This window comes from Myripristis murdjan, chromosome 12 (genome assembly GCF_902150065.1).
Source record: "Myripristis murdjan chromosome 12, fMyrMur1.1, whole genome shotgun sequence".
Lineage (NCBI taxonomy): Eukaryota > Metazoa > Chordata > Actinopteri > Holocentriformes > Holocentridae > Myripristis > Myripristis murdjan.
Window position 1 is genome coordinate 28,319,460 of NC_043991.1, and position 288,358 is coordinate 28,607,817.

The following is a 288,358-nucleotide window of genomic DNA, read 5'->3' on the forward strand; positions in this document are numbered from 1 at the left end:
GGTAGCAACATCCTTGTTGTTCTTTCCCTGGTGAAGAAAAACCCATTCACAACATCCTGGAGGAGGCAGGTGTATTTACAGTCAAGAGACGTTTGTGAGAAAATAAATACAGAGGGTGTACATCGAGGCGCAAACCACTGGTGTCACTCAAGAACAGGAAGGCCAAATTAGACTTTGTAAAAAACAGCTAAAAGCCTGGCTGATTCTGAAACAAGGCACTTTGGGCAGATGAAACAAAGATTAACTGTGGAAAGCAGGATGAATTCTGATGTTTACAGGGCTATACTATCAGCTCTACTATAACAAGCTCTACTATAACTAGCTCAGATTCAGCCAAATGCCACAAAACTGATAGGACAACACTTCACAGCGCAGATGGACATTGACCTAAAACATACTGTGAAAGCAACCCAAAAGTTACTGAGAGCAAACAAGGACTATTCTTCAGCGGCTAAGTCAGTCCCCAGACCTCAACCCAGCTGAGCTGCTTTTCACCTGCTGAAGACCAAACTGAAGGCTGAAAGACCCACAAACAAGCAGGAACTGAAAGCAGCTGCAGTAAAGGCTTGGCAGAGCATCTCAAGGGAGGAAACTCAGAATTTGGTGATGTTGTCCATGGGCTCCAGACTCCAGGCTCCAGGCTCCAGGCATAGACTGCAAATGATTTGCCTCCAAATACTGAATATAATCCTCATAATTATAGTTATGCATGTTATGTATAGTTTGTCCAATGACTTTTGAGCCTCTGACAATGGGGTGACAATGTATAAAACTGGCTGTAATTCCTGGATGGTTAATGCCATATTTTTGTTAAACTCCTTAAATTAAAGCTGAAAGTCTGCATTTCAATCAGATCTTGATTACTCTATTTCAAATCCACTGTGGTGGTGTACAAGGAGAAAACTATGAATATTATGTCACTGTCCATATACTTATGGACCTAACTGTATATCCAAGCAGTGGTGCTGAGTCAAGAAACATTTCAAATGCACAATAGTGGCTGATTGAAGTGACTGGAGAGATATGAAACCACACATAGGGAACACTCGCACAAGAGCCTCACAGTTCTTGAGCTGGCCTTTTGAATTTGTCATACCTTGTGGTAAATGTCAGTCAACAGACTGTGATTTATTTCAGTCACAGAGTAGAAAGCCTTAAGTTGCCGAGTGCACTTTTTCAGATCCCCTTGCTCTTTCAAGTACAATCAGAAAAAGGATTTTGGTATTATGACAATATCTGTTACAAAGAAACAGCAGTGAGGGAACACCTGCATTTGCTGAAGTCAAACAGGCATTAACAAAAAATGGAAGAATTTCTGTCAAATGTGGTACATTTGTGTGATTTGGGTTTGCTTCACCTACAAAGATTTAGCATAAAGGGCTTTTGAGATGTGCGAAGAAAATCGTTCCACACAGCCTCTCTGCTGTACACACTGTGCTCCGTGTGAGAGGATAAATTACGTCGGAAAACCTGCAGATCTGTTGGACGTAACTGTAGCAACCGCTGATTTTGACCTTGCAGAACATATCGATACAGGTGTGCAATACGACATCGCCCCATACCTCTTGCGTCGTTGCATGTGTGGAACGGTGTAGCCACACAGTATGTGGAGTCATGTGCAGTCACAGTTTGCCACAAAACTGCTCGCTTTTAGGCGTCAGCAAGGACGTGATGTCAGGTGTGGCAAACAGACTGTAGAAACTTGAGGAAAACAGTCCGGCTTCCTGATTGTAATCAAGGCTTTCCTCTACGAGCTAGATATGTACCAGAAGCTCCCATGCTCTCTGAAACTTTCCTTGAGGCTCCATTTCAATTTTTCATGTCTCTGTCTGTGAGAGACGGGTCATACAGTATCGGTAATTATTAACCTTTCAGCAAAAGACATTTTGGCACTTTAGCAACCACAGCAGCCCAATGAAAGTGACTAGGGAGGGAAAATGTCAAGAGTTCGCCAAATGCTGGTTGATTGTCGCATAGCAAATATCGCCTGCATTTGCATAAAGTTGGCTGAATTTCAACTTTTGCCCCATCCTTCTCCTTGAGTGATCAGCCAGTTCACCTTGCAAGGTATCCCGGCATTCTCTGCAAGGTGATATAATTGCCCCACATAGAAAATGAATTCAGGGCAAATTAGTCGTTCACCAGATTGTGTCACGTGTAGCTGCACCATAGTCTAAGTCCTGATCCTAACTGAATGTGATGTGAGTGAGAGAGTGGAGCGGCAGCATGTAAAAATCAATAGCAGCCAGCAATTTTAATGAATGTATCTAAACTTGAAGCGAGCATCGGTAGGAGCGATGAGTTCAAACAATTTTCCGTCACGTCACAATGACCTGAACAACAACAACAACAAAAAACAGTCATAGGTGGAAATTGCAAAGAGTTTAAATTCAAGTAATTGCCATTACTCACTCATTTTTTTAACAGATGAGAAAAGAGCATACAATAAGTAAACACCCACTTAGACGCAATATGCCTCAATCTTGTTTTTGTGACTGTGACGCTGTCAGACCCTGGGATGACACGTTCCAAGGCGACATTGTCACTCACTTGCTTCTAGAGTGGAACAGGGGCATAAAGCCCTTAAGTCATAACTTCAGAAATGTCTAATGTTCTTCTATGTTACGTTAAATAAAAGCACATATCAAAATCAAAACTTTGTTGAGGCAAACAGTGCCCCTTTTGTCTACATGAGGCTGATCACATCCTCAATGATCCCACTCATCCTCTCCATCTCAAATTCTGGGAGAAGCAGCAAGCCAAGGGGCAGAATCCTGCAACAGAAAATTAGAGCGACTAGACACAGTAAATCATTTGTGCCAACAGCAATCAGACTGCTAAACGGGAGGTAACGCTGGACTGTTACTTGGATTGTACATGGTGCAAACGAGACTGTTTTAGGTGCCTCCCTTGTCAGTTTTAGACTGCATGTTAGATTGTACTTCTATGCTTTTTTTTTTCACAATTAACATTACTCGGGATGTTTTGCTGGTGTATGTGTGTGTGTGTGTGTGTGTGTGTGTGTGTGTGTGTGTGTGTGTGTGCATGTTTGTGGTTTGGGGGGGAATGTATTTAATGTATTTATGTGCCAGAAATGAGACGTGTATGACCACATGACTGTCCCCTCTTGGGATAGTAAAGTTGACCTTGACCTTGACCTTGCTATTAAATAACCCTAGGAGGATCCACAGCCATTATAGCGAGTGTTGTTGTTATTGACGTTGCTGTTGGTGGTGTGTATGTGTGTGTGAAACAGAAAAAGTAAGAAGACAAACTAAGAAGTGAATAAGGGCGTGGGGTGGGGGGTGGGGGGTGGGTATATGTGTTGTGAAAGAGTAAGCTTGGAGTGTGCAGGATTTGTCAAGTATAGTCAACAGCCACCAGAAATCACTTTCTGTGACAAACCTTTCACATCTAACAAGCGAATGCTCTCATTTGCTGTATTTGTGTGTCTGCTCACGGTTTTACCTATACCATGAGACAAACTGTTGTTGGCAGCCATCATAGTATAACTCCACATACAGGGCTGAGCTGGCTGGTAATGTTGTTGTGGTGGCATTTAGTAGATCTGTGGAGGAAAAGGTAAGAGTTACAAGGTGCTGGTATATACATTGTATGTGTCCACTTGAAGTGTTTGTGAAGCTTGTTAAGGCCAGAGTTTTCTCTTGTGCATTCACAACACACAATTTCACCCTCTTCCCCATTTTGAAGGATCCCAGCTGAAAATTTGTCTACCATCAAGCTGTGTAACTTTCAGCGTCAGCACGGAGCGTGAGCTGGTTGGACATGTTGGCCAGAGAAATTCCTCCTAACTGTTAAACTCAGCAACAACACTGAGCAGGACCGGGCAAGATGATATGAGTCATAATCCATAGACTGCTCAGAATCCACTGACATCATTTTTCTGTTTTAGCAGCCGGCAGCCAATAGACAACAAATTAAATTACCAAAACAAAAGGAGGGCACAGCATTTATAACTTAAGCTGTCAAAAGCAAAAAGGAACTTTGAGTGTGTGCAATCAGTTGATGTCTCAAGAAATTATTGCATCTCCTGTAATAATTTTTTGGTAAAACTTTTTTTATTAAAGGGAAAATTGTGAGCAGAGACAGAAGTTCAGTTAATAAGATCATTAGCACATCTGACATGAACGTTTTATCATAGGCCCTGTATACATCTGGCATTAACATGCCTCCTGGGTGAGTTGATCACACGTTGTTATCTGTCTGTTCACACCTGAAATGCGTCTCCACATGGCTCTTGAGTGACAACTTGTGATCGGATCTCACCTCCCTGCTCTATATGCATAAAACCATGTAAATCATCTGTGTTTTTTTGTTTTTTTTTTCAAACTGAGGTTATAGGCACTTAACAAAATGAGACATCCTTGCTAATTTGAGCCTCATCTAAATTTAAATCAATTACTTATGATGTATTTCACACGTGTAAATTAATATTGTTACTTCCTACAAAAGTATGTTGTCATACAAAGCTTGAAATGCTCTTAAAGAAGGCTCACGTCTTTTAATTATTGCAGGGGGTTTGAAAGGGTCACGCTGTGAGCTGCACTGGATAAATGAAGTGAACATGAAGTTGAACTTGAGTATTGAAGGGGGTCGGGGTTCTTCCACAGTGGTAGATCTGATGTGTGTCAGAAATTACACACAAGGCAGACAAAATAAATTAATAGATAAATAAATAATCCCAGAAGAAGCTGTAGCAAAACAAGTGTCAGGTAGACAGCCTCTGTTTTTATTCACTAAACAGCTGCTTTACAGCCTACACTCAGCTCAGTTCACATTTGGTCCATCAGCTCTGACAGTTCAGCTGTGCTCAGCAGAATCACACAGGTTATTTTTCCTGTTGGGAAACTGGCGGCTCGGGCAGGTGTTGGGGTTAAAGCATGGGGTGGTGTTCTGGAGCAGTGCTTACACAGGAGATACACACACTGCTAAAAGAGTGTGGACAAATGCATCCCAGACCACCTCCAAATCTTGAGATGCATTGAGGACGCATTAAAACTGTCCACGTGTGATCGGATCACCCAAGACGCATGTTAACGCCAGGTGTAAACAAGGCCATGGGAAATTTCTGGTGGATGTTGATGTTTGCTGTGGGCTATTACCCGACAAATCCTGTGGCAATGTCTAAATACATGGAACAGAGCAAAATTAAAAGAAACCGATGTTGCTCTTTCAGTCTCATTTTTTTTTTTTTTTTTTTTTTTTTTAAATTCAGCTTCCTCACCCTTTTCCAGGGAATGTTTTTCAAAAATGGTAATTAATCACAGATTGACATATCTGGCTATCTATTACTCACACTGGATGATATATGCTCTCTGCTATAATGAATCACAACACATTTATTTAAATAGTCCCTCTCAAACAACAAGGCAGAAATTGCTGTAAAAATGTACAATTGATAAATACATATTTAGATAACATCCAACAATCAATACGTGCTTATGAAGGTAAACAGATTTTAAAAAAATAAATAAAACAACTGCATAACAAAAAAATTTAAGTACAGCTGTCTACTAGGCCTATGCTTGTCTACTGTTCACAGCTGAATGTAGTTAATATTGAAACTTTGTGCATCATGTTGGTTAACTCCACGTTTGAGTATATCTGTCTCCACGAATAAAGCAGAAGAAAACAAAACATAAAAAAAGCATCCACACAAATGATAGACTATGATACAACTTTATAGCCAAGTGTTTCCTGAAACTTTCTCGCTCCAGCTGAATAACTCACTTCTCCTCCATGTGTCTTGTTGAGTTTGATTCTCTAGCTCTCTGGCTTTCGTTCATTTCATTTCTCTGATGAGCCGAGCCTGAACGCGCATAAGACACATTTAAAGCTGTTCGTGCACTTGATCTCTGTTGTCGTCTGCAATCTAACAACACAAGGCTGGGCCCAGCTATTCGTCTTCTTCTGTTCTCCGGTTTTCAATTCCCCAAATCTATGTGCCTTGATTTAAATATTGCTTGTATTCCTTCATTTCAAAAGTGCTTGTATTCCAAAGCAGCGGTGAAAGCCCTTTGTGTAATTTCAATAAAAGCCTGTTGGTTGAAACCACACATTCCTACCAACACCCCTCCATCACAGGCTCTCTTGGGGATTTGCTTAGTTATTAGCCACTGTTCCACATTTGTGTGGTGTCACCAGTAATAAGCAGGTTCCAGGTTACCTGTGCCTGTGTCTGTCAGACAGAATATTGGAGCTCCCACAAGCCCCCACAGGGGCCTTCTACCTGCCAGGAGCATCAATTAGCCTAACGCACAATAACGGTACATGCCACAGGCAGAGCAGGGGCTCCTGGGTAAGAGCCGAGAGACACCATTGCCTAGCGTGGGATATTTTCCACACGCCTTCCTAACAGAGAGCAGGAGCTGCATATTATAAAACACACACACACACACATGCACACATACCGGAGCATGTGAGTAGACTGAAGCAGGGCTAATGCGTGGTTTCAAATCAGCATGGAACACACTGGACCATTTACTCTCTGTAACATTTAAATCCACTCTGCTACAGCTTCAACATAAACAGCTCATACTTCACCACCGTAGGCCTCCATTGCAAGAATATATTATGTATCCATTTTAAAGCTGCTCTCGGTAATTTCTGATCACTAGAGGGTGTTGAGAGCACAAACTCCATTGGTAAACACACAAGCCACTCCTGCCCTGGCAAATTGCAAATTGAAACCAAAACTAAATTAAAAAATGTGTTTTTTTTTTAATGGAAATGAGGGACACATTTTATTCTGCAAGGCTCCTGTTGGATTAGTTGGAGTACTTTTTCTCTGAGCTTCAATTCAAAAATATGGTGAAAGCTCACCTTGAAGATTACAGCTGCAAGGTAAGCTTTGACTGAACTTTTCCTATGGCTGGATCGCTGATTGCAGTGACAGAGGGACTTGCGTAATTGATCTGAAATTTGGATACCATTAACTGCAAAATGTTCAGTTTCAGAGAAGCTTTGAATGACGCTGATGGTGGCAAGGAGGTGAAGTGGAATACAGAGGAGGAGCTCAGCCTAACATCGTGCAGAGACCGAGGATGGCTGAATTTCTTTACTGGCCTTTCTCATGTAACTAAAGACTTAAAGACATTTTGGTGTGCAGTTTCTGCTTTTGTATGAAAACTGAATGATCACCAACACAGAGAAGACCTCATGTAATAATGTGTTCGTCTGGTTGAGGAGAGGTGAGCCCAGATGGATGCATACCTGTCAAGTATCCCGTTTTGGCCGGGATTTTCCCGTATTTTACCCTCCTTCCCGGCCCCCTCCTGTATTAGTATTTTCCCGTAAATTTCCCGTATTTAACCTGCATTTATTAAAAGTAATAATAATACCCCGGGGCGAGCCGCCCATTCCCAGTCTGACCTCTGCCACCCGCTACAGTAACCTACTGCATGTACTGTAGGTGGCAGTTGTCGCGAGGTTAGTGTGACATTGTCAGAGAAGAGTGACAATTGACCTCCGAAACTGTCAAGGTAAATAAACATCCCATGTTTGATTAAAAGGACCAAAAATGTTTTTTAGTTAAATGGAAGACATGATGAATGTATTTGAACTATTGATTTATAATGATGTTGGGCCATGCCTGTGTATTTCAACGTGATGACGTGCATACCGGGGGCAATCGTGCTTGGGCGCGTTTGGTGTGTGCAGGACAGCCGGGGACTGGGGTTTTTGGGTTTAGCACGATATGGGCGCAAACAATGATGACAATGATGGCTGAGGAAAACGACAGACCCAAATGTTGACAGGTATGCATGGATGACATCCTCCATTCTCAAAAAGAATTGCCAACATGATGCTATTGTGGTTCAGATTCTTCGTATGTACATGTACCACCAGTTTAGCAGCTTATGTCTTAATACAAAGGATCTCTCAGTCTTACTCATATGCTCAACTTCTTGGGCATGTCTTCCTCCAGTCCAGTATCAAAGCAAAGCTAGTAATGGTGTGACATTGCTGAGCCATTGAAAAAACATGGTTGTATGAAAGAGCAGTAACATGAGATAGTATCAAGGTATAGTTTCAGTCCACATTAAGAGGCAGGTGGGGTGGCAGATAGCTCAAACACCAGCTGCTGTTGGAGTGTCTGTACACTCCAACAGCAGCTGGCTAACATTAACTGCCTAAAGACAAACAGTGCTCTCACTTGGATTTGAACTCAGGTCGGCCCGTCCACCACCCCACCAACCTTTGTATGCAGGCTTTGGTGCTCCCTTAATGCTACACCACAGTTTTGTTATTTACAGTACTGCTTGAGGGCGCTTAACTTTAAAATGTAACTATAGCTCTTAATAAGCTGCTGTACAAATGACATATGGGGTCATTTTTTGCTGGAGGTCGGTTTTGTGTTTTCATGTTCACTATAGCTATTAAAGGCTAATGTCTGCCTTGATTAATACAATACTTTATTGCAGAGACTTGTAGGGTTTTCTTAAGTTCAGATTTACTCTGTTCAAAATTGCTGCATTCAAGTCAATCATTCGAGGACTGTGCTCTCTCTTGATTCTAATACATAAAGCAGGATAGAACTGTCAGTAGTTTGAACACTTACTATTGCCCCAGTATTTCCTCACCCTTCTCTCTCCGCTGATTATTATGCTAATCAGGGTGTTGATATGTCAGGAGTTGGCACAAGCAGCGGTGTGGTATGATACAAGGTGTAATAAAATCTCAGTGGTTTCACACTGGCTTTTCCAGTTTGATATGACACCCCTGCAGATCTTGGGAAAACGCACTAACAAAGAGCCAGCTATTCCTCCAAGAACCAAAGTTACATTCAAAAATTCACATTTTTCCGTAATGTGAGGAAACCTCCCAGAATGTCGATGAAATATCATTGAAAACCACAATGAACTTTGTAAACAGTTGATACTAACAGTTGATATGCACCCAAAGATGCTGAAGGTGCTGTGACCCTGATGTTACCAGTGGTACACACACTGACCCTCACTTATGTGTTTCTAAATGATTGTGTGTACATCTACACATAAATAATAATTCAAACTGAAAACCTAGGCACCATTCATCAAATGTTTGGCAGCACCTGTTTGCAGTCACATTCATGCATGTATTTTGATGAACCATAGTTATGAATGAAATGACATAATGACATTGTCTCAGAGAAGACATATAAGGCAAAAAATAGAACAGGTAAACACACAATGTTCCCAATAAAGGTGGCACTGAAGAAACTGGAAGGAATTTCAGCTGCTAAGGTAAAAGTAAGTGTTAAAAAAAAAACAACAACTTTTTTTTCCTTTTTTTTTTTTTGCAGCAGGATCAATGACATTACCCTCCACAAAAAGTTGACATATGAAAGGAGATTATGGAGTTGCTCAATCCCTGTACAAATGCAGTTAACAAGCAAGAACATGAAGAGGTTGGGGTCTAAATCATTCAGAGATCTGTTCTGTTTATTTTTCCTGTTTACTTTTAAGCAGTTTTTTTTTCCTAGAACAGAGACGGAAATGAAAACAGAAAACAGTAGAGAGGAAGGCATGAAGAACAACTGGGAGACTGATGATTTTTTTGTTTTGTTTTTTTGTTCTGGCTCATACACACACCAAACAACATTAAAATGCAATGTAACTTGTGCTCACTTGTACACCAACCAAGGACTGCTTTACTTTTACTTGAGAAGGTTTCTCAAATGATAATTTTTACCTTTACTTATGTATTTTTTATTAGAGCAGCTGGACATTTTTTCGTGGGTATATAGATTTTCAGAACTTTACCAACCCCTGATAAGAAGTTAAAAGAAAGTGTTTTTATTTAAAGCTATTCACTAAAAAGTCCAACAAGGCAATATTGAACTTAAAAGCTTCATAACTCTAAGTTACCTTTTAGAAATGCTGGTCCCCTCTGAGCCACAATCCTATGTGAGACTCCCAGCCAGAGGCCTCCTAGTCACTGCTGCTGCTCATCTTCTTACCAAAGGTGGCCAGGCCTTTTCTCTCTGGGTCCCTGTGCTGTGGAACATGTTACCTGAGCATCTCAGGCTGGCAAAATCAGTACTTTCTTTTACATCTCCTCTTAAAACTCACTTTTACATTAGTGTCGTTTCATAGCTTTATTGATTTATTCTTTCTCCTACATATGTTTTAGGTGTTTTATTCTTTACAATCTTGCTTTTTATTGTTTTATTGTAATCATTCATCTCATGTGAAGCACTCAATAACTTTGTGTATTACAATTATTATTCACTGGGGACATGACAGTGGGGACATGACACCTGCTGAGTTGGCTTGAAAATTTTTACGAACTTTGATAAAGTACGATATTCATGTGAAAACCATAAGTGAGTCCCATTATGTGTATCTATTGTGCCAGGCAGGACTGCAATTTGTGATAAAAATCACAATCATAAATCACTTTTAATGTCATCTGATGATTCCTGATGTTGTACAGAGCTAATCAGTCATTAATGCTAAATGGAATACTTAAAGGAATACTTTACCAATTTTCAACCAGCTTTGTATCAGTTTCCTGCTCCCAGAGCTCCCTGTTCATTGGCCGGTAAAAGTCATCTGGTGGACTTTTGCCGAACTACAGATTGTACTTTTGCATTTTTTGTCAGCAGATTGAAACGGATGTGAGCACAGAATAAATGCAATAGCAACAGTGTTTTGTTACAAACACGGCAACATTCCAGTGTGAAAACATACAACGCACTTTTTTTAAGTGGCCCATTCAAGACCAGCTTAGCACATTCACTGCCCCACTTTGTTACCTGGCTGTGCTATCTCCTGCAGTGCACTCTACTTATTGTAGGTTTTCCAACCTTTTGAGCCAAAGGAAATACTGCAGCCTCTTTCTTTGTTTTCTCTGATTATGTAGCACCAATTTCAAAAATATATGTGCTGTGCCGCCACATAGACAGCCTGGTTGTGTGAAAAGACCATCTTTCTTGCAGTGAATTATTCCTTTAAATATCTCAGCTAGTTGTCTGGCAGTGGTGATGTGTCAAATGACAGCATCTCTCAAAGACTCATATAGACAGCATCTCTGCTGCTTAACTGTCAGGTCTTCCGGGAGGATCAAAAACCCAGTGTGCTTGTGATGGATCATACCCTTCCCTAACATCATCAGCTGTCTAAGCAACACAGAGCGAAGGTGACACTTAGATCAAGGAATATTAATGAGAGATCTCTGTGGCCTCAAATGCAACCACCCATCAGTAAAGCACTATAATTCCATCTAGTACACATAGAAAAATACACAAACAAAGATCCTCACACAGTAAGCAGTTTGTTAATGCATGCATGCACACATATACACGCATTCATTAATTCAGTGTTTTATCTCTTTTTGATGTAAAACAGCTTCATCAAAGGAAACATTCTTATTTTGTTATTGTTATAGTATAGTATATGACAATACAGAGGAGACATATATCTTCTCACGTCACACCGGTGACCTCATTCGGCAGGAACTCTGAGTTAGGCTTTTCAGTCTCACAACGATGGCTTACTTATATGTGAGGAACACGTCTGCAGCTTGATGTGAAACTGCATGGTTGTACCTCTATCTAGCTCTGCCTGATTCCACACACTGAACAAGATCAAGCGACATTTAACAAGACCTGAAATTAGCCACAGAGACCATAACCTCAGGGGGAGAATGTTTATTGAAGAAATAACTCATGAGAGAAGCAGAATGTTTTTCCTGTTGACTTCAGTACATTTAATTTTTTTTTGGGATAGTTCCTATCTCCAGCTGCTTGTGGCCCTCTTGGCCATCCTGGATTATGACACATGATACCCAGAGGCCATACACATTTGCTTGGCCAATGGGAAGACAGTTACTCAACAGTTGCAGCTGTTCAGCTGGGTGAGGACTGTGGAGACAGTGGCAGTTAATATAGCTGACAACCCTGCTCTACCACCCGTATACAACTGGTCTAGTTAAGAGGTTCATCTGGTGGTTGATCTGGGTTAGCTGATCTGGTCCAAGCAAGGCCCAGATCAACTAACCTGGTTTCAATTTGAAGTTCGAGTGGTTTCTGTTTGAAGTCTGAATGGCTTCATGCAGGTAAACTGTCGAAACGGGGGGAATGCATTGCCTGACATGTAAGCTGGGCCTAAAGCACTGACAAAAAGTATTGATGTTTGAGTATAGTGTAGAGAAATGTTAAAAGAAATGGAAAATGGAACAGAAACAAGCAGCCAGCAGCTACACTGGAGGCTCTGAAAAATTGGCCGGTGCCCCCAGAGGCTAAATCGTCAACAGACAATAACTGATGGGCTCCAACACTGCTTGGTTTTAAACCCATGCCCCCTTGTGGATGAGCACACCATAGATCTGCACTATGCGGCACCCGGCCATAGTCCTGTTGATAATGGCTCCCAACATGCTTTCTGGCCATATCAAGTTGTCAGGGATAGTTTTTGCAGTTGCTGTGGGCTTCACCTCGACTCGTTTTGGTACACACTTTACTCTACTGCTCAAACTCTGGCTACAATAACACACTTCCTGGGATTCAAACAAACTGAAATAGCGAGCCACTGAGCCAGTAAGTAAGCTGACTATAGGGATAAACTATTATGAATAACTCATCTAAACTCAAGCCTTTCAATGACTCAGTGAACAGAATAGCCTAGTGTACTGACAAATTTTTTATTTCTTATCCAATTAATATACAAGCATCATGTCACCGATTTAATCTTCATGTGCCATTGTTGTACACTAAGCTGTAATAAGGATCCAGTATTTGAAAGTAATACACTTAAGAGATAGGAGAAGTGTCAAGCTCATGGCATGATTTTTCATTATACTAATGGGAACAGCAGATAAGCCATGGTTTTCGATGAACCCATGTGTACACAAGGGCACAACCAAAAATCTTCACTGCACACATCAATCAGGCCAAGTTTGAATAGCTGATGCTATTAACCTGCCATAACCTTTTTTTCTAGTAGGTACTTTTTAGTCTTTTGTGTTACAAGGCAAACTGGATATTCCTTCAACGGGTGAAAGACAGTATTATTATTGTGTTATTATGCTTGATTAATCCACATTTTAAGACTAAACAAACTCACACAACTAACATCATCACCGCCAGAATGAATGGATCCATAGGGAAAAAACAAACCTTAGAGGGTTCCCACTTATAAAATGTGAATGTTTATTAAATGTTGACAAGAACATTAAAACACAGTATCAAGATTCAGCAAAACAATCTATAGTACTTCACCAAGAAAAAAAAACAGTTAGTTCTGCGCCAGGACAGAAGGAATGGTATGATGGAGGGATGGGGAAAGAGAGGAGGCAGGAGCAGGAAGAAAAGCAGAGCAATATGGAGCCAGGGAACAGAGAGCAAGAAAGAGAGAGGGGGAGCCAGAGCTTAGGAGCTATGGAGCGAGGAGGGACTGCAGCAGAGGCTGAGGCGATTAAGGACGTACACAGTAAAAAAGATAGAGGGTTTGGGGACCTGGGGGGATCGATCAGGGGTGTGCCGATGCACTGTAATGAGAGGGATAACTTGGAATGATTAGAGCCTCTGATTTCACTCTTTTATCATCCCTTCTGTTGGAGCCAAACCACAGCAGGGGGAGTGACTGTAAAAGCATTCAAAGTCAAACAAAATGGGGAAGGGGCATGGCAAATAATGTGTTTCTACAGCTCAAAAATTAAGGAGTATATGGCAGTAACATATACAGTGAGCACAATTTGTGTTCAGGTGAATATTTCATAAGGACATGTTGGAGCGGGGTTTGAGGTTTAAGGAGTATGAGCGCAGTTCAACACAGTACCAGAAGGTGGTGATCCACTCTAATGGATTCACAATCACATTAAGTAATAGTTCATTACAATTATTTAAATCTCTCTGTTGTCAACACAAATAGCAGGGAGGCAAATTGTACATAAGCATCACTACACTTCAAAATCCTGTGGAGACACATTTACAGCCTCCCTTTCCCTCATCTTGCTCATGCACAAGGGCATGTAGAAACCAAGGCATGTGCATATATGTGTACACACACGGACAGTGCACACACACACACACACACACATGCGTGCACACGGACACACACAAATTCAAACGCACTCCCACAGGCAGCACAAACACACTCTCACACACAAACAAACACACACACACACACACACACACACACGCTCGCTCACACATTGCATGCACTCGCACAGTCCATTTCCTTCTTGTTGTTGCTGCGGCAAACCATCTATCTCACACCAGTAGGTAATTAACTTCATATGTTTTCCACTTACTTCAGCTTGCAACTTCATTTAAAATGTGCTGCTCTCTACCACATGTTCATGCTTGAGACTTTGTGCTATTATAGCATGATACGTGTCAGCAACATATCACGTCTATGCTTTATGCAGGAGGGCAGTGGCGGTAGCCCACCAAGACAAAGATTGTGCCTTTATATCTCCACTTGTTACATGCAAGTAACAGACTCCTTGTTGCTCCCTCAGTGTCTGGCCTGGCCATGCTGACAGATACCTGTGTACAGCCGAGTTTCTGAAGAGGTCTGCAGCATATGCATAGGCTGCACAAACACAGACACGCAGCAGTAGGAAACCCTTCCAAGCACTTGTGATGAAAAAAACATCACCGGTCATACAGTGTCAGAGGTGTTCAGCGGAGCATTACTCACTGCTTTACATGTTTACTCACTGTCAGTTGGGGCGAAACCCTTTGGTGCACATTCAGACTGTCTCCTGGTGCCACTGGATTTTCAACAGCCAAAATGTCAGAAAGATCTTATGTCCAGCCAAGCAGTCATTGTGCTTTGACGTCGAAAATCTCTCCCATGTTGTGCCATTGTTTTTGTGCTGAAGATTTGAATGAACACATGCTTGTGTGATAATCACATTCCTCCTCTTCACTCATGCTCGTCCTTTCGAAGCAGCGCAAACTGCTACCTCATGTCATTCAAGTGGAAAAAGGAAAACTCAAGTTCTGAATTTACATCTTTTTTTTTTTTTTTACATCTTTTTTTTACCAGTGAATTTGTAAAGTCTGTGCTGTGTACTTGAGTTCTCTTTGTCTTTTAGCATAGTATGAAAACAGCTTCACATGCTCTAAAAGTCATACACACTGTACAATAAAATCTACAGATATTTTTTTTTTTAAAGCTTTCAGTACATCTAAAGAAACTCGATGAAACTGACAAATGAACAAAAAAAAAAAAAAGCTGATTCACCAACTGGAAAAATATTCAGAATTGCACTATTTCATCCCACAGGTTACCTTTGTATTTTCCTTTTTTCGTCATAATACTGTATGGACAAACTTTTTTTTTTTTTTTTTTTTTTTTTTTTTTTTGCTTTTTTTTATCATGTCATAACACATTGTAGAGTTTCTATTCAGAAGAAAATGACGGCGATTGAGAGCGTCAAACATTTTACAGCAATGTTTTCTCTGTTAGCAGAAGAAGAATAAAGAATAAACTCTGTGTTACACACACACACACACAAAAAAAAAAAAACCTCAGATAACCAGCTGGAAAGAACAACATTACCAAATAGAAGACCAAATCAGAGGGGGTCGGGGACGGGAGGGTGATAGCAAAAATCAACTGTGTCCTCAATAGATTAAAGGGGCAGGGATGAAAAAAAAATGTCAAGGAGACGTTAGAGATTTTGATTCCCCATTCATTCTGCAGTCCCACAGGTTTCCTTGATAATCTCCTCAGTGTCTCCTCCTGCCAGCCACATGGATAGGCTTTGTAATTTTGTTTTAACTTTTTAGACAGAGAGAGTAATGGCCTGCCAACTATACATCATGTTGTTTTGTCTGTCTGTGCTGCACATTCTAGTCAATTGAGTCTCTTTACTGAACTCATGAGAGGAAATTAATAGTGTTTAGAGAACTCTCTCCATCTCTATGTCTGTATGTCTCTCTCTCTCTCACACACACACACATACACACACACATACATGCAGACACACCCACACACTCACAATCCCACTCACACACGTGCGCGCACACACACAGGGTGCTGGGTTACCATCTGTGAGTGCTGCATCAGTTGGCCAGTGCTCAGCTGGCAGGCAGATCAGACAAAGTGCCCAATATGCTCCCTAATGGCCCAAGTCAGATGAATGAGATCCTCTGCCGTCTCTTTCTTTCTCTCATCTCTCTCTTTCGTCCTCTTTTTGGGCTCCCCTTCTTCCACTTTCTATCTTCCCCTTTGATTTATGCTGCCCTCTTTTTTTCTTCTTCCTCAACTCTCGTCAAATTGTTTCCTCTTTGTCTCTGTCTCTGTCCCTCTCTCTCTCATTATCAGAGGAGCTGCACTGTCTTGTCACTGCCCCGCTGGGTCTCATTCACACAGATCAAGGACGTAAATGTGACACACAGTACAACTGTGTTGTCCCCTATAACGGAATAATGCCCCTGTTCTGGTGAAACTCTATACTTGCTGTGCAGAGGGCAAGGGATTTGTAACCCTTGGTCAATTTTGGTGTGGTTGTGTCTCATTCCATAAAACATGGAGCTCTACAAAGCACACTATGATTCAGTCACTGGACTTAAGGTCACTCAGCCAACCCTCACTTTATTCACTGGTTATACAAGGATGGGCGACGACGCTGGACCACAATCCAAGTGCCATTGCCACACAGATGGAAGGTCAAAGTAGGAAGTCAGGAGGAAGTCACCGGTGTGTCATTCTGCAGGGAATAACTGGAGCGCTATATCAGATGGATGGAAAGTGAGTCGAGCTAGAAAAATGTGATCCTCTTGGGGCTGGACTGTGGGCTTGGGGCTCATGTATGAGGTTACTGGGGTCATTGCAAAGGGAATGATCAAAACAAGGGCATCACTATTAGGTCCTTTCCAGGAGGTGGCACAAAATAAGAGATGGGCCGAGGGAAGGATAATGAGAACCAGCATGACACCGGTAACCTAGGAGAGCCAAATGATGGAGGAGAAGCACAACGGAAGAGAGACATCCAGGGATAAGCAGGGAACAGCAGAGTCAATTAAACTCAAAGAGGTATGTTTCAGTCAATAAACAATATGAAGACAAGTAACTACAGCCTACAGCTGTCAGAATGTGTGGTTTTTCGTGTTTTAAAAATGTTTGAATGCTTTCTTCTTTTTTTTTTTTTTCTTTTCTCTCCCGTAACTTTTCACTTTCTCATTTGCCCTCGGGGTCGCGGGTGGGCCGAATCTTCATCTCAGAGAACTTGAGGGAGTACTGCCAGCCAGTCCAGGAGGACCACTCGATGCCATCAGCATAGGAAGTGTGCTGCCCACGCAAGTACTGGCCATTAAGGTTGGAGGTGTGGCAGTTACGGTACCACCAGGCGCCGTGATAGAAGGAGGCGCAGTTGTTCTCTGAGTGGTCGTTATCCCTGTCTTTGGTGGTGAACTTCATTCCATTGTGCTTCAGCAGAGAATCACCTGCAGTAGGAAAGGATGGGAAAGGAGAATTGATGGTAGGTATAGTGCAATTGTATGATTTTATGTACAGACATGCATAAACATGCGCACATATCCACAGCGGAATGGGTGGAATGGGTATTAGATGGGTGAAATGAGAGGAGAAACAGAGAGAGTGGAGAGATAGGAAGACATCAAGGAATCATTAAGAGCAGTTGAGAGATTAAAGAAAAATAAAACTTCATAGAGCAACGTTTATTCCATCTCCTCTGTGCTTAGGGCTTAAATCATGCTAATGTCTCTTACGAACATTCTCTTGCATCAGATAATAGAAACCAGGAATAAAGCAGCAGTCAAATCCACAACTGCGTTCTGATTCATTTCCAAATGGCAAAGGATTTGCAATCAATCATTTCCATAAATAGCAGGAGATCAGAGAGAGAAGCAAACCTCCACATTTTTCCACAGAGTATCACTCGTCATTAGCTAAAGCAGAGGGTCGAAATGCTTTGTAGCCAATTTATCAAAGGTTCACTGGTGACCTTTGCATCTTCATCTTTTTAATATCGCATAAGATGCCATCAAGATCTGTGCATCAGCTGACAGACAGAAACTTAATGAGATGTGGAAAAAAAACACACACCAAACTGACTTAATCAGAAATGTTGGTTTGATTCTTTAGAAGGGACATCTAAGAACGGCATGATTTAACTATCAATGGTGTTCACATTTTCAGTGTAGAATTAATAAAAGGGTTTTGGAATGTCCTGTTAAAAACAAAACCATAAACAAAACACACCAAAAAAAAAAAAAAGAAAAAAAAAAAAGAAATAGTAGCTGAGATAGCATTCTTGACTGTGATCGTGGGTTAGACAGTGATGTAATACTTGGGTATGAGGCCCAGCCAGGTACTGCTGACATCAACAAAGGACCCTTAATTCCGCTTTATTATGTCTAGTCACCCTATATGGCCTTTTCCACTTACTCATCACTATAATGTGTCAGGGCCTGGAGGAACAGGTTATCCCGACAACATCCCAAGTTATTACCTATGATTTTTTAAAATTGTAGTACCTTGCCTCAAAAAAGTGACAGGGAAAGTAACTGACTGACAGGGACAGAAATTGATCAAAGCCACATGTTGATCATAATCAGCACGGATGAAGTGGTGAGAATAACATTATCAGCCGCTCTGCTGTTTAGCCAAACTGAGATTAAAAATAACCTCTTTAAAGAGAATGTGGAGTGATGCATTTGGCAGCGGGTTCAAAACTGATTGAGGGAAGATTGCAGGTAATGCGGTGTAAAGCTCTGCAGGTTCGGGTAAACATGGGTTTGTAAAACTGGACCTGTGCAGAACTCGAGGCATTCCGTGGCACACATCATGGATTAACATATTTTAAACACTCCACTGGCACCTTATCAAATTCTGTGTTGACTACAAGCTTCTTCTTCTCACACACAAAGCCCTCAGTAGCCTCACCCCTCCACACCTCAGACCACCTGGAATTCTACAACACCTGCTGCTCTCTGTGATCCTCCAAGCCGGACTCCTCACTGCTCCCCCTTTGCCCGACGCACCACGGTGGGTGGTGTGCAAAGGCATTTAGTCCAAATGCCCCCAAGCTCGGAAACTTCCTTCCTCAAAACATCTGTCAACTTTTTTATATACTATTTTGTTTAAAAGGGGAAAAAAAAAAATGTGTGAAAGTGCAGGAACTTTTCTTTCTCTTCTTCTTTTTCTATATGTGATAATCATGGATACTTAGTTATAAACATAATAATTGTTGTGGCCCAAACTTAGTTAGTTTTTTTTTTTTTTTTTTTTCATTATTTTGTTGATGACCAGATGTCTCTGCTATTGACTGTATAGAGGCTGCTTTCAAATGTATACCTGCTTTCTATGCTGAATTAACTAAAAAAAAAAAACAAAAAAAAAACTGAACAGCATAACATCATTCAAATCCCACCGCAAGACCCACCTGGTTAGAATGGCAAATTCACTTCAACCATCCCCTGAAAGGTCACTTTAAATTTTTAGAAAGGTGCTGTTAAACAAAATGTATCATTATCGTTACTATTATTATTATTATTATTATTATTAATATGATTGTTAGTGTTATTGCAAAGGCAGCAAAGACTTTGCAATGCTATGGTTTTCAGTGCAGTGGGAACATCATTTGAAGAGGATACCAAGTAAAAGAAAGCAATCTACTAGGTGATATTTCAGCAGACCGAAAATTTTCAGCAAATGGATGTTCAAAGAGCTCATAATGTTTGCTAAACTCGCAGCACCCCCTCTTCACTATCTCTCTCCTTTCTGTTCTCTCTAAAATGCACTTCATAGTGTGACCACAGGTGGAGAGAGGAATGAAGCTGAGAGCAGAATAAAAGTCTGCTCGCCGGCTACCAGGTGATGGCTAACAGCTCGTCAGGCCATCAAAAAGCCCTTAATTGCCCAGGATGCGGCCATCCAGCTCCTTACTCTCTCACTCCATCTCTACCCTGCTCTCCATTTAGCATTACCATGGTAACCCAACAGCAGAAAAAGAAAAAAAAAATCTGTCTGATGTTCATGTTGCACGCCGCTAGAAATTAGAGGAGATGAGAGATCGTGAAAAAAAGAAAGAAAGAAAGAAACAGCCTAATGGTCTTGACAGTGCGTTGATGTCCAGAGGATATAGAAAAAAGGAGAAGAGAAAGAAAACAGGGGCACTCAGAGGCTCATTTGCAAGGTGCAGGATGTCACCCTGGTAGCTGAGGGAAGCACTGAGGCTGAGGGCAGACTCTACTGACGCCCATTAAGATCCAGCTGCTCCCAGCCCAAATGAGCACCTGTCAGCTGATCAGAGATCAGCCACAGCAGAAAAAAAATAATAATAACAACAGCGCCTGGAGGGAAGCGGAGAGCAGAGCGGGGAGGGGTGTTCGGAGAGGATGAGCCTCCGGAATTTGAGTGGATTCAAATGTCCAAGGGGCAGATCAGTTCAAGGTCAGATGTGCTCAGGACAGGCCAGGAGCACGACAGGCCTTTTAACAGACATCAGATCTGGGCATAAGGATCTTCATGTGCATCAAATATTTTCTCACTCTCTGCAAATCTACTTTTTTTTTATTAACTCTCTTACTTCTCTGTGACTTGTCCCCTCGATACCTCAGTCCTCATTTTTGTTTACCTCTTCCTCGCTTCCCCTCCTCTCCTCTTCTCCATCTCTCACACCTGTCCCCCTGGTTCCTCCACCCTATTTTCCTCTACCCCTTCCGCTTCTTTCCATCCCTTTTCTCTGCTCCATCTCTCATATCTGTCCCCGTTCTCTCTGTGTTCTCAGAGCAGTACTCCCCAAAGGTTCTTTAAATTGCTTCTTCATTTCAACGGCAGGTTTTTGTTTACGCTGCAGGTCAAGCAAAGCAATTAATTGGGAGTAATTTAATCAAGGTGACAGGTAGCTGGCTTGGATCTGATGTTTGGGGAACAGAGACACAGACACTAGCTATCCCTCTGTCTGTGCAGCTGTCTGGATGGTTTAACAAGTGGGAGCAAACACTTCACTGTAAGAGCCAGACACTCCCCACATGATTTTGCTAGGGGGCAGCATACAACATTTGGAAAGCTTTGCTTTCTAGAATAGGGCCTAGGGAGGCCGTTGTTGTCAGACTTGGTTGGTTTTTTGAGAATATTTTCCTGTTTTGTGTGTGGACAAACTCAAGTGAAAGGTAGTTCACCCAGTATACCTGCATTGCCAGAATAGTCTCCCACAGTCAAAGGGTATCCGTCATCATCAGGGTCCACAGAGAATAGGCCCACTCCAAAGGTGCCGTACTGTGCGTATGCTGTGCTATTTTCAAAGTCCTCCAAGTCAATACGCAGCTCATAGTTCCCTTGGATGGACAGGGCATGGATCTGCTTCAGCCCTGCAAGGAAGGAGGGGGAGGAGGAGAGAGAAAGAGAAAAAGAAACATTAGAAAAAACTGTTACTGTTCATGCAGTGAAAAATTCAAAGCAATTTCAGCAGCCTCTGGCTGAAAGGCCCTAAGGTGCAGCTGTGGTCAGGGTATGGTGTGGATTTGCAGTTTTATCCAGAATCCTTTATTTGGGCATATGATGCTAGAATACATCACACCTAAACAATTCCTCACTGACATTCTTGAAGGAAAGGAAAAATACAACTTTTACTAGCGATTTGCCATTGTTGAAACAACAGGTCAGCTCAATTAGTATGTGTCACTGCACTGGTTTTGACTCACAGTTTAAACTCTATTTAAAAATGGCACATGCCAGGGAACATGCTTGATGTGTGAAGGCTCAGCAAGAATGGCAAAGACATGTTGTGACTGCTTTTTACCCAGCTGTCTAGTGTGCTGACAGTGACATGATTGTTGCCACTGGCTGACAAACTGCACTCTGTTTAGGCTTCTCTCTGCCTTCGCTTCCATGAGTGTTCCTGCTGCAGGAAAACTGCAAACCAATAATAACAATATTTCACATTAATTATGTTCATACATCCATACTGCTTTACTGTTAGCAACAACAGTGTCAGGAGGGCTAAACTGGCCGACTAGTCAGCAGCTGACGCACAACTCAAAAAAAGAAGAGAACGGCTACTGTAGTCAATATATAATGAAAGAATTTTGATTTCCCTCCCAGGACTTGTTACGTACACAAGCGCTGATGTAATCCCACCTGCTGAAAAGCTGAAGCGGAGTCATTCAAAGCCACTGAGTAGCATGACAAGTTGTTCCTCCGTATTGGAATACTGCTTGACTCACATCCAAAACAAAGGCAGTGTATTCCGCTTGATCGGAAGACAGAACTGTGAGTCATGTAAGTAAGGTAACCACTGAGACCGGATTGTTGTTTTTTGTTGAACATTTGGAAACAGAAAGGGGCATGAAAATCACAAAAGTCAGGAGGGTTGACAAGTATGAGTCCTATAGACACATGATAGACAGCGGTGAGGGGTTGCTTCCTTGTTTGATGATTACTTCCCATTTTGCTGTAACTGGATGAATGCTAGTCATAATAGTTTGCTAATGAGGCTAATATTAAATTGATAACCAGTGCTAGAATGCTAGTGTTTTGTTGTCTTTGATATAAAATAAGTGGTCCATTTGGTAGCTATATCATGTAAAAACAGCATGTAGATGAACCCCCATTTCCTGTCAAAAAGCATCAAGCACAAGCCTGTAAATCCTAAGTAACCTTGAAGAGCCCATGGGGACTTCATACTACCAGTACACAGAGTCAAGACATGCTCACTGAGAGAGGCAGCGATCAAACAGACACAGAGAATGCAGGATGAAAATGGCATTTTGTTTCCACAATACAGACTGTTGAAGGAATCTAACATCTAAGAACAAGCACAAGTTTCATCTGTGGCTTTCCAGTGGTCAAAAAGAGCCTTTAAACTGTGGTGGGCTCAGCATTTACATTGCTTGTGTGTTGCACATTTTGAATAATCTGTGACTTCATTCAACACACATTTAAAGCAGCTACATAGGACTTTCATTGGGTGTTGATTTTGGCAGCCCCTGTGGACAAAAGCAGTAGTGTTTCCTGGAAGGAAGACTGCATCTCCCATGAGCACCGTTGCCTGGCCTTGCAAGCAGAGGTCACATAGAGGCGCCAGTATCAAACTGAGTTTCATAAACAGTTAAAAAGCCCTTGTAGTTGCTTTAAGCTCCCATCACATTCAAGATCATCTCCATTCCCTTCAGGTCAGTGGTGTACAACATGAAACTTTTCTGAGTGACTCTGGAGGCAGGTCCTGACAGGAACTCAATAAAATAGACATCTCTGCCGCTGGGCTCTGGGCAGACAGGGGTGCTGAACTCCAAAGCCATATTTACTGGTCCGCTGAGATAAAGGTTCAACAAGCTAATTTAAAATGGTACCAGCACCATTTTAAATTAACCATCCTCTCTAGACACATCACTGCCTTAAAGATGGACCTCTAAGATTGCTCTTATTAAAACGGAGCATTTCTCCAAATAAATGTCGTGGTCCAATTTTTTCCAAAATCAGCCAGGTCCCAAAGCCCCTGTGGACTGTTGGCTAAATCCACTCTTCTCACAGTTCTTCCACAAAGTATTTCACACTTAAGCAAACCAATCAAAGCAATAGCAGGAGGTGAACACTAAAATAAAGTGAGTGCTCAAATCCACCTGACTCAGCCAGTTTTGATTCAAGCCTGCCATCGCTGCATCCGAAAGAAAGACTTTTAATTAAACTGCTTAAACCTTCAGAAAGAAAGCGTAAGATTGAGTGTGCAATAGAAAGTTTCAGATGAAAAAGGGGGTTCCATCCCCTCCACAGATCCTCGTGTCCCCACGTGCTCTCTGTTTTCCCCTGCTGTGTACGACTGATAGCACTTCCAGGGCAGGTTTTTCCTCTCCTGGGTTGATCAAAGATACAAGAGGAATAGAATGACGGGCAGAGAGGTGCAAGAGGAACTCAACCTGGGACCTGACTCAGAGCTGGGATTTATCACAACATTCAAGGGAGGAAGACAAACAAAGGTGAACTCAGCCTCAAGTCTTCAAGGCTTAGAACTGCACTCGGTACAGTTGGAGTCTTTACTTGGGGGCAAAAAGAAACATTTGAACGTCTGCGCTGATGGAAAAGCTTCAAAGGCTGTATGGTTTAGAGTGAGGGTTGTGTGTAACGTGACTAGAAAGCACCATGAAAGCGGCTGAACCACATGCAGGAAGGTGTTAGTCATGTACTAGAACACTGTTCCTATAACAATCATTGCCCGCACAAATAAACCACATACTTCTTTTCATAGCTTATGAAATTCAAACCGACATTGCCTAATTTGAATTCCGTCTTTGTCGAGAATTGCACTCTGAGAGCACCTCGTCTGAAGTAGAGGGCTAATTTGACGACAAACACAGCTGAAACAGCCCATTATTATTCAGAGACAGAAGCCTGCAGTCTGGGCCCAAGCACTTAGTTTGGATTTAATCTAGCCCAATGGGAGGTTGATCCCTTTCTTTTCATTTTCACAGTGGATCAGCAAATTGGAGGCGGAGAATCAGTCATTCATACATTCATAGGCAGGTAAATTCATGCATGTCAGGTTCCAGTGCACCCATATAAAAAAATACAAATATACATGCACAGATGCATACACAGAGACACACACAAACAAATTCAACTTGTGTTCACGCTCGCATTCAGAGAAATACAAATGACTCATTTGCAGAAATAGTTTTTGTGTCACAGCCCTTTGCGGAGACAGTGGCAATCCACATAAACACCTAAGGGAAAAGTACCCAAGAGAGATTTGACAAACTTCAAAAGACTTATGTTTTTTTTTTCTTTTGAAAAAAAAAAAAAAAAAAATACATACCAGATGTGACACAACTCTATTTAAAAACTCTTTGGCTTCCAACTGCATTTACATAACTTTAATTCAGTCCCTAATTAAAGCCCTGGAGAACGTCTTTGAGACTCTAACTAATTAAAGTGGAAGACAATCAGAATAACAACTGAGACTTCTACGGTTAAAATCTAAATGCTCAGGTGCAGTTGTCTGTTAATTAAATGCTATTGTTAGGTTATTTAAACTGGGTCTAATACGAGTGAGAATTTTGAGGTGTTTTGCTTCAGTATTAACATACTGATTGCTCTGTTGGGGAGTTTCACCTCAAATTTCTCATCAATTTACCATTTAAAGGAATCTGAGATGAGACTTGAATAACTCCTGTCCTGTGTGGTTTAGGTGAGTAATCACATCGGGTTTGGCACGTTTAAAAAGATGTGCACCTCCTTTATTTTTCGTATTCCCACTGATGCAAATGTGTTCCATATTAATGCACACTTGAAAGTTAATATACTCTATTTGCTAATGTAGTATGCATATCTTAATAAAAAAAAAATAATACAATTTGTGGCACTGTTTGGCTCGAGAATCACAATATTAACAGGTGATTTGCTGTACAGCTGTCTGTCAGTTAGTTTTTGTAAAAAATGGCCACATTGCCGCTGCTTGTGTCAAGTGCAGAGCAACCACCAGAATCCATGCTGCATTGAAGTGTCTGAATCCAAACATTTTTTTTTTTTTATTGTTGAAAATAGCTGGCCAAAACAACTGGTTATGAAAGGTCAAGGTAAATACAGAAAAGCTGCAAAAGCATACACTGACCAACACATTGCTGAATGAGTATATTAACCAATTGATATGAGATAAGGCTGTCTACAGTCTTTGAGTTGCATGTTTTCTATATGGCCATGAGAGCAATTGTGCATGTTGCATGGCCATCACAGTGCTACAGTCCAACAGCAACATCCTAACAAATGGTTTAATGAATAAGGAACTTCATTACACAGACAAAAGCTCCTATGACACGAGCTGTCCTAAACAGGTACATTCAATGTCTTCTAAAAAAGGAACGTAATCAAACAGTGCTGGTAATTCCAGTGTCTCATTTTGAACAATCAATATGTTTACTGATTAGGAATCCCATTTAAAGTAGGCCTGATTAAAAATAGGATCAATAGAACAAAATCTTTAAGCATTCTCAGCCATTAAATCATCCATGTCATTACATTCTCTTTTACAATGTCTGCTAACAACCATGTCAGGGTTATTACTCAGGCAAAAAAAAAAGAAAAAAGAAAAAAAAAAAACCTAGCAGCCTTCCATGGTGTTAAAAATAGGTTTGAGCACATTCAGTGAAGCTCACCACTATCTTCATGTCCATCATTATGAATATTAGCACCTCAGCAGGCAGCAACACAAAGTAGTTCAGATTAAAAACAGGCTGATTTTAAATATAGATCACACTAATACATGTGGGAGCAAACTGTGGTTCGTTCCATGGTAATGAATTTATGAAAAATGACAGAGTAAAAATGATATATATCTGCAATTACCTTATTAAAATTGGGTCATGGTAATCCATAACTCATTTCCACAGCAATGAGGTTTATAGGGCATGGGACAACTTTAGCTTGTTTAGAATATAAAAAGACTAATTTGTCGTTTTTTTTTCTGTCCTTCATTTTTTTTTTTTTTTTCTTGGAGGGCATGTTGTTTGGTGTCCAGAACTAAAAAGAAACAAAACCTGAGTCCTCCTGACATTGATTAAACCATTACCACGAGAGATTTGTGTTCCTCAAATGTAATTTAACGACTAATGAGACCAACATCAGTGACTCGTGATTAAAAATGTAGAAGACCTCAGTGGGATGCCTCTGTGATGTCACTAAAAGGGCCAAATATTAATGATTTATTTGCTTTTATTTGAAAAGTATGTAGGGGGAAACGTATTGGATGCTTTTAGGGGACGAGTTGCAATCCTGCGCCCACAGCCTCAGCATAGCACAGCACTACAGGGCACAAAGAAATAGAATAAAAAACAGATCTCTAAACCCAACAGAGAAATGATTACACTTCTCTCTGCCGCTTGTGACATTTCTCTCAGTTAATTATTCATCATGCTTTTCTCCCTCTGAGGCTTGGGGGCAGCTCCTGAGACTGTTTCAGCTGAAAAAGGAGAAAAGAAACACTCCACTACCTCCTCCCTCCCTCTCCTTTCCCTTCTCCCCCATCCACTAACTCAACCCCTCCCTGATTTTGTTCTTCTTTTTCTCTTCTCTCTTTGTCCCTGCTTCTTTGCTCAATCTTTCTGTCGTTCTGTTTTACTCTTTAGAGATCACGGATGGGAAGGACTTGATCCAAGGAGAAGATGTGCCGTCTCTATAGACAAGATAGGAACAGTTATGGTGCATTGTGCTGTTGGGGCACGCAAGTCGAGGGGGGGTCTTTCAACATATGTCTGCTCAAAGGCTTGCTGTTGTCGGCTCTTAGAGAATCGAATAGACTTGCTGTCGTCGGCTCTCCCACTGTCATCAAGGGAGAGGAGCATTGGGAGAAAAACAGAGACAGGTGTGCGCTGAACTCTCTTGCTTGCTGCGCCCCCGGAGCCAACTGTGATGCTCGGTGGGGAGAAAAAGAAAATAATTTTAAGATTGCCTGTCACACCTTTGACATGTTTGTGCTTGTTTGGAAACTTCCTTTTGTCATTTACTGTTCAAGGCAGACAGTTTTCTTTACTCATGCTGGAGTCACTTGCTCCCCCAGTTATGTGCTTGTGGTGTTTGTATATAAGTGTGACAGATCAAAAGGGACATATGTATACAGAGCCAAGAAAAAGTACGTGAATATTTGCAGGCTCCTCACAGGTCCAAGATCGAGACCTTTTCAAAGCGAGAGCTGCAAATCTGACCTCAGGACCCAACTGAGAGAATGAGTTTGTGGATTCCAATTGAGAAGTGGGGTCTGGGAGCGCCCCGGTGGCTCACCTGGTAGATCGTGTATCACATACACAAACCTACTCGTTGCCACAGAGGCCTGGGCTTGATTCTGACCCAGACAATTTGCTGTCCTCTCTTTCCTGTCTCTCTCCACTGTACTATCCAATAAAGCAGAAATGCCAAAAATAATCTTAAAAAAAAACAAAGAAAAGGGGAAAACTGGGTTCTGGGATCTTTAAAGGAGTGGCTGGGTATCCCTTTTAACTGGAGGATTCAATTTGCATTCTTAATTGTATCTTCAAATTGCCAGTAAGAAGCATGCAAACTAAGTGCTAACCTGTAAATAAAGGCAATTTCACCTTTTGATGCTGTATCCCCATCATGAGCAAGCAAAGAAGCAACAACACGCACAACACACACGCACGCATGCACACACGCACGCATGCACGCATGTGCGCGCACACACACACACACACACACACACACACAGGTATCATGTGAAAGAGTAAGTGAATAACAAACTGATTCCACTGTATTCAATACAAAAACATTGCATGACTAAATATAGAATATGTATCATGCAAGACTAGTGTGTGTGACAGAAAAAGACACACACACACACACACACACACACACACACACAAGCACATACACACGATAGGTAGGCCACATATATGAAAGAGTAGACACGCAAGTGAATAACAGACTCCTCTGTATTCAAAAGCATTTCAAGACTAAATATAGAATATACTTTAGCTGGAAGAACATTTCAATCGTACTATTTGTTCAGTAGCAAACACCCAGTGCTGCTCCCCAGGCTGAGTCTAACTTGGGAATAATGATCTTGGGAATGTTTGTTCACTGTTTGCCCACAGCTGCCTCATTACTGCTCTCAGGAGCCCCTTGATTCATCCTTGAAGATAGAGAAATTTTGCAATGTATTATTAATACATATTGTTTCCTTTTAATCCTCTTGGGTTTCAGAAAAGTCATAAGAAATGCTGAGCTGCATATTTCAGACCTCAAGCAGTTTCACTGAATTAAACACAGTCGCTTTAATGGGAGTTTTCTCCCAGTCCTAGAGATGGAGGTGGTGCAGGATGACTGCAGGTGCAGCAGTTTCCACTGAACTGAAATGTCTCTGCGCAGCTGATGAATGATGTGCAGGATACTACAAACAATATCAGCCTCAAAGAGATCCAAACCTAAGACACACTTCTACCAGAGTGCTTGCACTAAAAACATCTACCAAAAATCCTCACATTGCATGACCTCATGTACTGCTTCATCTTCTTTGGCTGTCAGCAAACTATCCACTTACTGATACCGTTATGCTACTGATACAACATACAATAACAAGACTTGAAGGGAGGAGTCTTTCATTTTACAGCTCCATTGTGTATTGAGATGTTAACACCATAATCTCTGGAGCAGGGAACAATATATATGAATGCAAATTTTCTGCCTGGGCTTTTGTTCATCATTTTTTAAGGGTCAAGAGTCATACTGAATTGGGCAGTGTGGGCAGACAAAGTGAGATAGAATCATCAGGATCACAAATACCGCAGTTCAAAGCAAAGCAGTTGGTGGTGTGTGTGTGTGTGTGTGTGTGTGTTGTGTGTGTGTGTGTGTGTGTGTGTGTGTGTGTGTGTGTGTGTGTGTTGTTTGTGGGTGTGTGTGTGGTGGGGGAGTTGGGTGAATGATTGTGATTCCATTGTAAGGTATTACTAAGGGTTGCTCCACCCTGGAAAACAAACTGCACTCCCAAAGAGGATTTCAGCACCAGGGACAGCTCCTACAACAATGATGGGATACAATCCTTATTTGAGTGTTATTTGCTGAGTTATTTATAATGTGGAAATAAGATATGTGACCATATTGAATAGTCGTGATACAACAAACACACTATATTTATAGAACAGAGCTTATACTATAGCTTGTGCAACTTAATCTCATTTATATCGGGGCATATTGTTATTGAGCTTGATGTGGAGTTATTCCAAAGGTCTACTCCCACTCAGACATTCTGATTTGCACCAGCTTTGCATCTCAGCGATCCCTCGTGCATTCTTTGCATTTTCCCCTTGTTAGTAGTGTAATGATAGGGTGCATTGTGCCAACACGTGGGAACAGGGAAGGATCGATGTAATATTGCAAACATGCCAAAGCAATATACTTTTTTCACAGTCCCCATTTCAATAGGAAATGTAGGGGAAGCAAAGATATCACTAATGGCATAAATTAAGATTGCCTTCCATTTATCAGAGCCTCTCCATTGAAGCAGAATGCACAGTTGAGAACAGGATCATGACGTGAGCGGATGTGAGCAGCACAAGGCATTTATGTCACAAAAGCTACAGTGGAAACTGAGTAATAATGGAGTACACAGAAAATGTTCCAGTTGTGTTTAGCATTTATCTAACTTTAAAACACGATCAACTACCATAACTGTAGTCGTGACCGACATGGGCAAGTGGTTGATAATAGTGTGACTTTTCTGAAAGCAAAGTGTTGTCAGATTGCCGAGCTAACAAGGAGGTGTCGTCAGATTTAGACTACATTTGTGATATGTTAGTAACATGTTTTGTCTAATAAATGATGTGCAGTTTTCTGAATCTCTGTATTTGTATGACACAACATTAGACATTTATTGCACAAAAAGTCCAAAACAATGTCTTCAATGTTTCAGTTCTGGTCCTGTCTTTTACTTTAGTATGTTACAGCGCCACAGGTCAGTTCAAGTTCAAATTGTTCAAGATCAAGTTAAAATTGCAATAATGCAATAAAGTAAATACAACTCTCGCAAAGCTGTGAGCTAAAATAATGTGACATAAATAGAGTGTGACATAAATCATGTGACCACTACGCACAACGCAATGTGCAATCACATGGTCTCCCATTCTCTATAGCAGCAGGATCCTGGTTCTGTTAGACCTTGAAGACACACACACACACACACACACACACACACACACAGACACACACACACACACACACACACACACACAAATATGAAATAACTGTTATTTATTTCCCCTACTTACCATCATCTGTCTACATTTCTTCCCCACCATCTCAATGTTTCAAAGGTAACACCCACATAGAGTGCCCCTGTGTAAATTATTGAGGTGCTGATATGATACCTCATGCATAAAACATGACCTTTGTCCTGGGAATTATTCATGCAGGCATAACTGATCACAGAGAAGGGAATTAAAAGGGCCACTAATCTGTGGAGTTGAAGTGACTACTGATGGTAACAATGTGTACTTTGCATACGGTATGTGTGCATATGTTGACACATTTTTGGGGTGAGAACATGTGAAACGTGCTTGGGTGTTGATATGATAATAGTGTACATATGGTTAAATGTCTCTGTTACTGATCACCCACCAGAGATGGAAGTAGCAAATTACATTAACTCATGTTATTGTACTTGAGTAGCTACTATGTTGGTACTACTTTTTGTCATTTCCACATTTCCGATAAAAGGTACACTATGAAAAAACTGCTGATGGTTGATGGAAGTGAGGACAATTTAGACTCAACTTGCAAAAAATTCGAATAAGAGTAGGAAAAAGGGGAATGATATCAATGAGTTGGCCTGACGATGAGAAGGAACAGAATGATCAGGGCTAATTACACAAACTCAGGACAAGTGGGAGAAACAAACGGCTGTGAGTCCAAACCAAACACAAAAACCCAGAGCCATGACATATACCACATCTATCAGCTGACTCTACTTGGTCCTCACTTCAACCAACACTCAGCAATTTTGCAGAATGCACCTTTTTTTTTTTTTTTTTTTTGGCATTTTTGCTTTATTTGACAGTCATGGTAGAGAGAGACAGGACAGGCAGGGGATGACATGCAGCAAATGGCCTGAGGTTGGACTTGAACCCAGGACGCTGTGATCAGGACTCAGCCTTGGTACACGTTACACGCTCTTATCCGGTGAGTCACCGGGCTGCTTTAGTTTGAACTGTGTACTCTCATCCTTTAATAACTGCATGGAACAGCTAACACAGTTACTGAGAAAGTAACTTTTACTCCAAGTACATTTTCAATGAGAGACTTTTCGATTTTATTTCAGTAGATTTTTACAAAAAATTACAGAACTTCTACTTGAGCTGCAATTTGCAGCACTTTTTCCACCACTGTCAACCCCTCAGTATTTCAAGTTGAAAATCTCCTTATCATCAGTCTCCTCTATTTTGTTTGAGAGAGGACAATATAGACAGGATCAGAAAGAGTATGTAAGGAAAACAGTATGTGACAGACGTATATGAATTAGTAGGCCTGGATCATATCACGCTGAAGCAAACAAGTTCTTATTTGAAGCAACAGCATTATAAACAAATCGATAGTCAGTCACTGCCTGGGCCTTGGCCCCAGGGCAGCCAACTGGCCTGTCTAATTGGAGTCAATTGTGATAAGAGGGCCAGGGGAGAAATGTTTAATAACACAACAAATAGCCTCACTGAAGATTAAATTAATAGTTCTGAATATTTATTTTAATAAAGTCTATCCCATTCTCTACTCACCACTAATGTTGTTGTTTGGCAGATTTCATTTGCAGCTTCCTCTATCCTGCTCTTCATACTGGACATGCAGCTTCTGCTTGCCACCTACGGCTCAATGCAAGTAGTGGGGGACAAATCCACAATTCTTTCAGCTGAAAAAAAAAGGTGCTACACTGCTCAGCCAAAGCTAACATAATGCTACAGCAAATTATCAAGAAAAATGCAGGAGCTTATTTCAAGATGTCACATTTGTCTTTGTTGCGAACCCCTTGGTGTCTAATGTACCTATATTCTTTGCTATGTGGCAGCAGAGCGATATTCGCCGTCAACAGCTTAAAGGCTGTTACCTGCTTTCACCCTTACCACAAGTGTAAGGGTGAAAGCAACTTATTTATAACAACAAATACACTCCACATTAGAGAAAGGTGAGAGTCAAGAAATAACAATGTTTAGCTAAGCTGGAGGAACTGTGATGTGCTTTTCTGGAAATAAGCAAGAATTATGGATTTGCTCCTAAATCTACTGATTTACATGAGCGATGAGTGAAAAATAGTGATTCTTTTCTTTTCTGCTTCATTCTGTAGTGATAGTAGTGTGAGACAGGAAAGTCAGGGAAGAGAGGGGCTGTGACATGCAGCAAAGGGCTTGGGCCATGATCAAACCCGGGCCTTGGCAAGATTTAGCTTTGATACATGGTACGTGATCTCTCAGGTGAGCCACCAGGGTGCCCCCTGAACTATTCATTTAATTTGTCTCATGCTAAGACGCTCAATGTCAATATTAGATTCCAGGATTGCTTTCAACCTCACAGTTTTGTGTAACTAAATGCTTCTCGTTGCTATCCACCCGGCAAAACAAGGGGGGCGATTTTTGCTCAAGTGACAGTATCAAAGGCATAAAATCAAATTAGATCAAATCTGAGAGCCAACAACCCATCACATCTGATATCGTCAGAACTTAACCTTTGGTGTGGAAAGACTGGAGTGAAGAGTGATAGAGGGAAAGATGGAGGAAAGGAAGGGAGAGAGAGATAGATAAATGTTGAGAGTTGGCAGCCTTTTAGGTGGTAATTCAGGGAGAAGGCCACATTAATATTCAGAGGTGCTTTCAGGTAAAACAAAATGAGCAGAGCAGATCCCAGCATGATGAGGAGGGACTGGCAACAGACTGAGCATAAAGATCCACTGTGCATGCAGGAGGAGATGTGCGTAAAAGTGAATTCCAAGAAAGATTAAGTAAACTGAGCTTTTGAATATACACATAAACAAACACACACAGCATGTGTGAGCACACAATTTGCTTATAAAGCAGTAGGTCATTTCACATAAGATATCCCCTTTATTAACATAACGACACAGTATAATACATAAGATACACTTGCACACATGCACATCTAAGTACACACAAATACACCCACACATTCTCAGTGGTTTCAATTTTGCCATTAACCAATTCTTGTTCTGCTCCGATGAGTCCAAGGCTTAGTGGAGGAGAAAGCTGCCATACAGCAGGGCTAGAAGAGGATGAAGGAGAATGTGGAAATGCCCTGAAGCCTTTGATCAATGGCGTTGGCTGTGACATCATCAAAGCTGGTCAAGGGCAGCGTGATGGTCTCAGGTTATTACTAAGACCCTCCCTTGATTCCACAGTCAGCATAATGAGCGGTGAGTAAGAGAAAGAGTGTCGAGAGAAAACACATCTTTAGTGCCTCTGGCACTTTTGGCCTGTGATAAGATTCCTTAGAGTTCATCTCTAATTACCCACCAGGCATCATTAGAATTCTGTGATTTACTACGAAGTCAGGCCACCCTCTTGCATATATCAATAGTGTCAATAGCAAGGCTTTTTCTAAGACTGGCCTCAGAATTTTTCTCATTTAAAAAACATCCACAAATGCCCTGGCTGATGAAATGAGAGAGGCAGAAATAGGTGCCACTTTGTAACAAATAAAAAATACTATACTCCATAACAATATGGCCTGCAGTGCTATTTGTGGGTACATTAAGATCCAATATCCAAGGGCAGCCTACATTTTCTTGAGGGTATCCTGGCAAAGGAAACTTAGATGTTGTCCACCACTGAGTTTTAGTGTCGAATGAGGAGATGACTGGTGTTTCTCTACCGGAGAGCTCATCCCAACAAGCTAGAAACCATTACTAACAGTGTAAAAGAACAGTGGGATGTCAGATCAATGTTAATTCAGTGAGGAGAACATGCTCTTCACAGTTACCAATGCCTCCTTCAACCCAAATCAGACAAAATGGAGCCTTATACAGCATGCAGCAGCACACAGCAGGGACCCCATGCTGCAGCAAAGTGTGCTTATCTAAGCTCAGTGCAAAAGATGAGGAGAGGAGACAAGGGATTGTTAGATGTTGTGAATTGTTAATCTGTATGGTATTTTATTTCATAACTTATGACCATGAGTGAACAATGCGGTGCTATTATCTACAGCGGAGCATCTAGTTGTCAAAAAGAAAAGATATATCTTTGGTGACTAAAAACACTTCTCAGCAAGAATGCCCCACTGTGGTTAATAGAGTATTTATGTGCAGAAAATGATTATATATTATCACTGTGCTATTGTCTTAATGATCATTATTTTATTTACTGTTATGATTATGAGAAACAAAAAAGAGAGCAAAGTGTGTAGAGGTGCAACTGTGGTCAGCAGTGAGGGAGCGAGGTCACTGGTGCAAAGTCTTATCTGTCTCTGTCATCAGCAGATTCATTCAATCATCCCTCAATCAAATTTTCAATCACTCCATCTGTGCTCATTTAACATTCCTTTATGAGCAGAATCTGCCCATAAATTTTTTACACCTTCTGGAAAATAAAACTCCCCTCCGCTTAAATAGCATTTCTGCGCCATAAGCCGAGCCAGATTTTGGTGGCAGAACAAGTAGAGAGGTGGAGGGATATACCTGTAGGCTGCTGGATGAGAGGCATCAAATAAAGTGCCTGGGCCTTGTAGAGAGGGGTGAGAATTGCTCTGGTCCTCATACATATCAGAATTACTGGAGATAGCTGCAATTTGCAGCTATCTCCACTCCAGCAGTGCAATCTCGTGCAGATGGAGTGTCTGCCAGGCTAGAGCAGCACCAATCAGAGAAAGCATAGCCTCCTGAAGGAAGAAGAGGCAGCAGCAGAGTTGGAGGCTGAGGCTGGGTTGTGTAAAAGTGTCAGCGCTGATTGGCAAGGCCTCAGCTGGCTGGCTGACTGGATTCCTGGCCAGCCAACCTCAGTGTGTCAGACTCCTGAGGAGGCATCGCACTCTTGAATAATTGATGGGGTATGAATGTGGTATTGGAAGGCCTTTAACTGAAAACACTTACATGTCCTCTAAATAATAGATTGCAGGGGATTGTAGTTTATATTTCTCTTTGTCATGCGGGATTTCGTATCATATCATAACTTCCTGTTTTGGCCGGCCAGCTGGGTTCACTCTCACAATTAGTTGGCTTGCATGCCTTGACTTGCACTGCCCTGTAGCTGGCATTTAGATTAATGTGTCAAATGCATTTAACACATATCCACGTGTTCGCACATGCCAAATATTTTCTTAATAAGATTTCCAGACAGAGTTTAGAGATACAGGTGCGTGGCCCTGAATAAGTTTGTGACAGGGTAGATAGTTGTGGTCACATGCACACATACCCTGCATCTTCTCTCAAATTCTCATCAGGATATGCATACATCAGTATCAACGGCTTTAAAAAATTCAGAATGAAGGAGAGGGGACTGAGCAATGCTTTGATATAGTAGGCAGTTATTCACAAGTGCACAGGAAATCTTGCCATGCATGCCATATATTCATAAGCTATTCACAGAGAAACTTGTCCAAAACTGCACAAAGACCTACTATAACTGCATAACTGTCCAAACTGCACAAAGACCTACTATACCTACTATTATGCATTTACATGTTATTTAATTTCTCCAAGAATTCTACTCATCTTCAAAAGTATAGAAGTGAATGGTTAGGATTAACATAATACATAACCAACATAAAACATTATTCATGCAGAGCCAATTATCATGGCTGCAATAGCATGAAACCTCTAGATGTTAATAATACCGTTTCTTGCTGAAACACTCTTTTTAAAAAGGGTCCAGGTTACACTGTGTAGTGATAGGGGATTAGGCACGGTGTTTGCAGGCTGATGTGGTTATAAAACCCCATGAAATGGCTTCTGGACTTACTTGTAAACTTTGGAGGTAAGTCTGCAAGGAGGCAATCTGCACGGTACAAGCCCATAGGCAGAATGAAGCACAAGGGTGCACGTGTGGGCAGATGCAACCAAGTCATGTAAACCATTTACACATTGTTTTTTGCTTCAGTTATGTTGTGACTTTGAGGAAAGCTCTAACCATATCATTATAAATTTCCATAAAATACATTTTACTGTTCATTGTGGCTGTGAAATCCATGTCGTTGGATGGTTGTGAAGAGGGTGGACCAATGCATGGAAAAACGAACACAGCAAACAACAAACTGCTGTTTGCCAAATGCACAACTGTCTATTCTACTGCAAATTTGCCTTACTGTACCCTCAAGATGTCAAACGGTCTAATTGTTCCAAAAAAACAAAACAAACAAACAAAAAAAAACCCCATTCAAAACAGCTTTTAGAGACAAACTACTGCAGTCACAAAATGATTTAGCATTTTAAACTAGAGCAGCCAGGCCGTGCTTGTCCCACTCTAGAAATGTGTCGTTGTCACCACAACAACACTCCAATTTTACCAACAAAACAATTAACATTTGTGTAATATAACTTTAACTTTAGGCCAAATGTCTGTCCCAGTATTTCTTTCCACAAGTTAGGATTGCTTTTTTGTTCTAAGACATGGATTGTGTATGTCTTTAAATCCAGCTGTACTGGAGAGGAAAAAAATAATTATGTGAAAGATCCCTCTGTAAAATTGTAGTTAATGTTCTATAGTGTTTTCTTTTATTAAAGCTGCACTAAGTGATTTTCTGACCACTAGAGGAGTTGAGTGCACAGACTCCGTTTGCAAATAAACAGTCAGTCCTGCTTCCAGGTTCACAGCAGGTCGCTCATACAAAACCAAAAGTTAAGGTGAGAAAAATATGCTTTTGGGATGGAAATGTGGGATACATTTCACACTCACAAGGCTCTGGTTGGATTACTTGGATTACCTGGTTTGTCTCTGGTTTGTCTCCAATTTGAAAATGTGGTGAAGCTGCAGACTTTCAGTGACAAGATAAACAACTGCTTTGAATGGACTTTTTCTGTTGCTGTAGTGCTGAACAGCAGCCACAGAGCCGCTCTCGTGACTGATCTGACATTTGGATGCGTAATATGCACAGGTGCGATTACAGAAAAGTTTTGAATGAAGAGGAGGTGGTGAGGGGGTGAAGTGGAGGGCAGAGGAGGGGTCATTTTACTGTACGAAATGCATGTAATATATTGCTGAATGTAGCGTTACGCAAACACTGTTGGCTTATTTTTACAAGAAAAAAAAACTCATTAATGTAGCTCAATACACTCAAATGACATTTTCTATAATGTTGTGTTGTAATTTAGTTTGCTCAGTCACTGATTGGTACTGTCTAATCAAGGACATGTGTGATTGATTAAGTTGGCCTTATGGAGCTGTTCCAGAAAGGGATGCATGCTACCTTCTCCCCTAAATACGCTGTGGTCTGGAGGAAAAAGCTTTGCTGTGGAGTGAATAAATTATTCCTGCTTTATTCAGGTAAAAGTCCGAAGATGTTTGATGTTTGAGTTGTTTGTCGGGTTATTCGCTTACCTATTCTGTATGGACATTCTCTACTACTGTACATATGAGTCTCGCCTGGTGTAAGAGATTACTCTCTCGTTTGCTGTAGTTTATACAATATCGTACAACAGAAGAATTATGTCTGTTCGGTTCAATACAGCTGTAATGTAATGTTAGAAAACTAATTTGGTATTGACATGTAAATATGTTGTATCTACTGGAATATTAATTACTGTAAAAAATGTACATGTTTTATCATGCATTTAAAATGCATAGAAGAGATTCCCACTGTGGAGTTAATAAATTATTCTCTCTTTATTCAGGATCATAACACAATCTATTACTATTATCAATATATTAATAATATTTACAATAAAATCACCAAAAATATTAGCAGTAATGGTAATAGTGGGCCTAAAAATCTGTGAAATAAACTTGACTGTATGTGAGACTATAGATGATCACTGCGCCATCTGCTGTCCAGATGGAAAACTGCACCCTTTGCAGGAAGATCTGCAGGTGAATAACAGTGAAATATCACACAGTGGCAACAAAAATTCTTGCAATACAAATGGGCGAAGAAAAGCCAAAGAAGGTGGATGATGTTAGTTCTTGGTTCTCTGACTGTTTAAAAATGACGACTGGCAGCAGGATCCTAGTGCTAAACCACCGGAGAGTGACAGACACCATAAGATTCAAACGCAGCAGTACTTCCCAGACCCCTGTACAATCCCTGCTAGTCTTGCTGTGAGAGTGTCCTCCATTGGATGAAGGATTTATCAATCAAAGTCACATTTGCCACAATAGGCAGCTTTGCTATGTGTTCCTCTCAAAACGGGCCATATTATAAAAATAATATCTGCCTGATCTAAAATTGAACATTGGGATCTTGCAGGGGACACCCTAAGCTTTCAGAGGAGGCCAAGCTTGTCAGCTGTGATGGACATTTACTGTTGGAATCTAGCTGAAGCTTAAAAAGGTACCTTGAGATAGTTAAAAGCATTTGAATTTTCCCTAATTAGTGCAATGGCAAGTGCAATGGCAACAACACAGGCTTGTATTTGCACCTATGGATATATTTTCTGACTTCTGTGTTTACAGATTTCTTGTTGTTAAGATGTTTTTCTTCATCATCTAGCTACACATAAGCAGCATTTAAAAGCCATATAGCACTGTAGCCTGCAGCCTCCATCTTGTCTTCCTTAGTTGACGCTTTGATGAAATATGAAAAAAACTGGCACGTAGAAAGTTCACATTTTTTTTGGCTGTGTAGCTTGTAGGTCCTTAAACATTTCCAACCTGTTTTTTGCAGATTAAAGCTGTATGATAATTTCACAAATGGCATAAAATTTGTGTAAACAAATAGTGTCTGCAGGTGTTTGTGAGCACTACGGGGCTCACTTCTACTGGTTTGTATAATTTCAGTTATAGCATGGCTAATTATCCCTTATGACGGTTCCATGACTCTCTCAAAGTTTGTTTTTTTCCCTCCTTTTGCACAAACTGAAAGTGTACAGTTCAAGCAGATTTAATTTACAGCCACAAGACGGAGACAAATAATATAGAACTGGGAACTTCTGTGCTTCAGGTTGAAGAACTAAATTAATGTTAGCACATAGGTGGGGAGTACTAGTTCAGCTGGCAACTGCAAATAAGTGCCAATAGCCAGATAACATTAATGGAGCAACACCAGTGATCTAGTTCAGGCAGTCAACTTGAGCTGCCCTAGGATGAGAGTTGTCTGACTGAATTTCACTAATTGCTAATTGGTAATTATAGATGATTATTTTGGATATATTTAGTTTTCTTTCATGGGAAGTTCATGAATCACAGGGGTTATACAGGACATCCCATGCTAGACAGCTTGTTGATATCTTACTTCACAGCATCAGAGATACAAAGAATACTGAAAAATTGAGAGCATTTTTTCTTAAAAAAAAAAAAAAAAAAAAAAAAAAAATTCATGAGAGCATGAAAACATTCCTTGACATACCTGGCTTATTTGAGAAAAGATTGTGTGCATCAGAAACGATTCTGCCCAGGCTTTGTGAAACCTCTAGTGCAACAGTGACATGAGGAATGAGAATTTTGAATAAATTATAAAGTGAATACTAGCTAACTACCACATAGTTCAACTCAAAGAGGACACTAATATGTCTCAGAATATGGAAACTGACAACTTGTGTCTCCTGGGTGCGAGTCTGATTGTGCCTGTCGAAAACAACTGACATAATCAGTGTTTGTGTCCCCAGCCAGAACAAATCAGTCTAGACTCCTTCCACAGTGGAGAACTGACAAACACAAAATTACGCAGGAAAAAAAAAAAAAAAAAACTCATTGTGAGAATACACTGTTGTTAATGACCATTCATGCCTATATCATGCAGCTGAATGCATTGTATAGGCAGACTGCTGCAGACGAGGCACACAGAATTAAGTGTTTTTCACAGCAAAATGATGGGAGTTTGTAAGAGACAAACAAGATGGATGGCGAGGGGCTGCAGGAATAATGGGGCTATTTATTCCCCCTAACAGGAACAGAGAGAGTTCAAGGGAGATTGTGTAGAGCATTCTTGAGAGTTCTCAAGCTTTGTCCTCTAAGCTGTGACCTTCCTGCAAGGTAGCGGCCTTTATTGTCTCTACACCAGTTTTCAATCACCATCTTGTGCACAAGAGAGTGTGCATGTATATGAGCCTGGGCATACTTGTGTGTGTGAGTAGGCGGGGTGGTGTCTGTATGCATGTGCATTGTTTGTGCATGTGTGAAGGCTGAATGTGATAAACTGCTACAGGCTAGGATTGTATGTACTGCTGTTAAAATTGCAAAATTTTATTCACAATAGTGTGAAAAAATGCACACAAATGCATATGACTTCATCTGCATTAATACTGACATTTACTCAGCTAACATTGCTAACACTGGCAAACCTTTAGTTACCAAAGACCTTTCTGTGCACTTTTTTTGTTTTTATTCATTTTTGCAGAAGACTCTCAGTCTCAGAACAAAACTCTTCATGTGTAATTAAGAAGTCCACTGAAGTGAAGACAGAGAGTCTATAATGCTTGAATTTAAATTGCAAAGGTCAATCATGTCCTCACTGAGTTTCATGATTTTTTAGGTCTTTGAAACTTGTTGGGAACTAATATTATGAATTCAGCAGAATTGTTTGTACCCTGTACGAAAAAAAAAAAAAAAAAATCATTATTACACTTTATCCCCTTCACCAGTTGGCTCGGAGTTTAAAGTAAGCTACAGATCAGTGCAACCAGAGCTTGAGGGGATTCAATGTCCTGCTCAAGGACGCTTCAGTGGGACAGGTCCTGGCGGGACCTGGGCCTTCTGGTTGAAAAGTGGCCTCCCAAATGACGGCACCACCCCGCAACACATCAGTGTGAATGAGAAAACAGCACTGGTTTGGGGTCATGTTACTGATGGTAATAATTGCGGAAATTCTTATGGTATAGACAGATAAATATCTACAAACCTATGCATACACCATTCTGTAATACAGTAAAATATCTATATGATATCTAAAGAACAGTATATATGGAATAAATATATAATCAAAATATATAATGTATAATATAATATAAAGTAATATAAATAATAATTGTGGTATGATGTATAAACATGTGTATGCATGTGGGAAAGGGTGAATAGTGTTATTGTTGACAGTGTATATCTTGGTGCTGTCTCCTTTCTGTACCATTTTTTTTCCTGATTTCCACCATGCATCTCTGTCACCCTAATGGATTTTTTCTTCCTGAACCACCACTCTCCCTTTCCCTTCCTCCAGTATGCACTGGCTTAATCAAACATCGCTGTCAAACACCCTTCATTTGTCGCCCTTTCAAAGTGCCCCACCACATTTTCCCTACTCATCTCCCCATTTTTCCAGCAGTGCTCTTCCTTCAATGTCTTCCCTATTCTCTCAACATATGTGCTTGGAGTCCGACATTACCATTTGCGGTGCTGCTGAAGCTCTACCCCTTAATGAGGCAAAAGAATTACCTATCCATTAAAGATCGGAGAGAAAAAAAGAACACCCTTGCAGAGCTCAATCGATCAGCACTTCATTCCTTTTTCTCTCCCCTCATTCGTAATTGGTGGACGGCACTGACCCTTCACCTTGCTGCTGTCAGAGGCTGCTGCCAACCTTGGGAGCAGATGCAGCCACATATGAGTGGAGCATATGGCAGGTTTTTACACATGAACCGGCGGTTCAGCAGCATACTCAGATTAAATAGAGAGTGGAGGTGGTGGTTGCGAAAGGGGTGTTAAAACTCCAGGACCGGGGAGAGAAAAGGTGGAGGAGACAGAAGGGAGCCTATGAATAAGCCTATGAATAATGATAAGATGTTTATTCGGAGGCCCTTGCCTGGCCATGACGACCTTCCTTTGCTTATTTCAACCACTAAACAGTAAGTGTCCATTGAAAAGACTGTAGAAATAATAAACAAAAAAGACAATAGGCCCTCATCCTCAGAGGAATCGGGATGTTTTGTGATTTGTGCTCCCCTTTGTAGATACAGACCTCTCTAGATTTCCACTGCGTGACAAGAATATAAATACGCTCAGCATACTGCAGTGTGGCAGAGGCATTCTGTGATGGAAAACTGTGTGTATGAATGGGTTTATGTAAGTTTGCCGGTACATGTGTGAAAGACACAAGGAAAACGAGAGAATGTGCAAGAGCAAGAGTGAGTGAAAAACACACCGAGAGATAGATGGTATATTTGTGGAGAGGCTGCTCTATGTCCTTATACCTGTGATGTATTTCACTCGTATTACTGCACACTCTGAGGAGCACGTCTTAGGTAGCTGGACTAAATGTGTCTGTATGTGCCTGTTTGTTTGTTCATGTCTCCCTTTGTTCGTGACTAATGTTTGACTTATGGTATGCATTATTTAGGTTATGCAGAACCCAACAGCTCCTTCCATTCTGAGGAAAAAGTACGATTGCGCTCTCATAAATAATACCTGGAAAGTAACCCATATAAAAACACTGCTGAACATAATAATGTGTTAATCAATAAACGGATGCCGTTTTACATACATCACGTACATAAAGAGAACATCCTTTTCCTTGAACTTCAAGCGTAATTTGTTTCCTGAGTGAGATTAAGAATGAATAAATGCTCTCTTTAAGCCTCTGTGGCCCCTCTTCATCACAACTATACTTTCAGTTCCATTGTGTGTACACGTGTGTGTGTGTGTGTGTGCGTGTATGTGAGTGTGTGTGTGTGCTTGGTGTGCTCTCTCTAGACTGAAGATGAATGGGCTCCCCTGCTGCGAGCGGCTCCTCTGCTTCTCTGAGCTCTGAGAGTAGTTGTACAGGCTGGGGAGTTAATTGCCACAGACTCTGGGCTGTTTCGCATTGATCTGGGAAACATGGGCAGAACTCCTGCCATGGAAAGGGAGATAAAGATACTGAGGAAAAAGGGTGGGAGAGAGACAGAGATAGAGAGAGATAGACCGAATAGGGCAAGGAAGAAGGGGGGAGGTGGTGTTTGGTGATGCTGGTAAGGCGTGCAGGTGTGTGTATGTGTGTGTTGCTACATGTATCTTTCTCTTTGGCTCCTGGGTTTCTCGCTGAGCACAGATCAGCGATGCAAGTTAACAGGGAAGATATCCTTAAATTTTGTATTTACTACTTTGCTCGAACATTTCTCAGGTGCTGCCTGCTACAGACTCTCGCTCGCCATCCATGTTTTCATACCTCACTCCGCCAGCACTTTTTGGTGAACCTTGTCAGTCTCTTACAACTGACAGGCCACTGATTCTTGGGAATTTGGATAAATCATGTCCCACTAAGAAAAATGCTATTTCTGTTGGAAATTTAAAACATTTTAATGAATAAAAAAAAAATCAAGGGCATAATCAGGGGGTCCTTTGCACATTTGTAAGGTTCTTTTATAGGTTTATTTTTAATTTGTATTAATTTAATGATTATATGTTGGCCCATGCCCTACAAAACCAGTTGTCCTTGGATAGGAGATAATCATTTCAACTTGATTAAAACAACAAAAAGTAATAATTTCACTGAATAATATATTTACCACATGAAAGAGTACATCATAATATGTATTAAAAACTACAAACAATGAGTTTTGAACAATATTTACTATTATTTTGTGGTTGCTCAAAATGTGTCCCAGATATTCGTCACCACGGTCAGATATTTATTTTAAAAATAATAATAAAAAAACTACAAGGTCAGTTACATTCCTGAGGAGCCCTTTTCAAACCTTCAGCTCTACTGCATGCTTCAAGACCGCTCAGGCTCCTGGAAGTTTTCTATTTTCTCTTAAATCTCTTCATATTTTGGGACACTGCTACTGTCACAACCATAACATGTCAACACCGTCACTTTTGCATAAAAAATATTAAATTAGATTATGGAATAATTGTATACTTTTTAAGAAGAGGTCTGATGCAGGTAGCAACAGGGCGAAAACAAGCTGGCTAATGTGAACAACTCATGCTTATCATGTGAAAGAGTAGGTTTTTGTCTCCACCGTCAGACGTCACCGCCGTCAGGTTTTCTGTGTGACGGTGATGACTGAAGTCTGAAAAATGCTTATAACAGTGCTCAGGATTGTTATTTTTTGTACCAAATAGTTAAATAAAGTTGTTAAGCACGAAGCCATTGACTTGAGGGGTATAAATTTTGGAAATGTATGTTTTAATGAAGCAACTGTCACCACCATCAGATTAGTGTCACCACCGTCAGAGGCAGTTATATTTGTTTTAAATGAATGTGCTTACAATATGTTTCTTTGGTGCTGTTGAGTTATTAAAGTAATAGTCTCTTTTAATACATAAAATATGTTTTTCAAATAAAATAAAAAAAAAACATTACGGTGATGGTGTTGACAAAAACAAAGTATCCTAATAACTGCGAAAACGCCTATTTTATGAAAAAAATGCAAAATGAGGAGGTTGCACCAGTACATTGCTGAACAGCAAAGACCTTGGCCTATAATGATATACCTTCAGATTTTGTAATTTAACTCACTTTTTTTTTTTTTTCCAAAATTAAAACCTGTTTTATCCAAATTCCCAAGAATCAGTGAGGCCTGTCATCGCAAAACGCCCATCTCCAAATTATAGCCATGGCCCAGCCTCAGTCCCCGCCTGCACCCTCACTGTCACACACAAATACAAGAATCTCACACTTTTTGTGGTTCTCTTGCCTGTAATGTGCTTACACCACTCAGGCTGGGCTAAGACCTCATTTATAGCATTCACAAATACCCCACTTGTCAGAGGTGAATGGTATATAAAGCAGTAAACACTGCAATTTCCAGCGGGATTTTATCTCACTTGAGTGACAGATTTGAGAAAAAGACTGCAGGAGAAAAAAGGGTTTGCTTTTCGATCTTTATTTTTTTTTTGGTGGTAGTTGTTAGTGTGTCTTTAATGAGGCAGTCAGCCAGTGAGCTTTCTGCCTCAGCGAGACACTCATCACAGAGAGGACAACTTCCAGGCAGAGCAGAAAAGGCACATGGGCCCTATTACTCTGTTACCCTTCACAGTAGAGGGAACCACCATACAAAGTTTATGATATGGCACATTGTGGGCACCCTCAGCAGAAAGGGAATGATTGAACACTTGATACCTTATTTGGTTTTGCTGTTACTGGAGTACAATAACAGAAATAGGTTCAGCTGTTGTTGCGCTGCAATTAGATAAAGGAATTTAGTTGGATGGAACATAAAAATCAAAACAGAGGGAAGGACAAAAGCATTGATTTTAGTTTGAGAGGTATTGCTTCGCCACAGAAAATGACAACTGACAACAAAGGCCACCAGGACATACAGTTACAATGCGATTGCCTATCAAACATAATTAAGAGGGAAGTACCGGGAAGAAAAGCTGAACGTCATATTCTAAAGCACAGCGTTCGACTCTTGCTCTGTTGTTATTGCACCTTCAAACATTGACTGGATGTGACACATGCATAAGGCACAACAGGGATAAACCAATTGATCTTTTTTTTATCAATCATATTGTGTCAGCTCCAACAAATCCTCGCAATATTGCCTCTAGCAATGTTTTGCTGTAATTTTATGCAGCTGTTGTGCTTTGGGTGAGAATTCTAGTTTTATGCAATATCTGTTTCCATTAGGTCTTATGTTCCAACTTGAGGTTCTAGTCCAAAAAAACAAAACAAAACAAAACAATTTCCTTGCTTTAGTGGCACACCACTGCTAAATGTATACAAAGGAGGCAATGTCCTCTAGTGCAAGAATAGATCGTAAAGGTAACACCCCAGTAAAACTAGGACAACGTGTAGTTTCTGTAAACTGAGTCAGCACTATCAGTCCCTCATTTAGCAACAGGATTCTAATTAATCATAAGCCTGATCATTCAATTAGGATTCACATCTTATCACCAAGTTCGCGCCTCTCAGTGTTCATTGTTCAAAATAAATCTTTTAGCTGTTGTGACTTTCAGATGATGCCTTATGTGATTAACTCTGCCACTGCAAGTTAAACATATTGGATACTAAGTTCGGTTTGCCATGGTTCAATGACTGAGAATTACGAGAGGCAGAATGAAAATGAAAGAATGGTTATGTATAATGTCGTGTGTATGAACGAGATTTAAATTCAGCAGCTGATATTACCAGAGAAATGTTACCAATTCCAATTACTGTAATGGTTATAATGGTAAATAATGGTTAAATGGTTATAATTAAGCAAATTGCGTAAATTTAATCAAATGAGACATAAATATTTTTTTTATCTTTAGGAATGTATGCCATCCTCATATTTAGCCCCCTTTTTTAAATTTTTTTTTTATAAAAATGTATTCCATCCACACAGGAAGAGTTAGCTGTGATTTGCAGGAATTTACTGTAAACAGCTGAGCATCTTGGGAAGGTGAAAGAAAATTTGAAAATCAACCAACATATTTCCTGGCAAAAGTTTGTTTTGTAGCCTGCATTTTATTTATTTGTTTATTTTTATCTATGTATTTTTGTTGACTGTAACGTTGGAGCACATCTGCTAGCCACTGCCTGTTGCCTCACAGCCACATGACAAGCTGCTGCTTTGTCACTGATGTCCACAGCTGCAGCGGTAAGGCTACCTCCACTGAGTGAATCACCAATTGTTTCAATGCCCTCATAAAAAAATTGCATGGATTTATGAATATGCAAATAGTCCCTGTCCCATACTGGCTCACAGCCAGAGCTCTGTTCACAGAACGCCAAAGTCCACTCATGAAAATTGTGCCATGTTTCATAATCTAACCATGTAAAAAAAAAAGAAAAAGAAAAAGAAAACTGAGTTTTTTGAATCTCTTAGTTACACTAATATTGTTCATGGGAAGCAGCAATTTGAGTTGGTCTTGTTTTTTATTTTTTAATTTTTTAATTTTTAATTTTTAAAATTTTTTTATAACCTGAATATGACTAGCAATCCAGCACCAGCAATGTGACCAGCAGAGTTGGTGCTAGTGACATGTAAAGCAACAGCCTGTCAGTGGCAGGATTGGTTGTCTTGACTGACTGATTTGTGATGAAGCAAATGTAGCTGGCCCAGAATCTCAGAACTGCATCTCAGATTTTATGGGCGTGCACAGTCGCTCCACCTTCAGTAGATGACTGTGAAAACACCCCTCTAGTGGGAAATGTGGCACAGATACAAGTCAGTATAGCCAAGCTCAGACATTTTAGGGGACATCAGAAAAACACGTTTCAATGGAGGGAGTCTTTAACTGTTATGTTTCTAATCTACTATCTTTTTTTTTTCAGGCCCAAAGACACAGACAAACCAGTGATGGATGATGGGCAAAGAAAAACAGGTGCTGTGTGAAGGAACATCCTTTGTGCTCGCGCTGTAATCTTTTCCTCCTACTACAATTTCAGCCTTCAGCACCAACGCGATGCAGAGTGCACACTGGAATTCATTCAGAGGTCAGAGCCTTTTCACACACGCTGTACCACACAGCTTGACTTGACAGACTTAATTGGCTTTTTTTCACACATCGCTATTGTTCAATAGCCTGGCGATAACCACTGGTGCCTCTGACACAAGAGCAACAACTACAAACATTACTGCCGCCTCCACTAATATTGTTATGGCTGATACTATTTCCTTTCCATCTCTTTCTTCTTTTTAACTTGATCATCGGCGTGAATGGATACAGAATTACTTAGTGAAATGTGACAATCACACGGTTCAATAGTCTGCATCACTACTCGGTGCTGAGCAGGCTCTAGCTTGTCGCACTCAGAGATCGGTGTCACCTGAAAGGATGTTTTCACCTGAAGAATATTTTTGTTGTTCTACGTTGTTTGTCTGAACCTGCAGCAACATGAATCCTGAGAGGGGGCACAAAGGCAAACCAGGAGAAGGTGTGAGTGGGAAGATGGTCACAAAGAAGGCCACATCAGTGAACTCGCACGTCTGCACACTCATCACAAGGCTCAGTGACTTCAAGTGGGACTTTGTTTGATTTCTCCCTCTCTCTCTCTTTCTCTCTCTCTCTCTCTCACACACACACACTGAGACACACACACACACACACACACAACAACAACCCCTCCCGCACCCAGTCACACTGCTGGAACTCAGGTTTTATGTTGCTCAGAAAAAACAGTTGTATAGTTGTTGTGTGATCACTTTGCTGTAACCGTGTAAACGAGACTGCTGCTGTTCCGCAGCAGGTTAATTAAAAACAGTTTGATGTTCCTTTCCCACCAAAACAAACGTGTCACAGTGAGCTGCCAAATATTGTACGCACTGTCATTTAAATTAAAAATTGTCAATCTTTCAAAAGAACAAAACAAAGGACAGAAAAATAAATAGGCCGGGAATTAGGGTTTATTCATGTCTAGTTTTGCTTGTGTTGCACTGGTTTGTATTTTAACAAATATTTGAAAAGGAACTGCATATGAATATTGTCCTTTTGCCATTTTTTCATTATTATTGTTATTATCATTATTATTAGGAGTAGTTGTGGTGGTGCTAGTAGTTTTCCAATATTATTCTTTAATTATCAAATACAGAATGAGGTAATACCAGCGGAAATATGAGGTATTATTTTAGCATACCATCTGCATGTTCAACAGTTGCCAAAAAATATTTACACACCTATGTTTTGCTGTTAATTTGAATTCACAGAAAATATTTCACAGAGTAAATGAACCAATGTCATAGAAAGTGCAAACTTGTGATACATTTTTCTAGTACAGCTCACTAATACAACTTTTGTGTATCAAATATCTGCTCGGAACCTCTGAAATGATAAACCCATTTACTCCAATGTCTGAAAGTCCACAAAAACTCAAAGGTGAATGCAATTCATATGTGACCCACAGTGTCATGAACAGCGCTTAGTTTAAGTAAAACTATGATACAACAACATCTCCTGCTAAGCAAAGATACTTCCTCACTTTAGCAGCTGCTATATGGACACTAAAGTGGATTTTTAATATATTATTTCTGCTATTTCTGTTAAATAAAACAAACTTCACTTGTCGTTAAAATAGAAACGGTGATTCATATGAGTGACTGTTTACTGAGAGGACCTATTAGAGGAGGCTGCACGAGTGCATGATGAAATATGATGAAACTGAACCTGTGGCTACCAAACTGTCTATGACATATATATTACTCAAACTGCTATCCCAATTTCTTACAGGTGTCTAGATGGTATTGATAAATAAAGGGAATATGACAGGCTTTTCAGATGAGATACTATACTAGTTTTTTTTTTTTTTTTAATCTCTTTTTTCTCTTCTTGCCCTGTGTTCAATTTTATTAATCAATGGAGCATTAACAACTCAGTCTGTGGCACTGAGTGTAACTGTAGGTCTGGGGCATTGTGAAGCTCTGAAGACATCAGGGGCTCAGCCAGTAAATCACTGGGTACAACCAACAACCTTGTGATGCAATATGAATAACAATACAGAGGGTTACTTTGGTGATCATAGGTCTTACAAAAAAGAAAAACTAAAAAGTCATTGAAACTGTGGTCATAAGAAAACCTTGGCCAGAATAAAACCAACAGCAACCACAATTCAGACTAAGTACCATTATTTCAATAATATTTCATAATCCTGCAATAGACACTGAACAGAGTTGCCAGCTGAGGTGACATCTTTGACTTGTGGTGTTGGATCTGCTGTCATACAGGCATGCACCTGGAAAACGGGCTACTTGACAATAAGTGGTCAATGGACTGCACTTGTAAGCGATATATTTCTATAGCGACCACTCAAAGTGCTTTCATTCACACACACATTCACACACTGATGGCAGAGGCCACCACGTGAGGTGCCAAGCAGCCCATCATGAGCGGTTATGGGTTTCAGTGTCTTGCTCATGGACACTTCGACATGCTCTCTGGACGAGCCGGGGATTGAACCAGGAACCTTCTGATAACCAGACCACTGCTCTACCTCCTGAGCCTCGCCCCCTATATTGGGGTGTTCTCTTGGAGCTGCAAAAAACATACACACGCTGCAGATAACAGACTTCTGGCTAGGAGTAGTAACCTAAGCTTATAACTTAACCTCTTAGAAATGAAACTTAAACTCTGAAACTGAGCCTTCTCATGTACAGCTAGATATAGAGGGTACAACATAAATAACATAAAGTTAACTACAACAAGATAAAATACTACTACTACTGCTGCTGCTGCTGCTGCTACTACTACTACTACTATTACTACTACTACTGCTACTATTATAATAAAAATGATGATTATAAAATTTCCTCAAGAGGAGGGTGTGACCTCTGTCATGTCTAGTAAACAAAAACATGGGGGTCTCGGATAAATCCAGACACAGTAATGATATGAGCAATATGTTCAGTGTAGTTCTGCTGGTCTTGAGAGCTGCTTTCAACGCTTCAGTGCGAGGTATTCTAATATGCCATCTGGAAAAACTAGGTTGGTCTCTTTGGGACAGTATTAAACTGGTTCAGGACCTATATCACAGGTAGACAAGTCTATATCAGCCTAAGAGACCAGGTGTCTTACAGAATTTAATGGCAACTATGGAACTGCCTTGGCCCAGTTTTGTCCTCTTTATACACAGTCCTTTGGGATAGATTATTCATCAATATAACGTCACTATTTTATTTTGTGTATGTATGTATGTACAGTACAGGCCAAAAGTTTGGACACACCTTCTCATTCAATGCGTTTTCTTTATTTTCATGACTATTTACATTGTAGATTCTCACTGAAGGAATCAAAACTATGAATGAACACATGTGGAGTTATGTACTTAACAAAAAAAGGTGAAATAACTGAAAACATGTTTTATATTCTAGTTTCTTCAAAATAGCCACCCTTTGCTCTGATTACTGCTTTGCACACTCTTGGCATTCTCTCGATGAGCTTCAAGAGGTAGTCACCTGAAATGGTTTTCACTTCACAGGTGTGCCTTATCAGGGTTAATTAGTGGAATTTCTTGCTTTGTCAATGGGGTTGGGACCATCAGTTGTGTTGTGCAGAAGTCAGGTTACTACACAGCACTGCAAATTTTATTTGTATAGCACCTTTCAAACAAATGCATGATATTCAAGGTGCTTTACATCTTGATTGACAAATAAGCATAAAATAAGAAGTGAAAGGACAAGGAGACCGATGCACGCTCATAAAATCAGGTTAATTTAAAAAAAAAAAACATACTGAATAAAATATAAAAAACAATATGGAACGATTTAAAACAATAAAGACACAGCAATAATAAAATAACTCAAGAATAAGATACCAAATAAAAATATAAAAACAATATGAAATGATTTAAAACAACAAAGACACAGCAATAATAAAATAACTCAAGAATAAGATACTGAATAAAATATAAAAAACAAGATGAAGAACAATAAAATAGAACGTAGAATATAATAGATAGAAACTGTCAATAAATAACAATAAAACAAATACAGATAAAATAATTAATAGTAAATAAGAAGTAGAGTACCTATAAAACTATAAAATTATAATATTATAAGACACTACATAAAGGCCAGACCAAAGAGATGGGTTTTTAGTCTACATTTAAAAATAAATGAATAAGTAACTGGTGATAAATGATCAACAATAAAATGATGAAGAAAAGAGAAATACTGGGAAATTATTTTAAGACAAATCCTTTTCAATGAGATGAGATAAGAAGCCTAGTTCTTCAGACTTCACTACGAAACCATACCTCGATTAGGTCATTAAGACAGACCTCTTTCACCTGAGAGACAAAACCAATGTGCCACAGAGCAAGCTTTAACAGAAAGAAGTAGAGGAAAAATATTAATGCCTTTTCAAGTGGAAAAGATGTGCACTGTCTTTTCCACTCTCAGGTTTCTTGATATTCCCAGCGAATCTACTGACAGTTCAATCTCAGAACCCATCCGCTATCGTCTGGCGACAATTTAGCCTCTGGAGACGGCGGCCAGTGTTCCGGGGCTTCCGGTGCAGGTGCTGGCTGCTCGCTCCGTTTCCGTTTCTGTTATTACATGAGTCAAACGTTTCTCCACACAATACACAAACACTGATCAATTTTGCTGGTGTTTTAGGTCCGGACAACATTTCCGCCAATGTGTTCCGCCTCTTCCACTCTCCACACGGACTGTTTACCTTCATAAAACCACTCAGACGACAAATGGAAACTGCTCTAACTACAAATGGAAACCAGAAAGCTTCCGATACCAAAACCCTGTCCACTGGGCATTATCTGTTTATAGAGATTACTGACAGTTCAAGTGATGAAAAGCATTGAAAGACAGCTTATCACTACTGTCTCATTTGCTCAATACTGGCTACTTTTCTCACTTAACACTTAGGTCCACCTCCTCATGCACAAGGCACTAAATGCATTAGCAACTTCTGTGATCATCCCGTCTTGCATACTTTTCCTTAAAATGTAACAAAGGTGTTCATTTTCCAAGAGACTAACAAATATTTAACTCTGGCTTATATTGCAGTTACTGTCTGTCTCTGTTTCTAATTCTTCCTCTAGTTCTTCTTTTTCTTCATCTAATTATTATTATACAATTAGAAGTTCTATAAAAATAGCAGAAATTCAAATGAAAGCAGAGTTGAGAGGCATATTAAGATAGTGAGAAATGTGCAGATTTTCAGAATTGGAGGGTGGCATTAGGGAGAGAAATAGGTCTGGAAGAGGCAGCTGCAATGAAATTCTTTCTAGGCTGCAGGCAAGCATGAATCCATTTTTCATTTTTGCCCTGAGGGTAATCGATGATGGGGGTGACGAGACAACAGCACCCTCTGAATAAGCAAGGATACTCTGAAAGGTTCAAAGTGGCCTGTTGGCTCATTCAAATGCAGTCTGCTAAATCCTGAGCTTTCCATATTCCCACAATGTTCCTATAGTGTACCACAGGGAGATCTAACCTGCACTCTAAACACGTCTTCCATTATGGGCTGCACTCCGCAATGATCCTCGGGTCAGACAGCGAGACACAGATGCCATTAATTCACATAAACACTGCACACACATTACACAAACATCCCCATGTGTAAAAAATTGTTATTTACACTTAAGTTTTAACCTTCTGTAATTGTGATTATAAAATAATGCCATATAAAGGGGTAAAAGGAATTTAGAATGAGCGTGATAAACTCAAACAAACCCCTGACCATGTGCCAACACTGTAACGTTTGCATGCAAGCTGAGCTTCATCAGCCTGCAACTGGCTCACACTGTTCCCAAAGCATGTTTTATAAAAGACTAGCAGTTAATTCAGAATGTCAATAGGAGAACAATGCAGCCTTGGTATGTCACTCCTATGAGCTGAAGAGCACAAGAGTGTGTTCATTCAACAGTACGATTCTTCAAGCACCACTTGCTCCAATAATCTGTGATCCCGAGCACGGGTAATGCCAAAGCAGACTGTGATAAGATTTTCTCAAGATACTCACAGAGGTGGGCAGTAATAGTTTATGAACACATTGCTGCTCAGTCCATATCTGATTCGGGCATTTTCTACACTTTGTGACTTGCATTTGCATTTAAGTACGCAGACCATGTTTGATTACATACGCTTCATCAAACAGATTACTCCAGTGAATGCATACTGGGCCGTTAACTTTCTTGTTTAACCACCGATTTATTAAAGTTGACGAAAAACTTGGTTTTGTACAACTGATTCCTCGTTGTGACATCTTGCCTGTTACAGAGTCCTGCCATGATCACATTTCACGGTTTCAGTGATTCATGAATGACAGCATAGTCGAATATTAAGAGGGAGCAGAGCAGCCCTGAATGGCTCCTGGGCTCAGGACCAAACAAGCGGACACTTGACCAGCAGCTAACAGTCCTGCATCCATTTGTAAATGGATCTGCACAACCCAAGGTCACAGAGATTCAACACCAACATTTATGGAACGATTGCAGTCAAACTGTCACTCACGAAAAGCTTCCTTTTGGGGTTCTTGCACATTTTGTTTACACTTGCTCTCTGCAGTGGTCAAGTTGCGGTGTGTTATATGCGGAGACACAGAGGAAATGTGGTGTCATGATAGATTTAACGCTTAACAAAACTCAGCACAGCAAAGTTGTTGAGGCATGTCACTGGGGATGTTTTGGGTACAGGGATAATAGTCGATGTTATGAAGCAATTAGTGACTGAGACCCGAGGGTGTGGCGGAATGTGTCCATGAAGACAGAGATGAGTTGTTGCCACTCCGTCTGACTGCCAGGCTGCAATCCTTTGTGCCTTGGCCACCTTCCATGGATGCGCCCACATGCTCTTTTGCAGAACTACTTTGTAGGGTTTGTTTCCCCATTGTATTTTAGGCCTCTTTAAGCGTCACATGTGAGTCACACATTGAACAAGAAACACACACACACACACACACACACACACAAATAAATCCCCATTCCCATTCCCCCATAAAGGCTGAGTCACTTACCGAGCCAGTGTTCACCAGTGATCTTGCCAAATCCTTCACGGTAGGAGTCCCATCCTCGGAAGAAGTTGACTGAGCCATCCTCTCTGCGCTGGATCACCTACACAGCCAAGACAGCAAGGCCAGATGGGTCAGATGAGATTCACATCGAAGCCAGCGCTCCATCTTCTCCACTGAAGAGTCATGCTAAGTCACTCTGTTGGGTGCTCAGCTTAAACTAAATTAAACAAACTCAGAAATGCTCCTTCCATCACAAACAAATAATGGAGATGCTCTATCCACTAAAAAGGCAATTTGTCAGAAAGCTAATGAAAGGAATCCATTAAATCTTCACTTTTTTAAAATGAAATTGCCATGGAATCTGCATACCTAATTGAAAGCCCAGAAAAGAGATGATATTTGTAATACAATAACCCTAAATAGACGGATAGGGGGATGAAATTATCTTTCTTTTTCTGTACCGTGAATCATGAAATTCTATCAAGCTAAGTGATGTGCGGAGAAATTGTGTGTTTTTATAGCAACCCTCTCAGTATCAAAAACGAAATACATATTTGTACATGGCTGATGTTTCATTTTGTGGTGTTACATGTAAGTTTCCTGTGTGTGTGTGTGTGTGTGTATGTGTGATGTGAGTGTAGTATCTATATCAACCAATGAAATACTCTGTTCATGAAAAGTGCTGACATTCCGACTGTCAAGCTCAGGATGAAGTGAAATTGGAAATGCGCTCCTGCAGAGGAAATGCATGCAAATGGAAAATAGAGTCTGGGGGCTGCAATGGAATGTTTGTGTTTGTGTTGAAATGACAAAGGCAATTCCCTGAGACAGTTTGTGTTCAGCATGACTGAACCCCTAACATACCGAAAGGATTCACATGGCACCAACAGCCAGATTTGTTTTTAGCATCCATTCAGACTAAGCAAAAAAAAAAAAAAAAAAAAACACAAAAAACAGCAGAGCAATGTCTCATCTTCACCCTCATTGTCTTCATCATCATCATCGTCATTACCATCAACATCACTCATCATCATCATACCCCTTCACTCTCCTCCCTGTGATGTTACAAATTCTGCTCATCTTCAAAGAAGTGAGAACTCCCCAGTTCCTCCACTCTGAAGACGTCTTCCACACTAATTCCAGAGATTCCGGGATCCTTGCCTGACCTAAGTCCAATCGTCAGATTCCCCCACCAAATTTCCATAACTTTTAAGTTCCTCCCTCACACCAGTTCAGTGGTCTCCTGATCCCTCCAGTCAAGATCCATAGTTTTCATGTCTCTCCACCCGATGTCCAGAGCGCTGAGGGATCCCTTCCTCTTCCCTCCAACAGAGTTTCCTAAGAGATGCTAAGTCTCCTGCATGATTCTCCTCCCACGCCAGCCAGCCACCACACCCTGTTCCCAGAGCACAGCAGCTCCCGCGGCTTAATCTCACTTTATCCCTTTTCACTCTTGTGTCACTGCATCTGTTTTCCATACATCCAGGACAGGCATTGAGCAACATTATATCAAATCCAGTGTTTCCAAATCCACCTACAGATTCCTCTACCAGTTCTTTCAGGGAGGCTTATGTAGTGGTTGTATCCAGCGCAGTGTTGCTTGGTTATTTATATTTTTAACTTTACATGTCAAATTCGGTCTTCTTCAAGTTAAATCACTGAATGATGAGTCTTTTACCCGTAATGGCTTCATTTATTCAGCCAGTCTTAACTCTTTTAAGCTGACAGGCATACAGATGAATTTTACTGAATTATACTTTAGATACAAAACTAACTGGTTCTGGAAGTGTGGCTGCTTTCCACCAGAATAATATTCAGTGTAATCCTGTGTAATTTGGGGAATTTCTGTCCTTTTGACTCCACTGATTTCTGTTAAGAAAGTTCAAGGTACTAAATATTTCTAAGTACTAACAAAATATTAAGTAGTTTGATGTTCAAAGAGTATTTTTCCATTTTGGGGTGTTTTTGCTTCATTGGGTAGGTACAGGAAGGATGGGGCAGAGAGAGAGAGGACAACATGCAGCAAAGGACTTGATATGTGCTCTACCTGCTGAGCCAGCGGGGTGCTACTTGGAGGTTTTATATGAAACCCCAGCACCATAATCATTTAATATGCCGGTTTGCTTAACTCTGACACTGGATAAGCATGGGTGTTATCTGCACATTTTCAAAAATCATGCGTTTTCTGCACATTCATTTACACAAGTGGTGTTAAAAGATGCATGTAATGGACTAAAAAGAGACTCATTTTCACCTTGTGAGTATCAGGCTGCAGATCCAGTGTGATCTTGGTGTGATCATTAATGTATCACACTAATGTATCAGTTGTAATATTGATTTTCTACATACAGTACTGAAATAAGAGATCTACTTCATTTCTGACTTAGCTCAAATCCCTTAATACTGTCTTCCTTTTTTCATTTTCTACACTTTGAAACTATTTCATATTGATTAAAAGTATTAATACTGGTGATGGTGATAGTTGTAACTGCATTATGTCATTGCCGTCTGCATACTGAAATTACACTTGTCATAACGCCGGGCAGGGCTCTAGCTTTTCTGTCCTCAGGGATCTGCCTGGCACTGCTTCATCAATATCTTGGCCAACTGGCAGACTCAAAACACAACAACAACAACAACAACAACAACAACAACAACAACAAATGAGATTTTTACTGAGCATAACAGAGATAATTAATGCTTCTGCACAGTCAGTGCACTGTTATATATCACTTAGATGGTCATGTTTTAACCTTGTTGCTTTAAGAGTGCAGTAGTTATACATTGGATAACAAACCCTTGGCAGCTCAGTGCGACTAATGTTTTGCAAGACACAAAATCAGTCACCTTTCCCGTTCCCTATCTGTCACTTCCTGTTTCATCATTGCTGCTGAAATGACCATCGTCATCGTCCTCATCCTTATCATCCTCATGATAATCCTGCTCTTGGCCCACTGGCCACCAGCTGTGTTTGTAAATGAAACATGTCAATTTGACACATTTTATTGCATCCTCTTGCAGTGTTTTGGTGTTGTTTTTTTCGCTTTATTTTTTTTTTTTTAAATACTTACATTCCTAAATCCCCCTTATCTCCTTACTCTCCATTTTGTTTACAACTCAACCTGAATTATGCGACTAGTTGACAGACAGGAGAGCCTGCTACACAGACACCACTGGTCATTTCAGGCAGCAAGACAGCTTCATGAATTCATGAAATTATTCCATTCTAATGTGTCCAACCAATCAGCATAACTAAACATTATTATTATGATTATTATTATCATTATTATTATTATTGCTGTGTTGTTTTCATCACACATCAAATATAAGAAGCCTGACATTTCTTTACCAGCAAACTTGAAGATGCTTTCACTTTCCAAAAACATACAGTATCTCATATGAGATACTCATCATGTGCCTCCTACGTAACACACCAGAAATATTCCTAAAAGAGGTCATGTTAGCTTTTTCCCTAAATATCTCAGGCTGCTTCATTATGTTTATACAAATAGCACTTTTCCAATCTCCGCATGAAAAAGCCGAATCTGTCAGCTTTGTCTGTCTAAATATATGAAACTGTGAGTGTATGTGTGTGTGTGTGAGCACATTTGCACGGTACAAAGAGAGGCTCATAATGATCATACTGATCTTTTTTTTTTGACAGTCTTGCAGTCACTCAGTATGTGATGATAGCTGTTTCAAGGTTAATGCCACCCACCTGTATTTCGTTAAAGGTGACACAACACGCTTGCTGGTTCCCATTTATGTGAAATATAGGAAACCATGTGATATCAGCAGATACTGATGCGGACGTTGCGTTATATTTTACTTTGTTCTGGCTTCAAAACTGATGCACACAAGGCTTAACAAATAAAGAAATCCATAATCAACCTAAGGAAGTTAAACATATCAGGAACTTAAAATTATCAGTTCATTCACTAACCTGACAAGGTGGTAGAAGATGATCTTGTTTTGACAAATGATTTCGCACTTCATCGATTTACTTTACCCAGTTATGAAGATTTTGGCACCATAACTCGATCAGCATAGTCCAGTTAAACTCACACTCAAATTATGAGAAAGTTGCGATGACTTATTCCCCATATTATATGGGTTACAATGACCTGTAAACACCTTGTTTCTTTCAGTTGTGCTTTTTGCCATCTGTTCAAACCCAGACTCTGCAGTCTGATGCACAGATAAACTCTTTTATCACACAGTCTCACATGTCTCGGCAGAACATATCGACCAGTGCTTTGACTAAGGAATTGTTCCCACCAAATTGGTTGCTGGCAACATAATCATCCCCACAGCTCCCTAAATAATGTAAGGCAGGTGTGACTCACATGCACACTGTGACACAGTGTTAGCAAAGCTTCAATACACTGCAGGAGTCTTAATGTTGCAAACTTCACAAATTAGGCCATGTAAAAGTTTTCTTTCTTTTCTGTATCTGCAATGTCAGGCATCACCACCCTCTGTAACCAGTGCTGACTCCCCTTCACCCATAATTGTCGGGTATTCTGGCATCATCAGTAAATTTCCAGGGCTGAGTGTATTTCTAGCAGCAACAACAGTATGGTGTTCTTGATGTCTGTGATTCATTCATTCAGGTAATCAACTGTAACACACACACACACACACATCATCATTCCCTTCCCATGAAATAGAAGTAACCTACTATTGTCCAGTGAAACAGCGAGGGGGGCTAGTCGATAGGCGACAGAGATATCCTTTTAATTGGTTTATTCATGGCTGTGACTCAAATGTCTACTCAATAGCAGGATACAAAAGCCGCCTCATGGCATACAGCATGTATTCAACATAGATGCAGTTTGCCAATAAAACATTTCCTGATTGATTTCACTTTTTAGTCCAACAGTAGATACAATGGCTCAAAAAAACTCCTGTCAATCTATAAGGTAGATATACAAAACATGTTTACTACTCAATTAAAGTCTTTACAGTGACTGTGATTTTTTTTAATAATGTTCTGTACATACATGGGGCCAATAAACTCTTAGTAAGGCTCTGCTACAGCAGCAAATAATTTATCCTACATGATCCTAATCTGATGAAATTCATCAAAAGACCCTCGGGTGCAGAACGGTAGTGCTTGACAGTGTGCACAATGCGTAACCTCTGTGTTACAGATACGCCGCCGCGAGGGAGCACGCAGACGGCGAGAGAGGATTGCATTTTTATGAATAGCAACTAGCACTCAAATTAAAAGTGCCACTGAACAATGTTAACTTTCATTTATAGCTTAGGTTTGAGTTAGTTGGTATCTCAATTACATGTTAGTAAATCAATATTTCAGTGATCTGCTGCAAGGCATAAACAGGAGCTCCACTGCAGTGAAGCATGACTATCTGGAGTGTAGACAGCCACTGCAGGATGACAGAATGACACTATTTATGCCAGTAAATTCTCCTTGAAATAATAACCTTTCATGGACTGTGTATAACTCACCCTCCTTATCTTCTACCCCTTCCCCCTCCTCTTATTCCTCCTCTGCCCTACCCTCCATTTAGCTGAAATTGAGAAGACTGCAAAGTGATAATGCTGTGTTGGAACATAATGTAAAGGTCCCACCCCCCCCACACTCCTCTTTCACTTTCTTTCTGTCTTGTCTTTCAGAATATTAGTGGTAGACTGAGAGGCAGATGGATGAAACTGACAAAAATAAACTCCTTTTCATTCTCACCAAAGGAATTCAAACAGATGTCGCTGACTGCAGTCAATTTTGACTCTTTATGAAATGATCTTAGCCAGTCCTCTCCTTTTTGTGCAACCTGTCGATGGTCTTTCAGAACAATGACTTGCTCGCATGATCGCAGCTCCAAAAGAGTCCGCGCCTGTCTGGCTGCATAGATAGAGCTAACTAACATATGTCAAAAATGTCTCATAGACCAGCTGATGTGGCCCTTGGTAATACTGGACACCAATGAACTAGTGAGAGTAGACAATGAATGACAGGTTGTTTCATTCAGACAGTCAAACCCCATCTGCTTACTCTACAGGGAGTACCATTTGGAAAAAAAAATCCTCGTGGTACTATAAATGTAGGTATACTTTTCATCTTTATTTTATTCTTGCTTTTTTAAAGGCGGCAGAGCTCTTTGAAGTTCACCGTAGTGCATCAGCCAGCCTTTTTCACTCATGTTAGGAATGGCCTTGATGCAACACAAATATAGTTGGAGACTGTGTTCAATACAACAGGCCTGTAGTAATCCATTTGCCAGCCGGCCTGAAATACCGGTGGCAGTGTAGGCTCCTGCTTCAGTGAAGTGCGTGTGAGAAGTGTGGCCATGAGGAGCTGGTCACTGGTCAGACAAAGTGGAGCTTTAGTGCGGCAGATTAGCCAGCAAGCAGGACCCAGATTAGGTTTAATACCATTTGTGGTGCTGGCCCTGCCTGCCTCCCTGTCTCGCTTCCTTGTAAGACTGCAGAGCCCCTCTCAGGTTTAATTGCCTATTGACCCCAAGGGTTAGAATGTGTGTGTTCTCTGGAGACATGCACCAACAGCCCACAGGAACACTTATCATTTCCATTCACACACTATTTGTGTCTCAAAATAGGAAGCCGGTGGTCACGGTTTAGGTGGTGGAGGGGGTGCACGATTTAGAATGTGGGTGACTGCTGAATTATTGTTGGAATGGCAAATGTATGTGCTTGGGATGCAATGTGTGTATGTATATGTATGTATACTGCATCTTACGTGCATGTGCTCCCATGTGTGCATGCGTGCATGTATAATCGTGCGTCTGTATTGTGGGTGGGTTGATATAATTGTGTGGGTGTTAATTTTAATGGCAAAGTTTGTGGGCTCCATGAACGGAAGGACTGTGCTGTTCCTGCTTCAGGCCCTTTTTTTTCACTGATGCGTGAAGAACATGCAAAAATATGAGGCAGATAAGCAGCCAGTAATGCCAGCTCTGACTCTTGCATTATGGTTACTCATAGAATACATGTTCCCAACACTGGTCAGCACTGGTCCGGCTACCCAGTCAAAGGTGCCACGCAGAGGCTATTTGTGTGTGTGTGTTCAGGAATGTGTATGCATGAATGAATGAATGAATGAATGAATTTTGAATTTATGTGTCTTGCTCCTCACATGGCCCACCCCACATGGGATTACAAGACACCCATAAAATAACCATTTCAGCTCGCTGTGTCAAAGCCGTAAACAATACTCATGGCATTACAATTTAGGCAAGCACATTAAGTACATTGTGGTGCTATAACACTCCATGACTAAAACAAATTATGCATGTGTGCATGTGTGTACACTTGCGTTTGTGCATTCATAGGTGCATAAGTGTGTGCATGTGCACATGTTCGCTAACCATGTGTGTTGGGGCGTAGTTTGAGAGCAATATTGAGCCTTGCCTTGGCTAACACCTCATCAAAGGTCTGTGCTTCCTACCTTGCCTCTGCACCTCCCCACCCCCATCCCCCCACCTCACACACGCACACACACTCACGCGCACACACACATCTTCCTTTAGAACTCATCACAGCATCTGATCAAACCTAACACCCACTGTATGGCTAGAGGGCAGCAGCTGCCATATATGTCATCTCTGTCAAGGTCACATTTTGACAGACCAGCTCTACCTGGGCGTGATGGCAGGTGATGCTTTGAGACAAACGCTCATCGTTTGAGAACAGCAGATTTAAGCGTGTAGTCATCACATTAAAGGGTTCCTTTATCTCACCTTTAATGGATGACATAAGTTCTCACCATGGGGCTGCCTTCAGTCCCTGACAGAAAATGTTTTTACTCCCAAGCCTTCACAGTAACCATATATTCTACAAACACAAGCCATCTCTTGCCACTTTCACAAAATCCTCTCATGTGCCTCAGTGCAGTGTGTATGCGATACAGTGGTTTTTATAGCAAGATCTGAGCAAAATTACATGTGTTTGGGAAGTACTGAACACAAGATTGGATACCAGAGACTCGAATTATACAGCAATTTTTGACTAGTGTTTCACTATTGTAAAAAAAAAAGTAAAATCATGGATCCACTTTTTCCATTGGAATACAGGTTTACCATGAATGATTGTGTAAAAGTTTCTTCCTCGGGGATGGAAGGCAGCACATGGTGAGTACTTGATACAAATACAATCCATTATGGGTGAAGTATCACTTTAAAAAGCCGAGCAAGGTCTGAGCAGTTTTTCAGAACACAAAGCACGGAACTATCCTAAAAATTAATTGGCAGAATCAATACCAGCTACAGCCAGTGTGTTTCAACGTTCCCACACAGTATAGGATGGAAGGTGATGTAAAGGCCCTTGCGCTTCTCTCCCTCCTCATTCCTGTCTTTCTCCATACTGTACATGCTCTGTCTTGATCAAGTTTCCCTTGCAGAACTTAAGCAATAAATTCTTTATACCAGCTGTTCTACATGCTCCACAAAGCCTAAACAACCGCTCTCTCAGAGGCAACTCTTGCAGAATTAACTCAGTATCACTACCATTTCTGCAGCAATCACTGGAGGGGAAAAATCCTTAATGGCTTGTAAAGCCAAAATACGCAGTGGGGAATAGGGAACTTGGCTAATTGTGCCAGCTCACAATATGGTGAGTGCTGTCATATAGTAGCAGCTACCATACTGCATGTTCTCACCAGGCCTGTCTATACAAAGGAGTGACTTGAGGCTGGTAAGTTATATGAAATTATATGCTCAATCATCATCTCTGTCTCCCCTTTTCTGTTTCTACACAGATCCCAGTGAAGACCTCTCTTATGAAGCCATGATTGATGCTTGATGATGGACTCTGATAACTTATTCAGGGGTGAATTGTTAATTGTAGCCTTTTCTTACTAATTACAGAGGCCCCGGCATTTCCAATACACAGTGCACAGATCGAGACAGAAATGTCAGCTAAACCTAGCTGAGTCATTACGCTGACAAATTCCCAATTTAACTTCAGTCAAAAAATTAGTAGAACGGAGGAGAACGTACTGTCTCACCTTCACAGAGTCTCATTGTCGTGATTCATTTGCCCCACTTATCAGACTCCTTAAAGGTACACAAGAACTTTTTGAAAAACTCACTTTTTGTCTATCTTACCTGGAGTCAGTGAGAAGTTCAAGACCAGTTTCACTGATGTTGTAAAAATACCGCCACAGTAACCGACTTAAGACAATGAATGGCTGTGGGGGGAGTTTGCTAACTTATTGAGGTTACTGGTTGTAAGTGTCTAAACAGAGCCCTGCAATATGCACACTGTTATTTTTTTGGGCTGTCAAGTGATTTATTTTTTTTTTTAAATCATGTTAATCACAGTAATAATGGATTAATCATGATTAATTGCATATTTAAAATGTATAAAATGACTTGCTTCCTTGCTGTTTGTTTACTATTTTAGAAACAATCGTCCTCTCCAAGGAGGTCCACATGGTTGATCCCCCAATATAACCTGATGTTTTTCAGGACGTTGTCTTCAAAACTGATGGGCCGACAGTCACTGTGAATCCATTTGGGACTGCATGGGTCAGTTCTGTTGTGTTGACAGATTTGCCCCTTATACACTCCACGAGCACGGCTGTTTAATACACAGCTAGTATCTTTGGAAGCACTGCAGCCGTTCGTTGTGCTAACTCACATAGTATGGAGCTTGTCACTGGATGCAGACTAATGAAATTTATATCAATCCTCTCTGAGCAAGACAGACAAAAAGGGAATCTCCCTCCAAAGATTTTGTGTGTAAGTAAGACGACTTGAGTCTATCAAGGCGCTAAATTAAATCTCCAGTCGATATAAAATCATGGATGAATCATTCATTAAAAAAGACATTACAATAATGTTATTGCCTACTTTTTATTCTCTCTGCATGAGCTGTAATTCACCAGTTTTACTCCGAACTTGTCCAACAAAATAATTTAGTCTACAGACATCTTGCCATCATACCTACTATTACCAGACTTTTCATTGTTTTGCGGTAACACACAACAGCACAAGGTCAGAAAAACCATACAGAAAAAGCAAAGTACATTTCAGGGAGTGACTGGTGGCTCCATTTTGACAGACTGTCAATACAGGTTCATAACGTAAGCATCCACGATTAAGAATATTTCTTATTTTTCCTCTTATTTTTGCTTCATGACAGTCCCTTAAAACTGTGAACATCAGTTTTCATGACTACATCTGTCAAAAAAACAACAAACAGAGGAGAAGCCACAAAATTGGCTGACAGAAATTACTCCCAGGCACAACAAGCTTCCTCGCACGGCTCAAACCTGCTAGCAGAAAAACACGGAGAAAATATATATATATATTTTTCATTAAAAAGCAGAAAACATCTATCTGTACTCTTGGGCACGGTTGGAATGGCAGAATGGTGAATCTGTAATGTGGATGAAAAAAAAATTCAAGGCAAAGTATGGAAATGGAGTGATGTTATGTAATCTGGCTGGTCAGCCCAATGTAAACTGGGCAAAAACAACAACAAAGAATTGTATAGAGCTAGATAAAAGTGGCCAAACAGCGTTAACAAGGAAATCTCAAATCCTTAATGACCATCTCACCCAACACTTGCTAAGGGGCTATTCCACTGGCGTGATCACATTAAGCTTCCTGTAATCTCTGCATTAGATGAAGGCTACTTAGCAAGTTGCCTTAAGCTCTTCAGCAGGCTTTCTGTCAAATACTGGGAGCCCACAGTCTGCGTACACTGACACACTTACTGACAGAGCCGAGCGCGAGGAAGCAGCAACAGAAGTGGTCCAAAGCTGATTGGGGGAGATTTACAATCTGGCATGTGACTGGATGGAAAATAGCAAATGTGCCAATAGCTTGTTAGCTCCTGGCATGTAAGCACTGTTCACACGCTGTGTTTATATGTTTGGTGTTTTGGCAGCAGATGTCACTCTGTACCGTGAGGACTAATTTGAGATGATTGGTAACACCTTCATACTATGATTAATAGATCAGCCATGACAGACAGAGAGAAATGCAAGCTACACAAAAAAACAGACAAGACAAGAAAGAAAGAAAGACAGAAAGACAGACAGAAAGAAAGACAGAAAGACAGACAGAAAGAAAGAAAGAAAGAAAGAAAGAAAGAAAGAAAGAAAGAAAGAAGGAGAGAAAGAAAGAAAGAAAGAAAGAAAGAAAGAAGGAGAGAAAGACAGAAAGAAAGAAAGACAGAAAGAAAGAGAGAAAGAAAGGAGAGAAAGAAAGAAAGAAGGAGAAAAAGAAAGACTGCTCCAAATGCTATGACAAATGTTTTTTTCATAGGTTTAAGAAAGATCAAAACAGACAGATGTGAAAAAAATCATGCTTTTAACAATTATGTAGAAATTTACTAGACAGACAGACAGATAGATAGATAGATAGATAGATAGACAGATAGATAGACAGACTGATGTCCTTCACTGATCCCAAACTGGGAAACTCTTATACCTATCAACAGTAGCAGACATAAATATATATCTCTGTATCTCTCTCTAACCCCAACAAATAAAATAACATACCTAAATACAAAAACAATAACAAAAAACCCTTCTACATACCCTTTAACTGTAATAAAAGTAAAATACAATACATTTAATAAAATATATCTGTCGAATATGTAAACCTCAGCATACACTATACTGTAAGTATAATAAATATATCTATAGAATATCTAAAGAATAGTATAACTATTTAACTAAAATATATAATTTATCGTATATTATAATATGATAGCCTGTATAAAGAGACATGCTGTCAAGATGTGCTATCAAGCAGTTGCTAACAATTTGATGACATTGTTAAGAATATTTATGATGCGGTGACAGATTCCACACTGACTGATGAAAGCAGTCATAAATCCGAGGCAGTCCACAGAGCTGCTATCTTTTAGAAGGCACTGCAAACATCTGTTTGTGAATATGCTTTATAATCCTATCAGAAAAAGACAGATGTGTTCTGAACACAGCAGCAGCGAAAGAGCACAGACGGAAAAACAAAATCACCCACACACTCGCTCTCTCGCGCATTCTCTCACATTCTCTCTCTCTCTCTCTCGCCGGAAACCCTCCCCACCTTCACACACACACGCACACACACACACACACATGCACATGCACAGACAAACATGCAGACAAACAATCACACTGCTTACTTCATTCTCCTCATTCCTCCCAAATCCTAGCCATGTCCCTTGTGAATGTAAATTCGGGGTGTAATAGTAGAAAAGGGACACTTCCATGTTTGATGTTTAATCCGGGGAATAAAACATTATCTTACTGTATTTGAGAGGGCCTGCATACTTACCGGGGAGGGGATTGGGTAGAAAGGAGATGGGGAAAGGGAGCAATGAGACTGAAAGGGGAGATAAACAGACAAACAGACAAGCATGTCAGGGAGAGAGGAGGGATGAGATAAAGAGAGTTTGAGCTGGGAGAGAAAAGGAAAGAAATGATACTAGGGAAGAAAAACACAGCATTGAAGAGGGAGAAAATAACATCAGGGAGAGAGGTAGCAATAATTACAGCAATATCACATGATGAAAGGTAAATAAGCTCCTCCTCCAGTGACAGAGGGATGGCTAATAAACGCGGTGGATGTTGCTGCAGCAGCCCCCGAACTGCTGCCTCACCTTCCCTCACACTGCCTCCTCCTGACTCAGAGCCCTGACTAATGGTGCTCATATCCTAAAGGTCATGACTGACACTACCTGTGATAACACTGCAAGCAGACAGCTCATGCTGTCTGTCATCACCATGCTTATCTGTCTGCTCATGCCTGTTAGAATGCTCCAAGGACGGACACACACACACAAACACACACACACACACACACACAGAGAAAGAGAGGCGGAGAGACAGAAAACATACAAGCCCTAAGTAAACTTAAACATAGAATGAGTAAGATTTTCCTACCCAAAATAAATAAATAAATAAATAAAAACAATGTATAGAGTTATACAAAAATAAGCCCTCTCAATCGTCACTTATGACTCACTAGAAGTGTGTGTTGGTGTGTGAATCTTCAGAGACCTTGCCCTCTGCCTGGATTTTCTTGTTTTGCTGCTCTTGTTTTGCTACACCCCCCCCAGCCTTTGAGCGGCGGGTGTGTAGCTCCCAGCCAATGACAGCACACACTGCCGGACCAACACCACCTAGGGATGCACCTGAACCCCGACCCAGCAAGTAGCAAATTATGGCCTTCTGACTGATGAATTACTGTTATGAACATTTTTTCTAAAAGTTCGGCTTTATATAATATTTATAATACATATATATATTTTAACCTGACTTGAATAAGGGAAACTGGAGACTGGCTCTGAAGTTCTCTGATTCAAATTAGAATGGCTGTCACCGCTGTCAGTCATCCTCAGCAGAATCAGAATCAATGACGACAGCAGCTTTGGTGTTGGGAGCGCGGACTGAAGTTCGCTCAGACATTGATCACTGAGAGAGACAGACGTCATTTCTGCGACATTTTTTCACAGCTATCTATATATTTTTTTGAATTGCAGAATGGATAGTGGTTAGAGTGGGTCTCCGAAATTTGTGTTAAGTCTGCATGTTTAGTAATGAACAGGCTTTACTGGGAGGCTAACGTATCCTCATTAGTCTGTTCGTCTAGCTTATAATTGCTTATGATGACCATGGCTACAGTATGGCAATCTTTCTGAATATCATTTTAATAAGCAGGAATTTCACTCATTTCATATTTCTTGGTGATTAAAATCCAGTGTTTAAAAAATAAAAAAAAAAACATCTTGAATCCGCACCTTAATTATATTGCTGTCCCTCCCGTTAGCAAAATGACCAAAAAGCCTTCCCTTGGTTACCTTACCATCTCCTTGTTCTACTACGCTCAAATTACCTTGCATCATTGATACATATTTTTTAGGACATTAGGTAAGAAATCACCAACTGGGTGTATGATTGGTTTGCTGTTGAGCCCTAAACTTAAGTGTTTCCTCAATGCAACCTGTCCTTATCAGGCCGACAAGTAACTTTAGGGGGGTCAGCAGAACAAGGGAGATAGCAGAGCAATAAAACAAAACAGATTTGTGTCTTTATCCAGAACCGCGACAGAAGATAGCGAACATTTAAAAACTCACACAGTCTAAAATCTGGTTGTTGGGAAAAGCTAAGACGTGATTGCCCTTTGAACAAAAACTTACAGATTGTAGTCTCAAGTTTTCAATTGGCCTGCCTTATAACATTTACAGATAAGCCCTGACTGCAGAAACATCCATCTTGGAGAGGATGTTTTTCTTTTTCTTTTTTTTTTTTTTTTTCAAACCAATAAACTAACAGGAGGATGAAATATTGAAGAGCTCGCGAGGCAGACAGATACTGAAAAGCATATACAGTACACTCTGGAATGCTCAAAAGGCACTCCAGGCCTCTAAAGGGGTGATTCAACATGCACACAATCCTACATTCAATCTGAAACTTTTACATTTCAGTTCTTAGCTGAATTTAATATTTGAGAGTGATTGCGGTACTTCTGATAAAAGCACCATTTGATAATGCAGTCCCACGCTGCGCTGATATATCTACAGCCATTCATTATTTATACGTCGGTCATTTTTAGTCCCTTCCTTTTAACAAATAAAATAATAATAATAGCAGACATTACCCTAAGCCGTAAGCCTGTATTCAAATGGAATTTCAAATCTTCCTTTCCCGTAACACATACACGACAGACCCGAAGGATTACTTTATCTGAGTGAGGGGTGAGGAGCCATGTGTGTATACATATTTTCATGCGTGAGATTGGATGTGTGTGTGAGCACATATGAACACACTTGTACATACACATAATCGCAGATGCTTGTTTGATTTTTCTTTGCGGTTATTTGGCACTGCACAGTCCAATTTACTTCTGTAATGCAGATAAGGTAGGCAGATTGTGAAGTAAAGTGTACGTGAAAGTGTGTGTGTGTGTGTGTGTGTGTGTGTGTGTGTGTGTGAGGAGTGGGCTGAGGAAGTAATGGCTTTTTTCTTTTATGTTTTATCTGCTATTATCCCTCCTACCTCTGTTCTACATGGCCTTAGTTATGGTAAAGAGAGAAATACTGAGCAATTACCACTCGGCACTATCCACATCCTCAGTCCCACCACCTGCACTTACAGAACCTTTATTCTTTTCTGTTCTTGTTCTTTTTTTTTCTTTTTTTTTCAGGTTGTTCTGGCCCTCTCTCCTCCTCTTGTCTCCGTGTCGACTGTCTCCGTGTTCACAGAATGGGGAAGCTTTATAAAGCAGTCCATTTCACTTTCCCTGCACGCGGCTGTTGCTACAGTTAACACATGACTATCCACCTTAATAAGTCATTTAATCTCAAATTCGGTATAAAAATTTTGTTTTTCTTTTCAATCTGCTGCTGTGATGAGATAATCCCACTTGTTTCCAAAGCGAATCAACTTGTTTCTAGAATTTTCTTGAATCGAGTGTCATTTTCTCGATCCTACTGGGCTGATTCTGCCTTTCAACATATACTTGTATACTTACTTCAACTTTATATTTGATCCCAGCGTTTCAAGAAAAGCAAGATTTTTTTAACAGTGAATACGAGACTAAATGACTTAAGATTCAGACTTTTTTCAGTGTCAACCTCTTTAGCCTCCTCCTGTTTATTTATTTTTTCTTGTCTATGCACATTACATTAAAAGAAAAGAAAAAAAAAAAAGCACTTCTACACATACATTTCTATATATGTGATGGAAAGCATTGTATGAGTCATATTGCCCTGGAGCATGTTCTTTCCAGTGATTATATGATTTCAGTGATGCCAGCAGTACTCAGTGCAAGCACCTCATACACTGCCTCACCATCTTACCCACAGCAAAGAACATCGTCTTGCTTTGCTACAATCGTGACTCTGCTTTTGCCTTTTGCCTCTCTCTGTGCTCTCCACATGCAGACATTAGAGATAGTTTGTTTTAAATAATGTCAATCGCAGCAACTCTTTGAGGGTCTCTTATCGGGAAACAGGGTGCAGAGGCAGGGGGTGAAAGAAGCTCACACGGGTGTAACCAACACATTTGTGGTCATTCGGTGGCACCGATGCAGTGGAGGCGCCCTGACTGCACGGCTATGAAAGGGATTGTATCTGGAAGAATGCATTATGGGTAGGTGTGGCGAGGCCTGGCATCAGTCATGACCAATCGAATCAACTCTTTTCATTCCCTTTCAAAGCACTGCACCCCCCACCAAGATGCACTATGTCCATGCACCTGCTTTTCCTGAGAGAAACTCATGCTCTTGTTCAGAAGGAACAGTCAGACAGGAGCATATGGCACTGCAATATTTATATATATGCCCCAAACATGAATATAAACTCTCAATATATTGCCACGGGCAAGCTGTCACGGTGATGCAGACAAATGGACCCAAATGAAGAGAAAAAGAGGCAAACCTGAGATTAAAAAAAAAAAAAAAAAAAAAAAAAAGCCTTTACTTAAGTTTGGCTGCGGGCAGGTTACAGATAGTGGCTGATTAGACGGAGATAAATGAGACGAGTTCAAATCTGTCATTTCAGACTTCACAGAGCTTAATGAGCTCTCCAAATTAAAAATACTCCTCACAGAAGGAGACAGGGCAGATCCTGCTGCCCAGTACGTATCAACATGCCACAACCTCAGAGAATGGCCGAGACACACACACACACATACACACACAAACGCAGGATACACTGTGCATATATCTACTTAAATGGTTATTACATCCAAATATTTGAACAAATTCTTCTCCTGACAATACCAGAGAGTGAACTGGTGACTGAAAGCAGGAACAAGCCAGTGAGTGAACAACACTGGATAGCTGGGAACTGGTAGGTGACTCACACAATGAGGTAAGACGATCTGTCGAAGGACACAGACAAAAGTGCAGGTTTGTACAGAGGGAAAGTGATCGAGAGACAAGACACAGCTGGAAGTGGCAGAGGCACAGCCGTGAAGGGAAACATGAGGACTGGCTGAAAGAAGATGAAACAAGGTTGCTGCATTGCATCTGCTAAAGGCACTTTTAACAAAAATCTCGTGAGATTTGTTCGCAAAACCCTAACCATAACCCTACCCGTAACCTTAACCCTAACTGCTCCTGTGAGAGGAGGGTTCCTCCAGCGGATCCAATCTAACAAGGACCATCACACAAGAGCGGGGTTAGACGAGGCTAAAGCAGAGCAGGTGTGTTTGGGGGAAAAACAAACCTGGGCAAGACCAAGGGAACACAGGACGGACATGGAGCATGCAGACAGAGATCACACTGTGACACAAATAACGAAATCACGTTTCTGGAGAGGGCGAAAGTCACCATGTTCCTCATTAGTTATGATGCTAATGTGATATTTTAGAAGACAATGATTCACATGAAAATAGCAGTTACAGCAAACTGTGTAGCAGAATGCATCTTTTTTTGGTTTACTTTGTTGGTTGCCTGGAGTTTATTTTCCATAAATTGTTAAAAGATTATATTCAGTTAGTCATTTTTTCTTACATTTAAGTGTGCACAATAATGGCAAAACTGCCAACACCGTCAGTAAAGCAACAACCTGTAAAAGCCGGTTACACGATTGTTAAACTGACAACTCCCCATAATAATCCTGACCAAAGTAACCTACTTATCCACAGAGAGCTGTGGTAATTGGAAGTTTTAACCACACACACACACACACGCACGCACACACATTCATTTCCTGGATACTTATCCTAACCTTAACCTGAATCACTACTAACACTTACCCTAACCTTAACCTAACCCCAAAGTTAGCTTACCTTTAAATCAAGTCCTCACCCTAAAATTAATAATTTTTGTTAAGGGGACTTGCTTTTTGTCCCCTTAGAGACCCCAAAACATAATACCTGCTACACACACACACACACACACACACAGGTTTCCTCTCCTGCCATCAAATCTATCTCAAACAATTACAGCCATGCTTCTGCTCTACAGCACCACGCCGCATGTCGCAGCCTTTGTTTTTTGCAATTAAAAAAGCTTTGCTTCAGGCGCTACTTTGGGCAGACCTGTTGGAACATTGGACACATGCAGTTGCACTCTGGCAAGCCCACATTTTGGGTGCGAATAAGAAGTGAGGACTGCTAATGATTTGTGCAGTATAAACTTGGAAGGTGTGCAGAAAAGCCTGCCAATTTATGCCCACCCAGTGTGGTCTCTACAAAAGCAAGGAAATCTATGGACTTCTGGTGTTTACCTCGGCTAGGTACCCACCAGTGCTGGGAGTAATTAGATTACTTTTGCTTGTAACATAGTAACGCACACGATTCCATTTTAATTTCCAGTAATCACATTACAGTTACTGTTATAATACTTCCATTACTTGAGCATGGGACTTGTGCTAAATTATGGCAAATTCAATGCTTCAAATATTAGATCAAATAAGCGATCCAAATAGCTCTTGCCTGCTTGTGTTGATATCAGCTGGTGAAGTGGGTTGGATCAATACCCTGCTGAGGAAAATGTGGTGACAGAGGTGGGCGGAATATAAGGGTGATTATTTTTTCATGCAGAAATCAGGAAAATCCTCCCAATCGTTTTAGATATAGATTCTCAGCAGGGAGAGTAAAATATCATGTGAGCTGAGGTGAGACTGGCTCCCATCGACTGAAGGTAACGAACAATTTTCATTTTAAACAGCCTATAATCCATACACTATCAGACTGATGAAGGCATGGAGGCTACACACCACAGAATAGTGCTGAGAGTAATCCTTATAGGGTATTTATCACACATGATACTCCATTAAGATAATTTTCCAGAAAACCAGTTCAGAGTACATCTTAAAGTAAAGTACACATGACACACACACACACACACACACACACACACACAAGGATGGTTGGGAAACCACATGAAATCAGCTAAATGATCAACTGTAATGATAATCTGATGATAATCTGTTTCTGTGAGTGGAGATGTTCCAAGAGTGGTGGTCTAGGATCAGATATAAACTTTTATTTATTATGATTTAATATGCAAAGCTGATCCTAGATTAGCACTAATATGATTTGGTGTCTTGCTCTCCTTCTGATAACGGCTGTTCTGGGTTTTTAGAAAGGAATGCAAAAGCAAACAAATTAGTAATCTAACTACTTTTTTTTTCGAGAGAGTAATTTCTAATGTGATTACAATTTAGTGACACATTGAGTAACTTTACTTGATTGCTGTTTTAGAGTAAGCTCCCTGACACTGGTACCCACACTGGCAAACATGCATCACTGTGCAGTGCTTTGAAATGTGCAACAGATCCTTCAAAACAGAGACTACAGATGGAGGGACATTGCAGTCCTGCTGCGTTCAGATGGCTCCAAGGATTTAATAAAACTGTTAAAACAGTTGTGGTGTACAGATATTGGTAAGAACATCCCTTATTCTATCCCAGTACAGAGTCTACTTGAATGATTTAATGACAGAGGAGGAGAGGTCGGTGTGAATATACTAACATAGACTTAGCCCTTTCCCCTGAATGAACCAATTTATGAGAAATATAGTAATAAATATATCAATATTATCAACTTGGACCCCAGGCGTTTAAAAGAACCAGGCGGCTATTCGCTGCAGGCCTTTATTTATTTTTGCACAGACCTGCACCAGGCCATTATTGTGATGACAGTTACTGTCCAACAGATTTACAGTCGGTCGATTTAAGATTACGGTACACCCTTTTTTTTAAATAAAGTTAGCTAGCTCTCTTATTTTGACAGAAAACGGAAGTGCTGCACAGTTATTGTGCGGCTAACTGTAAAATCAAGGTGAATAGCCTTATTTTGGGTTACCTCAATATGATGCAAATAATCGCCCCGGCGGTTATTCGGGTGGGCGTTTAATACGCAAAATGGGTGCAGACCCCAGGCGTTTAAAAGAACCAGGCACTTATTTGCAGCCCGGTGATTAATTGGTGAAATACGGTACTTGAAAAAGGGGCAGAAGGCAGGTGAATATGTAATGCAATAAGACACAAAGCAGCGGACTTTTATTTTGAAAAACCACTACAACTTAACTCATTGAAGCACCAATGCCTTGCTAGATCAGTGTGTATGGCTAAAATGTGTTGTATTGTATGTGTTGTATAGGTGCCACGTGCACATTGAAAAAACTTATCACCAAACAAAAGTGACAAAAGAAGACACAAGTGTAAATCGTGCCTATATTTGTGTTGCCTCTGCAGGGATATTAAATGAGAAAAGTTGATCTGCAGGAGAATAAATATTTGAAAGCAGTACAGAATGCCTCAGAGCCTTGCTGCGTTATAATCTGTTATATTTTGAATTGCACCTGGTGCCTGAATGTTGTGTTTGCCTTTCCATAAATAAAAGCATTTCTCCCATAAATTGATGCAAAAAAGGCACAAATTGGTGCATAAATGCAAACTGCAAATGTTCGACGACCAAAATTTCCTGGGGGAGGCCCCTCGCACCCCACGCTTAATGTGTTGTGCCATTCCACATTCAAGCAAAATCTACACCCATGCCCATCGACCCCCCCCCCCCCCCACACACACACACACACTCGCTCCATCGCGTTACTTTATATTTGCATAATGTTGAACTGATCTCAGCTTTTCTTTGTTGCTTAGTCACTCAGATCTTGCCGTCAGTTGCCTCTCCACCCTTTCTCTCTCTCTCTGTCTCCTCGCTCTATTCGAAATGAATGACCAATGCTCACTTACAGCTAGGGATGCCACGAGAACCGATACTTTGGTACCAACTCAATGCCAATAGTCCAAAAAACATGACGGTGCCCATTTTTCTATGGCATCGCAGGTACTATAGGTACTGGATGTATTTATTTAGATTCAGTAATTCACTCGTATTAGTATTAACTACTGAATTTCTGGTAATGATGACAACCCTACTTACAGCAACAAAGTCGCTGCCTGTGTGAGCGAAGGGTTTGACCCTCACAGCACACGAAGCAAAACTCCCTACACTGCAAAAAGTCAAAATCTTACCAAGATTATTTGTCTTATTTCAAGTCAAAAATGTCTTATTTCTAGTCAAAATATCTCATTACACTTAAAATAAGACATGATCACCTCAGAAGTAACTTGTTTTTAGACAATTTTCACTTGTTTCAAGTGAAAATTCACTTGAAACAAGTGAAAATTTGCCTGTTTCATTGGCAACATTTGCCAGTGGAAAAAGTGAAAATTCATTTGAAATAAGTGAAAATTAGAAACAAATTTTGCCAATGAAACAAGCAAATTTTCACTTGTTTCAAACAAATTTTCACTTGAAACAAGAGACAGTTTTCTAAAAACAAGTTACTTCTGAGGTGATCATGTCTTATTTTAAGTGTAATGAGATATTTTGACTAGGAATAAGACATTTTTGACTTGAAATAAGACAAATAGTCTTGGTAAGATTTTGAGTTTTTGCAGTGTAGTAAACGTATTAGTGGAAAAAGATACATTAAAAAAAGATAAGCTAACACCTAACGCTGTTTACATATGGATAAAGTTACATGCAGTTACAAGCATCAAAAGCGGCTACCCAGATGTTGCAGTTGAGAGATTTACATTGAAAATAACAAGACAGTCAGACATAAAAAAGCAAACTTCTTGTTTTAGGAGCTCGGGCGGTGCGGCAGATTTCTTTGTGGGTGTTTGCTGGCACTGCAGGTTGGGGCAATTTGATAGTGCATCACGCAGGGCATTATGGAAAACAGTTTATTTTTCTTCGGGGAATGGTGGAGAGAACTGATGTGCTTTGTAATGGCTGATGGCATTTATTTATTTATGTGTGTGTGTGTGTGTTTACATTTTGGGGAAGTCAAGCGAACATACGGTAGCTGGCCATCTCAACCATGAGCCATAAGACATATGTCACGCACCTACATGTATGTCTGTTACATAAAGGTCACTGAGGCGTACTCACGCACACACACATACATGCACACATGCGGTAAACAAAGCCTCGTCGGGTCACGCTGAACTTTGATATTTATGGATGTGAGCAGGGATATGATTTATGGTTTGTGTGGCTTCACAGAACATGCCCAACACATTTATTATCCCTCAAATGGTCATCTCTAACTGATGCTACAGTTCTGCTGATCGACAACTAAATCTAGTGCGCTGGCCTCGTCATGTCACCATTACTTAAGGAAGCTACATTATCCCCGAGGCTCCAAGGTCTACCATTTTATGACATACACAACGGCACAGACAGATTGCATCACGGACTGCTGTGCAGGAGGCGGTTATTATAAAAGACAAGCAAACACAGTCGAATTCAAATCTCAGAATGGCTGCATTACATGAGAAAAACAGTGATACTGCCGTTCCCTCACTGCCCCCTCCAATTCCTCTGTCTGTCTCCCTCTTTTTCGTCTGTTTTCCTCTCTCCCCCTGTCTCTCTCCACACCTGATTCTGCTGCTTTCATCAACCTTCTCCTTTGTTTGTCTCCTCTGAGTCCCTTGTCTCTGCTTTTTTTTTTTTTTTTTTTTTTTTACTCTGCCTCTTCTCTCAGTCTCTGTGCACTTGTCTCTGAAGCAATGCTCTGTCAAAGTATGCTTATGAGGTGGCAGCATATGGTTCATTCCTTATTTAAAGCCAGCAGTCAGCCAGACAGTGAGCCTCTCAGCTAACCAGCCATCCCCCTTCTCCCTACCTGCCCCCGCTGGATCTCACGGTGCTGATCCCTTAATGAGGCTCAGGCGTTATCAGAGTTAGCTCGACACAGCAGCCAGGATCAGTTACAGCTGCATTATCACTCCAATCTGAGCGGCTATGTAAATCTTTTCATGGGATAATATCAATACAGAGTGAATAAAAGCAGCTTATTTTTGCATTGGTGCATGGTACATAAAAAGAGAGGGGAATACATGCTCACATAGTCACAATCCATACTCATCTTCTCTCTCAAGTCGATGCACACATTTAAGCAAACATATTAACTCACGCACGCACACACACACACACACTTGCCCACTGACAGGCTGGTAGGTAGCTTTATTCCATCATGCTGTGCCAAGCACTCTGTCATTCTTGTCGGTCTTGCCTTGTTTGATGATAGAGGGGTGTGACCTTGCCTATCTCACACAGTTACTGACAGTGATTGACACACACACACACATACAAACACAAACCCACACACACACACACACACACAGATTTTGAATGGATGATTCATGCCAGTGTGACTGTATGTTTTTACTGGAGATGTTATCTGGAGGAGCGGATAATCACACCAAAATCAGCTGCATGCATGAGAAGGGGTATTCAATGTATTACTATTATCAGTAGTGGCAACAGTATTGGCAGTTATAGTATGTCTACTAACAGCAGCATTAATACTAATATTCATATGGTCGTAATGGTACATGTACTATCAGAAGCAGGTTCTGAACAAAACTTTACCAAACATTGTTCAAGTCGACTTAAAAAACTTTGTGCGTGTGCATGCATTTGTTTGTGTGCGTGCGTGCATGTGCGTGTGTGTGTGTGTGTGTGTATGTCTGGATACTGCATGAAAGAAAGCAAAGGAAGCTGTATAAAGCTGATTACCCATTAGGCTGACAAGTTTGAAAAGGATTCTGTTTTTTTTGTAAATACGGAGACATTTTCCCATCATGTCAACATTTGCACATTCTAGGATAGAAACCATGGAATGTGCAACCTCAAAACGCTCAAAATATTGACTGTGTAATAAAATGTTGTCAAGAAGACGCCATCAAACCCACAAACACAGCTAGCAATTTTGAAAGACAAACAATTCCCCACTGTTGACAGGTTTGCTAAATTGCAATATCAATTTGACAGCCTGTTTAAAAAGACTAAAAATGGTAGAATTACTTATTCTCTTGAAGGTCTGCACTCGTTTGCATGATATGATGTGCAAAAACCTTTTTTTTTTTTTTTTTTTTTGCAGATCCTTGTACATACTGTACTCAGCAGCTGAGTCCCTGAGTAGCTGTTTAACTGATTCAGAAGATGGTGCTGGGTGCCTTACTGAAATGTTGTCACAACCTGTAAAAGTGGGAATTTGATGGATTTAAACAGTTTAAACATTTCAAACTCTTTAAGTGCACAAGGCCTTAGTTCTCTATTAGGCACTGCTCTGCTGTCCCCAAGGACCGCTGCACTTCACAAACAAAGAGAAATAAACGATTCTAACCAGCGAGATTCATGCATACACAAGCATGCACGCACACACACACACACGCACAAACAGACACACAGACTCACCTCACCCAATGAGAAAGCATCTCAACCACATTTCCAAATACAGATCAAATGTTTCTGTGTCAGAGCTGTTTGTTCACCTCCCTGTCTCTCATTCCCAGCGGACACAGGTCTCCCAGTGAACAAGCTCGCTAAAACAACCATGTTTACTTTTGCAAAACTAGGCAACTGACAGATGTTTGATCAAGTAACGCGAAAGCACTCAAACACGCTCTCCAATCTTTTTCCATCACTGCTAATGATCAGATGGTGCCAGATAAGAAAACCAGCATTCCACTGAAAGTCATATTGCATAAACACAAGATTGCTACAGCACTAGAAAACAAGCAAATTAGACTTTCACCACATCTATTGACAACACCCCTCCTGGGTTTTTTTTTTTGTGTGTGTGTGTGAGACAGTAACAAATTGATTTGTACATTTAAACTGGAACCAGTATGTTTATGAGTAGGCTGCATATTTCCTATGACCTACTGGGCACAGTGACTTTAAAAACAGCTCTGTGGTGTATATACTTACGCTGTAGGAACATACTCTGGTCACAAGCCTGACCTGACTAACTGGGCACTAGAACTCACATCTACTTAGGCGCTCATTTGCCATGGGAAACTAAAGATGGACACCATCTTTTGAATACCGTATTTCACCAATTAATCGCCCGGCCGCAAATAGCCGCCTGGTTCTTATAAACGCCTGGGGTCTGCACCCATTTTGCGTATTAAATGCCCACCCGAATAACCGCCCGGGCGATTATTTGCATCATATTGAGGTAACCCAAAATAAGGCTATTCACCTTGATTTTACAGTTAGCCGCACAATAACTGTGCAGCACTTCCGTTTTCTGTCAAAATAAGGGAGCTAGCTAACGTAAGAAAAAAAGGGTGCACTGTAATCTTAAATCGACCGACTGTAAATATGTTGGACAGTAACTGTCATCACAATAATGGCCTGGTGCAGGTCTGTGCAAAAATAAATAAAGGCCTGCAGCGAATAGCCGCCTTGTTCTTTTTAAACGCCCGGGGTCCAAGTTGATTTTGCGTATTAAACGCCCGGGCGATTAACTGGGGAAATACAGTAACTGCTTTTATTGTTTTAGCATTGGTATTTCTGTCTAGTGGTGTCTCAGGGTCTCTCTCTCTCTCTCTCTCTCTCTCTCTCTCCTTCTCCTCTCTTCTTAATTTCATTAAGCATTCTAACCACAGGCATTCTTACCTGACAGTCACATCTGACTGAAAAATGTTCTTTTCCCTCTAAAAACTTTCCCGAAAATAAATAAAACAAAGTTGAGGAATCATTTTAAACACGTCTACTCAGTGCTTCGCATTGTGCAATAAAGGGAGGCTTAATATTAACTCCCAGAATTATAATAAAATCCATTAAAATTTAGATTAGACCTCATCATATTGCTGTGACTTTCCTAACATCTTGAGCACAATTATAATCACAGCAGGCGCTCTGGATTACAGTATTTTTTGCAAAGCCTCGTGTATGGATGATCCTGACCTTTGAATTAAATTGATGTTGCATTTGGGTGCAGCTTTCATAACAAGCAATTCTCATGATTTATTCTTATTTTAGCGGTGGTTCGTGGGCAAAACCAAATTTGTAAAAGTACATATAGTGAAAAAGCCATTCACGGCGTTCCACTTCCCCTGCGCCTCACTGTCATTATGAGCCTGGTGAAATTGTTGGGGCTGAGTGAATGTTCCCATTTCAGATGAACACAGATACTACTGAGCAGCCTTGCGTGTACATGTGCGTGTGTGCATGTGCATGAGAGTGTGTATGCGTGACTCTACATGTGAGAGGGACAGTGTGTGTGTGCGTGATTGTGTGACTCTGACTCACAGTCCAGCCTCCTCCGTCTGTGGTCATGTCACAGTAGACCTGGAAGCCTGCAGGGTGGTGAATAGGAAACACGGAGTAGATGCCATCCTCCCTCTGACCACTGGCATACAGATCACCGCAGTCACGGGGCCGTGAGCCTAGGGAGAGGTGAAAGAAGGGGCATATAGAGGTAGAGGGCACAAAGTAATTAGGTCCAATCTGGCAGCAAAGAAAAACAGAGTGCTTGGAGCTGTGGGCTGAAATGAGTAATAAACGGAAGATGAGGAGAACAAGCGATTACACTTGTCAGACACCCATTTCATCTCCCCGGCTTCAACTTGCACCCCTCTTCCCTGCCCACAGCCTCGCCCCGGAGCGGGGCATAGGTAAACACGGCGGAAGTGTACTGCTCCTGTGCTGCAAAGTCACCCCGTCTAAGGACTCCCCTAATGCGTGCACTAAAACTCCCGAATTGTTTCTCAAAATCATCGCTCTTGACAAGGAGAAAATGGAAGCAAAACCAAAAGACACGAGAGCGAAGAGAAAGAGCAAGGAACAGATAGAGAATGTTTGGGGCTGGGAGAGGAGAAACTCAAAAGATAGATGGAGAACGAGATGGATAACGGGGTGATAGATGACACGGTGGGACGAGGCACGCTAAGTGCGACAAAGATTTTAAGAAAAGGGAAAAAAATAGAGAGAATGCATGCAGAGTGAAATGAAGACAGAGAGGCCCGGGGACAGAGCGGAGGCGGGATGCCACAGAGACAAAGTGTACATACAGCACAGAGAAAGAGACTTAAGATAACACCAGGTGCGGGGAAAAGGAGAAAAAAAGAGAGAGATGTGAAACGGAGAGAGAAAAAGACATATGGTCGAGTACGAGAATAAGTCAATTTCAGAGATGCACAAAGAAAGGCAAAAAGGGTGAGGGGAGCATGCAAAAAAGACGGAGTGACGGAAACCGAATGCAGGAGGAGCCGGGGCAGCCGGGAAGAGACAGAGATGGAGAGCTTGTAAGCTACAGTGGGGCAGAGAGGCAGTGCCCATGTCTATGTCTGGGTAACCACAGTCTTACACCAGGGATACAAAATATTCCCCAGGAGGCAGAGGGAGAGCTCTGTGATGAGGAAAGTGTCATAGATTATTCATGCCAGCCCTCACTGTGTCAAACCCCTGAATTTAAAACAGCCGAGAGAGTTCTGAAAAAGGCCATGCAAGACTTATCGTCCCCATACAATATAAAACGCCCGGGCTCCTCGAATCTTTTTCCTGAACTACTGGGACCCAACACTCATTATAACCACCGATGTCCTTAAATGATAGGATGGAGGTGGAGTTAATTTGTCACTACACTGCAAAAACTCAAAATCTTACCAAGATTATTTGTCTTATTTCAAGTCAAAAATGTCTTATTCCTAGTCAAAATATCTCATTACACTTAAAATAAGACATGATCACCTCAGAAGTAACTTGTTTTTAGACAACTGTCTCTTGTTTCAAGTGAAAATTTGCTTGCAACAAGTGAAAATTTGCTTGTTTCATTGGCAAAATTTGATTCTTGTTTCTAGCTAATTTTCACTTATTTCAAGTGAATTTTCACTTTTTCCACTGGCAAATTTTTTCAATGAAACAAGCAAATTTTCACTTGTTTCAAGTGAATTTTCACTCGAAACAAGTGAAAATTGTCTAAAAACAAGTTACTTCTGAGGTGATCATGTCTTATTTTAAGTGTAATGAGATATTTTGACTAGGAATAAGACATTTTTGACTTGAAATAAGACAAATAATCTTGGTAAGATTTTGAGTTTTTGCAGTGTATTGTAAACTAAAGCTATCTAGCATTCCTACAACAAATGCTAACATAAAATCCAATCGGTGATCTTACACAGGTTAAGCCATCTAGACCCTCCAAGGGAAATCTGCTTCTGTATAACAGTGTCCTTCCAGAGGGATGAATACTCTGTTTCCCTTTGCATGCTGATATAGTTTAATAAGATCCAAATACATATGTGCGTAGTGTATTTTGGTATATAGTGTGTGTGTGTGTGTGTGTTGTAGGGTGATGGAATGGGACCTCTGAGGGGGGGTTTAAGCGATTGAGTATTCTGTGGCCATAATGGCTGAGATTCAAAGCAAGTCACCCTGACATCCTAGGTGCCGCACAGTAAAAAGGCCATTAGGAACCGGTTTCATTTAAATGCAAACCTGTGCCCTCTCCTCTCCGGCTTCCTTGCATATTCAGTGACGGCAATTACAGCAGTCTCAAACCATGCATCTGTTTTGAATCTATCTTTCGCCTGTATTAGATTTCTCTCCTTTTTATTTCAAATTTACTAAAGTAGAATTAAAAAAAGAAAATGACTGACCTAATCCTGTTTTTTTTTTTTTTTACTGTCAACACGAGCCAGGCCAAGCATATCTCAGCCTCGGGCTCCTTCTGTTGTGCCAACCAACACTCCAGTCTGCCCCGTCTCCTGAGTCCTCAGCCTCTGTCGCACACAATGATGCCACTCCACCACGGTCAGGCTCTATCACCACCAGAGGGGCGCCAATTCCTTCGGCTGGTCTCCTGGCATTGAAAGATGACATGTAGCCCGTCCTTCGAGCCAAACCCAGAGCTGTGAGTCTGGTCAGAGGCAGCAGGTACAGAGGTAAATGCTTCCTCAGGTCACTTTCACCAGAGGCACTTCAGCTTAGCATAAGGTTCCCATCCTTAGAGGAGGTGGATAGGCTGCGCTCTCCTGTGCAACCCCAGCTGGACGATTATCCCTCTTCTACCCCAGCTGCTGCTCCGGGGTGGTCTGGTGACTCCTCAGCTGCAGCAGGCCTCGTCTCGGGTCTTCGGCTTCCTGGGTTACTTGCTGGTGCATGTCCGATCCTCTCAGCTACCAGCCAAGTGGCACCTTGATACTTGCCCTGTTGACTTCAACTGAGGTCTGTCATCCCCGGCGTTCCAGATGGCCCGTGAGGGATGCTCTTGACAGCAACCCCCGTATCTCTCCCCCTGTTCTTGCAGCCAGGTCCTCCACTGTCTATCATGTGCAGATTTTCAAAGCAAAACACATTCTGCGCCTGCGTTCTGAAAATATTAGCACCTTTCCTCCTCCAGCTCCTACAGCAACAACAAACTGTGTCTGCTGTTGTTCATGCTTGAGTTAACGGCGTTAAACTCAAGCAATCCGAGAGACTCAAAGCGGACAGCCTCATAGACAATCTGCTCAACACCATGAAGCAGTGCATCATCCCTGGCTCACTGCCCCCCCACTTGCGTTGGCAATGTTAAATTTAGCCAGCTCCACATCTGGCTTAAGGGTTATTGCAAAAAACGGAGGCTATTATGTTGGTTAAAACATATTCTCCCTCGTCGTAAATACCACACCATACGTCTGGTCTGTGTGCATACAAGTGCTCATGTGTGCATGGATTTGTGCGATATTCACAGGAATCTACAAGCTGTGCCTCTTACACAGACACTTGCCCACTCTCCTTCTGATGCTCTCTCATTATTGGATGCTGTATGGCGGTATGTGGTACATAAGCGGCCTTCACTGTGTACGCCATGCTTGCCTGCACAGTGCAGAATCCACCAGGAGACTACTGTCAGGTGTATTCTGCCTGGACAGAGGCTTTTCAAAGCTATGATGCTTCCAGCCTTTTTCCTCTCTCTCTCTTTCTCTCTCTCTCACTCTCTCTTTCTCTCTCTCACCAACACAACCCAGTGGATGGGCTCATTTCTCATATACACATTTTTACCAAGGACACTGGATAATATGGATGAGATGTCACTCAGAGAACACAATGATATAAGCCGAAGAACTTGGGGTAAATAACAGATAGATAGATAGATAGATAGATAGATAGATAGATAGATAGATAGATAGTTTTACAGCGGAGTGGAGACAGATTAATAGATGCAGAGATTGCTGTACAGAGAATACAGTGGTAAAAAGGCAAATATATACACTGCAAAAACTCAAATCTTACCAAGATTATTTGTCTTATTTCAAGTCAAAAATGTCTAATTTCTAGTCAAAATATCTCATTACACTTAAATAAGACATGATCACCTCAGAAGTAACTTGTTTTTAGACAACTGTCTCTTGTTTCAAGTGAAAATTTGCTTGAAACAAGTGAAAATTTGCTTGTTTCATTGGCAAAATTTCTTTCTTGTTTCTAGCTAATTTTCACTTATTTCAAGTGAATTTTCACTTTTTCCACTGGCAAATTTTGCAATGAAACAAGCAAATTTTCACTTGAAACAAGTGAATTTTCACTTGAAACAAGTGAAAATTGTCTAAAAACAATTTACTTCTGAGGTGATCATGTCTTATTTTAAGTGTAATGAGATATTTTGACTAGTAATAAGACATTTTTGACTTGAAATAAGACAAATAATCTTGGTAAGATTTTGCGTTTTTGCAGTGTGGGTGGACAGTAATGTATGGATACGTGTATGTATGGATAGACAGAATGACGCACAGAGAGATAAACGTAAAAAGAGACAGAAATCTGGCAGAAATCTTGCCAGACTTGTACATACGGTCAAGGTACAGAGAGTGTTTTCGTCTGTCATTGCTTTCTTACCGTTGGAGCAGCCCTTGAAACGGGCCCCTCTGACTGGTGCCCTCTGCAAGTCGGCCTTGACACGAGCCTTCAGTCCCACATTCTCCTTCTGCATGGCATTAAGAGCATCACTCACTGAGTTCACCACTTTCACCATGTTGATCTGGCTGTCCGACAGCAGCTACAATACACACACACACACACACACATACACACACAGCGGGAGAGAAAAATGCACATAAAACCTTTAGTTATAGTTATTGATACTGTAGTTATAGTTAAGGGCTGTTACAAGCACACAAGGGGAGACCGCCCTGTGCAGCAAATACAATGCATGGTGCCTCAATCCCATTATGCACCGCAGTGAAGGTTGTGGAAAGGAGAGAGCAGTGTGGGAAGCGGTGATGGATGTGTGTGCTTGGGCGAGGAGAGAGCAGAGTAACTTCTCTGCTCTGTTGTGTTCACTTCTTTACCCCCCAGTTCTTTACTTGGTGCACCTCGCTGCTGTTCATTACATAAAGGTTATTCTGTGCTATTGCCGTAATTGGTCAATGTCTATATACAGGCTGGTCTTGGCCCCACATGTACACATACACTTGTGCAGGTAAATCTCTTTCTCTCTCTCTCTCTCTCTCTCTCTCTCTCTCTCTCTCTCTAGCACACACTCTCAGCTATATAAAAAAAAAATAAAATAAAACACACACACATGCACACACTCACTCACTCCGTCACACACACAGACCTGCATAGCTCAAAGTCATAGATAAGGGGTTAAGAGACTGGTGTTAGAACTGCATTAGGCAGAAGCCACAGCAGCCTTTCACTGGCCTCAATAAGTATGCAACACACCTCTGAGACGTGGTGGGCACCACTGCAATCATATTACATGGGCACTGGGGCCCTTACCCACACCCACATGCACACCCACACACACCCACACCCACATGCACACCCACACACACCCACACTCACAAACACACACACACATGCTGAGGGAATGACCTATTTTGCACAGGAGCTGGGGAGGATGCACCACAGAAAATAGGGTTCTCTGCTGTGTGGATGTGCCATTGTGGACACGGGCGTAACAATTTATGACTGCGGGGAGAGAAATGGGGTGTGCAGTCTAAAAATCTTGTCCCACAGACAATTTCATAAAATCATAATATGATCTAAAAACTGACAGCGGTGTAGCCTAAACTGCAGCTAAGTTCCCTTTTTTTCTCTTTAAAATACAGGAAAAGTACATGTCACAAACCAATGGCTGCCATAAAATGTAATATTTTAGAGAGTTTTATGACAGAAAAATTAATATGAATGGAACGTTTTACATTCTATCATTGAACAATGCAATATGTCAACAGTAGACCAAATAACACTGGTCTTAGTGAAATGTCTAGATCGAAAAAACCTTTTAAGATCCATATAAAAGTTTACTTGCATTCATCTCCAGCTCGTAGCAATTACTGCAGACAGTCTTTCACACATTGTTGGTGAAAGTCATTATCAAACACCCTGTCTTATTGTCAGATAAACTGAGAAAAAATGAGAAACTGAGCTATTTTTGAACTAATAGATCAAATCAGTGTTTTGTCTTTTTTGCCTGTTTGGGATTTCAGTGGTCTAAACTGAATAGACCTCTCCAAAACCACAAGAAATCCTTCATGAATGTTATGCTTGTTTATTGCACACTGATATAAATTGCTGAAGCAGAAAAATGTCGAGAGAGAGACGGTATTTATATGTATGTGTGCATGCGTATCTGTTCCTTACACAAGATGAACTTGACTCAGTGCAAGTTCAAGTCTGTATCATCTTGTAAATGTGACAAAGTGAGTCATAAATGTTTTGATTTCACTGGGTGAGCATTGTATGAGTATGTGTGTGGGGGTCACCACGCACAGTAGGTTTGACATTAGGTGCAAAAAAACTGAAGGAGGAGAATACCGTCTGCAGGCTAAGCCTAGACTGACACATCAATTAGGATCACAATGCAATTAGCTCTCATCAGACAGTCTTAGCAGTGGATCACAGTCAGTTATACCACTATACTTACGATGAGGGGGGCTATTCGGGTGAATCAGGGCACAAGCAAAGATGCTGCCGTACTTGGGTGCGACCAACAGATTGTTGGTAATTTCGTGACCGCGGGGCAAGCGTAGCAGTGGTGCACTTGCAGCACAGATGTATAAAAGCTGAGAAGAAATACATTATCGGGAAGCGTGGGAGAGGCTGGTATTATGCCCAATCAAATCAGCAAATTCACAAAGTGCAATCCAAATACCCCAAATGCAGAATATGCTCCTATTTATGTTAATTTTTTAAATCCCTGTCGCCATGTTTTCCATGCGTAATGATGTGCACCAGCATTCTCACATTGGAACACAATGATTCACACAGTAAGCACATGCACAGGCACAACTTGTTTGTTTCTCAGTGGTTTATGGATTTACTTTTCCAAATCCAGTTTATCTAATGCATTTATTCCATATTTTCCATATAAGAATTGTCCTGGATGGATACAGCGAGAGAGTGGTGCAGAACTGATAGAAGCGGCAAGGTTGGATCTGCTAAGTAAACAAAATCAATCCACCGCCATCCCAGAATGTTCCAAGAAATTAATCCTTCCAGATGGACGGCGTTTCTGCGAACTTTCACGTGAGACAAAGAAGCAGCGTGACCACTGGGGGACTTTAAGCCTCAAGTTCAGAAATTAATTCATAAACTTGGTGACAACATCAGATATCCCATACAGGCATATAGTCTTGATAATCTCATTTGACGCAATGGTAAATCTTGCAAGCAACCGTTGCCAACTTTTCATCCCCCAGCCACCATGTTAAAACCAACTTGCGGCAAATCTAGCAAGTTTTTTTTGGACCATCAGGAAAAATGCTATGTTGACCCTCAAAGCAGTTTGTCTGGCTAATGCTGATTCATATAATCCAAAGAGGTCTGATCACAGCATAGTCCCTTCCTCTGCTGTGAGCCTGTCAGCACATCCTTGGTCTCATAGTGACACACAGGCTCCCAGCGCACTGACAGCCACTGTCCAATCAACTAGACCCTGCGGGGAATGAATGGGAGTAGTGAGAGGAGCCATCAAAAAGCTTTCACTCTCTTTCCTCTCCATCAGCATCGCACGAGCACCAACAAGTGGAAGGCAGCATAAACCCTAGAGCACATTCGTAGTACTCCATCACCTCCCTAATTAACTCCCTCTCATGAATATGTTTTGAAATTCAATGAGAAAAGTGATAGCCAGTAAATAATTATATGTTATAATATATCATTTTAAAATGTTTTTATTTAGCAATTTAGAACTAGGGTGTAAATAGTTCAATAAAAATAACCTTTTTATTCTGTCATGGGGATAGTTTGGATTCTTACCCATACAGTGGTATTTGCTGGTCAATCAAAAAAAAAAAAAAAAAATTCGGCTTTATGTTGCTGCTCAATATTGTCTTGTTTTCTGTTTCTGTTGTTGTTGTCTACTTTGTGCATTTTGGAACAGCACACTCATGGTGAGGTTTGTGGTCTTGCGACAGGGATGGATTTGACGGATCAAACTGGGTGTATTGCACTTGCATGGACCATTAAATACTACTATATGGGTCCATATCTGAACTATCACTTTGAGGCACCAAAAATGCCAGAACTCAAAAGGTCAAGGTGATGAGACGCCCACATAACAGAATAAATGTAGTTTAATTAATGTGCTTCTTCTTTAGATACTGGACGTTAGCTGGAAGTGAAGTCCACTCTTTTAAGAGCGCTCCAAATTCCAATTCAGTTGGAATATACCACCTGTGGTTCATGCTATGATGTTAAAATACAACGAAAATTATTTTTATGAGTTTTACTGAAGGTATTTTACTTTATTATTCAATCCAATTCAACTTTGTTATTATTATACTTATGCAGAGCACATGTATAATGAGAGATGTAGCATACTATGTTATGTAGTGAGGATGTTCAGTGGGAAACATTTCCACACTTTTGACCTTTGAGTCAGATACAACCTGATATGACCTTTGACTGAGCTTGTTGAGCTGACACTGACTATCCTTTGGCAAACAACTTTGTTGAGCTCAACAAATGCTGAGTTTGATGGCTCATGTTTCCCCGGACATGTCTTTTATGCTGCTGAAACTCAGATTGACCTATGATATTGAAATACAGTAACTAATTTCTCATTACTGTTATTTTTCATTACTCACAGACTAACCTGTTGTGAAACAGCTGATCACCATACTAAGAGGGGGCAGCTGGCAGAAACTGATCCTTCCAGATGGGATATCACGGCCTGTCAGTGAACTTGCATGTTAGATGAAGATGCAGCGTGACTTGAGGAGGACTTCCAGCTTCAATTCATGAACTCGGTGGAAACATCAGATGTCCAGGATAAGGAGATGATTAAGATAATTGTTCTAATGACTATCACAAGTCCTTGTAATCTTGTTGTACCCTGCCAAGCACTTGGATCTCATCCCTACTCAACTGCTGCCACCTGTTGCACCCCACTCTTTCTCCTATGCATTTTGTGGTACCTGCAATACAGAAATGTTGGCTTCTTCTCAGTTCACCACATCTTAAACATTTTCTGGATGGTCAGCCATTTTCCCTGCTGTTACTTCTATGATACTGAGCTACAGCTGGGCTGAGAAATCTGTCAGAGAAAATGTCACTTTCCTGAATTCTGATAAAAAGTCTGCCATTCTTGAAAGCCTGGCAGAGAAGATTATCCAGTACAAAGTGTGTGTATTTTGGGTTTGACGGTGTAGCAAAAGATCTTGTATGTTGACATCCATGGTTGAGAAAGCCTGGAGAATGTGTTTGAAGGATAAACTTGGTAACTACCAAGCAAAGCGTAGGCAGCTTGGATGCAAAGAAGTTATAGTGAATGCCCAAAAGCACAAATCAGATGGCAAATGCAGTCCTGTGCATCACGTCAAGATGCAAAAGAAAGCTGACTTGAACAACTGCCCTACTTATCCTTCATCCTAGAGGAGTATACAGCCAAGAAAATATAAGAGCCCCTCCTTTCCCAAGTAAAGAAAGGTGTTGGCTAAGTGATTGCATAGGGAAACAGCCCAATTTCCTCATGTCCGGCATGTCAAGTCAGTCTCATATGACAGTTAGCCTCTTTGATTAGACTTTTCATACTTAATTCTTGGGTATTTGTACTTAAATACTGAGTTTGAGTTATGGTTGCTGATGTGCAGTTAAAGTTCTTTGAAAAGCTGCAAGAGCTCCTTGAAAAAGGTGTCTTCAAAGGTGGAAGCTACCTGTCATGAAGTTATCATAACAGTGGAACATGGGCAAAGAAACCCTCCAACTGGCAGCTTTCCTATTTTCCAGGTTCATTCTTTGTGCAACAGTTTTGTGGCTGCTTTTCTAGCACCTGAATATTTTTTTGTACCATACATCACGCAGCTTTCACAATTTCTAACTATTCACATACAGGATCAGTTATGTTTTCTTTATCACACAGCCCAAATAATTATGTTGCATGTTCTTTGTGGTTGGCTCTCCAGTACAAAATAAAACCATTATTGCTCAGCAAGAATGTATCCTACCTGGGGGAATGCTTGGTGAATTAATTACATTTTTAAGAGGAAAATCTGAATTGTAATTCACAGAATTTCTGGTATAATTTCTGTTCCACATTATCAGCACTTTGCTCCTTGAACTTAAGCAATTACTTAACATTTTGAGAGATTACGGGTGTCACTTTTCCACATTAGGGGACGTTCTACATTTTTTTATACTAAACCGTGACCTATGTGATTCAAAGAAACCAAGTCAATGTTCTAATTAAGTCAAGCCAAGGCTATTGAAACTTTAATAAATGGCATATAATTTAGTAATATGCTTAAAAAACCAGAGTGCAGATCGAACATTGTTCAGTCTAATTTCAGGTTCAAGTGATCTGGAAAGACATTAAGATTGAATCTGCATCTACTCCATCTGCTGACTCAGTACTGGCCTGAGAGATACTGACCACTATACCTCTATCGACAAGGGTTGCATTTATTTCAAAGCCTATCCACACCAGTATCAACAATTGGGTCAAATTTCATACCTCTATCATACACCAATTCAGAGCAGCAGTATTTTAAATTTTGAAAAAAATCAAAACAAAGGCAAATCCAGTATGGCAGGTCCAAGAGGAAATGTTATATAATCCAGCTGTGCATTAGTTTTTTATGTCAGCTGGGCTTATGTTGTAGGGGTTCCAGCCTTTCAACATGAACGCTAATGTCCAAATAGCAAATGGGTACAAGTCAATGAGTTTGAGCAGAAACAGGAGTTCCACTGCTAGTCACAGTTAAAAAAAAAAAAAAAGCTTTTGTCCAAAACTTTTCCATATAAATAAATATTCATTACATTTAATCTAACACCAAACAAGTTCACAAAGTGATTATTGAGCGTATTACCCACAGAAAAACACTCTGCATTTTGCATCACCACAGACACTGGAAAGCTGGTGTCTGTGGTGACATTCCTGCACTGCTGCACAATTGACCTTTATTGAGGCATTTTAAATCAACCACACTTCACAGTTTCTATTGGAATTATGTAATTAAAATTGTAGCATGTCTAATTACCTCACCCACTAATTCTATGACTCCCACAGTTTTTTTTCCACCTCCTGATTTTCTTTGCATGTAAAGATCGAAAGCAGCCTGGGAGTTAATTTTCAAGCAGCGTTAAATGTGCTGCCACGAGAAGGAGGACAAATCACACAGAACTGGAAGGTTCTGCTCCACAGATTTAAGATGTAATTAATATCAGTGAAAAAAAAAAAATGATACAGTTTTTTAATTGTTGATCAGAAGAATGCCCTGGGAATACACTTTATGGTCAATATGTTTCTGTGATGGCTGATCTTACATGCTACAGTATACCAGTGTATAAAAGTATACTAATGTAAAAATACATTGTTTACACAGAAAAGCAGTGCATTCTGTGTTAACAGTGTTGGTTATTGTTTTTTTTCCTGCAATGTCTTGATATTTTTATGGAGAAAATGCTATAGTCCAGGGTAGTTTAAGATTACAGGTCACAGCTGGATGTTACAGATGGATAGAATGACAGACAGAGGCAATTACAAAATGCCAAGTTTCAGACATTACTTTTTTGAAAACCTGTTAGGGAATAAAAAGATGACACATGCAGTCGATGCAGCCCTACCAACCATTATTATTTTTAGGTAGATAAACAGGTGGAAATGGGTATTCCAAATTGAGTTTAATGATGTATAGTAGAGCCCCTTAGACCTTTAGAATAGACAGTGGCAATTACCCTGTCCAAACACAATAAAGCCGATGAATGAAGTGAATGCCTATATTTTCAAAACAAAATATTGGAGGGTGCTGTGCACTATTTTAAAGCCCCTGAGTGCCCGGCTATCTGGATCTGGGTAATCCTAGTGCACACACCTGATGAGACACAATTACCTTAGTTTCATTCATCTGACAGATTACACGTCAAGCTGCAGAAAAGGAGTGAACGATGTGCTTGTTTTGTGATTGTTTTTGGTCAGCTTGTGAAACTGTGAAATGAATGTGTCAATTTCCAGGATTTATCGGCTATTCTCAGAGTTAGACAATGATATTGTCATTTCTGTGGAATGAAAAGGCGAGTTAATAGTTCGACACAGGAGCTCAGCCGCACGGCAATGTCGATGTTTCTGCTTCAGTCCAAAATGGCAGCCGCGTGGCTCGGTGGCTGGATGCAGATGTTGCCACAGTGACCCAGTTACCTGCGGCTTCTTGTCATTGTGGGTTCTCTGGGAGTCTAAATATGGTTTCAGAGGTCTTTAAAAAAGCTGTTTCTCTTTGCACTACAATTGTCATGAGAAATTTCCCTGGTTGCAATATGTTTTACTTTCTATTGGTTTATTTTGTACATTATCTTAAAGATTTTATTTGACCTGGCACCAAAAACAATAGTATTATGTATGATATAACCTGAGCCTGAATGTAGTTTTACAGTGACACGTTTTACGCTCTCCAACATCGGTGTAATTTATGTGTATTTAATTGCATGTAGAAGACTGCATGTTCTTATCTGAGGTTTCAAACATTTTTTCTACATTTTCTACATTTTCTACATTCCTTGTTTACAATGTTTATATTGCTCTTTGGTACTATTATCTGTATATACTGTTTATTGTGTAAATTATGCTTCATATCTTGCTATCCACTTTGCTGCTGTAATACGTGAAATTTCCCCGCCGTGGGACTAATAAAGGAATATCTTATCTTATCTTATCTTATCTTAAACAATCATGGTGAAAAAGATGAATGCATTTATCACCGGAGAATCCAAACAGATTGGTCGTAAACCCACTCCCGTAAGATTCCCCCTGCTCCTCACCTCCGGGGCATGTGGAACAGTTCCTCTCTGAGTTGCAGGGGTGGAACCGTTCTCCAGGGGGCTGTGCTGCACACAGAGCCATTACTAACAGTAGCATAGTCAGCTCTGTGTCATTGTATAAATCAGAAGCCCTGGCCACAGGCGACCAATAGATCACACAGTCACACTGGGGTGTCACACAGAAACAGCGGCTGCGCATACCGCACGCCTCGTCTCCAAAGAGGAAATCAATCACCTGCAGTCTCTATGCTGCCAGCACCACCTCCACTTGCCCTCACTGCCCGCTGTGCTCTGCCACCAACACCACAATAGTAGCAGCTAGGGGGCTGGCCCCAGTGGTCAAACAATCAGCACTCTGGTACCCAAGGCCGCTAAGGCAAAATAGCCTAATACAGCGGGTGTTTGAGTGATTTCTTCCAAAGCTGAGGAGCTCTGGCTCTTCAGCTCAAGATTCAAGAGCAGACTGGCAGAAGGGGAATGTGTTTGATTGTGTGAGCGGTATGGATGGCAGCTATGAAATCTCTTCAGTGCAGACTAGAAAGACTGAGCTGGAGGGTCCCGAAATGCATACATTATTGAGAATTTCATGCACATTTAGAATGTTTAGCCAATAAATCAACATGGACACTGGAAAACTGAAAGGGTGTCTAATTATGTTGTCGTCCAAGTGAGCAGTCTGTCTTGCACATAGAGGGAAGCGTTCTGTGATCTCCCAGAATGAATGAGCAAAGTGAATGACCCAGTCTGGCTGATGAGCTAGCCGGCTTTAGACACAACGTTAGCTATACAAAAGTGTGTTTTATCACTTCCCTTTGCCCACATGGCACATTTATTTAGAAATCAAATGGCTGAGATGGCATTTGGATTTTTTTTAAATTTAAGTATTTATTTATTTTTTTATAACAGCAAGCCAGCAATAATATATAAAGTACTCAAATAAAAATGCCTCCACTTTGCTGGCACTGTCCTTGATTCAGTCAGTCAGGCCCAAGCTAAGCTGCAACTAGCACCTTAAGGAAACGGTGGAAATGGAGAGTAAATAAATGATAAAGTAACACTGATTTCTTAGATCGCTAGCAAATTGGGCAACATGTTCCACTGTGTCTAAAAGCGCTCAAGTCAAGTGCTGTTATATGCACTCTAGATTTGCTCTCAAGGTCATCTCTTCAAAGTTGTCTGCATTTTTTTTTTTTTTTCTGACATTAAATTAATAACTACTTCATGGACTAGAGTGAGACTACACCACTTGTTGAAAGTTGAAAGGAAGACACTCACATTAGGGACGCCCAGGAAAGTCCATTTGCATTTGTTTTTACATAACGTATGAAATAATGAAATCCAAACTGTGATGTGACCGCAGGGTCGGTTTTTAATGACAAGCAGTTTAAAGAGTAACTAAACCGTAAACCCAAATCTCTGGGAAGTGGTGATGGAAAGTAGGATGCCTAGTCTTTACGTGGCACGTGATGTCACATCCTGTAGGTGGTGACATCACCTACCACCAAAGACCAAACATCCTATATTTCACACAAATTTTGGTTTAAGGTTAAGTTACTCTTTATGAAGTCGCACTAAAATACCAGTGTAAATGCACAAAGCACTGTTTGCCAAAGATTCATTCTTACTAATGATGAACAAAGTTTTTTTTTTTTTTTTTTTTTTTTTTTTCAAATTTACAAACAGTTCAGATTTGGTAACTGCCATACGTTTCATCTGAAAAGTGTTATGTCATGTCATGGTGACATGAGTCCCCACACAGTGAAGTTTAAATTGTTAAGTTAGAGGCTTAAATTATATCTATTTGATAAAAAATGCTGGCTTGAACTCACAAAGTCACTTATACCAATGTAACTTTGTGATCAACAGATGCAAACACTTAAACACATCAACACAACTGTGCAATCAATAAATCTGATTGTTGAAAGCAAAGCCAATCAACAGTGAGAGGGACTGATTGGTAGAAAAGTGTCTTCTGAGTATGGATTTTGGGATCAATAGACGATGAAAACCAACACAATTCTCATTCTTAGCTTTTCATATTTCTGAGGGACACACAAAAAAAAATGAAAATCAATTGTGAAAGAGAAAGGAGTTTAAATTACCACTAATCAACAGGAAACTCTCCTGAGCCTGACAAGACAATATTAATGTCAAGGCAACCTCAGGATCAATAAATACTGTATCGTCAGCCAAAAGGCAATCAGAAAGGGGAAGTAACTTCAAAGCCTGCATTTGTAGAATTATTAAAAAAAACAACTTGAACAGCAAACAAACAGGTTTTGAAATTTTCTCCACACAAAATATCTGAAATTACCAGACAGCAGTCTAAAAGCTATTGGTCTCTCCCTCTCCTCTTGTAGGCTTTGACTTGACTTTTAGTAAATTGCAGCATAGCAAAAACAAACAAGCAAATGGATGTGGAGGAAGCACTTGCTCTGCTACTAAATCCTGACCCACTGGAGTCTGATGCAATATTTAATTGGATTTGCATGATGACAAGCTGATGGCACAGGATGCTACAATTTTGGATAGAACAGACAGGCAAAGCAAAATCTGCTAGACTGCCTTCACATAATATACCGTAATGTAAACAGAGACAGAAGGCCGACTCATTATACAAAAATGAAAATACCAGTTAGAATAAACAATTCTCTTTGTCTTTGCAATTTGAATGTGTTGACACACGTCATGCTGTAATTACTCCAAGGAGAGCCCACAGTGCCAGGCGAATGTAAAAAGAATAAGGCCATGAACAAGTGCCTGAATTTCAACCATCTTCCCTGTGAGATTTGTTCATAAAAACAGGCGAGGCTGAAAGTGTGGGCTGGAGAATAGACAGTCTGTGCATCAAAGCACATTCCAGACATTCCAGATCATTATATTGTATGTTTAACATTTAGTTCATCTTTACACATAGCAGTTATTGTGTATTATATTACACCGTTACCGATAATAGGACAGGAAATATATATGTAAAAGTACAATCCGGGGATTCCAGGCATTTAATTTGTAAAATTCAGGAGATTCCTCTACTTTTTATTTTGTTCATAACTGCTTGGTTTTTCAGTGTTTTTGTTTTTGATAATCTGCTATGTGAATATGTGAATATGTGCAATATGTGAGCTATGCAAGAAATGAGCATATATTAACCCCATGCATATATCAGCCATGATACTGTGTCTCAGGAATTGCTAACTGGCCTTGGAACAGCATTGAAAAGCCTGACCTCCCTAGTCTTAACAGTGCTACTTCCATACAATCTATCCTTTCATAGGAAATTGTATTTCTCACACGCACAATAACATGGTAGAAGTAATTTGTGCGTGTCACAGCGTAAGCGACTGTTGCAAATACATGCAATTATGAATGCGATGGCATATACAGACACACACTGAAGTGCTGTTGTCAATGTCATCTTCCTCCACTGCCTCATCAGTATTTCACATCATTACAGAGACAGTTCAGAAAGCAGACGGCTCCCTTGGGGTCAGGCCCTGGATCTTTGTCACCTTTAGGAGACTAGCAGCTGTTTTGAGTCTATTCACTCCAATGGGTGAGGTGAATGGGGGCACAGATTATGACCAATTCGATAGTCACCCAAGAAAAGACCAATTTTTCACCAGCCACATATCTTCGGAACTAGCTTTTATCTTTCATACTAACATGGGGTTTTTTCAGACAAACAAATCAGGACCTGTCTCAGTCTCAGCAACACACTCTCGCAAGATCTGGCTGGTTTCACTGCAGTACTCCTGGTGTCACTTTCCAACCGGATAAACAGAAATTTAAAGGGACTTATACATGAAGCCATGGATTAATAGTTAAAACTGAAAATCGAGTTATTTAAATGTTGTTGGAGGGGAAAAAAGAGAATATCATCACTGATATGAACCTGTACTGGGTTGATATCACATATAAAGCTCACAGATAAAAACGAGCCGCAAACATCAAATTTGCACTGTATCTAGTGTTGTACTGTTTGGACATGGACAAGAAAAAGTCACATATCAATCCATCAAAAGTGCCCAAGCTTTGTGCAGCAGAAGACTGCACAACAATCACATGACGTTCACAACACCAATCTCTGACAACACATCCACATGAACAGGAGGAGGGTGGGGGGTAGACACATCAGCACCCACTTAGGAGACAGAAAGCGTATGCCATTTCATATCATTGGCGCAGCTTGTAATGCATCATCGTTTGTATAGAGTAACTTTGATCATTTTCATCATCATCTTTGTGGTGTGATACTGTGTGAGAACGAGTTCTGGCCTTGTCTGTGCCATTTTACCTTCTGAATTTCTTGTGTTAATACTTGTTTGTGTGTGTTTTTTTATCCATTTTAATCTTGGCTTTTATGTATTAGTCTTTTAATCTTGTATATTCATACTATAAATGCCTCTGCCGTGACTGTAAAGCACTTTGAGTCAACTCTTGTTGTTTTTAAATGTACTACATAAATAAAAGTGACATGACTTGAGAATGATGTGTTTGTGTGTCCATTGTGTCTTTGGAATTGTGTCATGTGTATGTGTGTGTATCTCACCTGTATGAGGCGTCCCTGCTCAGTCTGCAGTGTGTTTAGGTCTTGCCCCAGGCTGCCCTGACCCCTGCGCAGAGACTCATAGTCCATTTTCAGTTGCCCTGCGTGGGCTGACAACTTGGCCACCTCCTCAGCCAGGCTCACGAGCAGAGCCCGATCCTGGCCCTTCACAGACTTCAGGTCTGAGTCGTGGTCAGTCAATGAGTGGAGCAGAGAGGTCTGCACGCCCTCTAGCCGCAAGAAGTTGCTGTTGTAGTCAGGACAGTTAGGATCGATGAAGATGTTGATACGTGAGCCGTCCCCCCTCTCCACAGTGACCAGGGCGTTGGCTTCATCCTGATTGGTTGAGATGTGGGGTAAGCCATCTGACATAGGTGGGGCCTGATAGTGGTTCATGAAGAGGATGGTTCCAGTTACAGTGACAGCCAGCAACACCGCCACAAAGAGCAGGATAGTGCAGAGCAGGTAGCTACAGCTCATCCTCTGGAAGAAGGAACAGGGATAAGGAGGAAATAAAGGAAGCAAGGAGGGAAAGAAAGAAAAAGAGAAAGAGAAATACATATTTATAACATCACAGTTGCAAAAACATCAAAAATGTTGAAAAAAAAAAAAAGCCAAAAACATCTGGCCTATTTCTAAATGAAATTAATTTCAACCAAAATGAATCCCTGTGGATAAATTTACAATACCAGTTGCCTCACACCTCAGTGATATTACTGTACTCCCAGCTGTCCAAAGATAGCTGCAGATGATTTACTCAGTAACACAATGCAGGTTTCTTTAACTGTCAGTCTTATGAGACTGTGCAGTGACGCGGTGCAAGGAGCCACTTCCCATCTTGCCAGTTCAGAGAAGGAGGAAAGACAACAATAATGCAAAAGACATATGTGACAGGAGGAGAGGGGGAAATAAAAGTGACAGTGACAGCCAAAACAAGTGAGCATCAATGAAAAGGGAGCTGAGCTCTCACAGAGAAAAACACAGAACTTAACCGTGTTATAAAATGCCTGCATGCCTTGATGATCCTGCGCCATCTCACCACTTAGAACAAAAGAAGCAGCAGTGGATAGGAGAGAGCAATATGGCCTACCTATGCATGATTAATGATGCCTAGCTCCCCCGCATCTTCCCCCAAATGAATCAGCCACTGCTCCTGTTTTTCACTGATTTTTTGTGCTCTCTGGGAGAATGTGTGAGCAGGTGTTTGAGTGTGTGTTTTTGCAAATGTCTTGGTGTGAACTGCACTTTCGGAGGATAGCTAGTTTGTGTGCGTACGCATGTGCGCACGCACTCTTGAATGTGTATGTATATTTGCATGTGCTATCTATATAGCATGTGTAAGAGCAAGCTAATTAATATGTAAATTGGCTACACAAGCACAGTGAACCATGCTAATAGACAGCTAATGGTCTGCTTTACGATAGAGTTTTATGGCTACTTTAATCTCTGGCAGATCAATTGTGTCTTCCAGGAAGCTCTCTTACCCACTGTTTTTACACACACACACACTCTTTTGGCAGTGGAAAAGAAGGTCACAACAACAGGGGAGAGTTGTACTGGTGTGGGCCATTGTGTATATTTAACATAAAAATCCACCAGATAGATAGATAGATAGGTTAACAGAACAGCCCTGCAGGTGTGCCATTCAATTTATATAAGAGGATGGTGGTGAGCAGATTTTTGCTTGCTCTGCCTTGGTGGAACTACAAACAAGGCTCATTCCCATGAAATTACAGCGCTCATGCATGAGACATACACACAGGCCGACGGCATGATTTAGCAGAGTTGAAACTGTTCAACTTATGCAAAATTTCACTTTTGGAGCTGCAAAGAAACCCCTTCCAGCCCGACACACGGGGATCCAAGTGCTTTGCAAATAGGCCTACTTAAAATTGAAAATTTGAACAGCAACGGCTCCCTTCCTTCCCTCCTACTCCTGTTTAACTTCAGTCCCACATCCATGACTCTTCAGCCCACATTCACACACTTGCATGCAGACCAAAGCCTTACGACTGTGGCAGAGACGCACCAAGATAACCGTGCTATGGAATAAACAGTAAATTGAAATATAACAAAACTGCCTTTACCTGTCCCCCAGTGTCTGAGAACTAGTTGTCACACTCAGATGTTTATTCCAGTGTAATCGCTTGCTTGAACTAATTTTGTTTTTTGTAACTTTTGTTCTCCTTTGATCGTCCTTTGTTTTGGCTGTTTGGCTGTGTAAGCTGTCTTTGGCAACAAAGGAAAGGAAATTTCTCACTGTCTGTTGGCCTTCTTTCCCTTTAATCCTGTCCTGTGAGCTGGGTTGCTCCAGACCACGCACAGCAGAGGCTGGCTGCCCTACACACACTCACACACCTGCGTGCACATGATGTTATGACTCAAAGGTTGGGACACCAACTGGCTGTGATTCGTTGTTTTAATTTAGGACAAATGGATTTTTATGAATCAAAATACAGCCCAAGAAGCAACCAGAGAGAGACAAGATTTTTTTTCACAAGGCACTCACTTAATGATTACCTGTGGCTGCTGGTATATAATGGGAATTTGTTTTGATAAAATTGTTCTGGGAGAAACATGCCTGTAGCAATATCAAAGAGGTTTGTATTGTATTTTTAATAGTTGTTAAGTTCATGTATTAAGACCATTCTATATTTTCTACAATTTTCCATTAGCATAATGCTGTCCTGAGATGTGTGTCTTTGGATAAGTCAAATCAAATCACAGAGAGAAATACATTGCCCCTAAAGGTAAAAAGTAGAAAAGCTTGATGAATGCTGAAACTGAGAGAACAGTTTCAGAAGTAGAAGTCGTCAAAGACATACTTTTCCGTAGCGTCTCCTCTTGAGAGACAATTGTAAAGAAGGCCCAGACCTGGACTGCAATAACAGAAGCAGTAAATGCTGTGCCCCCTGAGGTGCGGACTGTGGCTGAAGAGAAACAAATGGCTTGATATTACGGTGAATGCCAAAAGAAGAAACGCAGAAACACATCTTATGCCAATTATCTGGGAAACAAACTGGATCCTTTGAAGGAAGGAAAGCGTGGGTGATAACACCCAACAAGGCCTTTTATCCAGCAGTAATATCTTTTATTTTGTAGTTTAGTCAATTTGTTTGAAGCTAGAGATTTTGAATGACCTATATGAACTATGATATTATATTTAGATACTTCACTGAGGACAAAATTCAGTCCAAATGAAATAACATAATAATGTATTGAAATAGACAATCCTGAGTGCTTAGGTAAGATGATAACCAATTACATAAATAATTAAATTTCCCTTTCCAATGTGGATGATGATGATGACTTATTGATGATATAAGTCTGTGGTGTTATTACTAAATTCACAAATGAAAATATTGTATAATTAGGCCTATTCTTTTCTTTTTAGATGTGAAGCATCTAATGACACTCACCACTCACCCACAGGATCATGGTTAGCTAGAGGTATGCTCCATTTTGATTTGTTGGCTTGCCACTTCTGCTGTGACAAAGGTGGGGCAAGTTTTTAAAGGAGTTTGGACGGTAGTTGTACTATTACGCCGATGGTGAAACTGTGACAACCAAACAAACAAACAAATTCGCTATGATTGGCACTTCTTCAAAGCCAGACTTAAAAATGATCCTTGTGCTTGTGCACACATTGTGATGGTAATCCTCTCCTCTGAACTCGCTGAGCTTGGCTTCTCAGGATCTGACCTCGTATGGTTTGAGTCCTACCTCTCAGGGAGATGTCATGGAGAGAGGAAGTGTCTAAATTCTACTGATTGGCACTCCACAGGGGTCAGTGCTTGGTCCCCTTCTCTTTCAATATACACCTCCTCTCTTGGTGCAGTCATCTGTTCACATGGCTTTTCATACCACTTTTATGTTGACGATACCCAACTCCTCCTATCATTCCGACCCAACAGTCTCTGCACAAATATTGGTATGCCTCACTGATATCTCTGCATGGATGAAGGAATGCCACCTTCAGCTCAACCTGTCAAAGACTGAACTCCTCGTTTTCCCAGCCAGTCCCTCTGTACAACAACAGATCAGTATCCGACTGGATTCTACTCAGCTCATTCCCCCAAAATCTGCCAGAAACTTGGGTGTCATGATTGACGACCAACTGTGGCTGCCATGGCTTGCTCATGCTGCTTTGCCCTGTACAACATCAGGAAAATCAGACCATACCTGTCTGAACATGTAGTACAACTCCTGGTACAGGCACTTGCGATTTTACGCCTCGACTACTGCAGCTCCTTACTGGCTTCGCTCCCAACAGGCATGCTCAAGCCTCGGCAGATGATCCAGTAAGCAGTGGCATGTCTGGTGTACAACCAGCTGAAAACAGCAAACATCACTCCACTGCTCATATTTCTCCACTGGCTCCAAGTTCAAGTCCTTGACACTCGCCTACAAAGCAGCACCAAATCTGCTCCTACCTACCTAGACTCCCTCTTCAAGGTTTATGCTCAATTCGATCCACAATTCCTCTCAATCTTTAAGAGAAGACTAAAAACCAAGCTCACCTTCTTAACTAGTGGATTGTGATATCCAAAAAAAAAAAAAAAAAAAAAAAAAATCTCAGGTGTACACTGCTTTGGATAAAAGCGTCTGCCAAATGTGAATTGTAATTGTAATTGCAACTGTAATCCAGGTTGGCAAAACTGGCATGTGCTGGTTGGGTTTTAGAGTTATCTGATCAGTATATTATTTATGTCTCTGGTCATTTCACTGACAAAATTGTAATTCTGAATTTTATTGTGCTGGAAAAATGTTCAACTATTAATTATTTGATGATAATTTTCCTTAGGTGAACAGAGAGTTTATTTCAGTTTTCAGATTTGTTTTACACAGAAAAATGCACTGGAACTTCAGTGGAACTTCCTGCTTGACAAATCCTAGCAGACCATAGGTGTGAATAAAGAGACATGACAGTGTGTCTCCTTATTACTAATGGTGATTTTAAAAGATTTTTTACACTGGATAAAATTTGGCTATGAAATTTTCAAAGACTCTGTCATGTTTATGGTTTGCTAAAGTGGTCGGAGGCCATGCTACATTTGTTCTCCGAGTAAAAACAAATTCAATGCAATATTGATGAATGCCGATATTTTATAGAAATATTTGTTATTCAGATGGAGTGTTTTCAGGACAATGTCTGTAAAGTAATAATTATTGCAGGACCTCTGTAATGCAAATGCCTACAAAAGTTGTAACAATGGTGAATTCAGATGGGTCTGAAATAGCAGAAATTACTTACTTAGCCTTGTTCAAATCCCATGAATACATGCCAATAAGCAAAGACGGCGCCCAAACAGATGCACTTACAGATTTTCATAAAACATGATAACTTCCCGGCCCAAGAGAGAGCAACTATTCAAATCCCATATTTCACAAATAATAGGCCTAAAATAATGCATCACATCACAACAGATGCAGCTGGTGAGACAAAACCATGCATTGCAAATAGCATCACAGCGGGTGAGACGAAAGCAACACATACAAAGTGAACTTAAAACACACTGTAGTTTTCGGCATTGCTCTGACACACACACACACACACACACACAGTACCTGCACATTTCCCGCTATTCATCTGTTGGTTTCTATCCTCTATGTCCTCTGTGCTAGTTGTAATCACATATTCATCCAAAATAAATTTAACTTGTCCCAGGGGAAGAGCCAGACACTGTAGCTCCATCCACATGGCCTCTGCAGCTTCGCTGTTAAATTTGAGCAGCTGTTTACTCAGATCTGCCAGGCCAAATGCATGCCCTCATGCTGGCATTCAGGTACGTTTTTGGGATCAAGAAGGACAAAAATCGGGCTCAGCTTCCAATTTCTTTCAAAACATTGATCTATGCTCTATCACTATATCCAGGATGACATTACGGACCTCTGTCTCGTAGACGGTGTTGGCAACATGATCTCATTTAATGCTACTGTAAGCGCTAGCTCACCTGGCATCATCTTCCTGATCGTTCAGCTTGACAGTGCAACCCGCATCTCTGCTTTGCCAGCTTCCTTTTGCACTGTGTTTTTTTTTACCGATTCACCAAGTTGTCCACTACTAATTTGACAGGCTCAAACTACCTCGCACCCTGTGTTTTTCTTTTCCTCAAAGCTTTTCTGCTTCACCTTTTCATTTCCTCACAGCTGTCTTGTCCACTTTATCAAATCACAAACCCAACATTAATGTTAGCTCTTAGATTGTCTGCCCACTATTTCATTTCCAATAATAATACCCTTGATGAACCCACTGGCTGGTTCTACTTTGCTGCAGCAGCCTATGGGCTATCATCATCTGCCCTAAGAGAACCCACCCATGGAAGTATACTAGCTCAACATCAAATGGGCTAAAATAGCTGAAGTTTACATCATTTACACTAAGCGTCTGGGTGCCACTTTCAATTTCGTCAACATGATTCCCCAGTCTGGCGTCAAGAAGCAATCTAAAAACTAAAGTGGCATAAATTTGAACTGAGGCTGCATCACCCCTTGATGCCATCTTGTGGCACTGAGTCAGACACACCCACTCACACAAACACACACACATTTATATTTACACATTACAAACAAAAATTATAAGATAAGATTGATTTTATAGGAGCATGCACTATGTTTACCATGCCTAGAAACCTGAATTGTGAGTGCATGTGTGTCTGGGTGTGTGAGACAGAGAGAGAGAGAGGGTGAGCGAGTGAGCGAGCGAGTGTACATGTGCACACAGTTCATTTGAGAGAGAGATAGCCTTAAGGCAGATTGCAGTGACAGTGGCTCCATGTGGAGACCAGCGGTGACCAGAACGCAGGGGCCACAATGAAGTCGGCTGCCAAGGAAATAACACAAGGGCTAACAGGAAGAATCACCCCCCCAGAGAGAGCACAATCTGCCACTGCCACACCCACATACCCACCCACCAACCTATACATATCTATATCTTTCTGTCTATCTATCTGTCTATCGATCTATCTACCTGTGTACATACATGCATACATACATAAATGCATAGCCATATATATACACAGATCTTTCTTACCAAATACTGGCTATAAACACACAAACATGGAGCACATGAAAAACAGTGAACACTGCTTTTAACAACACCATTCCCACCATTCCATTTCCTCTGATTTTCTTCACCCAGTGCATCATCACAGAAAACAGCTCCGGGGAAGTATTGTCACACATAACAATTTTTTCGTCTCCTTGCTCTTAACTCAACATGTAGACACTGACTGCAGTGTAAAATCTCTCCCTGCATGTCAAGCAGTGTTTTTTTTTTTTTTTTTTTTTTTGAGGGCAAGTGCAACCGAGTTACTGCGCTCGTGTGTGTGTCGGCGTGTGTGCGGTCGGCATCCGTCGTACATAAAATGTGTATAACGGCCTCGCGCTGCAGAGTGGCAGTAACGTTAAAACAGTTTCACTGCGTTCCGTCACCAGTGGGCCGGGACGCCGTCGAAAGCTATCTCTGGCAGTGCACTAAATATTCATAGCTAGGATCGCGATCATCGACTTAATATGGAGAGGATTTATGACGGCGCGGTTCTGCTGACAAACAGGCACAGCGAGCTAACACAGGCAGACAGGAAGACAGAGAGAATGGATTGGAGGAAGGAGACACACTTGTGACAATGAGGAAAGGAGATTTAATGGCTGTCTTATTTAGTGTTTAGATGGTAAATAAACCAAAGCCATAACAGCAGCCCACTTCTCGTGCCAGCAAAATACATGATTTCGCTCTCTCATCTAACTCGGAGTTGTAGTCGGGTAATGACACTAAGAAAGGAACACACACAGGCTCTTAACACCGTTTTTGTAAATGAAGCTCTCAATCTCACAGTGGGAGTCCGGTCTGTAATTAGCGGCTGAGTTTCAAATCCTTTCCTGTCTCCACACATGCCACGCCATGCGATTTGAGAGGACAACGGGGGATTCGGCTAGATAGATGGATAGCAAAGAGAGAGAGATCCTCCCCATGGAAATGATGTTGTCCTCCCACGCAGCAGCACTCGCAGACAGATCTTGGACGAAAAAGACTTTGTCTGCTCATTAGATAAGCAGGGAGCCAGCAGGAGCTTCGCAATCTCCGTCTCTCTCCCCGATGCTCACACACACACATGCTTACACAGACACACAAACTTATTCAAACACAAGAGGACGAATTCACATTGACACCGTTCCTTTGACACACAGGCGTAAACATATACTTCAACTGGGAATTTGCACACATATGCATCGCACGCCTAATGCACACACACAGTTTGAGCAAGACCCATTTCTCCACACACATAAATCCACAGTCTTTTCATTGAACCAGAAGTTCACCAACAGATCAGTAACACATCAGTATTCAATATGTAGCGTCGTCCCAAATTCTGCTCTTCTATTGTACCCTTCTTGGAGATGCAGGCGACGATCGCTCCGCTCAGCGCAAAGAATCTGGGGACCTTAATCCCATCTAATGCTCGTGTGTTTGGGTCCTTGAGTCGAGGTTGCGCCATCACCGCTGCTCAGAGGCAAAATGTGATGTGTAATATGCAATAATCCCTCAAACTGGCATCACCAAAGCAGTGAGAAAGCGGATTGTGATGAGAATCATCAATGATACCTAATCCCCAGCGCAGGTGAGCAACTGAATATTCAGTGTGCTCCTGTTTTTTTTTTTTTTTTTTTTTTCATTCAAAGGATAGTGGAGGAATGTACAGGAGACATATATATAAAGATGAAGGAATGGGGGTTGTGAGTGCAACGCTTTTTATCAATAGGTGTGTGGCTCTGAATCACTCCTTGTTGTTTGTTCCAGAGAAATCAAACTCAAACTCCACTTCAGGGACATCGGATATCCCCGTGTAGGTACCGGGTTTCACATTGCAATGAACTCACTAGGCTGTGCTCTTGGTATGGAAAAAAGACTTGGTCCAAATGGGAATCTAATACCATTCTCCACATAAAATATCCAACTTCATTTCACTTCTGGTGAAGTGTCCCGAGGATGCATCAATAAAGCCACAAAGGGAGTTATTGCTGATATACATTAGGGATGGGCATTTCAGGCAAAATGCTATTTGATAATCATGTGGAACTACTCCCACACACACACACACACACACATTTGATATCTACTTCAACAAAGCTGCTGGGAAGCTTTGTCTTCCTTCCAGCAAACTTACTTCTATCTAAAGACAAAGCTAGCCATTGATTGTCGATCTGTGTTCAAGGCACCGTCTCGAAGGGGTTGCACACAGAACTTCATGATGGTTGTCGCAATCTTAGCATGCCCCTTCATTTGTACAGCAGCCACTATCTGGCCAATGTCACAGTCCTGCGGCAAATTCTCTCATGTGCCTTTGCCTGTTCCCATGTGGAGGTGAGCCAAACTGAATGTCCCAAACTCAAGTGAGGACACACATTCACGTAATGCACACAAGACAGGTAACACTCACACACGCTCTCACCAGGCGCTGGTAAGCAAGAGGATTTTTTTATTTTTTTTTCCTGGCAAAACGAGGGAATTTTTAATTGAATAACCAACTAACTCGCCTAGCCTTAACCAGTAAGCCAAAATGACCTCTCAAAATGTGAAACAAAACCAAAATAAAAAAAAAAATCAGGACTATTCGAAAATTTGCAAACTCATGCTCCCTCCCTAATATGCATTAACCCTATAAAGCCATTTGTATCATATATGATACACATTTTCAATTCCGTTTTTCGTTTTCAGTTTACTTGACCAAAATACTGTTGTATACCTTTAAACATTTCCCTGTTCACCCTGGACCATACCATTGGCACTTCAAGTCAGGGACCAAACGTCCATATACATTGGGGGGGACAAGTCCCCCCCAATGTTCAGGCACTCCAAACATGTCCCCCCCAATATTGCTGGAATATATTAGCAATTCAATAGCAAATTCAATATATGTCCCCCCCAATGTTGAAATGGTGGTTTTGGCCCTGCTTCAAGTACATATCATATATCATACACCAGAAAGGTCGTGCAATAACATATTTTTTGATTTTTCTTTTTTTATATATATATATTTTGTTATAGGACTAAATAAAGGGTTCAATTTCAAAACATTGGAATTTTCTGCCAATGCTTTCACAGTTCAGGCTTTATAGGGTTAACAGGAAGCCATGCATGTGATGGAAGCCATGCAGCACGTGTGCCTGTGTGGCTGTCGCGACGAGCCCTTACCTTGGGCGGGGTCTCTCTGGCGGTTTCTGAGTCTGACCAGCGGTGTTTGAGCTGGGAGGAGCTCGGCACACACTCACAGAATGTCTGCATGGGACAAACACACAGGGCCACTGATGTTGGAGGTTGTTCATCTCACATAATCAATCAAAGAAAAAAACATGCGCACACACACAGACACACAGGCACACACACACACACAAACAAGCTTTCAAATCAGTTAAATGAGTACAACGTTTGGTCCAAACCCTCAAACCTAACATCAAATTGTTGTTAATGCCGTTCACATTCTAAATCATGACTCAGAGATAAATGGCAATGGCATTGGTAAACAGAAACCAGCTGCAAACCACCTACACACCGATAACTGCACTCTCATTGACACAGACAGATCTGAACGGACATCTGCACATCTCAGAGGTATCACTGAATTCAATAGTTTATGACAGGGCTCAATGTGGATTTCCAGACATGGCTTGTGAGGTCCTCATTACACAGAGTTTTCTCCTGCCGCGCATTAAAAATTAGGAGGCCATTTCAATGAATGTGAGTGGGTACAGCATTTGTATGGAAGCAAGTATTTCTCTTCACAAGTGCAGGTGAGTGTGGGTGTTTGTATACAATATCCGAACATTATGTTCTGCAGTGTGTGTGTGTGTGTGCGTGTGTGTGTGTGTGTGTGTGTTACTAGCTGTGGCACAGATAAAAGCAGGGTAATTATGAAAGTGAGGGCTTTCTAATTGCTCTAGGAGAGTACATATCGTCCATGACCTTAAACACCGCTGCTCCCTTCGCGGAATTGCTCAATTAGCCTGGGACAATAACACCCACTCAAAAGCACATGCATGTAACACATGCTATGTGTTTGTGTGTGCGTGCATGGGTGCACATGCACACGCACGCACACACACACACACCTACTTATGATAAGCAATTAACGCATCAGAATGCATTCTATGAACAAATGAAACAGTGTGGAAAGCCTTAATGTGGGTGAATAAAAGATAGATAGATAGATAGATAGGTATACTTTATTGATCCCAGACTGGGAAATTCACACGTTACAGCAGCATCATCAATAAAAACAAAAAACAAAATAAAAAATGTAAATTAAAAGTATATACAATAGAGACTAAATATGCAAAATATATACACTAAAGACAATAATATATACACTAAAGACAATAAGGGCTAAGTATATACAATAAAGTGGCCTGAGAATATAAGATGTTTAAGTGTTGAAATGTAAGAAATGTAAGATATACTGATGAAAATAATAAATGTGAAAAAATGAAAAATACATTTTCTTTAAAGTTACAATGTAATACTATTGCGTGAAACCGTCAGCAGCGATATAACATTACCAATCTGATGCATGAGTGTGTGTGGGCATGCAAGTGTGCGCGTGCGCGTCAATGCATGTGTTGCTGCACACCGAGGTTTAGTTTGTGTGTGTTTGGCTAGTTTTCACTGAGTGTGAAATGCTGTGTATGCAGCTCACACATTCATTGTTATGATGGCTGACCAAAGCTTCACCCCTTTGCTCTAAGCACCCTCTTCCAATGTGCGAGACAGGCAGGCAGAAGATAGAAAAAAGTACAGGGGAGAGAAGGAGCGGGGGGGTGGGAGATGAGACAGAGATGGAGGGAGATTTGAGAGAGGTGTGCTGAATTCTAATGAGCAGCCTTAAGGCCAGCGATAGAAATCCATGTCTGTTCTGCCTAAAACATTGCAGCTGTCTGCGCCTGCAGTAAGCAGAGGAGATACAGAGCTACCATTACTAAATAAACACAGACTCCACAGTGATGGGGGGGCTAAACAAATTGACAAGGAGCTACACACCGAAGAAACTGGGAACGCATTCATAAGCGTTCGAAAAAAAAGTCAGCAAGAAAACGACGCTACACATTTTTAAGCTGTTGCACAAGTTCACAGCTGTGCATGTGTGTGTGTACAAGCGCGCGAGCACATGTGCCAGCGTTAACACAAGCACACACACACACACACACACACACACACACACACAGAACAAAGGTTGTGTTCTGCAGCTGCACCCCACTCAGATCCCTGACACACTGTCTTCCCATTACAATGAGCAGCACGTATCCGGGCTTTAGTCCGCTCATCCCCCTGCCTGCTAATGCTAACACTGGGGTTCTTTGCTGCCCGTACAGACACACATGCACGCACACACTCCGAGTGACACACCAATATCTGTGGGGCCTCCTGTTGGCAGCAGTCCCGGTGTGGGCTTGACTGACTTGGCAGTGTTTGTCTACTCCTAATCTGGCTCCACAAGCTCCACCAGCGGAGAGGATTTACACTTAATAGAATATTGGGGGCTTTTTATTGGTTGGACCTTCCACACAGAATCCTATCTGATGAGCCTCGACTGTGGAGGACAGGAAGGGCCGGTGCTTACTCTGGGTGTTGACTGAATGTGTGTGTGCGTGCATTTTGTGCGCCTGTGTGTTCTTGTATGTGAACATATGTGGACGCATACCCTCAAGGCAGGAGTCGCAGTAAAATTTGGAGTGTTTTTAACGTGTTTTCAGAAGAAATCTCACTTCACCGACGACTACCTGTATGTGTGCATGCGTACGTGCCAAGGAGTTTAGCGAAGTGTGTTTAAGCTTACGGCTCGCTAAGCCGATGGAGTGGAAGAGGCTTTGCAAACATTCACGCGTGGGCTTACTAATCATTTAGCGGGACTCACAGACGGCTAAATGATGAGACTGAGCCTGACAGAATGATGAAGGGGGGGCTGGGGGGGTTAAGGCAGTAGACAGAATGAAAAGTGCAAAGTTGAGTGAAGAGAATGCACAATTTAGTTGGCTGAGTTTCAGTGAACTTCCTGGAGATTCACCACTTAAAGCTGTTTACTTGGCCAAAATGCTCCAGATGGATGGAATAAACATTCAGAGGACTCGACTTTTTTTTTTTTCAATGTTATAATGACATTTATTTCACAGATTTGTTTTTCATTTGTTTATCCATTCACAGAGTCATTGTTAATAGCATAAATATCTTCCAGTGTGTCCTTCCCAAAAAAACAAAACAAAAAAAAACACAGTTTTGTTGCTTGGCCTGCTGGAGATGATGCAAAGTTATTACAGCGCCAGCATCTCCATTCTGCTCTGCCAGCCACCGAGAATTGTTTTTTTGAGGACGCTGCCATTGTGGATGTGATGGGAAGCATAGCAGCTTCTATTGACTTCAAAGGAAGTATTCCCTCCCCAGCTGATGGCTGATGGCAGTGCCGGACGCCTGATGGCTTCTGGATCACTTGGCCACTGGCGTACATAACGTTTCTGCAGGGAGCCAGCAGCCACACTGCTGTGTTTTGAGGTAAAAAATAATAATGAGTAAATGAGACAGTGTAATGACACATCACTAAAATGCCCTGTTTTTTTTTTTTCTTGAATTGAACATCAATTTTATTTCAATTTATTTAGCTTATTTTTATTTGCATTACAAAGACAAAAAGTTCTCTCTATTTATTTTTATTTTATTTATTTATTTTTATTCATTATCATTTTGATATTTTGTCACATGATATTTATTTCTTTATATTTATTTTTTGATATTTATTTCCACATTCTGAAGGTCTCTTCTCCATTGCTGATTGGTTGCATCCAGAGATTAGAGGGAGCCATTTCCGGAGGAGAGAACAACATATTTTCTCGGCACACCTTATCGAGCTTGTCCTCTGGCCAAGGCAAAATAAACAAACAGAAATAAACAACAGCAGCGTCTGAGGAGGCGATCGGTTGACAGAGGCCTACAATGGAGAGGAAGCCACGAATATGATGCCTGCTTTTGTTTTGTGCTGCTATAGTTCAAGACCTGCATGGGCTCCATGTGTGCCTCTCTTTTTATTATCATTATTATAGTAATTATAATTATTATTATCATCAACCCTTTTTTTTTTTTTTTCAACCAAGGTTAAGAAACATTGAGATTCAAAATCGCTTTTTCACATGTGACCCGGCCAAGAGCAATTGTAGCAGCCGGAGCAAAACAGAGAGTGCTCTCAGGATGTAGTGGTGTTTTCACATTGTGTCGTCAGCTTCATGAGACAAAATGCAAATGCAAATCCACTCCGCGCGTGGATGTGTCTGCGTCCGCGTCCACGTATAAGCGTACGAGATTTCCAGTTCAAAAATTCGCAAAAAACACAATCAACTGTGGCAGCTAAAATGGATCCTGCATGCAAACGGCGCAGAGAAATGTGTTTCACCTTCGAAACAAGACAGCATGCAAAGGAAGGAGAGGGAGGAGAGGCCTGCGGGAAACCAGAAATATGAGTTCAATCCTAAGAGACAAATCACCCGCTCCACCCTCCGCTGCACGTCCTTGGTGCTCACACTGCAACGGCCACACTCGGGGAGAAAGTCTGTCGCCCGCCGTGTGACATATAGAGAGATGCAAAAACGTATCACCCTAACCACAAATACAAAGCGCACACAGACCTCTCGGGTCAAAATGGCAGCTTTAAAATGGCAAGATTACAACTGGGGGTTTCACATGGATGTCAGGGATTTGTATGGTCAGTAGACACTGATGGTCTGCATCTGCTACACTGCAAAAACTCAAAATCTTACCAAGATTATTTGTCTTATTTCAAGTAAAAATGTCTTATTTCTAGTCAAAATATCTCATTACTCTTAAAATAAGTCATGATCAGATCAGAAATTACTTGTCTTTAGACAATTTTCACTTGTTTCAAGTGAAAATTTACTTGAAACAAGAAACAAATTTTGCCAATGGAACAAGCAAATTTTTGTTTGAAGCTAATTTTCACTTGTTTCAAGTAAATTTTCACTTGAAACAAGTGAAAATTGTCTAAAGACAAGCTATTTCTGAGCTGTTCATGTCTTATTTTAAGTGTAATGAGATATTCTGACTAGAAATAAGACATTTTTACTTGAAATAAGACAAATAATCTTGGTAAGATTTGGACTTTTTGCAGTGTACTACTCACCCTCCCTCGTCTGCTGATGTTCACCTCTCAAAGCAGAAACATTTTAAAACAGTACACAAGTATCCCACCGTAAAATATGAAACTTGCATGGGCAGATTTGGGTCAAGCTGGCAGGATTTGAGAATGATTTTTTTAACACCCCTGAAACTTCAATAGAGCTCCACCACCCGCAGCAGGGGTGCCCCCCGAAAAATCCATGAAGCACAGCAGCGCCGTGCAACACTTAGAGCGGCGTGCTGCTCAGCTGGAGAGCAGCTAGGAGGCCGCCGCGGCTGCACAGCCAGGAACGACTTTAAATCAGAGCGCAGGGGCATTTAAACAGCTTACGGTTGTGTTTGCAGCGCGAGCGTTTGATGGGGTGACAGCGACAGAGATAATTATAGTACTAATTTAATCAAGCACTTGAAGAAACACCAGTTGAAGGAGTGCTAGTTCTGACAGACAGGAGGCTAGCTATGAAAAAAATGGTTTTAGTCCGAGCTAGCGCTGAAAAAAACATGAAATGAAAAAAAGCAACACAGATTGGAAGAGAGAGAGAGAGAGAGAGAGAGAGAGAGAGAGAGAGAGAGAGAGAGGATTTGCTAGATTTATTGCTCCACTCTTGGTGGTTAAAAATTTGGCTCTTGATGCTTGAATGTTTGGATGGACTCCGATTTTACGTGATAGGTATGTGAACACCTTAAAAAATGATGTTTTGTTATTAGTAAGTAGTTTCAATGCGGCTATTTGGAATTCAGTCATTAGCCTCATGGCATTACGAAGTCTGATCACACCCTGGATTGATTCACAAAGTGATTTACAAAGTGCTGCAAAATTAATGCTTCACCTTAAGAATGAAAATGTCTTGTTTAAAATGTTTAAAACATTTGGTCAATCGCTGCTCAGTAATGCACTTTGCTTTCAGAATGTTGGTCCACCAAGAACAACATTAAGTCTACCCATAAACCACAGACGTAAATAAATACACCGCGCATGCAGACAGATAAACACTATCTACATCCTCCCTCACACACACACACACACGCACGCACACACAAACACCTACCGACGTGCATACACACATCCAGCAGAGCTGTGTTTTAATGGCAACATATAAATGCAGAAACAGCATTTCCATGACAGCAAAAAAAAATTATCACACGACGAGGACCCTTAAGAAAAGAATGGCCACCTTGCTGATGCTGCTTTAATAGACACGCACACGCACACACACACACACACACACACACAAATGCAGGAATATCTGTATGAAAAGAGCACACTCACTTCACATGACATAGAAGGCAGTAATTACTATGCTATTTTCTTTACGTCTTGCCAGGAATGATCAAAATTATTCTCATAAAGGACGCCTCACAACTTGACATCGCAGGCTTGCATCTCTTTCTGCCTCCACTCCAGTCCCCACTCCAATTTCTCTTTCTCAAACTGCCAGCCACTTACAGTTCTGATTGCAGTCGCGAGTACGGCTAAGTGCGCAAACAATCAAGCAAGCAAGCGCATGGCGAGCGCATGCAGATCGACACACATACGCGCGCTCAAATCTAGACACAGACGACTGCACACATATTTGCATGCCCCTGCGCGCGCACACACACACACACACACACTCACACAAACACATATGCCACTTAAAGGAAAAGATTGATCTCCAACCCACAGCCTTGCTATTTTAATAACAGCGTGATAAGAAGGCAGACACTTCCTCTATCAGACAGAAATGAAGAGCCACCTCTCCTTAATGTATACATTTGCATACATCACCAGGAAGAAGCCCATAAGAAAGCTCATAAATAATACATGCCTGATACAGAAACTCGTGCCTACACTTCATTGTATAGCCATCTCGCAGAGTGACTTATGGCTGTAGCTCGAGTGCGCTGTATAGGGTGGCCCTGGCCCTGTGTTTGTGAATGTACACGCGTGTACACGGGTATCTGTCTGTCTTTTTGTATCCGTCTGTCTCTTTGCATCTGTCTGCTGGTGACTGCTTGTGCACGCAGGGGATACTCTCCATCTTGTCACATTGACCTTGGCAAATAGAGCAGTTTTTGATGCTGATGGCGCGAGACGAGCGTGATGTTTGCTCGTCTGGTCAGGCTGATTGCATATGCATGGATGTGTACGTGTGTGTGTACGTGTGGCTGATTAATCGAATTTTATTTTCAATTACAATGTTGGCTTCCGACAATTACGGAAACAAGATAATCAAGATAAGGCAATTATTGCGCTGCATTCCATTTCGCGAGGATGCTCCACTCCTTCCCCTTGCAGCGGCGCAAAAATAATAGTGATTATGCTTTTTTTGGCATAAGTGAGCAGCCCTAAGGTGTAGTATTTCATTTGTGTGTGTAACATTGCATGTATTTGTAGGAGCTGCAGTGGTCGTAGTGTGTGTGTGTGTGGCACGGTGTGTATGAGTTGGTTGAGTGGTATTGGGTGGTAAGTGCTCTGTGTTCACTGCTTCCCTGAGGAGGGGTCCTGCTCCTGGTCTTCTGCAGTCATGGGCTTCTATATGAACTCAACTCTCATCCACACAGGCTGTGGTATCGCCCACTGTGCTTTAAAAGAAACAGTGCCCCTTTAACCTATCGGGTGTCATATCTCACCTCCCGATGCTTGCCATGCCGAGAGAGATGAAACACAAAACAGAAAATGATGAGAAAAAAAAAAAAAAGAAAAATGATTTCTTCATTTAGCTCCTGCACTCACTCACGGCACAGTAGGGCAGCATCGCTCTGAGAAGACTCTGGTCTCTGAGGTCAAAAGAAGTATTTTTTCCCCCTTTTGTTTCTTTGAATCCTGAAACTTTCTCACCTTAACAGAGAATGTGACAATGTTCCCTGTAACAGCGGGCTTCTTTTTTGCAAATTGTAATAAACAGCTCCGTATTTACAAAGTTACCGAGCGCCGCTATCACACTGCCACTTCCCAGGAAATACAATCTTCTCAAAGGGTCTTTGCTCTCGCTGAAGCATTCTTAGTTAGCATTCAAAACAACCCTTAAGGAAAGATGATCAATGAGTGCAGTATACTGTATACAACAGGGATATGCACACTTGATGGAGGAGCCTCTTGATGCTGAGTGGGGTTTGATCACTGGCACTTCAAGTGCTGGAATCAGAGGTGAGAATATTGTTTATGAATTCTCCTCCTGCCCGACCTGTTTAAAATGAGATTCTGTCTCTGTGTCAGTGAATGTTATATTTGGAAACTATGAATAGAAATGTTTGTGCTACAAGAGAGACAACTATTGTTGTTCCTCTAACACTGTAATAACTGCCGAATTATAGAGTAAAAAAATAAAATAAATAAATAAATGCAATAAAAATATTAAAAAAAAAAAAAAATATGAATGCAAGAAACTGATAAGTAGTATAATAGTATCTAGTGATTGTGATAACAAATGATTCATATGGGGTATCACATTATAATCATCATAATTATTATTATCACTACTAATACTACCCAGAAGAAGAAGAACAAGAACAACAAGAAGAAAAAGAATGCGATAGCTTACCGAGAATGCAATGCAACAATGTGACTGATGGTGGAATGCTATCACATAATCCAGCCATTTCTTAAGTTAACAGGTGTCATTACGTTTGTGATCCATTTGCAGGAGCAAAGATGCTTTGTTGTGGAAAGCTTAGCGCATCTTAGCATCTCAGCATGAGCTACCAGAGAGCGGAGGTGCTGCCGTCCCTGTGGCCTGCTCCCTGGCTGCTTTGCTCAAATAAAAAACAGCTGTCACTCCATCATCATCTCAGGGAGGCAAAGAAAATGCAATCTAAATGAACGCTCTGAAGAAGGCAATAAGGGGGGATTGGGAGCAGAGTGACTGCATGAATAGACCCAGTTGTGAGTGGTCAGCAGGTGCTAAGCAACGGCCATGTAGCAGGAATAACGGACAGGCTATTTGCTGTATTCAGCCAAGTGGAACTGTATAATAACTCAAACTCACTTCATGTCTTTGCGGTTTTTCACGCCAACATGCCACAAAATCTATAGCCGGGTTTATGTGTTAGTGGCAGGAAAAACATTTATTCTTGTTGCTTTTACAATAGCTGAGCAAATAGTGCAAAAGAAATTATTTCCTATAATGGATTAAACAATAGATTCAAGATGTTACTGTATGAGCAGAGGTGGAATGTAACAAAGGATATTGTATTTATAATCGGTATGAAACTGCAGGCAAGGCCAGTTTTGAAGTCCTGGCACTTTACTTGGGTGTTTCAGTTTTGTGAGACTTTACACTTTTACGTCACTACTTCACTTCGCTTCACTCTTGTTCACTCCACTGCATTCATCTGGTGGTTTTGCGTTTCCTAGCAGAGTAAACTGTCCAGCAGCATGTGGAGTAGTTGGACCTACAACATTAAAATGCATTGATAATTTCACACTTTGAGAGGGACCATTCTTCACATTGACTACTTTTACTTGTTATGTACATGCAGGTCGAAAAAATGACTTTTGTTGTTTGGGTAAGTAATAATGGCTTAAAGAAAAGTATAGTTGAAAGTTGAAAGTTTAAAGAAAAGTAATGTTGAGTGGTGAGTTTTGAGAAATAAACATTGTGTCCGATGGATAAAAATGTCACAAACTCTTTCTCTCTCAGTATTTATAGATGTATACTGCAGATAGATAGACAGATGTTTTTTTTTTTTTTTTATATAAACTCCATAAGTTATGGATATGAGACAAGGCCTTTTAACTTATGAATATTTTTATTGCCTGATGATGTTAAAATGTAAATAAATACATTTTTTCTTGTCTTTCATTCAAGCAGCATGCTAATAAAATATTATACAAGTGTTGCCAAATGAGTATATTAACTTTATCCTATAGCTACCAAGATATATAATGATTTTAAAAACCACAAAGAAGATTATATATTGGAAATGTAAACAAAGTACAATCCGAATGTGTTAAAATATACATAAAATTGCAGGAAAATGTTTTTTTTTTTTTTTAATTAAATTAAATTAAATTAAATTAAATTAAATTAAATTATTTATTTATGCTTTTTTGTTTTATTTTCCATTTTCTGGGGGGGCAGACCCCCTGACATGCTTTAGTTTTGCCCTCCACTTTTCCAAAAGTCAGATATGTTGATGTACTGTTGTCAACACTCTAAGAACACAAAAAAGAAAAAAAAAAGTGTTTTGTATTTGCTAATTTGCCAGTGCGTGTCTCCAAAACACACGCAAATCTTACAGTTTACCAAGTCTGCATGAATCACAAAGACAAGGTGGCTTAAGATGGCAAACATGTTTGTATGGTAAGCCCATTCCAAGCAAGTCTTGCTAAACTTTCAACCAAGACACACACACAAAAAAAAATTTAATTAATGCAGTCCTTTGCTAACACTTCCTCTGGAGTCACCAGATTAAACCACTTCATTAATGTCTAGAGAGACAACAGACAAGAGATGAGAAAGGCAGAGCTTGGGGAGAAGGAGAGGGAGGCAGAGTAAGCCTGCTTTGTTAGTGTTGGAAAGAAACACTTTCAAGGCAGTAATTATGATGCTGAAAGAATGTAATTATTTTCCCAGAATGCCAGAGGGCTCCTAGTGTCTCCTAATAGTGATGGGTGACAATCTAATAGACGGCAGATGCTAGTAGTGCATGGGGCTTAATTGCTGTTTAAGCCTAAGTGGTTTGTCTGAACATATTCAGGCTCTATTCTAAATGTGTCGGCACTGCCTACCTCCGCACCCTATGATCCCGGCTGACATGATCTGACAAATTTGATCAAAGATAAGGAGTGTCACAGCACGTCTCACACAATCTGACATTTTGGAATAATAAGCTGGGAGTTTATCATGGTTGTTTGAAAACTGGTTAAGTTATGGGATCCTCAAAACCACAGACAGCCACAACTCAAAGCGATCCCAGGTACCCAGCTTTAGGACATCTTTATGGGACGGATTTCACAAAGTACAAGAGTTTAAGTTTTGTTCTGTACATTATGTGAACTTTTTTAAATGTTTAAGATAATGTTGGCATTTCTGCATAATTGGATAATGAATGGCAAAGCAAGACAGGAATGATGGGAGAGAGAGGGAATGATATGCAACAAATGTCCTTGGTCTCATTGAAACCCAGACACTGTTGATGTATGCATCCGAGACACAAAGGTCCCCCATGAGGGGAATATGGAACTTTTTTTTCATCCACTGGAGCCCCCTGTGGGAGCAAAGACATGAAAAGGCTCCTGGGGCTGATTGTATCTCAGTGATAAGTGCAGGTTTATACAGCACCGCTACCCTAAGCATCATATAGGTTAATAGAACTGTTTCAGTCTAACACTGGTATAACCATAAAAGCTGGGAGGGCTTTCTTTACCGCAATTACAGATCCAACAGTGTCCAATATGAGGCATAGCCACAGTATGCATTATGGCAGTACAAAGCAGTATTAAACATATTATGTTTTTTCATACAATGGTGACAAAAGCATGAGCACTGTCTGAAAAGTTTCCTCTCTAGTAGTGCAAAAGTCACCAACTCGCCCTCTGGTTAACAGAAAAGGAAAAAAACAAACAAAAATCAGCGAGCTAGCTTCACTGACATTATCAACACAAGCGCTTTAAGTACAAGAGAGGAATTGATGGACACTTCATATAGAAATCTGGTATCGAGACATCCCCTCTATCCCTCCAATGACACTCCCAATGCATTTTCTCACATGGGTCAAAGTCACAGACCAAATGATTCACTATGAAGGATAAACCACTTTGCACCTTGTTGCTGCTTTTCCCCAGGTAGTGTGAACACGGCTTTATGGGAAATGAAGTATTCTCTGTATAAGTCCTTGGGGAGAGCTGCAGTGATGAGTTAAAATGCCTGGGCTCCTAATGGAAAGGCCTGGTTGTGAGAACAAACCGCAAATGTTTTCTTTTCTTTTTTCAACGTCTCTGTCAGATTACATTTGCGCACAGACAGACAGACAGACTTCCACCTATACTCTGCCTAAATGTGATTCAACAACCTCAGCATTTGGATTGGAATCACAACTCCATTTTATTAGCTTTAATTCTTGTCATTCTGTGAGGGCTATTTTTGAAAAGGCTATTTAAAGCCCATTAAACATGATGGGGAATGACATTTAAAGTCACCTAATACAGCCAAACGATAGAAGTAGAGATGTAACTAGAGCAGCAACAGAGCTCTGATTAGAATATGTGATTAGAAGTACACTGTGGGCTGTGTCCCTGTGGCACATGTCCTAAGAGCGTTAAGCAAGCTGACCTTTATTCTAATAAATGTTGTACTGTGGGGGGTTCTATACACCATCCCCCCATTGCTCTGATCAGCATCTGACCTCCGACCTGGCTCACAACCAAATTCTAATTGTGACAAGCCACATATGGCAGATAATCATTCTGAATAATCTGTTGCCATGGAGATGCCAGACCGTAATGGCCATTGATGCTCCCTCTTCATGTCTCTTCATGTGTGTTTGGAAGCAGTTTCCCCTCTTTGCCCTCTTAAAGTGCTAGGGATTAGCAACGTACATTATCACTTTAATCTCCTCTTTAACCCGTCCAATCAACCTCCCACCCCCGCAAAGGGACGGCCACAGCCACTCTGCCAAAGCCACATATGGCTGTGGTCAGACGTATGCTTCACTGTCACAGCAGAGACACTTTTACGAGAGCCAAGTATAAACACAAGATTCCGTTCTGTCAGCATGGTGTCGTCCTATTTTAGTAATCCACTTCAATCCCATCTACATCAAGCTCTCAGTGTCTCTGAGTGCATCTGTATTTCACCAAAACGAGTGGAATTATGTGCATGGTAGAAATAGACTACGCTACTGGTGGACTCTTACTCTGTCTCCTCTTAAATGCTAAAACCGGCATGTTTGGAGTAGAGAATTTATTTTGGCACATAAAATGGAAAACAGAATTTACTAGCAACATATCCCTCCAGATATCCCCAATGAATTGTGAGAACATGAAATATGAAACTGCTTTGAGTCATAATTAAGTGGAAATGGCAAGATAATTTGTTTTGACTTAAAAAAAAAAATCGTTTGAAATAGACAGTGATTCATGAACATCAAAAAAAAAATTATAAATGAACAAACAAACAAACAAACAAACAAAAAAACATAACGAAACGCATCACTTTCAAATTGCCTGTCTAAATCGTAATAATTTTGTTTGGAAAACGCTGGGCATTTGAAGAAGACAAGCGCTCCATGGATGCTGATGTGCTGTAATGTGCGAGCCACTCTGGAGAAACACAAGCTACCGGGGGCAAGTTACAAAACAAAATCCTGTGTGGAGCAGTAGTATATTAGTTTGTCAGGTTGGTTTAGTGATGTTGTCTGGTGGGAGTCGGAGCCACCACCATCTCCATGACCTCTGACCCATCTCACTGCAGGCTGACAGCAGCTGTCATGCCCCACACACACAGCTAAAACTGAAAACCACAGCACACAGCAAAAACATCACACCAATGTTATAAAAAAAAAACAAAAAAAAAACATCATCATCACTTTCTCTGCCTGCCTGGCAGATGACAGACAGCACTTTGACCCCGAGGTGAACAGTGTCAGCCTATCAGACCAAAGGTCAAAGAACACCAGAGCCCGCCTCTTCTCTCTTTCCTCCTCCAACTCGCCTCATCATCCCATCATCCTTTTCTCCTACATCCACTCCCCCTGACAACCCTGTCTTACGGTGCTAAAGAGTTTTTCTCTTCATCTTCAACACATTTGCAATAAATCAATGTGAGCTGAGGGGCTGTAGAGATGGTGTGAGTCTGATTGATTTCTTCTGTTAGCACATTACAGGGGCCAGTGATGGTCAGACTCCATTACCCATTACAGCAACGGAGTCAAAACAGAGCTGATTCCACCGTACAGTATGGCCGGGATCCCGGGATCTCTCACTCGAGCTACTACTCCAAATTCTCTTTTTTTCCCAATCATTTTTTCCCCCACACCCCTTCCACCCACCTCACCCTCCTTTTCCACATCTCTGCGTTTTTGTCTACATCAATTAGTCGTTGCATCTGTAAGGAAGATTTGGCTAAAATATTGAGATAAAATGGCTGGAACACAGACTGTATTGTGCTCAATCAGGTTTTTGCTCAAGTGCTTCTGCAACACCAAGAGCCGACAACCGACTTTCTCCTGAGGCTTAATTGGATATCATGTTTCCAGCAGATGTTGAGGAACAATTGGTGTGATGCTTATTATTTATATATTTTCACGGGGAAAACTCTGACTGTCCCCAACAAATCCAAAGCAATCTTCAACGTCATTATGCAGAGAACTTTTGTAAGCTCAGCTATGCACCGTATCATTTAATTACTGTTTATTTTCTGAAAAAAAAATATCAGGGGAATGTTTGCGTTAAAAATTAATGGACATTGGACAAAACATTTCCATAAAGATTTGAGACATAGTTAGTGTTAATGAATGAGGATGCAGGAAAAAAAAAAGTGGTAGTGAAAAAAAAAATTGCTAGACAAGAGGTCAGTTTTTTTGAGACTTGGGCAAATTACAGCAAATTCATGAGGAGCACAGGAAAATGGATATGATGCTCTGGCAGGAGAAATATAATTGTGTCTCATTACTGCAAAACCAAGGCAAGCAGTTTGGTAACATTTCATTTTACAATGCCCTTAACACCAGTGTGGTGAATTATATTAAAATCTGGGGGGGGAAAAAATTCTGTAAGTACACAATAGTGCTGGGTTTGCTCTAAATGGATCTTAATGATTCTTGTTTTCTCATTGTTATTTCTTAACCCCATGACGTACTCAGATTAGCATCACTGCAGCACAAGGTGTACCATTTTAATGTGCTAACAAAGGCACCTTGGGCTCTAGTTTCCCGGCGCAGCGCGGGGTGGCGCAGTGAGGCGAACCCCGCGCAGAGCTAGTTTCGACCGGCGAAGCGGGAGAGGCGGACAGTGTCCAAGTTTCGCAGGCGGAGGTTCGCCGAGATGGGAGTGGCGGCGCAGCGGGGGGAGGTGCCGACAGATTCGGCTTGGCGTAGTGACAGTTTCGTGCTAAAAGGCTTCGCCGAGGTGCGCCAAAAGCTCGCCGTCTGAAACCACGTCTACTTTCAGCGTAAGGCGGAGCGGAGCTGGCGCAGTGGAAGTTTGGCTGGCTGGCGCACATCACCAAAACCTCACGATCAGCACAAACGGTGCCAATCTTCTTTGATCTGACATCAGCTGTGACGGGACAGTTGATATGGAGATATATGTATGTGCTGATTGTGATCGTAGTATTGAATAGTGTTTTTTTTCGGTATTTATTGCATCGTTCATGTGTCTAACATCCCGGAAGCCTGCCTGTGAGGTTTTGGTGACGTGTCCGCACTGCTCGCCGGTCTCCGCTCCGCGCCTGTCTCCTGAGCTCCGCTCCGCCTGCGGCAATAGACCTCCATGTCAGCTGTGTAAACTTTCATTACGCCGTGATTCACGCAGCGCATTTTAAAGGCAAGGACAGGGGCTCATTTGATTGGTTACATGTGAATCGGCTGTGTCAAACCCACTCCATGCCTTCTCTCCTCCCCTCCGCCGGTAGGAGGGATGGCGGAGTACTTGCGCCACCGAGAACGGCGTGCCAAACTTGGAAAATCCGCCTGGCCACACCCAGTTGGCGAAGCGCATCTGCGCTACGCCCCCGCCTTGCCTGGTCTGCGAAACTAGAGCCCCTAGTGTTAAGGTGACTCATATCAAGAGCTAAGGTGTTTGTTCAAAGTTTAAAGCTTACAATGCCACCCGGTTGCATATGGCTTGTTTCAGCAACCAGGAGGACACAAGACACCCCGTCCGCACCGAATCTGAGCTGCTGCCCTCATGTCGGCAGGTTAGAATATCCTGAGCAGAGAAGCAAATCCATGGGAAGTCTTTTGTGCCTGATGCAGTTGACCTGCTCATGAAAACTAGATGAATCACTACAGCTCCTCTAACTATCTTATATTGTGCCGCTCTTTTTAAACATAAAATTTTTATCGCGCCTAGGGTGAGGACAAGATGACATTACAGCTTGAGTTCCACTATGAGCTATTCTAACGTTCACCACAACGATGGAATGGAATGAGTCCCTGTTAACTACTGCGATGTGGATTGTCGTTGTGCTTGAAACAATATGAGAACATGCATCCTTACTCCAGACACTGCCAGTGCCTATGCAATAAAACCATATTTTCCTACAATAATCACTTTCACCACTTTTTGTCACAGAAGCGGAACACAGCACCACCAGTAGTGTCATGAAATGAGATGATATGTTAAAATGATTTTTTCCTCTCTCTCATTTCATATTTAAAATACAGAGAATATTAATAAGAAAAAGACAATATGATGCGGGGGTAGATAGGGCAGGAAAAGACATAATATTAAGACACAGATGTTTTCAAACATACCGACTCTGTTGTTGCCGTAAAGGAAGCAGTAGCGGTTTTAGGCATAGGCGAAGCGGGTAGTCAGTCGCCGTCAGTCGCCCGGGGCGGCATTTTTTCATGTCACGTGGGGGACGGCACAAGCACTGCAAAGCAGTTTTCTATTACCGTATTCATCTGAATATAAGACGATATTTTTCCATTGAAAATGCCCTGAAAAAACGCCCTCGTCTAATATTGGGGGTCTAAGCAAATACACATGTGTAGGAGGTAGGCTCGCCTGATGCCGCGATTACCGGGAAGTGGCCGCATTGCGCAGTCAATAATCAACCATGTTGTCTGTGCCATTGTCTGTTGTGCCGCTGCAGCCGCGTATGAACAAAAGCCCAGGGCGGCAACATGGGCAGAACCGCCACTGAAAGGAAGTGAGAGTGTCATGTGTTGTGTAAAATCAGAAAGTGTTGTGTAAAATCACCTTGCTCTAACTGTCTCAGAGTTTGGAGTGTCAGCAGTGAACCAGTGAACACACTGAACAAATTCAACACAAAGGAGCCCACCAAATAAAGTTGATATTTTGTACATATTAATTACCTTTGCAAATCCATATCGATATTGCTATTCATACGTTCAGTACGGGGGCTCTTATGAAGATGTAGGCTACGAACAGAGACCGACATCAGAGATTAATTTCTTTTCACCAATCTAAAACCTTGATAAGCAGCCATGACAGTAATGAGGAAATGCTAATTAATGGAAACCAAAGGCGTCCTGTGATGTGACTACAAATTAGGTCTAAGTGGAATATTTAGCTCATAGCAAACAAATGTTTCAGATGTATGGACACAACATAAACAATGGACAAGAGCTGCTCCAACAGCTGTATAAATTTATAGAAACCTCCCCACCATAGAAACATCAAATTCAAAGTGTCATTGATTTTATCGAATGCATTCAGGCCTTTAAAGAGAGAGAATACCATTAAAGCCATAACAATCTTCTCTTTTCATTATAAAGAGGACATTATCTGTTGATCACTCTTTTTGAAAAGCAGACAATGTTTTTTTTTTTTTTTTTGTTATCACCTATTATTAGAAATGTTACTTAGTCTAATGGTTAGTAATCCATCTTTAATGAGGTAGGAGCTTCATACCAGGATGGACACAGCACCAGCCATTTTCATGTGTAGCAGTGCTTCAGCCAGTGTGTGATAGCCAGTTCAACAGTTTTCTTCTCCGTTAAAGTTTGGCTAAACTACAATACTTTGTAGTACAGTATTTATGTGAAATATATATCTTGGGATTTTTTTGATGAGAGTCATTTCAGGAGAAGTTAGACGGTGGAACTCTAACCGCTGAACACTTTTATACTTCTGTCTATTGCAGTGATCCGCACACTGCTGAAAGTAGAGGAAGATCCACCACTAATTAACTTCTTTAAAAATGACTTTTTTTTGTTTGTTTCTTTTTCTTTATCTTTTTTAAAATTCAAAGACACGTATTTCAAATACACCCAATAAAAGAACGGGGTTGCTGTAATGTTTATTTTGTCCACTTTGAAGAATCTAGGCTAGCGAGTCCCATAGACTTCAAATCTTTATGCTAAGCTAACATGAAATGCTACCCCTTAGAACAGAACCAGAATCAGTCCCGTGGAGTTTATACACCCACAGGTGTATAAACTCCAGCAGCTAGCCATGCAGTCTGCCTTTACAAACATTTGTGAAAGAATGGCTCGTTCTAAAGAGCTCACTGAATTCCAGCGTCTTGCTGTATTAGTAATGTAATAGGATGCCACTGCTGCAACAAGTCAGCTGGTGAAATTTCTTCCCTCCTAGATGTTCCACCATCAAAAGTGGCAGACCACATAAAGTTACAGAGCGCTGAGGCTCATAGTGCGTAAAAGTGGCCAACACTCTGCTGGCTCAGTAACTGCAGAGCTCCAAACCTCCTCTGGCATTAACATCAGCACAGAAACTGAGCGCCGGGAGCTTCAAGGCATGGATTTCCATGGCCGAGCAGCCGCATGCAAGCCTTACATCACCAAACACAACACCAAGCGTCAGATGGAGTGGTGTACAGTACATTGCCACTAGACTCTGGAGCGGTGGAAACGAGTTCTGCTGAGTGACCAATCACGCTCCTCTATCTGGCGGTCTGATGGATGAGTCTGGGTTTGGTGAACGCCAGGAGAACGTTCCCTGTCTGACTGCATTGTGCCGACTGTGCAGTTTGCTGGAGGAGGGATAACGCTATGGGCTGGTTTTTCTGGGCTCGGCCTCGGCCCCTCAGTTCCAGTGAAGGGAAATCTTAATGCTTCAGCTCACCAAGACATTTTGGACCATTCTCTGCTTCCAGCTTTGTGGGACCAGTTTGGGGAAGGAAGGCCCTTTCCTGTCCCAGCATGACTGAGCCCCAGTGCACAAAGCAGCTCCATAAAGGCATGGCTGGCTGAGTTTGGTGTGGAAGAACTTGACTGGCCCACACAGAGCGCTGACCTCAACCCCATCCAACACCTTTGGGATGAACTAGAACTCTGGTCCAACATCAGTGTCTGACCTCAGAATTGCTCTTCTTGATGAACCGGCAAAAATTCCCACAGACACACTCCAACATCTTGTAGAAAGCCTTCCCAGAAGATTGGAAACTGTTCTAGCTTCTAGGGGGTCCAACTCCATATTAATGCCTATGGATTTAGAATGGGAGGTCATATGAGCTCCTGTAGGTGCAATGCGTAGGTGGCCCAATACTTTTGTCCAGATAGTGTATCTGCACAGCTTGCAAACAAGCGTGACACACTTTACAGCCCTACTGACTTGACACCATGGAGAACAACTGTAATTGCCATTTCATTGTGTACCAGTCAAATGACCACAGCTAACAACACAAGACCGTTCTACTCCATTCGATTTCTGTGGCTGTGCAGCAGTGACAGCAGAACAAACCTAACAACCAGTGAACATGTCTCTCACTTACAAGGTTTTTATACTGTATATCAAACTGCGGGTTATGTTTTTTCTCCACTGGAGGGTTTGTCTTCAGTTATTGAGATGAATTATTCAGTAACTGTTTCTTTAAAGACTTTTTTTTATGTGATTTTTCTTTTTAAAAAAAATATTCATTGTTTGTTTTTTGTTTTGTATGTTGTTGCATGTTGTTGAGGTCGTATTACAAATTTGCCTCAGGCTGTACATTTGTAAGACAACATCCAATGTTCTTAGACCTTCACATCGAATAAAGGACAACGCCAAAAAAAAAAAAAAAAAAAAAAAAATCCTGCACCCAGAGCAGACAGACAGAAGCATTTTTTTCATGACTGGTAACATGATCTATTGTTCAGTGGTTAGCTGGTGAATGGTGTGGCTATCCAGAATGTTCCATGCCTGTAGTAATTTCAACTATATTAACATTTGTTGCTGCACATCTCATCTTACTATAGGTGCTGTGTTTGTTGCTTTGTGCCATAAGTCAGTCCTGCACATCACACCACATCCCTGCCCCAGGACACACACAGTAAACACGCAAAAAGCAAAACGGAATAAACACAATCATCTCATTTTCTCCATGAATGTGTCAAAGCATGGAAAACTTTGTCTATTCTTTATTTTAATAAAGAATATATAGGGCAGATACACTACTCACAAAAAGTTAGGGATATTTGGCTTTTGGGTGAAATTTATGGAAAATATAAAAAGTTCACGCTACAGTGATATTATATCATGAAAGTAGGGCATTTAAGTAGAAGCATACACTGGTGATTTCCTCATCTCAAACAATTTCTTGAAACAAAAGCCAACAACAGTGGTGGATATACCACAACAAAAAATGTCAGTGTCAATAACTTGTCATGTGCCCTTGAGCATCAATTACAGCTTGACAGTGACGTCTCATGCTGTTCACAAGTCGACTTATTGTCTGCTGAGGCATGGCATCCCACTCTTCTTGAAGGGCGGCCCTCAGGACATTGAGGTTCTGGGGTACAGAGCTCCAAGCCTCTACACGGCGACTCAGCTGATCCCATAGGTTTTCTATGGGATTCAGGTCTGAGAAAGTGCAGGCCACTCCATTTGAGGTACCCCAGTCTCCAGCAGCCATTCCCTAATGATACGACCTCGATGAGCTGGAGCATCAAACACCTGATGTGAATTTTGCCGTTAAACTCCTTGTTAGAGAACAGCAACTTGTGCAAAAAGTACTGAAACATTGAACAGTTGGACATGTGCATTCAAAAGTTTACAGAAGGTCACATTAAGTTCACCTGTAAAGGTTATAATGCATTTTAGCTTCATCCTGAAATTTCACCCGAAAGCCGAATATCCCTAACTTTTTGTGAGTAGTGTATGTTATTAAGGTGCTCTAAGTTCAATGGAGTAACTTCATTCTACTGTGTAGCAGATACTTATCAGAGCACACTAATTACATCTCATCCTCTAAGATCACCTTAGTGCTCAATGAGACATGGAACTTACTCTCAAACAGTCTTCACACTATATTATGCTTCTACACTTTCAAGTATATGATGCATAAAATACTTACATAATTGTGTACTTCCAATATTTCAACAGTTTATTACACAGAAAAGTTACTGTTCCGTTAAAGTGGTGCCAGTGTTATGTGACGGCTGAGAGATAATCTTTTCAACATAATTTCATGTGTTTTCATCCGATACATTTTGCAGTCGCCATGCTCAAAAACCTCTGCCATGGTTTGTTATTTAGTCCTATGTATGTACTACAGGAATGGCTGTGTGGGTGTGTGTCTGTGTGTGCCTGCACATAACCGTGTACATGCATTCGATTGTTTCTCCAAGGAATGTGTCCTGCAAGTTCCACAACATCAGCAGAAACTTCTGGTCTGCAATACCTTACATTTCCATATCCAATCTCATTCAGGTTTAGGTATTGCAGAGAGGTGCAGATTTTCACCAGAGGAAACAAGAAAAACTAAATACAGTAAATATGAGCCCAACTATTGCAGCCGCAGCAGGAGGTCATTTATTGCCCTGACATTAGTCAGAAACTAAACGTGTAGATAACATGTAATAATGTGTCCAAGAGAGGGAGGGTTTTCATTTCCAGCCAGTTGGAAACACACTCTCAACAGCATACCACATGCAGGCATTTCTACTATGGCAACTGTGATTGGTCTGATTTTGAAAACAAGAGCCGAGAATTATAGTTTTCTTCCGGAAGAGGAAACAGACAATTATTCTGATGTTGAAGACAAGGAAATAGGCAATCAAACAATTTGTGTTTATTTTCCACAAACTTTTTGTTTGTTGAATTCTTTTGCTTCCACTGTCTCTGCAAAAAAAAGAGGCCATTTTTTTCAAAACCCATCCTTCTTCTGTGTTTTTTGATTGATTTGATGTTTGAATCATTTAAGGCGAGGGCCTTGGAATAACAGCAAGCTGTGAGAGCGAGTCCTTAAATTCCTCATTTATTCAAATGTGCCACTTTTCCCCCAGCACATCTGAATAATGGCACACAGTCTGCCAGATTGAATTTTTGATGATGAATAAATTATGGATGTTGGCGGATAAGTCTGTTAATATATTAGCCATGAGTTTGTCATAAGTGTTTAATAGGATAGCTGAAATAAATACATCAGTGCATCTTTTTGTCTATTCATCTCTGTCTTGAACCCTCTCTGTCTCTCTCCAGCTCTTAATCTTTCTGTGCATCATTTCATCTCGGTCTCTCCCCTGTCCTCACTCATCATTTTCTGCTTATCCTCCTATCACTCACCTAACCTCTTTCATGAGCTTTTCTTCTCCTGCTTCTGATCGCACATGTAAACAATCTGATTTCTCTGCAGCCTAGTCAACACTGCTGTCAGCAGGAATGAGATTGTTGTGCTCTCCATGAAGTGAGGAGGCGCTGAACTCTGTATTCTGGTCAGTATCGTCCTGACACATGTCCATTTTGACATATGTGCAGCAGCACCAAGAACATGGTTAGAGTTAAAATTAGAATGGAAGGAATCATATTGTTGTGGGGGGTGGGTGGGGGGGTGGATTCTGCTAGGCACTCTAAAGAATAAAAGTGCCTGTCAGTCACAGAGATTTTCCTGCTATATTTGTCAGATTCCGTAGCAGAGGCATCATTCTATTTCAGCACCCAAGGCGCAGATCAAAAATTCAGAGGACAGAACACGGCTGCGGAGACAACAAGAGGTTTCACAGCCTTCATCCCTCTAGTCAATTAACACCGTTATTAACCTTGAGACACCTGATGGTGCCTGGCCCATAATGGCACCATTATGTTCCTCCGTTAGCTTAACCGAGTCATTAGCAGGTAAATATACTGAGCCAGTTTGCTGAGGAAACGACTCCATTTGGCTCAGAGAATACTGTGATTCGGGAGAGACTACCAAGTAAGAGAGAGTGATGCAAAGACAGCTCAATCACAAGAGGCTCTGGCACTTTAACACCAAGATAAAGAGACCCTCAGTACAATTAGGAATGGAACAGACGCCGCGCTCGAGCGTCACTATTTTAGCAACTGGCTCTGGCTTGCTGCCAAACTTGGAGTTTTCTCAAAGTGTGTTTGTGTTAGGGCTGGGCAATATGGACAAAATCAAACATTACGATATTTTTTTTTTTTACCAAATACCTCAATATCGATATAGTGACAATATTCTAGGGGTGACTGTTGATGATGAACAGTCATGAGTAACGTGAATATGATGACCAAACAGGAAGAGGCAAATAACAGAGCAGCTAGAACAGTCGAAGACGTTGGGATATGACAGACATACGCTGTATCATGATGTGATCTTATCCAAAATCCCACACAACACCTAGGGCTCTAGTTTCCCGGCGCAGCGCGGGGTGGCGCAGTGAGGCGAACCCCGCGCAGAGCTAGTTTCGACCGGCGAAGCGGCAGAGGCGGACAGTGTCCAAGTTTCGCAGGTGGAGGTTCGCGGAGATGGGAGTGGCGGCGCAGCTGGGGGAGGTGCCGACAGATTCATCTTGGCGCAGTGACAGTTTCGTGCGAAAAGGCTTCGCCGAGGTGCGCCAAAAGCTCGCCATCTGAAACCACGTCTACTTTCAGCGCAAGGCGGAGCGGAGCCGGCGCAGTGGAAGTTTGGCTGCCTGGCGCACATCACCAAAACCTCACAATCAGCATAAACGGTGCCAATCTCCTTTGATCTGACATCAGCTGTGACGGGACAGTTGATATGGAGATATATGTATGTGCTGATTGTGATCGTAGCATTGAATAGTGTTTTTTCGGTATTTATTGCATTGTTCATGTGTCTGACATTCCGGAAGCCTGCCTGTGAGGTTTTGGTGACGTGTCCGCACTGCTCGCCGGTCTCCGCTCCGCGCCTGTCTCCTGAGCTCCGCTCCGCCTGCGGCAATAGACCTCCATGTCAGCTGTGTAAACTTTCATTATGCCTTCGCGCAGGGCATTTTAAAGGCAAGGACAGGGGCTCATTTGATTGGTTACATGTGAATCGGCTGTGTCAAACCCACTCCATGCCTTCTCTCCTCCCTTGCGCCGGTAGGAGGGACGGCGGAGTACTTGCGCCACCGAGAACGGCGTGCCAAACTTGCAAAATCCGCCTGGCCACACCCAGTTGGCGAAGCGCATCTGCGCTACGCCCCCACCTCGCCTGGTCTGCGAAACTAGAGCCCCATGTCTCATATTAGGATATCAATATAGTACTAATATATTGCCCAGCCCTTGTTTGTGTGTTTAAACTGGTCACGTTGGGTTAAAAATCCATTCTCCTCCTCCTCCCTGTCATATAACATTCTTCTGCTCCAGATCCTGTGGCCAGACCAGTTTGATTGCTTGATTAAACCTCTCCATTCGTCATTAATTATTAACTGGATTCCAGAGTGTAATTAATTTCCGTATTATTTACTGTTCAGACTCTGCCCTCTCGGTCAGACACATAACCCATCACTAAAGGGAAGAGTGTGCATGTGCATGTGTGTACATGTGTGACTTGTTATGTGTGCACGGCCGCATGCATGAGTATTTGTGAGCCTTGATTAATGGGGAGCCTGCGGAGCAAAGAAAAGCGTCCATTGTGTTGAGGGCAGTGTATCCCTCTAAAAGCAGGCGTTAAGCATAATCTCACATCTCTATTTGATCTGACTCGAGCAGCACATGAATGGGAGCTCTATTGCTCTCAGATTGAAATCGCCAGGAGGAAATTGGACACCTCACTGCAGATATGGAGATAGAGCCCAATCTGGCGGAGGAATGGGCCTGGCTAGTTGTCTATCAAGATGATTGAACTCTGTAACACATGCACAGACTGTTTATCTCTCATCCCTCACTCCTCCACTTTAGCTCATTTCCTGCCCACTCCTTTTTCTCCATCTGCACAACTCTCGTCTACCTCTCACAGGTGATTTCCAATGAGCTTTTAATGAATATTTTGCAGGAAATTGAAGGAGAATAATTGCAGGGCGGTGAAAAGATAACGGGGAAAAACACATGTTGTTTGTTTGTTTGCTTGCTTTAATTTTTTTTAACATCATGACTTTTTTGTTATGTAAAGATATGCATAGAACCAAAGTGATGCTGCATAAACACGCACACACACACACACACAAACACAGTGCGGCTAAATCCTGCAGATGGAAATCTAATGCCTTGGCCGGCCTCTCTCTCTCTCTCTCTCCTTCCTCTACTACTGTGAAACCTTGCCCATTAGGTCAACCTGCTGACATATCTGTCAATACAGGCTCTGGGAGGTACAGGATAACCTTGCCCTGCAGTGCTTTCTTGGTGCTTCCTGCTCGGCTTTACTGTCTTCACATCCACTCAATGCACAAGGCCACAAAGATCAAAAAAGTACAGTGACAGTGTACAATATGCATCCACACACATTCATATACACAAGCAAGCAAACATGAGCATGCATACCTACAGACGCACACACACACACACAAATTAAAGCATGTGCCGTCAACAAGGATCAACACAATTACTGAGAATCAAGAACCAATTAACTACAATTAGTTTCTATTACAGCTGTTGTTTTGGATGGGAATGAGCCCTCGGTGATGCTCTGGGGCTGCTGTGACATGCCTTGCAACCAATCCAGGGGAGACTCTGGAGAAAGTTTGTCTCCCCCTCAGTAACAGTGTGTGGCATATCTTTGGTAGCGCTCCTTTGTTGCAGATGGGTTTTTTGAGTAACTGGCAGGTACCTGCGTCATCCTGCAAAGGAAAATGTGCCTCTGGCTAGCCTGCTGTCCGCTTCACACTGATCTGGAACCTGCGGTGATTCATACTCCATCACTTATTAAGTATTCCTGTTTACCTTACTCTCCTCCACTGAACCTCCTCTGTCTTTTCTGTTTGTTTGTTTTTTTGTTTTTTTTACTATCCCACTTTTATCCAATGTGCCCCCCCCCACACACCCTTATTTACTCTCTCTTTCTCTGAAGGCCTCCTAGCCACCTTGTTGCACCACACATCTTACATTTAAATTTAAATGCAGCATCCATTCATGTTAGTCAGGGATCTGCAAAAAGAAATAAAATAAATAAAGAAAAGGCTAAAAAGAGTGAGGTTCAAATAGCACAAGGGATATCTGCTGTTGTATTAAACCTTCAGACTATGTCCACTGCGCAAAATGGCTCCAGCCATCTACAGCAGAAACCAAGAGCTTGTCAAGCCAATAAAATAATATGCTCCTCCATTAAGGTACTGAATCACTTTCTATGCAAAAGCACTCTTCACTTACATAACAAGTGCACAGTGATGGCTTGTTACCACTTTGATCCACCAACACACGCTCCTCTCACACATTCACACCTTTATTCCAACAATAGGCCTACACTCTCGTGAAACACTTTGTGAAACCCTTAGGTTTTGATCCTACAACTGAGGAATTCACAGGCATTTGCTTTAGCATGCATAATTACACAAGGCCTATGTATTATATGGAACATCTAAATGCTCATATACAGTATGTGCCAAAAACTAAAAACAGAAAAAAAACAACAACAGTGATGTGGATTGCCATTGATAAAATGAACAGAGGAAATTTAAAAAAGTGTTCTTGCCTGAGGATAACAAGCCCACCTGAAGATGAAAAATGCATTGAAAAAAGTGGGCCTTTGAAATTCATAATGCCACTATTTTGAAAGGTTAGCTGAAAATGCTTGCAGTTGTTAACAACATTATCAACAGAGTAAATGACTCTGGAATTGCTTTCTCTTGATAAATTTAATAACTCCCCCTCTATCTCTCACGCTCTATTTCAAGATCCACATGGATTGATATGACCACCCAGCCACACTGGCATGTAACAAACAGTAATATAAAACCATCCCTTATGGCTTTTCCACTGCCATGGCACCAAACCTCTTGGCACTTTTTTTTTTATTATTTTTTTAGCACTAACAAAGATTTTCCATTAGAGAAGCGTCCAGTTCCAGTTTGAGTTTTTGGTCTCTGTGCATCATGTGGGACTAACAGGAACCAACTGGAGCCTGGGATAAGACTGCTCTACTGTTTATCGCTGATTAGTTACACACTTGGTGCGTAACTGAACCGACTGACAGTAAGACCCAGGATCCACAATGTTTAAATTCATGTTGAAGTAGAAGCATTTCAAGGTTCAAGGTTATTTTATGTACTTTATTGTCCCACTAGGGGAAATTTGTTGTGCAGACATGGTTAACATGAGAAAAAAAAAAAAAAAGAATTTAAAGGGACAACATCATCGACAGCATTAACGCAATAAATCACACAACTAGTGCAAGGAAATGGAAATTCATACCAACTACAAATGTCAAGCATGCAACCAGAGTGTTATTTCCCCTTAGGCATATCAATAGCCCCTGGGATAAAGTAGATATGGAGTCTTTCAGTTCTACAAACAGGTGCCCTGAACCGCTGGCCTGAGGACAACAGCTCAATCTCCCTCTGGACTGGATGGTCCTGGCAGTCCAATACAGCATTAGTCCTCCCAAGGACCTGCCTGTTATTAATGAGCTTGGCCTGACTCCTTGAGATCTTACTGGCCATTTTAACAAGACTTCCAAGTCTTGTTTTCTTATTGGACAGATTTAAATTTCCAAACCAAGCAATAATACAAAGGGTTAGAACAGATTCAATGAAACTACTGTAAAAGAGAGTCATCTCAGTAGAAACATTAAGACTTTTTCGATTCGAAATACAGTTTACTATCTAGAGCAATAGTCAAATATTTGTGGCTATCTACAAGGTCAAAGCCAATCCCACATTTTGTTGCTAGCTGTCAAGCAAAACTGAGAAATGCGGCACCATGGAGCCACAAGGTCTGAGCTCTTCTTACTATTTGGTCAGAGGACAAGATTCAATGGAAGCTCAAAAAAAAAAAAACAGAAAAAAAAAGAAAAGAGATAGGAATATTGCTGCAATTGAGGGGACTGAGCTCAAAGTAAAATCAGCATTCCACAAGCTTTGAAAACACACGTTAACAAAACAAATGTAAGCATTATTTGCTCTGTTCAATCTACTGTGCCCGATTTAACAGAGCAGTGACAATTACTCTGTTAAATCTGACAAAAGCAGTTTAACAAAGTAATCATCACCACAACCATTGCCTGTTTGCTCCAGCTTGGAAACGGAAAGGGACCCTCACATATAACTAGTAAACACACCGAATGTATATCACACACATGTAACATGAAAAGTCACAGTACTGTCACTGTCAGTACAAAGCCTCAGATATGAACTACTGGCCAAAGATTTAGTTTAATAACAAAACACCAACTTTCCAAACTGCAAATACCATGTTGCAATTGCACACACAAAACTTGCCCACATATCAAAAAATCCTAATGAGATCTTATACCACAGCTATTTTCAGGAGTGTTATTATGCACACAAAGAGAAACACACTTCCAAAAAAAAAAAAAAAAAAAAAAAAAGATGACTTAGTGCGTGTATCAGCTTTGTGTTGAGGTATGTGATCAGGTAGATGGCAAATTTGTGCAGTGTTTTCGTGCTTAAAAAGTTTGCTGGTTAAGTGTTTCTAATATATGCCACCCGGATAAAAAGCAGAGAAGAGTGGAGCTATGGTTGTTAGGCTTGTGCTGCTGCCATAGCAGAGCCCCCCACAGGGAAATCACAGGCCCAGTGAACCAGGAAGCACTCTCTGCTCTGCTCTGCTCCAGTCCGCATGGCCTCCCTACCACTAGCCAGCTCAGCAGGTTCATTAGTCCGACAAGGTTACCCAGAGAACCAGCCAGCCCACATCTCACAGATATGCAGCCTACACCCTTCCACATGCAGTTCTAATTGAATAACCACTTCACATGTTGAAAGTGCCCTGCAAGAACAGGCAGGTCTTACAAATTACACCACTCTCAATCAGTTTCATTTGCGTTAGAGCTTCCTGAGAAGTTGCAAAGTCTTTTAAACACTGAACCACATGCTGAGTAGGAATTTTCTTCCAGGTATACAATGTGACAGAGTAATATATAAGGAGAGACCAGAGGCAAAATGAAGAAAAAAGGGCACAAAAATTGATGTGTACATGAAGGATGGTCGAGCCCTCTAGTGTCTGCTTAGTGTGCCACAGATACCATATGTGGGGATGAGGGGTATTAAAGTGAGTTAGTGCAGATTGATGAATCCCGGTAGAAGTGATTGTGTGTATGTGAGTGTGTATGTGCACATGTGCACGTGTGCATGTGTGTTTGTGTATCTGTGCGTCTGTGTCTGTGTGTGTGTTCCATTCCGAGTAAGCTATATGCTCTGGTATTCTGCTCATGCACACACAAGGCCTTCTCAGTTCTTTGGAAAGTTCTGAGTTCTCAGAGTGTTATCGATTGCCTCCGACCCATAGAGTAGGCATCCCCACCGGGCCTCAATGAGTTCTCAGTCACTGTGTGTGTGTGTGAGTGTGTGTGTGTGTGAGATGTCAAGTTTGCAGTCAAGACTGATTTTAGAGTTAAGGCTGATACAGCTAAACAGCCTTTTAAGAAATCTACAGCATTCCTTAATTCCTTTTGTGTGCTTTTGTGTAACAAAACGTATGTATCGTTTTTTTTTTTTTCTTTTTTTTTTTTTTGAGTGCAATCTAACATGGATGTTAGGGTGCCTCCTGTATCAAGACACACACACACACACACACACACACACACACACACACACACACACACACGTACATCTAGCAATCTCAATGTTCTTAAAGAAAAGGATTTTTTTTTTAAATGTCTTATTTTACACATTATTTAGCACATAACTGTCCATAACTTGGTCCAAGAAATACCTTTTGATTCAATAGGTCAATTCAGATGTCTATGATAACTCTCACTTTAGGTTGTATTTGAATCTAAGTTTCTGTCTCTCTATCTAATATCTGAATGAATTGTCATAATAGTTCCAAAATGGCACTTCAGTCGACATTTCCAGCAAACCCTCAGGTGCAAAACAAATAAACAGGGAGTGCAGATTGGAGTTAAGGTTTGCTAAAGAGAGAGAGAGAGAGAGAGAGAGAGAGAGAGAGAGAGAGAGTACGTGTGTTCATATGTGACAGCACAATACTAGTGCACGGCAGGGAGATGGACAGTTGTGCAGAGGAGAGGGACAAATAGCAGCATTCCCCATCTCCATTTCCAACAACCTCTCATCTCATCGAACATTCTCCGGCACACTCAGCTCTGGAGGGAGTTTTGGCAGGCCAGGACACTCTTTCCCTTTTCATCCTCTATAGCTTCTTCAAACCAAACCTAAGGACTGCTGATAATTTATGTGCCCAAGTGACCAAAGACTTTTCCTTGGCAGGTCTGGCAGTATGGAACAGTGAGTGAGGAGGTAATATGGGACACATGGAAAGCCAAAGTAGATTTACAATGTTGTTCATCTGCTCGATTCAAGATCATATATACAGTTTTTGATCACAGATAAGTGTCCAAAAAAAAAAACTTAATTGAGAACGATCCTATCTAGAACTAAAACAGATAAAAATGTGAGTATAAAAGCTTGCCTGTAACAAAAAGCTCCAGGGAGCAGGGAGTAGGGAGTATTCTTTGCTCATAATATCTTCATCAAGGATCAAGTATCAACTGACACAAACATATGTGAATACCTGAGAAACTTTGCAAATCACCACAACTATCCCGTAAACATCTAATTGCTGGTTTTATCTAACTCAAACATTCATGTGTTTCAGGCAACAGCACAGTGTGTTGATGTCTTAGGCCAGGGGACACAATCAGGTTTACCTCTTGTGATTGGATTTACTGTCTAATCATTTGATAGCAAACAAATTCAGCTCTGAATTATTTTGAGGAAAGTCATCATGGCATATTTCCTAAAAATTTGTGTCCCATTAAGTTATTGCCTGAGGGACTGAAAAAAAGTTCAATTTCTAAAGTGCAATAAGGGAATCTATATTTATCCAAATGGTAGCCTATTTCCTACTTCTGAGCCCTTGTAAAAAATAAAAAATAAGTCTGATCTCTTCCTGTTTTTATTCATTCAGTTAAATGGGTCGTTTAATTTTTCCAGTAAAATAGTGGAAATACATCTTAAAGCATCAGTTCAAGTCTTATTTTTTTTCTTGCTGGGACTTTTATGTCAAGCTATCAATATCAGCTGATGCCACATGCCATCTGAAGCCATCACTTGTGTTTTTCGTGAGGCCAAAATGGAAGTAATCTGCATCGCGTTATGTTTCCAGAGGCGCCAAAACCCGATCTGTGCCCCGACATCCGAGTCAGTGCTCCAGGATGCCCCCGCATGTAATCCTCAGCGAAGGGCCTTCAATAACCCTCCACTGACCTTGTGAAAACACATTAACTATTCCCCAAAGTGTTCTTGCCTTGCTGCGACGCAACGCACGTCCGCTCCCGTCTCATCACACCCCGCTTTTAATGGCAATTCTGGGATTCTCAGGTTGTGCTCCAGCACACCAAACACGGCTGATGCATTCCTCTGGTGGACAATCAAAGTACAGCCTATGTTTGAACGCAAAATGATGACATTTGCTCAAGCAAGGTGCAACCGGGGAGATGCGCAAAGCCGAATCGGCATCTTCACGTTGCAAACAAGCTCAATGAAATTTTCATTCCCCCTCTTTGGTTCACGTCTCATCACATCTGTGGCACAAGTGACAGATTCCCGTCAAAGGTTTGTGTTACGCTAAACAAAACTAGCCTGGGGATTACGTGATCTACGGGTGGGTTTAGACATTGTGACAGGAACAGAAGTGTCAGAGCCGGGGGAGCCGAGAGGAGCTCATCTGCAACTCCACTGTCTCCACAGTGCAGAGCCAGCATCGCCCCAGAGCCACACAGCCAAACTCAGCGTGATAACACTGCACCAAGCTTGCATATGCACCACTCTAAACCCAGAGCCAGCAGCGCGCTTGTAGGTTGTGTGCAAATACCTGGTTTTTATGCCGAGTCCCATCTTCGAGTTCAGAAGAGCTGTTCATGATTCCCCATCGGTCATTTACCATCCTCCGGAGAATCTGAAGACCAGATTCGCCTGTTTGTCCCAGGCGATAGAGGAGGAAAGTGCTCTTTTCAAGTCTTTCCTTGTAATCTACTCCATGGAAAAAGAGGGTACTAAGCGTTTACTAAAAGGAAAAGAGGCACAACTTCAACAGCTCTAAAAGGAGCACTGGTAACACTACCACCATACACACCGTGATCTCCAATTACGCACTTAAGGGAACTTAAATTCCTCCCAGAGAGTCTTCTTATTATGTGACCGTTATTCCGATTAAAAAAGAGAAAAGAAAGAAAAAAAAAAATAAACGACAATTGACAGATTCCTTGTGATGCTGCACCATGAAACAGGACTTAGAGAAATGTAGCCACAAAATAATCCCGAGAAAAGAGCACCGGGTGCAATCTATTATTCCAGAAAAAAGGGCGAAGGGAGAAAATCTTTCCTCCAAACTGAGATAGTCATGCGGACCTTTTGCCGTCCACTCCCGCTTTCAGAATAGTTAAGAGACGCCCGGTTTCCTCCAGACTGTGTCCAGTTTTGATTGAAAAGGTAACGATAGCCTACCCCGCCGCTTGGTGAGCTGCCGCGTCCTTGATTCCCGTTTGAACGACCAGGAGCCTCCGGTTCCGCGCCGGGGCGGGGGGGATAAAGCCTCCTTTACTTGCCCTAGTTTACAGGCTGATCTGCATGAAGAGGATATTTCACATAGATGCCTTTGACAAGAACGGTGCAGCGGGGAGATTAGCGTGCTCCGCTCGTGTGCCGCACGGGGCGCTCCGTGCCTCCGACTGCCAATCAATGCGTCCCCTCTGTGCGCGCGGCGCTCTCGGCGGCAGCGCTCCGTTCCTGTGCCGCCCCTCTCTGCCTGCGCGACTCCCGTGCCTCTGCCACTCAGCGTGGTGCTTCACTTTCACTTTCCTGCGGAACTCCTACCTCCCTGCAGCCCCAACAGCAGCAAACTGTGGCAAATTCATGCGTGATGTGTGACCTGCGCGTAGTTTATTGGGTTAATAAAGTGTAACTCCTCCATTCCCTGGAATGGGGTTGCTGATGAAATCACAGCTTCAAATCAAACACTCAAATCAAAAACGTGTTCTATGCCAGTTTCTCGATTTTGCAACATTTTGCTTACAGCTTCATTTTGATTACAAAAATATACCTGGTTAGGAAGGGTGGTTGTTGGAAGTGATATCAATAAGGCACTAATTGGAATGGCATAATTGAGAAGGAGTACATTCTTAATAGACTAAACCAGTAAGGATTGATTTAATTGGGTTTACAACCAAACAAAAAAAAAAAAAAAAAAAAAAAAAAAAATGGGAGTGAAATTTTAAAGTGTTAAAAGTATTATTTGTATTCAACTCAAACAACAGATTTTTTCAAGGCTACAGCAAAGCTTTGATTTTAAATTTACTTGAGTCCCTCATCATAAAAATAAATAAGCAAATACATAAAAATGTACAGAAATTTATATGGGTGACACTGGTGCAGCCCTTTTGACAGTCCAGATTACAAGCATTGTGCAAGCTGACAGGGAGAGAACAAGAGTTCTGAGCAAGCCGGGAAAATACAGGACCCAAAGTACAATGTAGACATATGGTAAAATGGTTTCTGCTATATTCAGGCAGCGAAGTATACATTAGTCCAGCTCCACATTGCCCACTGAACCATGAGGCAGGGCTGCAAAGAATGTAAATGAGAAAATGTAGAATAAATTATTGGAGAAAATTGTTTGGTGCTGCAGAATGACCATCTATCTATCTATCTATCTATCTATCTATCTATCTATCTATCTATCATATTATTTATTTTTTTTATTTAGTCATGTGTTTTTAGTTTTTACAATACATTCAGGGACACTGCCTAAATGACTTATGACTTACAGTTTACTTTGCAGGAGGATTTCCATGGTCTAAACTACTTTTTTTTTTTGTTGTTTTTAATAGATGATTTTCTTTTTGACACGTTGCTTTATTTGATAGCAACAGCAGAGAGAGAGAGAGAGAGACAGGTGAATGACACACAGTAAAGGGCTAGACTCAGAATCAAACCCTGACCACTGCGGTAAGGACTTGGCCTTGATACCTGGCACACGCTCCAGCAGGTGAGCCACGGGGGCACTGTGTGTAAGGTTAATTTTGACATGAAGAGTGGTGTGCAGAATGAAGATCATGGTGCACAGTGCAGAGGGCACTGAAAGTTCACCAAATCCAGCGTAAACAAGTTTTCACTGTCTCAATTAACCTGCCAACAATACCTGATGTGAATCATGATGGAAATCAAAGATCTGGCCATTGAATGCTTTGTATACTAATGTCTGAATGTTGCAGTGCAACATTGACATTTGAAAAAAAAAAATTAGTGATTAGCAGCACACCAAGATATAAAGTTTGACAATGTGCTTCTTACTTGGATTCTTTATTGTCTAAGATATATCCCGCAGAGTGGTCATGTGTTATGCTTCATTTTGAGTGCAGTGATAGACGGATGAATAGAAGTCCAATTATTGATAAACAGGGACACAGGAGGGAGACTTAGCATCCCTGTGGTGCAGCTATGCTACCAGACAGGCTGTATGCACGGTAGAGTCACAGTTTGATGAAATCTTCTGTCAATAAGTCTGAGATCCACCAGCAGGGAGAAAGTATGTTATTAAAGCGAACAATTATGGGGTAATATATACACAGAAACACACAAATACACAAACAGACACACACACACACACACACACACACACACACACACACACACACACACACACACACACACACACACAAAAGCATCCTGTCACATGACAGAGGGGTGACATGGTGTTCCAGAAGATACTAAGATACTGTGTTATGTACTGAATGACTTGTTTGCTTGTAACTTAGTGTTGTATTGTTGTGTTTGTCCCGGACAGGTCTCTCTTGAGAATGAGACCCCCCCATGTCTAATGAGATTACCTGTGTAAATAAAGGTTAAATAAAATAAAATAAATTGAAGATGGACAGAATTAGAATTATCCAATTAATTATCCACTATTGGCCAACATACAAAGAAATCCTGGAAGGGTCTGCAGTTGAGCATGTTTGCTACATCATCAATTTCACCTATTTTTTCTTCCATAATCTCATTGCTGTCTTATATTCTATAAACCATCAGAAAACAGTGAAAAATGCCCGTCACAGCTGACATTTTTAATACCTCGTCTGGAACTGAATGAAGGAAAAAGGAATGATGATAAACAACAACATGCTGATGTTTGTTTTATCTGCCCTGAATAGTTTGATTTGAAATACTCAAAGAACCATTTATTCTGAAAAAGTACCAAAGAATCATTTGAAAAAGGCTCGTTATTGAACCCGTTGTGTCCACAAAGAACTTTCTTAAAAACGGTTCTTCAAAGAAGCTAGCAAATCATTTTTGATGGTTCTTCGCAGCACCTTTGGGGATTCTTTAAAGACCTTCTTGCTAAAAGGTTCTTTGTAGAACCAAAAATGGTTCTTCTATGGCATCACTCCAAAGAACCATTTTTGGTTCCAGTTAGCACCTTTATTTTTCTGTGCGTACATTGCTGATAGTGATTCAAAAAAGAACAGGTGACACATGACTTCCTTTGATCAAATATACCGACACTGCTGAGCTACTGGCCATCAATTGAATGTCAAAATAGACACATTTGCTTAGATTTATGAGAAGAAAAGACAGTTAACACTAAATGTCTTTTTACCCCCTGAGGTCACAGTTCCAATTTGATGACATAAAAAAAAATTAAATGTGCAAATACTGCACTATAAGCACAAACTGCCAGGGTACTCAGTTTGGGCTCTACCCTTGCGGGCTGTTGATACAAAATGTAATAATGCAGTGATTTCTTCACAAGGAATGAGGCGTGACTTTAATATCAAGGGAAGGGGCATGGAGAAGAACTACCAGCTGCAGCACTGCCATTGTACAACCTAGGAGACTGTGGCTGGCTACTGGGTTGACACTTGTGGCCATGTCTTGGTCTGATCTAGGTGAGTGTGTCAGGTCATTAAAGTCACCAAACCCGGATCAGCTGGAGACAAAAGACAAGTCTGCTGGGAGGAGCTGTTTATCTCTACAATTATGGCAAAACAAAGGTGTCCAGCCCTGACATGGCTGTATTTCAGGGCTTTTTGTGTTCTCATGTCCAAACGAGCATGTGTGTTGATGTAATGTTTTGTTCGAGCTCTGCACTTGTTTCATTGTTCCTGTCTGAGATTTTTTCCCCTTGGCTGTATTTTCAAATTTTCACGCATGGAGTGGCAGCAGGACAAATGCACAGAACTGTGAAGAACCAACAGAGTGAGCTGCCCTTACCAAAATGCCAAGCCTATAATTTGTAAAATGATTGAGTAAAACCAAAAGCAGGAAACAAGAAAAAGTGTATTTTTTTTGTTTTTGTTTTTGTTTTTTGGAAAGAGGAAAACAAAACAAAGAATGATAAATAGTAAAGATTATGAGTCATTATTGATAGATCTAAAGTAATATGAAGTGGTATTAGAATAGCAGAGTGGATATATATTTTCATAGAGTTTCATTTTCTATCTGAAGAGGCACACAATGGGAAAAACAGAACAGGTTCCTTAACGAGTGTGGTAGAAGAACAGCTGTTCCATAGATCATAAACAATTATGTTATAGATAATATGGTTAAACGTAATGAGAAACATGCACACATAAATACAAACACACAGACACAGGTACAGATACAAAGGCACATACACACTGTATATATACAAGCTATATATATATACTTGTACACAACACACTTGTGCACACACAGGTGCACAAACACACAGAGTAACGGTAAATGTAATCAAAGTGTCAGTCCCTATACTCTCATCAAAAGAATTCAGTGAAAAATCAATAAGGGACACAAACAGTGGCTGTGGAGTCTGAGGGAGAAGTCTCCAGTGTTATTAATATATAATGATGGTCTTTCTCAAGGATCTCCAGAGGAGGGGCAAAGCACTCACACCTCTGAAGTGCAAAGTCAAAGGCAGTGTTGCATCTCTCTCTGGCTGCTCTGTTAATTCCCTAACTTAGCCTAGGGTTAGTCATGGGTGTGGGACATGATTGAGGTTACAGATACATCAGCTTCTTTACAGAGCTCTTCACTCTGCCCTCTCCGTTTTTCGGTTAGAATATCAACCCTGTGGGGCAAAGCTATTTCATCAACCACTGCACACACATACACACTTGCGCACAAATCTCAAGCCTTGCTCTCTCTCTCTCTCTCTCTCTCTCTCTCTCTCTCTCTCTCTCTCTCTCTCCCACTGCAGGGTCCAATGAATATATTGAGTCTGGTCACAGATAGAGGTGACATTTACTAATGGGGGTAATTAGACTTAAGTCTGGGAAATGCAATTACATCAGTGGTGGTGCTGCGGCTGATGATGATCACAACAGTGATTGTAATGATTATGAGACAGAAAATATGGTGGAAAAGTACAAGGGTGGGTCAGAAGATTTTATGACTAACCTACCCTCTCCTTTACTGTCTTCATTACTGTCTCCAAGCCATTAGGCATGATGATGGTTTTTATTTACAAATCTCATTTAAATTCTTTGAGACAGTTTGCAATATTTATGGGATGACTCATATTCTGAGCTGCTCTGTTCGTCTCATTTGTAGCTTTCCTCCTCCTCAGTGAGTCAGGTATTGTGTGCATTGGTCCGCTTTGCAACTTTGATTCATGTATAGAATAACCAATGTTGCCCACTGGCTCCCAGTCAGGGTGTCTCTGTGTGCCGACTGGCTGTGTTTGCTGAATGGTTTGTAATTATCCACGGGCTTCCCTCGGGCAGCGCTCCTGGACACCCCTGCAAGCATACTGCTCCACCCACCGATGCACCCTGTCTGACAGAGCTAAGAGAGCAGCAGGAGAACTGGGAAAAGACACATCATAAAAGCAATGTGCAAATAACTATGGAAGGCCTGCGGACCAGGGGGAGCCTTATTATACAATGTGCCTGGCATTTAGAAATCAACCAGTCTGTGTGCTGTTTCCCTGCAACCCCCCCTTCCCGCCCCCACACCCTCTTCTATTTCTTCTTGGCTCCTCGGTCTCTCTCCCTCTCCAGCCCTCTTGTGTTGTGTGGCACCAGCAAACACACCTTTCAATGGCGCACAAGTGTGTAATCATTTCGCCCTCTCAGGGGATGTAAGTTTTTTCTCTTTCATTCAGGGGCCAAACTCCTCAAGTGGTTCAAGTCCCATCTGTACCTCCTTAGGGGGTTGGGGAATAGAGCTGGCTGGAAGAAATTCAAAATTGTTTGCTCTTGTAATGTCTCATAATTCCATCACGTCTCCTCAACTTCAACAGGGACACCCCTGTGCCGGTGTGAAGCCCTAAAGGCCAAACCCCTGAATGTTCCTCTGAGTCCCTCGATAACTTCAAAACACCTTTGTTTCTCCTCCCCCATTGATGTAACTATGAATTATGATACCTAGTCAGGAATGTAGAGGTTGTCTTTCATTACTTTGCATGTTGGTTTAATTTTTTACATCCAAAAACACAGTAGGTCTCTTAAGCAATATCTGAACCAAAGTGCAGTGACACCTTGTCAGTATTCTGAACTCGTAGGGAGCTCTTGGGTGAGGGAGCATACCGTACTAAAAGTTAATCTCTGCGCTCCACGAATTTAACCTGCACAAGGTGAAAGTTACACTGGTGCTAAGTGTTTTCTCAAGATGACCAATGTGGAAGGGTCAGTAAGAAAAATGGTAGCCGTTTTAGATTCCTAGAGCCTTAGTATTAGGGTTTTATTCCAAGGAGCTGCTGTTTATCTGTGTTTGTCTACATCTTATACACTCAGGAACTTGGAATTGGAGTATATACATTTCTCTGTAAAAAAAAAATTTTTTTTTTAATCATTTCAGTATTCATATCTCCTCAGTAAATAGTATCACATATTTTATTCATCTCTTGTATTTCACTAGTTTTGTTTTATGTCTGTGCTTGTGTTGGGCTTTGTATTTTCTGTCTGACATCAATTCACTGGGGTAATTTCTGGGTACATATGTATTTAGTGAACAAAAGGATTCTGTTCCTGATTAATTAGTGAGCTTGTCTGACACTTACTAATTTGTATTACTATCAACATGCTGGACAGAATCACAAAGCACAAGCTGGTAGGGACAGTATCAATACAAAGGAAGAGGGTGCAGAATTTGAAAAGATAGAGAAAAAAAGTTTTTGTCAGTGCTGATAATACAAAATCAATGTCACCTTATAAAAATGTCCTCACTTACCGTATAGCTAAAGCAAGCACTGGTTTAGAAGTAATCTCCAAATACTTTCAACCTGACAAACAATTACTGAATGTATACACAAAAAAAACCCCTAACTTTCCAAAAAAGCCAAAAAGAAAAGAAAGCTACTGTAGCAAATGCAAAACAAGTCTCTTTTCATGGGAAAAATTAAATCAAACAGTTTCATTTATCTGATTTCTGGGAAATGTGAGTAGTGTAACTATGACTTTGAAAATTCACATTATCCTTGCTTGCACCTGGAAGTCTCTTATTCAGTGGTTTATTTATCAAACATGCCTTTTAACTTTTATTGTAGGATTCATACCTACAATGTAGGCCTGTGCTATGAGTTGTAGAATAAGGTTCAGTGACAAAAGAAGGCATTTTTTTACCAAATGCCTTTATATTTTTTCTTCAAAGTGCAGCCAATGTGTCCATGAGGATAAATATTACAGTGAATACAAACCTCTGCAGTCATTCAGCCGTGAGTTTGTATTTTTTTCTTGACTCAAACACTCCTTAAAGACCCACTTTAGTCACACATAATGTACTTCATACTATATTACTGAGTAAAGAGCTTAGAGTGAAAATGTATATGTGGTGTGTTTCAAGAAACTGGGAATGAAGCAGATAAAATGAAAGTGTTTCGGTCACAGACATATGGAACAACTCCCCGGGGGTTTGCACTTCTGTTTTGGAAGTGAAATAGGGGCTGTGGCTCGACTCAGGTGTTAGGAAGGATGCACCTTTGTGATCAAAGTGACAATTAATACCGTGTGGCTGCAAAGAGAGCAAGAGAAGCTCACAGACACACTGCTGCCTACAGTCTTCCTATAATATTTCTGTTGTCATTCAGAGGTGTTGCTGCTGCCGCCTCGCCTGGTAATACACTGGGGAAAACCCTGCATATGCTTTCCTTCTCACTACAGTATAGTGGCATTCTCGTGGCATCATTGATTTCCTAGGCATCTTCTCATGTTTTAGAAGAGCACTGCCACATTGCACATAAGCTCCCATTGATATCCAAATGAATGTTTAGTGTTATTTTTGATATTAAGAAGGATTTTGTTGGCCTGTACTGTTATAGCAGAAACACTTGCTTACTAGAAATGGAAATGTTGTTGTTCATGGGTGCTGCCATTTGAAATATTTACACTAGTGTGTTGATCACACCTACCTCCTATGTAGGCAGTCTGGAGCAGAACCACAGAGAACTGATGCATTGTTTGAAAATTTAGAGGCGGAGGGGCTGCAGGAAAACCACCACTGGGTAGGGCCTTTGAGTGAGATCAGTGAGCAGTAATGTGTTCCTCTGGGATCATTCCTGGGTCCTCTACTATTGTCTGTGTAATAAGGCAGAAGTGATGGTTTTTTATTGTGTGGTGTTGTAGTTTTATGCTTGTTTTAAACTTATTTATGCATGATTTTATTTATTTTAACTTAGTTTTTATGCTTTGGCTTTTATTGTGTTACTGTTTTATCTGCATGCAAGACTGTAAATCCTTCTAGCCTTAATTAGACTTGATTTTAGAATAACCTGCACGTGTAGCAGACGTGACGGACAGCGTGACCGGCCACTCAGGGAAGGAGAGGAGGACTTCCTCGGCCAATCCGTGGCGAGAGGAGGGCAAAACACAGCGGGAGCACGGGAAGAAGAGGCCCGACAGCAAAGGGAGAGGAGGTTGGCGCGTGGCAGAAAGAAGCACACCTGTCCTGCACGGCGGAGCGACGGTAGCGTGGCGGCGACGGAGGAGACAACCAGCCGAGACCGAGACTGAGACCAGACGAGGGGTTTCCCCCGGACAGCGCGACGGAGCTACAAGACTTGACCGCCAACGCCTTTTTACTCCGGCCTGGGTCGCCAGTCGTACTCGAGACCCGGGAAAACCGTGAGTACTATCGTTTCCTTGGCGGTCTATGTGTGTCTTGCTGTATAGAGCTATCCTGCGCTTGTTATTTGCGGACTGATGCTCGCCGAGTCCTTGTGCCCGTAGGTGCCGTACCGGAGCTGACCCTGTGGCGGTGGTGAGACGCGAGGACCCGCCGATCGGTGCCGAGACGCTACAAGAAACAAGAGACTTTATAGACTCCTGGGGTCTGTGGTGACTGTGGGTTGGGGCAAAAATATTGTTTTAATTAAACCTCTTTGTACTGTACTCTTTGTCTGGTGGTAATTTTAAAAACTCTGCTACTTGATTTTACGAACCTGTTTTTAGAGTCCTAGGCTCCCTCCTAGGTGGCGTTGTCAATTTTAGTCCTTTTATTATTACGAAGCCGGGTTTTATTAGTTTTAGGTTTTAGTTGTTTTAAACCCGACGGCCACCGGGTTTTACATTTTGGCGTGTGTCGGCAGGATCAAGACTGAAGCAGAGTTTTTAAAATAACCTACAGGTTTTATTGTCGTGTGATTTGTAAAATGATGATGCCTGTATATCCCGGTGCCCCTTGGCTTCCCAAGTTTAAAGGGTTAGATGATGATGTAAAATACAGTGACTGGAAAGAGCAACTTTCAGGTTTGCTGGGTGCACAAGTATTGCCAGAAGCCAGAAAAGTAGACATTGTGTTGGGTGCATTAGCTGGGGAGGCTAAGCGGCAAGTTAGTGTCTTGGAGGAAGATGAGAAGGATCAGGTACAGAAAATCTTTCTCTATTTGGACTCTCTTTATGGAGACACTACCCCCACCCCAGTGTTGAGGTCCCATTTTTTTAGCTGTGCCCAAAGGCCTGATGAAACAGTGGCTTCATATATTTTGAGGTTACGGGAGTTGCATTGCAGATTGCGGCGGCATGACCCTGACGGTGCCCCCTCTGATACAGTGCTGCGAGACCAGTTGCTGCTGGGTCTACGTGAAGGTTCGCTGTCCCAGGCCCTGAAGATTTACGCTCGACGGAATCCAGATGAAACCTTTGCTGAACTTAGGAAGGAGGCACTGTTGCTTGATGCAGAACATGGAAACGCACATCCAGAGGTAACATGTGCTGCTGTGAATAATTCTCGTGTGCCCTCTCACTCACAGGACACTAGCTGGAAAGAGACCCTGAAAAAGGAGATCATGGAGGATGTGAAATTGCAAATGACTGGATTCACACAAGAATTATTGAAAGAAATTAAACCACTCCTCCAGCCGTCCAACACCTCCACCCAGCCTCCAACACAATCCAGGAGGGAACGACGGCAACCAGCCTCACAGATAAATCACTGGGATGAACAAGGTAGGCCAATCTGCCGCCAGTGTAAGCAACCAGGCCACATTGCTAGGTTTTGTCGGAGGTCAGTTGCCCCACAGCCAGCTTTAAACTAGCCCTCCCTGCTGCTGAGGTCCGAGGGGCAGGGGTTGAGAGTATACCAGAGGAGACAAGGGCCACTGAAACATTCATTGGGAAATGTCCTACAATAGGAGTGCAAATTGAAGGAGTTGAGCTGTCTGGACTGTTAGACACCGGGTCTCAGGTCACCCTGATGCAGCAAAGTCTCTTTGAACAGCATTTTACCCAGGCTAAGCTTGGTAAGACCCCCTTAGTTTTCCAGTTGCGGGCAGCTAACGGCCTTGAGATTCCTTACACAAGCTATGCTGTGTTGGATATGGTGATAGAGGGTGTAGAGGTACCTGAACGGGGGGTGGTGATAGTTAAAGATGAGCACTGCACCCAACCACTCCTCATTGGAATGAATGTTGTGACAGCCTGCTGGAATGTTCTCTTTAAATGGTCCGATAAGTCTGCTTTTTCCCCAAAGAAGTTGCAAAGCCAGCAAATATGGAAGGGTGCATTTGCCAAATGTCGCCACATTGAGGCCACTGCAGCAGAAGATGGACTGTTGGGATACGTGCGGCCGGCTAGCCGACGCGTCATCAAAGTCCCCGCAAGGAGTGAGATGCTGGTGTGGGGCCGGGCTCGGATGGGCCCAGGAGGAGCAGACTATTGTGCCCTGGTGGAGGCCCTACCAGGAACCAGCGACGTGGGAGTAGCCAGGACGCTAGCAGTGGTGAGAAATGGCAGGGTACCTGTGAGAGTTTGTAACCCCCACTCTTACTGTTTGACTTTAGGTCGGTACCAAAAGCTTGGCAAACTGTACCACGTGGATGAGGCTGACATGCACGGACCCCGCGACCTGAACCTGTCCCTTGGAGATGGCGATGTTGTTGAGGTGGCGTTGGTGGATTTGGCAGCTGATCAAGAGAATCAAGAACTGCCAAAAGAGGTGAGTGAGCTCACTAACCGAACAGATCTGTCTGAGAAGCAGCTGGAGGAGCTGCGCACCCTGCTGCTGAAGTGGAAGAAAGTGTTTGCATTACACGACGAGGATTTTGGACGTACAGACCTGGTGCATCACCGCATTCACACTGGCGATGCTCCACCTGTCAGAGAACGCTACCGACCCCTTCCCCCTGCCATGTACAAGGAGATGAAATCCCTGCTCGCAGGTATGCTAGAGAAGGGAGTCATCAGGGAGAGCTGTAGCCCATGGGCTGCACCCATCGTGTTGGTGAGGAAAAAGGATGGCAGTTGGAGATTTTGTGTGGATTATAGGAAACTGAATGCAGTAACCCATAAAGATGCATTTCCTCTGCCCAGGATTGAGGAGACCCTGACCAGCCTGACCCGAGCAGAGTGGTTCTCCACCCTTGACTTAGCTAGTGGCTACTGGCAAGTTGAGATGGACCCCCAGGACAGGGAGAAGACGGCTTTCACCACACCACTCGGGCTGTTTGAGTTCGAGCGGATGCCGTTTGGTCTATGCAATGCACCTGCTACGTTCCAACGGTTGATGCAACAGTGTTTAAATGGTCAACTGTCTGAATCCGTGCTAGTGTATTTAGATGATATTATCATCTACTCACCTGACTTTTCCTCCCATCTGCAACATCTAGATGAGGTGTTCCATAGACTGTGGCGACATGGTTTGAAACTGCGGCTGGACAAATGTAAGCTGTTGCAGCCGGAAGTCAAATTTCTGGGCCATGTAGTGGATCAAAAAGGGGTGAAGCCTGACCCAGACAAAATCTCAGCAGTGCTAGACTGTCCTATTCCTACCACCATAAAGCAAGTACGAGCTTTCCTCGGCCTAGCTGGCTACTATAGACGATTTGTGTCTGGCTTTGCTAAAATTGCACGTCCCCTGAACCAGCTACTGACAGGCATCCCCGCTGACAAAAAGTTTGAAAATCGTAAGGTACAGTGGTCCCCTGAATGTCAGATGTCTTTTGATGAACTGAAAACAGCCTTGACACAAGCACCTGTTTTGGCGTATGCAGATTATTCTCTTCCATTCATCGTCTACACAGACGCCAGTAACCAAGGGCTAGGAGCAGTCCTGGCTCAGGTTCAAGAGGGGAAAGAACGAGTGATAGCATACGCCAGCCGCAGCCTACATCCAACAGAGCGGAATGATGCTAATTACAGCTCCTTTAAGTTGGAACTTTTGGCTCTTAAGTGGGCGGTGACTGAAAAATTCAAAGATTACCTGACTGGTGCACAATTTACTGTGTATACGGATAACAATCCTGTTGCTCACCTGCAGACGGCCCGGCTGGGCGCAGTGGAGCAGCGCTGGGTGGCCCAGCTTGCTTTCTTTGACTATAACATAAAGTACCGCTCAGGTAAAAGTAATGTCAATGCAGATGCACTGTCTCGGTTCCCAGCTAACCCTTTACCCACAGATGTGTCAGGCCCAGGGCCTGAAATGGAGGCGGCCGCAGTTACAGCCGCCATTGAACTGACCCCTGAGGGAGGTGAGGAAGAGTGGGTTGGCAGTGAGTGGGAGGAGGCACAGACTGGAGATCAGGACATACAAGCGGTTAAGAGGTATGTGGAAACACAAGCACCACCCCAGAGATCAGAACGCCAGTTGTTGTCCCCCACAGCCCAAAGATTGTTACAACAGTGGAAAAGACTTACAGTTAAGAGCAAACTACTGTGTCGGAAAATGATAGACCCACATAGCCATGAAGTGCGTTTCCAGATTGTGTGCCCCAGCTCTAGGAGACAAGATGTCTGGAAGAGTGTCCATGAAGCGGCTGCCCATGCAGGAGTGGAGAGAACCCTATCCCGGATCCGGCAGCAGTTCTACTGGCCTGGTATGGAGGGGGAGGTACGTCTGCTCAATCAGGGTTGTGTCGCCTGCAGTCTGCAAAAAGACAAGGTAGAGCCTAAGGCTCCACTAAACCCCATTACAGTGTCGTACCCCTTAGAGGTGGTAGGGTTAGACTTCCTGTCATTGGGCCGCCCCACAGATACTTACCAGAACATTCTTGTTGCCACTGATCTGTTTACCCGCTTTGCATGGGCTGTCCCCACACATGATCAGACTGCGCAGACCACAGTAAAAGCTCTTTGGACACATGTAATTCAGCCTTTTGGCTGCCCTGCACGTTTCCATTCAGACCAGGGACCCAATTTTGAGTCGGCGCTAATGAGACAACTTTGTGATACCTATGGTATAACTAAAAGCCGCACTACACCTTACCACCCTGCAGGTAATGGCCACACAGAGCGTTTTAATCAGACATTGCTGAACATGCTCCGCTCCCTTGAGACTTCTAAGCAAAACCATTGGCCTGTGTATTTGCCGGAACTTGTACATGCATACAATAACACCACACACAGTGCCACTGGATACACCCCCTCTTTCCTCATGTTTGGGCGACACCTGCGTCTCCCAGTCGATGTAGGGTTAGGTGTAGGTCCCCAGCAGACGAGGCATGATGTAGGTGGGTGGGTACAGGACCACCAACAGAGGCTATCTGTTGCATATGACCTGGCTAGGCAAAAGATGGGTAATGCAGCCTCCCAGAACAAACAACAGTACGACAGGAAGGCAAGAGCTTTACCATTGTTACCTGGGGAGAGAGTTTGGATACGGGACAGAAACAGGCAAGGGAGAGGGAAGCTGTGTACTTGGTGGAATCCAGAGCCCTGTGTAATCTTGGAGCAAGTGGGGAACACAGGGCTAGTGTACAAAGTCCAGCCAGAGAGGGGTGGCCGTGTTCAAACTGTTCACAGGAACTCACTAAAAGTGTGTACAGCTCCCCCAGCTGAAACCCCACCAACAGTGGAACCAGTTACGCCGGCCCAGAGACTTATGCCGCCATTGATGTACGGGTTCCTTCCTGCTCCAGCAGTTGTGCCACCTGTGAACGCTGAACCAGAGGTGGCTCCACGCCGCTCTACCAGGGTAAATTTGGGACAGGCCCCAGTGAGATTTACAGATGAGTTTTAAGTTGCAGGGACTGGCAACTTCAAAGTGCGGGAGAAAATGTAATAAGGCAGAAGTGATGGTTTTTTATTGTGTGGTGTTGTAGTTTTATGCTTGTTTTAAACTTATTTATGCATGATTTTATTTATTTTAACTTAGTTTTTATGCTTTGGCTTTTATTGTGTTACTGTTTTATCTGCATGCAAGACTGTAAATCCTTCTAGCCTTAATTAGACTTGATTTTAGAATAACCTGCACGTGTAGCAGACGTGACGGACAGCGTGACCGGCCACTCAGGGAAGGAGAGGAGGACTCCCTCGGCCAATCCGTGGCGAGAGGAGGGCAAAACACAGCGGGAGCACGGGAAGAAGAGGCCCGACAGCAAAGGGAGAGGAGGTTGGCGCGTGGCAGAAAGAAGCACACCTGTCCTGCACGGCGGAGCGACGGTAGCGTGGCGGCGACGGAGGAGACAACCAGCCGAGACCGAGACTGAGACCAGACGAGGGGTTTCCCCCGGACAGCGCGACGGAGCTACAAGACTTGACCGCCAACGCCTTTTTACTCCGGCCTGGGTCGCCAGTCGTACTCGCGACGGTGGCGGTCTATGTGTGTCTTGCTGTATAGAGCTATCCTGCGCTTGTTATTTGCGGACTGATGCTCGCCGAGTCCTTGTGCCCGTAGGTGCCGTACCGGAGCTGACCCTGTGGCGGTGGTGAGACGCGAGGACCCGCCGATCGGTGCCGAGACGCTACAAGAAACAAGAGACTTTATAGACTCCTGGGGTCTGTGGTGACTGTGGGTTGGGGCAAAAATATTGTTTTAATTAAACCTCTTTGTACTGTACTCTTTGTCTGGTGGTAATTTTAAAAACTCTGCTACTTGATTTTACGAACCTGTTTTTAGAGTCCTAGGCTCCCTCCTAGGTGGCGTTGTCAATTTTAGTCCTTTTATTATTACGAAGCCGGGTTTTATTAGTTTTAGGTTTTAGTTGTTTTAAACCCGACGGCCACCGGGTTTTACATCTGTATACACTACACCTCTTTGTGACAATATCCATACACATTGCTCATAGATCTGCAGAAGTCCCACAATGCTATATATCAGTGAAACCTGGTGAGGCCACGTGTGTGTGTGTGTGTGTGTGTGTATGTGTGGGTGTGTGTGTATACATATATATGGGACTGCCACTGACTTCACTCCCATGTGCATCTCCCATCAGGAATACCCCTCCTATGATTCCACAATTCAAACATATTGTAAGTTCTGTGCAGTTATAGTTCTGATTCCCTTTTTTCTTCACCTCGCTTTACGCAGAGTGAAAGAGAGAATCCTCTCTAACAAAGAGCAAGATCTTTCACCGATGGTGTCCTAGACCTCAGGAATCCACCTCCGTCCCATCAACCAGACCAGCTACTTAATGGATTTTGATCTTCACCTCTGCTGCAAAGGGCTGCCTCAGTGCTGAGCTTGCCAGTATTGCCCTCACCCCACAAGCTGCCTTTCTTCTTGTTGTGGCCTCCTGACTGATCTCCATGTCAGCATGCAACGGGCAGTGGAACAGGAGGTGGTCCCATTCCCACCACATCCTTTTGCTCCCACAAGGAACTGGGTGTTGAAGGCTCTCCAATCTATCCTGGGACAAGTCTCTCCAGTGATTTGACTGCAGGACGACAGTCCTGCAGTTGCGATTGTTCTACAGGTCGTTCATGGTCATGGCTCCTGAAGATGACACAACAACTGTCTGTACAGCCTTGACAACTTCCCTGGCAGGAGGATGCATAGTCACAGGCAGGGGGAGAGGTATACCATTGCGGGGTTGGTCCCTTGAGGGGGTATGGCTGGAGAAGATAGGGCGTCCAACTGATGTTTGTCAACATCATTCAGAGCACAAGGGCACCTTCCATCACTGCTTGCATCATGCAATGAAGTAGGCAGCTTTTAAGTGCTGGTGTATGGATCTAACATCCTGCTGCCACAAGTGTTTATTTTCCTCCACCTGTGTACCCACTTGGATCCATGGGGTCTCAATGCACTCTTCATGTGAATTGACAGTCAGACAAGTGGTCCACAAGTAAACACCAGGCACATTATGTGTGGTAACCACGGAAACAGCTTCTGTGAACTATTGTTTGTTTGTTTAGTTTAGTTTATTTCAGTTATAATTGTACATATACACATACAAATCAATAGATAACAAAGGATACAGTGACAACACAATTATATTGACCGAAAAGGTGTAGGCTGAAGTTTAAGCTTATGTTACATACCCTTTTTACATATCATGTAAGCAGCTCATTTGTAGTAGTCCATACATGAACAAAACAACAAAAAAACAAAAGTTCTAAATACTTTTCATAAACAGACTAATCATACCTGAGTTTTATACAGGGTGATCCAAAAAAACGAGAATCTTTGAAGTGCATATTGGCAGACATGAGCAAGTGGCAGCACAATTTTTAAAAAAAATGAATATTCCATCATTGTTTCTTAAATGGCATGTTTTAAGGTTTCAATTACTATGAATAAAATATTTTTCTTCCATCACTCTTGGTTTTATTGGATTGTTAAAAAGTTCCCGTTTTTTTGTGTCACCCTGTATTTGTTTACCACCTTGTTTTTAAACATTCTTTTTAATACGCAAAGTGAACTACACGTTTTTAATTCCTCGTCACAACCATTCCACAGGTTCACCCCTTTGACAGATACACATCTGCTCTTAATGTTTGCCCTTGCTCTTGTTTTTTTTTTTTTTAAATTCCTAATCCCCTGAGTTCATATTGACTCTCTCTTGTTTCAAACAGCCTCTGAATACAGTCAGGAAGCAAGTTATTGTGTACTTTATATATTATCTGCACAGTTTTATAATCCACTAAATCAAAAATTTTAAAGCATATAAATTAATACATAATGCATTGGTTGGTTCCAAATAATCTGATCGATTTACAATTCATATTGCTTTCTTCTGTAGCAGGTAAACTGGATTAGTGTTAGTTTTGTATGTGTTTCCCCATATCTCCACACAGTAGGTGATGTATGGGACTATGAGAGAACAATACAGTATATACAGTGATTTTTGATTCAAGATATGTTTAGTTCTGTGCAATATTGCAATGGTTTTGGACATTTTTGTTTTAACATTATTATTGTGCGGTTTCCAACATAACTTATGATCAATTGTCACACCAAGAAATTTGTTTTCATACACTCTTTCAATTTCAACATCATTTATTATAATTTTTACTGGCTTATTGATTACCAAATAATATAAACTTTGTTTTGCTTAAATTCAGTGATAATTTGTTCATATCAAACCATATCTTTAAGACCTTCATTTCCCTTTCCACGGTATTCAGGAGCCATTCCAAACTTTTACCAGAGCAGTATAAATTAGTATCATCAGCAAATAAAACATATTTTAACTGAGCACTTTTAACTACTGTATCCCTACCGGTACAACTGGATTTTCTTTAGCAAAATATTAAAATATATCATCTACAAATACTGAAAGAGTCTATAACTAAATAGGATGACTACTAACTTTCAAGTTAGTCAATTTACGAGCGAGCTGAGTTGAGCTGAGTTAGCTATCTAGTTCCTGTGCCTAGTGTTTAGCCATGGACCAGTGTTGAACAGTGCAGCTCACACAAGGAAAGGAGTCAATTTTGGTCAGTGTTTAACCAGCTGCTGGTTAAATGCTTAATCAAAGGGTGTGTCTGAGATATGAGATTTTTCTCTGTTGCTGTGTGCTCTTGGGGAGCCACCCTTCCAGCCCTTAGATCAGGTCCCAGTCATGATGCTGTCTGTTTAGACAGGTCAGCATTTTGGTGACCATTAGATCAACCAAGAGAGTCAGTGATCTGTGCACTTTCTGAGTCGCTTCATCCTGTCTCACTATCTGGAAGAATGGTGCCTTGGCTGTCTTGAGACCTATCATGGCATATATGGTCATGGCATATATGGTCATGGTCATATATAGATAATTTATAATTCCATATATGCAATCATAATAACTTATAACTCCACATACTGAGTTATATCTCCAGCTCATTTAGGTCAAGAGTCATCTCTCTCGGCGGGTTCTTCACTCCTCCTTATTAGGATGAGACAGAGGCTTTTTTGATTTGTCTCCGTACTGTACCTCAACAGGTTGTTTTGGAAAGTGATGCTCAATTTTACATAGACAAACCAAATTTGACTAAGACATTTACATGCCCCAATAAATCAAAAGATTAATAAGACATCCAGTTTTGTCAGCAATGTTGTGGTAATTGTGATTATGACTTAAGACTAAGGTGATCTTGAGTCAGAATGCCTTAACTGGATTAAATTGGAATTATTAAATCAAATTATTAGTATGGATGAATCACAAATGGCAAGACAACAAAAACAATTTAGTTAAGGTTGAGGTAAGGTTTTGGGGAGTCATTGGAGTTGAAGGTAAATGTATACCCTACTCCATATGCACAGTGTGTGTCAAACTATTTTCCTGAGGTGTCTCCTTCACATAATCCTTTTGTGGTGTGAAAATATTTTTTCTCACATTACATGCTTGTATGTGTATGTTTCCATTATAAGACATTGCATTTATTATTTATTATTTATTTGTTGCATTTTGGTAGATTCAAGTCATATGTTTGATGAATAAGTGACAGATGCAGATAAAGGTATGTAAATATATAGATTTAAGGCCACATTTACTTGCGAAAAATGTAAACAAATCACTGCTTGCCAGATTTACTCATAAGTACACACAGACACCTAAGTGAGGAGAAAATGACTGACACCATCATATGCCATCATAAGCAACACAGGAAATGCATTTTAAAGCTCAAAAACATGTTTAAGTATATCCAACCCTGTTACTAATCTTTTTTTTTTTTTTTTTTTTTTGTACAAGGAAAAGACGTGGAAATAGTGTGTATAATTTATGTTATTGTCATTTAATCCAATTTGTGGCGCTGTCACATAGCAGCCTTCAATTTGTGGTAGGGGGACGTAATGTTGACATCATTAGTGAGCACAACACTTAATCTTCTTTTCACATTTCATGCTCATTTCATGAAATTTAATGAGCCTGTGTAGTACAACACAGGCCTGGATGGGGGTCAGCGGGGTGAGTCCCTGCTGTTGTGCTACAGGGCCATGTGTGAGCAATTGAGCACTTTCAGGTGAGGCCAAATAGAAGAATGGAAATGAATATAATAATCGTAAATAGCACAGTCTTGCTGCTTGAAATACTGTCTGCTGCATCTAAAAGTGGATAGGCTTGGGCATTTTGTCAACCCACTAACTCCATTCCTGGCTAGAGAGAAAGGGAGAAAGGTATCTTGATGGAAGGGGGATGTGTGGGTTGAGTGGCCATGGATGAAAGAGACTCAGTCTCTTTCATGTATGAGTCTAGTGATAAACCGTCAGAGGTACAAATTATTGAGCTGCGGAGTGGGCCAAAGGTGAAAACAAACTGCTCTCCAAATTTTTTTTGGCATTCCAACAGGAACTGAAAAATACAAATTAAAATCCCAAAATCCATGTTGCAATGTACAGTACAGAGCCAATAAAAGATGGATGTCTGCCTTTCAGATTATTGATGTTTCATTAAGCAGGATATGCTCCAGTTGATGTGTCTTTGTTTGTAGTACAGCACTAGCGCCGGTCAGTGATGGCTGTCCAGGTTCTGACCTATCAAAGGTCATCACTCAGCAGAGCCGGTCTGTAGCCAGCTGGTGTTAGGGCCCGCAAACAGTGCCACACAACAAAGTTTCAGTTTCTAATATAACATTTTGTCTGCACAGTAGATCAGAGTTTTACTGGCTCCTGGTATATTTTCACTTGTTGGGGAGCTGAAAAATGAAAATAACTCTTATTTTCCATAATAGTGGTGATTTATTCACTGTATACATAATGTGTACAACAGTGACATTTGCTTTAGATTTTGTTGATTTCTTTAAGTTATGCATACGGAATGTTGAAATGATACACAAATAAATACATTATGAAAATAAGCACATATTGGATCAGTAAATGAATGGTGTGTAAATGTAGGTTTCTCCGTATTTTATGTAAAGCCAAAGTGTGCAGAATATATGGGGAGAAAATAATTTATGATAACTTTTGAGTGAGTATGGATGACCTTGATTATAAAGTCTTCTGTCAAGAACTGAGACAATACCGAGCTCTGCAGAAATGTACATGTTAAGGTAGAACGGCGAGAGACAGGACATCATGGCTCTAGGGGGCTCACGATATTTGAACTTCTAACTTCGACATAGTGCCCAGAAAAATATTGATACTCAGTTCCATTTTTGATACCATGAAGGAAAAAAATGACATCATATAAGGGGCAAAAAATAGATTTCATCTGGGATGAGAAGAGAAATAAAACACTTTCAAGGCAAGATTTTTTTCCTCTTGTTAAATTTCTCTTTAAAAGACAGTTAGTTAACTAGGCTGCTTTCTCTTAGAAGTTTGAAGTTACTATTTGTATTTGTGTAGCATATTAATACTTTAATGTAGAGGGTTTGTGTGCTGTCAATCACAACAGCATCTCACTCCACTCATTATTTCTCTACTCTACATTCACTTACCTAGAGAATACTATTTTTGCAGTTAAGGTCAAACCCTACTCAGGCAGACCTGAAGGGTTTAGATAGGTGAGGTTGTGTGGGCTGACGTTAAACAACAACACTCATTTAATGGAAAACGTTAATGCTTGAGTGATGTTTAAACAGGAGTTTTCACCAACCTCTCCAAATTCTTGTTGTAGATTGACAGTGACAGTCCTTACGGCGCTATGCCAGGTTTGATGTGTTAGCCCCCTTTATCGGCACCAGTTTGTAGCATTATTTGCATATCGGCCTGGTGATGTCCTTGACCTTGACCCATCCATGTTCGTTGGCCTCATATGCAAAAAAGCTTTCACTTTCATGCTTTTACTTTCATGATTTTACTCCTGAAAAAGTAAGAGCGGAAGGTTTTTGAGGCTAACCTGAAGTAACAGCTGTAGGTGAGAGGAGGAGCAACGTGGCACAAGTCAGCTGTGCTCTCTCTCTCTCTCTCTCTCTTTCTCTGTGTGTGTGTGTGTGTGTGTGTGTGTGTCTGCTAGCTGAGACGGAGTGAGGGAGGCTTTATTGTCTTTTTAGAGCTGACAGGCCAGTGAGTAGCCAATCAATGTGCCCTGCATACGCTTTTACATCAGTCATATCAGAGCTTCAATTATTATTATTATTATTGTTATTATTATTATTATCATCATCATCATTTCTGTTAGAGCTAGAACAACACTGGTTGGGTTAAAGATAAATGAGATGTCACAATGGTATGGTGTGAAGAGAAGAGAATATTTCAATATTTCATGTAGAGGATTTAATGTCTGTCTGTCTGTCTCTCTCTCTTTCTCTCTCTCTCTCTCTCTCACACACACACACACACACACACACACACATACACATACAAAGACACATACACACAGGATACAGTTCTCCTGACTGTTTGGACCAATATCGAGGGAACTGCCACCTACAAAATTCAGATCAAGGCTTTTTGGAGACACACTGTGACGCTGTTTGCCTCACTGGCCATGTGATCAGTGTAGCAGGCGGCATGCAGGTGTCATTTCATTATGTTCATATTGCGTTGATGGCTTCATGTCATCAAACATCAAAAAGGCAAATATTTTAAGGACATTGATGCTCTGACGCTGGATGCTGTTGAATGGCTAAGAGCAAGTTTTTACACCAACCTAGTTGTTGTGTTGTTTTTCTTAGAGTTATTGTTCATTTAATTTACATGTTTGGGTATTTTATTATTTTGCATTATCAGCATTATCAGCCTATTATTAATTATGAGCTAGTGGGTTTACCGCATGAATTAAGCATGAACCGTGACATTAACAAAGATGAGCTAATGCAGACTTTGGGGCGAGCTTCCATCTTTCTACACATGAATCAAAGAGAAGAAGTCAGCAGGCTGGACATGAGATCGAGAGGAGGCTCCCAGTAAACAAAACAAGAGCTGGCCACATTTCTGTCATGTCATCGCGTCCTGTGAGGAGCTGCAAAATAAGCCAAAGCCACATCATCTTTCCTCTTAGTTATTTATGTAGTTAGTAATGCTTTATTTGATAGGGACTGATATTAGACAAACTAAAACCAGCTATCCAATGCAAGAGTCATAGTGTTTGTAGCAGATGTTAATAAAACACCTTTTGTAAAAATATGAGATTTAAATTTAAAAAAAAAAAAAAAAAAAAGGAAAACTGATTGCAGAAAGATGCAATAAAAAAACACATTTAGCAGCAACATAACTACAATAAATCAGAAAAAGGGGGAAAAATAGACATGGGTACCGGCTCGTTGCTGAATGAAGGATTTAGTAGCGCTTTTAAAAGTGGTGACGTTTGCAGCAAATGACAAGCGATCAGGTATCCAGTTCCAGGACTTTGCTCCTTCCACAGAGAAATCTGTCTGAGCAAAAGATGTTTGGCAGAACGGAACGTAACAGTTGTCACTTGAAGCTGCTCTGGTGGATCTGCTGCGGCTCTGCAGGCTCTTGTCTTTGCAGAGAGGCTGCGGAGGAAGTCCATTTAGGCATTTGAACACAAGCGTTACATAATGAAAATCAATAAAGTTAGCAAAACATAGACTCTTGTATTTACTTAAAATGTGACAGTGATGCTGCCTTATTTGCTTTTTTTCCAAAGCCCGGTTGTAAAGACACTCAATGGATTTGAGTGACTGGCTGGCTTGGGAACCAGGTTTACTCTGTTCAAATGAGATAGAGATAAAACAGAGTGGTGGGAAGTTATGCACACTCTAAATTGGAAAACATAACATAAGACAGCAACTGAGGACTTTTGGGCAGATGTTTCAGTTTTTGACGAACTGGGAAACTTTTTTTCCCCAATCTCTGCTTGATTTATCATTCAGCAATGCTACTGTTAAGCGGTCATGTTTTCCAAAATGACTCTCATAAAGCACAAGCTACAGAACAGGTTAGAGCAAAAGTCTGTTAAATATAATGAGGATAGGAACATAATATGAAAATCACCAAAATCTGCTCCCCGCAAATTCAAGCCATTAAAAAAGGACGTGCTCTCTTTTCATGCAGATATCTATTCAGCTCCGGCTGAGGAAGACGAGGAACACAGCACAAATGTCACAGGAGGAAAAAAAAAAAGCTTATAGACTGTAAACATTTCTTGACAAAAGCAGTAATCAAAGCGACGCCGCACAGTGAGGTAATAGAACGGTTTGGAAAGGAAAAGATCTGAAAAGTCATGGCAACAGAAGGGAAGACGATGTGCCAGTGTGTAATGTGGCAACAGAGAGCAGATAGGAGGCTTGTGAATGATTCTAGTGAGTAAGCTGAAAAAAGTGAATACATTCTGGGATGGTAACCATAAGGGAAGGGGAAATTGTAAAAAGACATGAAAATGTGGGGAGAGAATAAAGTGCCAAATCTATCTTATGAGATTGTTGTAATAATAGTATAAAACCTGGCAATAACTACTGTGATCTGAATTCCAGCTCTGTATTATAACATTAATGATGATGATTATGTGTGTGGACAGAAAACAAGTTACCTGGGAGAGAAAAGGAGAGATGAGGAGAAGAGAGGAGGGGAGTGAACAGAAGTCACAGTCAGTACTTTTAGTGGTAATATATTGCTTAACTGTCTTAAAAGGGACCAGGAAGTGTGCGAGGAGGCCTGATCTTTGTTCAGTTCAGCTCAGTAAGCATTATTGTCCCAGACGGGAAACAGGTCTTGCAGTCAGGAGCACAGCCATAAAAAACAACACTGGGTACAAGACTACATCACAACAAAAGCCTGGCTAAAACAGTTTCAAGTGCATAGTTACATGCGCAAATCAAGCAAGTTCACTGCACGGGGGGACAAAGGTGTTCTTGTTCCTGCTGCACATCTACTGAGGAACAGTGCATGGAGAATGAAAGATATGTGTGAGTCATGGATGAATCATTCGCAACACAAGACTCTTTTTACTGACTCAGCATTATCGAATCCTCTTTTCCATTAACTCTTTCACTCACTCGCCCCTCCTCCTGCCTGTTACAAGCTAGCTCGTGTGAACTGCGAAGATGAGGCAAGGCAGTATCTCACTATTGTGCAGGTCTTATATTGAACTGTATTTGTGGAAATGCATCAAAAAGAAAGTTAATTAGTGTATTTACCTAACCCTGTGAGAAAAAAAAAAAAAAAACACTTTGCAACACCTTGTTTCAACTCTCTCTCCCAGCCCGGAGCTGAAGGTCTCAGGCTGCACGAATCACTCATTCACACAGTACCAGTCACTGGCTCTCCCCGCCCGGAGGCTGCCCCCTGCTCTGTGCTGAACTCCGGCTGCACAAATCACTCACGCGCTCACTCAGTCCTCCCTCTCCTAGCCCCAAGGTCACCCTCTGCTCTGAGCTGAACTCCGGCTGCACACATCACTCACTCACCCACAGGTTCCATGCCACACTCAGTAACCGTCCAATTTGGAGAGTCTAGAAGAGCCGCACGATTAAGTAATTTTATCCCATTTAGTGGAGGAGGGCTGAACCAGAAGTAACCAGCGCGCTAATGCGGCCTCTGGGTGGCTGACTTAGTGACTCGAGTAACTCGAAAACCTGACCGTCTTTAGTGAGTGACTCACATACTGGAGTCGGTAAAAAGATTCGAACCTCCCATCTGTAGTGAAGGGGGGGGGGGGGGGGGGGGGGGGGGGGGGGGGGGGGTCTGTGCAGTCAAGTGTGAATGTGGCTCTGTGGAGAATCCTTTGATTCAGGTGGTTCAGGTGACTCCTGTCCTTGAGGTTTAGGTTGCCATACTAAGTGATTATTGAGTAGATTCATCACCATTGTGTGTGTGTGTGTGTGTGTGTGTGTGTGTGTGTGTGTGTGTGTGTGTGTCTGTTCTCACCCCAACAGAGGAAGTTGAAAAAAAAAATTGATCAGAGTTCGATTTACATTTACTTCACACACTGCAATATTGCATGGGGCTCCACATTTGCCACCAATCTCTTCAAAATCCAAAATTTTCCAGTTTGTGCAGCAGGATAGAACATTCAGCACCAGTCTTTTGTCAGAATAATATGACGTCTTCGCTGGTATGGGGAAACAGGAGGACAGAGAAAAACACAAACACAAGCCTTGTATGTGTCAAGAAAAGGAAAAAAAAAAAAGACTAGTCGAAGTAATTCATTAGAAAAAGATCTGTCCATTTAACACCTGATCATTCTATGTGTCTTAAGTATCTGGATTATGGATTATACCTGGATGGGGTTTACCCACAATGCACTCAAAACAGGTGTAGGATGTGTATAAATCTGTCGTTAAAACCACCTCAAGGGCATTTTGAGTCACATTCGAGACAGATGTTGCATAAGTATAAATGCGTCCATCTCTCAGAGTTGCTCTCGACAACAAAACTCTGCTCAGAGTAGATCATCATGTGATGCAGATGGAAAAATCCACATCCTTCCGACAATACTGCGGGAAAAATCCTCATCAGAACGGATCTGTGGAAAGATTAAAGACAATGTAGCATAGATGTTGGTGTTACTTTGCAACTCAACTATACAAACGCCACAGTAGAACAGCCTGCGTGCAAAGGCTTTCTTCTCGCTAAGTGCACTATCACCACCTTCTGGATTGGAGTGTGGATCAGAACGGCTACTGTGCCAATAAATGATCTTCTCCTAATAATTCGTGTGTTCTCTAGAAACCTGAAAATAACTCTACATCACCTGAACCTGTCTACAACATTTCTCTGATATCCAGTGTCATTTGATTTCTTTGTGTGCAATTTTTAAGTATCTAGGACATCGTAAAAAAAAAAAAATACATGCTCCACTGTTACCTGCAGTCTGCAGTGTGCACATCTACCTTTGTCATACTTATTCATTATTTTTAATGTCATGTTCAGACCGGTGTGACCACACCTCATCCCTGAAATAATGTCCTCCTCTTTTCTATGTCTCCTGCTTCCTCTCATTTCTCCTACTTTCCTTTGGATACTGAAATAATATCAGCCTTTACTTCCTTTTTATGCAAAAACCCACAAATTGTCAAGAGCAAATCACAGTCAGCAGGGGAGGGAGGAGTGGGGTCGAGGTCAGAGCGATGAATGACTCTAATGAGCATCTGAACAGCAGTGAAGCCGGTCCTGTCTACAACCACACTAATACGGAATGATTTTAAAACGGCATTTTAAAATGATCTATGCCCACACAAACACTGTATTACCAAAATAATCTCTGTCCGTATTCACATGCCTTAAAATGGATATCACATGACCATTCATGTGCACTGGGCATGTAAGTGCCGTCCTAAACAGGAAGCAGATTGTCCACTGGTTGGGATGCATGTTTTTGTCCGAACCCGACCCGAGCCTGAGAGCATAGTAACCGCGTTCGACCCAAACCCAACTGGCATTCTTTTTTCTTTGTGTCTGAACCCGACCTGAGCCCCAGATTTTGCTTGTCCTCCATCACTGAAATGCGACTAACCGGAGATACTTCTGACGGTAACGTGGACATCCCCAGATTCACCACTGCGAGAGACAGGAGCTGGGTTTCCATCCAAATATATTGAAATTTTTGAGCGAATTTTGTCAAAATGCGCAAAAGAAAATGCGAATTTCCATTAGTTTTGTTTTGCGATTATTGGGAGAAGAGTGCGCCGTGAGATGACGTCATAAGACAGCGTCTGCGTCAACAAACACTCAACTGACACTCAACAGCTGATCAGTGACAGATTCCTGCTGAACTTGTCGGCTCTTGGGAGAAGTCTGCTTACTATTTTGGCAGCGCTAACTTCGTACCGAACCATCCTAAATAAGGAATAAGAGATTAATAATAATAATAATAATAATAATAAGACTGTAGCGTAGAAGTGTGATGTGGTATGCGGTCCAATCATCGTTTATTCGCAAAACCTGTTTCTACAGCAAAAAGTTGCATTTTCTTTTATCGATAGCGTAAAACTTTTTTGTGAATTTTCGGCCGTTTTTCGAATTTCTGGCGTTTCCATCCAAGTTTTTTTTTTTTTTTTTTTTTTTTTTTTTTTGCAATTTCTGAAAATGCGAATAAAAATAGGTGGATGGAAACCCAGCTAGGGACAGGGATGCTAAACTATTCACCCAAAGCAAAGGTGGGGAACTTGCGCTGTTAAGGCAGTTAAGGAGACGAGAGCATTATCCATCGCCGGAGGAAGCCATGGCAATGAGTTCCCACTCGCGAAGGATGAAATCACAAAAGGTATGTTGGCCTAGCTGTAATAATTGGGCTTGTCATACTTTGTCAAATGCTTGTGTCATGATCCCTGCCTGGCCTACTGTTTTCCCTCTGTCTCCCCGTGCATGGTGTGGGTTTGTACCTGTCTCTCTCTCTCTGTCTGCACACCTGAGAGTCATTCTAATCAGCACACCTGCCAGTCATCACACCATCAGCACCCTAACTCTTAACCCTGAATCAGCCACCAGTCCCTGCAGGATCACTGTACTGTTCACTCTGCCATGAAGCCTTCAACAACACCTCGCCTGAGCCTGCCATCTCCTCACCTTCCCAGTGTGTTCTGCACTAAATCCACATGTTTCTCCATACCTGCCTGCCTGCTCTACAGTTGGGTTCCGCTACCTTCAGCTGCATGACAGCTTGTCAATGCTTTGTCTTCGCCATCGTTAAAAATGCCTCCGTATCTCCCTGTCTAGAAGTCTACGCAACGATGTAGCCTTGAAACTAATATGGAGTCAACAGCGTATCCAAAATGCTCCGTTTTAGGAGTTTGACTATGCCGGAGTAATGTGAATGCTACATGCAAGCATAGCAAGCTTTGCGGGCTAAAACAGAAAACATTCGGTGGCTGCAGCCTAGAACTGTCCTCTCCAGTTGGATTACCATCAACAGCTTCCTGATGGTATCCCTGAACAACAGAGATGCGCAATTAAAAGAAGAGCTTCCAACTTCATCGTGAAGGCTGAGCAAACTTTGGGCTTTATCTATACAACATCCTGTCAATAGAGTCTAATCTGTGCTGAAAACCTTGAGGATTTTCACTCTCGCCAGATGGAGAACTGTATTATATCTGCCTCCTGACATCACAGGAGGCAGACCAAATATTTATGAGTTCCATGCCAGCCAGTGTGGGGCTCATTGTGGAGTTTAAAAAAAACCATCATTCCATCATCAGCTGCTGCCATCAGGCATGGAATGGAAAATACATCCCCAAATGTGTAAGTGAACTGAGTAAACTTGCTTTCGTGTTTTCACAAAATAAAAACTTGTTCAGTTGACTCTATACGCATATGTTAGAATCCTTATGTGAGCTTTGCCATAAAATGTATAGATGCTACTATTGACCCACCAGCATGAGACTTTTTCAGCCTGCTCAATGATCGGACTGTCAGGCCAAGTGAGCAAACCTTGAGGAGAGAAAAAAAACAAACAAACAAAAAACAATAGAGGTGAAATTATTCATGCAACCAAATGCATAAATCATTAACCAATTTACAGTTTGCTCATATTTTCATTCAAATGTCTCTTACAGGTCACAGCCATTTGAAGTAATTGGAATGGACCCTGAGAGGCTCACAGTAACAGAGTGGTAAGAATACATTTGCCCAAAGGTTGATCACTTTACAAAATGGGGTGATCAAGGCCTGCCCTCTTAAAAACTAGGACAGCAGAGGAGGTCACCAGTTCTGTTACTGAATTTGAATAAAAAATTGAATACAAGATTGTACAGAGCAGGGGACAGAATTTAAAATTACGATAATTTATAAATTAACAATATTCATCATATTGGTATAACATTCATGAGGAGATTTGTTAGCATTTAATTGGAAAGCTAACAAGGGCCTCTGTGAAAGGCTGAGCGTCCAGAGGAGCTTTTCACTCATTATCATCCACAGGCCAACGGGCTGGTGGAAACACTAAATGGCACCTTTCAGAGGAAAAATTTATTTTTTTCCACACTTTGAGCAAAATATTAAAAAAAATATATATATTTTCTGATTTATGTTCTTTTGATTCCTGTATTTATTTAGCTCTTTAACTTGCAATGGGAAAATCCTCAAAACTGGGACAAATATCATGCTGCCGCAATATTTGAGTGAAGGAGAAAAAAACAGCTCAATACCAAAGAAAGTCCATAGTATTTACTTTTTGGAAGAGAGGCACGATAATCCATCTGAGGTACCGGTGCAATATGAGGTTAGAGGCTCTAACTGTCTTGCACATTTCCAAATCACAGTCAGAATCGCAGTTGTGACTTGGCTTTTTAAAGTTATATTTGTTTTAAGTTAGTTTGTGCTTGCAGATCACAAACAAAGAAGTGAAAACCACTGCACAAAAAAGAGGTGGTTGTTCAGCATCCTGAAGGATCAACTGTTTATGAGGAGGTGCAAAGAAATATATAAAAAAATCCCAGGACAAAATCAGAACAAGGAAGGAGGTTGGACCAGAGGACCATTTTAAAGTTGGGGATGTTGTCCTCTGTAAAACCATCCGTCAGCTTCAGTGCAAGAGTAGCAAGATGGAGGGGGAAATGCTGGGGCGTCATAAGATTTCAGCCCTAGAAGGGAAAGTGACAACTTTAAAAAGCAGCACCACACTCGCCTACACAGGTTTTTTAGGCCATTACATTGAGCCGGAAGACAGGATCCCAGCCAGACTTAAAAGACCTGAATGTCCATCTCCTCTGGCTTCTGAACCTCCCCCTGCAGCCACCTATTGTCCTTCCCCAGCCAAGCCATGCTTTGCAAGCCACACTGTCACCTATTTTCTTTTTCTATTAATAATAAATAATCTAACTTTGAGCACTGTATTGTATTTTAATGTAACAACATTTTTTCTCCCTTTGATTGATATTTGGAAGCGGAACAAAATAAGTTCTTTTGTCCAAAATACAGTGGACCTCCACAGCCTTTCCCCTGGGAAGGACGTGGAGAGTAAAATTTTTTGTTTTTAAGTTGCCCATTAAAGTGTTTTTTTTCCCATTTGAATTTTAATAACTAAGTGTTTTCATGTGGTGTCGGCAGATAATGAATGCATATCTCATTGGTGGCCAAAGAAGCCCGTACAAATGTGTTTGTAATTGAAACCTTTGAGATGACAGCAGTGTGCAATGGCACTTCCAGGGGAATGAGAAAAGTAAGAACTTATAGCCTACTGTTATACTGTTTGAAAGAAACTATTTTTGTGTGTAGCTTGTTTTAACAATTGAAATAGTTTTTAGTTAAGTCTAACACAGTTGGATGTCCTTATTGGAGTGGATTGCAACAACAGGCACTGGAGTCTGGTAGAAAGTGCAAGTTTGTCCAAATATAAACCACAACATACCACACCTCCAAGCATCATATACATTGAAAACTCAAACTTTTCTATAAAAGGTCATGTACCCAAAGGAGAAAGTAGTCATGTTTGATGCCACTGATGACCAGCTGAGAAAACGCAGAGATTCAACAAGGTAAAAAAAATCTAAATGGTGCATTTTGTTTACCAAAATTATGAAGAGATTGTTTATCTAAAACATGCCAACATATACAGTATGCAAATAAGTGCATCAAGAGATTAATAATCCAATGTTCTTGGCATAGGGCCTCCATTAGAAGGAAAATGAATGTGTCCAGATGGACTTGTGCCACAGTTTCTCATCCCTGCCTGCAGGACACCACGTCATGTGGCGTCATAGTCTGGAAAGTAAGTTTATCAGTCTATCCATCTCTTAATTCAAATAGTTATAGCAGCCAATAACGCCAGCCCTTTTTCAAGATGACTGAGCTGCTGCTAAATCAGTCTACAGAATGAGGGCAGATATGACCCAAGCAATAATTGATGGCTCAGTTAAGTATACGTGCAGTTATTAGCAACATTATCTATTAAATAGGATGTGAATTTAATTGACATTTTTGATGCAGATTCCCTCACAGAGCAGTGGTGAGTCTGGAGAGGAATACTGAGGAGGCCTGTGCTGATTGGATGAGAGGATATTTAGACTTCTGCTAATGGAGGTCCTTCATGTTTTAAAGAATAAACATAATTATTTCTATTTCAGATTGAATGCTCAGCATGAGGCGTCTGGTACCACTGCCAGCGTTTGGGACAATCACCCACTGATCAGCTGTTATTGTCCTGCCTTCCCTCCTACATCATGCTGTAGCCTATACAGGTGAATGCCCCCTTTGAAAACCAAATCAGATGTCCTACCGGTGATAGTCATTAAGCTATGTTAACATTTTTATTCAGGTCCTGGGCTGTTTGTTTGGTAACTGCCAAACTAACTGCTCATTTTTTCTTTTTCTTGATTGATTGAAGCAGTTTTGGAGGTTTTCATGAGGCTATTTTCTGTTAATGGGCTTCTGAGAGGCTAACTGAGAATTAAATTCTGGCTCCACACAGACTCCACTTATTCTGTCAGCTGACTGTTATACCAATACCACTGCACTGATTTGACAGTCTTATTCTATTCCCTGATCCTCATATTCTCTCTGTACAGTGGCATGTTACTTTACTGCTGATGCAACCTCCTGTCAGTCTTCACTGCTATATGCACTCTAAAATTCTTTGTACATGTATTTCCGTGGGGAATTCTCTGCAGTGCTCTGTTCTCATGTGCTGTATATCTTGGATGTTTTGCTGTGTTTCCACAGTAGCAGATTACCACCTTTGTCTTTGTTTCCATCTCAGTTCACAATGACATGAGTGGTTCTTGACAAAATAAACTTAATACACATTTTTTTTAAACAAACTTGACAGCAAATGTCAAGTTTAAACTGCATTACTTATTCTTGATAACTGCATCTAAAATAAAGCACCTTTTCAGGCTGAGTGTACCAGCAAGCACATTTCCTCTTAAAGCCATAGATGCACTCTTTACAGTATGTTTTCAGAAGATACAGAAGTATCCGCTGCCGTACCACCAGACTACAGAGCAGCTTCTTCCCTCAGGCTGTGAGACTACTAAATGCACCATCTGCACTCCTCCATGTTTAATAATTTTATTTTTTATACAATCAATTAATCAATCAAGAGGGAACCACATTTTAATTTCATTATACAACCTGTTGTATAATGACCAATAAACTTCCTTGTATCCTTGTATCCTTGTATGTTTTAGACCTGATACATGCAGTTTCAAAGTAGTGCAGATCGGGCTTCGTATTTTTGTCTGAACATGAGCCGAGACGGGAGCACAGTAACCGAGCCCAACCCGAGCCCAACAGGCATTCTTTTTTCGTGTCTGAACCCAACCCAAGCCTGAGAGTTTGCTTGGCCTCCATCTCTAGGTTGCATTTACCACCTGAAATAGCCTACGCGTTGCCTTCAGCATCGTCATGTAAACTCTGATGTGACTTAACTCGATCCGAACAAAATATAACCCACTTCGGGTATCCTTGCCCTGCTTTGTAAATTTTATTTCTATCACCTGGTCACAAGTTAATGACGTAAGATGTTGCCGGTTGCTGCTTCATGTGACTTTGTTTATGTGCTGGCTGTTGGTGCTGATTTATACTACATGCTGCTGGTAACTGGTAGCAAAGCCAAGGTGGTGTAGCAGACTAGCAGTCTACCTCTGGTCACTTTACGTATTGTCTGCAAGTTCGAATCCCACATTGTGTTTTTTCTTTATTCTTTCTTGTTGTGAAATTAATAAAACACCCGTGCACATATATTTTATTTTTCATTGCAAGCTGAATTATTGACGGAAACCACAGTAAAGCACAGTAACCTTAATAGTTGCTGATAATCAGATTAATTCATTAAAACAGGCATTCACAAGGGCAGCTGTATTTGCTCTTCCTTCTTATTACTTCTGTTGCTGCCAGTGAGGAGCTGTTGGTTACAACGACTCATTCAGCTGCTGGTCGCCTGAATCTGTGTATTAATGTGTTGTGTGTGTGTGTGTGTGTGTGAATGGGGGAATGTGAGGCAAACACTGTAAAGCACTTTGAGTGGTCGGTAGACGAGAAAAGCGCTATGGAAATGCAATCCATTTATCATTTAATCTGGAATCCATTTTTGATCAGGAGGCACAGTTTCTTATCAACAGACAAGACAGAAAAGTTAGAAAAACAGTATATTTTGTATCCAACAGGTCAAGTTAGTTACCAGTTAATCCTTCAGGCAATCCTTCAGGCATGTATCAAAGGTTAATGCTACTGGATTCTTCTTTTAATCAAAGTGTTATTTGTTTGCATGCTTTTATCAAATCAATCAAATCACCAATTTGTATTCTTACTGCAATTTCGAGATTATATGCACATCTTTTCCTCTTCACTTCCTTGGCATGGTGCTACAATTATCCTGGACTTGTTCCAGAGAAATCACTTTATTTTCCAGTGTGCTTAGTCCATTGATTAGTCTCTGGTCCAGCCACTGAACTAACTTCATTAACTGGGAGAGAGTTTACATATGGTCTGTGTCTCATGCTAAAACACAGCAATCTGTTCTTGGGTGTATTCATCAATACAAGTTAAAAAAATAAAATAAATAAATAAATAAATAAAAAACTCACTGAAAATGACAGCTCATTTCAGGTGGCCTCTATGATAAAGCACAAAACACTGAGAATTTACCAGTGATGAGAGAAGTCAATAGTTGGTGAGTGACTTCCACAGCAAATATGGGGGCATTTGAAATAATCTTTAAAAACTGCTGGAAATGCACCATCTCGACTGAAGAGCCTGGGCTGGTGGAGATAAGAATAGCCTGTGGGGGTTGATTTAAGTGAGGGGACAGTATCCCCCTGATTTGTAAAAAATATCTAGATTACAGGAGGATATCGTGGCAAACAATGACTTAATTTAACTGATACTGACATATTCAGGGGCAGCGACAAGACAGGTAGGTGGTTAGCATCAAACAGTAATCAGATTACAAATCTTCACAGCAGAGCAATTAGACAGTTTGCGCTGAGAGGGTTTTAATAGCTAAGGGAGGAAATGGTAGTAGCCATGGGAAATACATCAACAGAGGAAGGTAGATGGAGGATATCTATTTCCTACCATACTAAATCATCAAGCCTGAAGGCAGGAAACCCATCTGAGGGCCATCTCCCCTCAAAAAGCCAGGTCAGGCGCAAAACAAGTCAAGATTGTTTAAATCCTTTTTCAGTGTTTCCATCTCCTATGCCCTGGTCTCATCCGTGCCTACATCTGCAATGATATTCTCTACCTTACTGCAGCCTTCCGGGATGCTGGCAAGCCTGTGATGTACATCCCCATGTAGGGGGTCCACAGTGGTGAGAGAGTAAAGCAGGTTAAATGACCGTCCTGTCTCAGGGGGGTCTCGGGCTCTTCTAACTAGCCATTTTCTGACAGCCAGTGCCTCAAAATCGTTGGTGAGCTGGAGAAGCAGTGGCTGTGACAAAAGGTCAGTTATTTGCTACATACTCCATTCAAATTTGTAGAGAAGCATACAGATTGTATCACTGGGTCTATAAAAATTATTAAAGTTGTAAGAATTAAGCTTTGCCAAGTGGCTAGATACTTAAGCAACCCTTGGCTTTGACTATCATTCAGCCAGTTTCTCCATGTAAGGATCCATATCATTGTGTTGAAATGCCTCAAGTTACAAGCATTCGTTGGAACCAAACAGTTTTAATAGAAAGGGACCGTGTAAAAGTAAAAACACTCATTTTTTCCTGATTTTGTAAACTGCGGATATTGTTCAATAATTGGAAACAGAAGATAGCCATAAATATTACCATCTGCTGTCTCTTTGATAGTGAATACAGGGATAATGGTCTTGTTAAACAAATGGCCTTCTTGGGCCAAATACAAGTCTTCCTTTATTCACCATATACACTGACATTGTCCTGCGCATAAATTCTACTATTATGTGTAACTCTATGCTGACAACATAGCTGTATATTGTAATCAGAGAAAGAAAGAAATCAGCATGTCACTATCAACATTGTGTTAGTAAAACTGAATATATGGTAAATTCAAACTATGTTGGTCTCAAAAGCCTGCAATATAAACTATTCTGACCTTCATGGTGGCTTGATTAGTGCTTGATTAGTACAGTGTGTCTCAACATAAACATTTCAGTATGTCAGCTTTGCTTTTTACTGTTAAGACTCACATTGCTACACTGACAAAAACTGAGGATTAATTTTAACTCTGTGAATAAATACAAGGCTTTGTCTCCATGCTCTGTGGGCAGGAGAATGTGGAAACAATCATGGTAGACGAGCATTCGTCTTAGACTACGATGATGTGAGCTTTACATTTGTTGAGGTTGTCTACAATTTGAATCTTAAATGCGTATGTCACTGCATTGTATATGATGAAGTATGCTCTAAAAAGGCTGTAAAAAGAATTCTGGATATATCAGAGGTGTTCTTAGGACTGGTTGGTGCTCTTGGCTCTTCAGGTTAACATAATAGATTTCATTCTCTATATACCTGCACTGTACTCTATATGTTGCACTTGTGTTTCTCTTCATTGACTAATTGAATTGGGACAAGTGGACTACACAATCAAGGTCTAAAGACATTTCTAGGATGCTTTAAGGAAATATGATGCCATTGGAGTATCACAGCAAAAATGATGAAAACGTATTTTCATCTCATCATTCTGTGGTATTGTGTGTACCCTCCAAAGCCACTGTATGTCATAAAAAACAGGGAGATCTTGGCACACCAAGAAGTGACTGACTGAAGCAGCAGCAAGCCAATAAAAAAGCTGATCAAAGCTTTGTCAAAGAACACATTCTAGGGTCATAATGTTAGTACTTCTATCTCCATTTTTAGCCAAGTAAAGCTACTTTTTGTTCAGGAATTGAATTAGGATGTGAGCATGCACTAGTAAATATACTTCCTGTCCCCACGAAGCCGGGTAAATATGACAATGCAGTTTTGGTGTTCCATCTACACAAGCCACACAAGCGGTTTTCATGAAATCTACTGTCCACACTGAAATGCCTCAAAGTGCTTGACGTGCCCTCTCCAGCATGCGCAGGGCTATGCTTGTTGCCCGCATGTTTACTACTGCCTACATCACAAGACAATTCAATGACAATCAAACAGCTCCGTTTTCCACACTATAATGCTGTTTTTGTTTTTCTTTCTTTCTTTCTTTTTTTTTTTTTTTTTCAAAATTTAATCCTTTGGGTAGTGTTTTTGAAACACCCTGTTTTGGCAGGTGGAAATTGCTGGCTTTGGCTGGAAGGCCAAAAAACACAGAAAAAAAGATGCATGTTGAAATTTAGTTTCTTGTGGCTGTGGTCTGCTATTTTCATCTGACAATGATATGTAAAAAGATTTCTAAAAACATCTCCCAAACCCATGGCAACTGTAGCCTACTAGATTGTTGTGGAAGGTGGTTATCTATGTCCCTCTTGGCTTAATTACTCTTACATGGTTATGTCAACATTTGAACAGATGGTACTATTACAGCAGCAGTTTCTGGGTGGGTTGTTGACCAATCCCTGTGTACCTTTTCCTACCAGAAGGCACACTGCAACCAAGCTTTCAAAGCAGACCAAAATAAATATCAGGTTGCATTTATTCAGTCTATATTGACAAAGGAGAAAAATAGGAAAAACAATGGAGAAATAAGATAATTTGTCCAAGGCTGAACAAAGTGTATGGCACATGGCTAGAACACAGACCCCATACTGCATCTGATGATCTGCTGATCCATAACATAAAACAAAAAAAACATCCATGATATAAAAATTAGATATGTTATGACCTCGTCTCTAATGTAAGATTTTTGAAGAATCTGTGGCAGTCCTGAAGAAGGCGTTCGAAAATATAAGGAAAGAAGAAGAATGGGGGAGACAAACCTTAGCTTTGTTCTGCTTTGTTCTAATGACTTTCACTCAGAGTGGCTGTTGCATCTAAATTATGTTTGGCACTCAAGCTTTTCACAGGGGTTTTGTTTAATTTTTATGGAGTACGTTCAAAGCCGTGAAGTTCATTTTTTGTGCAAACAAGAGCAAGAGCAAGTTATTTTTAATGTACAGCTATAAAAAATAAGCTGTAACCCATTTATGTTTTGGTCTGTTTTACTTTTGTTTTAGTGATTCAAAGTTATTCTGAAGCCTTGTCAGATATTGTAGGCAGTAATCATGGTAATTCATTCTTCTTCTTCTTCTTCTTCTTCTTCTTCTTCTTCTTCTTCTTCTTCTTCTTCTTCTTCTCATAATTATTGTTATGATTACTAGTGTTATTATTAATATTATTAGATTTTTTAAAATTTATTTTTGGGCATGTATGGCCTACAAAGAAAGAAACTGAAAGATTTTTGATTTTTGAGATTTCTCTCTCTCTCTCTCTCTCTCTCTCTCTCTCTCACTCTCTCTCTCTCTCTCTCTCTCAGTTCTATTTAACATTTGGAACACACACACAACTCGTAAACACATAAAAGAACTCCTACTAGTGATAGGTACTGATACTGTATGGCATTTTCATTTGATATTTAGTATCCTCTGCTCCTCTGCTGCCAGCACCATTCCCTCTTAAGTTGTTCCCTATGTCATCCTTTGCTGGAATTAGAGGCTTCTCAGATGTCCATGCGCACACGTGCTCCTTCACTGCAGATATAGATAATATGCTTTCTCCTGATCCGGGCCCTTTGATGATGCCAGACCCGACTGCAGAGGGTCTCACTGGCAAACTTAAGTATCTCTATGCCAAAGAGACTTGATTACAGCTCTGTGATGCTACATTAAATATGCAAGTATGTAAAAGCAAGAATATCCATGAGGTCTGTGTATCCAAAAAGCACCTACTCTTGGCCAAAGGGATGAGGATTTTTGCACCTTGTGGCGCGATGTTGTGAACAAAGTCTCACTGGATCTGAAGGTTTAAATTACTAAAGAGTGCACAAGAACTACTGGAGATGCATTCCAACACGACAACCATCAAGGACAGCATGTGCACTAGTATGGAGTCAGCATAACTGTGGACTGGAATAAACATTTCGCCCTAGTCTCTGGACTTTCATAAATGTAACCTCTTCTGAAAAATGGATGTCAAGTTATATATGTTATATAACGTCATATATGTAGCCATAAGAATGCATTTATTGTATGGTTAGTGATTAAACGAAGCTACCTGGAAATGTTTCAAAACAAGCCAAAGAAAAGTAGTGAACAAAAAATACACTTCAGTTATGAAAAATTGGTGCTATGATGCCCAAGGAAAACTGGCATGATAGTCCCAATTTTTTTTGTTTCTGTAATTCATCAGGAATTTTTTTTTACATTCTCCACTGACTGCATGTCTGTTCAACACGGACATACAGTACTATGATATCTCTGCTCTGTTAGATAGCATTTATTCATCAAATTTCACATTCTTATGCATTATGCAAAATCCTTTTTAGTTCCTTTTGTATGAAATGTGTTATATACTGTGCGTAAGCTTGCCTTGCTAATATTGTGTTCATTTTTGCAGACAGTATCACCAGACAGCCTATCGACATTTCTTGAGTGGATTTTACACATTGAGACACTTGGCAGAGACAATCATCTAGTTTTACTGGCCTGTGTGGTTCAGGCCATTAACGCAAAGTTCCCAGCACCTGATGGATGGTGCCATGTTTTCAAAGAAACAACCAGTGCATAAGATGAACCGTGGCTTTGAACTGATTTGAACATTTTTTTTCAGTTTTTCCCAGGAGCCAGATCATAACAGCTCACAGAATCATTGCCGTGTGCAATGAAAGGTTTCTCCTATTTTTTTCAAAACTTTTGTGAATAGAAAAACTGATTGCAGTTTGCTCTGTTAAAGAACATTCATTAGTGAGAACATGCTATTGTGTAGTCAAAACAGCAGCAAATATTAGATTTATGCTTCTTGCAATAGCTTCTCTTTGCACACAGCTATTGCTGGCATAAATTCAATCTGCACCTGCATCATTACTTGAACATAATTTGTTATAATAGCCAGAGTGCTATTACACTAGTGTACTGTATTAAACTAAGAAACTCTATTTCATTTACTGTGGAAAAATGTTGAGAACAAACCCTAGAGGTGCTGAGCTACTGATTTTCACACCAACCAAGACATCAAATGTTTTATGCCAGTATAATTATTATTATCAGCAAAATTAATAACAGATATTGTACAGTCCACCCTCACACTGAGAAGTCTGTCTGCTTCAGAAGCAACTTTTGAATTACTTTATTACTTAGAATTACTTTTGGGTTACTGCAGCTCCCTTGGAGGGTTTGGGCATCGATGCGACGAATGTGCCGATGACCTCTGGTGTAGGGACTGAATGTCTTTCTCAACACTGTTTGGATCTCTTACAATACATTTGAGTGAAATGTGGATCTCCTACAAAAGGAAAGGAAATGTTACATCTAAGTTATAATGTTAAAACCTGTCAAAGCATATGAATATGGCTCATAGCTTGCTTGCAGGAGTACACTGGTGGCAAAAAATAAAGACAATATATCTAAATATAAGGATAAGCTGGAAACTTGAGCAAATAACAAATCAAATTAAATACTTCTAGGTCCACACCTTGAAAGTAAAACATTCAGCAAATGCTGAGTCTGAGTCAGCTTGGAAAACTGGAATATTAATAGCTCTTAGAGCACATCAAAACACACCTGGTTGTGGTCTACTTCCTTTTCACAATGTTTCATCATGCTTAAGGTGGCAACATGAGCCCATTCTCTCTTTCCCATGTAGGAGAAAGCCTGTTGTTTTGGGAGATATTTGAGGAGAGCTCTGTGGAACACTTCCAGTGCATCTGTTTGTAGTAAAATAAATAAGGGGAAAAAAAATCTGAAACTGTGATCATGAGGGAATACATTTTAAAAGTTTACAAGCCTGCAAGGCAAAATATTCTCACCAGTATGACTGATCAAACCCATCTGTTCCATGTCCCTCAGCAGTTGTCTGTCTTGGACAAATCTCACAAACAGGACTCTGTGTTGGTACTGCAGAGTCTGCTGGACGTCTTCCATGTCTTTACCTCATGGTGGGGTTCCTCAGGGTTCAGAGCTTGGCCCGATTCTACTCACGATACACATACCGCCACGGGAACATCTGATTAGATCAAACAACGATTTCCATTTTTATGCAGACGATACCCAGATTTACTTCAGATTTTACCACAATAAATTATTTATTTATTTATTCATTTAATTTCATTTTCATTTTCATTTTCACACTCTCTCAAAGACACTCATAAATGGATGGTTCAAAATGTCATACAACTCCAACCAGTTTTTTAATGTATTTATTTTATGGTATATTCAATTTTATTGCTGTTTAGAAAATGTAGATATAGACATTTTATATCATCAGTTACATGTATTAGGGTTAGGGTTAGTATCTAATTATACTATGTCATACCTCAAAAAGTCAACCCCAGCCCCAGTTTTAAAACTTCCAACTTTTAAGTCTTTGAATATATACATACATGTCAAACTGCAAGAAATCACATCATTTTTTTTCTTTTTCTGGACCTCATGCCATCTGCTCTAATTGTACCCCCAAAAAATTTTGGCTTGCATGACGCCCCTGACTCCGCTCAAATAAGACAGAAATACTTCAAACTGGCACTAACTCCTCCAACACTGACATCTTATTAGTCAGTAGTTTAGAAACCTTGGTGTTTTAACTGACAGCAAGCTCAATTTGAACAGTCACATCAAGTTTGTCATACAGTCATGCTTTTTTCAGCTCAGGAAATGTCTAAAATTAAGCTATTTCTGTCTTCCAAGAAACTTAAAACAGTCACTCATGCTTTTATTTCATCGTGGCTAGATTATTGCAACTTACTTTTCTCCGGGAAAAAAGTCTCTATCCTCACAACAATTAATCTAAAATGCCGCTGCCAGGATAACAGGTAGCAGAGAAGGAGAGCACATTACACGCATCCTTTCATCTTTGCACCGGCTGCCTGCTAGTTTTAGAGGTGATTTTATAATTTTACTAATCACTTTTACAGCCCAGAAGAGTTTGGCCCCAGGCTTTATCTGACTTTTCGACCCCCCTTGTGCTTTCACAAGCCCTGAGGTCCTCAAATGCTTTTGTCCTTGTGGTTCCCAAATCCAGATTAAAAACGTGACAGTGTTTGCTATCAAGGCCCCCAAATAATGGAAAAACCTTGCAGAAGAGATTAGGATGATTAGGAGATTAAGAAATCACTTCTTAAAACCCACTCTTATGGGCTATCCCTCCTGTAGCGCTTTTATTCTATCTTCCACCACTATTTTTGTTTTTATTGTTTTAATTTTTTCATTTATTGTTATTGTCACCGTTTTATGTTTTGTGGTTTAGTGATTAACATGCCCCCTTTTGTTTGTTTTTTGTCTTTTTTTTTGTAAGCCTTGTTTATGCAGCAGTGTTTTGCTCCATGGTGTTGGGAAGAAGAAGGCCCCAGTTCCTTTTCGTAGATGGAATCGCAGCTTCTTTCAGATTTTTCCCCTTTACATACCATTGTTTTGGCCCAAAACATTGTGCTCGTAGTCTTCCAGTTTGGAATGCAGACTAGGACCTCAGAGGTTTTGAAGGCGTCCCATAACGGCGTTCTGTCCATACTTAGGATTATTCACAGCGCTCAGCCACAGCCTCTCAACGCTCTGAGTCTGGATCCTTCACTGGAGTTTAACCTTTTGCCCTTCATCAAAATGTCTTGTTCTGAGCTCAGGCGTTCTCGCAGGCCCTCCAGGGATTCTTTCTGTCCAGTTTGATGCAGTAAGTGCGTTTGTTTGTTTTGTTTGCTGTTCGCTGCAGTTTATTGCACATTAAAAACATCATCAAACAAAAGACACAGAACTTGGCACAGGTCAGTGTGACCATTTGATTTCTCATGCTACATCACCAACAGCAATAAGCATCAATACGTTAATGTTACTCATATGATAACACACAATGCATTGAGAGTGCTTTCATATGGAAACCACAGTGCTGCCGTTCATAAGGAAGGTAGACTTTCCTCCCTGGACTGGCAGCAGCTGTACTTTGACGTGCAGGCACTGCTGGTGAGCCAGGTCCAAGCTTGATGATGGTGACCTACCCATGACACTAGGAAGAGGAGGAGATCATCTAGTAGTGCTCTGCTATGGAGGGACTCAGTGTTATCCACACACCTTGTTACGACATGATTAATCAAACTATGGGTTATTCTGTAATGGTAGCCAGGTCTTACTTCATGTTTCATTGAGAAGTGTACAGTATCTATTAAGTCTAAACTTGGGACATGTAGAAAGATGACTATTGGACTGTTGGTTCTGTTTATCCACTTCTTTGATAAGTTCCATCAAACGGCTATTTATAGCTTGCTACACTACAGTGTTAAATGACTGAGCAGATCATTTCATGGCACCAAGTTATAAGACTGAAATTGCCTATTGCTCATTACAAACTGCTGTGACAGGCATCAACAACGTCATGTCAACATTGTCACTGACTATTTTGTTTTCACGCTGATGTGTGTCTCAGTAAACTGAAACTGAATTGCAAGAACTGAAACTGAATTGTGAGAACTGACTACAGTTTGTTATTCAGCTCCAAACTAATAAATTCAGTTTCAAATTATGCTATTCAGATTCAGTTTCTCAGGTCAGTTATCCAAGTTAAACAATGCAAATTCAAATTATGTGATTCAAATTTTGTTTCTAGTGGAACATATTTCTGCCCATACAGTATCCCACATAATAATCATTAAATAACTTTGTAAAAAAAGAAAAATGTAAAAATGCATTTTGTATTTGATTTGTTCATTATATTCTTGATCATTACGTAGTTGGTATAAGGTATGTGCTTCAGCTTGACAGTCTGCCAATAGATGTGTCTGAGACACGCAGATTTGTTCAATTGTTGACTTGTTCCCTGATAGCATAGGCATTGATTGTGCAGGAATTTGCCAACAGGGAGCTGTCATGGAAAACAGTGAATCCATAGAAATCCATAGATGTGCAAAGGTTTAATTATGCCAGTACATGTATGTAGCAGCAGTGTGATGTGAAAGGCTTATTTTCTAAACAATCAGTCAAGTGATTTCATTGGGTTAAAATATGTTGATTGAATGTATTGTATTGTAAAGTGCATCCTTGGGAAGGTAAGTTAATATAACAAAACCACCCACATCCAGGCTATTTTTGCAAAGCCCCCATCAAGGCATGAATCACATAATAAAATGGGCAGGAAAAAGGCAGAAAAAAAAATCTAGCACCCAACAAGCAGTCCAGTAAATAAAATAGTCTGACGCACTGAGGGAACTGCCTTGGGACGGTGAAAATCAATTAAGTAGGGAGTCCACTGGGTGTTTTGGGGGAATGTATGCTGTTCCTTACTGATAAGAACATTGCTGTGTTTGATTTGGCTATGCCAAGAAGAGATTATCATTTGGCAAGAGCAGCAGTAGGCCTCACTCATTAAGTGGTGGGTTATTGCCAGTCCTCAAGCAGGGCCAAGGTTTTAGTACATTGTAATAGAGTATTGGGTAATCACTCAAACACATTCAGAATCTTGGCCTGCTTTCGCTATGCTAAACTAAATTGCCCGTTTTATCAGGGATTAGTTATTAACCTTCAACTTCTTTTAGTGACGGAAGGTATGTCATCAGATGTGCTGTGATGGGATGTGTTGTGGTGCAGAGGAGGTACGGAGTTTGTGAGGGAGGCATCTGTTTATCTTGAAAAAGACTTGGACGTGGGTCATTACATGGGCTTCTCTGCTGTCGTTGGCTATTGTTTCCATATAAATGATTTGTGGGATTTAGGGAATTTTTGCAGCAGGTTTTGTTTGAAAAAGTATATTCTCCAGCAGAGAATCTGCCAGTGAAAAGCACTGCCAAACAAGCAGTCCATTTGTGCTTCAGGACGATAATTGGTCTCATATGAGGTAACAGTAGCTTACTGATATATTTCTATCAATTGTATCATTTCATGTTAATAAATTTGGGCCTGTGCGTGCTGTGAAAATATTCTCTGTTTTTTTTTTTTTTGTTTGTTTTTTTTTTGGTTTGGTCACCCAGCTGCTAAATGCAATAATGCAAAGTTACAAAACTAGAAAGTGAGGCCTAACTTATTCTCCAGTGCAGTCCAAAAACTCTGGTGCAGTTCACAAAAAGAACAACACGATTATGTAGACACACAAAAGGGAATAATTTTACCCCTAACCCCATAGGTATGTTCCTACTCTGCCCTTGAACATGGTTGGTTGAAAGGTTCAATAATGACACAACTGCCCCACCCCAGGTCCCAGAAATGAAAAAGCCTGTCATATGTAATTGGTGTTCACAGCATTGTGCTGAGCCACTGGGACCAGAGTAAATATAATCTGACAGTGTGAAAAAAAGGAGAGAAAAGGCTCTTTTGATCCCTTATTCATCTCTCCCCTGTCACTGATAAGGCTGGCGGGGTTGGACGATAGAAGGATGATTTTCTCCAAGGAGAGAGCGAGGCTGCACTACTGTGTCACAATACAGACGCATTACAGGGGGTGGGGGAAATAGAAAGAGAAATCGAAGAATAATGGTACATATGAATGATTAAAAAAGGTATATTTCACTGCAAAGGAAGGGGTGAGGGTGGGTTTAAGTAAGAAAAATAGAACTATCTGTCTGGGTGGGATGTTTGAACCAGACAGTGGATATCCAGTGTGTGAGGGGTAGTGTCTGTTCTTATCCCTCTTCTAACTGAAGCATATGTAGATAATAAATTGTATGTTTGCATGATTATAAATCTGCAAATTTGACCGTGATATTTCCTTTTTGCTTTTCCTCCTGCTTCACAGTAGTCTTGGATGTGGCGGAGTATTTATTGTGCGATCAGTCTTCTGTAACTAAATATGAGAAGAAATGTGTGCTACTGAGTAAGAGGCGCAGGAAAAAGAGAGTGGGGAAAGGAGGAGAAATGGAGAGAGAGATTGTTGTTCATTCAAGCATAATTCCATTACTGTTGGTGGCTGCTGTGAAGAGAACCCATTAGAGGCATAATCAGGATTAATGGATCAGGATGAGGACAGAGATGACGAACAAGGAGAGATATACAACTGATGCTATGTGATCAAGCCCCAACCTCTGACCCTAAAGGCCCCACCATCAGCGGTGAGGCACCTCCCTGATGAAACCCAGGAAACCACCTGTCATTGGAGATAATGGCCGTGTCAGCGTCTCTGGATCCACCCCTGTGATGAACAATCATGATATTGCATCGGGTTATTTTGACAGTGATAGCGATGTCATGGTTTAGCTTTCTTTATAGGTTCTCAAGATTTCCCACCTGCTTCTCAACAGCATAGACTGGATAGTCAGTATTCCAGCAATTAAACTCCGACAATTAAACCCTGACTCAAGCATTGCGAAAGCCACCGCACTTAAAGCTTGTGTTATCTTGCCACAGAGGGGGTTTTAGGAACTCAGACTCTAATTATCTTATCTTTTCTGCAGAAGTCAGACTCAAAAAGGAGATGCTTGTCTGTACTTTATTTTCCACAGAGAGAGTGCAAAACATCTACAACATAATTATGTCCGTGTCCTTAAAAATTATAGCTGTTTTTTTTCCGATGGACACATGGAGAGGTCTTGACTCTCCCACTCGTATTACCCCTGCACACATATCTCTCCACCCCCATCACTCTTCCTGCTCCCCACATCGTGGAGAGGGAAGAGAAATGAGGCACATTAAAAGAATTCAATCCACACTATGTAGACCCTTGGGTTCCATGTGTGGGCTCTATTTTCTGCCTCAGACATGGTTCTGAATGTAAACTATAGCCAGGGTTATTTGGTGCAAGCAGTGGACTTACTTGATAGCCCACAGTGCTTCTAGGAAGCCAGTGCTTGAAAGACCCATTCAGGTTCAGGCATCATTCATGATTGGAATTATATGTTCCAGTTTTCTTGCTCAAAGCAACACATGATTGCATTCATCAGGTGGCAGTTTCCTGTTGGCAGATGATAGACGAGTGCTAATCAGACATTTATTACTGTTGTCACTATTGCCTTCTATATGGCATGTTGAGAGGGTAAAATAGCAGTGTACTGGTGTGTGGATAATGGTGAATAGTTAAGGCCAAATCACTATACAATATCAACTAAGTAGCAGGGTGCTTTGCAAGCCATTACACAAGAAATACAACTGTGAGTACATATAAACTCTGAACAGTTAAACAGTGGTGGGTAAAGGAGTTTTTATATGTGTGTTTTATCACACTATCTTTGGGGATCACTATCTATCTGACAGAGACAGTAAGATTGATAGATAAGGTGCACGCTGGGTAGACATCAGAAGGAGGAGAAAGAAGCTGCACACTGATAACTCTGATGCAAAAGAAATTTTGGCACATAATGCTTTCTTCGGGATAGGATAGGTAAGCCCAAAGAAGGCAATATGTGCCAAAACGCTGATCTCTAAAAAATAAATACTTTTGCATCAGACTTATGACTGTGGCTTCACTCTCCTCCTCCAGCCATTTATTATTAAGTCATAGCTGAGTACACAGGGACTAATTAGAATACTAATTCACAGTCAAAAATTAAGCTGTCCCCCAAATTTAATCTGTGCGAATGTAATCATCAGTACCAGGTGACTCCCTTCCCAGTTGACATACAGACAAAGTGGTAGCTGGAAAGTTAGAGGAGTTACCCGGTGCTGTTTATGACCACTCAGCTGGCCATGAGCCATTGCTTGAGGGCAGCTGTCTTATCACCACAGACTGATGTGCTCGCCTCACATTTAATAACATCTGCAAGGTCATAAAGTCTTAGAGTGGATAACAACTTTAAAGTACACAGGCTACAATAAAGAGACCCAAGCAAACATCTAGTTGCATGTAAACATGGAATGCTGAGACGGACCCATACACATTTCAAGCCATTCACAAGAAGTGATAATTAGATTGCGTGATAAAAGCTTTTGCCTTGTTTGCTAATGTTGTGCCAGTAGACAGTGATCTACCACAGCAGACATCCACCATAGAAAAACTCCCCCGCTTCCTCCTCCTCGCTCCGTCCTCCAGCCTAGCCTACCACCAGCATTTACAGTGCTGTAGAACAACAAAAGCTCACTGTTGTGTTCTGTCATTTACTTTCTCGCCATTGGTAGCTGGAGTCAGGCTGAGGGATAGAGGATGGGTGGATGGTTGGTGGCCGGCCTTTTCTGAGTAGTTTCATACTCTATCCAGCCTTTTTACAGTTTATCTTAAATCTTATCTTACAGGTAGAGGTACGATGATGCACCACTATTTGTATTTGTATTTGTGTTTGCATTTGTTTATAAAGACTACCATACTGTAGCCATGGTCATCATAAGCAATTAGACTAACAGACTAATGTCGATATGTTACATTGGCTTCCCAATAAAGGCTGTTCATTCCTAAAGATGCAGACACGGGGTAAAATAGCAAGCCTGGTATACCAAGCATGGTATACCATGTCTCCTAAACCTGTAGGTTTAGGAGACCCACTCTGACCACTATCCATTCTGCAAATCAAAAGAAATACAGCTGTCCAACTTCAGTCCGCGCTCCCAACACCAAAGCTGCTGTCGTCATTGATTCTGATTCTGCTGAGGATGACTGACAGCAGTGACAGCCATTCTAATTTGAATCAGAGAACTTCAGAGCCAGTCACTTGCAGGAGGTGTTTCCTTTATTCAAGTTGGGTTAAAAAAAAATAAATAAATAAATTATATACAGTACAGGCCAAAAGTTTGGACACACCTTCTCATTCAATGCGTTTTCTTTATTTTCATGACTATTTACATTGTAGATTCTCACTGAAGGCATCAAAACTATGAATGAACACATGTGGAGTTATGTACTTAACAAAAAAAGGTGAAATAACTGAAAACATGTTTTATATTCTAGTTTCTTCAAAATAGCCACCCTTTGCTCTGATTACTGCTTTGCACACTCTTGGCATTCTCTCGATGATGTACAGAACAGATTGTACTATATATATATATATAGTAAGGAGTAATTTATAAATTAGAAAGGCATAATTTGTTACTTGCTGAATATAAGTTTGGGTGCATCCCTAGTCTCAGGCCATCATAAAGACCATCATAAAGTAAAAACCATAAATAATGAGACAATTATAATAAACATACCAAAAGTATATCAAAATTAAGTGACAGTTATCATTGCCCCGCTCATAATCTCAATATCTCCTCAGCACAAGAGCAGTAGATGAAGACTGGATGGCTAGAGCAGCTTTTTTTTTTTTTTTTTCCTCTGTAGTTTACTTTTTTTATGGCCATCTCTGCTCTCATCAGCTCTGGTATGCTTCAGGTCAATCACTTCATGACTGTTAGCTCCATCTTATCTTCATCACCTTGTCTTTGTGTTGTGCACAAACTGCGGTGGGATCCCTGCTAATACAATAAGCTGTTAATGCATCTGTGGGAAATGGAAAAACTCTCGTTGAACATGATCCTTATATATTGGATATAGTATTAGATAAAACAAACTGCTGATTGAACATATTTTTCATTTGAGTCTAAATGGTTCTTGAGTCAATGACTTTGGTTATTGTAGCTTTAAAGCCACATTGCGTATGTTTTCCATTTAAAGATTTACATACAAATAGTTCTGGTTCTGGTCTGGTGTGCAAGTAAATACAAACATGGTATGGTTTTTGTATGTATTACACTGCAGGTATTACACTTATGTTCTGATATGTAGCACTGTTGAGTGTGATGCTGCTTGACCATAATGTGCTGACCTCAGCAATATCCATTGAAGAGGGCAGCCCGCTGCAGATTTCCCCTCTACAACCCCCATTCTTCGTTTTCAGTTAACATTGCTCCCTAATTCTCTGGGGAATTATAGCAGCAGTTAATATGAGAATTACTAAGCAGTACTACTATAAATTCTATAAAATACAGTGTACTAGTAATACTACAAAACAGTATTTCTTTACATAAAGCACAAGTTATATCACCTGAAAGTGTTTTATTCTAACATTTGTTTATTGAAACTAAGCCATTTTGAAATGTTCCTTCATATTTGCATTCAGCTTCTAATACAAAATAAAGCTGATACAATCTACATGTCACACTTGAATAATGCTGCATTGCATTAATTGTTATCTTTCATATTCATTATAATTAACATATATTTAATTATAGAGATTCAATTACACCTTAATCCCACACTCTACTGTCGTCCCTGTTACTGTGACCTAGTAACAGGGACCTAATCCCCAGGGACCCAGTCTCCTAGTCATATGATATGGCTGATGTGCATGGCTTTGGCAGGATTATTGTCCTGAAATGATAAGAAGCGCCAAGAGGTTGGAGTCGTCTTCCATCACAAGAAAGTAGTGGAACACCTGTTGGATGTCTGCTGCGGCAGAGACAGAGAAGCACTCCTAAAAAATAGTGTTGTTGAGGTCTGCCTTGGCAATCATAATGTTGTTCACTGACTCTCTGTTGTGCTGAGTGATCAAGTTAAATATTACATGAATGTTGTCAGGTTTTCTTGAATTATACACCTATAAGAAAACGCAAGTACCACTGTTCTTCATCCTCCTTGAGGGGGTGTCCCACAAATATTTTCTCCATGAAGGAGAAAAAGTGTTTTCTGTCCTTTTCCCCGTGCCTGCTAAATTATGTATTTTCTAGTGTGCTTGCTGAGCTGGGATGATCGGAGTTGACTCGACAAAGAGATCACAACTAGCATTTTTCACCACTTTCATGCTGCCTCTAAGAGGTCTGTTTCAGCTACAGCTGCAGGAGTTTCCCATTCCAGTGTCAACCTCCAGATGAGTGAGAAGAGACACCCTTTCGTAGGTTCAGATATTGCTTGAGCCACTTGAATACCATGAAGAGCATGAGGCGTAGGACCTGTATCAAGGAGGAATCTTCTTTTCTTCCATATGTAATAAGAGTTGAGGTTGCCTATGAAGACACAGCAATGGTCTTTGCAAACCGCCTCTACTGTTGTGATGTGTTGGCAGCGTCTGTGTCCAGCATAAACTGCATTATCTTGCCCGCATGATGCCTGCCACTTCACTGCACTGTCCTCTAAGCACACACTATGTGATTTAACAGTCAGCTAAACACCTTTCATCAAAACACTGGAAATAGGCTGTTCCGCAGGGTTGAAGCAGACAAGACTGGCAGAATGATTGGAAAACATTTTCATAAACTTCCTTATCTCTCTTCTGTTATTCTTCCAATCCAAACTGCAACGTGATACAGCCCTTCGACTGAAACAATAAGTTCAAATCTCCCTGTTGCTAAAAATGCGCTCTGCTGTGCATCTGCTTTTTACATAAGCTGCATGTTGTATGAGATGTTGTACGTTTTATAAGATATAAAACAAGGGTGAAGACTAATATTTTTATGCCGACATGATGTAGTGCTGTTTACTGAGATCATATTGATAGTTATAGCCAAATTCTTTGTTATTTCTCTGTCTTAAATATGGTAATATTATACTGAGTAAAACCTGTTTTTTTTCTGAGGGTTTCATTACCTGTGATCAATATCACAGGCTGTGAAGTATGGGTATTGATGAATTAATAATAGAGTTTCTTCGTAAAATAATAAATGAACCTCTACTGAAGAAAGTGATGCTAATATATAGGCAAAGAGCAAGCTACAACAGAGAAACACTGAATCACTCCACCTCATTACGAAGCATACATAATGTATCTTAAGTAGGGTGAGAAAACAGAATTTTCTCTCTCTCTCTCCCTCACTCTCTCACTGTGTGTGCGTGTGTGTGTGTGTGTGTGCTCGTGTGTGTGTGTGTGATTTTCTCATTTATTTTTCTCTGTCCTGAAACATGCTCTTGAGAGGTACAGCAATGGCATATTCAGTGATGCCCTGAGGCCTTTAACCTAATTGGTCTCAAAGCCCATGTCACTTCACAAAAGTTATTATAATTTACACTAGCTAACGGCTCTCTCACAGGGGCTTCGGGGAAGCGGGGGGAGAAACACACACCACCTACATTTTGTCACTGTAAGCAATTGCCTTTGATTCGAATCATCACCTTTTGACCTTTCGCTTCCCAGAGGAAGGTTTTGATCAATACATAAGGCAAATGTGTATAACCTCAATTTGGCCACCTCTGATCGTCCAACTGGTAACACTTTATAACCATCATTAATAAATGGCAAATTGACAGTTAATGGTTTGTAAATCATCCTTAAACATTATTACGTTCGGCGGTTTTCCACCCAAAATACTCAATACACTCCCAGGTACTACTATTCAGGGAACTAAAAGGCTCCTTCAGGCTGTTGTGTGTGTTTCCACCTCAGCCTAAAGACCCACAGAGACGAGGCAAATTATCCGCTGACGTATGAAACAGTGACAGCTGTTTCATATGTCATTTTTTACAGATATGAAGCCCCAGGCTATTTGACCTATTTTAACCCCTGCTTGTTGACAGATTACATCAGCCTCTGACACTTTTTACTTTTTATTTATTTATTTATTTGGCTCCTGTGTGTCTGGTCTGTGTTCAAAAATGCATCATACATCCAGTGTCCATCTCAGCCAATGACAGCAGCTCTTAAGATATTGCAACAGCCTAACTGAAGAGCAAGTTGCAACCACATGTATTATTTTATTGTGTAATATGACATTGGAGTGAATTCCGTTCTTGCATTGTTCTGTATATCACCATACGCTGAGCTGATGTGGCTTTGGATTTTGGCAAAGTGAAACGATCCCCAGCAGTGAGCCTTGTTGAATAGTTGTGTACCTGTACTAAAGGACAGTGTTTTTTGGTTTTGTTGTTATGACATTCCTCATGAAAACCATTAATATGCACAATCTATTTTTCACATCAAACCCATTTGTTCTCAACCCACAAGAAAGAACAACATGTGCTGCTCCATTCTGGACCAGTTGCAATTTCTAAATTTACCTAATCAAGTATTAGACCAAACTACTGAGCAATAATCCAGATGAGACAAAACCAAAGCTTAAATTACTTGTTTGATAGTTGTGTCAGATATTTTGCACAACTCTTAGTTACAGACAAAATATTTCAATTTTTTGTTCACTCTCTGTTTGTGTTTGTTCCATGAGAATGTATAGTCTGTGATGACCCCCATACAGTTTGCTTCCTCCACCTGCTTTATTAACCAATTATTTATGCAAAGATCAAGCTTTGGTTTTGAACATGAAGAATAATTAGCTCCAGTTACAACACTGATTGTTTAAGACACAGTTAATTTAAGTTGTTACTATTGATCCAATCTACAGTTCACTTCAACCAACAAGGCCCTCCTTATTTAACCCTCGTGCAGCCTTAAGGGGTCAAAACGACCTGAGCGTCCGCGAGTCCGTTTTCCAGGGTCCGAACGTGCCGCGGGACCCCGGAAAGCGGACTCGCAGACGCTCAGGTCATTTTGACCCCTTAAGGCTGCATGAGTTAATGAACTTTCAACCTTTAACACACAGGTCTATAGAAATTTTGCAGCCCTGGATTAAAGCAAGCGTATAATAGACCCGCTGGTCCACCATAGGGAAGCATGTCGGTGTCATGTTTTGCATTACCTAAGTGTGAAAAATGGTGTGATGGAGGAGCAGTAATGTGACGTAGTATAAAGAGATCAACAGAGTCCACATGAAGAGGTCAGCAGTGTGGTGGATGGCTCAAACACATGGACTTGGCTGTGAGTGACCTGAGTTCAGTCCAAGGAAAGCCAGAGTCCAAGCAAAGACAGAGTTTGTCGTTAACATGTTTTAGTTAGTTAGTTAAAGAAGCTAAAGTTTCGTAACCTTAACCCTAACCCTAAACTCACCTTAACCAAGTATTTTAGCAAATGCTAACCTAACGAGCTAAGAAGCTAACGTTCACTTAGCTAACTCCTGGATGTAGTTGTAACGCCTAGGCAAGGCAATCTGACACTGGCATGGTTTCTCTGGTGAACCAGCGGGTCTATTACACGCTTTGGCATGATATTGGCTATTGATAATAAAGCTCATTGTGTTTGACTACGCATAGGTGAATCAAAGGACTCGAAAGAACCGATTCATTACCTTGAGACAGTTTGAATGATTCGAGTTTTACACAGCACACCTGCACCTGCTCTTAGAGTTGGCATGAGGAGGCGGAGGTGCAGGCATATTTTCTCACACCAAAATTGCATTGTGCCGCCTGATTTGTATCGACAGTCCCCACTACTGTGATTCTGGCCTGTTAAGGCAGTATCAGTATGGTGATCCCTGACATGACCAAATGAGCTCAGGTAGGAGAAATTCTGCCTGCACCCAACTACATTACAGCTGCTCAAAGTCACTGTGTTTGACCTGCACTGGAATGAAAAAAAACCTTCACGTTCTTTGATGTATTATATTATGTATGCCCATACCTCATTTGATTTTGTCTGTAGATGGTCAGGGAACAAAAAACAGCGAGAAATAATCTCCTGACATAATGTATAATGCTGCTAACACCAGCATGTTTCCACTGCTGACACTGACTTTGACAATGTGTTGCTAAAATTACAAAGGCCTTGTCAAGACTTGTCAAGTAAGGCATCTGTTTTAGCATAGATTACACAGATAATAATTACACAGTGATGATGCACAGCTGTGGGCCATTATCATCCCACCAATGCAGAGAAATCCCTTAGTCAATGACAGAGAGAAAAAAAAAAGACATTCTGGGGGATGTCAAAGACATTTAGGATTCATTTTATCATCACATCACAAGCCATCATGTGAACACAGCGCTTTAACAAAGTACATGAGGACTGCTGTGCGTCTGTGGGTGCAGCAGCCAGGCAGTGTGCAGAGGCAGGCCCGCACAGAACAGAGGAGAAACAAAGACACACAGGGCTGAGGAAAAAAGGAAGAGAGCAAAGTTGTGACCACCCACTGGTAGGACGGTGGGAAAGCATGCCTTATAATGAGTTAGTGACCTTTTCACTAAATCACTTCTGCCTCACTGATAAGTGGTCTGAGGTGGTCTTGACTAATGGTTATGAGAGGCTGAACCAAGGCAACATCAATAATGCTGTTGAAACTGAATATTTTAATCCAAGGCTAAAAATAGGGGTAGGTAAAGCGTAAAGGTTACTACTACTACTACTACTACTACTACTACTACTACTACTACTAATAATAATAATAATAATAAAAATAATAATAATTATAACAACAACAACAACAATGATAATAGTAATTCCCTAATAATAATAATTAGAAGAAGAGGAGGAAGAAATATTTACATAGACTTTTCAAAACAGTTACAAAGTGATGAGGCAAAGGATGAAATGGATTCACTGAAAAGCAATTTGCTGCAATTTGTTTTTAAAAGTGACTTAAAAAATGAGACAGAATTTGCAGTCCTGCCTGCAAAAGCTCTATCAGCATTTGTGTAGCAATCTGGACCTAAAGGGACCTCAAGGAACTAAGCAGCCGAGGATCTCAGGGAGTGGGGAGGAACGTAGGACAACAAGAGATCAGATAGGTAACTTGGGGCGAGGCCTCTCAGGGGTTAGGTAAAACCAAAAGTAATGGAAGTATAGGTGTTCAACGACATGCACTGCCCTTGTAGTAATAATAACATGAAAAACAGAAAGGCTGAAAGGAAATATTGAAGTTCAACCTCTGTGCATAATGTTATGAAAGAATGAGAGGCTAGAAGACAATGGAGACATTAGATTCACACCTCAATAAATCTTACAGGATTTAAATTCATATCGATATACCAATATGATCAGAGGTGACCTCAATATGCAAGTGCATTGCAGTGTAATTACAAATTATGATCAATGCTAAGGATTAGAATGATGAGTGTTTCAGCTGGTTCGTGTTTATTCAGAAAAAATAAAGAAATCAATTCAGTGGCCTTTGTATGCACATTTCTTAAAAGCATCAAGGATAGCTACTGCACAGGTTATGTGTAAGGCAGGGAAAGAGAAGCTACAGATACACTATATGGACAAAAGTATTGGGCTGCACCTCTTAAGAGAGAGACTTCTTTTATTGTCATTGCACAAAAAAACACAGCAGTGAGATTTTGGCAACGAAATGTCGTTGCTTGGCTTCCGGATTACAGCAGAGATGGAATTGTGGGACCGTTTAGGTATATATAAATATAAATATTATACATAAATATAGTCTATATAACTGGTATGATATGGTCTATATAACTAGTGCTAAAAAACAGGAGCTAAATAGTAATGAGTGCAATTTAGAATTTAATCACTGAATTCAGGTGTTTCATTCAGTCCCATTGTCACAACTGAATAAAATTCAGCAGCTAGCCATGAAGTCTGCCTTTACAAACATTAATGAAAGAATGGCTCGTTTTAAAGAGCTCACTAAATTCCAGCGTGCTGCTGTATTAGTAATGTAACAGGATGCCACCACTGCAACAAGTCAGCTGCTGAAGTTTCTTCCCTCCTAGATATTCCACTATCATCTGTAAGTGGGATCATTGCAAAGTGGAAGTGTTTAGGAACCACAGCAACTCTGCCACCAGGTGGCAGCACCACGTAAAGTTACAGAGCGGGGTCACTGAGCGCTGAGGCTCATAGTGCGTAAAAGTGGCCAATGCTCTGCTGACTCAGTAACTGCAGAGCTCCAAACCTCCTCTGGCATCAACATCAGCACAAAAACTGTGAGCCAGGAGCTTCATGCCATGGGTTTCCATGGCCAAGCAGCCGCATGCAAGCCTTACATCACTGAGCACAACGTCAACCATCAGGTGGAGCGGTGTAAAGCACACTGCCACTGGACTCTGGCGCGGTGGAAATGTGTTCTATGGAGCGACCAATCACGCTCCTCTATCTGGTGGTCTGATGGACGAGTCTGGGTTTGGTGAAAGCCAGGAGAACGTTCCCTGTCTGACTGCATTGTGCCGACTGTGCAGTTTGCTGGAGGAGGGATAATTCTATGGGCTGGTTTTTCTGGGCTCGGCCTCGGCCCCTCAGTTTCAGTGAAGGGAAATCTTAATGCTTCAGCTCACCAAGACATTTTGGACAAGTCTCTGCTTCCAGCTTTGTAGGACCAGTTTGGGGAAGGCCCTTTTATGTCCCAGCATGACTGAGCCCCAGTGCACAAAGCAGCTCCATAAAGGCATGGCTGGCTGAGTTTGGTGTGGAAGAACTGGCCCACACAGAGCCCTGACCTCAACCCCATCCAACACCTAGAACAGAGATTGCGATCCAGACTCTCTTGGTCCAACATCAGTGTCTGAGCTCACAAATGCTCTTCTGGATGAACGGGCAAAAATTCCCACAGACACACTCCAACATCTTGTAGAAAGCCTTCCCAGAAAAGTGGAAGCTGTTCTAGCTGCAAAGGGGGGACCGACTCCATATTAATGCTTATGGATTTAGAATGGGAGGTCATATGAGCTCCTGTAGGTGTAATGTGTAGCTGGCCCAATACTTTTGTCCATAAAGTGTATTTCTAATTTGGTCTCGACTTTCATATAAAAACACTCATCATCTAAGCTTACTCAGGTATGGGTTTATAGTTGGAGGCCATAATCACTTATCCGTATGTAAGAGGATCTCAAGATACTATCAACACATCTTCCTCTCCTTTCAAAACGCTACCTGGCACATGAAAGGGAGACTTAAATGCAACAATATGCACTTCAGCTGTATCTTCATGCTGACCTGTTGAGACATGGAAAGACTATTATTAGAGAAGGAGAGGACATGCTTGTCAGCATGACAGCTCACTGTGAATCCCATTTGTCCCCCAAGCCTCTATTCACCATGTGTCACACCTGACTGAGCCTCCACAGGGCAATGAAGCACAGACATCCTTGTTGGCGTCCCCTGTCTTTTAAATTATTTGACATTATGTTCAATGCAAATCCACATTTAATGGTTCAAATGTGTACTTGGAGTTCAATCAATGCAGGGGTTGAATACAAACACATGCACACACACACACCAACCAACACAAGCTCCAGATTTAATCCAAAGTTCTCATATGCTGAAATGCGAACCCTTAAACAAAAAAGGAAGACAGGAATAATGAGAATCAGAAAAAAAAAAACTGGAGAGGGAACAAAGACAATCTTGGAGGTAGAAGAAAGAAAACGAAGCAACACTTGAAAAGAAGAAACACTTGAAGGTGGGTTGCAACGAACGGATAGGATAGATAAAGAATAAGGAGCCAGTTGTAATTGGTGAGTCACAGATGGTGAGTCAGAGCAAGATATGGAGAGTTGGTGAGGACTGAGGGGAGGGTGCACATAGGAAACAAAGTCATATCTGGAAAGGACCAGTCCTTGATCGAAACAAGAATGATTTGTAAGCCGAACACAGACATTTTACGCATGAGCTGGAGATTATGATTGTATCCAACATTTTCAACTACCAAGCCCATGTAAATTCTGCTTGCACCGTGCCTGGGTATGTGTAGCGTGGGCGGGTTGGCAGGAGGGTCACTTGTCATTCACACTGTTTCTCAAAGGATATAAAATTAAACATGTGCAGGGATCACTGGGACGGCTGGGTATTTACAAAGAAATTCATTATATTTTTCCTACTAGGTAATAAGCACCATGAACCCTCTCCATGTGGCTAGCAGGTGGTGGAAGTTACATGTCCTCGCACTCAGGAGGGTCACAAAGCATTGGCAGGGCTAAAACACATCAAACACCCAATTAACCTGTACAACCATGGGTCAAGGTTAGAAGCCACTGCACAGGCAGAAATACAGCTTCATTATGACAGCACTGACAGAATAAGCAGCTCATTTTTCCTACTATTGTAAATCTACGATGAGTTAGTGTACCTAGTGTGCCTGGCTTGGACCTAGTAACATATAAAGATTAGATAGATGGATAGATAGATAGATAGATAGATAGATAGATAGATATGTACTTTATTAATCCCGAGGGAAATTCACAGGTGGCCAGCTGCTCAAATGACAGATTGACAGAAAAACTACATCTTTGGCTATATTAGCAACAGTAGTAATATTTATTTTGTTACTATTTTAATTAAACTTACCTCTGAGTAAATAAACAGAAATCCACACCTGTGATAAAAAAGATTTAATACAACTATTATTAATAGCCAGATCCTGCCTGGCTGATTTCAATCACTGTGACTGAAATCACTACAGTTGTGGGAAAATCAAGGCCAATCAAGACTATTGCATGGAAATGAGTGTATATAATCTAAACACACACACACACACACACACACAGGCTGTGTTCTCTGCTTCAAGTAACACCTCCGGTGCATACATTATAGATGTTTACAATGGAGCTGCACTCTGTCCCGAAAGCCCGCAGGCTTCCACCATCCCAGAGGTTGCCATAGGGACAGCTGTTCATATAAACTTAACAGGTGTTACGGGTCTCAGTTGAGAGCCTCTCTCTTTCACTGTGTCTCTCCCCCCTGTTTTTCCTTTCTCTCCTCAGAATATATCGCCCACATCTTTGATTTCTCTCATGCAAGACAGATATCCTATCCAACTCCTTCCGGGATCAAGTAGATCCTAAATGCAGATGGATGAGCTGAAAAGCAGTGTTTTTATTTGGTATATTAGATCACTGTTGTTTCACTGCTTTTCATGCAGTAGAGAGCATAAGAAATGCATGTAAGGAGCTGAAAAACAACCATAATACTCAATATATTATATGAAGACCATATTAACAAAACATGACTATGACTCTGACTATGAACTGACTAGGTATGAGATAGTCATGGTGAATTATATGCTTTGTTACAGAAACATATAATATCTCATGATGCATCATTTATTCCAATATGTATAATACATCACAGTAAATATGAAATGTAAGGGCAAGTGAGATGGCAGTTCATCATACTAACCCTGAGGCTCTTTACCTACATGGTATGCATTTAGACTGCAAAATGTCCAGCATCAGCCTATAATTCAGATTTTGTGCATTGCAATGGTGAGGCTTGGCTTCTTCTGTTCAAGCTGTTGGCTTGCAGCTCAGCCTAAATATAACATGTAACCATGAAAACAAAAGCACCCACCGCTTCAGTAATTTTGTCTTTCTTGACTAAAGTTTGACTTAAAACGTTAGCATTTTAAATGTAAAAGACGTTATCATTGTTTTATGATTTTTTTTTGTCTCTCAAGATACATCATTATGACTGCAGAGGCATTATAGTTCTAGATGTCTCAGAAAATTTTGTATAATGAGCACAAACTTTGAAACATACATCATGACTTCAAACAGTTTTAGATTTGAAGCATGAATTATATGAAAACTAATAATTTAAACTCCTTTGGTGAAAAAGTCTTAAAACAGAACTCAAATTTGAACTCATATCGTTGTGGTAAAGGCAAAACACAATGTTCTCTCTTTCACCTGGGCTGGCTCAGTATCAGACTACTTCACTTTTGGTAGGAAACCATATCTTTTACTTTCTTGCATGGAGCATATATTTTACTTCTCAACACATCACAGTCATTTCATAAATTTTTAGGAGAGTGGGGTTTATTGAGAAAACTTTAAAATGCTTATTGTCCCCAGCATATCCTATTTCAGCAATAAAACAACATATTTATTTTCCTTGTATGTGTTTCTGGAAATATATTTAGCTCCTTTCATTGCTTCCTCCTGAAATTGCATTACAGTCATCGCTTGCAAATTACTTTTCCAAAACAATATTTTATTCCAGACTAACCTAATTGAAACAATATTGTTTTGGTGGTGACTCATGGTATGTGTCTGTTTGCCAGGTTAATGGCTAGTGAGTGTGAACACATGCATAAACATCTCCCTCACGCTTTAGAAACCAAGAAACCTATTGTATTTCCAGCACAGAGGAAATCAACTCCAGGCTCTGCCGTCACACCTCCTCTATTGTGTTAGATAAGATTAGATTGATGAACTTAAATACCATTAAGCGCTACTGCATTGAATATGTCAGCAACCTTTAAAGTTGGAGGGGAAGTGGTGGTCAAAAATAGATGACAAAATAAGGAAAAAACCATTTGAAATGTGGATTGTGACAACGGCCAAGAACAGGCGTGGTATTGATCCACAAGCAGTGTTCATATATAACTAATGGCACAGTGAGTTAAGCAATCACTGGATGTGTATGACCTGTTATAAGCAAGTCATCTGTTCATTACTCACCCATTATTTTCCACCTTCATCTTGGATCCATCACATTTGTGCATTGTGTATGAGTATGGATGAGTATGGATGGTTAGGACTGTACAATAAATGGTCATTTTGTGTCTTGTTCGGGACCCTCGCTTAGTATTATGAGGAACTCAGAGAAGCTTGAATGCTAGGTGAGCAGGAAGCCTTGGAGAGAACAGGAAGTTATATCCTTCAGTGCATTTAAGCTTCCTCACTCTTTGTTAGCAAACTAAAGCCAATGCATCTATTCATTGCCCAGCAGTCTTCTTTCAAAGGAAAAGAACAGACAGGAAAGGAGGAGCTGAAGGGGCTGGGGAGTGGGTAAAGGCCTATTGTGGATTCATAAGAATTATGTTTTGTTACGGCGTGTTGTCAGTGAGTGGGTGAAGGTGGCTGCGGCTGGAATTCAGGGCTGAGTGTTACAATCGCATCTTCGTCATCACTACCAGCATCTTCAGCGCTTGCCACTGCAGTAAGCATTCAGCTGCACTACGACAACAAAACGGGAGGAGGGAACATTTTCCTCAAAAAGATTTGAGTCCATGGAGAATTCGCATGACCAGTCAAATGCCATAGAGGTCTCCAACTTAGAAACTTATTAAATGCAAGCTTCATGTGTTACAAGTGTAACACCACTTTTTTCCCCCTTGTACACAATATTATTATTATATCTGTGATACAGTGTTCACTGTTTGCAGCCCTCTTTGCAGCCCTCCTTTACTTCCAGCTGTATTGTCTAACTACATCCTCCCACTGCTTGATGTTCAGTGTTGACTGCTGTAATTAAATTAGTGAAATTCTTACAAACTGTGTGGTAGATGCTCACACAAACGCTCATGCATGCACATTTGCAGAGGTGTAGATGGACTAACACAGATACACACACGCACACATGCACACACACACAATTGTTCCTTTTCGACCTTTACAACTCCACCCCCTCATCATAGTGAAAAAAAAAAAAAAAAATGTTGCTCAACCCATCGCAACCGCACCTCCCCGCCCTCCCTTAGTCTGTCTGGTTTGGGCTGGCCACCCTGGCCGGTGCAAACAGTAGCAGCATCTGTCAGTTCCTGTAATCCAGCCAGATTTTAGCCCTCTGAGCATCTGCTGCAGCACACCCCAAGAGAGCATCTGCAGTCAGGAAAGGAAAGGAGAAGAGGAGAGGAGAGAAGAGATGGAACTGTAGGATGGCACAGGACATGGGAAGAAAGAAGTGGTGGGATTTAAAAGCATGTACAGCAAAACCACAGGGTGAACGAAGAACATGAGCACAGCGGTAAATGGGACAGTGCTTCCTTTGCATCTTATCATATCTGATTCTACACTTAAATGTATTTAAAATGCACAGTTAAAATGTGTAATAGCAAAATACTGACACAGTGGACCTGGTATGCCTGAAAATGGCTACCCAGATATAGTGACCCTCACTACCATACGATGATGGTCACAGTGAGTGAAAAACTGAAATCCAACATACTTGTACTGTGTCTTTGCTCCTGACTCCCTGTGATGTGTCTCTCTGCCACAGCAGCTGTCATGGTCATTATAAGGAGGTGTCAGTGCCAGCCTCTTGGTCAGCCAGCAGTCGCCTTAGCAATGTGGGTCTTCCAGATTAGGACGGGCTCCAATCTGCCCTGATCTGGTCACAGAAGCAGATGATGATGAAGGGACAAACAACTAGAATCAGAGACAGCACAACTAATCCAGATAGCCATCAGATCACATGCCAAAGAGATCACATGGCGTAAACTACAGGAATTCATCCTTCTGAGACACATGGATTGTGTAAATGTGTAAAATCCAACATAAGTTCTTGCTCAATCACACAAATGAAAAGTGCTGGAATGGTGCAACACTGCTGCACGAGGCACTCATGACAGAACTGAATGTCAAAGAACTGTCCCTGGTTATTGTCCCACATCTTTTTTTGAACTGTGCCTTACAGAACCAACAGCCCATGAACATTACATCTCAACAACCTCTCTTCCTTTTCCCCAGGCTCACTGCAGTGTGGCAGCACTACAGTATGAGGTGCAACACCTAAATGCACCTCATAGTGCATCAGCCTATTCAGGGGCCAAGGGATATTACAGATATTGGCATCATGACATGAAGTTTCAGCTTTTTGCAGCTTAAGCAGCTCTTTTTCTCTGTAGCAACTCCACACAGGGACACGTCCTGAGCACATGCAGAGACGAACTCTGTGTGGTGGTGCCATCACTGTAAATTGCACTACACACAAGAATTCCCCAAATTTCTGTGAGCACGAAATATCACTCAACAGAAAGGAGAGTTGTTATTCAGGTTTCATTTCATTTCATTTATTTGTTTCACACATGTACAAATACAAAGAGAAAGGCGAGGAATCACATAAAAAAACAACAACAACAACAAAAAACAAGAAAAATATGTGTGAGTTGTGGTCAGAAACCTACAAAGGCTTATATGAAAACTAGTGGTGTCAAATTATCGCGTTAATTGAGATTAATTAATTACAGTCATATTTAGCGCGTTATGTTTTTTAATCGAGTTAATCTAATTTCTAATCTCTAATTTTACTTTTTATAAAATCGGTTTGTAGGCGTTGGGCTTCCTGTGCTTAAATTGTTGGGGGTGGAAAACAATGGTCAGTCACACCCTGAAGTGGACATTGATTGGCTGTCATTGTGTTTGTGCCGGCCTGTCACTGGCCCGGTGGCCTGACCGTCTTTTTTTTTTTTTTTTTTTTTTTTTTTAAACAGGTCGCCGGCCAGGCCAATCAGCTGTCGGTCCGGTCCGGCTGGCCTCACCAGTCTGAGCTTTTTTTTTTTTTTTTTAAGTCAGAGAGACAGGCCAGGCCAATCAGAGGCCAGCAACCTGTGAAGAGGTCAAGACATGATTGGTTTGTTTTGATTAACACCCGCCCCAACAGTCCGAGTCCGTTGTAAACAGGCAGCGCATGTTGAGGAGGGGGTGTCGCGACTCGTGTGTGTGTGTCTGACTGTGTGTGTGTGTCTGACTGTGGAGGAGAGGAGAGGAGGTGGAAGAAAAGGTTGCGTGATCGAAGTTAATACATTACCGTATTCATCCGAATATAAGACGATATTTTTTCCATTGAAAATGCCCTGAAAAAACGTCTAATATTGGGGGTCTAAGCAAATACACATGTATTGTGCATATGTAAACCAGTAGGTAGGCTCGCCTGATGCCGCGATTACCGGCGAATGGCCGCATTGCTCAGTCATTGCAGCCGCGTATGAACAAAAATTGATATGGCAGTAGGCTATGTGTGCGCCGCTCACCTGTCAGATCCGGCAGACCAGACCCGGTGCCGCGGCCGGCTCGCCTGATGCCGACCGGTGGCTTTTTTATTCAAACAAGATTTTGTCCATATATATATATATATATATATATATATTTTTTTTTTTTCCAAAAAAGGGTCTTGAAAAAGAGGGGTCGTCCCCCCGACCCGCATCGGACTGATCTGCTACAATAATGTAATCAATTTAAAGGGAAATACCTCAAGTTCAGGGCTTTTCTCAGCAATTTTAGGTGAGATTAAAAAAGAGATTAATTAGATCAATTAATTACAGATCATAATTAATTAATCTCTCAATTTTTTTAATCTCTTGACACCACTAATGAAAACCACACCCAAAAAAATACTAATGTTAAGATACACACAATACAAAAATCACAAATACATATTAAATGTTGAAGTTGAAAATATCAAGTAAAAAGAAAAAGAAAAAGAAAAAGTAAAATCATAATTCATCAATACAAATAGACAATGATTTATACATTTAAAAAAAAAAAAAGAAAAAAAATTTAGAGTGGTTCTATTTTTCTAAATCAATAAACTTCAACAGAAGAGCATTTTTAAGTTTCTTTTTGTATATGGACAATGACAAAGAAGAATCAGTTAAATGTACATAGTTATTCCACATAATAACACCACGATATTTAATAGAGAATTGACCACGGGATGTTTTATACAGTGGAAGATGAAGATTTTTGGCTTGTCGAGTTGAGTAATTATGGAATTGGGAATTACTGACAAAATAACATCGAAAACCAAGAGGCAAATCAGCAGTCTTATGTTTCACTTGAAAAACAAATGTACAGACTTGAAGAACGCTGATATCAAAGATAGTTAACAGTTGCAGTTTAAAAAAGAGAGGTGCACTTGGAGCAATAGCCTTGGAAAGTTATGAAAATGTAAACAAAGAAAAGGACACACACATCCCACAGCCAAACTTGTTTGTTGGGAAAATGTCACACCAAATGAAACCTTGGCTTATTTGGAATATTTATAATATTATAATATTTATAATTATGTCTAGCAGCCTTCAAAAGTAAAGGCCTCACACTCATAACACCGAAGCAATATTTAAAGAACATAACTAAAGGTGGAACAACAGAACAGAAATGACAAAAGCATAGTGACAGCTACTATAACTTGCCTGTCAAAATACTGGTTATGCTGTTTTGATCATTTTTGCGTCTGGGCTACGAGCGTGTGGCCACAACTGAGTAATAATTTTCAAAAGCAATATATGGATTTCAGGCCCTAATCTGTTCTTAATCTATAGCTTCATCTGCACATGCATGATTTTAGGTACAGGATTCAGTTTAGGAAATATCATCTGGATACTTGTATGGTATGGCTAACTCATCATCAGTGCTCACAGTCTGCATAGCTGACATGACAGGCAAAATGCAAATGAAAACACAATACATGTCTCGAGCTCTGACAGTCTCAAAGATCCGAGACTATATATCTACAGCTGGCTCAGAGGCTTGCATGTGCGCTGGTACAGATAAGCATCAAAGGAGGAGAAGGAGGGGGATGCTGATGCGAGTTAGTGACTGATAATGTATGAAGGAATTGAGTGAGTGGCGCAGAAATCAATCAAAGCGCAGTGAGTTTCATGTAGCAAGTGGGCTCAACAGTTTTAATAGCGGTGGATATGCAGTTGTCTGCCTTCACACCCGTAATGCGGTGGATTCCAGATCAAAAGAAAACACTATAATCCTGCTCCGTAATCCCAAACACGGGCCAATCTCTTGCACCCCGCGCTACACACCAACCACAGACACAGATGGCTCATGGGCCAGTGTTACAGCACACCATGGAATCAGCCGTGACTTGTCCATGGGTCAAGTTCACATCTGCATGACACTAAGCCCCGCTGGGACCAAACACGCTGACACAGGAAGTAGGAGGGGCATGGGACGCGGCCCACGCACTCCATTTGCTAAATGCTGCTCCACTTCCCACAGCCTCTCTCCTCGATGATGTCACGAAACGGAAAGCTTTGCACCAAAATGAACAAATCAAATTGCAAGTGTTAACCGCCCATTGTTATAGTCATACCTAAATAGTCCAGTCATTTTATGAAAAAACCTAGGACAAATTGCAAGAGAAGCAAACTCAACTGATTTTGGATCCTCAGTTTGTCCTGAGTGAGGGAAAAAAAGTCCCAAGAAATCCCATTGGTGGAGAGTTTTGAAAATCACCTCTTTATGACCACATATTACCAAAAAATATGGGAAAGGGGTTAGAAATTTTACTTTCAGATATCGCTATAAAAATTCACAAGTTGATTACACACACAAAGACAAGAAAAAAAGTCAATTACAAGTTCTTTAAATTGTTCTGTTTACGCATGCATATCACACATTATCTGATTTGATATGCGCTAATAAGGAATATGAGGAATAAATGCCAGAACAGATATTTGAACAGTGAATTAAAAGGTTACTATATATATAGTAACCTTTTAATTCACTGTTATATAGTAACCTTTGAATTCAAGGTTACTATATATAGTAACCTTTAATTCAGTGTTAAAATACCTGTTCTGGCATTTATTCCTCATATTCCTTATTAGCGCATATCAAATCAGATAATGTGTGATATGCATGTGTAAACAGAATAATTCAAAGAACTTGTAATTGACTTTTTTTCTTGTCTTTGTGTGTGTAATCAACTTGTGAATTTTTATAGTGATATCTGAAAGTAAAATTTTGAACCCCTTTCCCCTGTGTGTTAAAAACAGTGTTTTTTGGTAATATGTGGTGATAAATAGGTGATTTTCCAAACTTTCCACCAATGGGATTTCTTGGGACTTTTTTCCCCTCACTCAGGACAAACTGAGGATACAAAATCAGTTGAGTTTGCTTCTCTTGCAATTTGTCCTAGGTTGACCCCAATTTTGGCCTAAAATTACTGGACTATAAAGGTTATTCTGCTGATTGAATGCACTGTTTCGTCAGTTTCCAAGACAATTATTTAGCATTTCTCATAAACGAAGTAAAGTTGATATCATTGGTTATTTCAACAGTAGAACAAAGAGCGGAGTAAATAAGGCACAAGCTGAAGGCGGTTTCTATAACACACAGACCTTGAGTGTTTTATTGCTTTTATACAACAGTTATGATTTTGTAGCAACAGTAAAACTTGTTCAGGTACATAAACTAAGCAGAGGCGTAGAATGTTTACAGCCGACATGCTACGTTACGTCTGTTACAGTGTTACTTTGTAGCCGGCCGTCGAGGGCCCATGCGGTCTGTCCCGTAGCAGCTCATTTCCTCTTCTGTGACCGCTACGGGACGAGGAGTTTAATCGGTGATGTTGTGAACAGTAACGCGTGCCTCGTTTCAGTTGGAGGCTGTTGGTTTCTAGCCAGCTGACACATCCTTGACATGCATTCAGTCTCCCCACTCTTCTGAAATTGCACAGGAAGATACTTGAAATCAATACATCGCGGATCAAGAGCAATTTATTCTGTAATCTCTCTCGACTGTGCACAGCAGGATAGGATAGACATTGCTACAAGCCAACGTAATGAAATGTACTCTTGCACTGATTCCTTCCTCCATGAAATTCCGGAGCGGGATGTTTTCATTGAACTTAAACAACTGTAAACATTTCAACGTATCATTAACTTGCAGACACGGATAGCAGCAACATTATTTCCTGGCGACTGGCCTGCTAGTTTAGACAATCTGTTCTACATATTTTCTTCCATCTTCCAATCAAACCACATCAACCCCGCATCAGTTCTGTTGCTCACATGGCATCCATTCCTCCTGTTTAACAACAGTGTAGTTCGCTTGAGCAAAATGACTACATCATTACTGTGGCCGTAATAAGCGAAAGAAAAGATTTTTTTTTTTCAAATGATTAAACCCATCATGATCACAGCGGGCCGCACGAATAAATCATTCTCATCTTCCCTATATTCTTTCAAATGCACCAGGGAAATCCCCATCTGCTGAACTTGCTGATCAAGACACATCCATCGGCCCATCCAGACAGGTGAGCTGTTTGAGAGCGACCCCGCTGAGCGGCCTTCTGTGCCGGCTGACAAGATCAGGACAAAGCTCGTTTGTGGGCCTGTTCTTACGGGACGCTCTGTCAAAGTTAAAAAACCACTGACACCTATAACATGAGTGCAACACTGACGGAGGGCAAACACATTTACATTCGGCGTCTTCAGATTCACTCTGCTTTAACAGTAAGATTCACATGTTAACAAGATGATGATAAATTGATGGCCTATAGAATCTTTTACATAATGAATGAACCCAATGATATGAATTGTCCTGTGTACTGCTTCTTTGATTTTTATATTTCTTTTGCAAAGTGTCTTTGAGTTCTTTGAAAAGCGCTATATAAATAAAATGTATTATTATTATTATTATTATTATTATTATTAGATGTATGACAATTGCGACTTGCTTGAGCTATTTTGCTGGTTTTCTAAAAGAAAACGTGCTAGATTGTCTTAATAAGTTGTTCTAATTTTTGAATACATTTTGGTATACTGTCTTGAAAGGTGCAGATTATAGTGTATAAAGATCATGCGGCAGAATACGTTGCCTGATATTGTGAGTAAACAGTATGTACCCTCAGCTGAAAGACTCACCATGAGAGATACCACTGTTACATCGTTTTTCTGAAAATCGAAAAGATGGATTATTAAAAAATCCTGTATTTCGCCTTCCAAGCATGCAGGGGATTCTTTATGTATTCAAGCACTCCAGAGTCTGAATTGTATAACTGATGTTGGCAGCTCAGTTTTTTTCTTTTTTTTTTTTATATCCCCCAATATTGTGTTGTGGGAGAAATATGGATCAGTCAGCTTATGTTTGTTTGTTCTGCCCTTCACATACTACATCTCAGACACAGCCGGTCAGATTTTGATAAAACAGTGATGCCTCTCACCATTACATTATGACATTTTCAAAATCACACAAATAGGCCCAAGGAGGGCAGCAAATCATTTGTTTGTTTGTCCATGTGTTGCACATGGTATATCAGACACCAGCCAGAGAACTCAAAGATTTCTTTTCAGTTATGTTGCTTGGTAACCTTTTGGGACTTAATAAACACTGCAAAGGTTTGAAAAAGAAGCAGTATTCCTATGTGGGGAAATGCTTTGTCATGTGTCATTATTTCCCTGGTTTTCAGCAGTCGGAATTATTCCGGTTAATAAAGCCCAGAGAGCAAATCAAATGATCTTCCTGCATTGCAAATTGAGTACAGCAACTGTCCCTTTTTTTTGCATGCTGTTTTAATACACTCCTGATTAGAAGGTCCATTTACCGGGTAACCATTATGAACGTACAGATGTAAGTAAGGTGCAACATTTTTGGTTTGCAGCATTAGCTTATGTTTTCAGCGAGGGACACATAAGCAGCTTACACTTACCAACAGCAGTTTGCAGGATTTCACTGTGCCAGAGGGTGTCACATTTGACAACAAGCGATGGCAATGAACATGACTTAGCTCACAATAGCTTCTACTGCGTCTGCTCCTTATATCTGTATGCAAGTCCCCATCCTGCCCTTTGGACATCCCAGTGAGTCCTAAGAGCACTAAAACTGGCCTAAAACCGCATTGCTGGGGTGCCAATCAAGTGGACTGTTTCTAAATACTCCACAGAATTTCTTAAGACTTTGCAAATGGAAAGACTTAAAACCACAGGGAAAGGCTTCTAGTGTGTCCCCAGGCCAGTGGCTGAAATTATGACCAGCCTTATCCAACCAAATTAGCAATCATGGCTTGTACAACCGAAGCACAGTGATGGTTCCTCCTTGTAGTGGTGTGTTTGGTATTTTTTTTTGGTGATGTGCTGTGTGCCAAGGTGGGAGGAGAGGAATAGTAGGGTTATGTTGGTATCAGTGTGGAGGCACAATGCAGTTTTGATGCCGCGGATGACCATAATTTGTGCCTGCCAATTCCTTCCCGCTTGGAGCAGTGCGGCGCATCTGTGTTGTGTTTTGTTTTCTCTTAATTATTTTCACTCAAGTATCACACTTAAGAAATCACAAAGCATATTGCCTTGTCCATGGCTTGTATAGCAGTCTACGTACTGATCCCAGTACACAACAACTCCAGTAGTTAATTAGGCTTTAGCGACTTGCAAACTAGAGACTGTCTAGATGAACCAGATGACCTGGGCCCTGATGAGTTCGGGATCACAGGTTTGACTGAACATTCACTGTAGTTGAAACAAGGGGAGTGGTACCTGGAGACATGGGAGGTAAAGTCTGGATCAGGCTGCATATTTTTGTCCGAACCCGACCTGAGCCCAAGAGCATAGTAACCGAGCCCAACCTGAACCCGACAGGCATTCTTTTCTGTGTCCGAACCCAACCCAAGCCCGAGATTTCGCTTGTGCTCCATCATTAGATTACATTTACCGCCTGAAATAGCCTACATGTTAACTCCAGCACTATACAGGAAGTTGTCCAGAACAGACAGAAGTTCCATCATTTTTATTTATTTCACACTAGAGTTTCACTAAAATAATGCCAAAGGGACCAAACCCAACCCAAACGTGAATACAATGTCTAAATTTTTGTCCAAACCCAGCCTGAACCATTGAGTCCCAGCGGGTCCCGACAGGCCTGGGTCAGGTATCCACACTCTAGTGGGAGGAAGCAGGAAGGAACACACATGGCACTTTGGCCGTAACACAGAAAAAAGTCAAAAAAAAAAAAAAGTCAGCCTGGTGCAAGTTTGGAGTCACAAAGTTTTGGCCTCTTAACTTATGTTTGCATCAATCTAATATGGCAAATTAAGCCCCCCAAAAAAAGGGTTGACTACCCTTTCAAGAAAATTCATAGGTTATTTTAGTTGAAAAAAAATAAATAGTCCAGATAAGAGGAGATCTAAGTCTACACAAAGTTTACTAGTTCTCTCAAGTTATTGTAAATTTCCCTCACATGTCCTAACGAGTCCCAGAAAGTTGGATAAATCCCCATTTTCTGTGTAAATGTTGGTATGAAGGAACCATTATTGTATGCATTTTGAGAAAGGAGCCCCTTTTGTTTCAGTCAAATAACCACTTTTTAAACTATGTATTTGTTTATTCATTTTCTCTCCCATTACCTAGAGTATTCATTGCATCATTCCTCCTCGCCTACTGCAGCTACTTCTTACATTTCAGCTACCTCCCCAAACACTGTGTCTAAACCAGTAATTGGCTACTGTGTTCTTTCAAACCTTGTTGAATTTCATGAAAAAGTAATAAAAGTAGGTCTACAGGTGAAAACAAGTTGACACTGACTAGCCCAGACGGGAATTGCATCATTCATGAGGGATGAAATTTTTACTGTTGTGTTTGATACAACTGTCTATTTGTCTGCTTCTTTCATTCACTGTTGAAAGGACAGTCTAGACTTTTAATAGCTTCATGGTAAACATATACTGACCAGTGAAAGAGTTCAAGAGCTAAGTTATGAGAGCAGAAGAATAGGGTAGGTAAAGGCATTGTAGAGGGTCAGCAGACTGTTAAAAGACCTATCAAACGTATACAATAAAATAATCTCTTGCTGTGCTATCGCTCTCCCTCTTTCAGTATGTTTGTGTTAATGTGATCTTCTTTCAATTGAAAAAAAAAAAAAAAAAAAAAAAAATCCATGTGTTTTCCTCTATAGCTTCTGTGACCCCATGCAGCAGACTGTTGTTTATTGGGTTGTGGCAAGAGTAAGAACTGTGGTAGAAAAGTGGTAAATGTGTTTAGCTTTGTAATGGCTGTTGTATACTTTTGATCTGGACTCATTGCAACCCAGTAAATGGAGAGTGGAGGAGTGTTACTTCTCGGGAGCATTTGTTGTAATTGCATTTTCAGTACATACAGTCTAATCGGATCCAAATAACAGCCAGTACAGTAAATTCCCTTAAAACAAGTGCTGTTTTGCTTTCTCTTGTGTTTTTAAACATGCAAAATTAAGAAATTCATCATATCAGATGTTGTTAGCTAACTGTGTATGTGTATGTATTTGTGTGTGTACGTGTGTGCATGCACTTGTATCATTCTGTCTGAGGGAAAAGGCTCTTTATATCCGTGAGATTAGCTATACCCAGACTTTACCACAGCCACAGAATTAAATTTTGGACAGTTAGCAGATACCAAGTAAGTTAAACCATGATGGATTTAACCCATTATAAGAACATAGCTGCAACACACAGTTGTACATACTGAAAATACCTGAGAGCACGAGCACGTAAACACAAACCCCGAGGCACACGAGGAATTGACTGTCCTATCTTGGCCATCCTCTGCCTCATTTCAGCCCCAATCTTACAATTTAATCAGGGGGATTGAGGGGACAAATGGGACCCCCTCCTTTCTTGATCTGTGTAAGTGCAGTGATTGGAATACAATCCATGTGCTGTGTCGCTGGTTGCTGGGGAACAGTACACAAGAATCTTCTAGTTCTCGAGGTAATTACATGGTGGCAGCAAATGTCAACACATCCGCCTAGAATCAAATTAGTGCACCTGAATTGCTGGCCATTCATTAGTTAACGGTTGGATTTTCACCATAATTCACCGAAAGATTTCAAAAGCCTAAATATAGCTGAATTGATTTGAAAATATTACAGAGAAAAGCCAAGGTCATAATAAGTTGCAATATCGGAAGTCATAATATTAGAGGGGTGGATAAAATTATAGAATAACAACATGTACAGTGTAAAATCTGTTTCATCCTAGATACACATTAGCAGCTAGAATCAGTGCCTGTTTCTACTCAGTCAAACCAGATTAATATCCTGCATCCAAATGTGCTCCTGTGCTCCCCGGTCACATCTCCATCCATCACACGGTGGGGATCTCCAGACAGACGTTGACTGTTTTACCCATCCGTCAATCAGCAGCCACAGGCAGGCAGAGCAGGCTCCTCCTGCCAGGCCACACAACACCTGCCACCTCATTGCTTCCCCACAAACACCCTGCCTTCACCTGGCTCCCTGCCTCACGGCCCATGACTATCAATCTTCAAGCACAAAACTTATTAAACTCGTATCCACTAGCTCAGCGTATGATCAAAATAAACAAATATTATAGAACAATCACATTTGAGTCCCAATAGGTTCAGCTAAGCATGATGGATTTGCCTGTGCTTCCGTCTTTACTGTTCATACCAGACAAGAACACATAGCGGAGTATTAGCAACGTAGAGTTATTTTAATGCCAGCCTTTCCAAGCATGAGTAACTGCAGGCTATTAGATATTGAAATATACCGTATACTCTCAGAACTGCATGGAAGTTTGTTTGGAAGGGAATTGGGACATGCATTTCCAGGCAGTCTCAGTTTTTTGACTCACTTTAAAGATCCCCCCCCAAGCCACTGATTACAGTGAACCCCTAAAAATCATCTCATATTGTGAAGATTTTTTTTCCATGAAAAAAAAAAAAACAAAAAAAAAAACATCCCGTCATGCTTTTAAAATGGCTTGGATATAATTCTACACCTTTCACTCATTCAGTATGCACAGATCTATGAATATGCAAATAGTCCCCACCCACCCCCCTGCCTGCTGGAACAACTGCTCGTAGCTTGTATTGTATTTGATAATCTATCCATGTTTAAAAAAATAATAATAATCTTATTTATTTATTTATTTATTTATTCATTTATTGAAAATCACACTCAAGCTACTGACGGGGCTGCTGATGATCCTGTCAGCTCCGGGGATTGGCTGCTGGATTTGTGTAGCTGGCCCAGGGTGCGTCTGAATCTCAGATTTTAGTGAAGTGCACAGTCACCTCTCCCGTAGCAGGGACATGTGAAAACACGTCTCCAGTGACAAACTTTGCACAGATACAAGTCAATATAGTCAAGGTCAGACCTTTTAGGGGACATAAACATGAGGAAAAAAAACACATTTTTGAGTGGAGGAGGTCTTTAAATTTGAATGACATTGCTCTCACCTGCCCAGAGAAGCTAAATTACATGCTCCAAAGTTCTATACATGTTTGATGTGAAATCACCATAAATACAAAATTTCTTTTCAGAATAGAGGATCATGTAATTTCAAATATGTGACACTGAGTCAGTTTAAATGCAACGATACATTTTTATGGACACATGAAATGTATTTTCAAGAGTCAATCTTTCTATTATGTTGCAAGATGGTAAAGTTACATGCCAACCATGAAGCAAAAAAGATAATAAAGTGGTCATTTACAGTGTTGCAGCTATGGACAGTAGTGAGAGAGAGATCATGGGCCTGTGTTAAGTTTTATCACATGCACAAGGTGTGTGTGGCCAGGACCAAGGGCCTCTTATATTATTCATTGCTGCAATCCTAACCAGGCTTGTGTCACGTGAGGTGGACCGACTATGTGTGTGCTTTTCTGCTGCCCTATTCTTTTTACACTTAATTATTTTTTCCCCCTGCACATTTGAGAGAAGCATGGAAAGATCGTCTGCTATGTAAATGCATTACATATTACCAGTTAACAAATCCTGCATGTACTGTCCAATTGTAATCCGTTTATATTTCCAGTTTATTTATTTGATACATAAACACTTACTTTATTCCCTAAGAGAAATATGGGCCTATACATAAATTTGCACCAAACAAAGTTTGTCTTTATTTACTGTGCCAAGCCTCCTGATTGGCACCTGAGAAAATGACTCCACTGACCGCAGGGATGATTAATTTGACAGACTCTACACCTTGTGGTATTATTGCCACCTCCAGTTCTGCCAGGAATTGCATTGTGAAATTTGAGATGCGGCAGCTGCAGCTGGTGCAGATTGAAAAGTTAATGTTGCCATGATGCTATATGCTATATGTAGCTATTTTACACTGATGTGAGACAGCCTGTAGATTCTAGGTAAGTAGCTAAAGGTAGATTTATAGCATTGGCTTAGCACAAACACTTAGCACAAAATACAACATGTGCCTTTTGACAAATACAGTGCAAAATATGTGCTGATGCTGTAAACTGTATCTCTCCCAAGCCAGACAAATCAATGAGCTCCAAGACTATAAATGAATAAATTTTATTTTATGGAATTCTTTAGACACATTAAATAATAACAAAACATGACATTCTGGTATGTTAACCCACTGTCAATTCACAGCGCAATACATAAATATCATCCAGACATGAACATAAACACCATCCAAACATAATCATAAACCTCCTATAGATAGTGCTCTTAGAGATATTCCATAGTGGAACAAAAACAAATAACAAACATAAACGTAAACACACAGCCCCCTAAGCACATGGCCCAGTACACAAATCCAAACAAAACCAAATCTACATCTGCATGCAATAATGCCTATTACTATTTATTTGAACCAGTTTATAAACCAATAGTCAGCATGCTGTCCTCTTCCTTTGGAGGGACAACAGAAAACATGGACCTGAATAAGAAGAAAATGACATGGCCAGGCCCGTCAAAAATATTTTATGAGGTCCAAATGGTAACAGCAGCTTGAGTCACTGAAACTGAGCAATTTCTGCTCCACTGTTAAACATTCTTAGCGTGTTTGTGTGTACAGGCAGCAGTGTGAAATTCCACAAGAGTGAGCACGGGGAGGAGATGACAGTGTTTACTGTCTGTCAGTCTGATCACTTTAGCCAGCAAGCAGCCTCTCTGCACCTCAGTCACCTGCTGCTGGGAGAGCACAGCCCATCAGCTGGTGACTGTGGTGGCCACAAGCACAGAGCTGCTGGCTCCTGTGACTGTGACTATCTGATCTATTGTGGGTAACGTTACTTCACTGAACTTACATGTTGCTATTTACTTCTCCCTTTGCTCACTGGCATCACGTTCTTTTGGAAATAGGTGTAAAGCTGAAGTCTGTGACGTGTTGTCGCTCCAGGGCAGTGAACTACAGTGAAGATGGAGAAGCCTCTCATGACTACTGGAGTGCAAATGTTACCAACTGACCAGGTAACTGAAATGTGAATTTAAGTCACTGGATTGTTTAAATTTGAAAGTAAAATATGGAATCTAAATGTAAATATAAATGTTTTGATGTGGCACAAGGTTCACATTGCAGTAAATCGTCTGCATGCTGCAAGCACTTCTCACTCTCCTTGTCCAAAGACTATTTTCCATGTAGCTCTAGCTAAGCTCTCTGTGTGCATCTGAGAATGCAACTCAAATACAGCTGATTATTCTGGATTATAGTATAACTGCTATGTATGAACAGATTTTAGTGGCTTTGTCAAGCAGGACAGATGTGATTTGACAAACCAAGTGGTACTTCAGGCATTTCACAATAGCAGAGTATGGAGAGGGTCTCATGGTAAATGAGTTTATTTAATCTTTACCATACCCCACCATACACATGGATATCATGATATATTAATTAAAAACAATGTGAATTTCAGCTTTAAATAAAAACATTGTTTTTAAAAGCATTTTCTAATGAACAGTTTTTTTTTTGTTTGTTTGTTTGTTTTCTTTCAAAATAAGATGCACTATTTGGAAGGCCTGGTTCCAGACAGCTTTAACTGGGGCAGCAATTGGGGGGTGGGCAGGGGGCATTAATTCATATCACAGTGCACTGTACTACAGCTCACAGCACTGTTTTCCTTGTTTAATTACAGGATTTCAACTTGAAGGAACCACTGAGGAAAAACCTGTATTTACATTTATGTCGAGTTACAGATAAAACATGATAGAATAGTATTAGGCCTTATAAGCTCCAGAAAGATAAGATACAGAATAGCAATAGAATATGAAAAAAAACCCATAAATTTAAACTAAAAAAACAACAACAACAAATATGATGAATAAAAAACATGAAATATGATCATAAGAGCAACATAAAAAAAAATAATCAAATATAAAATGCTACTGCTGCAAAACACATGTATGACCTCAATACAATGGTACTTCATAAATATGTATAGTAACTGCATACATAAACTAAATAAACAATCGACTTATACTATGGACCAAATCTAGTACAAGTACAATCTTACTGCAAACACAATAATTGTGCAAGTAAATGATGAGTATTATGATAGAATGCACACCTATTACCTGAAAGTCACATCAAACAAGATATTAATATAGCTATTATTTAAGAGATGAGAGTCCTCATCTTTAAAATACATGTAATTAACGTTATGTATCTGTTCACCTGTTGTTTTCTACAGTAGGGGCACAGATAGGCATGAAAAGGTTAGTGTAAACATGCAGCCTGTGGCTATAATGCTGTGTGCTATAATGTTAGTGAGCTGCTGGAATTGGTGGTAAATGATTTGAATTACATCGAAAACATACGAGAGATCTGTCAGAGGTCTTAACCACAGCTCTGACCACACAACTAGCAGCAGTGGAGCTCACTTACCAGTCAAGGCTTCATTAACTTCACTGAATACCTGAATACCTTTCTTTCCTCTTTGCAACAGCCTCTACATGCACAGTGGCTGATCTTTCAACAGTAAATCAACTGTTGACAGCTGGTCTTTATTTTATTCATCCTTTATGTAACCAGGAAGGTCCCATGGAGAGACAAGATCTCTTCTTCCGGGAAGTCCTGGTCAAGACAACAGCACAATTAGTGTCACATAAAAAAAAACAATTTCACATGATAGAACTCAAAACAATACATAAAAACAAGACAAGGGAAATAGTGAGAGGAGGCATGCAGGCTGTACCGGCGATAACCAAACACAGTCCGCCCTCAAGTCAAGGAGATTATGTAAAACATGTTTCCCTTGCAGCAGTTTGTAAAGGAAACATGTTGCAGATGGATAAATGGATAGATGGAAGATAAGATGAGGTAGAGGTGCTTGCTGGAAGATACGGACCTAATGATCCCTAAGGAATTTTTTCACAAGCTTTTTAAGTTGTTTATAGATATTTTTATGTGTGTGTACGTGTAACAAATGCTGAACTCGTGCAACACACCGTGTGATGCACGGTGTGTTGCACACATTAGTACCATGTTTCCACATTCAACTTGCATACCAAAGTGCAGATGAGTAGGAGATCAAATAATGTCTACGAAAATGTAGACATAAGCTCGATATTTTGGAGACAGCAAACCATAAACATAAAGCTGAAGTTAAATGTTTTATCTCAGACTGACACACATAAACTGGCTGCAATGTGATCAAAATGCTTCAAAAGTTCTGTTTTCTTCTTCATCTTCATGCATGACACAGCTTGAGTTTAGGAACTCCCTGGCCTCAGAAATCATCTTTTGCATCGTGTGTTGAACTCTTTGTGGTTGGAACTACAGCGATGCCAACTTGCAACACTCTCACGACGGTTTTGGAAGTCGTGACTACAAAACTCTTCTGATGTCACATGTAATTATAATAAATCCATGAACTCATTACATTACCTAACGTGGCATCAAATGATGTGTAAGTGGCTGTTCACACAGAAAAGCGACAAAAAGGGGAAAAAAAAGAATGCTAGGAGCCACATCATTCCACTGAAACACAGTTCAAAGGGTTTCTCTGAGGCGACGTGTCTTTGTCTGAACGGCTCCTTATATAAATCAAATTTGTAAATCAAATGCCTTGTCTGTGTGGCATCCTTTCTGACATCTTCATAATATCATATTTCTTAAAGTGATATCAACTATATAAGTGAGGTATGACACAACACAAAATATATCTACATTAATTATGAATTGAAACTAATGCCAATATCCCACAGCGTTGTAGAGTGTAATGATTTCTGCTGATGTAGTTAATTTGTAATTATATTGTGGTTATGATACATATATTGTGATGAATGTGTTCAAGGTACTAAATTTTAGAGAACCTAAACATAATTTACCCCAAATCCAAAACAAATGCCTTCAACACACTTAGTATCTCAAAACAAAATCGAAATGCTTATTAAAGGGAATTTTGTTTAGTCAAAAGACACTTGTTACATGTTTATACTCAATCAGTGCTGTCTAAACTGACAAAACTCTCGCTGTTCACTGCTCACATTCTGGATCTGCTATAAACACAGAGCAGCATTCAAAGCAAAACACAAACAGGGCAAAGGAACCTAAGGGAAACTATCTCTTCCCCATTCCCAACACTTGAGCCAAACTTTTTCTCTGAGCTCCTGATTGTCATGGTGCTTATGTTGTCAGGCTGCTGTTGTTCCCCACCTAGGGGATTTCTGGTCTAATCTGTCAGTTGCATGCCCAAGCATTTCCTTATCAACTTTATCAATAACAGTGCAGCATTGCCAGGGCAACGGGGCGTGTGGTGGAGGAAGGGAGAGAGGTGCCAAAGAGCCAATTCTTTGCACAAGTGCAAACAATAATCTCTTAACCTCTCCCACAACAACAACAAAAAAGGATAGGATGGGGTATTAGTGATTTTCACCTCTCTCTCTCTCTCTCTCTCTCTCTCTCTGTTAACATACACATTAATAGTTTCTTAGCTTCTTCTTGTGCCAAATGTTTTATGTTGCATGTTAAATGACATACATCCTCCAACACTATGCAGTTTTCAAGATATAGCAGTTCCACATACAGTACAGGCCAAAAGTTTGGACACACCTTCTCATTCAATGCGTTTTCTTTATTTTCATGACTATTTACATTGTAGATTCTAACTGAAGGAATCAAAACTATGAATGAACACATGTGGAGTTATGTACTTAACAAAAAAAGGTGAAATAACTGAAAACATGTTTTATATTCTAGTTTCTTCAAAATAGCCACCCTTTGCTCTGATTACTGCTTTGCACACTCTTGGCATTCTCTCGATGAGCTTCAAGAGGTAGTCACCTGAAATGGTTTTCACTTCACAGGTGTGCCTTATCAGGGTTACAGGCCACTCACACTGGCAAGTTTGATCCGCGCCCAAGCACGATTGCCCTTAAAATCCGGATTCTTTGACCAGTGTGATCGCTCCGTATCGTGCTTGAATACAGTACACTTCCCCCGCTCTGGCACGGTTGGAAGGGGTGTGCTTCTGCACAGTACGGGCGCGTACACGAGCACATGCACGCTCACGCACGCAGTGCGCGGATTTAAATCATGCAACTTTCCTTCTGCCTCTGCAAAACTGTTTAATGTGCGCAGCGCGATTACCGGCGAATGGCCGCGTTGCGCAATCAATAATCAACCATGTTGTCTGTGTCATTGTCCGTTGTGCTGCTGCAACCGCGTATAAACAAAAGTCGGTTTATAATGAAAGTAGCCTACAGCAGTCTGAGATCCGGCAGACCTGGTGCTGGCCGGCACCGCGTCGGCACCGGCCGGCACTGGCCGCGGCACCGCGCGGTGTGCGGCCACCCGGTCACCCGGTCTGCCGGATCTGACAGGTGCCGCTCCGGCTGTCAGTTGGACCTTTCTGAAGAAGGAGGAAGTTACCTCCGAAACTGTCAAGGTAAATAAACATCCCATGTCTGATTAAAAGGACCAAAAACGTTTTTTAGTTAAAAGGAAGACATGGTGTATTTGAACTATACTGATTTATAATGACGTCGGGCCATGCCTGTTGTTGTCGTATTTCAACGTGATGACGTGCACACCGGGGGCAATCGTGCTTGGGCGCGTTTGGGAAAAAGGTAATGTGAGTGCAGGCCAGCCGGGGACTGGGGAGGGGGGGATTTTGGCTTTAGCACGATACGGGCTCAAACTTGCCAATGTGAGTGGGTCCTTAATTAGTGGAATTTCTTGCTTTATCAATGGGGTTGGGACCATCAGTTGTGCTGTGCAGAAGTCAGGTTACTACACAGCCGACAGCCCTATTGGACAACTGTTAAAATTCATATTATGGCAAGAACCAATCAGCTAACTAAAGAAAAACGAGTGGCCATCATTACTTTAAGAAATGAAGGTCAGTCAGTCCGGAAAATTGCAAAAACTTTAAATGTGTCCCCAAGTGGAGTTGCAAAAACCATCAAGCGCTACAACGAAACTGGCACACATGAGGACCGACCCAGGAAAGGAAGACCAAGAGTCACCTCTGCTTCTGAGGACAAGTTCATCCGAGTCACCAGCCTCAGAAATCGCAAGTTAACAGCAGCTCAGATCAGAGACCAGATAAATGCCACACAGAGTTCTAGCAGCAGACCCATCTCTAGAACAAGAGTGTGCAAAGCAGTAATCAGAGCAAAGGGTGGCTATTTTGAAGAAACTAGAATATAAAACATGTTTTCAGTTATTTCACCTTTTTTTGTTAAGTACATAACTCCACGTGTTCATTCATAGTTTTGATTCCTTCAGTGAAAATCTACAATGTAAATAGTCATGAAAATAAAGAAAACACATTGAATGAGAAGGTGTGTCCAAACTTTTCGCCTGTACTGTATTGTATTGTATTGTTTACATAATTATTATAAGTATTCTAGCTGATTACTGCAACACCACATGGCCAATTAGTGCAAAATATGTTCAGTGGCCATTAGGGATGCCCTCTTACTACTGTACTAAGTTTTAGAAAAAAAATACACTGGTGGTGTGAACTATTATGATACGATATCAGACAATTAACTTTATGGTTCCCTGTAAGGAAATTTGTTTTAGTGGGGACAGTAAAATTGTTCACAGAGGATAAATACTGGGGAACTCCCTACTGCATTCGAACCACATGACGTGGGTAGCTCCCATCAGTCACGTGGGCCAAGAAGCAAACAAAAGACATATACATCTCAAATCTCTAAGAGGAAGAAAGCCTGGCACAGCAGACGCAGACACCGTTTTAAATGTCTGGCAAAGTTATATTCGTAGGTTTTATAAAAATGCCCTCCCCTCCTCTCCCTGGATAGTGGCAGATTGTACCAAATGAGCTGTCTCCAAATCATTCAAAACGAGGCAATAAAACCAACACTCAGACTACCACCTTACATCAACCAGTGTGCATCCACCAATTATTTGTGCTTTCATCCGTTCAGTGGAGACACGCCATAATCTCCCAGAAATACACTAACAGAGCAATACAGAGCCCATCACTAAGACAAACTGTACAGGAAACACAGTGGGCCACAAGAACAGCACCGTCCACCATCTGGCATATGACCACCCAACCTTAACATTGCTCATAACCTCTACTTCTTTAAAAACTCACACACACACACACACACACGCAGTTGATAGACAAAATCTGATATAATGGTCTTCGGAACTTTGCATATTAAAAAAAAAAGAGAGAAAGAAAAATAGCATTTTTTAATCTACTTGTAGCACGCTGTGGGCATTTCCAGCATGCCAGAGGCTTGGAGCGCCAGAGGCTTTGTCTCCGAGCCTGCAGCCGGATGCTCCTCTTGCACACCCCTGTTGAGACCCCTAAGTCCTAAGCTCTATCCTAGGTGGTCGCAAGAGTCACCATATGCAAAGTCTGGTCAGCTGAAACTTCTGGAAGGTGTGCATCACCCGCATTAGATTTGATTTACGCAATAGTGCAAACTGGCAAAATATAGTTGTTGTTGTTTTTTTTTTTTTTTTTTTGCTTTCAGCATTTGGCAATGTGTGTCCTTATTTTTGGTTTCAGTTTTGAGTCCTTAACTGTCTGTGACAGTTGGAATGATATCAGCTGTTTTGGTGACACCTGCTAGCATAGCTCCTGATGTGATGCAAGTGCTTTCTTCCAAATTCCTGCAGAAGTCTTTTTATTAGTGCTGCAATTACATTTTCTAGCGTCATCGGCCCTCTGTCTCTTGCAGTACCAAATCCATAATGTTGTTTCCAATCTACCTTGCAGTTAATGCTGAAGATCAAGCTGGGTTTGGTGGGGGTCAATACCCATTTAACCAGCTGGTCTTCAACCAGTCCAGACCAGTGCACGTCACCTCGTGGTTCACCACACAGGCTCATGCTGCCCGCATTAAATTCAAAACCTTGATGCTTGCTTGCAAAAGAGCAACTAAAGCAGCTCCTGCCCACCTGAACTACCTCCTTCAGTCCCTCTCAATCTTTAATTAAAAACAAAAGATCCTGCTGAAACCAAAAAAAAAAAAGAAGAAAGAAAAAAATCTGCTTCAAGGAACTGATTGCATTTCACCTGTGTCATATCGCTTAGCTTGTGTTGCATTAACTCTCAGATGTACGTTGCTTTTGATAAAAATGTCTGCTAAATGAAATTGCAACACTATAACATAATTTATTGTTTTGTAATTAATTGGTGTCAATAATTGCACATGGGCAAATACTTGAAACAGGCAGACAAATTAGAATGTCTTCCTTTTAATTAGACACAGAGCTCAACACAATAATTATTACAGAAAATGGTGCTGTGTTGTTAGTATGTTGTCCATGGTACTGAGGTGTGACGCTGGTAATGCAGTCAAATACCCAGCCTCCTCTTTATCACTGGAATATTTTAATTATTCATTTCTTTTTGGGTTGTGAAGTGACATTGAACATTGTTCAGAAAAGGTGTACATAGTCTTTTACGACAGTCACATGTAATAACATGACTTAACATGACCTCAAGATTTTTTTTTTTTTTCTTCCTACAAGGAAGTTGTTTAAAATAGACGCCCACACTTTTAGCGCTGGCTTTCCTTTGTACAGACACATCCTCCCAAAATATAAAAATGTATGATAATTATTCAGAACACAGAAAAAATCCATATTTGGAGCCAAATTGAGTTAAAAATTGCATCTCCTTCCATGGGATGGAAATGTTTATCTTCCTTTATCTCATCCAGAGTTGTTGCAGTGGTAGCCAAGCATGCAGATAAATAAATTAGCTTCTTGTATCAGTGTGGGAAAAGACTGCCATAAATTGATTTACTGGCTTTGTCATGTCCGTGATGCATTGGGTACAAGGTCCTGCTTATAACATTGATGCAATTCGTGTGAGGAAATGGGTATTTAATTTATGACTCAATAACAAGAGGCCTCTATTTATATTGGCTGATGTGATCTATTGCTTGTAGATGATTGGTTTTGCTACAATAGAAATACAGTGAGCCAAATAAAGCCTAAATGGGCACAATTACACCAATGTTAGACTGGTAAAAAAAAATTGTTTCAGATTGTCAGGCGAAACTAAAGAATTGTGCTCATTAAATGTACAACAGCAAATATAAATATATTTATCAGTCATTAGAAAAGATTAATGAGGACGTGAATTATTTTTCTTTTTAAATGAAAGAAAAGAAATACAAAAGAAATCATGTTTTGCACACAAAAGTAAATGAATGTTACCTGTAGGGAGATGCATAAGGATGACAGTTGCTCTGTGAAAAAGAGAAGATCAAAAAAGGAAGAGAATACACTTGGAGAGGAACAAGAGGATTTGAGCACTACAGAAGAATGAAGGGGAACACAAGAGAAGGGAAAGGAGAAAGAGACAATGAACTGGCAGGGTATATCTCACTCTCCAGCTGCATGCGCAGGAAGCTCTTTGGAACATAAAGGTAGGGTGGTGGATAGTGAACAGCCTGAGGAAGTGTTACACCCAAATGCTTCCAAGCTCCCAGATGAATTATTCCAGCTGTATTGTATTCACAGGCTTGGTGAAACAACAAAGAGACTTTAAAGCTTGTTAGAGATGAGTGGATGACTACTTGGAAAACTAGTGTAGATGAAAGAGGTACAAAAGAAGCAGTGGGTTGCAACTCAGTCATCCGTACAAAAGAGGGGATGAATGATGCAAGAAAGGGGGGGTGGGGGGCTTACGCAGGTGTGATAAAAATCCTAAATCTTAATAACATCTTACTAAAAAGGGACAAACAAAAAACATGAGGTGGCAAGCAAGGACAACTGATTTGGACATCAAAAATTACAGAGCACAAAATCAACAGGAGTCCTTTTCAAACTACACTTAGCCCTGGGCTAATTACTGGGCTTATTAACCCAGGGTTAAAGTTAGCCCTGGTTTAAGGATTCACACTTGAAAATCAAAGCCTATGGTTAATGTCTCAAAACACCTGTAACACAGTTTTGATTGGACAACAGACATTCTGTTGCTTTTGAAAAGCATGCTAGTGATGCTGTCTCAACCTTGATTTTAACCTTTACTCACACTGTAGACCTTAGCCCCCACTTTTAGGGGATAATCTCGCAAACTTAAGGCTAGCCCTGCTTCGGAGCAGGGCTAGGAAGCCCTAGGCAAAAGTTGGGGTTAACCCACTTTAGCATGCGTAAGGATTGTTTCAGTGTAAAAGCTTTCTTAGCCCCAGGCTAAGTGCACTGTGCAAAGTATTTATTGTTCAATTAAAACTGTGCTACAAGTGTTCTGACGGCATTAAACTTGGGCTTTGATTTTCAAGGGTGAATATTTAACCCTGGGCTGACTGTGAGGCCTGTATGGGTTAATATGCACTAGTGTGAATCAAGGCTAACTAAGCCCTGGGCTACAGTTAGCCCAGGGCTTGTGCTCACATGTGTGTGGAATCTGTGTGCATATTGGATGAGTGTGTTCAAAAGGGGAAGGAGAGGAGTATGGAGGCAGATACGTGTGTGTTGTGTCAATGAAGGACATGTTAATGTGATTTGGTTCATCAGACCAGTTCTAGGTCAATAGATCCAGTGGCAAGGTAAATGTATTCAGCGCTGCATTCATAACTCAACTGCCCAATCCAACACACATCATGCATCTGTTTTGTCATGACAGCTAGCCAACTCCCACGCATAACATTTTCCCACAGTCACAGCATCGCATTTCTATGACTGGAGTAACATGTCTGGAGATGTTATAAGGGCTGATGAGTTATTCCAGTGAGAAGCTAGCTAATGAAACAGCACAAAATGAAACAGCACCAGGAAAGAGAGCATTCAGAGACCATGGCTAAAGGTCAGGATTTTTTTGAGAGGAAAAAGCAGCAGGCACCATCAAAAAGATTCATAGACATCAGAAAAGCATTTGAAATAGCAAGCAGGGAATTACAAAGGAGCATGGAGGTGTCTTTTGAGTGTTCACTGTTTATTACCAAGGCAAAAAGCTGCACAATGTTGGAAAGCGAGCTGATCAAGTACTAAAAAAGAACAGTTAATCACCTGCATGAAAAAAGCTGAGAGACTATGTGGCCCAAATGTGCAGATCGTCCCAACACTGTCAAAGACAGAATTGATAAAATCAATCAAAACCAGCTGCAGAAGAAACTCATGAAAAGTTCCTTTTGCCAGCTGAATGAAATGACATGGGTGCCCAATGAGTCCAAACTCACTGTGTATGTGCAGTATATTGACAGTGCTGACTTGAAACAGGACAATTCTCTGCAAGAACCTTGTTACATTGATGGAGCTGTGGTACCATAGGCAAAAACAAGGGATTTAACCCTTTATCAGGCAAGTGACTATTTTTGGTAATTTCCTCACATGTTACATATCACGTCCATCCCCTGTCTCAGTTAGTTCAATAATCATTTGGTCTTCACCCAGCCAATCAGCAAAGATCGCTCTATATCCCAGGTCACATGCTTGTGGCATTTGACCAATCTCATTGGCCTTGATTTCCTATAAGAAAATGAAAATTTTTGAAAAATTTTATAAAAGTAATACAGTCATGTCATGTTCACTAATAACAGTCTAGGGCTGTTTTTTTGAATTTCAAAGTATTTCAATGAGTGCCCTATAAAGGGTTAATGTCAAGGGATTTTCCTCATTTGGAGGAAAAAGCCCCGGGGTGCCTAACTTTTCACTGCATCATACATTGCCAAGTACTGGCCAATAAAAACTGTCTGAAGACCTTAGTAAAACCTTGGCAGCTGTAGTTAAAATTGTCACGTGTCCAAATGCTTGCATGGTTTTTGGTACCGCAGAAAAAAATACAGGAGTTCTTATAAGATCATAATCCAGCACTGTCAGAGCAGATGACTACTGCTTTTTGGATCTGAACAGCATATCTAGGCAACATATTTACTCTCTACAATGAGACAAACAAGCAGTGGCAGGGCCCTAAATCCAACATCATGCAGGGTAAAGACAGCCTGCCCACTGTTGTGTGCAAGCTGGAATATGGAGGTGGAAAAATGTCAGAGGGGGTGCACAGGTGGTAAAAATTCTAAGGACCCAGCGCCAGAGGGGAACCGGCCGATAGAAATCCAGTTAATGAGTATGATTTAATTAGAATTATACTTTATCCTAGATCTCACAAAAATGCGCATGCAGTAACAAAGAGGAGGACAAGTGTGCTTCTCAGTATCGTCAGAGTGGGTCCTCTGCCTAAAGCACAGAGTCCTCATAAATAAAGAAAGGTGACACTCCAAAAATGAGTATCCATTCTTCAGGTCTTTATGAGTGCAACATATTTAAAAATGTCCTCTTCGCCATACACATGCTGATGTGTTTCGGCTGCCGACTAAAAGCCTTCATCAGAGCATGAGGCTAGCCTGACATAGAGCTTAACTTTATCTGTGTGCACTTAATAATGGAATATATACCCAATCCAAGAAGTGCAGACAGAGAAGCTGCCCCAATCAGGGTGTATTCTTTGATGCAGAGTTGCACATATAGGGGATCTGCACATGTTTATGTCCTAACAGCAGTCAGTATACAACATACCCGAGATAATGAATACAAAACTACAAAAATACAGTGTGGCAGGAGATGGTACCTAAGCACTGTCAAAGCAACTCAGCAGACAGGGATTTAGAGGAATCAGAATTTTTTTTTATTTCATTTCTTTGGATTGGAGGACAAATGGACATTATGTACCAAAACATGGAAGAACTGTGTTAAAATCATTAGAAACCTGTCAATAGTAAGAAAGTTACATAACCAACATTGCAGTCTAATGATGAATTCAGAGGAGGCCACTGGTTATTTAAGAAACTCTTGTCAAATGCAGTTTGAAAACAGGACAATGTGAGGTTTGATGGAGTTTGGGTCTGAACACCACTGGACTTGATTTCTGGCATTTAAAGAATTACCGTGTTGCTTTTGGTAGCAATGAAGGCTAATAATGAGGACAGAGGAGGCCAAAAGCGTTTTGAAAATGGGATATGGTGAGGTGTGAATCATGGCCCTTAGAGTTTGAGACAACTGACTAATTGAGTCAATGCTGCCTCTCTCAGACTGTCCTGCAGTTTGAGTCAACAACATGATATGCACAAGTGACAAGCCCACACCAGAATGAGCTTACGTGGTTAATCCATTCAGACTGTTTTCAAATTGGAATGGATCATGTATTCAACGCAGAGAGTGAGGCAATCTGTTGTCACCATTCAGCTCTGTAGGACCTACGGTGTCATTTTAATGTTTTTTGGAAGTTTTTGCTGCAACTCTGATGAATACCACTTGAACAAGCTCTGGCACGGCGTGCAATGAAAGTGAGTGAGGCTCCAAACACTTCAGTGGTTTTTATAATTTAAAAACCACACATTAGAATGAACTTATGTCTTCATATGCATGAAAAGAGGATGTGTCCTTCATATAGGCCCACACTTATTTAGAAACAATTTCCAATTCCGTGCCAGCTGTATGGCATTCATAAGCCAGTTCAGGCCACCCTGACACAAGCTGAATGTCTGTTTTATCGATAACAAGTCAGTTGTAGATCAATATGTCGATAACTTTTCATTCATTTTAATGTCTAAAAAGTCGTCCTTTGCAACTCTTCATTGGTTACTAGTATTATTTCAGCATTATGCTGTTCTTCATTTGTAAAGCCAGTGGTGTGGGTAAAAGAAAAGACAGACTGAGAAGTGAAGAAAATGGATCTGACCGATAAATTGAGAAAAATACTGGTTCACTGTTTTCTAATTTCGCATTATATATAAAGATATATTTCTCATTAATGGATGCGAATTTTAAAAAAAAGTTTGGTTATCACTGTAATATTCTTTCAGGGGGATCTGGGGGCTACAGCAATTTCTACTGCTGATGAAACAGTCTGGTAACACTGCACATGCGTCTTCACATGTGCAGTGTTCGGAGCCCTCGACGGCCGCTTTACTGATGTTGACGAGCACTTATCCAAGGAGTCACAGGCCATGGTGCCCTTTATGTCCAGCCTCGAGGACACCGGATACTTGTGAAGTTGAGCTGGCCTTCCTGTGTCAAAGGAACATTTCCAGGAGAAATACATACAAGAGGGTTTGAATCGTGAAAGGGCATGCTGTTGCACCCAGACTGGCTAAACATGCACTTACAAGGATTACTGTCCCATTTCACGCCACATACCTCTGACACAGCCATCAGCGCCCCTGTAACAATAACAGCAAAGGCCCACAACAGACCTGATGTCCTTCAGGACTTTAGAATGGCTGTCACCAGCATCACACCTGACATTCCCTCCTTGGTCAGGAGCATGTGAGCCCAAGGTGGCAGGTAGTTTACAAATGAACAGAATGAAACGCAGTGACACCAAAGAGATAAACTAGAAAGTGTAAGGCACTCTGCCTTAAAAAAAAAAAAAAAAAAAAAGATTCGGAAGGTAGTCCAAGACAGAATGGAATAAACATGGAGAAGGGTCAGATGTGCATTGTTCATCAGCTTTCCAAAAATTTTTGAACAACATGGAAGGTCAGAGGTAGAGCTATGGTTGTTAAAAGATTCTTGATCCTTGAAACTGTCCGGTTCTTTGAAATGACTCCTTTGATTTATGACTGACTGACTGGATAGCAGAAAAGAGGAACTAATTATGAGAGACGGCAGAACTTGTCATCTTGGCAATCACATTCATAACTTTATTCTTAGCAGATGAATACAGCAAGCCCCATGGGCAGCCGCTATTCATATAGTATCAAGGAAAGTTATTTCTATCGAATCTTGATAGAGAGAAATACCCCAGCATTTGGAACATGTTTAGTGATTTCAGTGGGAAGAAATGGGGCCACAGTGGCTCAGTAATCACTGCTGTCCCAAAAGCAGAGTTTCCTCCCACATGTGTCCAGCATTCCCAACACAACAGATCAGCAAGTCCGGTGGGTTGGAGGCTTGTGACACTGAATAGAAATAAGCAGGTAAAGAAAATGAATGATTTAACAGGCAATATCCTCAGAGCATATTTCTTATTTAAAAGCTTATTAATAGCGTTATATGCTGTTTTGATGTTGCTGGAGGCTTTGCTGAACTCACTGAACTTGTGAATTATTTCAAGATGGGTGAATTTATTGCGTGATTTATTTCTCATAGTAGGCTGCATTCAAAAGTCAAAAAATTCCAATGCAGATTTCAGAGGACAGTGGGTTTTTTGGGAATAACACCAAAGATTTTCACAAATGGAGTATGTGTTACTTTGTTTTTTGTTTGTTTGTTTGTTTGTTTGTTTTTTTCTGCTCTGAGAAGAATACAAGGCTACTTGCAATTGACTGAAAATACTTACAAGGTAATACTCACAAGGTATATCGTCAAGGTACACCAGGACATAAGTCAGGTTTAGCCAAACCTGCTGAATTTCTAAAATGTAAAAAATGTTTTAGTAAGACCAAGAATGTTAAGGTGAAAGGCTGAGCAGAAGTTTGCTGAAAAGATGGATGTCTTTAAAAAAAAAAAAAAAAAAATACTAGTTTGGTCTATATCAAAGTAAGGCTGGTGCCTCAGAAATAAACAAGCTCAAGGACTTAAGAACAAGTAAATGAATTCAACAACTCCAACTCAAAAAGAAAGAAATGGTTAAAACAGAGTTGCAGACAAGATTTTTTAAAATGTTTTCCCTTCCAAGTTCATAATTAATACTTTCAGCAAGAAGTGAATCCACACAACCATGATATGGAAATATAGGTTGAGGTAAAATGTTACTTTTACTCATAATAGTAGTATTTTTATATACATTACAGAATTACTGTAGCCAGCGATATCAATTCATCAGAGGGGAAAAAACAAAACAAAACAAAAAAGAAAAAAGCTTGACAGAAAGTTTAACATTTAGTAATCCCGTACAAAGTTTGCATCTCCATGTGGTGCAGGGGTAAGTTAGTGGAATGACAGCGGAGTGATCCTGATCAACAAACAACATACTACAACAGCTATTACAGACCTCAGAAATGTTTATTGTATATATGTATATTGTGCTGTCTGACGTGTGCATGTTTGTCATGAAACATATGTCCTTCATGTTAGAGTGTGGACACCCGGCCCAGTCCTGAGGGGCTCAGGTCGGACAAAAATTTAGAAATACTGTTCAGGTGCAGGCTGGGTTCAGTCACATTGGCATTATTTTAGAGAAACTCTAGTGTGAAATAAAAATGACGTAAACTAGATCAAATTACAACTTACCCACGTGCAGTTAGCTTGCCGAGTACAAATAATAGTTGTAGCTCATTACCTGAGAATACATACATGCATACTTCAATAAAAGGGGGTCAGCCACTCACTTAGGGAACTGGCAACTGATAACTGGACACTGAATGAAGGAAAGTCCCATTGTAATGTAAGTGTTACTGTGTTGCAAGGACTTGTCCTAAATCCCATTTTGATGACTGTTGTGTCGTTTTAGCCCTGTGTGTGTGTGTGTGTGTGTGTATTTAACACCACTGCTCCCAGTGGCCCCGACGTATGAAAGCTCTGCAGTGATGGTATTTTATTTAAACATAATCACTGCAAAGGCAAAGACTAGGGCTAGGCTAAAATAAATAAATAAATAAGACACACTGAAAATGACAACAATTTCACACTTGTAAATGTAAAAAAAAAAAAAAAAAAAATTCTTTGATAGCCTGATATAGATGCTAATAAAATATTTTAAGGGAAAAAAATGTCATACTTAGCCACTGCATTTCCAGAGCTGTACTAGCCTATTCAGCTGAGCCTGAATAGCTGAGGGAGCACTATTTGATTTACTGATTGAGTGCCTGACCTGAATTTGGCTCCTGAAGAATACCGTTTGCAAATCGAAAAAAAAAAAAAAAAAAAAAAAAAGATTTGACTCCTTACACAAGTTCCACATTCAGCTTGCATCATGACAGTTTCAGTTTTCCTCACTTGTATACATATTTGTATGAACATTCATTCACATTCATATTCGTATACACATTCATGTATCTTCTACATAAAAATGCCAGTTATTTTCATCTTATTTTGACTATAGCTCTTGGGAAGGGGAATTGCAGTCATGCTTGTGGTAGCTGCCTAGCTCAAACTTTTGACAATATTCAGCTGATTCAGAACTTACTATTGACACCAAAAGTTGTGACACTAAATCCAGCATGGTGCTGAAGGAGCATGACACCTGAGACACCAGGACGTTCCCTAATCTGGTTAAAGATTTGACAACTGCTGATTACAACACATACAGCAAAACTTAACCCTATAAAGCCATTTGTATCATATATGAGACATGTTATCAAATAACACATTCCATTTCATTTTAATCAATACTTGACCAAAATACTGTTGTATACCTTTGGACACTTCCCCTGTTCACCCTGGACCATACCATTGGCACTTCAAGCACTGTCATATATGATACAACAGAAAAATCATATATAATAACATTTTTTTTTTTTTTTTTTTACATTTTGTTATAGGACTAAATAAAGGGTTCAATTAAAAAAAAAAAATGGAATTTTCTGCCAATTCTTTCATAGTTCAGGCTTTATAGGGTTAAATCCCTGGACCCACAAAGTGATTTCAACATGGGATAAAACCAGGCATATTCATAATTTTTAAGTTCTTTCCTCTCTCTCCTTTCACTTTTCTCCATCCAGTACCTCAGGCAGGGCCCATTCGAGCTCGCTCACAGGTTTAGTTTGATAAAACTTTTGTTGTCAGCAGCACGATGGCCTTGCTGCCACGCCACAGTGTAACCATCTGGTGGATAAAGTCCTCAACCTGACTCCATGTTGAGTGCACACCATGTCTTTTTGTTTGTTTGCTAGTTTCAGTCCCTGGGTCAGATGTCGGCATTGTCTGCCTCTATGTCTCACCCCCCTCACATTGTGATCCTTTCCGGTCTCTTTGCTTATTCATAACACACCATCACCCTCTACAATCCAGCACCATGTTCAGTTTTTTAAGCATTTCTTTCAGCTACAGAGTCACCAAAGCAAAAGGCCACAGTTAATCACCAGGCTTTCCACTATTAGCAAACCACTGACATTTCATCCAATCAAGCTTGTGCTAAGAAGCACTGTGGACAGAGTCTGTGTTGGTAAGAGTGTATTGGTGACAGGATGCAAAAAAAAAAAAGAAAAAAAGATCCCTTAGGGGAGCTGCATGAGCACAGTATTGATTTCCATGCGCCATTTTCTCTGGTGACACATGGGTGGCTAGTCTGTATTGTGCAATGGTGAATAATAGATTTGACTTCTCTGTGGTCACTCTGAGGAACCTAATCCCCAAACAAACAAGCAGATATTTTTTCTCACACAACGTTTATTAAGCTGCAACAGATGGAGGATGGAAGAAATATGGAATCAGACAGACAGATAGACAAACAAACAGCAAATCATTTGCTTAAATATTATTTGCCTGACAATTCTCCAATGACGACCAGTAGAATTGCGTGTAAAAAGAGCAGTAGCGAGTAGTAGTGAAAATAAGAAAGTCATGGTGGTGGTAAGGCCGGTGATCGGGGTTTATGTATCAGTTTCATCAGGTCCCCCATCAGCTCATCCTCGGGCAGGGCTGTAATGTGAACACAGGGGCATCCGGTCAGACGGAGATAACCTATATCCACTGTGTCTCGGCACAGGAAGTGTCGGTGATATTGAGGACATGGTCGTCCCTGGTGGCTCCGAACACATCCATCCTACTGGGGAAAAAAAAAAAAAAAAAAAAAAAACACGAGAAAGCCTCCCATGTCCCTTAACGATAACCCTATTTAAAGATATGTCACGCTGTCAAACTATAAACCAGCTGCTGCAATGTGGCCATAGGGGACAAAAGCGTGCTAAAGACGGCTTGTTGAAATTACATCCTAAAAATACCTTAAAACCCTCACATGGCTGTTTAGCAGTTACATGTGTCATGTATGAAAAATGGGGAAGGCTGAGCGCACAAACAGAGTTATGATGTGATTATGAAAATGCAACATGATTTGAATAATCTGTACTTGCTCAAGGGAGAGTAATGGTAGCACATTTGATAGTTGAGGTTTAATATGTTGTTATGACAAACAAATACCTTAGAGACACAGGACTCCCCGGGGACTCATCCAATTATATCGCTGGTGGTGGAGAAATTACAGTGATGTCTGCTTACTGTATTTTTCCGTCTCCACATGCAGCAGTGAGTGTGTTTGGTCACTGGCCTGGGCCGCGGAGTGGCTGACGAGGCGGCGGCGGCGGCGAAGACTCGCGCTCACGAAGGCGCTGTCGGTGACAAGGAGGTGAGTTTAACCCAATAATGTCTTAATTTCTGCGCATCCTCCAATTACTGCACCTGCTCGCAATTTCCAGCTGGCACTTTATGATGATACAGCAAAAAAAGATGAATTACTGGCGGTACCGCATTGACCTCTGTTGTTTACATCTGTCTTTTTATTATTCGGGGCAATTAATCTGCAAAACTTCAGAGAACAGAGAGCTTTTTATTTATTTATTTAGTTTTATTTATTTATTTTATTTTTTTGCTGGAAGTTGAGATGAGGCAGAGGAGAGAGAGAGCCCAGATGAGGAGCAGGGAGAGGGGGGGGCAGACTTTGGTAGATTATGCCAGATAGTGGGTGCTGACGCAAGCTTTTCATTATCCTTTACCGGAGCAGCAACAACACCTGAGGAGGCGCCATGCTGATAGAGGGCAGCTCTGATTTTGATGAGCGAGATCTTCATTCATGACTCAAGTTCACCTCTCCTCTTATTGTAATATTTCAACTTAATCACCTTTTAGCTTCCATATTCATGAACAAACAAGATTTCTTTCACAATTTCTTACATTGAAATCTTTTTTTTTTCTATCATAAGTTTACCCACGGAATATTCTATCAAACTACTTTTCCAAGGTAAAGGCTAATAAAAAGATTGGATGATTACATAATAAATTCATAACACTGGAGCTACAGTCTCACACTCACGTAACAAACCCTCTCTCCTTTTTATTGCTGACTGTAACGAGAGAGATAATAACTACAGGCAAACTTGTCCATCAGAAGGAGCTGCAACCTCTAATGAACAATCACTCATGCTTATATATCTATGCCTAATTGCACTTTTAATTTACTTGATCAGCAGGCTCAAAGATAAGTGCATTCCTAATTGTACGACTCTCATACTCATAATTATATTCTCTTTTCTCTGCAATCTTTTGTTCTTTTGAAAATGGAATTTTTAATCACAACCCTGGAGATGCCTCTTTAAACCACGGCGAATAGAAATGGCACTCCTTTTGTCAGTCAAATCCCAGGGAGGCTCTTCTTAAACATCATTAAGAGGTTTTTTTGCACACTGTTAACACAAAGACTGTGAAACTACAATCCGTAAAAACCTGACAGCGCTGAGGTTTTCTTAGGTTTCCCACTGAGACGCTTTAAAAAGTCAAACATCTCTCTGGATCAATGGCTGCCAGCACAACATGGTTAAGATGGGATCAAACGTCCCTTATTTGTAACTGTGTTTATACAGATTTTAAAGTGATCTAACGATTTTGACTACCAAATTGTCCTTCTAGTGACCTCACAAAAAAAAAAAAAAAAAATCAAACTAAACTTGCAAGCAAATCATTCATGACGATAAAACGAGAGAAAGAGCTGATTCCTGCTAATTGAAATCAGCACAGTTGCGCATCTCAGCTTTGACTTTGCTGTTTCAGAGCGTAACCTTGTTTTAATTGGGATGATAAATGGTTAAAATAATTAAGGATTACTCTTTTTTTTTTTTGAGGTGATGTTGTGAGAAGAACTAAGGGTATGTGTTTTGGTGTTTTACCCATCAAAGCTACATATATGTATGTAATAAACAGACAGCCTGGCACTGAGCACTGACACTGATGCAAAAACCCACCCCAACCCCGGGGGTTTCTGAACATCTGTTTACAATCCAATCCAAATGACAGTTCCTGCACACTCTGCTGGGGAAGACTGCAGCAGAATGTTAACATTCACAAATAATGTCAAGTCTACTCTTGCAACTAATCACTTCTTGGTTTTAGGTTCAGTGAATGTTTTCACTCTGGGTTCAAGAAGAAGTTTTTTTTTCTATAAAAGAGTGAGGTTACATGGACAGAAGACAGTAGTCAGTCAGTTATGGCAGGTACTATACAGGTACTATTTGTTTACATATGCTTTAATAAGGCCACTATCACACAAATTATTTCTTAGTCTTATTCCAGATGATCATAGGCATGGGGGGACTTTTTTTTTTTTTTTTTTTTCCTGGAATGTCAACTGATGTTTGGTAGAGGAGCACTTACTGTTGCTGATCTGCTATTTTTTTCCCATCTCTTTCCTTTTTGGAGGTGTGTGAAATGTCTTGCAAATCCTCTGTTGGTTAGTAAATGTAATGAGCCTATTCACAGAGAGAAATAGAACATATAATTAGTAGCTATAGGTTTAAAATATTTGACTTGTGATTGTTATCCACAATAAAGAGAGGCAGCGTGGCTCAGGAGGTAGAGCGGTGGTCTGGGAATTGGAGGGTTCCTGGTTTGATTCCTGCCTCCTCCAGAGAGCGTGTCCAAGTGTCCTTGAGCAAGTCAGTGAACCCCTGACGCTCCTGCTGGGCAGCTTGGCACCTTGCACGGCAGCCTCAGACGTCAGTGCAAGAACGTGCTTATGAATGTGAGGCAAACAACAGCTTCGAGAGGCCCCTTGAGACATAAATCATACTCAGTTTCACAGCTTAATCTCACACACCACTGTATCTTTCACAAACACTATAGTACCCTCTTTTATGAACAATCACACTCTCTCACACACACCACTACACTCTTACACACACTATTATTTGCTCTTATAGGCACAATCATACTTTCTTTTTTTTATCATGCTTTAATACTTTCATGCAACACTTCATACAATCATACTTTCTTTTTTCTAGTATATTCTCATACACAGATTACTATGGAAACAAAATGACACATGGATATGTGAATGAGAATTTTTGTTAAGAGAGTTTGATTGAAATGGAAATGGCAACTTGATTGGTTATCTTTGATGAAGCTAGAAGAGGCAGGATTTCATGCCACTTCCATGGCTTCCATCTTCCCAGTTATGTTGATGTATGTATATGGTAGAAGAAGAGACTCAATGAGGCCATTGGCCTCTTAAACAACATTTTGAACTCAACCACTGCCACAACAGTGTCAGATGTGTTGGATCACAGTCAAGAGCCATCCACAGGGGCTTCTTCTCACGCAGCCGCTGAGGAGGAACTGTGGTGGATCTTCAGAGCTGGATCATCAGGATGTGCCAGTGGCTCTTCATCTGGAGCTAATAGGAACCAATGATGCAACTGCGACATCAAACTGAACAGCATTTCAGTGGATGGGCTTCAAAGTCAAAAAAGAGGTGAGTTAATTGAATACGGCTGAATCATATTTCTTTATCCACAGATGTGGTATGTATTTAAGCCTCTGTTTCATAACATTAGCCTGCTGCTTCCAAGCTAACATGTGAGCATTCACTTTTGTCAGTAATAGTGGACAGTGAACATGTTAGAGGTCTCACACAGGCCCCACCCTCTACAGGACTCTATGGGCAATACTTCCTTCAATTACACGTACAGACTAGCTCACTGAAATTTGCATAAATGCAATCGGCCCAGAATAGCTATTGATGTAAATATAGAATTACAGGTAGGTTGGTCCTGAGCCAAGGAAGAGTTGACTAAATTTTCACACTACTCGGCCAAAAGATACAGTAAAGCGTACAACAGAAACGTGACGTTTGTGCAGTTGCAGTTCGCTTCATTCACTTCAGTGAGTAGTATGTGTTACCTGTATGTCATACCTGTATTTCATTCAGTAGTATTGAATGAAATGACATACAGGTAACACTAGTAATTTCAGGGCCCTTATTAAAAGTCAAATGTGTTTAATCATCACTGTTTTCATTATGTAAAATAAAACGGAGTGGAGGTGAATGGCTGCTCTCTTCAGCACATCATCCATCTCAGATCCGCACATGTAACACAACCAGTGTAGGTCATTCAACTGATTTTAACGTGTGTGTATCGGCTCCAATGAGCTGATGGAAACACATTGCACTATTGGGTGAAGGAAAATGCCAGATGTGCCTCCTTGGCAGAGAGCCGTGCTCTGCTGAGCACATTTTCTAGTTTTATTTTAGATTGTATCTGCAGATTTGATAAAACACTATAGGCCGCTGCCAGACAAATGAAATCACAGCTTTCTTTGTTGTTACTGGGCTTTCAAAGTAGAGAAGACGTTAATTCTCCCAGCATGGAACTTCGCAGAGCTCCATTACAGCTTTTCCAGCAGTTCCACCTCCCACGGCGGTTAAATAATTCTATGATTGTTAACATTATCCATAAACCCCTGACTAAACACAAGAGCTGGACTGACAAAACAAAATAATCATCTAATGACAATATTTGTGAATAGTTTCTCAGGTGGCTGTCTATCTTTTCATTCTGTCGTCTCCATGGTTACAGCAGGTTGAGCTGCAGGTAATTTGTCCTGTCACATGTGGCGCAGTGAGCACGGCAGAGATGGAGCATACTATGCAGTTGTTGTCCCCACTGAAATATTCCTTTAGAATCTAATTTGAATCCCTGCCAATTATCACAGTAACCTTTGATAACTGTGATCATTTCTTGATAATTAGCTGTATGTCTGAAATGATGTGTGCTACAGGAGACGTCTAATTTATTTGGTGCAACAAAATAAGAGCAAGACAGTATTAGTCAAAGGGAGGAAACACCTGTTGCTTCATGTACCACTGCTTGACATGCTGCTATCTGCCCTTTCTGCATCCAGGTCATCTGACACAGGCTGCAAACAAGGCTGTAGTGGTAAACAAAAGGCATGTGGTAACTTAATCTCAGTTTTCATATGACCTGCTAGATAGAAAAGAAAATTTAAAAAAGTAAAATATAAAAGTATGTAAAAAAAAGCATCCTTATTTGACCAGTGTTTATCAAGGAAGTGATGACATACATTCTCCATACGCTCATTAGTATTTTTGTGAACAGCTTGTAATGATCATTTAAAGCTGCACTAAGGGGTTTCTGACCACTAGAGGATGTTGAGAGCTCAAACTCTAGCAGAGTCAGTCCTGCCGCCTGGTTCACGGTAGATCGCTTGAACAATTCAAATGTTCGGGTGTAAAAATGCATGATGAAGCTGCAGCCACAAGGTAAGCACTTTGCTGATGGCAGCGAGAGATGCATTCACATGACTGAGCTGAGAGGAAGATGCGTCTATCTGCGCAGTGTGATTGCAGAGAAGCTTTGAATTAAGTTGAAGTGGCGAGGGGGTGAAGTGGAGGGCAGAGGGGGAGATAATTTGGGCTGAAACGAAATGTAGAAAACCAGGACAAAACAACAGGCTGGGTGTAAATTGTATGGTTGTAAGAAGACCCACAGTGATGACTCAGGTCACTTTACTGTAAAACTGTATGTAATATTGCTTAATGTAGCTTTAAGAGACTCAAATGTCAAAAATTACTCACATGGTCTTTGCCAGGCTGACAGCCAGATGCTTGGTTAGTGGCATTGATTAATTAGCTATTACTGTATATCACTGAGCAGCTTCACTGGAAGTGGAGACAAATTGTCTTGGAACCATTTATAAAACGTCTGACTGCTGTAATCACCATGACAGTGGAAATACATTTAATAGCATGTTTTATTTCAGTTTCAAGGACAGGTGCCTCCAAAATTCCTTCTCTTCTTCACTAAGGATTGAGAGAGAAATGTCTTTAATTAAAAAAAAAAAAGAAGCTCCATTTCCTTTTCTTTTATACAGCACTCAGTTGTGTGCATTTTTCTGTAAAACAGTTGGTCTAAGTTAGGTCTTATCATATAGTGCGTCTTGTAAAATTAGAATATCATCAAAAAGTTCCTCTTTTTCCTTAATGTAATTCAAAAAGTGAAACTTCCAGGTGAAATATTTCAAGCCTTTTTTGTTTTAATTTTGATGTTCACGGCTTACAGTTCATGAAAAAGAAAAATCCAGTTTCTCAAAATTTTAGAATATTCCACAAGAGCAATAAAAAAGAGGATTTCTAATACAGAAATGTTAACCCTCTGAGAAATATGCTGATTTATGCACTCAACATGTGGTCGGGGCTCCTCTTGCATGAGTGACTGCATCAGTGCAGCGATCAGCCTGTGGCTCTGCTGAGCTGCTCTGGAAGCCCAGGCTGCTCTGACAGCGGCTGCAGCGCATCAAAAAAAAACAACAAAACAAAACAAAACAAAACAAAACAAAAAATCACTTTGTGTGTAATGAATCTAGAAGATATGGAAGTTTAACTTTTTGAATTAAATTACAGAAAAAAAAAGAACTTTTCCATGACATTCTATTTTTTTTTTTTTTTTTTTGAGTTGCAGCTGTGCACTTTGATTGACTTGTGCTCTTAGAAGTGATTCAGTCTGAAGGCAAACATGTTGTCAGCCTTTTGGCCACACTGAACATATTCTTCGTTTATAATCCAACCTCTAGTTGCCTTGAAGGCTTCCTCCACAATATGTGTACAGACTGGATTGATTTGCTATTAATACTGATATACTCCCTTTTGAATCATAGAAGTACAGTCATCTATCAACAAAGGATTACATTCCATGGTTTGGTTTTGTTGTTGATCACAGAAGGAGAAAAAAAAAACATGACTGAATTATAATCTAAAGTTAGGTAAAAATTAAGTGCACTTGCATGTGTCAGCATGGACAATACGACCAAATATTAGATTATGAAAGAGAGAGTTTTCATGTTTTTTCACAGTAACTGGCAATGCTTCACCCGCTGAGAGGGGATACCGAGACCTATCACCTGAGGGATTGCTAACCGAGTGTCATGGATCAGCACGGGACCCAAATGCAGACACACGAATATTGTTGAATATGTTGGCTGAAGCTGGCAGGCAATATCACATCATGGATCATTATGGTCATAGAGAGTAAAACAGATTTCCAGGCAGAGGTACAATATTAACAAGCTGAAGCCCAATCAGAACTGCTGGTCCAGGGAAAACGGCAAGGTGGAACAGAGAGTGGGGAACTAGGAGGAACAAACTAGCCAACACACTAGGACAATGGTGGTTAATGACTGAATGAGAGCAGGTATATATACTGAGCACAGCGATGAGCAAAACAAAAAGATAAGAAACTGCCTGGATGATGGCAGGCAGGTGAAGGAGCCACAGCACAGCCGATTAACTCTCCATGTCTGCTGGCAAAAAGGGGCTGAGGTAGTGGGAGTTGCCTATATGAAAAGGTGCCTAACTTCTAAACAGATTAACATAACATGGCCAAACTTTGTAGACACACACACACACATACACACACTGTTTTAAAGTATGAACCGTTTCTCGTAGACTGTTGTAGGAGGCATTATTGGAGTCAGCACTGCAGTGGGGTGGGTTGCATGCATAAGTGGATGTATGTGCATACGTGGTTGCAGCTATTGCGAATTCATGCTTGTTTGTATATGTAAATGACGATATATATGCCCCAAATTTTACTATAAATGCGATGACAAAAGCAGCTCAAACGAATGTTGAACTTTAATTGAATGAGAATTGGTTTTGGTGTCGGTCAGTGAAGTTGAGACCAGAAGCAGCCACTGATTTGGGTGGATTATCCTATTGGCATCAGCAATAAAAGACAACAGATGGAGTGGCAGTGTCACAGTGTGACTGTGAAAGCAGTGGGCTCAGAAATACACATACTGGCCGAAATAATAAAGAAATGTTCAGACATGAAAGATATTAAAAAAGAGTCACTGCACACCTACAGAGTGACGCTGCTGGGAGCAGCACGTGGCTGGGAAAACTGGAAAAACCCTGATATTTGGCAATTAGCCAGCATGTGAGGGTGACTCTTATTGTACTTCAGGTGGTTATGGTCAGTAAAATTAAAAGCCTATAGCCAAACTACACATATATGTCACTTTATCTCACAATATAATGATCAAATGGCAAACAGGCTACACACACATTTATTTATTTATTTATTTATTTATTATTTTCATACAGATGCCATGCCAGGGCTCCAGTGGGTGACCGCGGGCCCTCCAGCATCTCCACGGCAGCTGGCGGTGCTCCGTCAGAAGGGACCACAACAATTGATTTGTTCAGTAATTCAAGTGATTTAATGCACCATAAATCCCTTGTGATGCTGATATTATTCACAATGCAAACACTGTGTGAATAACTTATTCAGTTCCAGTCCAGTGCAGCTTTTTGCTACAAACACTGGAGAAGTGGAGAGCAGGGCTGAAAACATTAAAGTCTTTCTTCACTCAAAAATGTGTTTTTTTTCTGATGTTTCTGTCCTCTAAAACGTCTGACCTTGACTGTATTGACTTGAATCTTGGGTCTAGGTGTATGTTGTGCAGTCTGCTGTTGTTCCTGTGCGGGATCTGGACAATAACTGCTGTTACAGCAGCAGGCATCCAGCCCTAAAATCTGAGAGTCATACATACCAGCTGGATTTAGTATGTCACAAATCCAACAGCCAATTCCATCAGCTGACAGGGTGGTGATCATCAACATCCAGACCAACTGGTTGCTTCACATGAATAATATTAGTATAACTAAGAGATTCACTGAAAAAATATCATGTTTGGATTGTGAATTACAGCACAATTTTCCTGAGTGTCACAGTGCGGTACCTCTGCATTTTGTGAACACAGAGCTCTGCCTCTCAAGTGTTTTAGTTAAAACAAACAAACAAACAAACAAACAAAAAAACAAGGCCAACTCAAAACGCTTCATGTGAACAGTATTAGTATAACAAAGAGATTTGCTGAAAAAAAAAAAAAAGGTTATAGTTAGATTATCAAATATGGCACAAAGCTCTTGGCTGCTGCAGGAGGGCACTGCACGTTCAGTGAACTCGGAGCTTGGGTTACAAGCCGGCGTGCGAGCAGGCGGGGGGAGTGGGTGGGCAGTATTTGCATATTCATAGATTTGTGCATTTTTAATTAGGGCAAGATTTAGAGTTACATTTAAGCCATTTCAAGGCACTCAGGGATGTTTTTTCATGGGAAAAAAACTTCTAAATATGTAATATTGATGAACAGTGATTATTTCTGAGGGGCTTACTAAAGGAACGGGGGGGGGGGGGGGGGGGGGGGGGGGGGGGGGGCCTTTAACGGCTGGTTTGAGTTGGTATTGGTTTATATCATTACATATTAAAAAGTCTCCATAAAGCACACATTACTTTCAGGATTGCTAGTGTAGTTTAGGTTTAAATCTTTACAATGTGACACAAATTGAGGCATGTTCCACCACAAAACACTTTTTAAGAAATCCTCAAACAAAACTCAACCACAACCTCTTCAGCCCTGCTAGTCCGGTCGGTGGGTTCATATTTATTTTAAAATCTTGTGGAGATCTCAAGGTTTCCAAAGTTACCAAAAAAGTCCTGCTGGATTACTCAGAAATGCATACAAACTGATGCAAATCCCATCTAGATGTTTTCTAGTTGATGTATTGGTGCAGCCATAAAACGATGAATGGTATGAATATTGAACTCATTTCTTTCTTTCTTTTTTTTTTGTTTTCAAACTTTGAAGAGAAATTTAAGGGAAAATCTGAGTTCAAGAGGTTAAATCTTCACCACAAAATGTAACTAAAGGCCATGTTTGCCACAGTTTCATAAATCTTTCAAAGTAGCTAAACATATGATAAGTCATCGGATAAGTTAACTTTTAATCAATGTGGCAAAACTTGCTCCAGAACATTCACTTGTATCACTTTTTTGTGTTTGTTTCTAAGTGGCAAGTTACATATGGACTCAGTGAATGACAAACTGTGTATGGGTGAGACTGAATGAGTTCTGCTGAGTGGGAGTGTGTGGGGCTCTCACTATTTTTTCCAGTGGAGTTGTGATCCTTTGGCAGCGAGCAGAAGACCTTCATGACTGAAAAGGCTCTCACCGGCTGCAGGAGCTGCGAGGCCTGTGATGACTTTGCATGACAACACTGAGTGGGAGCACAGATAGGTGGGATTAGTGGTGTGTGAGTGACTTCTAAATTCAGCTGAATCTGCCCACATCACCAGCTCACAACCACCCAGTACGGAGGTGACTATAATACAAGTCAAACTTTTTCTTTTGTCCTCAAAACACTGAGTCAAATGTTACAAGACTTCTAAAAGGACAATGATTATTTTGTAGCATTCATATCTAGACTGACAGTTCAACTCAGGACAAAATAAAAAGAATATTAACAGCAGAATAAAATGCTGATTCTGACTCAATGAATGCTAAAATCAATCACACAAAAGTAATCAATCAGTGTTACCTTCATAAATGTGCCTTTGATTGACATTTTTTACCCCCCCACCCCAAAAAACAAACAAACAAACAAACAAACAAACAAACAAACAAACAAACAAACAAAAACAGTGCATCTGGTTATGAACCCAAACAATGTTTTACTAAAAGATACTACCTATATATTTATATTTAATAATACAGGTTACATGTATAAATCATATTTGTGAAATATATGTAAAAAAATACATACATAAACATACATATTTGATATTTGTTTGGGCTAGACATATATGTCAATGTATGGAATTGTTCCAGTTTCTAAGGTTTCATATATTTGTCCAGTTTCTCTGGGAATTCCATATATGTACGTACATATATTACATTTCTATAGGGGTATGTAATCATGACTAACGACTGCATTAACTGTATGCTATTTCTAGATTTCCAGTGTGACCACAGCGTATGGCTGAATATAAATGCAAATTTAGATTAATGTTCAGATGACAACACAGCGGCTACTCTATCAATAAATCCATAACATATGATGATGTTTTGGCACTTGATCCTTCCCTCTCAGCCATAAGTAAAGGTATTTTTAGAATCTATGTGATTAGCACTCCATTATCCTTTTATTTTTTTATTTATTTATTTTTTTTATTTTACAAGAGCATAGTCTGATGGGCTTTAAGTGATGGTTTACCTGAGGCGTGGACTGTAACAAGTGCCCATGGACTGTGGAGACAGTCTTCAAAGAGGATCTGCTACTCCACTCTGGAGCAGGGAACATGAAAAGAATGCACAAGGCCTTCCTGAAAGAACAGAAACAACAGAGCAAGCAGAGAAAGACCAAGTGACCCTGCAGTACATCTCTTACTGTTTTGACTCAAGCTGTGCAGAGCTTTGAGTGATGTGCACAACCAGCGGAGAGACATGCACCAGCTTGTTGTGGCAGAACTCCACAAACAGACATGCCTCACTGACACTGGAGGAGCAAAGCACGCCAGCTCTACCCTTCATATTTCTATCTGCAGCGCTCCACGCCGTCTGTGAATGTGAACGCGGCCCAGTGTTGCAGGACACGGCAGGCTCCACCTAATTAGCAGCTCTGAGCTGAAGTTCAACTAATTTTTGAAATGTAATGGCACTGCCAGTTGAACATCTCCAACTAAGTGTTCAATTGGGCAAAAAAAAAAAGAAGAAGAAAAAAAGAAAAACAGGAAAAAAGAAACCTTGTAGTCTGCTGCTGGATTGTCTTACAGTACAATACAGAGCAGTTGTTCTCAAAATAATTTCATTTATTTCTTGGCTTTTTAAAAGGTTTGATTAAAATTCAATCAACATTTGGATGAAATCATTGGCTTGTTATTGCATGCATCTGAGCCTTTGGTATTAAAGTATTATAGAGCACTTTTATATGTGCTTTATGTTTGTACACAACACATTGACATTGTATTGCAAGACTTGTAAGCACATTATGTATTAGAGAGATGTTCCAGCCTTCACAGTATTTCTGTGTAAACATAGCTTAATGTAACAATGCTTTTGTACAGGTTAATACACAGAAACAAACCCGATGCTCTGTGTTTGCCACACAATTTTTCTTTACACATTTTTGCTTTCAATATTGCACAAAATGTTCACAGTACTGTATGTTCAGCAGTCAATAACTTCACTGCTTTCCTCAATGAATTATGTAGAGGGGGTGGGCTGGTATTATTTCTGTTTTTTCTCATGCACACACACACACACACACACACACGCACAAGCACACACACACACACACACACACACACACACACACTCACAGCGTGACAGTGCCACAAGAAAGAGATACAGGGGGAGAGTTCCTTGTTTGTATGCTTTGTGTTTACACCAGATTTAGTCTAATTATTTTGATTACTAATTTAACATCACTGAGGCCAATTTTCCTTTTTTTTTTTTTTTTCTTTTGTCCCACTTGATCTTCTGCTCTGCTCTGCTGATAGACTTTGTGAGCTAGTGCTGGTTTGATTGGGATTAAGACTCCGTCCTTTGTCTCTGCTCTGTGCGGCACAGCAGGGATGCTGTGTCCTCATCACTCCACACTACTGGGCTTCACAAAACACAGCTTAGAGAAATCTGAACAGGGGCGTGCTATCCAAAGACAGTTTATTCCTCACAGGGAATGTTTTGATTTTCATTCTTTTTTTTTTTTTTTTTTTTTTTTTTTTCCAGTCCATAAAAGTTCAGAGTCCCCTAGTGAGGCATTGGGCAGGTTGCACAGTTCATAGAATGAGGTAGTTCATAATGAAAATGTTTATTTACTCGACTGTTAATTGTCTTTGTTAGGGGTGGGCTGGTGCATGGTCAGGTTCATCCAGTTGCATACAGTTTAGCTGAGAATGAGGAAGTATATTTCTGCTGAATATATATATTTTTTTTATTTCCAGTTTACAATTGCCTGTTTAATGTCTCCTACTATTCATGCAGTTCATGCAACAAGGAATTCAGAATAGAATATATTTCTTTCTGTAATTATTTTCCTCTATGGTTGTTTGTGGCTGTTAATAAAAGCCTGCTTAACATCCAGGATGGTTTGTTAATACATTTTTAAAAAGCAAACAGTTTTCAGACTTTTTTTTCTTTCTTTTAGATAACTATTATTATTGCTAGGTCATTGTAAAACCACAAGTTTAATTTTTTAGCATATCAGTCTAAACAGCTCCCACATTTGGATTAAGCCAGGCAAAGTTTATATAAAGCTGAATTTATTCACTTATTTAAACTGTGGCTGGCTGAACAAATACAGACACAACACAAATAGCAACATCGCCACACACTTCTAAATTCCATCATTGAGCTCCTTGAGCTGGTAAGCTCAGGGTCTTGCTCAAGAACCACAGCATGATGCACGCTTGCCCTCATGGGTCCTGGACTGCAACCCTCCAGCTGAAGTGCTAGGAGAAAAGGTACAAACAGTATTTTCAAACCTGAAAAAGAACGGAAACGAGATTGAGGGCCACACAATTAAGAGCGCGGAGCATGATTTGCAGAGTTTCTTGAAGGGATCACATTTAGGTTACAGTGGGAGGTAGCGAGTCACTCAGCTTTGTTGACAAGGGTGGCAAGGTTGTTCTATCGTTGAGGAGCAATGAGATGAGTCAAGGCAGGGTGAGATGCTGCTGCATGGGGAAGAGCTAAAGGTCTGGTAGCAGCTCAAACTAAAGGCTGTAGGGGTTTTGAATTTGATACAACCAACTTCAAGCAGTCAGTAGCGGGGGAAGTGAGAGTGCAGTAACATGGAATAATCTAGAGGAGTTTGCAGCATTCTGAGTGAGCTGTGGTGGCTGCACAGAGTGATTTGGGAGGGAGATACAGCAGTGCAGATGGAGATGAGAGAAGCTTGGATGAGATGCTGGGCAGTCAGGACAGGTCTGATTCAACAGATTTTACGGAGTGCAAACCTGTGGGAGTCTTGGCAATGTTGTCACTAGTGATGGAGAGGGTGTGAGTGAGTCCTCAAAGACAGACACGTTAGCTATGCTATTCTGTTAGAGACCCTGCAGTAGCTGGCTGAGCAAAGAGTGTAAATATGAAGAGACTGCAGATTTCATGGAGAGATGACAACCAGAAATGAAACCAGGTTTGACAGGTTGGGAGAGAGGGGAATAACGATAAAGACGATTACAATGTGTTGGTCCAAGTCATGTTCATAAGCCGTGTCGTGACTTTGTGGTATTAAGAGATCAAAAAAAGATGAAGTAAACCAATACAGTTATATCACTGCTTAAAATCTTAGTCCTGTCTTTTGGTAAGGTGCACAAATGCAGCATCACATCCCAAACTATGCCCGATTTTAAGAAATAATTCATGATGTAACAGGAAGGTAATTATCTGATAGACTGGTAAAAGTAACCACACCATATCACTTAATGCTCCACCAAGAAAATATTTTTGCTGCTGTACTTGCTTGTATGGCTTCAATATAGCATGTGTACACGAGTATACATTTATTGTAAGCTTTTAAACTTGGCATTTGAATCATGGAAAGGTCAATTAAAAAAAAAAAAATTGGCATGAACTCCATTATAATGATGTTTACCAATTTATCCTCCACTCTGCTGATTGACTCTGTGATTATAGTATACGTGATAAGGCTCATTGATTACATGGTTGTTGGGCACAGGTAATTACACTTTTTGTGTTTATGATTCCAACAGAGTCATTGCTGCCGCATACACCACCACTAAATAAACAAACAGCAGTTGTCACAGGAATGTATAATCATGCAAAGCGCTCTATGGGCTGTTCTGTTTATGAAGGTAAGAGTGTTGGGTTTAATCCCCTGGTTTCCTGGATACCATGCCAGAGGAGGATAAGATGACATGGCTGTCTGGCTGGAAGTCAGCTTCCAGACGCCTCTCATGTCAGTTTGTCACAGCAGGTTTGATGGCGCTTCAGGTGACAGCTGGCTGTCTGGGAAGACTGAGTGCTGCCTCTCGTGAAGAGTCTTTACAGCCATGGTGACACTGAGCTGAGCTTACTAGCTTCAAATCTAAAAGCCTCCTGATCTTTTAACCCTCTTGATCAAACTAAAAGCTCCCGGTCTGCATTGTCCTACCTTCTACAGTGGCTTTGAAAACGTTCCTCAAGGCAAAGGCCAGAAGCTGCTCTCCTTATGCTCTGACTGTTGTATCTTTCTTTACTACACTGAAAGTTTATTTGCTGCTGTTAGAGGAGTGTTACCCATTTACATCTACATAATCAAGGAGCAACACTGGAACATATTATAATCTCTGCCAAATGTTTATAAACATGATTTGAGTTCTCACACTTTTTAACAAACATTTTTACTTTGAATTAACCACATCAACCATTTTATGCGTTGCCTCCTCCAGCCCCTTCTTCTGAACGATTTTAATTGCAAAATTACTGTGTGTAAAAGGCTTCTTCTGTATATTGCATGAGCATTCCATTATGTCTTCCACTATAACAGGAATTATTGAGAGCTCTTAAACAATGTGTTAAAACATTAGTTCCAGTTGGGAGAGCTGACAACGAGGTTTACACAACAAGCTTTACTTTTAAAGTCCCCGTGAAATGACCTCACATGACTTCAATAAAGCCTTCGCAAATCTTTTAACATCCTTTCTCTTCCACCTATCCGTTCAGATAAAATTGTGTTTCACTCCCATACTGATGTCTTATTGGTTTGCACTTGTGAATGATCCTTTCCTGTCCAAAATCCCACCCAAATATCCTGGTTTAACAGGAACTGCATAAAATCAAGTCCATTTCTTAGGATCTTTAACTGGCAAACCAGAGTCGACCTTGTCAACACTGTCCACTTGTACAATCTAATCCAATCCAATTCAACTGCTGTGCCATAAAGTTTCCTTTCCTGCTGCCTATAATGCTCAGCTTTTCTTTTTGTCACAGTAATAGAGGTGTTCATTCAGTTCTGTGTTTGGCATTGAGCTCATAGTTAGTGCTGCTGTTGGACTGGACTGCATTTTATTGAGAGGTGTTTCCACTATTCTGTCCCCCCTCATTGTATATAAATAAGAAGGACAAAAAATTTGAAACACCTCTCAGTATAATACAGTCCAGTACAAGACCTCTGCAAACTACAACCTCAATAATAAATACAGAATTAAATGTACACATTCTCCACAATGTCAACACAAACTAAACATTATAAACTTTCTTAAAGAGTAGAATTTATGGCAGAGCTGTTGACCTGAACTGCATTAGATTGTACAGGTGGACCTGAGAAAGTGGCCACTGGCTGTACATACACATGTATAGACAAAATTGCACACACAAAGCAGTATCAGCCATACAGTAGCCCATATGAGTCAACATTTGTATACAGCAGAGCCAATTTTTTTTTTTTTTTTTATTAAACTGTCATGTTGACTCAATGTAGAAACTTTAGGTTTTACAGTTAAGTCAGTGCTGATACTTCACTTCATGCAGTAACAGGCTCTCCAGTCAACTTAACAACTTTGTATCACTTGTGCTAGGGATAGATGCTAGGTTGATACTAATATGAATGTTAACATTGGGCAGTCCAAATAAAGTGGTACCCAAGTGGTTTATTTTTCTAATTTAAAAAAAAAAAGAAAAATTAAATCAGTATAGCACACACAGTGTAATTACAAATTAATTGCTTCATATATCCACCTGCGACACAGGCCTACATGTAATCACTATTCAAACTCCACCATGACAATACAGAACTGACCACAAATACAGGTTCAAGTCCTCCTGTATGTGTCTGTATCAGTTTGGTACATCTGGATCTGGGGATTTTGTCCTATTCTTCCAACAAGATTGGCTCAAACTTAGTGAAGTTGGTAAAACCTTTAAACTAATCTCCAATTTTTGGGATTTGGCTGGGTCAGACTTTTTTTTTCCTCATTTGGGTGTTCATTTGCCTTCATTCTTATGGTCATTGGAGGATATGATGGCATGTCGATTAAAAGCCTTTGGTAATGTGAAGCGTGTTCTCCTTGAAATTAACCCACAGCCAGGCTCGTTAGCTGTTAGGTGCCACCAGATTTGGAGCTGTATCCACCGCTCACCAGAGCTGCAACTGGAATGCAATGATAGCCCCCGGTGATGGGCCATCCAAACAGCGCCCATCTGTTGTGTTCTCAGATCCTCTACAAGATGTTGATGATGACGAGCTTTCATCTGTCTTTGCCCAGGGAGTGTCCTGCTCTTACGCTTTTCTTCCCCACTCTCCGTCTCTCCATGATAGAGAAGCATTACTGCTTGGTTAGATGTCTCCTTCTGAGCCCCCTCTCCTGATCAGGATAGAGCAAGCTGATTCTCCAGCCTACGTCCTGTGTTGATGACCGTACGTTGTTCAGGCAGATATCAAGGAGCACAGGCTGCATAGAGAACAAGCAAGACTACTGTTCTTCACTCAGTCATTGCTGGCCACAGACCATCTGCCAAGGAAACCATCGGTTTGGGCCACAGAACTTCATCAAATCCACATACTAGGATGGATTGGGCAGCGGCCATTTTTATGCGTGTCATTGACATGGCACTGGGCTAGCTATAAACCGACTGGCTCTCTGAGCTTGAGGTGCGAGGCTTTGCAGCGAAGACCACAGCAGTGGAAAAATGTCTCCAACAAGAACTTTTCCTCTCCACCAAGGTTCAGCTAAACTCTGACAGTTTGTTGTATTTAAGGAATTATACTCAGCAAAGGGTATATTTGATGATGCTGACCAGCTAGATTTGCTAGTCTGCAGATATTGACTGGACGAGCTAATGGGAGAAACAGTCTTTGCTAATTTTATACTGACCTTGCTGCTAATGTCATATTTCGGTTGAGAATTGATGGTTGTGTAGAATCAGGAAACACAGATTTGAAAGAGCACAATTTTTTAGTAATTTCCATGATCGCCTTTTTTTTCTTTCTTTCTTTCTTTCTTTTTTTTTTTTTTTTTACAAGACAAATGACCATGGCAAACAGTACAATGAGCGTTCCACTCCAAGGTCTGTGGTTTGGGCTATTGATTTCAGTTGCTATAACAGCAACAGACTGTCTGTTGCTCAATCAGAAGACAAATAGGAGGCTGTACTTGTTTCTCGGTATTTCCTTGTAACTTGAGACATTAAACCTATACTGGATCAGTGACCCTTAATGTGTGCATCTGTGTTAAAAAAAAAAAAAAAAAAAGGCAGTTTGAATTGATTCAAACTGGTGTCTGGTTTTCCCAAAATAGACCTGAGCATCTTTAACGTCTCACTTGCACAACAGCACAGCAATGTCTTGCATTACAAGGAATAGCCTATGAATACAACAAAATTCCATTATTCTGGCTATTCCCTGGCCACACACAACTTATCAAAATATGTGGACACAGTCCTCAAACCGTTGTGTTGCCATGGGAACCAGGTCCTCTTTTATTTAGACTTCCTGATTGTCATGGCCTGTGCTTGGAAGCGGACATGTTCCACTCTACTCAGATTATACAGCATTTGACAGAGTTAGGACTGCAGTCAGTTGGAAGAGGAGCACACCTAAACCAAGCCAACAGACTCTGTAACTGCTGATAGGAACATCACTGGCAGAAAAGCCTGTTTTTTTTTTTGTTTTTTTTTTTTTCCAGTGTTTACATACTGACACATACCACATTTTGGACTCTTTTTCAGGAAAGTGGAGATGGATGTTTGCCTTAGAGCAGAGCACACATTGTCCACTGTAGATGTCACTTATGCTCCAGGATCATGCACAGTCATGTGCCATGGCCAAAAAAAGTAGCTGGATGGTTTTCATCACCCTCTTTCTTATCTCTCCTTTGTTAATAAGAGAAAGATACAAGTGCTTGATGATCATAGTCCCCCAGAGGTATGTGAAAATTAATAATTCTTCAGTTTTGAGAGGCATGACTATAGCCAAAAGGAGCAAGTGGGGCAATGCTCTGTCTTGCACAATCAACTCCCCATTTCATGCTATAAAGTAAAATGTTTCAGTTTTCAAGTTTTTTCCTTAAGTGGTGTAAAGAAAGGGATGTCAACACACTGGATTTTTTAATTGTATTTCCCCCGAGTGGGAACTCTATTTGGTTGTCAAGGCCCTCTCCAAAGATCTGTTCAAGGCTATTTTGCAGATTGATCTTACATTGATACTATTTGAGATAGCACTGCTGCTGAGTGTGACCTCAGCAAAGAGAGTGAGTGATCTGTATCCATTATCTGTCCACCCAAGTTGTTTACGGGTTAGACAGAACCAGAGTGTTGCTACACTTAGAAAAAAGCCATCTTTTACTTCATGGAACATCAGTAGTTCTGGTTCAGTTGAATGTGTTGTGTCGTCTTTCCCATGCTGTGGGGAGAGAAGAGGAATTAGACCATGGTGCTATGTGGCTATGTGCCAGGCATGCTCCACCAGGCATGGCTTTGGGAAGGTATTTCTAAGCTTATGTGTTAGCAAGAGACCCTTTAGTGGCTTATGAGAACACATTGCACACATAGTGTAACATCGTCAATGGCTTTATTCAGTGGATTAAGTGTGGAAGAGATTTGTGCTGTGGCATCATGGTTGACACTGGCTTACTGTCCGTTTAGATTTTATTGCTGGCCTTGTCGGGGGCTCTGTACACCCTTCTGGGACACAGAGCTTGTGATGACGAGGAGTTATTGTGATGTTGTCCTGCAGTGGGACTAATCACTGAGTTGGCCTTGGTGGCTGACGCCAGGGTGCTACTAGACAGGAGACAGTAAGACATTTGTTCCTACGTTCCTTTCCAATGCAAGTGAATGAGAGGTGCATTGCACTGACCTTGGTGGACTTACTTACGTGCTTAGTGACAGTCAGGTCTGTGTGTGGGAAGTTATCAACAGATACAATTGAATGCCCAGTAAACTGAAGATGTGCTATTTGTGAGTGCTGGTATTTCATTCTGTTTTTCCTGATAAAGACTGTGCACTTGTGAAATCTTTTTGTATCATCTTGGTGTTGTGCACAACCCAACAGAACAACTTTGTAGCATGTGTCTTTAGCCTGTAATGGGGCTCTATTGGCTAAGAGGATAAACAAAAGGAAACACTAGTAATGCCTGGTAACTCTAGCTGTATGATCACACCCTTCTGCTCCAGCAATTGATCAAGACATAAGACATAAGAAGCTTTATTGGTGCCATTTAGCAGTTTAAGCAGTTTAAGATTTAGTGGATGTGTTTCGTGTGTACTCCTGCTTTGTATGGGGTAAGCAGGCTCATGCTTACTGGCTAAGTAAGTGCACTGAGGTAAGCACAGGAGTTCACATGTGTAACTCATAACTCATCACTGAACTTGTCATAGGTGGACACCATCATAACATTCAAAAGAATTTGTATGCCACCTTAATTTCTGGTGTCAGTGATTGAGGTTGAACTCTTGTTGACCCCAGTCATTTCAGTTTCCAAATAATTTGTGAAGGTTTGCAAATACAAATCCACTTTGATTGTTTGCTTGTTTGCTTGTTTGTGTGTGTGTGTGTGTGTGTGTGTGTGTGTGTGTGTGTGTGTGTGTGTGTGTGTGTGTGTGTGCATTTCTTTTTGCAGTAGGCATTGCATGTTTTTATCCAATGTCCTGTGTTTTCCTGCATCACAGAGTGGCAATTTCAATTACAATGTATCCATATACAATGACAATAAAGGCAATCTATCTATCTAGTCTCTTCTTCTCTTTTTGCTATTACAAAGTTCCTTCATGTGATTGTGTTTTGGGATCTCAGCTGAACCTGGAGTGTGTCAGCATGCTGTGCTGATGTCCAACCTACAGGATCTCAAACATGGTAACATCTCAGTTGCTATACACAACAGAATCGAGAGGAAGGCATGTCAGTTAATTACTGAATATGATCCCTCCAATACAATGGATGCCTAAGCACGGGCCTCATTGATTCATTGATTAGAAAAAAAAAGTATATCTTGCTCTTGCTGCCATAATAGCTGTACATGATCAAGATAGTGGAAATTATCAGTATAGTTTCCAGTACTAAACCAATACAAATCTAATTAGATTCAGTAACATCTTGTATGTGTGCAAATGGAGGCGAAAACTGGACTTGCAAAGATAATCCTCACATGTATCCATGTATGTAATCCATATATTTTACAGTTCATAAATAATTCAATCAATAATCATTAGTGTTTAGCTCAACAACAAAATAATATATGACACCACAATTCCCACAACTTTGCAGCCTTAATAATGCATTAGTCCTCAGAAAATACAATACAGGCATAGAGAAAGTATTCACATATGTGCTACATTCATCTGAGCAGGGCATGACTGGACAAGCCCCAGGTTTCAGCTTCTACATTTGATGATGATTGCATAAAGGAAAAGATGAACTGGAGATCAGAGACAAGTATTTTTCTATGGGCTGTGGTGGTGGACGGTTGACAACAGAGTCCAGCAGCGCCCTCATATTGGATGGTAATGTATTCTGGGTGAAACTGTGGTGCACTCCTTATTAGTAGCCTTCCGGTCTGACAGAGGAGCTGGGGTGGCTGCCATTCACCCCAGCTAATTATCCCAAGTGTGCACTGAAGGAACCCAATTTCTTTAGAGACGGACTTCTGCAGAAAAACACAATTTAACAGTGATGTAACAGAAATGCAGCATTCGCATACACATCTTTAAGAAGCACATATTTTAGTTGGGGAATTTCCAGTGCAGTTTTTATGTATGAAAATGACAGAAATAGGGTAACTGTTTAATACCAAATGCTAGATTATCAGCTGTTAATGTTGAGGAATTTTTTTAAGCTCAGGTTGAACCAAAATAAGATGCTACTAGGGGGAAAAAAAAGTGATATACAGACTTTTGACCTATCAAGGGACTGTCTTAGGACTATTGTCTCTTGGAGTAACACATCCTGTTCAGAATAGTGCCTCCACACTGGATTATATACTGACATGGGTTTGTAAGGCCATTACAAAGAGTGCCTACTGATATTTTTTGTTTTTGTTTTGTTAAGATTTTTTTTTTTCATTTATTTATATTTTGGGGCATTTCAGTGTGAAAGTAAAGTTACTTTTAATTAATCAATTACTCAAAATATTACTTGAATTAAGTGTCATGTTTCTGTCTGGCTTGGCTCCAGCAGGTTCCATAGATCCTCTTTAACCTTCTAGCTTTGGGAGAACACAGAAAGGGGGGCAGCGTTGGTGGTCTGCCATAAGAGAAATAATGGTATCCATATGTTCAGGCTCATGCTGTTTGACTCCAGCCCTATATAAGATAGGAACCCCACCTGCTCAGGAAGACAGAGAGAGACCAGAGAACTCAGGGGATTCGTTGTATCTTACTCCTGTGTTGCAGTACATATATGTCTCTTATTGTGAATTATATGACATTGTGGTGTGTATTTTTTTCCTCTTTGAGATAAAGGTAAAAAGGAAAAAAAAATTGTATGACAGCTGCTTTATTGGACAGAGATAGTAGAGATAGGCAGGAATGACAGAATGCCCACATATCAAATTGTTCAATCAGTATATTCAAATTTCCCCTTTGACAAATATGATACTCTTGTTTGCTTGCTTATCAAATCGAATGTAACCCTTTTCTGCCAAGAAGCACATTCATGATCAAAGTGATAAAGATCTTCAGTGTTTACTCAAGTAATTTGTCACTTGCTATGGTGTTCCTATAGTATTTCTATAGTCGCTTACTAAGATCATTGGCTCTGAGAATGTGCCCCTTCTCAGATGATGTCATCTCTGTAGGAAAACACAGCAGTGTCTCACAGTCCATTATTGGAATATATTTGTAATTCATTTCCAACATGTAGGCCAGACAGGTGAGTTGACTATGTTATTGAGTTTTTTTTGTGATAAAATCTCTTCCGTGGCGTGGATGGTTTGATTTGGGTAGCAATCCAAACAATGTGACGACACAGTGAGCAGGGGTGGTTGGTAGAGTACAGAATATTTCTACTTGAGTAAGAGTAGATACATATCCAAAAAAGTTATGCTGTAAGAAAACTACTAAAGTAAGAATAAATGAGTATTCAGTTAAATAAATAAATAAATGAATGAATAAATAGGTACTTTCAGTAGTGAGCACTTGCTACATTTTCAGTTTGGCCTATTTTCATGCCATGTGATAAAATAAAGAACTGTGATCCAAAAAGAAGCAATTTAACGGCATTTTTATTTGGTGCACAGACTATTTACTGACTCTCAACTGTTGGAGCTAAGTTTGGCCAAGAGTTGCTCTCTGCAGCCTCTGATTCAGTCGTTTGACCTTCCACTGCTGCCAGCTTGCTGACCAACTTGACATGAAGCTGAAAAGTCGATTCTTTAATCGCTTGCTAAGCCGCGCTCACTTCACCATATGAAAATCATCAGTTTTCAAGTTTACACCAAAGATTCATGATGAGATGAGTTGAAACTTGCAACTATCTGCAGAAGAACGTTGCCTGCATCTAAAACCTGCCTGTTTACACCAGGCAGAGCATACGAGATGGTGTTTCATCTCCAAGGCAATGACTCTCTTTACTTCAGTGTTACGCCAGCTTTCTGTTGTTGGATCATTTGTAGCGCAGCACTGTGCTGCCTCCATGGGAACGGGATGTCAGAGTATCATTCACAAAATTCATAATAACACAACGTTTACTGTGCCGACTCAAGAAAATGGACGCTCTCTTCCCTGGTATTCCCCGGGGAGGAAATTAAAAGTTTCATTCATTCACTCATTAAAGGCATTTATTTCTCTCAAGGTTGTGAAAGCTGCGTTATCGCCATCGTTACAAATTCCTATGAGGGATATTCTCCTGTCAGACTATCTGAGAAAAAAAACGTAGCGTCTGACATTCAGACACACGCTATAACGTAACTATTCTAAAACCAGACAGCTGCCACCTCACAAGCTGAGTCACAGCAGCGCCGTCAGCTGGCTTGATTCCAGCTGAGACGGGGAAGTTAATACCGCTTTTCTGCAAACTGGCCTTAAAACCATCATGGTAACATAACCTACTTGGTCAACAAGGAAAAGCATAGATTATCGGTAGTAAAAATTACTTCAGTAAGAGTAATAAGTAGCCTACAGAAAATAACGTGAAGAGTGGTTGCTCCTCAAAAATGTAAATTATAGTAAATGATGTAAATTATAAACATCATAAAATCAGGTAATTATTGTCTGTGAATCACATAATCATTGCTCATGAAAAACATATATTGACATCATCCGCTACCTGATTGATTCCCCTAATAAGGAACCGGTCATTTTCCTAAAGTCTTACAAACCAAAGTAGCCAGTTACAGTGCCATCACAAAGTATTCACACCCCTTCACTTTTTCCACATTTTGTTACGTTACAGACTTACTCTAAAACTGATTTGAGTATAGTTTTCTTTTAAAAAATCCACATGAAATCGCCCAAAAATATCAACAGCTTTTCACCTCAAACCTTATGAAAAGTATCTGTGCTGATAACGGCAATCACCTAAAATGTGATATTTCTCACGCTCAGTTTGGATATCACGAAAACATAATTACGTTTTCGCTAAGTTTTGTTTGTTTGAGACAGCAGTGTGCTTCTGCAAATTGTGCCAATTGCTCCTTGAAAAGTGTTCATCATATAAAATTACTGATGTTGTGTGACAGGGTTGTGACAGTCTTGGTCTTGGCACAAACAAACAATATTCTGGGGATGGAGCAGCAAAAGGTTCAACAGCATTTTGGTAGTCAAAGCAGGGACAATGAAATGGGAAACTGAAGAGAACAAGAAAAAGAGCCTTCGACTGTGGTGGCATTTAGAATCAGGGTGTGAACACATGCAGAGAAAAAGAGAAAAAGGGTTGCCAGAAGCACTTTTTGTGCCAGCTTGTGTGATGTGGCCTACGCATTGTATCCTTGGCTGAGCTGCTTTTAATGGCTAGCTACATTGTTTACATTTTCTGTAAACAGTACGTGTGCTCACACCCTTAAAATTAATTATTGGTGTACCCTGAAATGCGCTGCCATCAATTTCAAAGGTGTTGTTTGTGTGAAGCCCACACACATTCTCTCCTGATAGAGGGGAAGATAATGAAATTAGTTATCTGAGAGAGATGCCATGAAGTGAAGAATTTGTGGGCACACATGTAACATCAAGAGGTACTGTTTCTATTTATATATAAGTCTGCCCATTAAAAACAATGTAACTTCTACACTATTGTGTATAACATGGGTTTGCATCAGTGGCTTGGGCTCTGTCCTTTTGACTGAACAGGGATGTAAAAATGGTCGCTCTCCATGGTGCTGAAATGCTCCTTGTTGTCTTCCCACTGAGGTTGAGGCGATCTATATTTGTGGATTATTTGCATATCTTATCATTTGCCCCATCATGCAGTTTCTGTTTTCATTTGTCTGAATTAGAGTTTTCTTCAGATAGTGCCTTACAAAATAGGTCTATTTCAGTGATAATTTGTTGATCAGCACAAGAATCATTAAAACATAGAGCTTTACAATAGGTCTATGAAAAATTGATGTTTTGCTTCCAACTGACTGCATCGCAGCTCATTATCCACCACCGACTGCAATTTCTGCAATGAGACAGATAAACAACAATAAGCCGATTCTGAATACCTAAAAGAGAAGGTAGGTGAATGCTTTTTCTGTAGTGAGGAGGGGCCAAGGAATCCGGAAACAAAGAAGATGTTGACGCTCTCCCAGCCAGTGACAAGCGGCCCAGGCGAATGGAGCTTTTGTGTCCAGCCAAGGGGAAAAAGAGCTGGAGGTAGACCAACTGTGTGACACTACAGACAGTTCAAGCTTGGAGAATGCGCTTGATGAGGTGTGATGGGCCTTAATTACAATCTCATCAGGCAGCCGGATGGACAACCGCCTCTGCACACAACTGGAGCTCCACTTGTGTCGTGCAGGTCTATTCAAGTTGATGGACAGGAGGGCTGTGACAGCCTGGCTATAGTACGCTATTACTAAGCCACTGGGCATGGGATCTCTGGAACACAATCACATTAGTTGACATTTCATCAATTTGAAATGCTAATTCAAATATTTAATTCAAATAAAACAAATATTTTCATCTCCTCACACATGGGCAAAAAGGACTTTGAGTTTCATTTTGCTGGTGCAGTGTCCTCATGCACCTCTGTCTTTTGCCTGGGTGTGCAGAGCTGGGGAAATAAAATCAGCAGACTGGGATGTGGGCTGCCTGTAATCAAGTTTCCCCACCCTTCTCTATCGACTGCTGGGTCAGGATCATATAAGTATGCTGCTACTGTATGCATGCCCACTATCCTGTTTGTCTCTCTCTATGCCTCTGTTTTCTTTCTTTCTGTCTCTCCCCGGTGCGCTGTTAAGCTACTATGAGCCAGTCAATAACTATAACACCATTTTGCAATCAATCAGACGTGGCCTGGGATATGATTCAATTATTTTTTTGGATCACATTTGATTATCAGTAAGAAATTAAACTGTTTGATATTTTTCCATGTTGCTTTTGTGATTGCCTTATTGTGTTGTGAACACCACGTTCTTTGCTTTCGAATATCATCTATGAGGGCAACAAGAGAAACTGATATTTGTAATAAATGCATTCCCGATGAGACCCTGAAAAGCATTTATCCACATTTTCAAAGAGACGGTCATTCATCCCGACATGAGCTATTTTCTTCTTCTTTTATCCACTGCAAACCTCAAAAGAATTAGCATCTATTGTAAGAGGCACCACCTATGAACAACAATGGGGAGAATGTGTGATTAGATATCCATTGTGGTATTGTATGGTTGCAAGGAGGGATTTTACAGTGTACAACAGATGACATAGAGTCAGCATGTAATGAGCCTTGATGAAACTTAATAGCAGTGTTGTGAGATGGGGAGCGCTCCATTTCACTGTGATGGAGGAGCCTGTCTCTTAAAGATCCATTTGTGTCTTACCAAGGTCAGCATTTTGTCTTTAATGAGAGTAATCTCATGGAGACGTAATAAATAGCCGGTATACATATGTGAAAACACATGGACATGAACACGGATAAAGTGTCAAAAAAAAAAAAAAAAAAAAAAAAAGAACACGCTTGCGTACCTAAATGGAATTTTTTTCACTGACTGATAGATTGGAGTTATAACACTCATGGGCTTTAGATCATAGAGTGACAAATGCTGGTTAACAAGCTGTATGCCTCTATCTTTATCTCTTGTGATTCTCCACTCCTAATTGGTTGGAGTATGTAATCGTGGTAGTAGTATGTGTGTAAGTCTGAGGGAGTGTTGTCTCATACATGCATTGTATTATTATGCCATAGAGATAGAGCTAATCAGTTTATTAGATGCCATGTTAAATGAATAAATTCAGAAAGGGGTACATAATAATGTTAGAAATTAAAAAATACCAAACATGAGGTTGCAATGGCTCTATAAAGGCAGCGGTGTGAGATTGTGACCTTCAGTGCTTACCAATCTGTCCTGACAGTACCTTATGAGAAATATTTTATTTGACCTCTAAATGTGTGCCTTTTCTTTCTAAACATGAGTCGACTAGTGACGAGGCCATAATAAATAAGCGGTACTGTCTCGCGGGCTCTGTTTATACCACCAGTAATCACCAGTCATCTTTGGCAAACCGGGCCTCAGAACCCTGAAATACACTTTAACGATCCCTTACCTCTGCAAATCATTACCTTGTCAATCAATGGTAGCCCAAGGTGAATCTGCTGTTTTCATCCAAAATATCTTGCAAATGACTGACAGGTACCTGCACTGTGGCTGCTGTGTGTGTGGTGTGGTATAGGGGGTTTGAAAGCACTTGCTTTGATGCTTTGATAGGCAGAGTGACTGCTGTCAAGGACACTCATTCACACACCATAAACACAATTATTTATTTACTGCAATTTAACGATGAGAGTTTGGTAACATCTCACTCCTCTTTAATGTAGCAGATAAAGAACAACTGTTAAAAATCAGCATTTAGTGTTCTTCCTGTGAAAGACAGCTAAACCAAAGGGTCACAGAAAGATTATTGAGCAGAAGTAGATGCCAAGGTTATTTTGCCCATCTGAGGCTTTTTCATAGAAACTAAAAATGGACGGTTCTCACTGACATGTTAATCTCGTTGAACAGAATGTGTGATAATATGCTTTGGAAAGTCAAGAGAGAACTGAGGAAAAAGTTGTCTGTTCTTATGAAGCCATGTTTCCCCACATGGCTAACCTTAACAAGGAGGAAATGTCAGTAGATGCGTAGCTGATACTTATCCCAGTAATTACCTTTGAGTATACCACAGACCCTTTAACATACTAAAGGCTTAATAGGATGCTCCATAGCACAGACCTGTAAGTTTTATATCATATGCGTCTGATTTTGTGTTTGTGTTAACTTGAGCTTTATGTATGTTTGTCTTTGCATTATCATGTGAGAGTTTTACACCAGCACTACATTCCTTGTTTATAATGTTTATATTGCTCTTTGGTACTTATTATCTGTATATACTCTTTATAGTGTAAATTATGCTTCATATCTTGCTATCCACTTTGCTGCTGTAATACGTGAAATTTCCCCACCATGGGACTAATAAAGGAATATCTTATCTTATCTTATCTTATCTTATCTTATATTATCTGTATTCTTGGTTGGTGAACAAAGCCTTTGTGCTACATAATTTTAAACTTGAAAAAAATAAACCACACATATGAACTAATGAATAAAACAGTAGTAGTAAAACTGTGTTTAAGTTCTTTCTAGAATTGTTGGTAACTGCTGGTAATGTATATTTCAGTATTTTAATATAGAGCCACACTTCTTATCTGGGCTAAAGAGTGACGCTCAGACCTCACTGGGCTTTGTGCGTGGCTCTTGATGACTCAAGAGCTGCTGGAAGAGAGGAGGTGCGGCTCCCGAGAAGCCTTCATGTAACACTTGTGCTAATTTCACAAGTACGGCCCAGTCAGTAAGTGTATGAGCATCTGCTAAAACACTTTAACTAATTTGTGTGCAGCACAAGCACATATCATTTTCACGTCTGTATTAAGACAGTGTGAGACAAATCTCATGACAATAACTGGAGAGCGCTCTGTTTGTCTGTTTTTCCACAACGCATTAATTGGGGCACACCACCACTGATCACATGGTGTGCAAAATGCATTGTGGGATTGTTTGGGAACCAACTCCTGGCAAAAGAAATGTGGGCAGATACAGTGGTAGAGACTGAGAGAGCAGAGAGGCGTTTTGACAGCTGGAGAGTCGATCAGTTAAAACAGTATTTATCAGACCACAATAACCCCGTGACCGACACAGGAAAAGAAGTATTAGTTTGACACTGTAATACTGCAGCCATCTTAAAACTAAAGGGCTGTGCCAGCAGATTTACAACAACAAAACTGAAAATGAGAGGCTGTCCAAGGCAAGTTAGTTTTGGGTGGTGTCAGAGGAGTATCAGTGCCCTAGTACTTTTCTGTGTGGTTAGGAAGAAAGCCCATCCATCTCATACAGAGAGAGGTGTAGAACCAGTCTACTGTCCACCGGAGCAAAACAGATAGTTTTCACTTGGGGGGTATTTCACCAAGCGAGCTTACAAGATTGAGAAGTTGAAGGTAAATCTACTATCAACATTCAACCCACGAGCACTTCCACTCATGCAACGGCGCTGCTTAAAGTCGAAGAAACTTATTCACGTATTATTGAGCTAGTCCTACTGCACCACCATACAACATGTGTGTGACTGTGAAGTAGCTTTTGTTTTTACTGACTCTTAATCATCAATGAAGAATGCAATGAGATCAGGTATTTTTGATTTCACCGTGTTCTTGTACATTTCAAGGGCAGATGCATGTCTCTGTCAAAGCTGTAAATTGATATCAACTTAATAAAAAGTCAGCTATTTGTGAATCAACATCCAGGACTGGGAGGGAACATACACTATATTACCAAAAGTATTCGCTCACCCATTCAAATGATTAGAATCAGGTGTCCTAATCACTTGGCCTGGCCACAGGTGTATAAAATCAAGCACTCAGGCATGCAGACTGTGAAACAAGACATTTGTGAAAGAATGGGCCGCTCTCAGGAGCTCAGTGAATTCCAGCGTGGAACTGTCATAGGATGCCACCTGTGCAACAAATCCAGTCGTGAAATTTCCTCGCTCCTAAATATCCCACAGTCAACTGTCAGCTCTATTATAACAAAATGGAAGCGTTTGGGAACAACAGCAACTCAGCCACGAAGTGGTAGGCCACGTAAAGTGACGGAGAGGGGTCAGCGGATGCTGAAGCGCATAGTGCAAAGAGGTCGCCGACTTTCTACACAGTCAATTGCTACAGAGCTACAAACTTCATGTGACCTTCAGATTAGCCCAAGTACAGTACGCAGAGAGCTTCATGGAATGGGTTTCCATGGCCGAGCAGCTGCAGCCAAGCCACACATCACCAAGTGCAATGCAAAGCGTCGGATGCAATGGTGTAAAGCACGCCGCCACTGGCCTCTAGAGCAGTGGAGACGCGTTCTCTGGAGTGATGAATCACGCTTTTCCATCTGGCAATCTGATGGACGAGTCTGGGTTTGGAGGTTGCCAGGAGAACGGTACATTTCAGACTGCATTGTGCCGACTGTGAAATTTGGTGGAGGAGGAATTATGGTGTGGGGTTGTTTTTCAGGAGCTGGGCTTGACCCCTTAATTCCAGTGAAAGGAACTTTGAATGCTTCAGGATACCAAAACATTTTGGACAATTCCATGCTCCCAACCTTGTGGGAACAGTTTGGAGCGGGCCCCTTCCTCTTCCAACATGACTGTGCACCAGTGCACAAAGCAAGGTCCATAAAGACATGGATGACAGAGTCTGGTGTGGATGAACTTGACTGGCCTGCACAGAGTCCTGACCTGAACCCGATAGAACACCTTTGGGATGAATTAGAGCGGAGACTGAGAGCCAGGCCTTCTCGACCAGCATCAGTGTGTGACCTCACCAATGCGCTTTTGGAAGAATGGTCAAAAATTCCTATAAACACTCTCCTCAACCTTGTGGACAGTCTTCCCAGAAGAGTTGAAGCTGTAATAGCTGCAAAGGTGGACCGACATCATATTGAACTCTGTGGGTTAGGAATGGGATGGCACTTCAGTTCATAGTATGAGTAAAGGCAGGTGAGCGAATACTTTTGGTAATATAGTGTATATCTGTGCACAAGTGTGTGTGTGTGTGTGTGTGTGTGTGTGTGTGTCGTGGTAGCACGGTGTTCACAATTTATATACTGTAATATGACCAAAAAATATCACTGCTGAAGTTAGACAGCAATTTAATGGTGAACGCTGAATGCAGTTCTTGCTGGCATTTATCATGCGGGTATGAGCTGGAGGTCTTGAAATAAGCCTCATGGCTTTCTAGCTTAGCTCCCTTCGTGGAAAACCCCCCGGAGAGTCTACACCGCTCCAGGCTGCTCCTCATTTAGGTATGGTGGCTGTTTACATATTAACTACCAAAACAAATTTCAACAAATTTGTGTCTCATCCTTTCCATATGTTCAACTTAAGTTAACCTACTTTTGAGCGGGTGGGCAGGGGTGGCAGCCAAAGGGATCAGGGGACGCCTGGGGTGGAAAGCAGAGCGCCAGTGAGCAAAGGCAGACATGCCTGAAGGAAGCTGTGCTCTAGTAACTGTGGTGATGCAGAATACAGCAATTAAACTTTTGACCTTGAACTCTCTCTCTCTCTCTCTCTCTCTCTCTCTCTCTCACACACACACACACACACACATACATTATGTACATACATATATATATGTAATATGGCATAAAAAATCAAATATGATTACAGGAAAGGCATCTTTTAGTTAGGTTAGTTTACTTTAGTTAAGATATAGGCTATAGGTAATTAAGACAAGTTGGTGAGGGTAGAACTGTACTATACTATAGTAAAACTCTTGAATCAGTTTAATTATGCAGTGATGTGCGGCTGTGCTGGGCATGCTGACAGTCCCAATGCCACTCGTGAGAAAAAGTTTTTGTCCAACAGCAGAAACAAAGATAGAGATACAGAGTTACCCTGAGACATGGAAAGCTGTTGATGGAGAGTTGTTTTGGGAGTGCAATTAAATAAGTTTAAAGAAATAAGACAGTGAAAAGCAAAAGAAAATATTCTTCAGTGAACATGTTTTTTTTTTTTTGAAGGGTTTGAGAGTTATTTTTGTTAAGTGAAGAGAAAAAGGGGAGGCTGAAATGGAACACGGGGAGAAGTGTGGCAGCTGGTTGATTGTTGCAGACAGATGTAAGGAGATGAGGCAGATGCTTTTTGTGGAACAGATGCCGTCTGGAGACAGGGTGAGCGCTCGGCACACTCTGCCATAGATTTCTCCATCTTTCATTTTCTCTTTTTGCTGCTATCACTTTTTCCTCTCTACTATTCCTTATTTTTTTGACTTTTTACTCTTCCAACCTTAAACCACTGTACATTTCTTAGTTTCTGGTTAGTATTCTGGTTTGTGTTCCCTTTGGACATATTTTTTACTCTCTGCACAGAATCATATATTTTGACAGTCATGTGTTTTGGAATATATTTATTGGTGCCACTGCATGTTTTGCAAGTGTATGACTAGACTAAATAAAATAACTCTTTAATTTTAAGCATATACAACAGGAAATAACCAGCATAATCTGGATTTCTGAACTTTACTAAATAAAAAATACATTAAGTAAATAAAATATTAATAATCTGTTTGTGACAGAAAGACTTAAATATCAGAATCAACAAATCCAGGGCCATAATGCTGCCCATAGCTGCTCAAGCTATTGAAATGAATTAGAATTGCTAATGCAAATTGCAAATTTACACAACAAACCCAACATGATATCATGTGGAGATGCTAGTTTATGCTTCCTGACAAGGCAACCATGTTGCATTAGTCAATCAAAGACTTTTAACATAAAAGTACCAATGAATTGACCTCACATGAGCTCTACTTTCTGTAAAACAGAGCATCTTATATTGATATCATTCTGTACTAGTGGGCATAAATTAAATTTGCAACTAATAAAACCTTCACAAATCTTTACACATCCTCTGTCATCCCCCAGTCCCTTCAAATAAAACTGTGTTCCTCTCCCAAACTGAGAGCCTTCCCTGCCTAAAGACCTGCCCAAACATCCTGTTTCAAAAGGAAATACATGAGCTCCAGTCCATTTCATGGGGTCTTTAAGGGTATTTTGCTCTAAGCTCTAAGAGCTTTGTTACTGCTAAAAGAAACAAATTCATGCCAGGGCACATTTTAACATCTTTTTATTGATACATGCAATTCTAAATGTGCTTATATCAGCCTGCCTGTCTGACTTAATTTCACCCTAAAACCCTCACACACACTCACACACCTCCTCTGCACCTTAGGCTCTCAAGTTGCAGGACTTTTAATTGTTCCAGAGTTAAAAAGAAGTCCGCAGGCCGCGAGTCTTTTCTTAATGCTCTCCTTTCCTCTGGAATGATCCACCTGCAGAAATTAGGAAGGCAAACTCTCTTGGTACTTTTAAAACCAAACTTAGGGCCTATCTGTTTTCTTTAACCTATGGATGATATCGTTTCAATTTGACAACGGAGGGAGGCTCAGTCTCTGCCTCTAGGCTCTCCTGTCATACTTGAATTATCTTCTGCCGTCTGATGTCTCACTCAGTTTCTCTATTCTTCACCTCTTCTCTACCTTCAGTGCACACTGTGTTGTTTTCTGCATTACTAACCCGTTCACCTCTGTCTGTGTGAGTGGTTGGTTTCTTTACAGCTGGGCTTTTTTGGAGGGAGTTTTTCCTGCCTGTGGTGAGGATTAAGTCGGGGGGTGCTGTCCTGTTTTGTTTGCTGTAAACTTGTGGGCCAGGAAAGCTCATTGAGACCGCAAACAGATTTGGGGCTCGAAATAAAGTTGAACTTGAACTTGATATATGCTAAGTATGATCGCTTCAGTCTATAGTGGTAATTTGAGACTAACATATGACCTTGTCTACAGCGTGTGAATATTGTGATATGGCTTGTGAATATCTGGTGATAAAAGCCCCCAAAACCACATCCACTACAGCCGCCACCGATTGACCATCAAGTGACTGCACAGCATGCAAGACACACTCTCACTGATGGAGTTACATTACACAACTTTATTGCCCACCAAAGTGGAAAATTATCCTTGGCTCATCTGGCTGTTCACTTAAAAAAACACCCAAAACATCAATTCATATAAAATAACACACAAACATAAGGTGTCGCCAAGGTATAAAACATCAGGCACTGATACACATCAGAAAAACACAGGAATCATGACATCACCTCTCACACAGATCCCAAATACTGTACATGAGGTATACACAAGGTAGAAGCTATATGGGTTACATGTTGGATTATGAACGTGCATGCACAGCTAATAGACTGACATACATGGAATGGTGGGTTTTGACATAGTGAAATAAGTTTGCTACCATGACACAAACTTAAACACAAAGGTAATCTCTTATTTTGGAGAAGCTTGTTTTCATATCAGGGCCCCTTACGGCCTGTCCTCAGTAACAAACTTGGGACATGCATATACATGGGTTGAACAAGATGTCACTTAGCAGTCTTGCACGCCAGTGGAACAATGTGAGTACAAAAGACGTGGAGGCATCCTCACAACAGGACAGGGATTAGAGCAACACTGCCAAGGCAAAGATAAAAAAACGGTGTAAAAGACCTGTTCCAAAGGCATCTCAAGCATAGCAAATGCAGTTTCCTGAGATGCTCGCAGCTGCTGGAGGAGATACGGTGTTTCTGAAAACATCCAACCAAACCATTGGTCCTGTACCTGGAGGGGATGACTGAGGATCAAGGGCTGACAATGTCACAGTGAACCAAGCAACCACTCTGTGGCATAAAACAGAGCTGGGAGAGTCACGGGGTCAATTGCTCACTGAGTCCTACACACCTCTCACACCAGTCGAGCTCCATCATTTGTCAGCACCATCTTACTGCCTGGAAACAAAACACTGAAGAGACCAATCGTCTCAGTGTTACAGTGTTAAAAAGGGCTTTACAAGTGAAATAATGACAGGTAAATGGCACAGTAACAACTGTAAATGAGGGTCTGCACCTCCAAATCCAAGGCCATTTTGCTCTGCAGGAAAAAAATGTTTTGCCCGGTTGGGAGTGAGTTACTGCCCCAAGTTTCCCAGGGTGTTGTTCACAAGTGGGCGTCAAATGGAGCGGGAGATTGACAGAGAGACCGGGGCAGCAGCAGCAGCAGCAGCTTAGCCTGAGGGCAAAGCTCTCAGTGTACCAGTCAATCTAAGCTGCCACCCTCACCTGTGTGTAACACATCTACCTGGAAATGCATGAATTAGTTAGGTACAGTGAGATCATTGAACAAACACAGTGATCACATCACCTCTCAGAGGAAGAAACCACACTATTTACACACTACTATTAGCATTAATGTGATGGATATGGGCTACTATGAAAAAAGAAAGAAAGAGAGAGAGAAAGAAATAAAGAAAAAGAAAAAATAGAATTAATGTATGAATGACAATGATAGTTTGGATTCTTTAGCCATGTTTCAAAAAAGCAACAAGAGAACAGTGTTCATTCTGATTGAATATTAGCGAACGTTAGCTAATGTTTCATAAGTCATCCCTGACCTTTTCCTAACCTTAACCATTATGACAAACCTTTCCGCTAACTTTTCACATTAACCTTTTCCAAACCTTAACCTTATTTTACAAGGCTAACGGGCTAGTTCGCTAACTAGCGTGCTAGCTCGCTCAGGAAGGTCCTATTGGTTGTATCAGAGACGCGCTGTGGGTCGCACTGGAAGGTCGGAGCAAACAACCTATGTGGTCAGAGGGATTTGTAGAAAATTTGAGATGAGAAACCAAAAGTGTAGATCACAAATGTTTGCTCTTCTAGGAAAAGCAATGTCTATTTTACAATCTGCTCAGACTTTTCAGAGCTATCAATCTCCCAGTGTTCCCTGTCAAAAAGCACGCTAGGCTAAGGTTCAGTAGCGAGCTAGCCTTCCTGGTTCTGCCTTTGAATACATGGAAGAAAGGCTGGAAATGGCAACATGTTGTTCCAACCCATAATGTTAACTGGGTCACAGGATGTCAATATCACACACTACTCTGATAAAAGTAAACCACAATGAATCCACAGTGGAATATAATAAAAAATGTGATTTTGGGGCCCAGAGTGACAACGCTCATTCGTTGTCAGCCCAGACAAACCTGTTGAATCTCGTGGCCTGTATTTATTTATTTATTTTTTTCTTTTCTTTTCTTTATTTTTGTGTTGTTCAGCTGTTTGCTTGCTCGCATCGCAACCTGTGTGAATGTGGTGACCCAGCAGGTAGAGGAAAATAATAGAAAGTCCAATGAGTGTTTATTAAAAAAAAAAAAAAAAAACTTAAATAAAAACCTTATGAAAGCATCAGTCCTCATCTCTACAGTATCCCATACAGTATCGACACAATATCACATTGAGGCGTTCAGTCACCATTTTTATCCGTTCTGGGTTGATTCCTTCATTTCCGGCCCCTATAGACTTGGACACATCATGTCTGCAATGTGCTTCTGTTTCTGGTTCAGCACACTGTATTCCCTCTCATTCTCAGCGTGCCTCAAAATGTGCAACATTCATACAGTAGCTCAATTGAAATTGCATTTGTTACCAACTGCCAGCTGAACATAACACTGAGATTCTATATAACAGGCCACCTTCATCTCATATTGATTAGCTTTTCAGGCAGGCTTGTCTCAAACCACCTTTTCTGACTCACGGATTACATTTGTTAGCAGTCATGAAATATAAATGCCTCCACTATCCATAACACTGCATTAGTTATTCATTTTGCTTTAAACTTTTTTTTTTTTTAATGAGAGACCGACAGAGACAGAGAGAGATAGAGAGAGAGAGAGAGAGTGAGAGAGAAAGAGAGAGATTAATAGTAATCATCCAGCCTTGAAAAGATTTATGCTGCATAAATCTCGGTTCCATGGTGAAAGAAAAATTCAGATCCCTTTAGGTAATAGGTCTACGTGGACTGTTGAACATCTGCTTTTCATGAGTCATAGTACTCAGTGATTTCTGTTTACTTATTTATTTATTTATTGTTATTTATTCATCAGTGTCCCTCAGTATGGACCTTGAAGTGCAGCTCTATTGCAAGGGTGAGCATTTATAGCTATTTAATAGAGGACCTCTTCCCTTCCACCCTGCAACCATCTGCTGCCTGGAGGAAGGGACCGAAAAGAATCCTTTTTTTTAAACAAATGATTATGTGCCATCAGTACAATATCTGCCATTATACATGCTGTGTTTCTAGGCAACACGTAAACCATCTTGCCACTTTTGTCTTTCCACTTCCAGCACAATGTCTAGCAAGGGACCTGTGAGCCGTCCAACTGCGTTCATGTTTAATTAAAAAATACAATTTGTTTTTTTCTCCCTTTTTTTCTCAGCTAACTGTATTACAGGGACAGTGAGTAAAGTCCTGTTTTGTTCTTCACATATACATTATTTATTTGGTTTGGGATCATTCCCACATGCTAATACTATGAAGTGAAGCAACTGGAAGGATAAGCACAGCGGTGGAAATGAGCAGACCGCATAAGGTCAATCAGGACATTTCATTTCCCAAGTACAACTTTGTATCGGTAACTTTGATTTTTTGACATTTTGATGGAAACCAAGGTGAACATGGAAACACATTGAATTTGTCATAAGATAATGTAAAAGTAATAAGGATGAGTTTTTGCCAGGGAATACACTGGATGCACTTGTGCAGATGACAGCCTGCACAGTCACTTGCACCTGACTGAGTGAGTGACACATTATTTTATACATCTGTGCTCAGGGTCCAAATTTAACTTTTTGCCTCATCTGCCAATGGCAGATAAATGCAGAAAATGTACCCCCCAAAAAATATTTGTTACCAACCACAAAACTGCATCATGCATTATTTACATACTGTGCTTTTGAGCTTCATGTTTTATTGCATTTTATTGTTTTTATGCACACTTTTGTATTATGCTCTGCTTGTGTGCTCAGGACAGATGTTTCTTACAGCACAAACATAGACATGGTGTACAAAGTGCCAAATGGTAGCAAGCATTGATTTGATTGGCTGACGTCACTAGAGGTGTGGGCGACAATGAGGGTCACATTCGCCTCAGCCAGTTCACATAAAAAAAAAGAACAAAAAAAAAAAACAGCGATATAAACCTGGCCCTGCGCAGTACTTTAAAATTATTTACCGACAACCTGGCTGATGACCCCAATTTATTCTCCTGCCAAACCCAACATTTACCTGCATTTGGCAGGTAAATGGAGTTAATTTTGGACCATGTCTGGCTGCTCATCATGTCCACATAAAGCAGATGGGTTTCTGTGTACATTTTTCTCCTCCCTGCTGCCACTTTTCTTGCACCATCATGTTGCTCATGGCAATAACTGAACATAAGCAGAATGAAATGAATGCCTCCACACTGTATATGGGGTAACTAATGATGACACCTAGGTACAGTATTTCTTTCCAATGCCGTGGGTCATTCCCCCGCTGGAACATAAAGGACACTATTTTCTTGGATATGCAAAAACCGTCACAAACCATCACCTTGACCAATTGGTATTGTGATGACCCAGAAATATGATTTGTCCAACATGCTGTGATATTTTGGTGGTTCCACACCTTGCTTAGCACAAAGGTAAAATAACTGTCAGAAAATCAAAAACCTCTGAAACTGGAGTGTTTATTGGAACTTTTAAACAAAATGAAATGAGATGAAATTTACACAAACAAACAATACAAAAACAATACTTTGTGTATATGAGTATGAGGTTTGTTTTGTATTGTATTTGATACACCCGGCATCAGTTTATCACTCAGGACTTCTCTTAATTTTTCCCTCAAGTAAACAACAATTTTTTTTCACATATTGTACAGCAGCCTGAAACCTTTGCAGGGTCGTGGCTTTCTGCTGGGGCTTCATTTTTTCTAGATATTTAGGTTTTGGATTTTGGATCCCATCATTATATATATCACATTTCCTACTGGTTCAACATCTACAAAAGCAGAAAGAGGGTTCACGGCTTCGTTTTGACACCATCTTACAATGATGGTGTTTTTTTTCCCTGCTGGAAGGGTTGAGGACATCTCCAGTGGCACCAACTTCAGTTGTTACCTGGTTTGGATTTTCTGCACTTCTGCACAACGTCAAAGTCATAAAGAACCTTGTCCAGCACATCTCTACATCTTCAACCCCCATTTGTGAGATTTGCTGACATGTTGACATGTAAATGAGATTTTCCCCTGAAAGGCTCTGTGAAAGTTTATCTTTCTGCATCATCGGACACATTCAGGTTGTCCTGAAAGTGAATCAGTGTCTGCAATTTCAAAAATCAATTTTGTGACATCACATCACAAACTATGGAGTGCTTTATCTCGTTTCACTAGGCTCGTACATTAGGCATCTGTACTCACCCCGTGTGCATGTCCATATCCAGAATCTGCTCACTTTCTTTGGTAGTTGTGTTCACTGACTTTCTTTCTCTCTGCAGACTGTACAAGCTTGTCCGTTCAGCAATTTCCTGTAGCATTTCGTCAGTTGTAAAATTTTTGAAATCCATGTATGGTGTCCAGTCAAGCCTGTTGTCAGAGCCTCCCTCTGCACATTTAGCAAATTCAACAGCTCGAGTTTCAAGTGTTTTCTCCCACTTATACTCTTTCCTTTTCACTTTGCTGATCCGGTGTTGTTATTCGACCCTCTACTTCTGAACTTTATCTCACAAGTCTTCCTCATCACTAGGCTCTGAGCTCTCCACAGTACACATCACAGTAAGAGTCAATTCTTCATCAACATCATCATCTTCTCCTTACCGCTCAATGTCATATGAACTGCCACCCACAGTCATCCTCAGGACATCTTCAACATTCTAGTTTTTTACCATCTTAAAAATATACACCATAAACAAATTGTTGCGTATTTCTTCTCTGAACTGGTCAGTTTTTAGTGAAAATGAATATGCAAAACACAGTTATTTGTGAGTGAGCCACTGTAACATCCAACTGGTCATTGATCATCATGACAGAGCATATTGCATATATATTAAAAAAAAAAAAAAAAAAAAAAAAATACAATATAGGCTATACATCTCTCAGTTTTACTCCAAATATATCTAATTATGACATTTAAACCTTTAAATAGTTTACTTAAATAATGAAGAGTATTGAATTGTTTTATGTATAACACAATGGCAATTGAAGGATTGACAGATAAATGACCTTCTCTACCTGCTGTATCTAATTCAGTGCGCACATTTTCAACACACTTTTACAAAAATAAGTTATGAAAAATGGAGTGGTTATAACTTGCCAGAATTTGACTACAGTATTCGTCCCTTTTCCTGGCAAAAAACCCACCCCGCAGCATGAAGCTGCCATCACCATGCTTCACAGTAGAGATGGTGTTAATTGGGTAATGAGCACAGTCAAGTTTCCATCATAGTGCTTTGCATTATGAGGTAGTTCAATTTTCATTTCATCAGACCACAACATTTTTGGCTTCTTGCTCCCCCAGTCTTTCAGCTGCATTTGGGCTGAAACTCAGTGGCCATTTGCTTTAACAATGCATACACACAAAAACATGCACAAGCTATTTTCCATACAGACATAGCCATTCACATATATTTAAAAAGGATGTATGGTGAGAACATGTGTACCGCCACACATATTGCATTTTATGTGTATGAGGCTGGCGGTGAAATGATAGAAAATAATATGAAAAATGGAATACCATGACATTACTATTGTATCTCCAATATTCAAAGTGTCATAATAGCTTATTTGTGCATATGTGATTCTGAACATGACTATTGATCACATTTATAGCGAAACTGTAGTGGCACTTTGTCACACACAGACACTGTTGATTGAGAAATCACTACTGAAGATAGTTTCATGATGAAAACTCAAAAAAATTCTCTGCAAAACTCTAAGTCCAAGGAAATAGTGGTGCTTCATCAAGGTTAGGGAGGTTTGTGGTCAAGATCTTGACCAAGATCTTTAATTTCTCAGTTTAGCTGAATGACTTGCTCTATGCTGTTGAATATTTTGCCATTTCTTAATGATGAGGCTTCTCAATCTTACCACAGTTAACTTAACACAGTTAGTTTAATGCCCTTCACCTGATTCATGACTCCTCATACTGTAATTCTTTCTCTGAATTCCATGGAGAGCCACTTGGACTTTCTGCCCTGACATGCAGTCATGTGGGACCTGTGTGTTTGATTTTACACCGCTAAACTGAACTGGTTGCAGGTTAGCTCTAATCAAATGTAGAGATATCTTGAGGAAATTGGATGCACCTTAGAGTAGTGTTTTTACAAAAGGGTGAAAAGGTAATGACAGAGAAAGCTAGGTTTTTATTATTAATTTTTTTTTTTTTTTTAAATCACCTTGATCATGGATCTTATTTCGTATAGATTTAACCGTCTTTGAATTCAGGCAAAATGCAGAGAATGCCAAGCAGATGTAAAGCGTTCTGTTCAATGTCTTCTCAATCTGACTTCAGATTTTGTTACTCCCCATCCTCAGCAATGTACAGATGGCTGACAAATTAAAGGAAAAAAACAATATAAAGGGGTCTTTTTTTGTACAGACACACTGCACAAAGCGTGGCCAGTCACTGGCACAGTGATAATGTCATGATGTGCAATGAGGATTTCTCCTCACCCAGGCGCCTTTGGTGTGTTGGTGATGCACTATCTAACGACGCAGGAGGAGAGGCACAGTGGTGAGTGTGTTGTTATCAGTCCAGACAGTGGTGTGCTACAGTTTTGGCACCATGGATGACCGCAATTAGTGCCTGTTCTTAGTTCTATGTTATTTTTGTCACTTTGGTCCATAAAGGCACGTCCAACTACACGCCACAAAACCGCAGTTTATGTCATGCTTCTCTGTTTTTGCTTTGATATGAGTTTCTCAAGATGTATATTTTAATATTTTATATTTTAACATATTGTCTATGCATTCTAATGCACACATGACAGTCATTACATGATCATATGTACAAAACTGCTGTGCCATTGCTCATGGAGAATAATGAAATCATATCAATACAACTTTTTCCTTACCAAACACTGAATTTTTTTTTTTTTTTTTTTTTTTTTTTGTGAAATTGAATGTGCAAAAGACAATTATTTGCAAGTGAGCGATACAATTCTGAAAAAAAAAAAAAAAATCACATCACTCTGATGGTTTCAGGTATGTTGTCAAATGAAATGGAACGCAATGAATAAGTGTATAGCATTACAGTCGTATCAGTGCTTGTGCCGGGTGAAACATATGATGAACCTCACTGACTGTGACAAAGCTCAAGGACAAAGTTGCAATGACATCTGTCATGACGCCAGCACTGGATATTGAAATCAAGGCACATCCCCCTTCACATTATCATGTACTGATTCTGAGTCTAGGTCAACCTGGCTGCTCCTTTATGCACCAAATTCCCACAACATTTCTAGCACTTCCATCGGTTTTATGATGCAAAACAAAAAAATCTGCATAGTAATAAGTGCCAAATACATTACAGAGGATATGAATCATGGACTCACAAAAACTTGAAGGAAATGAATCTGACTGTGCACCATGTTTAGTCTCAGCAGAGTGGTGTTTTCATTAATGATCCTTTTGAATACTTGGCTCAGAGGTGCTTTTTTTTGCGACAGTCCTTGAGCATAAATGGGTCCAACTGAAGTTCCACCAAAGAGTCCTACATGCTTCTTGAATAGCACAAGCTTACTGAGATGACATTAATAAGCAACAATGAAATCTCCACAGAATGATCCTGATGTGTAGTTCAAACTATGAAAATTGCTTTCTGGTAATTTTTTGTAGGTGCACCTGTAAAAAGCAGTAGGCAATTTGAGGGAGCATGTCATCCCCTTGTTTTGCAAACACGAGGGACTGCATCTGTTCCCTCAGTGGTGATGGGGAATGTGAACTCCCAGGCCAACAACACAGATGAGCAAGTGGCTCTGGAGAGAAAATGGAGGAACTACTGTGTTGAAGTCTACTTTGTGTCATGGAGGCGTGGCCAACCAGAAACACTCCTGATGTAAAAGTGGACATCCCTGGATTCCCCACTGTGAGAGCTGAGAGGGGCACTAAACTATGTGGCAGAAGAAAAGGTGGGGGACTTGCACTGCTGCTACACATCAGATGGTGTAACCCAGGGCATGTGGCAGTTAAGAAAATGAGAGCAAAATTAATAGCTGTGGGCTACATATCCCAAAATGTCCATCTCTGTCTCTTGAATACACTGGAGCAGTGTGGACGCCAGGGAGAGCGACTGGGCCTGTCGTAGCCCCCTCCCATCCTTGCCCCTGCTGATAATTTTCTTTATCACAGAGCAACTCCTACATCATTGTTACGTCATTGTCAGTGTTGTTCAAAAATTCATCAACCAAATGAACACTGAATGAAACCCCCAAGCACCTTACCTGATGTATGTGGAAAAAATCCAATAAAACCAAAGATGAAAAGCTGCAGAAGAGATGCATTAGTTTTCACTGGAAAGGAATTTTGACCATGCTTTTGTTAATTGCTTTGGCCTAATTAACTGATCTACACAGGTAAATGCGACTGGGGTCTGTCAGGCTCAGCATAATGATTCGTTTGGTCTCCCAATGCATTCATGACAAACTGAAAAAGGAGGTCACAATGTCAGAGAAATAGCAGTCTTACTCAGACTTGTGTAAATGTTCGATGTAAGAACTAGAGGAGGCTGCTCCTCCTGCTGCTGTCGTGACAATTAGCCCAAGATGAAACAAAATCACATTAGTCTGTCTCCGTCCAGGAGCCTTAATGGATAAACTCACCCTGAATATCGTGGCTAGCTAATTAAAACGAAAAACTATGACTTGTACAAAAATTATATAAAAAAAATCATAAGCTTGATCCTTTTAATCAAAGACACTTGTCTATAATTGGGTGTTTGTGGGTTATGCAGGACACATAAACACAGTTAAGTAATGACTGTCTGACAAACCCTTCTTAGAAATCGACCATGTAACAGTAATTATAGTCAGGGCAATATCAACCAATTTCAGAAAACGACTTGAAGGCAAAATTGTCATTGTGTTGTACTTGCCACTTTGATTCCTTGGTGTTATAATTAATGGGACAGGCGACCAAATTCAAAAAATGTCACTTGGTATTTGTTTTATACATCAAAGTCAATCTGATATACTTGATACTGAAGAATATCCGGAGGGGCTGGTCTGAGTCGTGTTTAATAATAGACAAAGTTTCTCTAAGCCGCAAGAAGATTTAACTGACAAGGCCTATGAAAAGAGTGTAATAATATGGGTACAATAACATATGTAACACTAATCTTAAGAAGAGACAGCTGTTGCAATTAGAAGAAAGTGAGATTTTTCTTAAAATAAATAAATAAATCAGTATTAATTTTGGAACCAGCTGATGTTGAAGGAAAAAAAAAAGGGATCATGTTAGCACATTCCTACTGGATACATAAAAGGTAAATTATAATTTTTTTTTTTTTTTTTTTTGGTTTATTATTAGGTGTGCATGCTTGCTTATATATATGGATGTGTGGAGATGTGTTCAGTTATGGATGATAGATTTTATCGCTTGTTCAGAGGCAGTATTTACTGCAACTGTATTACAGTTTACCATCTTGAGCCATAGTCATATTGTCTGTCGCTTGACAGATGATGTTGCCTCTGCCTCATTTATTTTCTGCATAACAGGTGTGAAAAGTCAACGGCAGAGAAGAAACTGTGTCTAGTTTTCAGCTACTGACACTTTAGGGTTGCATCCATCACACAACTCGGCACACAGGGGGCATCGTTTTTAGCTAGTCCTTGCCCAGGCCTGCCTAGTCTTGTAAAAGCACAGTGAGTGGAGAGACCCTCAAGCTGGATGCAGAATTATGTTTTAAATATTTTTGTTGATGTATCTCATGCATTATAATTTGAAAGAGGAAATTACAAGTTTGTATGCCGAGTTTAATGGACTCAGAGCTTGCAGTGTGCAATTATGCATAGTATTGATGTGCAGGTGTGGGAAAAACTTAATGTTAAACCTTTACACACATGGAGCTCCTTCAGACAAGCAGGAGGACCAGTGCACGTCTCAGTGTTTTCAGAGCGGCCGCCCAGCCTAAAGCACAAAGTGGTCTTCATAGATAAAGAAAGGTGACCTCAAAAATCAACTAAAAGCCCTCATCAGAGCGTTTTTGTTGATATCCAAAATGTGTCAGCATGTGTATTATACAAATGGAGACCTTAATAATAGAGACCTGAGGTACTATTCATTTTTGAAGTGCTGCATTGCTTTATCTTTGGAGCTCCCTCATTTAGTTATGTGTCAGAAAAATTGGAGGCAGCACTGATATGACTGACATTGAAGTAGTCAGAACAGTCAGACTAAGGTCAAGTAATCAAAGCAGTAAGTGATGAGAATAGGCAATCACAGGGATATAGCTACGTCCAAGAAAATTTATCAGGAGGAGGTGGCAGAAAAAGACACTATAACACTATGGTTTCTGCAGCTGGGTCATCTTAAAGTGTATCTGTGCTAAAATCCCAACTGGTAATGACATAAGCCGAGTGTTAATCAAATTAACAGCGAACTCTATGGCAATTAATGATGAAAAGGACAATGTAGCTACGCAGTATCTCAGTACATTTGTACAATTAATTGAGCAGCCAAATGGAAGGGGGAAATATTAACTGAAGAGGCAAATGTAGAGCTCACAGCACAGATTAGTGAAATTGCAGCCAAAGAACTGAGGTTACAGCAAAATCATTGACGGCTCCAGTTAACCAAGAACTGCAGGATGAGATTAGGAGGCTGAATGACGGCAGTGAGCAGCACATGCTGAAGCAAACCCGAGGCCTAGCAGCCTAGTAGAATGTCTTCCCTTTGTCGATCAATGAACTTTCAGAGGTGAGAAATCAAGAAAGAATTCATCTGGTTGAAAAGGGGGGGAGGGGGCTCCTATTCACAAACCTGATGCACCAGAATGGCAGGGGAGTGAGCGAAGGACAGTGTGGTTGAAGTAATTGAAGTTGTAGTGAAGGCAATCAGTCCAGGTCAGGGTGTACGTGATATGCCAGAGATCAAAAGTGGCCTCACACTCCAACTAAAGCCAATATAAAAAGGGGCGTTTCAAAGAAGATAGTTCCATTGACTTTTACCATAAGATAGTGATTATAACACAGTCGTGAATCCCTTACAAACCTATTCTTGTGAACAATTAAGTTGGAGGAAATGGTTAGATAGATGGTTGGCAACATGGGGAACATGGCTGTTTGGCAGTTAACAGAATTAAGTTCCAACTCAAGACCTATCTAACTGATCAGGCAGAGGCAGATGAGACAATGGTAAACCAAATAATGAATGCAGCAGCTAGTGCTGAGCCTATCTAAACATGTTGAAACATTGGAGGAGCATGCGGCAAAGTCAACAAAGTGAATGAACTACAGGTATAGATACATCAACCGAGTAAGGAAGCAGCAGTGTAGGATGAGAGTGGTAAAAAATTCAGGAACAGTCAGTTGAAGTACTTCAGCACCAAGATTGTAATGTAACAGTGACAGGTAGTTCAAGACTCTGAACTTTATGAAACAGTGAGATTACTGACAGAGGACAGACATCTAGGTTGAAATAAGGAATGGTATGGCTAATCCCCCAAGTCTATGGGTGGACAGAGATGGAGTGGTAGTAGTAATTGTAAAACCTGTCAGAAAAATTTAACTATTAGCTATAATGTGATCAATTAGTCATCAATGGAATAGGGCAAAACTCAGACATTACAGCAGTTGTGGTGAGAGAAGCTCTCTCAGCTGATTATAAAAGGGTACATGTGCAGATCCGGGTAGTAAGGGGCAATGAGCAGTATGACTCACGTATATTAAATTTCCCAAAAATAAAATCAATGCCCAGGTAACAAAAACTGTCAGCATCCTGATTTCATATTCCAATCAAAATAGCCATCGGAAATGCTCGTTTTCCAAACATGTCATAGCAGGCAAAGAAAAAACATACTTTTCTGTAAGTTAAATGTCCCAGCCCATTTAGTAGTAGTCAAACTTTAAATTTATTTTGGCCAAAAATGGCACTGTATGTCTGTGACTGTGGTCAACAGAGAACAGCCATGCTGGAGCAAGGCTGGGTTCAGACTAACGGTATGTTAGCCTTTATTTTGGACAGACTGACTGTCTCAGGCAATTTTTTAGAATGAGGCGGAAAACCCCGGATTCTGAGACGTGATCTTGACATTTGGTCAGGACCGTGGCTTTTTCGGGGTGAGTGGGTCATGTACTCGATCTGAGCATTTCCACTGAATTCGCTGACCCCTTTAGACAGCCAAATTATAAGGGAGAAAAATTAATTTTCACAGTAAAGTCAAGAATGCACAAGGGCTAGGTTCCTGGCAATGGCCATTAAAACAGTTTGGTTAGCATAGCAAATATTGGATGGAAACATCATTGTTTCCATCCAAGTAGTCACATCAGAAGAGTAGACAAATCTGCTGGTGGACAGTCCTACATGAGACTAGATGGGCTGAGATGTAATCATTCAAAATAATGCACATCCATTTAAAAATTCATATACATACAACACTGCATCCTCGTGCTGTGTTTGTTTCTCTTCATTTAATGACAGCTAATCAAAGATTTTACATCATGATGTCATCACTTACTCACTTTCACTTTCCCCATCACTGAGTTTTCCCTACCTTATTCCTGAAAAGAGCAGGTAAGAGATCTGCTGAAAATATCAACAGTCGGCTTAGCATACACCTTTCTAAAAAGCAATTCACACATATTGTACTGTTAGTCACTACTTTTGTAATTATTTTTTTGTAATTATTCAGTAGATAACATTATTATGTTTTATTTATCCCAACTTATCAACTACCTTTGGTAATCTGAGTAAAAATAAATAAATAACTCTTAGAACTCTTATGAGTCAAAGACTTAATAGCTTTCCAAAATCTCTGAGGGTCATTAAGATTTTCTGTAATAGAAAGATAAAAGTCAGATTTGGCCTCCTTTGTTCCTAAGCTGTCCAAAAAGCCAATCGGCATCTGAATCAGTTTGTCTAGCCAGGCGACATTACGCTCATGAGAAAGCTTTGTGAGATCAGGGGTGAACCAGGGGGTGTCCCTCCCTTTCTCCCTGTAACTGCAGAGAACATGTTTATCCACTGTCTGGGAAAAACTGTTACAAAGGAATTCCCAGACTGTTTCAACATCAGCGATAAATGCTATCCTGCTCCAATCGAAATGATACCGATCACTCAAAAAAAAACAACAAAAAAACAAAAAAAAAACTTGCTCAACAATGGTTCAGTGTAGAAAACTATAACAGCAGGGTATTTGTGGGGAGCATTTGTTAGGTTCAGATCAATAAGGGTGGATCTGTCAGGGCTGATGGAAAAATTTACAAGCTGGGAGAGATTTCAAGTGTTAAAAAAACGTAATGTCATTCTAATTGAGTTGAGACATAAGGTGTATCAAAGAGTGCAAGGTGTCGCTAACAGTTGATGTCAGCATCCAACTACTGTTAATTGAAATCCCTTAGAAAATCTCTATGTTCAGCGCTAGGAATTCAAATCGTCTACAAATAGATTCAGATAGTGCTACTTGCATGTTAAATTTGCATTTTACATAAATAACTACACAGACAATCTGCATGTTACACAACACATCCCAATGCAAATCATTGTCATTTCCAGATTTATTCAGCACGTTTCAGACAGCACTATAACATCAGCATCTGTTGACTCAGCCCAGAGCCTAATCATGTCCATTTTGGCTACGATTCTATGCACATTTAAATGGATAAGGCCAAGGGCACATTTAGACAGCCTTAAAATGATGCAGGAGGACACTGCACTCCAGGACCAGGATTTCACTGTACGTTACCTGAGAAGCAAAAGATTAGCCAGACATCTTTGCTTTTCAGTGCTACAACATATGATCTTTTTACAGTGGTTGGAATACAGGAAATAAGACATGCCATTAACACTGAAGATGTAATAAATTAGAACTGACATTGGAAACTGAGTTGGCATGAGCCTGTTTAGTTCATAAACCACAAAGTAGTTCTCACTGAACAAAGTCTGTTTTCCCGTGTCAACAAGCAAGATGACACCCGTGAGATTTTTATTGTCATATTTCAAAAAGGGCCGAAGTACGAGTGTTTTGTACGTCAGGGTGAAAAATTGAGTGTGTAGCTTATTTGAGTTTATGAGGTAGAACCAGTTTAGTTCAGGTAATGAGAGAGAGTGACAGAGAGAGAGAGCGAGAGAGAGAGAGAGAGAGAGAGAGAGAGAGAGAGAGAGAGAGAGGAGGGCAGAGAGAGAGAGTTTGCATGTGTGTGAGAGAGAGAGGGAGAGAAAGAGTTTGTGTGTATGAGAGAGGGAGAGAGATGGAGAGTTTGCACACATGTGAGAGAGAGAGAGAGAGTTTGCATGTGTGCGAGAGAGGGAGAGAGGGAGTTTAGGTGCGAGTGAGAGAGGGGAAGAGGGAGAGAGAGAGTTTGCACACGTGAGAGAGAGAGGGAGAGAGAGAGAGAGTGTGTGTGAAGGAGAGAGAGAGGGGGAGCGAGAGAGCACGTAAGCGTTATGCAGCAATTATGGGAAGAGGAGAGTTATAACGAGCCAACCCAGCAGATAGACAGAGAGAGCCAAAACTGGAGCGGGAGAGAGAGGAGAGTCTCCTGTCAGCAAAAGCAGTGGAGTGGCAGAGCGGAAGGGAGGGAGCACAGCAGGGGCAGGGCTGCAGGCAGGTGGAGGCGGGGCAGCTGAACCGGAGAGCGGGGACAAAAAAAATAATCCCTCAGTAGACTATCTCCGGTCACTCCTCAGCTGCTGGTGAAAACAACGGATGGTTGTGCTGAGTGCTTTCAAGTTTTCAAGTCAAAAGCACAATAAAGCACCACATAAACATAATTGCTGCCATCCTAGATCATGTCTTAATGATAATTATTGTACCATCTTTACAAATATAATACAGTATAATGTTCTTTTTGTGTTTTCATATTTGTGGTATCGTTTTGGTTTATACACTCAATTTGTGCTAAACTATGCAAAACTCCACTTAAGTCATTATACAAACCGTTAATTCATGTGTCCATTAGATGTGTACCGAAACTCCTTGAAAATTAAATATATTAATAAAAATGAATACTTCTTCAAAAGTAACACAAAATGTTAGGAATATATGATTTAATAATTCATGCATGAAAGTACTAGTCAGTGCTGACAGCGTGAAAACTGCTATTTGGGGTAGACGGGGGAAATTCTTAAAGAGAAAGTCAGGACAGAGAAGGGACACCAAGACTAAGATTTGTGGGAACCCCTCTAGTATCTTTCGATTATCTGACGTCAGAGCAGCAGGTAAAAGGTGAGAGAGGTGCTGCAATCAGTGTCATGCTTTCTCACGGGATGAGAATGATATACACAGGATGTGCTGCACAAGAACATTCATGAATATCTGGAGGGTTGTTCAAATAGAAGGGGACAGTATCAGCCTCCGTGCTGGTCACTGATAGTCCTGATCACCACCCCATAAAACCGACCTCCTGGGTGAAACTGCAGAGTCGTGTATTTCTGCCACCACCTTTGTTAACCCACTTTAGTACAGCATGATTAGCAAGAAAATAACCACCGCACAGAATTCATATATATTTATGAGGAAAACACAGACAACTTATTAGTTATTTCATAAAACCACGGGCTCCCAGGGATAGAGCCCACCTCCCCTCTGATAAGTACAGCTACCGGCAACAGGCTAATGACTCACTCTGACTGGACACAGATATGTGCAAACAGGCAGCAGCAAGCCTCATTACAATCCCCTGCAGGAGCAACACATAGGTCATACTAAAACTCAATCAAAATGCACAGCAACTGCTAAGAAATACTTCACCATAAACTGTAGGCTATGGAGGAACATCTATCAACACACAGGCAGAGAGGAGGACTCGCATCCCATTAGCTAGTCGTGACCAGCCTCTAGATTCCACCCCCATACTACCCATATTACAATTAATAATACACCAAACTAGGATAACATTTTATACCCCAACATTTAACGTTTTTAAATAACATATCATCCCCCTACCCTCTTGGTCTGAATCTGACTGAGCTTGAGATCACATTCAGGAAAGCACCTGAGCTGAATAAGTGGCAGCATCCAGCGACACCCTGAACACTGCGGAAATAAAGATTAAAGGCGCTTCGCTAAACCCCTGTCCCTCTCTATCTAAAGGAAGTATCCAATCTCCCCTCCTGACTCAGGGACAGCTCCCCTATTTAACTGTCTTTACCACTGGCAAGACTACAGTGAAAGCTGCTAACAGTGGCCTCCTTCCCGAGAGTGCCAACTTCACAGAGGGAACAGCCTCCCCAGAGACAGCGTCTCAGCATTAGAGTCAGCCTTATATCAGTTCTTAGTCCCTTACGTCCCTAAACACAGAGCCAACGTTATCTGCACTAAAGTGAAATTAAATAGATATATACTAGATAAAATCATACAAATGGATTGTTAACATTGTTAACAATGTCAGCTGGAACCAGAACAAAATCTGTGCTGTTTCATGACAGACACTCAAGACAATGTAAAAGAACAACTGATGAGATGCACTGAGGTGTGGTGCTATGAATATGGAACATTTTTTTAGCCTGATTTTGGTGGGACTAGTGGGATTTTGATTCTGTGGCCTAGGAGTCAAATGAGCTGTGAAAATGATAGGGTTAAATAGGCTATTCTGGCTATTTTATTAAGTGTTAAACCTATTAAAAATGTAATTAATTTTTATTAGTTTTGCTTTGTTGCTGTTCAGTCGGTGGACAGATCAGGCCTCAAGAAGCTGCAACGGATGACCTCAGATAAATCTGAAGGCATAGGGAGAGTAGGACTGCTGATCACCAGACAGGACACCAAGATGGGGCAGGCAGTCACTGGCAGGGAGGGGCTGTCTTTGACACAAGGCCAACAGGTTTTTATAGATAACAAATGTACATGTTTGTCTTTTCTGTTTTCATTTTGCAGAAATGTTAGTATTTTTTTCTCTGCTGAAGGTGAAGCCTACAAATCACTCCAGTACAGAAATGGGGCCATTACTGTATCTGATATAGTGAAAGACATGTATGCAGTTGCTCTGGGAGATCAACCCTAACCCATCTTGAGAACTGTAAAGAATTTGTCAGCGTACAGCTATCATTCTGCTCTTTTATTTGTAGACATTAAAATCAGAGGAGCAATGGCGAGTAATCGCCAATGACATTGCCTGGGTGCACTCAATGGGAAACATGTCTACATCTAGCCCCAGCCCACAGTGGTAGCACATGGTACAATTACAAAAGTAGATTTTCTGTTCTTAGCTGTAGATGCAATTTACAAGTTATTTTATATCACTCAGAGAAGAGTCTCAGATGCCGGGCTTTTTGCACATTCTGACCTGAAGAAAGCAGTGAGCACAGTTTGTTGACTGTTCCTCCTCTGCAAAGGCTTCCCAGTTCTGATGTTGTGCTATGCTACGTATATGTTAGTGGGGGTTGAGGCGGACCGTCTGAGAGCAGACTTGATGAAGCCCTATCCCATCAGGCAGCTGGAACACAACCAGAGGATCTACAGCTCCCGCCTCTCACAGGCACGGTGAGTGGTAGAAACCACCTTTGGCATTCTCACCGGTAGGTTTAGGGTGTTCCGCTCTGCAGTCTTCCTTCACTCATGTAACAGAGTTTGTATTGTATGTGATTTGTTTTGAGAAGTGAGCTGGTTGAAATAATGTAACATTGTCTAAGTGTGTGTATATCAAAAGGCTTGGCAGTTTGTTGGCTGGGTCGACTGGGCTTACCTGTCCAGAGAACGGGCCGAACAGACAGTGAAGGGTCCCCGGCGTGGTCTTGGACGTCGACCAGCCCAAGCAGAGCATGGATGGAAGTTCAGGTTTTTTTTGTTTTTTTTTTGGGTATGAGTTGTTTGGTCGATAAACGGAACAAAACAGTGGTGATCAGCAGCAAAACAGGTCGACAGGTCTCCAACGATGTAGCGGCCAGGTCCAGAATCAGAAGTCACTGTGCCCGAGTCCACGTCAAAATGACAGTTCACTGCAGATTCCTCACATGCACCACTCAACCTTGTCATGCGCACCTGCTTTAATTAGAAGGCCCCACCCAGTGCCACCAGCTAACAACGTAGGAGGAACTGTGTGCCCATAACTCATCCTAACAGATTCCACTTGCTATAGGCCTGATTGCCACAATTCGATATCCCTGTATCTGTGTAGATTTAATGTCTCAAGGGCACCCCCTCTCAGATGCAGTTAAGTAGAAGTGGAGGGGTAGAAGTAGAAGTAGTAAATGCCACTGGCAGCTTTGGAAACATTGCCAGTTAATGAGAGATGTGCCCGAGGTGAGTGGCTGAGCACAGTACTGCGTATAAAAATTGTGTATTAATGTCTGTGTATGCCCACTGCATGAATATATGCACACTGTGATTTATGGAAATGTTAATGAGAGGAGTTACAAGAGGTTTATTGTACTTTTTGGAGTCCTAAAAAGTTCAAATAAGAGCATACCAACTCCCTAAGCTAGCTAGCCTCTGTCCTAAAAAAAAGTTTGCTTTTTTGTAGAGTGCTGTGTGAAAGCTGCCTGTAGCGAGTTAACTGTATGACTGACCAGTGACTATTCTTTTCTTGTCCATACAATAAATAGTGGCATGAAAAGACAAACAAGCCTCCTGTGCATCATTCTACACTTAATGCAGAGTCGAGGGGTTACCTGAACCAGATCACCCTGGCTTCAGCAGGCCTCCACAGCGTCCTTCGTGAGCGCCATTCACAGGCCTACATGCCACCATCAGTGGCAGAATGGGAGGATGCAGACCACAGGGTCAATGAGGGAGCAAATAGGAGTGATACTGCCAAGCAACAACGCAGAGAGATCACTTTGTGTCTCCAGGGGACCAGTGGCCATGGCAGGAAGACTGCATTTAGAGAATGGACAACAGAGGCATTTGCTGTGAGTAGCACAGTGGTGTATGCACGGCAATGTACATAGGATGCGTGGGAACCCTATGATTGTAACCACTCATCCAAATCATGTGCATCCTGAAATAGCTTTGAGGCTGGAGAGGGCCCGGAGGAGGCAGGTGCTGATGGTGCTGGTGAGGTTGTGACTGTGTGTGTAGGCTGGATGGGGGCATTAGTGTAGGTGCAAAAGGCGGATATGTAGCTGATGGCATGTGTGAGGATGGCAGTGGACTGGACTGGTCAGCCTCCTGGGCCTCAAACAAAGCGTTATTTTTATTTATTTATTTATTTATTCTTTCTTTCTTTCTTTTACTGTGGTCTGCACGCATATATATATATATATTTTTTTTTATCAGCCTGAGTTCCACAGCTGCCTGATGCCAAAAGGAACTGTGAGAATCCGGAGCTGGCTTAGCCAGAACTGAAGCAGACACCTGCTGTGACAGCTTAGGTTTTTGGTGCTCAGTAGTATCTGCAGGCCCTTTGCAGCACTTTGGTTCAAGCCTGGGCGTGGGAGAAAGAGAGGGATGGTCTTCGTCTCCTTGTTGGGTTGTGGGATATGGTGCTGTGGTTCATAAGATAAAAACAGAATTATCCAAGTGAAAATTACATTAATATTAGAAGCACAATATACCAATGAATACAAATATAGAAAAAGTATATAAGAACATGAAAAAACAGTTGATAAAATGTACTGACAAAAACTGTAGTTGTGCAAATCAGCAATATTTGCTGAATT

General features: G+C 40.9%; 2 protein-coding genes and 1 long non-coding RNA gene across 4 annotated transcripts; 2 read left to right on the forward strand and 1 right to left on the reverse strand.

Moving 5' to 3' along the window:
- Positions 1-17,066: 17,066 nt before the first annotated feature.
- Positions 17,067-140,701, reverse strand: fibcd1b (fibrinogen C domain containing 1b). Of its 2 annotated transcripts, XM_030064616.1 has the most exons (8): positions 140,202-140,701; positions 108,497-108,580; positions 98,305-98,784; positions 85,392-85,551; positions 80,826-80,962; positions 54,812-54,908; positions 21,116-21,295; positions 17,067-17,404 (listed from the first exon to the last, which is right to left on the reverse strand). In XM_030064616.1, exons 1-8 carry the CDS (start codon positions 140,271-140,273, stop codon positions 17,139-17,141), a joined length of 1,476 nt encoding a protein of 491 aa, XP_029920476.1. In that variant the 5' UTR covers positions 140,274-140,701; the 3' UTR covers positions 17,067-17,138. The 2 variants fall into 2 exon arrangements, with proteins under 2 accessions (XP_029920476.1, XP_029920477.1); XM_030064617.1 differs by lacking the exon at positions 108,497-108,580.
- Positions 140,702-144,169: 3,468 nt separating this feature from the next.
- Positions 144,170-155,310, forward strand: LOC115368614 (uncharacterized). The gene is made up of 8 exons (XM_030064811.1): positions 144,170-144,203; positions 149,082-149,421; positions 149,527-149,627; positions 150,349-150,500; positions 150,549-150,744; positions 150,930-153,336; positions 153,494-153,622; positions 154,973-155,310. The coding sequence occupies exons 1-8, from the start codon at positions 144,170-144,172 to the stop codon at positions 155,217-155,219; spliced, it is 3,606 nt and encodes a 1,201-aa protein (XP_029920671.1). The 3' UTR covers positions 155,220-155,310.
- Positions 155,311-168,225: 12,915 nt separating this feature from the next.
- LOC115369090 (uncharacterized) lies at positions 168,226-172,512 on the forward strand. The gene is made up of 5 exons (XR_003929112.1): positions 168,226-168,955; positions 169,270-169,326; positions 171,113-171,189; positions 171,320-171,422; positions 171,778-172,512. It is a non-coding gene; the product is annotated as an uncharacterized LOC115369090 (long non-coding RNA).
- The last annotated feature ends 115,846 nt before the right edge of the window (positions 172,513-288,358 follow it).

Bases quoted from the DNA above. Each gene is read 5' to 3' on its own strand.
- fibcd1b (XM_030064616.1), bottom strand. From the start codon at position 140,273: ATGGTAAATGACCGATGGGGAATCATGAACAGCTCTTCTGAACTCGAA. The intron at 85,552-98,304 runs GTGAGATACACA...TGTGTATTGTAG, and splicing joins AGCAGGGACGCCTCATACAG to CTGCTGTCGGACAGCCAGAT. The intron at 17,405-21,115 runs GTATACTGGGTG...TTCCTACTGCAG, and splicing joins AGACTATTCTGGCAATGCAG to GTGATTCTCTGCTGAAGCAC.
- LOC115368614 (XM_030064811.1), top strand. From the start codon at position 144,170: ATGGAGAAGAACTACCAGCTGCAGCACTGCCATT. The intron at 144,204-149,081 runs GTACAACCTAGG...CTGCACGTGTAG, and splicing joins CCAGCTGCAGCACTGCCATT to CAGACGTGACGGACAGCGTG. The intron at 150,745-150,929 runs GTAGGCCAATCT...GTCCTACAATAG, and splicing joins AAATCACTGGGATGAACAAG to GAGTGCAAATTGAAGGAGTT.